Here is a 281,916-nt window from a genome sequence, read left to right as displayed (position 1 = left end):
CAATGATACCATCAGTAGGCCTGGACTCTGGGTTGCTCTTCGTGCTTTCCGCGTCCCTGACCCACTCATCACCATCCTTAAGGACCTTCATGATGGTGAGTGACCCCGCGTCTAACTACGTAGCCGTGAGTCAGAGCCATTCCCTTTACACCTTAGGGTGCAACAGGGATGCCCTCTGGCGCCCACATAATTTTACATATATTTGGACCACGTAGTTCGTCAAGCCTTCAATGCCTGTACTGGAAGAATTCCCAACTGCTACAGATACAATAGGAGGCTGATCGATGGCCGGGTGCGGTCAAGGGATCGCTACCTATTGCTCAACCACGTTATGTATTCCGATGATCTGCTCATTGCTGCTCCTGCTCACTCGGAGGACGAGTTCGAGGTGCTGCTGCTAAACCTGGAGCTTGTCACCAACAGGTGGGGGGCCTTACCATCAGCCTCACCAAAACTAAGCACCTGCCTGCCTATTTTGTACCATCGGACACTCCACCCTCGCAACTCCCAATTTGTGACGGGGCAGTTGTGGAGACAGTGGAGAGTTTCCCATACCTTGCCAGTGTGTGACCGGCTCCGGTTTAACAGCAAAGGTCTCACTCCGAAGCAGTCGAGCTGCATTATATTTTCATTGCCTGGGTGACGCTGTGTGGAAGCTACCTGGTCTATCACTTCATACGAAGCTTCAGGTCTTCTCGGCCACGGCCATTCCCTCCCTTCTTTATGCTTGCAAAACTTGGACCCCCCTAATGGAACATATTCGCCGGTTAGAAACATTTAGGATGGCCTGCCTATGATCCATCCTGGCTTTAACCAGGCTGCATTGTGTGAGGAGCTCACAAATCCTTGAAAGATCTGGATAGTTCCATCGGTGACCTCCGGCAGGTAAGGCTGCGTTGCCTGAGTCATGTAGACCGCATGGCCAGCCACCGCATGTCTAAACAGCTTTTAATCTGCCGGATCGAGGGGGCTAAATGGGCGCGGCACGGGCTGGAGAAGACATGGAGTGATGTGCTACAGGAGGACTTGGTGCTGAGTCCACTTGCGGATGACTGGTACCAGCCGTGTCAAGATCGGCCTCTGTGGAGGAGGCTCCTGAAGGACGCTACTGGGCAGTTGGAGGCAGTCACCCTCCAACAACAACGGAGGGCGGAGGAGCGACGCTCACAACAACGAGCGGAGCGCCGGGTGGCTAAAGCACAGAAAGTTGCCACAGTATGGGCCACAGGTGGTGCATCAGCCAGTCTCCTCAGTCAATCGACCTGTGCCATCTGGGTTTGCCCCGTGACCTCCTGCCAGCGGGCGTTCGACACTTCACGTGGCCTCAAGGTGCACATAGCCTGGCACAAGCGTTGTCGTGACGTCACCACCACTTAGTGGCGAATGCCGGTTGTTGTTCAGTCTATGTATGTATGTGTGAGTCTATTTGTGCGTGTAACTCTATGTGTGTGTGTCAATTGATTTGCGTGTGTAACTACATGTGTGTCTGCCTTTTTCGCCCAGGCAACGCCGGGTACTAACCGCTAGTACTACTATACAGTCAGTACATACTACCACGGTGAGTAGCTACTAGAGTCAGTAGATACTATTATAGAGTGAGTAGATACTGCAATAGATGTAGTAGTTACTACTATAGTCAGTGGATACTACTATAGAGTCAGCAGATACTATACAGTTAGTCGTTACGACTATATAGTCGGTAGATACTATTGTAGTCCAGTAAATACTACGATGGTCAGTAGTTACTACAGTCACTAAATACTACGACACAGTCAGTAGCTACTACTGTCTCAGTAGATACTACGGTACAGTCAGTAGATACTACTACAGAGTCAATAGATACTACTTCCTCTGTTGTAAGGTGTGTAGGTATATATACCTACGAGGTGTAAAGATATTTTTGAGGGGGGGGGTCCACCATTTTCGGAAACCTTTTACATCAACTATTTACCCCACACTTTCAACAACTTTTTGGACTTGTGCAAGCCTCTTATATATTTGTTAGTATATAAATGTACAAACGGCCCACCGGGCTTTGACAATACCTTAGTATCTGTGTATATATATGTAAGGTTTTTAATAAATATATTTTTCACCCGGGCAACGCCGGGTACTTCCGCTAGTCAGTTATAAGGCATACCACTCAAAAGTTACACGTAGAGAAGATACATTCTCTACAACACGAATTCTAATTTTGTATTGTTGACGTAGATTGTCGAATTAGGACGAGAAATGGTCCATGCTGATTAACGTCTGGATGTTGGCAACCACGGGTTGAAGCAAGCCTGACCGCCTGCAGTGCCCCTCACAACCATTTACGGCCTTGGGCCAGGAAAGTCACAAAAAAAACGACGCATCCACGCAAGCTCCCGATGCTTCGTTTTGAAGTTTTAAAATAAAACAACTTTGAATTGTATATTGTTTTGCATTTGATAATTGCATTAATTAAAAGCTGATATCATTTTACATCTGGAAGCTTATTAATTGAAAACGACATTTCGTGTGAATTTTCTCGTCGTTAAGTAGATGGCCTTGCCGGGGGTTCGGTTCGATGCGGAATTTCACCTGGTTGGGATCGCGGGATCGAGATGAGGCGACACAGAGCTGGCAGTGCGAGAAGACCGCCGTCTGCAGATCGATTCCAACGCGATCGAACGTCTGTCCCTGCGCCTCCGTCGTTCATGCAGGGGACGCGTAGGTTTGCAGCGCCCCCTGCATGAAAACGATGAAAAGTGCAGCGTTAGTCACAGATGAAGTTGTGCGCTTATATAAAAGAGTATCGCCAGTGGGTTTTCAAAGTACCTTCGTCTTACAGAAATCTATTTCTCGTGAGCCCACCACATTAAAACAATGCTCAGCTGAGCGAGGCGAGCCCCGGGGTAGGGAGTAGCTCACGCGACTTCTGCCGTGACAATGTCTGGATGTTTTCGCCTGAGGAGGACCGCTCGTGTTGCGATCGAAGCGTCGTGATTTATTTTTTATTATTTTATTTTTTCTACCTACGTGACTTTACTGAATGAACCAAAGAGGATGAAATACGTCTTGTCTGCTGATCTTGTTCTTGTCCGTGTACATCGATATCCCACATTGCTTACACGTATACACCACACACAATGAAATAAATAGAAACTAGAACGACTTCCAGGGATGGGCAAAGATCGAGGAAACTCTTTCAATGGAGCGAGTTCAGTGTGTTCGATTCAACATCTCTCTGTCCGTCTGTGTCTCTGTTCGCATCTGTGTGTTTCTCTCTCTGCCTGTGTCTCTCTGTCTATGTCGCCTCTGTCTCTGTGTTCCTCTTGTCTGTGTCCGTCCGCCTGTCTTGTCTGTCTGTGTGTGTCTGTCTATCAGCGTCTGTCCAATCGCAGTCAACGCCTGTCAGTAGCAGCAGGCGCCCGTTCAACTCCCACGACTACACGCGACTCAAACTTGCTCCCAACACACAATGACAAAGATCCCCCGTATAGCTTGGACAGAATGTCAGGGCAAATGCTGTTAGCGAGCACCTAACACAAAGACAAAGATCCCCCGTATAGCCTGCACAGAATGTTGGGGCACGTGCTATTAGTGAGCACCTAACACAAAGACAAAGATCCCCCGTATAGCTTGCACAGAATGTTGGGGCAAGTGCTGTTAGTGAGCACCTAAGACAAAGATTCCCCGTATAGATTGGACAGATTGTAGGGGCAAGTGCTGTTAGCGAGCACCTAACACAAACAGAAAGATCCCCCATATAGCCTTAACAGTTTCATTTCATTTTAATTTATTTGGTATAGCCCTGTGAGCCATTCGGTTCTTGAATCGGGTGCAACCGCAACAAATAAAAAAAAACATGAACAAGAAAACATCTCAAAGTTACTATGCGTAAACAGAAAAATCCAGGGAAAAACTGCAAAGTCTTCCAGAAAAAAGCACCGTACACCGACGCTGTGCAAAAATCCCATTGGGATGCAAGTCAAACAACAACAACAACAACAACCAAAAGGCAACTTAAATTAAAGCCATCATTCTAACTCCGTACTACAACAAACAAACATGGCTAAACCAAAAAACGTTTTGAAATAACCTAAATAAAGCCATAAGCAATGTAACAGTGATCATAGGAACTGTGACCGAAATTTCACAATAAACGACAAACATGTTCCACCAACCCCTGTAGCCATAGCTGGCTGCATGAGTCACCCCACAACAGCAGGAGCATCAGTAGGAGTATAAAACCAATTTCAAATGCACGTTTAAAGATCAAAGATGGAGAGCTCTGAAATCAGCTCGTATGCAGGTGCTCCGTGAAATGTTGCATTGCAAGAAAATGTGATGACAGCTTGGAGAGGCCTCCATCCAGCATTGGATTTAATCATGGTTGATAATGATGATGAATATGAATCGAAAACTAAGCTTTGCCGCCTATTTACTTAAAAGACTCGTCTGAGCTGTATCGCCACTAGGTGGCACCATATTACAATTTACTCCAATTCTGGCAATATGTTTAGGAGATAAATGAAAACGTCGAGGTCTGCTAGCCAGAAGAGGGCTTCCGGAGAGAGTTGGTGTAGTTTTGTTATTCCTTCATTGCAGGAACGAAGACTACAGTGGTTTACTATATGGTTCACTGTATTTACCGGGTAAGGTTGCCCTTTGGGTTTATTGCCGACGCAACTCAACAACATAAGATAAGCGGGCTTCCTCACTGCTCCGAACGTGAACCAACGCTAACGGACGGCGCAGTAACAGTGATATGCCCTCGCGATTAGGAACGGAAACGCACCATCCCTGCAGATCATTGCCAAAAACCTCGACTGCCGCTGGGGCATTCCAAACAAATACAATCACAGTTGGAATGTTTCCATAAAAGCAAACCGTCCTGGATTGTTTAAAACTGTTTCCAAAGACCAGCATAAATGTTCCATTTCTCTATTAAATGTTCACCATTCATCTCCTCTGGTTAGTAATGTCAGACAAGCACCGTGACACTGGATGTGGCAGGACAATGTGTTAAACTGTCAAGCGAGTGTAGCAGAGGGAAAGCCAACTAGTTTCCCTTGCCAAATGAATCTAACCAAAAAACCGCACACAGAGTTGTAATGTTCGGGCCTTTAATAACCCTTGAACAAGATCAAAATTTACGTCTTGTTTGGGGTGGTGTGTCAGTTGTAAAGGTCACAAGGCTATTACAATTCGTTCAACAACTTGTGCAACGCAACAGTAAATTCCTCTCCACTTAGTGCAAGTGAAGGAGAATTTATTCCATCAAGCGGTAATATTTAACTCTTAGGTTATTTCATTGTTTCCGTTGTTTTGATGGGAAATGAACAGAAACACATTCCTGCGGAGGGAGCTGGTAGCAACATTGGGTTGCTCGGTCAATGGCCAGGGTCAACGGTGGCGTGGTGTATTCCGCAAATATGCCCGACTGTGAGAGAGAGCACAAGCCGGCGTGAGTAGGTTAAACGTTGAGTTTTACAAGGGCACCACGGGGTGACCAGTCCTTCCCCACCCCTCCCACCCACCCAGCCTCACCCCTCCCACCCAGCCCCACCCTCCCCACCCAGCCCCTCCCCACCCAGCCCCTCCCTCCCCACCCAGCTCCTCCCTGCACGAACAGGTTCCGGAGACACTTGTAGAGGTAACTTCTTTATTACAATACAACACTCCAACAGTCCAACAGTCCTGATACTCTGTTACAGCCTAGGTACACAGCCTAGCTACACAGCCTAGATACTCTACTCTGGCTACGCTCCGGAACTCGCCCTCACAAGGTCGTAGAGTCGGGAGTTCCAGAGTCCCAGCGCTGGCTCTCACAGCATCCCCGGGTCTTCAGATGGCTGGTCGTGGGTCTTGGGTCTTGAGTTACAACTGGGCCCCGATCGTCCAGGGAGCTCTCCTTTTATGCCTGGTACAACGAGGGGTGGGGCCGTGTGCGCCCCCAGATATCCCACAGAGCACACACAGCCCCCCCCTTTGGCGGCGCCAAGGGGATTAAGCGTCTGGACCCCCTGGGAACTCAACGCCTGGCGCCCAGAGGCTTAAGCGTCTGGACCCACCTGGGAACCCAGAGCCCCCAGCAGCCCCTCCCTTCTTATGTCACTACATTACCCCCCTCTACGTAGCCTCCAGCCGACCCGGCTGTCAAAAAAAAATACAATTGTACAAGAAATTATTTGTTAACCATCAGAATGAGTGTGTGACAAATCAAGAAAAAAAATGAGAAGAAAGCGCCTCTCCCCCTCCTGTGGTCACCGATGCAGAACAACACTGTATAAACACATATATGCAGGATGAACGCACGCCCCAATCGCCCACTATACATGATGGAAAAGTGAGTGGCGTCGCGTTGGGACGAGAGTTCGTGGGCGGGGGTCATGAAAATCGTTTGAGTTTTGAGCGAGTCCGAGTGGCAGGTCCATCGGTCGCGACGGAGGCAGGAGGGGACTGACGACCCGCTGTTGCGCTTGTGTCCTGGGTCGCTGATCCCGCGGGCAAGCTTGTTCCCGCTGGGTCGGCCGTGGCGGATTTCATTCCCAAGGCACCTGAGGGCGGGGCAGCGGGACCTGCCCGAGAGTTAGAAGCAGCATCATCGCGGCGCGACTCGTCAGACATGTCGCGCTCTCGGCCCCGGAGATGTGAAGGAGGTGTGTAGGGTTGAATGTAAGGTTTTAGACGTGACGGGTGCACGAACCAACGTCGCTTGCCATGCTGGATCCTGACACACTGCGGGCGGAGAACGCGAATAATAACAACCGGCCCTCTCCAAGGCTTAAGCAGTTTTGAGGAAGTAGCCAATGGTACCTGCGGGCAGTGGAGCCAGGCGCGGTCCCCTTCTACCCAAACGTGGCGGGATGTGCGGAGATTCCGCAACCGCTCGTTGGCAAGCTGACGGGCTTCTGAGTTATTTTGAGCAGCCTCCCGGGCATCTACGAGACGACGCACATTAGCACGGATGTGGTCGGCAATCTTAGCCTTAGGTGCGGGCTGTTTAATGTGCAATTGTACGTCGATTGGGGGGCAAACCTCCCTACCATACATAAGATAGAATGGCGAGTACCCCGTGGCAGCATGGGGCGCCATTCTATAGGCGGCCAAGACACCAGGTATGTGGAGATCCCAATCAGTCTGTGACTCAGACACCTGGTGGCTTAGCATGGAGGTAAGTGTCCTATGTAATCGCTCGACCATACCGTCAGTCTGGGGGTGATATGGCGAGGTGCGAATTTTGTGTGTCCCTAGCAGGTTGCACACATCCCGCAACAGGGTGGAAGAGAAATTTTTCCCTTGGTCGGTCAGCAGGCGTTCGGGAGCACCCTTGTCCAGGACGTAGCCCTGGAAAAAGGCCTCTGTAATGGCTGCTGCAGACTGGTTGGGGAGTGGCCAGGCCATGGCCCATCGGGTAAAATATTCGACCCCAACCAAAAGGTACTTATTACCCCGAGGAGTAGCGGGAAACGGACCCAAAATATCCAATGCGACGATCTCATTGACCCGGGAAACTTTAATGGATTGGAGCGGCGGGCAGGACGGCCTAGCAGGTGGTTTCCGCCGTGCACATTCTGTGCAACCTTGCACAAGGTCAGCCACATCGTTTGCCATGCCCGGCCAGAAAAATTCCAATTGGATTTTAGCTAGTGTTTTCTGAACACCCAAGTGCAAGAGGCGACTGTGGGTTTCCCACACAAGTCGCCCCCGCAGGGAGGTGGGCACCACCAATGTGTGGGATTGGGACCCCCCATCCCAATGCATGAGGACGCCTTCCCGGATGACATATGATACGGGGCCCCCCTGCCCCCTGTGACCCTCGGCATCCCTAGCGCGGCGTCTCAATTTGAGGAGGGAGACGTCTTCCATCTGAAGACGTCCCCAGTCGTCCAACCCGAGGCCCAGCAATGCGTCCTGCGGAACTTGCGTGGAGGGAGCCCCGTGGTCCCCGACCCCATCCCCGGCCGCGGCAGCAAGGGATGGGGGCGGTACCCCGTCAGGCTGCCTACAACGCCCCGCACCCAAAAAACAAGCACAGCGCCCATTGTTCGGCAGTCACGACAACCCGTCGGCGTTCCCGTGTTGAATCCCCTTGCGGTAAATGACAGTGAACGTAAAGTCCAGGAGGATCTCGAGCCAACGCGAGAGCTGTCCAGATGGTTGGTCCACTCGCAAGGCGTATTGTAGCGCCGCGTGGTCGGAGCGTACTGTGAAATGCCTGCCATACACGTATGGCCTGTACTGCTTTATGAAAAAAACGATAGCAAGCAATTCGCGGCGCGTCACGCAGTAACGTTGCTCCGCGGGCGACAGCACCCTGCTGCCATAGGCGACGACGCGCTCCACTCCATTGACAATTTGCGACAGCACCCCTCCAATTCCGGTGTTGCTGGCGTCTGTATCCAGAATGAACGGAGTGGTAAAATCTGGATAAGACAGGGTAGGAGCATCGACCAGTGCTTTTCGGACGGCATTGAACGATGCCTGTTCTAACTCTCCCCATCGGAATTTGACCCCTTTGGCCGTTAATGCGTGGAGGGGCTTCGCAATAGATGCGAATCCCGCAACAAATCGTCGATAATATGAGGCGAAGCCGATAAAACTCCGCACCTCCCCAACAGAGGTAGGAGTTGGCCATGAGCGCACGCAATTTGTCTTTTCGGGGTCCGTGGCAATTCCCGAGCGGCTGACAATATGGCCCAAATAACGAACCGAATCCCTCATGAGGTGGCATTTTTGCGGTTTGAATTTGAGGTTAGCCGCTCGCATTTTAAGGAAAACTGCCTTCAATCGCGTGAGGTGTTCATCAAAAGTTTTGCTGAACACGATTACATCGTCGAGGTAGATTAGGCAAGAATCCCACTGGAGCCCAGCGAGGACCAGCTCCATCAGGCGCTGGAACGTCGCCGGGGCCGAGTGAAGACCCATGGGAAGTCTGTTGAATTGGAACAGTCCCTGCGGCGTGCGAAAGGCCGTCTTTGGTTTGGATGCGTCATCAAGGGGTAGCTGCCAAAACCCCGAGAGGAGATCCAAGGTGGAGAAGTAATGCGCACCTGCTAAGGCATCGAGCGACTCGTCCATCCTGGGAAGCGGGTAGGCGTCGGCCACAGAAATCTTATTAAGTTTCCTGAAGTCAACACAAAAGCGGAGGCTCCCGTCGTGCTTCTTAACAAGAACGATCGGCGCCCCCCATGGGCTATTTGATGGCGCAATGACATCGGCCGCCAACATATCGTTGACGGCCACCCGTACATGTTCCTTTTCGGCCGGGCTCAACCGGAATGGGTTTTGACGAATTGGAGCGGCATCACCCGTGTCGATGTGGTGGCTTAGCAATTTAGTGCAGCCAATGTCGAATTTGCTTTGACTGAAAACGTCGGCGAAATCGCTCAGCAGCGTGCGTAATTTAGCATGCTGTAATGGTGACAAATCGGCAGAAGTGGAGCAAAGCGCGTCGAGCCATCCTGTGTCAGGACCTGGCTTGGCAACGGAAGAGAACTCGCCCCCTACGTGACCCACGATCACATCTTCTGGCGGGGCTGGCGTCGCGTGAGCAAGCACCATTCCCTGACAGATAACGGCCGTTTCCAATCCCGCGTTAAGGACCTGGATAAAGGGGTCGTGGTCGCTTCGCACGAGCGTTTGTGCACACACGAGGTCCGACACCCGCTCAGCTGAACGCGAAGGCCCGATCACAGCACCCCCCATGAACGCGTCGTAATCAAGGGGTTTACGAAACCGGAGGGGAACTAACATCTGAGAGCCAGGAGGAATGTGAATTGTGCACGCCGCCAACGCCTGCACTGTCGTAGATGCGGAGTGCAACCGAGTGGGTGTGGGTAGGAAGGCCATGCGTCGGCCGGAGGGGAGCTCAATACACCCTTTGTTAATGAGAATTTTAATGGGCATCTTCCCCAAGAAATCTGTTCCGAGGAGGCACGGAACGGCGAGGGTTGATGAGACCAAAATGGGCCCAACTAATTGGACGTCAGCAATGCGGATCTGAGCATTGATCCGTCCGGTGATGCCCAACGAACCCCCATTTGCGGCATAGCATGGCACATCAACTGGCTGCAAGGGACGGCATATATCGGGCAAAATGTTATAAATTATGTCTGAAATGATGGTCGCCGACGCACCCGTATCGATCAACATACGAACATCAACGCCCTCGATGGAACCCACTACGGCAGAGGACCCTGCCGCAGCGGCAACGACCCTATGGGCCAACTCGGACCATTGACCCGGTCCGAGCGCCCGGTTGTTCAATGATGGGCCCGAATCCCCCTCCTCCGAAGCATGACCCCCCTGTGTGGTGTGAGGGTGCGTGCTTGTTGTAAGTGGGGGCCGAGAGTGCGAGGTGTCGTGACTCGCCTGGGTATGCCGAGGATACGGTGGTGGCCGAGGCGCCGGAGGTCCTGAAGTCCGGCGTCGGGGGACCCGGCAGCCGGACGCCACATGGCCCCGAAGGCCACAGTTGTGGCAGACGATGGACGCTCCGTCCTGGCGCGAGGTTGGCCGGTCCCGCTGGTGGTGATCTCGCTGGGATCGCCAGTTGGACGATCCGCGATTTTCTGTTGCTGCGAAGGCCTGATGAGGCCCCGAATGCACGTCATAGGCTTGTGCATCAGGTGGGCCTGCGCAGGCGGCGATGGTCGTGTCCTCATCGCAATGTAGGTGTGCTTGGATGTGTAGTGGTGGTATTGACGTGCGCCGACTGTGACAGTGATGGATCACGGGGCGGCGCGGGGTGCGGGGTTGGGCACGCGCAGTGGGCGTGGTGTGGACGCGCGCGCCGGGAGTGACAGATGACGAGGCGGCGCGGAGTGAGTGGTGAGGCACGATGAGATGTGGGAAAAGAGGATCGTAGCCAGCGCCCGGCGATTGGTCGAATAAGTGGGTGCTCGCAGCGACGTCCGCAGGTGGGGTATAAAGGGGGACGCGCGAGAGCACTCGGGGAGAGTTACCCAGTTGAAGACCCGAAGACGGAGCTGAAGACCTAGTGAAGCCGAGTAGCTCAGTGGCGTTAGTCGCCGAGTAGCTAAGTGGATGTTGGTCATCCGAGTAGCTCAGTGGCGTTAGTCGCCGAGTAGCTAAGTGGATGTTGGTCATCCGAGTAGCTCAGTGGGCGTTAGTCGCCAAGTAGCTAAGTGGGTGTTTGTCACCCGAGTACTAAGTGGATGTTGGTCATCCGAGTAGCTCAGTGGCGTTAGTCGCCAAGTAGCTAAGAGGATGTTGGTCATCCGAGTAGCTCAGTGGGCGTTAGTCGCCAAGTAGCTAAGTGGGTGTTTGTCACCCGAGTACTAAGTGGATGTTGGTCATCCGAGTAACTCAGTGGGCGTTAGTCGCCAAGTAGCTAAGTGGGTGTTTGTCACCCGAGTACTAAGTGGATGTTGGTCATCCGAGTAGCTCAGTGGGCGTTAGTCGCCAAGTAGCTAAGTGGGTGTTTGTCACCCGAGATACAAAGTAGGTGTTAGTCACCTGTAACCAAGTTTGATAAAATAAAGAGTGTGTTACCCGTGAAGTCGTCTCCCGTGGAGTTACTACGTTACAACTGGCGTCAGAAGTAAACCTGTCTTCAAGAAGTATGGACACAAGGAAGACTACCCGTACCCACGAGCGAGGTCGGGATGACGACGGCGTACCGGGGACACCGACCTCGGGAGTAGAGGACGAGGAGTTGCCGCCGATGCAGCACTTCGCGGTGATGGCCGACGCTCCGCTTGCCTCCGACACCGGCCTCCAGGACGCGCACGCCCGCTTGGCGGAGTTGCTACTCGCCGCCGCCGCTGTCTTGGCCGACATCTCCGTTCCGGCGAGCGGAAAAACGGCTGCGGGGGTCGTGGAGGAAGCGACGGTGGAGGATTCCCGCCAAAGGGCGCTTCGCGCCAAAAGCCTGGAAGTTGCCGCCGTTTTTGGGGGGCCGCCACCGATTGGCGGGAAAGACGGACGCCACGTGGCCGGACACCTCCGCGCAGCGCAGCCCACGTCATCGGCGCGCGCCGGAGCCCTCCATTTTGCGCCTGACAACCGAGCCGACATTTTACACAACTCCAGCGGAGCGCGGGAAAATCTCTCCGACGTCGACGACGATCGGGTCCTCCAGCAAAGATTGCCCGCGCTGTCGGCGTTCAAGGCGGATGGGGGCGACTGGGGAGCCTTCCAACGAAGGTTCCTCGCTCATCAGGAGATGTCGGGGTGGTCCGACACCACTGCCCTGCGTGCGTTGCCAGCGATGCTTGACGACGACGCGCTTGCAGCCTTCACATCTGCTGCAAGGTCGTCCCGCTCTACGCTCCAGGCCGCACTACACCTGATGGCGAAGGTGTTCGGGCCGCCCTCCACGTGCCGCCACCAGTTCTACGATCGGCGGAAGGTGGCTGGGGAAACGACGCTAGCCTACCGCACGGCACTGCTCGCCTTGGCGGACGCGGCTTTTCCCCGCATGGATAAGGAGGGGAAGGACGCCATGGTGACGGAGCAGCTGCTGGTGTTGGCCCACGAGTTGGGGGTCCCCATCAACGTGGCAGACGAGATGGAGATCTGCTCCCTGGCGATCGCCACGAGCATTCACGCGTACGAGGTCCTCAAACGCAAGCCGGGGGTCGTCTGCAAATGGCCGGGGAATGCGGCACTGGCCGCCACGATCGCCGAACCTCAGCCAGCTGCGGTGCAGGAGCGGGGCTTCGCTGCATCGTGTCCGGGGGAGTGGAGAACGGGAGGTCGTTCGCCCACACGTTCGCCCCGCAAGCTGGAGCAACCGAAACCTACGACGTCCGTCGTCTGCTACAACTGCGGCCTTCGGGGTCACGTCGCAGCCGGGTGCCGGGCCCCGCGTCCGCGCGCCGCAGGACCACGTCGGGACGACGACCAGGGCCACAAGTCATCCCAACAAAACCCGGCAAGTCGCGGCACCTCACACGTTCGGTCCACAAACACGGCACATTCGGGTCGCCGCTTCGCGGTGGGGAGTTCGCGGCTGGGTGCCGGGGGTTCAATTCGGCGAGGGGGGTCCGTACGCGGCCCGCAAGCAGTCGAGTGGTCCGAATTGGCCCACAGGATCGTGGCTGCGTCAGCCGGGTCGTCCGTGGTAACGGGGTTCATTGACGGGGTTGAGGTCCGGGTGCTTGTTGACACGGGTGCGTCGGCCACCATCATCTCGGACCTTATTTATAACATTCTTCCCGTCCAAAGTAGACCCCTTCTGCCGGTAGACGTGCCATTTTATGCGGCGAATGGGGGATCCCTGGGGATCATCGGCCAGATTCGGGCGACTATTTGCATTGGGGACATTAAATTAGCGGGCCCTATTTTTGTATCATCATCGCTGGCCGTTCCCTGTTTGCTAGGTACGGACTTTTTGTCAAAAATGCCCATCAAAATTCTTATTGATCAGGCCTGCATAGAGCTTCCGTCAGGTCGGCGGGTTGCCTTCTTGTCGAGCCCTATCAAAGTGCGCACGGTTTGTGCGACGGTGCAGGCGCTGGCGACTCACACTGTACGGGTACCCCCGGGATCGCAAATGTTAGTACCCCTTCGGTTCAGGAAGCCACTCGAGGTGGGTGCGGAGGCACAGGGGGTGCTGTTGGGGCCGTCAAACAGAGCCAGTAAGGGCCTCGACTTAGCGGTTGCTCAAACCGTGGTGAGAGGGGACAGTGAGCCGTTCGTAATGGTCCTGAATACGGGGTCGCGGCCGGCCGTAATTGCGCAGGGAACGGTGCTGGCTCACGCCGCGCCGCTGCCCGTTGAGGAACGGCTCGTGGCTCAAGCAGATTTTACTGTCGAGTCGCATCCTCAAAGTGATGAGGGGACTGAGTGGTTGGACTCGCTGTGTGCGGGTTCTGCTAACTTGTCCGGGGTGCAATTGGGAGCATTGAGGGGTTTGCTCATCGAGTTTGCTGACGTGTTCAGCAAACATAAGTACGATATCGGCTGCACTGACCTGTTGCGCCACCACATAGCTACAGGGGACGCGGCCCCTATTTGTCAGAATCCCTTCCGGCTCAGCCCGGCCGAGAAGGAACATGTGCAATCGGCGGTTAATGATATGTTGGCGGCCGATATCATTTCGCCCTCTTCTAGTCCGTGGGGTGCTCCTATTGTCCTAGTAAAGAAACAGGACGGGTCCTTGCGGTTTTGTGTCGATTTCCGCCGCTTAAACAAAATCTCGATGGCGGATGCGTATCCGCTCCCCAGGATGGATGAGTCGCTGGATGCCTTGGCGGGAGCGCAGTTTTTTTCCACACTCGATCTGCTTTCTGGATTTTGGCAATTGCCACTCGATAACGAGTCTAAACCTAAAACTGCTTTCCGGACACCTGGGGGCCTTTTTGAATTCAACCGTTTGCCCATGGGCTTACATTCCGCTCCCGCCACGTTCCAGAGACTCATGGAATTGGTTTTGTCGGGCCTCCAATGGGATACCTGTTTGATTTATCTTGACGATATTATCGTCTTTAGTCGGACTTTCGAGGAGCACCTCCAGCGACTGAGAGCGGTGTTCCTCAGGATGCGTTCCGCTAAGCTTAAATTTAAACCGGCTAAATGTTTTCTGCTTCGGGAATCGGTCAGGTATTTGGGCCATATCGTGAGTCGTTCAGGGATCTCGACGGACCCTGCTAAGACGCATTGCGTCAGCTCATGGCCAACGCCAACCTCGGTCACGGAGGTTTGTAGTTTCATTGGTTTTGCCTCCTATTACCGTCGTTTTGTCAAGCAATTTGCCACCATAGCCAAGCCCCTGCACGCTTTGACGGCTAAGGGTGTGAGGTTTCACTGGGGGGCAGAGGAGGAGGATGCGTTCTGCTCCCTCCGTGACGCTTTGGTGCAGGCTCCCCCCTTGTGTTACCCCGATTTCACACAACCGTTTTTGCTTGACACGGACGCCAGCAATACGGGTATCGGGGGGGTGCTCTCACAGTTGGTCGGGGGGGTTGAACGGGTGGTCGCCTACGGTAGTAGGGTTCTTTCCCCCGCAGAACAACGCTATTGCGTAACTCGTCGTGAATTGTTAGCCATTGTGTTTTTTACACAGCAATTCAGGCCGTATCTTTACGGCCGTCATTTTACGGTCCGGACGGACCATGCGGCTCTACAATACGCTATGCGCGTGGCGCAGCCATCGGGCCAATTGTCCCGATGGTTGGAGGTCCTTCAAGACTACCAATTCACGACGATTTACCGAAAAGGGTTGCGGCACTCAAACGCGGATGCCTTGTCGCGGTTGCCGCCGTGCACGGACTGCACATGTTTGTTGGGATCAGCGCGGTGCAAACCCCCGGTCGCCGGCACCCCGGGAGTTGCGCTCGCCGCCACTGACACCCCGGGAGAGGACGCCCCCACGGGGAGGGATTCGCTGTTGTCGTTGCCCCTCATTGAGTGGGGCCGCCTCCAGATGTCCGACAGCTCCCTACTTACGCTGCGTCGGAAAGTTGGCGCTCCCGAACAAGGGGAGGCGCGGGTCGGTTCCTGGGTGTGCAGACAGGGCCTGTTGATGAGGTGGGACAACATGTCCCGGCGTCACGTGCTCGTGGTGCCTGTTGCTATGCGGGGTAGGGTTGTTCTGGCAGCTCATGAACGGCTCATGCATCTGGGTTTTCACAAAACGCTCGCCCTAATCCAGCGAGACTATTATTGGCCGGGGATGGGTAACGACGTGGCGAATATTCTTAAGGGATGCGTAGGGTGCGCCAAAAGGAAACCGCCACCATTGGCAGCTAATCCACCGCTGCAATCCATTCAGGTTTCGCGTATAAACGAATTGGTAGCGTTGGACATCTTGGGGCCCTTTCCGGTTACACCAAGGGGAAATAGGTTCCTGCTGGTTGGCGTGGAATACTTCACCCGATGGCCTATGGCATGGCCGCTCGCCAACCAGTCGGCTGCGGCGGTGGCGGACGCCTTTGTCCAGGGTTATGTGTTGGACAAGGGCGCCCCCGAACGCTTGCTGACGGATCAAGGGAAGAATTTTTCGAGCGTTTTGTTGCGCGAGGTGTGCGACCTGTTGGGTACAAAGAAAGTGCGTACTTCCCCCTACCACCCGCAGACTGACGGGATGGTTGAGCGTCTGAACAGAACGATTACGTCTATGTTGTGCCAACAGGTCTGCGACGATCAGGTTGATTGGGACTTACAGGTGCCGGGGGTACTCGCGGCCTATCGAATGGCCCCTCATGCGGCGACAGGGTTTTCCCCATTTTTTCTCATGTATGGGCGGGAGGCCGATCCGGCCATGGACGTCCAACTGGGGATTTCCCAGCCACGTGCAAAATCTAAATTGGCAGACCACATCAAATTTAATATCGCCAAATTGACTGAAGCGCGGGAGGGGGCAAGGTTGAATTCGCGGTCGCGGCAGATTGCAAACGAGAAATTGCATGAGCGGAGGGTGCATACGCATGATTGGAAACCAGGCGATAAGGCCTGGCTGCATTGTCCACATGCACCGTTGGCTACGTCCCCCAAGTTGTTGAGACCTTGGAGGGGACCGGTGGAAATTGTGCGGGTTACAGATTAAATGGGGGAAACGCCGTTGGTATGTGCACCCCTCCCGACTGAAGCCCTATGCGGCACCGTGTGACCCCGTTCTGTGCCGTGACGACCGGGCGTGTGATGTGACCGTCGACTCGGGGAGGGAGGTGTCGCAGGCTGATCCTCACGTGTCTCCACCTGACCCACCCCCAGGTGCCTCGGGCTTGACGGCTGCTGACCGTCGAGAGCCTGAACCCCGGGGCACGCACGAGTCCTCGATGCCTGGCCGATGTCTTCCTGAACCGCCGGCACCACCGGACGCTCAACCGCGTCTGGTGCCGTACGACGGACCGGCAAGGCGGACTCGGGCTAGGTCTCAACAATTTTCATGAGGACGGTTTTTTTGTGCTCTACACCGAGCTCGCCCGGTGTTCCCCTCTGCCGGGGTAATGTCCCGTTGTAGGGACGCTCGGAAGAAAAGGGGACACTGCACGAGTCGAAAGAAAAAAAAAAATTTTCCATTTATTTTTTTTGTATACACATTGCTATTGTCACTCGCCGGTTTGTATATATTGTTCTATTGTCGCGGTGGCATTAGTTGAGGGTTGCGGATGGTGGTGTTCGCGTCGTGTTGTGTGGTTAGCTTAGTTGTTGTTCTTGTTGTTGTGTTGTGTTACGGGGCACACAGGGAGGGTTTGTATATTTTTGTAGCAGCCGGGGCGGCTGCGAGCTATGTGGTAGGGGGTGATGTAGTGGTGGTATTGACGTGCGCCGACTGTGACAGTGATGGATCACGGGGCGGCGCGGGGTGCGGGGTTGGGCACGCGCAGTGGGCGTGGTGTGGACGCGCGCGCCGGGAGTGACAGATGACGAGGCGGCGCGGAGTGAGTGGTGAGGCACGATGAGATGTGGGAAAAGAGGATCGTAGCCAGCGCCCGGCGATTGGTCGAATAAGTGGGTGCTCGCAGCGACGTCCGCAGGTGGGGTATAAAGGGGGACGCGCGAGAGCACTCGGGGAGAGTTACCCAGTTGAAGACCCGAAGACGGAGCTGAAGACCTAGTGAAGCCGAGTAGCTCAGTGGCGTTAGTCGCCGAGTAGCTAAGTGGATGTTGGTCATCCGAGTAGCTCAGTGGCGTTAGTCGCCGAGTAGCTAAGTGGATGTTGGTCATCCGAGTAGCTCAGTGGGCGTTAGTCGCCAAGTAGCTAAGTGGGTGTTTGTCACCCGAGTACTAAGTGGATGTTGGTCATCCGAGTAGCTCAGTGGCGTTAGTCGCCAAGTAGCTAAGAGGATGTTGGTCATCCGAGTAGCTCAGTGGGCGTTAGTCGCCAAGTAGCTAAGTGGGTGTTTGTCACCCGAGTACTAAGTGGATGTTGGTCATCCGAGTAACTCAGTGGGCGTTAGTCGCCAAGTAGCTAAGTGGGTGTTTGTCACCCGAGTACTAAGTGGATGTTGGTCATCCGAGTAGCTCAGTGGGCGTTAGTCGCCAAGTAGCTAAGTGGGTGTTTGTCACCCGAGATACAAAGTAGGTGTTAGTCACCTGTAACCAAGTTTGATAAAATAAAGAGTGTGTTACCCGTGAAGTCGTCTCCCGTGGAGTTACTACGTTACAGATGCACCTGGCAGCACGTAGCGACGTGAAGTCGTCGTCGTCGTCGGCTGTCGGCATGGCAACTCGAAGCTGGCGGGCCAAGCTCATGAGCTTCTGCAGCACGAGTGACTCCACAGCGTCTTCATCCATGCGAGGGTAGGCAACCTTTGCCATGGCCAGCAGCGCGCTGCGGTACCCCATCGCCGACTCGGAGGCCTTCTTCCTCCTCGCATCGAAGCGGTGACGTACTTCGGATGGGGGTCCATAAATCAGCCGCATCTGATGAAGGGCATCCGTGAGCGTGGCACGTTTTGCGCGTGGCACAGTAAGGAGTGCTGCGAGGGAGTCGTCGTCGAGCATGGCCGGGAGGCCTTGGAGCGCTTCATACTCCGACCAGCCGGACGTCTCTATAAGAGAGACGAACCGGCGTTCGAACGCTGCCCACTCACCCCCCTCTGAAGAAAATGCCTTGAGTGCCGGCAGGCGTTGCTGGACGTGAGCCAAGCTTTCGTTGCCTGGCAACCCGGCTGAAGCTGGCTTCGCGTTCGCAGCGCTGTCACTCGGCGGTGAGGGACGCAGCGCTGATGACGCGGCGTTGCTTGGTTGCAACCAGCTGTCACCCGGCGGTGAGGGACGCAGCGCTGATGACGCGGCGTCATCGGGTTGGCCCACGCTGGGCCCGGAAGTGACGTCGCTCCCAGCGGCCACTGCTCCCCCCGCAGAAGTGACGACACACCCGGATGTATTTGCGGCGGGAACGGCCGCCATCTTTGTGTGGGAGCCGGCGGGATGGTGCGGCCGCTGCGCCTCCTCTCTCCCTGCTGTCTCCGCCTGTGAGCGACGCATGTCGTCCAGGATGGAGACGGTGGCGTGGAGCAGCTCGGTGAGGCGAAGCAGCGTTTCCTCCATTGCTGCTCCCGACGCTGGAGGAGGATCGGCAGGTATGGTGGACGACTGCTGAGCCGGCGGTGCAGCGTCGCTGTCGGCCCGAGTTGGCTGCCCCGTCGCCGCTTGCTCCTCAACATCGCCGTCAGGACTGAAGGTACGTGGCTTACTTCTTGTCTCCATTGCCACTTCTGACGCCAAATGTAACAGGTTCCGGAGACACTTGTAGAGGTAACTTCTTTATTACAATACAACACTCCAATAGTCCAACAGTCCTGATACTCTGTTACAGCCTAGGTACACAGCCTAGCTACACAGCCTAGATACTCTACTCTGGCTACGCTCCGGAACTCGCCCTCACAAGGTCGTAGAGTCGGGAGTTCCAGAGTCCCAGCGCTGGCTCTCACAGCATCCCCGGGTCTTCAGATGGCTGGTCGTGGGTCTTGGGTCTTGAGTTACAACTGGGCCCCGATCGTCCAGGGAGCTCTCCTTTTATGCCTGGTACAACGAGGGGTGGGGCCGTGTGCGCCCCCAGATATCCCACAGAGCACACACAGCCCCCCCCTTTGGCGGCGCCAAGGGGATTAAGCGTCTGGACCCCCTGGGAACTCAACGCCTGGCGCCCAGAGGCTTAAGCGTCTGGACCCACCTGGGAACCCAGAGCCCCCAGCAGCCCCTCCCTTCTTATGTCACTACACGGGGTGACCAGTCCTTCCCCACCCCTCCCACCCACCCAGCCTCACCCCTCCCACCCAGCCCCACCCTCCCCACCCAGCCCCTCCCCACCCAGCCCCTCCCTCCCCACCCAGCCCCTCCCTGCACGACGGACGGACGGACACAATAATCCCCTGTGGGCTGGTGTAACCAGGATGTTCCAACCAGTATAACTTGTGCTACCTGCGGCAACGTCAAGGTTGCTGTCCTGGCTTCCATTGCTGCCACCAAAGCCCAGCAGCTCATCTTCCCTCCAAAGATCTATCAAGTCGTGAGTCTGCAGCTGGGCCGACGCCGCTCTTGTGATTGCACCTGTTGACAACGGACCACCTGGATGCAATCTCTGTCTGACATGAGCCACATCTGCAGACATGGAGTGGTTCCGGCGATAGGGAGGCAACAGACTCTAGGGGCAAGTGCTGTTAGCGAGCAACTATTAAGGGTGGGACGGCACCACGCCCGGCCGCCTTTGTCTCCCTAGTGGCGATGTTGACACACCGCACCTGGTACTCGTTTGAGGCTGAGTCGACGTAGGGGAGGCTTAGGACCGGCTCAGAAAGTCGTCACTGGCGCTGTTGGCCACGAGTGGGAATGGAACTCGGCTGGTCGGTGCGGAGCGCAGCGCTCACCACGACACTGCCGCTCCCCTTCTGTCAACAAACTTGAACTCCGACCCAGCTCTCTGACGTCACCGCTCAGCGTGACCTCATCGGCGTCAAACGCCAGGGGGAGGTGTGCTTCGCTAGGGACGTCATGTCACCAAGGTATTCGCCCCACCCCTGACGTCACTTCTGCTTGGTCGCTGCCGATATCTTCCAGTGCCCAACCCTATTTGGGCAAAGCCACGCCCGGTGACTGGCGCCTCATTAACATAATATATTCGTGAAAGCCGTCGCGAGTTCATTGCGATGGGTTCAGCATCCGTACCCCATCCCTCCACGTATGGGCCGGGTTCATTAACATAATCTATTTAAGTTGCAGATCCGCTGGAGGGGAGTGTCTTGTACCCAACGAGTGACGTCGCGAGGTAATAGGAAGTTGCCGCTCCGCGCGTGAACTGAAATCCGAGGTGAGAAATTCTCGTGGCGGTGGTTGTGGTGGTTGTAGTGGTGGTTGTGGTGGTGGTGGTGGTTGTTGTGGTGGTTGTGGTGGTGGTTGTGGTTGTTATGGTGGTGGTTGTGATGGTTGTGGTGGTTATTGTTGTTTACCGAGGTAGAGCCTCGCTCTCTCTCTTGTAGGGATGTCAATTGAGTAGCAGCGAGCATGGAAGCGATGTCCAGGTTGGAACTTTACAAAACGGGGCCTTGCCTCCTGCCCTCGCCTTATGGTGTTTGCTTCAATTCTCTCGCTTAGTTTAGCAATCTGTGGAAGAACGCAATCAGCCAGGCCATGCGTTAGTTGTGTGTTGACCGACTCTCTGTGTTGTATTGCATCACATTTCCAAATTTTAAGTTTGTTTGATTAAGTGTGTCTCTCTCTCTGTGCAGTCACCAAACCTCCAAATCTCTCATTGACCCAAGGCCGTAATTATAATATGTTATAATATGTTATAATAAGTATAATATGTTATAATAATTATAATAACATGTTATTATTATAATATGTTATACAAATTATTATATGTTATAATAAGTATAATATTTTATAATAATCATAATGTTATAATAATTATAATACTCAAATATGCCCCTCTAATATATTGCTGTAAAAAATCTTCTTAAAAAAATAATTGCAATGCTCTGTTAATAAAAACAACAATTATCTAAACCTTGGCCACAAAATCTGGACTTGTCTTCATATAACGATGCATATATTTCTGTTTACATGATTGCGTTGTACTTCATGAATCCCTAATGTCTGTAATTACATACAATGAAACAAGAAAAGGTAAAAAAAGAAAAAACAGAGCAATGTAATACAATACACTATTAGACATTATTGTGTAATGCGAGCAAGGACAGGGTGGGCGCTGCCTCCGCACCACTCACACGGGCCGGTGTATTAGAGAGGCGGAGCCTGGTCGTCGGGGTGAGTGGGGGGCGGAGACAGGGGCAGGAGGAGGAGGTGGAGTTGGGTCACATGAGAGGGGGGAATATAAGAGAGAGACGGAGGAGGAGAGGGGAGCCACGCTGGTGGGAACAGGAGAAGTGGCGCCATTGCCACGTGGTCGGGGCCGAGGGGCCCTGGAGTCTAGCGTGCGCAGGCACGGAGCGTGCGAGGGGCACGGAAGGGAGAAGAGGGCCGGAGCGGGTGTGGGGGACCCAAAGGACGGTGTGGCAAGAGCAGGGTGAGGAGAGAGCACAAGGAGGAGCCGGAGGTGACGGCGCGGCGAGGGCCACACGGAGCGTGCGCGGGGCGCACGGAGAAGGACGGAGAGGGTGCCACACGGAGCGTGTGCGGGGCGTGCGGCGAGGGTCGAAGCGAGGACCAGCGGGTGCGAGAGAGAACCCAATAAAGGACAACGGAGAGCGACAACCTGTCACAGTGTCCTTTATTACACTGGTGTCAGAAGTGAACCAAGATGTCTAAGCATCTTAAGAAGAAGAACGTACCTGCACCATCCTCGGACGAGGAAGATGAGCTTCCGATTGAGGCGGCATTCCCGACGATGGAAGGAGGGGGCGAAGTGTGGACGGGCGACACGCCGGGGGTGCAAGAAATCGTCGGCGCGGCGGGGCCGTCTGTTTCAGCGGGCGCTGAGGAAGGTTGGCGGCACGTGACGGCTCAACTTGAGTTGCTGCGGACCACGCTGACACAACTGTGTGCCCTGGTGACGACGGCGGCGCGGCCGGATCGTCCAGCAGGAGAGCCGTCCACCATTGCAGCCCACGCGACGCTTCCTGCCTTCTCCGCCACGTGGCAAGACGCCACCATCTTGGGCGGTGCCGGGGGCGAAGTGCGGGAAGCCGCCATCTTGTTAGCACGGGAAGCCGCCATCTTATCAGCGCGGGAAGCCGCCATCTTGTCTCCATGGGAGGCCGCCATCTTGGCTATGCGGGAAGAGGCTATCGTGTCACCACCGCGTCAAACACCGTCGGCGGATTATGGCGACTCGGGGACCCCCAGCCATCGGCTGACGGCGCTCAAGGAATTTTCCATTGGCGGCGACTAGAGTGCGTTCGCCTGCTGCTTTGAGGCCGCAGTCCGCTAGGCAAAATGGACGGATGCGGAGGCTCTAGAAGTTCTTCCGACGCTTCTGGATGACGAATCGGTCAGGTTTTTCCGTTCCATTAAAGCCGCAAGAAAGACTACGCTGAAGGATGTATTTGAACAGATGGCGGAAGCTTATGAGCCCCCCGACGATGCTCATCGCAGGTTTATTCAACGGCAGCGGGCTCTGGAGGAATCTCCCGTGGCTTACCGGGGTGCCGTCTTGGAATTGGCTATGGCCGCATACCCGGACACGGAACCTGACTTGCTAGAGCCTTTGATTTTAGGAAAAATATTGGAGCTGTCCAGGGATTTGGGCATTCCCATGCCTGTTTGCGGACACGAGCAACTGACCTCCCGGATAGCGGCTAAGTGCCTGGACGCGCAATTTAACCTGCGCCGGTGGAAGCAAGTGACGGCCTGGACGGGGAGCCCAAAAATCGAAGGTGGTGCCATGGGATAGGACCCGTCCAAGGCCGTGTACGTGCGGGACGAGAGGGGGCCTGCGGAGTTGACGGCAGCCACGACCCAGACGCCTACTCGGGGGGCTGCGGAGTTGGGGCCGGGGCCACCGTTGCGAGATCGCCAGGACAGGGGGAGCGCCGGACGACGGCTCGACCTGTTGTGCTTCCGCTGTGGTCGTCGGGGGCACTTCGGCAGGGAATGTTGGTTTCGCCCTCGTCCGCCGCTCCGGCAGGAGGCCCCTGACAAGGAGGCGCCGCGTCAAGAACAACCACGACAGGCAAGTCGGTATGCATAAGACACCCGGCAAGGCCTATCACCTCATGCATCGCTTTCGCCGCAGGGTATGGATAATGTTGCTAACGGGGGAACGTGCGAAGGGCCGCGTCGCTCGCTGACACAGTGGCGTAAATTGGCATGGAGGGTGGTTTCGGCCGCTACCGGGTCGTCCACTGTGCCGGGTTCCATCCAAGGGGTGGAGGTGCGTATTTTGGTGGACTCGGGTGCGTCCACGACCATTATCTCGGACGTTATATTACACCTCCTGTCCATTCCTCCGGAAAGGGTGCGACCCGTTTACGACTCGTGCATAGCGGCGAATGGGGGAAGTATGGGCATTGTGGGTCAGGTGGACGCCAGCATTACGGTTGGTGGTGTTTCGGTTTCTGGGACGGTGTTGATTTCTAGGTCCCTCGCTGTGCCCTGCTTGTTGGGAACGGATTTCCTGGCAAAAATGCCCATTCAGATTAGGGTTGATCAGAATTGCATCCAATTACCGGGGGGCCGCCAAATTGCCTTCTTGCCATCACCCTGGGGCCAGTCCGTTCCTGACCGCCAGCTTAGCTGGGCAGGGCCTCGCACGTCGCGGGGACACGATGATGAGCCACCGGCCCAACGAGCCGAAATATCAAGTGGCCAGCATCAAAAATCACGGTTAAGGTTGCAGTAGATACGAGTGTAACACGTTTATTTGATTGAGCAAGGTTATTATTGTGATTATCATGATAAGAGTTTGGGGGAAACGAGACGACGATGGGAGGAGGGAATTCCAAATTGTAGCTGTGGAAAGGGAAGGAGCTGAAATAATAACAAGCGGTGCCACCTGCAGTGGGGTGAGTGAGCGAGTGAGTGGATAATTAAGTGAGTGAGTAGGTGAGTAAGTGAGTGAGCAGGTAAGTGAGTGAGTAGGTGAGTGAGCGAGTGATTGAGCATGGGAATCTGTGAGGGAATCGAACCCAGGGATCTTCTTGTGAGAGGCACAAGGATTAGCTCATGAAGAATTAAGTGCAGAACCACATTTAACGCGGTGGCTTTTTCCGTGCAGTCGTTAGTGGGCGACCGAGCCGAGACCATCAATGTCACCGCACTTGAGAACTCGGGCGGTGGTGGAATCCCGAACCCGACCGCCACCGCCGCCAGCACCGTCTTGTCCACGCGGGTAGCGGCTCAGCGCTCTGACCTCTCGACCTCTGAGTCACCCCGTGCCGCCGTCGCTCTCCCCGTGGCGTCCACCGCGCCGGGCGCCGGAGTCGCCAGGGCGCGAGTTGAGTGTGCGGCTCGGGGGGAAGCGGCCGTCGTTGATTTGTTCTGCTGGCACCGAGCAGGGAGACGGCGGCGATGGCGGCGCTGGCGGAAAAGTGGCGGCGATGGTCGCCGCGGGGTGGCCTCCGAGCGACGAAGTCCCCGCGGAGAAGCGCGACGAGGCGCTCCTCTACGGCCTCGAGGATCGGCCGCCCATCCTCGTGTGCATCATCCTCGGATTCCAGGTCAGGGGGTGGTCAGCGTCGTCGGGGCGGGGGGCGGCACTCGCGTGACACGGCAAGCTGCAGACTGGGCTCCATTCCGCACTTAGAGAGAGCGACGCTCTCACTCAGTGAGTTTGTGTGTGAGTGAGTGTGAGTGAGTGAGCGTGAGTGTGAGTGAGTGTGAGTGTGAGTGAGTGTGAGTGAGTGTGACGGTGAGTGACGGTGAGTGTGAGTGTGCGAGTGGGCACAGGGGGGAGCACAGGTGATGCATCTGCCCGTTATCTCAGTCAACCAATGGGCACCTGGACCTGTTCTGTGACTTTGCTGCCAGCAGCAGCAAGCCTTCCACATCTCACGCGGCCTCAATGTGCACGTCACCTGGTGGCTCTTGCTGTGAGTGCGTGACAGTGTTCGGAGTACGGGGAGCGGTGGTTGAACGGTTAGCACGCTGCGCTACGAACCTGGTGTCCCGAGTTCTATTCTCACTCAACTCATGATCAACACCAGTGACGATCTGAATAGGTCCTGGGCCCCCTCTAGGCATACTCCGTCTCAAATTAGTAACTGGCGCGATGTGTAAACATCGCCACTGGGGAGACAAAGGCGGCCGGGCGTGGTGCTGGCCACCTACTCCCTCGTGTGCCGACCCGGCCTTCATAGGTACTCGCTAACAGCACTTGCCCCAACAGTCTGTTAAGGCTACACGGGGATCTCTGTCTTTGTATTTGCGCACGTGAGTGTGGGGAGCGGCGGTGTAGTGGTTAGCGCGCTGGATTGTTTGAGGAGCTCACGAATCGCAGGGCAGCAGCTCTAGCAGAGAGAGCAGGAGGCGTCTGGATGGCTGTGCGCCTCACGTGCCCGTCCACAGCACTACCTCCTCGCGTTCGGCGGCATCATCGCACGCGTGAGATTTCTCCGGGTGCTCCAGTTTCCTCCCATTTCTATAAGCACTCATTAATTGGCTGCAAACATCTTACAATAAAAATCATTGTAGCAGGGCCTTCCTGAAAAAGAGTCATACAACTCAGTGTGGCTCTCCTCGATAAACTTGTAATTAGTATAACATTATTAGTATTATTATAAATTGCCACCTGTTTGCCACCTGCACGGGGATTGATTGTTGGCCCACAATCGAGGGCCACTTGGCGCCCACGCTGTGGGGTCCCCGCGCCTCGCGAGCCCCAAGCTCGGCGCTCCACGGCGCCCCCCCCGCCCCCCCCCCCCGAGCTGTTTGTTTGACTCTTGGTGACGACCGCACGCAGCTGCAGGGCGCCATCATGGTCGCGTCGCTCTTCTAAGTGGCGCTGGGCCTCACGGGCGCCATGGGACCGGCCCTGCGCCTCATCGGGCCGCTATCCATCGCGCCCACCATCACCCTCATCGGCCTCTCGCTCTTTGGGGAGGCCGGACGCAAGAGCGGCGGCCACTGGGGAATCGCGTGCCTGTGAGTGGGCACCACCCTCGCCACCACGGCCTAAACCTCACCCACTCACCCACCCACTCACTCACCCACTCACTCACCCACTCACTCACCCACTCACTCACTTACCCACTCACTCACCCACTCACTCACTCACACTCTCACTCACACTCTCACTCACACTCTCACTCACTCACTCAAACTCTCACTCACCCACTTAATCACTCACTCACCTACTCACTCACCCACCCACTCACTCACACACCCACTTATTCATTCACTCACCCACTCACCCACTCACCCACTCACTCACTCACTCACCCACTCACCCACTCACCCACTCACTCACTCACCCACTCACTCACCCACTCACCCACTCACCCACTCACTCACTCATCTATGCACTCACCCACTCACTCACCCCCTCACCCATTCACTCATCTACGCACTCACCCACTCACTCACCCACTCATTCACTCACTCACTCACTCACCCACCCTCTCACCCGCTCACTCACTCACCCACTCAATCACCCACTCATTCACTCACTCATTCACTCACTCATCTACGCACTCACCCACTCACCCACTCACTCACCCCCTCACTCATCCCCTCACTCACCCACTCACTCATCTACGCACTCACCCACTCACTCATCTACGCACTCACCCACTCACTCACCCACTCACTCACCCACTCACTCACCCACTCACTCACCCATTCACTCACCCACTCATTCACCCACTCATTCACCCACTTACTCATCTACGCACTCACCCACTCACTCACCCACCCACTCACCCACCCACTCACCCACTCACCCACTCACTCACCCACTCACTCACCCCCTCACCCACTCACTCATCTACGCACTCACCCACTCACTCACCCACTCACTCACTCACTCATTCACTCACTCATTCACTCACTCATTCACTCACTCACAGGGCCGGCCCGAGGCATAAGCGAACTAAGCGGCTGCTTGGGGCCCCCTGGCCACCAGGGGGCCCCCGAATCGTTTTTTTTTTTTACAATTAAATAACTTAAACAAGTGATATAAATGAATTAATGAATGAATGAATAAATGATTCAAGACAAGAAAATTCTGTCGACAACTGCTGCTTTGTCACGGCTCACGGATGTCACGGCTCATTGACAATTCGCGTGGGCGCGGGCGCGGGCGCGGGCAGGTGCGCGCAATTGTACGTCACGATAATAAATACGCCTAAGCCATGTCACAAAAAAGGACGTATCCCTCTGGTGCCGAAAAAAGAAAAAAGAAAAGGACCGAGGAGGAGAAAAAAGAGCGAGATAAAGGTATGTTTGCATTATTATTTACAGTATGTTTTGTGCAGCAGCAGCACATTGTTGAACCCTTGCTGTTCTTATGTTTGCTTTCATTATTTAAGTATCTTTTTTTTTGTAACATTCTATTTTTGATTAGATTAATGTTTGTCTATTTTGGTTTTATTTAAAAGATTGCACATTTAATGCACATTTGCAAATAATTTATTTAATATGTTTTTTGTGACCGTTTGTATTCAGAAGTTTTAATAAAAGAGTGAAGTATTTTAAGTGTTGTTTTTATTTTTTATTAATACATAACCTCACTGTATTCGTTTATAATATTCGCTATAACATTATAGTGTGACATTTGTGTCAATAATCTTCTAGCACAGATGAGTCTGCGTGGTGGGAGGGGGGCCCCCAAATCAAATTCTGCTTAGGGCCCCCAAGAGGCTCGGGCCGGCACTGCTCACTCACTCACCCACCCACCCACCCACCCTCTCACCCGCTCACTCACTCACCCACTCACTCACCCACTCACTCACCCCCTCACTCACCCACTCACTCATCTACGCACTCACCCACTCACTCACTCACTCACTCACCCACTCACCCACTCACCCACTCACTCACCCACTCAGTCACCCACTCACTCACCCACTCATTCACTCACTCACCCACCCTCTCACCCGCTCACTCATCCACTCACTCACTCACTCACAGGTAAAGATCCCCCTTATAGCCTTATCAGACTGTTCGGGCAAGTGCTGATCGCGAGTATCTAAGAAGGCCGGGTCGGCACACGAGGGGGGTAGGTGGCCAGCACCATTCCCGGCCACCTTTGTCTCCCCAGTACATCACACCAGGTATTTCTTTGAGACTGAGTTGACCTAGCAGAGGCCAAGAACCGGTTCAAATAATCGTCACTGGTATTGGCCGTGAACGGGAATTGAACCTGTGTCGCCAGGTTCGTAGCGTGGACCGCTCCACTCACTCGCGTGCTCACTCGGCCACCAAGGTGCAGTGTGCAGTAGTTCCACAGTAGACGGCGATGTTGCTGCTAATCCTAATTGAATAATTTGCAGGTACTGAAGTTTTCCCACTTGGCAAAAAATGTATCACATTGACGGGCACTGAATGGGGAACCGTGTGAATGTGTTGGTCCTATCGCTGCGAAATCCAAAGCCATTAGAAACCGCCACGGCTGTAAGTCGCCACACCGCGAGTGATGACGCGCACCTCCGCGTGTGATGACGCGCACCTCAGCGTGTGCCCAGGACCGTGGCCCTGATCGTGCTCTTCTCCCAGTACCTGCGCGACGTCGCCGTGCCGGTGCCGGGGTTCGTCGGGGGGCGGTGCCGTGTGGTGAGGTACCCCGTCTTCAAGATGTTCTCTGTGAGCCTCCACCTGCACGGGCGCACCCTTGCATTCAGCCCCCACAGCGTCGTCTCCATCATCATCATCATCTCCATTCTTGTCTCCATCATCATCTCCATCATCTCCATCATCATCTTCATCATCATCTCCATCGTCATTTCCATCATCATCTCCATCATCTCCATCATCATCTTCATCTTCATCATCATCATCATCATCATCTCCATCATCATCTCCATCATCATCTCCATCATAATCTCCATCATCATCTCCATCATCTTCATCATCATCTCCATCATCATCTCCATCCTTGTCTCCACCGTGCTCATCAGTACAGTCAATCAATGTTGACTAGTGCCCTATTCCTCTGGAAGCCTCGTATATGGTGAGGACTTGTGCCTTTACACTCGAGTGACCCCCGTTACCACTCGCCTCAAGGCAACACTCAATCAAACCTGTGAACGACTGTGAGCGACAGGTTTGAGCCTGTATCACTCTACACGCATCTGCTCGATGGTCGACGTGAATTGCAAGAAATCTGCTCAGATTGAGAACGTTTAGGCAGAACCCGATGGCACTTCTCATTAACAACGGCCACTTCGTCTCGACACCCACGCACCTTCTGCCGTGGCGTTCTTCGGAGACGCCGGTGGAACCGTCAACCGCATCAAAGCATCAACAGGCCGCTGTGCACATCTCCTTCGTGAGTGGAAAATTCAAACCAAGCCACAGTGGTGCGGTCGTGGCCATGCAACCAAAACTATGGCCCATATAGTAAAGCACTTTCATGGAGGAGGTGGAGGAACAGCGACACGACACGAACTCTCTCTCTGCTGAAGCCCTCTCGTCGTCGCCAGAAGCAGCAGCGGCCGACCTCGACATTGGCATTTAGCTTCTGAGCATGTTGCTGTCATCGCGCGTGAGAATAGAATGATGCTGTGAGTATCATGGAGGGAAACCACCACTACTAACGATGTCATCATGGTCACGTTCACGATGACACGGAAATTGTTCCTGATCAAGCCGCCCACCGTCACGCAGGGGAGTGTCAGAGCGCCTTCCACGCGATGGGTGACTCACATCTCGTCTCAGCACAGTGGACAGGGCACACCCGTTGGGAGCTTCCCTCGGCACGTGGCGCGCGAGTGGGCGTAGTCCACCAGCAGAGAGGGGAGGGTGACGATGGCTACCGTGCGTACATCCCAATTGAGTGATTCGCGGTGGCATTTTTTTAGTTTTGGCAAATTTAGACCACGACGCCAGCACACGATGGGCCGCGACTCGCTCCGAACGCCGTCACCACGCGGGGCCTTTCACGTCCACCGCGAAGGAGGCAGACGGCGCGCGGCGCTGTTACGGTTAACGCGGTGGCGCGGTAGTAACCAGGGTGGCCTGCCGGGTCGGAACCACGAGGCTCGGGAGCAAGGGGCGAACGCGCTGCCGCTGCTGGGCCGTGCGGCCGCCGTGCTCGTTATGTTCACGTGAGAGGTCCCTTCCACAGGAACGTGGAATATCCACAGCCGTCTCAGGGCCAGCAATACACCGGGCATGACACAATAACAACAACAATGTGTTGGACATGAGGTTATGTCGACCTTGAGGCCACGAATGTTGGAGAAGGTTTCGTGTTAAACATTACAGCGCCGCACGCACCGTTCATGTTGGGGAAGCAGTTTCTCGTTACGCAACCGAAGACGGACAGCAGCGTTTAATCATTCACGGGAATAGGTCACGAATCCGAACAGAAGTCTCCCCTCTCAGCATGCGGTGATCATTCACGGACATCTGTGAGCAAGAACTTCATAGCTCATCGGATTCCTCCTCCAGTCTAAATCAAGATGCTGATGAGGACTATGTTGGTGACCGGGCTGAGACCATCAACTCACGAGTGGCTTGGAACCTGGATTCGAACCCAGGACCAGAGCGCTGTACGGCCAAGCGCTCTGGCTTCAGAGCCACCTGAGAATCTGCGGTGTTATCACCGGGCTGGCGATCCGAGTCTAACTCCAACTGACGTGGTGTGGCGGTGGCGCAGTGGTTGGCGCACAGCGCGACAAACTTGCTAGAAAAGAGCTTCGTTGAAAAGAGCTTGATAGCTCATTGGATTCCTGCTACAGTCGAAAGTCAGATTCTGACAAATCCGGCGACAGGAGTTTGATTCCCAACCCGTTCACGACCCATAATAGTGGTGACTATTTGAACCGGTGTTGGACCTCCCCTAGGTTGACTCAGTCATAAATGGTGTGTACTGTCAACATTGGAGAGACAAAGACGGCAGGACGTGGCGCTGGCCAGCCACCCCCTCGTGCGCCGTGGCGGCCTTCGCGGGTGCTCGCTCACGGCACCTGCCCCAGCAGTCTGCCAAGGTGACGACACGAGGGGATGTTTGTACAAGTTGTGTGTGTGCCCCTGTGCAGGGGCCGTGTGCGTGCCTCGTGGGGAGTGGTGGCGAAGTGATTGGGGTGCCCTGTTACGACCCCAGCGACCCGAGTTCGCTAACAGCTCTTGCCTCGAAACTCTTCGACTTAGCGGGGAATATTTGTCTGTGCGCCTGAAGTATATGTGTGTGTGTTTGATCATGGTGTGGTGTGTACACATCACTATTAGGGAGACAAAGGCGGCTGAGGGTCGTGTTATTATGTGCTGTGCTGGTCTTCATAAGCTCGCTAACAGCACTTGCCCGAACAGTCTGTTAAAGGCTATGTGGGCGATCTTTGTCTTTGTATATGTGATCTGTGTGTGTGTGCATGCGTGGCTGATCCGTGTATCAATGCGCGCACGTGTAGCCAGCGATTAGCCAGGGCTACGATGTCAGTGAGAGGGGCGCTGGACGAGGGTGGAGGGATGCGGAGTGGAAGGGCGTGTGAGGGGAACTGAATGCGGCACTCGTGCAGAGTGGAACTCCCAGCGAGGTGGGCTCGAACATATTCAGTGCTCAGGTGCAGAGAGAGGTAACCACCTGGTGAGGCACACCTGGAGCCAGAGAGAGTGCGGGGAGATTGAACTGAAGAGGGTACAAGTGCGATTGTGGCCTAGCAACCCATGTGATGGGCCACATGGTAAACTCATAGTGAACTCATAGAGATCCATGTACGTCCACGGGTGATGTTAGATCTGTACTGTGTGACCTCTGTACCGTCGCAGGACGGTGCAGTTGTTACACTCCACCATCTCCATCATCCTGCTGCAGTAAATAAAACCAATGGGGAATGGCAGTCGATGGGCCATATAGTGAACCACTGTAGCCTGGGCTGCAGGAGCAGTACAAGGACACGGACGCTCTCTCTCTCTCTCCCTCTCTCGGCTGAAGCCTCCCTCTCGTCGTGGCGAGCGGCAGCAGCAGACCCCGAGACAGAACGCATCGCTGCTGGGTAAGAGCCGGGTGCAAGTCGAGAAGGGGGAGTCACCCTGGGACCGAGACACTGATAGCGTGGAGCATGACCATGTGATGCATTTCTCCATCATATATCCGTCTTCAGAATTGTGCCAATTACAAATTGGCACACATCCCATCAGGCACCACAGCTTCCTGGGAGTGCACTAACTTCAGCTGCATTGATTTCGGCGCAAGCGGAACTCTGGGCCATTCGCTACCCCGCCGTGTCTCTCGCTTGAACCACTGCAGGGCGCGCTGCCAGAAGCGTTGTCTGCACAAAGGGACCCTCAATGGAAGACGATTCTCCATTGTATATGACAGCATTATTATTGTGAGCACTGTATATGCAACTAGCGGAAGTACCCGGCGTTGCCCGGGTGAAAAATATATTTCTTAAAAACCTTACATATATATACACAGATACTAGGGTATTGTCAAAGCCCGGTGGGCCGTTTGTACATTTCTATACTAACAAATATATAAAAGGCTTGCACAAGTCCAAAAAGTTGTTGAAAGTGTGGGGTAAATAGTTGATGTAAAAGGTTTCCGAAAATTGTGGACCCCCCCCCTCAAAAATATCTTTACACCTCGTAGGTATATATACCTACACACCTTACAACAGAGGAAGTAGTATCTATTGACTCTGTAGTAGTATCTACTGACTGTACCGTAGTATCTACTGAGCCAGTAGTAGCTACTGACTGTGTCGTAGTATTTAGTGACTGTAGTAACTACTGACCATCGTAGTATTTACTGGGCTACAATAGTATCTACCGACTATATAGTCGTAACGACTAACTGTATAGTATCTGCTGACTCTATAGTAGTATCCACTGACTATAGTAGTAACTACTACATCTATTGCAGTATCTACTCACTCTATAATAGTATCTACTGACTCTAGTAGCTACTCACCGTGGTAGTATGTACTGACTGTATAGTAGTACTAGCGGTTAGTACCCGGCGTTGCCCGGGCGAAAAAGGCAGACACACATGTAGTTACACACGCAAATCCATTGACACACACACATAGAGTTACACGCACAAATAGACTCACACATACATACATAGACTGAACAACAACCGGCATTCGCCACTAAGTGGTGGTGACGTCACGACAACGCTTGTGCCAGGCTATGTGCACCTTGAGGCCACGTGAAGTGTCGAACGCCCGCTGGCAGGAGGTCACGGGGCAAACCCAGATGGCACAGGTCGATTGACTGAGGAGACTGGCTGATGCACCACCTGTGGCCCATACTGTGGCAACTTTCTGTGCTTTAGCCACCCGGCGCTCCGCTCGTTGTTGTGAGCGTCGCTCCTCCGCCCTCCGTTGTTGTTGGAGGGTGACTGCCTCCAACTGCCCAGTAGCGTCCTTCAGGAGCCTCCTCCACAGAGGCCGATCTTGACACGGCTGGTACCAGTCATCCGCAAGTGGACTCAGCACCAAGTCCTCCTGTAGCACATCACTCCATGTCTTCTCCAGCCCGTGCCGCGCCCTTTTAGCCCCCGAGATTCCGGCAGATTAAAAGCTGTTTAGACATGCGGTGGCTGGCCATGCGGGCTACATGACTCAGGCAACGCAGCCTTACCTGCCGGAGGTCACCGATGGAACTATCCAGATCTTTCAAGGATTTGTGAGCTCCTCACACAATGCAGCCTGGTTAAAGCCAGGATGGATCATAGGCAGGCCATCCTAAATGTTTCTAACCGGCGAAGATGTTCCATTAGGGGGTCCAAGTTTTGCAAGCATAGAGAAGGGAGGGAATGGCCGTGGCCGAGAAGACCTGAAGCTTCGTATGAAGTGATAGACCAGGTAGCTTCCACACAGCGTCACCCAGGCAATGAAAAGATAATGCAGCTCGACTGATTCGGAGTGAGACCTTTGCTGTTAAACCGGAGCCAGTCACACACTGGCAAGGTATGGGAAACTCTCCACTGTCTCCACAACTGCCCCATCACAAATTGGGAGTTGCGGGGGTGGAGTGTCAGATGGTACAAAATAGGCAGGCAGGTGCTTAGTTTTGGTGAGGCTGATGGTAAGGCCCCCCACCTGTTGGTGACAAGCTCCAGGTTTAGCAGCAGCACCTCGAACTCGTCCTCCGAGTGAGCAGCAATTAGCAGATCATCGGAATACATAACGTGGTTGAGCAATAGGTAGCGATCCCTTGACCGCACCCGGCCATCGATCAGCCTCCTATTGTATCTGTAGCAGATGGGAATTCTTCCAGTACAGGCATTGGAGGCTTGACGAACTACGTGGTCCAAATATATGTAAAATGATGTGGGCGCCAGAGGGCATCCCTGTTGCACCCTAAGGTGTAAAGGGAATGGCTCTGACTCACGGCCACGTAGTTAGACGCGGGGTCGCTCACCATCATGAAGGTCCTTTAAGGATGGTGATGAGTGGGTCAGGGACTCGGAAAGCACGAAGAGCAACCCAGAGTCCAGGCCTACTGATGGTATCATTGGCCTTGAGCAGGTCAATAAAGCACACGCATGGACTAAGATGCACACATGGACCTACAGACACGCAAATAAATGGACTTACACTGACTAACATGGAGGCATGCACACACAGCGACTAACACACACGCACATATCGACTCACACACACACGTATGGACTCACACACACATAGACATCCACTTGAGATACACACACATGGAGTTACACACACATATCGACGTACACACATACAGCGACTCACACATACATCGACTCACACACAGACATACGTGGACTCACACACATTGACGTAAACACACATGTACTTACACACACACATCGACTAAGACACACACACATGGATTTACACACACATACATAGACTGACCCACACATTGCCCTACACACACATACACATATGGACTGTGACACACAGACATGTACTTTAGATACACATGGATTAACAGGCACATAGACTCACACACACGCATTCCTTACACACACACATCGAGTGACACACACACATATATGGACTTACACACACATGTGGACTAACACACACAGCGATTGATACACACACACATGGACTGACACACACGCACTTGTACGTACACACACATGGGGCGTTGTCCGTTTGATAAAGACAGACACACACATGGACTTACACACAGACATGGACCCACACACGTAGAAACCCATTTTCTTACACGCACACAAACACATATGGACTCACACACACAGACATCGACTTTAGGGACACACATGTAGTTTCTGCACACGAACATTATAATTGTAATATTAGGCAACTTATTAGTTTCATAATAGTGAGCGAAACAGAGTTGTTATGTGCACACAAACATTATCATTGTAATATTTGTAAACTTACTTGTTTAATAATAGTAAACAATGAACCTCAGTTCTTAGCGAAAGATGCAATAAAATTGTACTTTACATTGGCGTGGTGACGCCTCGTCCCGTGCAGAGCCCGCGGCCTCGGCTAGATTGGCAAGCCGGAGGAGGTGAGACATTGCCAGGCTGCTGGCTGGGCCGCTACCCCCCCCCACCATCCCCCCGCCCGAGGCAGAATAATACCAAGTAAGCGTTGTCATAATATTAAATTAATATGTAAGGGCTTTATAGCAGTAATTGCACGCATTGGGGTGGTGGGGGGGTGGGTAGGGGACATCACACTGTGAAGAGAAACCGGCAGCGTGATGTGTATATTTATTCCATGTTAAACGCGTGAAATAAAATGTCCCCGTGAGCTGGAGCGAACGCGCAGTACTTGGTAGGGTCCGCCCCCCCCCCTTCCCCCACGCAATTGGCGTCACTTGGTACGGTCGACTGCGCGCAATAAGTAAATAATTAATAATAGAAACGGCACAAATGTGTTAATTAAAGTACTTTAACGTTTACTGATGGGAAAACGGAATAGCCTATTCCCACCACGGGGCTTAGGACATGCCGCCCGGCAATTTTTTTTTTACGTGAAGGTCACCATCCGAGAGCCAAATCCCCCGCAAGCTCGAGCGCGCGGAGACTTTTATATATAAGATGCCAGGGACACTTGACTGCTTGGTGATGCACGTGGCCTGTGATACAGCATCGTGGAGGCGAGCGTTGGTGGCTCACATGACTCCCCGTGGACATTCAGGTGTCGTACCGTGAGGCTCGCCAGGAGAGGGCAGTCCAACAGAAATGTGGACTCCACCTGTTCCCTCTGTATGGGATCGAGTGTTTCCCCTTCTCACGCGTGCGGTTTCTCCGAGCGCTCCGGTTTCTTCCCACGCGTAGACGCTCATTAATCGATCGATGTCACCTTCATATTCAGAGGAACAAGTGTTGGCGGCGGCTATCGCGTGGCTGCCTTCCGGCTTGCCTGTGGCTCTTCTCGAGTAATACACTTTGTGCGAGAGCGAGCTGACGCTGTGCGCCGTCGCACGCTGTATCCAACACTCACACACTCATCCTGCTGCTGATTACTGTTATTTGATGATTCTCGTTCACCCTGGCTACCGAGTCCCAAGACTCTGTTCAAGAGGGTCCTGCAAAGTTTCGTAGATTGAGGGACGATTATTGGCACGTTCGATCCCAGCTGAGTAATTTGCGGTGTCATTCTCTAATTGTTTGGCCCGCGACGAATGGCGTCACGGGTCTCAAACGTCCACTGTGAAGCAGACGGCGCTTGGAACCCTCACGGTAAACACGCAGAGCAGCAATGGCCAGGGCGGCCTGCCAGATTCTAACCGCAAACCTCTGCAACGAGCAGCGACCTGCCACGGGCGCCACTCGCTCGCCCTCAGCACGTGGGTCATTGCGCGTGGGCGACGTCGGGTAGCATAGACGTGGGCGCGGAGTGAGGTACAACAGTGGTGCTCGTGCGCCCTCTGCTGACCGCCCCGCGTAGCGCTCGCGGGCTGCCCGCGGCATCATCGCCGTGGCGGCCCCCGGTGGAGGCACGCGGCTCTGAGGGCGTCCTCAACAATGACGCAACGCTGCTCTTCACCTGCAGGCTGCGCCACAGTGTTCCAAGAGTTGCCTTTGAGCTACGCCATGGCTAACATGTCTACTGTAATAATGTGACTGCTATTAGCCAAATAACCCTGGAGCTGAAAAATTACCAGCAAATTACTCAATAATAATATTCACATTCATATGTGTATTGGTGTGCCCTGTGTTATTGAGAACCACGGGGACATCCACGGGGACAACCACGGGGAGTACATGCAACATGCGACATGCAACATGTAACTCCACATACCCAGGCGTCAGGGTCGAGCCGGCGCGACCTCCTGCGCACCAGGCGAGGGAGGTGAATTCTCCCCGCCACCCCGAACCGGACGGTGACGACGGCTGCCCCCCCCTCGCGCAGGTCAGTGGGGCGCGCCGACGCTGGGCGCCGCCTCTGCGCTAGGCATGCTGTGCGGTGTGGTCGCCTCGGCGCTCGAGTCCGTGGGGGACTACGCGGCGTGCGCGCAACTCGCCAGGGCGCCGCCGACGCCGTCGCACGCCGTGAGCCGCGACCTCGCGGTCGAGGGTCTCGGCTGCCTGCTGGCCGGGTTGCTGGGCACGGGCAACGGCACCACCTCCTTCAGCCAGAACATCGCCGCGCTGGGCATCACCAGGGTGACGGTGGACGGCCGTGTGTGGGTGTGTCTGTGTGTGTGTATGTGTCTGTGTGAGTATCTGTGTGTGTCTGTGTGAGTGTGTGTGTCTGTGTGAGTGTCTGTGTGAGTGTGTGTGTGTCTGTGAGTGTCTGTGTGTGTGAGTGTGTGTCTATGTGTGTCTGTGGGTGTATCTGTGTGAGTGTCTGTGTGTGTCTCGTTGCGTGGGGAGTGGTAGTGTAGTGGTTAGCACTATGCTGCGCTACGAACCTGGCAACCCGGGTTCGATTCCCGCTCACGGTCAATACCAGTGACGATTTTCGGAACCGGTCCAGGGCCTCCCCTAGGTCGACTCAGCCTCAACTGAGTGCCTGGTGCGGTGTGTAAACATCATCACTAGGGAGACAAAGGCGTCGGGGCGCGGCGCTGGCCACCCATCCCCTCGCGTGCCGTGGCGGCTTCTCGGGTGCTCCCTCACAGTACTTGCCCCGACGGCCTGTTGAGGTCTACACAGCTGGGGACCTTTGTCTCGCTGCGTGACAATGCAGGTGGGCAGTCGGCTGGTGCTGCAGGTCAGCGGAGTCATCCTCGTGCTGATGGGGATCTTCGGGAAGTGTGGAGCCGTCTTCATCACCATCCCCGAGCCCATCATCGGCGGCATGTTCCTGGGCACCTTTGGAATGATCGCCGCCGTGGGCATCTCCACCCTGCAGGTTCGTGCGGCAGGCTGCGGTGAGGATACCGTGCAGGAGGAACGCAGATGTTCGCGATTCGGACCCGGCAGGCCACACTGGTTAACACTGCGACGATGTATTCACCTTAAACAAACACTCGCCCTCCGCTTCACGGGTGGACGCGACAGATCCCGCGGTGTTGTTGGAAAACAGCAGGAGCCCATCGTGTGGCGGCCTCATGCTACAACTTTGCCAACAAATAATTGGGAGATTTGGCAACTCCGTTGGTTTTACACAAACAGTGGCAATTGTCGCCTGAGCTACCGGCAGGCTGATGCCTGCTGCTTGTCCCACACGGGGTTGGCATGAGATGCGGCTGCTGTGTCTGTGTCTGTGTGTGTCTGTGTGTGTCTGTGTGTGTGTGTCTGTGTGTGTCTGTGTGTGTGTGTCTGTGTGTGTTTGTCTGTGTGTGTTTGTCTGTGTGTTTGTGTCTGTGTGTTTGTGTCTGTGTGTTTGTGTCTGTGTCTGTTTGTGTCTGTGTGTGTTTTTGTCTGTGTGTCTGTGTGTGTGTCTGTTTGTGTCTGTGTGTGTGTGTGTCTATGTGTGTTTGTGTGTGTATTTGTGTTTGGGGAGCGGTAGTGTAGTGGTGTGCGTGCTGCGCTATGAACCCGGCGACCCGGGTTCGATTCCCGCTCATAGCCAACACCAGTGACGATTATCTGAACCGGTCATGGGCCTCCCCTAGGTCGACTCAGCCTCAAATGAGTACCTGGTTCAGTGTGTAAACATCGCCACTGGGGAGATAAAGGCGGTCGGGCGTGGTGCTGGCCACCCATCCCCTCGTGTACCATTCCGGCCTTCATAGGTGCTCTCTAACAGCACTTGTTAAGGCTATACGGGGGATCTTTGTCTTTGTGCAATCTCACTGCCGACGTTTTGTTCTCTCCTGGGAGGTCCCAAATTCTCTCCGTGGGTTCTAACGGGTGCAGAAGTGTGCTCGCAAATAGCAGCAAGACGCAACTCCCCATCCGCATGCTTTGCGTGTCAAAATTACTTCTCATTTACCCAGGACAGCCACACTGAGTCCTGCTACATTGGGCTGTTTGACCAACACCAATGCCGTTGTCTGATGGCATAGGTTTCCTTCGGAAACAGGGGAAGATCACACAAACGCCACACTCGGACACACTCACACGCTGCAGAATGGGGGTCAGAATATACAAATTCCACAAGGAAAGGCGCCCGATTTGGAATCGAACCCATGTGGTTTCTGCTGCGAGGCACCGGCTGCGCCACCCACATATAAACCACCGCATCGCGTGCGCAATGCTGTCAGCCTTGTCGCGACCACCGGCTCACAAGAGCTGAACGCCTTGGCAGTGATATCGCTTCGCCCGCCAGCTCACCGCCACCGTGAGCCCCGACGCCCGTGTGCCCCTGCCGTGTCAGTACGCAGACATGAACTCATCCAGGAACGTGTTCATCGTTGGCCTGTCCATCTTCTCGGGTCTGGCCATTCCAGCCTGGCTCAAGGAGAACCCCGGGGCCATCAACACCAGTAGGGACCCACTGCTCACAGGCGCCGCGCACGCAGCCCGGCGGGAGCGCGTCTGCCGCTCGTTCTTACGCAGGCTCGCGGTTCGAATCCCGCAGCCCACCCTGGTTAATGCTGCAGTGTCATAACCGCTAAACCCCGACGCGCCGTCTGCCTCCCTCACGCGCGACGTCGTTCGGAGCGTCACCAGCGGCCAGTCGCGTGCCGGCGTCGTGGTCCAAATTGAGCAACTTGGAAACTTCCACCGCAAATCACTCAATTGGGATTTACGTGCGACAGCAATCGTCACCCTCCCGCCCGCCTCCTGGCAGACTACGCCCGCTCGCAGGCCACGTGCCCAGTCAACTTGTGCACACACAGGGACAGCTGCCACCGGGGGTGCCCTGTCCAATTCGTTGAGATGAGACGTGAGATGTCAAGGAGGGCGTTCGACCAAACCACAACTCGCCATCGACGTGTTGAGACGGCCACGCTGGGGCCGTGTGGACCGTCACCACACCAACGATGGAAGTGGAAGACGGATGTTGCCTGTCACTTGTTCTCCGACTGCTCTTTTAACATCATCATCGTGAGCTTAAAATAAAACACGCCCACAATGTACCTGGCACTGGCCAAACAGCCCAATGCTGAAGTATCATCTACCGAAAGAACCAAAGAGAATGGATTCCTGCAGTCACGAAAGCTTCAAATCAAGATATATGCAGATTATTCAATTGGGGTAGCACTTGGCAGGACCCTCCTGAAAGAGAGTCTTGAGCCTTCCTTGGGTCAACAAACAAAATAAATAAAACCCATCAGCCATGTTCGATCCACTACTGGATGAAATCATCCCCAAGCCGCGGCCACCTCTCGCGATCCTGGCGATGCAACGTTCCACCCTGCACACAAACTGCTTCCACCGCTCCGTCTCCGGCACGCGTTCCACTCCCTGGCTGCCGCTCCGCCATCTTCGCCGCCCATCGTCTCTTCTGGCCGTGATGCGTCCGGCCCGAGCCTCACTCCATTTTCCTTTCGCTTCGAATGGCCAACCAATCGATATTTATTGCACGTGCCAATATCGGCCTCAATAAGGTCGGCATCGGTGCACATTGCAGCAGAACGGGAACGGCCCCGATGGCACGGAGCCACAGGAATGAAGACAGAGACCCCTCACGCCTTCAGCGGCTCGCACCGACTGAGCAGAGTAAATTACAAAATAAAGTGCAGCCATGCACAACGACTAGCAAGATAAAAGTAAGGAGTGGATAAAATAAATAATAAGTAAAGAAAAAAATGTCCCCTTCTTTGTCTGCAACATCGTGCGCATGCACTCCCCTCCACGCGCTGCTCTGCGTGTCTCACAGCGCAGCTCCCAGCGTGCCGCTCGCCACGCTTCTTTGTCCACTCTTCAGGTTTCGTTCTCTGCGTCGACCGTGGACGACCAGCGGCCAGCGGCGTGTCTGGGCCATGCAGCGTCGCAGGGAGTGCGCACTGACGTGACACTTTCTTGTTTGGGATCCAGGTTCAGATTTTCTAAAAGCCCTCCGACCTGCTCTCCTCCATCCCTCAATGTCACAGTTTTAATGTTTTTTCTCCGCCTACAACAGCTCTTCTCGAGCGAAGTTAAAACAAACACCACCATTATTGTTGTGGCATTTATCTCCTGGGCAAAGTGCTGCCGTCATGCACAATGAGTTAATTCTTCACAGTCGTCTGTAATCCGCTGCTGGATGAAGGCCTCGCTATCCACTATGTTTGAAAGTACTACTACCACTATTATTGCTTGTCCAAGGAAATCCCCTCTGAGCTTCAAGACTGATTTTTCAGGAGCGTTGTTCCAAGTTTTCACAGCAGGGGGCGGCCTTGCTGCTGCTGCTGCTCTGTGCAATCCCCATTGAGTGTTTAGTTTGTTGTCCTTCCCCCGCACCTCCGACGAGCATGGTTGGCTACGTGTGGTGCAAAAGAAGTTCAACACACACACACACGCACACACAACCTGCAGGCGATAGTTCAGCATTGGGATGTTGTTGGCCGATTACGGTTACACCGCGCGTTGTGTTGCTCAGCCGTGGGAGGGAGCCGGAGGGAGCCCGCTGCAGCACGTGGGGGGGGGGGGGGGCACGCAGCAGAGGGTGACAGCGGTTCCGTCTCTCTGTCTTTCCCTCCGCGTGGGGCAGAGGTGGCGCCGATCGACCAGACGCTCACCGTGCTGTGCACCATGAGCAAGTTCGTGGGAGGATTCCTCGGCTTCGTCCTCGACAACACCGTGCCCGGTTCGTTGTCCTCTCACCGAGTCTCACGGTGGAGCCGTGATCCGTCCACGTCGCACGCGCGTTTCACGGCGCGTCTCACGGCGAGATGTTAACTCCCTCGCCTGGTATGCAGGAAGTTGTGGGCTCGATCCAGACCCTGACGCCTTCTGTGTATTTGGAGTTTGAATGTTTTCCCCGTGGTCGCGTGGATATTTCTACGGGTCCTCCGGTTTTTCTCTCCATATTTATAATCAACATCACGCGTTTAGAGTATTTGGAAGCAATACATTTACACGTGATAAGCCGCTTCATTGAGCTTTCATTTGTGGCCGGGTCGCTTCTGAAAAAGAGCAACGTACAGTGTAGCTGAGTGGGCCTTACCTGGTGAAATAAAAAAATAGTTTATCTCACAGCACGCCGCACGCGTCTAACAGTGCGTACTGAATCACTATGGAGTCTGCGCTCCGTCACCGCAGAACAACTCTCTGTCTCTCTCTGCTGAAACCCTCTCGTCGTGGCCAGCAGCGCTTGACATTGGCATTCAGCTCCTGAACAGGTTGCTGCTGCTGCCATCATACGCAAGAGAGGGAGAGACGGGAGGATAGGCGCGAGGAACCACAGGCGAGGGGGAAGGCAGCGACCGGGTGCTGTGCTGGCGTCGCCAGCTGTTGCCCAAGCTCTGCTGGTCCTCTTTACATTCAGATATTTTTCCCCAAATAATGAGCGCTTGTGCGTGTGAGAGGAAACCTACCCATGCGATTGCAACACGCAATCCCCAATGATTGCCCGAGCTCTGTGGTTCTATCATGGGATGTTTGACCAACTCCAATTTAATGTTTGTACGTGTGGGAGGAAAACCGAAGGGCCCGGGTAAATGCAGCCATCCCTCTGAGGTCACCAGAGTGCAGTGCGCCAAGATGGGGCTTTATCCAGATCGGGCCGGGTGGCTCAGAGGTCAGAGGTCAGATCGCTGAGCAAGGCGATTGCCGGGTCCGGGTTTCATCCGGCAGTCACTCAACCGGGTTCTCAAGCGTAGAGAGCTGATGGCCTCAGCCCAGTCAGCGATGATGCACAAAAAAAATTACTACAACAATTCTGCATTCATTTCTTGAGATGAACTCCAACTCCTGAGAATTTAAAGGAATGGTTCGAGTCGTCACGAAACGACGCAACCTCACTCCCGCGTGCGGAGTGCGTGAAAAAATGTCGCTAAGAGTCTCACTGGACCGTCCATCTCGGAGGCAGCTCCGGCGTGTCCACTTCTGCGCAGGCCCCTTCTCAGGACGCGAACGGCATGGTCGGGATAACACGACGACCAAAGCGGCGACGGTGGGCGCTCGTTTGAACCGCGGCGGTGGCGGCATGGCGGCACTTTGATTACGCGGCGCAATTGGCGCTCCCGGCCTGCCCCCCCCATCCCATCTCGCCGCCCGTCGCTCTGCCAGGCACCGTGGAGGAGCGTGGGCTGTTGGCGTGGAGGAGCCACGGGCGGGGCGACCCGCACGGCGCCCAGGGCGGGGGCGAGGCCGCAACGCGCGTCTACGACCTGCCGCTCGTCGCGCCGCTGCTGCGCAAGTGGACGTGGCCGCGCCGCGTCCCCGTCTGCCCGACCTTCGGGCAGAGGCCGGCGGGCGCGCAGGTCGCCGTGGGAACGAACTGCGCCATGTAGCCGTGGCGACGGCGGCGGGGCACCCGGCTTGGAGGATGGATCGGCGACGGCGTGGGATTACCAGAAAACGAATTCTACGATTTGTTATTGTTGTTGTTGCCAAGTGAAGCCCACTGAGCGACGTAGCTCTTTTTCACGAGCCACCTAGCCACAAGTGACAGCTCAACGAAGTGGCTTACCATGTATGGGAATTTATAGTCGCAGCCAAATAATCTAAACGCACGTTTTTAAATGTGGAGGGATAAAACGCAAACTCCAAATATACAGGCATCGTCAGGGTCTGGATTGAACCCACGCCCTCCGGCATACCAGGCGAGGAAGATAACATCTCCTAGCCCCCACGGCGCCCCAGCTTCAGCCAAATCGAGCCAAGCACGGTGCGTTGATCACGTGACTTCAGTGCTGTGACGTCACATCGCAAACCACGCAATTGGGATCACACAGCAGCAGCAGCAGCGACATCGCCCCCCTACTGCGGAAAATTGGCAGAATCCTCCTGAAAAAGTTTCCTTGGGACTCAGTGAGGCCTTCCTAGGTAAACGAGCGTATTAGTCATCATAATAATGTAGCTCTTTTCATAGATGAATACAGATTGTGTGCTTGTGTATTATAGATTATATCTTGATGTTTTACATGTCCAAATAAATAATGTTTTTTGTTAATATCAATCAGTCAACTATAAGACTCCCTTGATAATGCGATGCATGTTTTACCACAAAGCATGATGTGTGGTGAATGCAGACGTGGCGATAGGCGTCCGTTTGGCATTTGAACGTCTTAAATCCTCCTGTATACTTGCCGGAAAGGTTAAAGCCTATTATTTTGTCAACAAATTATACATCATGTAGCCATTATAATTACAGCGGTACAGTATATATAATGACTAGTGCAATGATAAGCTAAGACTGCAGTCATAAGCTAAGGCTGCAGTGATAAGCTAAGACTGCAGTGATAAGCTAAGACTGCAGTGATAAGCTAAGACTGCAGTGATAAGCTAAGACTGCAGTGATAAGCTAAAACTGCAGTGATAAGCTAAGACTAGTGATAAGCTAAGACTGAAGTGATAAGCTAAGACTGCAGTGATAAGCTAAGACTGAAGTGATAAGCTAAGATTGCAGTGATAAGCTAAGACTACAGTGATAAGCTAAAACTAGTGATACGCTAAGACTGCAGTGATAAGCTAAGACTACAGTGATAAGCTAAGACTGCAGTGATAAGCTAAGACTGCAGTGATAAGCTAAGACTGCAGTGATAAGCTAAGATTGCAGTGATAAGCTCAGACTGCAGTGATAAGCTAAGACTGCAGTGATAAGCTAAGGCTGCAGTGATAAGCTAAGACTGCAGTGATAAGCTAAGACTGCAGTGATAAGCTAAGACTGAAGTGATAAGCTAAGACTGCAGTGATAAGCTAAGACTGCAGTGATAAGCTAAGACTGCAGTGATAAGCTAAGACTGCAGTGATAAGCTAAGACTGCAGTGATAAGCTAAGACTGCAGTGATAAGCTAAGACTGCAGTGATAAGCTAAGACTGCAGTGATAAGCTAAGACTGCAGTGATAAGCTAAGACTGCAGTGATAAGCTAAGGCTGCAGTGATAAGCTAAGGCTGCAGTGATAAGCTAAGACTGCAGTGATAAGCTAAGACTGCAGTGATAAGCTAAGACTGCAGTGATAAGCTAAGACTGCAGTGATAAGCTAAGACTGCAGTGATAAGCTAAGACTGCAGTGATAAGCTAAGACTGCAGTGATAAGCTAAGATTGCAGTGATAAGCTCAGACTGCAGTGATAAGCTAAGACTGCAGTGATAAGCTAAGGCTGCAGTGATAAGCTAAGACTGCAGTGATAAGCTAAGACTGCAGTGATAAGCTAAGACTGAAGTGATAAGCTAAGACTGCAGTGATAAGCTAAGACTGCAGTGATAAGCTAAGACTGCAGTGATAAGCTAAGACTGCAGTGATAAGCTAAGACTGCAGTGATAAGCTAAGACTGCAGTGATAAGCTAAGACTGCAGTGATAAGCTAAGACTGCAGTGATAAGCTAAGACTGCAGTGATAAGCTAAGACTGCAGTGATAAGCTAAGGCTGCAGTGATAAGCTAAGGCTGCAGTGATAAGCTAAGACTGCAGTGATAAGCTAAGACTGCAGTGATAAGCTAAGACTGCAGTGATAAGCTAAGACTGCAGTGATAAGCTAAGACTGCAGTGATAAGCTAAGGCTGCAGTGATAAGCTAAGACTGAAGTGATAAGCTAAGACTGCAGTGATAAGCTAAGGCTGCAGTGATAAGCTAAGGCTGCAGTGATAAGCTAAGACTGCAGTGATAAGCTAAGGCTGCAGTGATAAGCTAAGACTGAAGTGATAAGCTAAAACTGCAGTGATAAGCTAAGACTGCAGTGATAAGCTAAGACTGCAGTGATTAGCTAAGACTGCAGTGATAAGCTAAGACTGAAGTGATAAGCTAAGACTGCAGTGATAAGCTAAGACTGCAGTGATAAGCTAAGGCTGCAGTGATAAGCTAAGACTGAAGTGATAAGCTAAGACTGAAGTGATAAGCTAAGACTGAAGTGATAAGCTAAGACTGCAGTGATAAGCTAAGACTGCAGTGATAAGCTAAGACTGCAGTGATAAGCTAAGACTCAAGTGATAAGCTAAGACTGAAGTGATACGCTAAGACTGCAGTGATTAGCTAAGACTGCAGTGATAAGCTAAGACTGCAGTGATAAGCTAAAACTGCAGTGATAAGCTAAGACTGCAGTGATAAGCTAAGACTGCAGTGATAAGCTAAGACTGCAGTGATAAGTTAAGACTGCAGTGATAAGCTACGGCTGCAGTGATAAGCTAAGACTGAAGTGATAAGCTAAGACTGCAGTCATAAGCTAAGGCTGCAGTGATAAGCTAAGGCTGCAGTGATAAGCTAAGGCTGCAGTGATAAGCTAAGGCTGCAGTGATAAGCTAAGACTGCAGTGATAAGCTAAGGCTGCAGTGATAAGCTAAGACTGAAGTGATAAGCTAAGACTGCAGTGATAAGCTAAGACTGCAATGATAAGCTAATACTGCAGTGATAAGCTAAGACTGCAGTGATAAGCTACGACTGCAGTGATAAGCTAAGACTGAAGTGATAAGCTAAGGCTGCAGTGATAAGCTAAGACTGCAGTGATAAGCTAAGACTGCAGTGATAAGCTAAGACTGAAGTGATAAGCTAAGACTGCAGTGATAAGCTAAGACTGCAGTGATAAGCTAAGACTGCAGTGATAAGCTAAGGCTGCAGTGATAAGCTAAGACTGCAGTGATAAGCTAAGACTGAAGTGATAAGCTAAGACTGCAGTGATAAGCTAAGACTGCAGTGATAAGCTAAGACTGCAGTGATAAGCTAAGGCTGCAGTGATAAGCTAAGGCTGCAGTGATAAGCTAAGACTGCAGTGATAAGCTAAGACTGAAGTGATAAGCTAAGACTGCAGTGATAAGCTAAGACTGCAGTGATAAGCTAAGACTGCAGTGATAAGCTAAGACTGCAGTGATAAGCTAAGATTGCAGTGATAAGCTAAGACTGCAGTGATAAGCTAAGACTGAAGTGATAAGCTAAGACTGCAGTGATAAGCTAAGACTGCAGTGATAAGCTAAGACTGCAGTGATAAGCTAAGGCTGCAGTGATAAGCTAAGACTGCAGTGATAAGCTAAGATTGCAGTGATAAGCTAAGATTGCAGTGATAAGCTAAGACTGCAGTGATAAGCTAAAACTGAAGTGATAAGCTAAGACTGCAGTGATAAGCTAAGACTGCAGTGATAAGCTAAGACTGCAGTGATACGCTAAGACTGCAGTGATAAGCTAAGACTGCAGTGATAAGCTAAGACTGCAGTGATAAGCTAAGATTGCAGTGATAAGCTAAGACTGCAGTGATAAGCTAAGACTGCAGTGATATGCTAAGACTGCAGTGATAAGCTAAGACTGAAGTGATAAGCTAAGATTGCAGTGATAAGCTAAGACTGCAGTGATAAGCTAAGACTGCAGTGATACGCTAAGACTGCAGTGATAAGCTAAGACTGCAGTCATAAGCTAAGGCTGCAGTGATAAGCTAAAACTGAAGTGATAAGCTAAGACTGCAGTGATAAGCTAAGACTGCAGTGATAAGCCAAGACTGCAGTGATAAGCTAAGACTGAAGTGATAAGCTAAGACTGCAGTGATACGCTAAGACTACAGTGATACGCTAAGACTGCAGTGATAAGCTAAGACTGCAGTGATAAGCTAAGACTGCAGTGATAAGCTAAGACTGCTCGAGCCACGTGACCCCCCTTGTCAACGTGAGCGACTTGGTGTCAAAGTGACAGCTTCATGTGCGCAGTGCTGCACCTCGTTTGTGTGTTGTTACATCTACGTGTGATTTAATCTACGTGTGGTTACATCTACGTGTGATTACATCTACGTGTGTTACATCTACGTGTTGTTACATCTACGTGTGTTACATCTACGTGTGATTTAATCTACGTGTGGTTACATCTACGTGTGGTTACATCTACGTGTGTTTGTGGCTAACTCAGAGTATGTCTCTGTATTTATCATGGAGGAATCCGATGAGCTATGAAGCTCTTTGTCACATGTCCAGTAGGGGCACAATCCAAAAACAGGACAGGAGTGCAAAGTCGAGGAAAGGTAAACAAGTGACTGAACATAAAATTAATACATGAAGTATAGAAGTGCACATTGCATGAGTACATACACTACTGCCGATCTGTCAACACTGAACACAACCTTGGGCGAGGCAGCACAACAACAACAGCAGCAGTCCCAGACCACAGCAAAGCAACAGGGAGTCGTCCCTCAGTAGCACGGCACATGAACACATCGAGCCGTCGCTACACGGTCAGCTACACACTGAGAGGAAATCAGCCTGCGTGGAACTCCACAGGGCTGGACTCAAAACAAGGAGACTTCCGTACAGCAAGTTGGTATTTTTTAATGAGACATATTTATACATTTGTGCACTGTAGATTTTATATCAGGTACACGTGGTTTGCTCCATGCCACGTGGTTTGATATCCCGTGACGATATTTTCCCACAAGGACGCAACGGTGATCGTGGACGTTCACAGTCTGAGTTCAAATCCCGGTTGGGGGTTCACTCCAGGGTTCCCAGAATGAGTAATACTTTGTGGGGAAGGCGAGAGTGGTTGTCACGTAGAGAAAAGACCGTTCCCGTCACAAGAATGTGGAGTTTCCACCACTGTCTCAGCACTCGAAACAGAAGACGAGACTTGAATTGTCATTTCAGAAAGAGGTCGCCCTGAATGTTGCTACTTGTATCGGGCGGCAATGATTACAGTCTCACGGATTGGATCCTGACCGTGACTCAGCAGCAGTAACCTGGCCTGGCTACTACTGATGTCACGTGATTCAGCAGCACTAACCTGGCCTGGCTGTTACTACTGATCAGAACCGGCCCTAGACCTTTGGGGGCCCTAAGCAAAATTTGGTTGGAGGCCCCTTTGATGTATGATTTTTTTCACCCACTAGCTAGCAGTGACTCTAGGGGGACCCTCTGCTGGCCACGGGGCCCTTTGCAATTGCAAGGGTCGCTTAGTGGCTGGGCCGGCTCTGCTACTGATATCACGTGATTCAGCAGTAACAACCTGGCTTGGCTACTACTGATATCACGTGATTCAGCAGTAACAACCTGGCATGCGCTACTACTGATGCCACGTGATTCAGCAGTAATCACCTGGCCTGGTTGTTACTGCTATCACGTGATTCAGCAGCAGTAACCACCTGGCCTGGCTACTACTACTGTCACGTGGCCTGGAGGAACAAGACGAGGCGCCTCGCCGCAGCTGTCAGGCCTCGACGTCGGCACCATGCGCACGATCAGCACGACGAGGCCGGCACCACGACGGGGCCAGCCCCGCGGGCCGCATACAACCCCGGGGCTGCTCAGGCCGTGACGGACACGGGGGTGGTGGATGACACGGGAGGCCATGCGCCGGCTCCCTCGTGGCTCGCCTGGGGCGGCGGGGGGCGGCACGGCTTCACCACGTTCACCGGGGTGCGGCGCCCACGCAGCAGCCGCTCCGCGTTCGCCGCGAACCAACAGCCGAGGGCGCCCAGGGCCACCAGCGCCAGGAGCCCTGCGGGGGGCAGCGGGGGGGGCGGCAGCGGTGAGCGCGCCACGCGGCGGCTACTGCGGCACACGCGGAGTCTGGGCAGGACGATGCGGCCGGGGCCGTCCCGAGGGGTTACGGCGAATCGGGGCGACTGCCGCGGGCCCCGCGCCACCGCACTATGGAGGCGCTCCCCGCCTCTTAGAGCAGCGCGGTCGTCTCGACCTGCCGCGAGGTGCAGAAGGGGACCACGGGGGGGGCTGGGGGGGCTCCCCACCGGGGACCCTCCCCGGTCCTGGTGGGGTTCCCACGCAGAGCGCGACACGCGGGTGAAGAGGAGTCCCTAGCGGGGGGGGGGGGCAGCAGCGCGCTCGTACCGAGCACGAGCAGCAGGGGCAGCGTGATGGAGTCTCTGCCCTGGGTGCGCTCCTCGGCAGCAGGGCTTGTGCCCTCCCAGGGCGGAGCCGTCTCGTGCACTGTGGAGCCACGGGGACACGGGGGCGAGACAGAGACAGACAGCGATGAAGAGAGAGACGGAGAGACAACGAGAGAGACAGAGACAACGAGAGAGACAGAGAGAGAGACACAGAGAGAGAGAGAGACAGACTTTGACTTTTAAAAATCTTTATTACACCAGCGCCAATTGCGCTGGAAACTTTCCGTGCGTTCAAAACAATGTACATGCCTTTATGGCAACAACATACGCTTCATTGATCGTCACGCAACACATCGCCACCGCCTCACAGTCAGTGTCCGGTGTGCGCGTCGTTCAGGCTCCCGCGCAAATTGCGCTGAAACATTCCGAGTGCGTTCGGTGTGGTCGTCTCGTGGCAACATCAAGCACTTCGTAGTCGTCGCGCACCACATCGCCACTGCCTCAGTCAGTGTCCGGTGTGCGCGTTATCCGGGCTTTCACGTTCCCTTGCTTAAACCGACGCCTCTTCTTCTCCCACATATTCACCCTCCTCCTCGGCTGGCGACGGCGGTGGTGGTGGTGGTAGTGGTGTTAGCTTCAACGCCTCGGGAGAGAAGGGGGTGGTGGGGGGGGTGGTGGCTGCTTTCGGACCTTGCTCATCAAGGCCTTTACCCGGAAAATTTCCTGGCGACTATATCCATACGTGCTCGGGTCCTGGACCACACGCTGGGCCGTACTCGTAAATTTCTTGCTATTGGGGAAGCTGTTCTGCACATGGATGTTTCGCCTCCCATACAACCATTTTAGGAAACCGAGGAGATACTCGGGAGAGCACTCCATCTTGGTTATCGGAGGCCAGCACCTCGGCCTCTCCCTCCGTTCCGTTGGGTCGCCACCGCTGACGACGCTCACACTGCTCCCCTGCGACGACGAGGGAGGCGAGGCCGGGTCCGGCTGTTTCGCTCCCTCAGTCGCCGCCTTCATCCGCGCGTCACCGCTGGCCTTCATGGCCTCCCTTTCCTTGGCCTCCCTCGCCCAGGCTATCCTCTCGTCTTCTTCCTCTTAGTCCTCCGAAAAGGAGGCGAACAGCCCCGATTTGTCTATTAATCCCACTATCCGTTCGACCTCCTGAACGCTGAAACCATACTTATGTGGCTCCCATCTCGCTGTCAATACCACGTCCACAAGGGAGTGCCTATCGGGGAAAGCTTTTTCCAGCTCCCTCGCCACATTCCCCTTTTTCTCCCTTTCTGCCGTCCTCCACCACAGGAGGAGGGTTTTGGGCGTGCTTTCTCCAACCTCCAAGCTTTTGGGGGTACTCCGCCTTGTCCAGATCATCCTTTAAGTCCTCACTGTAAGTTTTTCCGTCAGCGCCAACCCACCCTCCGGTGTCCACCGACGTTCCCTGAACAGGAACCTCGCCGGGCTCGGTCCCGAGTGCGTGCAGCTTCCTCCAACCCTTCGGTCTCTTGGTCCGTTCCGTAGAGGACGAAGAGTTGCTTTTAACGGGTATGAAAACGCGCGGCACCCAACTTGCGTCCGCGACGATCAACGTTCCTTCTCCCGACTTTGTCTGAAAGGCTGAGGTCAGGTCCGGCCGCTGCGCTCCCTCAGCCTCCGCCCCCAGGTGCGCGTCGCCACCGAGCTCCATGGCCTCCCCCTCCGTGTCCACCGGGCAGCTGATTCGCTCGGCTACGCTTTCGCCCCCGGTCACCTCGGGCTCCGTGCTCCCCTCTCCGCCACCTATCGGGGCGAGCGAGGGGGCGGTCCCCCGAAGCTGCAGCGCCGCTCAGCTCAGCGCCGTCGCTAGCTGCGTTCGGCGGCTTTTCTCCTCCCGTCGCCGGGGTGGGTGAGGCCGGCCTCGGCGATTGCGTCCCTGGCTTGGTCGCGTCCGCTGGGTCCGCGTCGCAAGTGGCCTCCATGGCCTCTCCCTCCGTCTCCACCGGGCAGCCGGCCGGCTCGGCGGCGTCGCCAGCTGCGGCCGCTCTCTTTGGCTGGCCGTGCTCCCGCCTGCTCAGCCTCCTCTTCTTCCTCGCGCTTCTCGTGACGGCGAAGGCTCCGCCGTCGTCGTCATCACCTTTCCCAGGAGCCGACTCCCCGCATTCCGGCACGGAGTCGGCACCCCCTTGCTGCAGCTGCCCCCGCTGCGGCGACGCCTGCGGCGGCTGTTGCTGCTGCTGCTGTAGCGGCAGCTGCTGCCGCGCCTCCTTCTGCAGCGGCGGCACCGGCGGCAGGAGGTGCTCCCTCCCCCGCCGCAGCCGCTGCTGCTGGTGCCGCGGCTGCTGCTGGTTCTGCAGCTACTGCTGCTCACGATCCTCCCGCTGCTGCTGCTGTTGCGGCTGCAGCGTCGGCGTCGTCCCCTCCATCACAGCTCCACCCGACCTCGTCTTGGTGGAGCAGTATTTTTTAACATGTCCCACGCTGCCACACCCGTAGCAGCGTGGTGCGGTTGTGGCCAGGTATACCGCGGCCACCAGCGGTACGCTTGATGGCCACGTCTAACTCGGTGCGTCCACCTTTTAAGATGAGGAGCACCTGCCGTTGCCCGGACATGATGTGCCTCATGGCAGGGTTCCACGACCGCATGGGCAGCAGAACGATGCTGGAGGCCACCGTGCCGAAGCGCTGCAGCTCCCCCACCAGCTCCTCGTTGGTCATGTACGGCGGGCCGCCTGTGATGGTGACTCGTACCGTCGGCGCTGAGAGAGGGGTACACTGCACGAGCAGGCCCCCTCCCCTCCGATGCTGAGCCCCCTCTCCACAACGCGCGCCGCTGCCTCCACCGTGGCCACGTACACCACGTAGCCACGGTTTTCTCGTTGCACCACACGGACGGCCGCCAGCCCGGTGTGCACTGCCACCGCGGCAGCAACATCCTCAGGCGACGTCCCCGGCGATGGGAAACACCCACACATGCAGAGACACACACTCACACAGACAAGCACTCACACAGACACACACACACTCTCACACAGACACACACACTCACACAGACACACTCACACACACACTCACACACAAACACAGACACAACAACAACAACAACCGCCATGCGCCACTAAGTGGCGGTGACGTCTCAACGACGCTTGTGCCAGGCCATGTGCACCTTGAGGCCACGTGAAGTGTCGAACGCCCGCTGGCAGGAGGTCACGGGGCAGACCCAGGTGCCACGGGTCGACTGACCGAGATGACCGAGATGACTGGCTGATGCACCACCTGTGCCCCCTACTGTGCCAACTTGCTGTGCTTTAGCGACCCGGCGCTCCGCTCGTTGTTGTGAGCGTCGCTCCTCCGCCCTCCGTTGTTGTTGGAGGGTGACTGCCTCCAACTGCCCAGTAGCGTCCTTCACGAGCATCCTCCACAGAGGCCGATCTTGACACCGCTGGTACCAGTCATCGGCAAGTCCACTCGGCACCACGGCCTCCTGTACCACATCACTCCATCTCTTCTCTAGCCCGTGCCGCGCCCGTTTAGCCCCCTCGATCCGGGCGAACAAAAGCTGTTTAGGCATGCGGTGGCTGGGCATGCGGGCTACATGACCGAGCCAACGCAGCTTTGCCTGCCGGAGGAGCTCACAGACACACAGACACACTCACACAGTCACACACACAGACACACACACAGACACAAACACTCACACAGACACACACACGTGCCTCTGCTGTGCTCGGGGCAGGGCTGGGCACAGAGCGCGCTGTCGTGCAGCAGGCAGCATAGCACGGAGTCGAGGAAGGCGCTCGCCGTGCCCCCCTCCTCCTCGTCGTCCATGGGGACGCCGCGAGGAGAGAGCCCTGCACGCGGACACGACGCGGGGTGAAGTCTCCACGACTACTAAACTGTGACACTTTGTTCTGCTGCAGCAGGCAAGTCTCCACGACTACTAAACCGTGACACTTTGTTTTGCTGCAGCAGGCAAGTCCCACGACTACTAAACCGTGACACTTTGTTCTGCTGCAGCAGGCAAGTCCCACGACTACTAAACCGTGACACTTTGTTGTTGCTGCAGCAGGCAAGTCCCACGACTACTAAACCGTGACACATTGTTCTGCTGCAGCAGGCAAGTCCCACGACTACTAAACCGTGACACTGTGTTTTGCTGCAGCAGGCAAGTCCCACGACTACTAAACCGTGACACTGTGTTCTGCTGCAGCAGGCAAGTCCCACGACTATTAAACTGTGACACTTTGTTCTGCTGCAGCAGGCAAGTCCCACGACTACTAAACCGTGACACTTTGTTCTGCTGCAGAAGGCAAGTCCCACGACTACTAAACCGTGACACTTTGTTCTGCTGCAGCAGGAAAGTCCCACGACTACTAAACCGTGACACTTTGTTCTGCTGCAGCAGGCAAGTCCCACGACTACTAAACTGACACTTTGTTCTGCTACAGCAGGCAAGTCCCACGACTATTAAACTATGACACTTTGTTCTGCTGCAGCAGGCAAGTCTCACGACTACTAAACCGTGACACTTTGTTCTGCTACAGCAGGCAAGTCCCACGACTACTAAACCGTGACACTTTGTTCTGCTGCAGCAGGCAAGTCTCACGACTACTAAACCGTGACACTGTGTTCTGCTGCAGCAGGCAAGTCTCACGACTACTAAACCGTGACACTTTGTTCTGCTGCAGCAGGCAAGTCCCACGACTACTAAACTGTGACACTGTGTTCTGCTGCAGCAGGCAAGTCTCACGACTACTAAACCGTGACACTTTGTTCTGCTGCAGCAGGCAAGTCCCACGACTACTAAACCGTGACACTTTGTTCTGCTGCAGCAGGAAAGTCCCACGACTACTAAACCGTGACACTTTGTTCTGCTGCAGCAGGCAAGTCTCACGACTACTAAACTGTGACACTTTGTTCTGCTGCAGCAGGAAAGTCCCACGACTACTAAACCGTGACACTTTGTTCTGCTGCAGCAGGCAAGTCTCACGACTACTAAACCGTGATACTTTGTTGTTCTGCTGCAGCAGGCAAGTCCCACGGCTACTAAACTGTGACACTTTGTTCTGCTGCAGCAGGCAAGTTCCACGTCTACTAAACCGTGACACTGTGTTCTGCTGCAGAAGGCAAGTCCCACGACTACTAAACTGACACTTTGTTCTGCTGCAGCAGGCACGTCTTACGACTACTAAACCGTGACACTTTGTTCTGCTGCAGCAGGCAAGTCCCACGACTACTAAACCGTGACACTTTGTTCTGCTGCAGCAGGCAAGTCCCACGACTACTAAACCGTGACACTTTGTTCTGCTGCAGCAGGCAAGTCTCACGACTACTAAACCGTGACACTTTGTTCTGCTGCAGCAGGCAAGTCCCACGACTACTAAACCGTGACACTTTGTTCTGCTGCAGCAGGAAAGTCCCACGACTACTAAACTGTGACACTTTGTTCTGCTGCAGCAGGAAAAGTCCCACGACTACTAAACCGTGACACTTTGTTCTGCTGCAGCAGGAAAGTCCCACGACTACTAAACTGTGACACTTTGTTCTGCTGCAGCAGGCAAGTCCCACGACTACTAAACCGTGACACTTTGTTCTGCTGCAGCAGGAAAGTCCCACGACTACTAAACAGTGACACTTTGTTCTGCTGCAGCAGAAAAGTCCCACGACTACTAAACTGTGACACTTTGTTCTGCTGCAGCAGGCAAGTCTCACGACTACTAAACAGTGACTCTTTGTTCTGCTGCAGCAGGAAAGTCCCACGACTACTAAACTGTGACACTTTGTTCTGCTGCAGCAGGCACGTCTCACGATTACTAAACAATGACACTTTGTTCTGCTGCAGCAGGCAAGTCCCACGACTACTAAACCGTGACACTTTGTTCTGCTGCAGCAGGAAAGTCCCACGACTACTAAACCGTGACACTTTGTTCTGCTGCAGCAGGCACGTCTCACGACTACTAAACAGTGACACTTTGTCCTGCTGCAGCAGGCAAGTCCCACGACTACTAAACCGTGACACTTTGTTCTGCTGCAGCAGGCAAGTCTCACGACTACTAAACCGTGACACTTTGTTCTGCTGCAGCAGGAAAGTCTCACGACTACTAAACCGTGACACTTTGTTCTGCTGCAGCAGGCAAGTTCCACGGCTACTAAACCGTGACACTGTGTTCTGCTGCAGCAGGCAAGTCCCACGACTACTAAACTGTGACACTTTGTTCTGCTGCAGCAGGCAAGTCCCACGACTACTAAACTGTGACACTTTGTTCTGCTGCAGCAGGCAAGTCCCACGACTACTAAACTGTGACACTTTGTTCTGCTGCAGCAGGCAAGTCCCACGACTACTAAACCGTGACACTTTGTTCTGCTGCAGCAGGCAAGTCTCACGACTACTAAACCGTGACACTTTGTTCTGCTGCAGCAGGCAAGTCCCACGACTACTAAACTGTGACACTTTGTTCTGCTGCAGCAGGCAAGTCCCACGACTACTAAACTGTGACACTTTGTTCTGCTGCAGAAGGCACGTCCCACGACTACTAAACTGTGACACTTTGTTCTGCTGCAGCAGGCAAGTCCCACGACTACTAAACTGTGACACTTTGTTCTGCTGCAGCAGGCACGTCTCACGACTACTAAACAGTGACACTTTGTTCTGCTGCAGCAGGCAAGTCCCACGACTACTAAACCGTGACACTTTGTTCTGCTGCAGCAGGCAAGTCCCACGACTACTAAACCGTGACACTTTGTTCTGCTGCAGCAGGTAAGTCCCACGACTACTAAACCGTGACACTTTGTTCTGCTGCAAGTCCCACTCAGCTGTCGAGCTTCTTTCTCAGAAGCGACCTGGCCACACGTGATGACTTAGCCAAGTGGCTTCGCATGTGGAAATCTGTAGTAGCAGCCCAATAATTTGAACGCAGCTCCAATATATACAGGGTGCTTCAAAAACAGTTAACACTTATATGGGACTATCGTTTTACTTGGTAAAAGAACGGATAAAACTCTGTGACGTGATTAAACAAACCGTATAGTAATAGCTGAAACAAGTCAGAGAGTCTCCACTTGTTCGCCTTCCTTGTCAATACGTGTCTGGAATCTTCTCCAGAGCCAAGAGGCAGCACAATTCTCGTGGTGTTAACATGTTTGTAAAGCATCCTGCAGTACATACCTGCACGTCGATTCTAAATGTGGAAGGAGCCGGTGAAAAATCCACGCGACCACGGGCAGAGAGAGAGAGACACAAACTCCAAGTATAGAGCAGCAGCAGGCGTCGTCAGGGTGGCGATGGAACCCGCGACCTCCTGCACAGCAGGCGAGGTAGTCAACATCTCCTGTACTCCAGGCGAGGTATTCAACATCTCCTGTACACCAGGCGAGGTAGTCAACATCTCCTGTACACCAGGCGAGGTAGTCAACATCTCCTGTACACCAGGCGAGGTAGTCAACATCTCCTGTACACCAGGCGAGGTAGTCAACATCTCCTGCACACCAGGCGAGGTAGTCCACATCTCCTGCACACCAGGCGAGGTAGTCAACATATCATGTACACCAGGCGAGGTAGTAAACATCTCCTGTACAGCAGGCGAGGTAGTCAACATCTCCTGCACATCAGGCGAGGTAGTCAACATCTCCTGTACACCAGGCGAGGTAGTCAACATCTCCTGTACAGCAGGCGAGGTGGTCAACATCTCCTGCACACCAGGCGAGGTAGTCAACATCTCCTGCACACCAGGCGAGGTAGTCAACATCTCCTGTACAGCAGAGGGCGCTCTGTGACGCGTCAGGGCGCAGCTGCCCTTACGGCCGCCGCCTCTGCCGAGGCGAGCACCGGGGCAGTGCCCTGGGGCATTGCTCGCCTGGGGGGTAGTGGCTCACCCTGTGGAGGGGGGGGGCAGCCCCCTCGCGCGTCTCGTGCACGGATCCCAAATGGAAGTCGCTCGCCGCAGCAGCGCAGCTGTGGCCATGCGAGCCAGACTGTGGACCCAGAGAGTAAACCCATAGGGGCATGGAGATGCATACAGGACTCATCGAGATACTCTAATAGATACACAGAGATACATGAAAGACAATAAGTGGTGTGACCGTGGCCATGCGAGCCAGACTGTGGCCCGCGACGCGAGCTCTCTTCGCTGGAGGCCTCTCGTCGCGGCCAGCAGCAGACGTCGACATCGTCACGTGGCTGCCCTCGTGCGCAAGGGGATGATGAGACTCGCACCGCGGAGGAAGAACGAGATGAGAGCACCGCGAACTTTACCTTCACGGGCGGTGCGTCCGCGAGCCACGGGTCGCCAACGTCCACCTAGAGCCGACGACCACGCAGCCGCACTGCGGAGCCCTTCGAGTCAGTGGCAACCGTCCAAGACTCATCGAGCCGAGCTGAGGGGCAAAGGCTGCGCCACGAACTGAGCAGTTCTCCTCCCAAGAAGTGTGAGACGTGGCCCAGCCGCAGCACGCAGCTGGTGGAGGTCCCCCTCGGGCTGAGCGACCCGTCCCGCCCGGCCTCGACCCCCGTGTGGAGGCATCGTCCAGGCGGGGGCTGCCCCTGCTGCGGGAGTAACGAGCGGCGGGGATGAATTATTGAGCGGCTGGCGGGCGGGCTGAGTAACCCGACCTGCCGGAGCCTCTGTGCCCAGATTCCGTGGCACGCCGAGGGCTGCGAAACAACAAAGATCCCCTGTGTAGCCTTCACAGGCCTTGGGGCAAGTCCTGTCAGCTCCCATGAAGGCAGTCACGGCACACGAGGGGGTGGGTGGCCAGCAACACGCCCGGCCGCCTTTGTCTCCCTCGTTGCGATGTTCTACACGCAGCACCAGCTACTCCGTTGAGGCTGAGTCGACCTTGGGGAGAATGTCCTGGACTCGTTCAGATAATCCGCCACTCGCGTTGGTGGCCGTGGGCGGGAATCGAACTCGCAGGTGCGAGCTGCGAGTGGGAGGTCAACCAGAAGTCAACTAGCAGCGACTCGCCGCTGGATCCCTGTGCGCTCGGGCGGGACGACTCTGGGTGGGCAGTCGGAGGCAGTCGCCCTCCAACAACCAGCGGAGGAGGGCAGAGGAGCGACGCTCACAACAACGAGCGGAGTGCACCTAGCCTGGCACAATGTAGATATGGTGAACTTCTTTCGCACCGTACGTAGCCACACGCGCCGATTGAAGGTGCGGGGGAAGGCGTCTCCGCCACTTCGTGGTGAATGGCGGCTGTTGTTGTTGCGCATTGTTGTTGTTGCCCATTGTTGTCGTTGCACATTGTTGTTGCCCATTGTTGTTGCTTATTGTTGTTGTTGCCCATTGTTGTTGTTGCCCATTGTTGGTGTTGTGCATTGTTGTTGTTGTGCATTGTTACCCAGGCCTCTTCCCTTGGACCTCGAGGTGGCATCGCAGACGAGACCCAAACTGGAGCCCTGAAACGCGATGCGTGCGGATCGTTGCCGCCTTCTCCTCCTGCTGCTGCTGCTCCTGCCCCTCTCCCCCCCTACACCCAGCAGCCCTCCCCCTCTCGTCCTTCTCGCTTCAGGGACTCGTCAGAGGGATGAGACGTCAAAGGAAAGACGTCGGTCGAGCGACCCCACGCCGCCTTTTTATTTCAATGTGAACAGTCTCGAGTTGACGCTCTCGTGACGCGCAGGAATCCATACTCTTTGGTTCTTTCGGTAAAGTCACGTGGGTAGCAACAACAATAATAATGATGATGTTCATTGTGAAGATCGGATGCGCACCGAAAACAACCTCGGAAGGCAAACAACGATGTCTTCTCCATGCATCACGTTGGTGATTCTACCCAATGGCCGTGTTGACAAGAACACAGCCGCGGACGTAAAAGTATTCACCGGCGATGGGTGCTGTGGGAGACAGTAACGACGAACGAGCCGCGTGAGAGCAGAGCACGGAGCCAGCACGAGGCACCACAAAGCTGCCGTCGAAGGCTCAGCGAGGCGCCGCTGGGTACCCGTACCCTACCCGATATCCGGCTACCCTTACCCGGCCGGGTATCGGGTAGGGTACGGGTACCCGATTGTGACCTCTGGGATGAAGCCATGTTGCAGGCGCGGGTGGGTTGATTCTAGGAACTTGAATTGTGAGAAGAGACAAGATGTTGGGAAATGAATGACAAACGGTGACTCACCAGTGACTCACGGCCTACCCGTACCCGGCCGCACCAGAGTCGCAATCGGGTACCCGGCTACCCGTACCCGGCCGGGTACGGGTAGCCGGGTATTGGGTACCCGATTGCGACTTCTGCGTCTCGGCCACGGTCATTCCCTCCCTTCTCTACGCTTGCGAAACGTGGACCCCCCTAATGGAGCATCTTCGCCGGTTGGAAACATTTAGGCTGGCCTACCTACGATTCATCCTGGGTTTAACCAGGCTGGATTGTGTGAGCTCACAAATCCTTGAAAGATCTGGGCAAAGTCCCATCGGTGAGCTCCTCCGGCAGGCAAGGCTGCGTTGGCTGGGTCATGTAGCCCGCATGCCCAGCCACCGCATGCCTAAACAGCTTTTGTTCGGCCGGATCGAGGGGGCTAAACGGGCGCGGCACGGGCTAGAGAAGAGATGGAGTGATGTGGTACAGGAGGACGTGGAGCTGAGTGGACTTGCCGATGACTGGTACCAGCGGTGTCAAGATCGGACTCTGTGGAGGAGGCTCGTGAAGGACGCTGCTACTGGGCAGATGGAGGCAGTCGCCCTCCAACAACAACGGAGGGCGGAGGAGCGACGCTCACAACAAAGAGCGGAGCGCCGGGTGCCTAAAGCACAGCAAGTTGGCACAGTGGGGGCACAGGTGGTGCATCAGCCAGTCGTCTCGGTCATCTCAGTCAGTCGACCCGTGGCACCTGCTGGGTCTGCCCCGTGACCTGCCAGCGGGCGTTCGACACATCGTGGCCTCAAGGTGCACATAGCCTGGCACAAGCGTCGTGGTGACGTCACCGCCACTTAGTGGCGAATGGCGATTGTTGCTTGCTGGAATAAGACGAAAACGGCATAGATCCAGCCCCTTGGGCTCATTACAGCACTCAGACACAACACAGACACTCACACTCACGCACTCAGACAAAGATCCCCCGTGTAGCCTTAACAGACTGTAGGGGCAAGTGCTGTTAGCGAGCACCTATGAAGGCCAGCACGGCACACGAGGGGGTGGGTGGCCAACACCACGCCCGGCCGCCTTTGTCTCCGCAGTGGCGATGTTGACACATCGCACCAGGTACCAATCAGAGCGCGCGAGCGATCGGAGCGCGGCCAATCGGAACGGGGCAGCAGGGCTCGTCCCGTGCCCCGATTGGTCGCCTGCTGCTCAAGGGGGTTTCCCGCGCGATGCCGCGCTGGAGACCGGGGTGCAGGGCGGTTGTAGGAGGAGCAGGGGGTGGGGCGTGCTAGTTGAGTGACAGCTGCGGCTTCTGTTTGTTGTCAGAAGCTGCGCAGCGAGAGGAGGCGAGAGGCGAAGACCCCGAGAGCTCAGAGACACCACCAGGTGAGGGGGGACACGGGGACAGGGGGGGACACGGGGGCATGGGGTGAGGGGGGGACACGGGGTGAGGGGGACACGGGGTTCTGGTCTCGGGCTCTCTGAGCCCCGAGCAGAGCGGTAGTTAAATAGTGAGTGAGTTCAATAGTGAGCCAGTTAAATAGTGAGTGAGTTGAATAGTGAGTTAGTTGAATAGTAAGTTAAATAGCGAGCGAGTTAAATAGTGAGTGTTTACGTGCCGAGACAGCGACCAATCGGAGCGGGGCAACGGGGCTCGTCGCGCGCTCTGATTGGTCCCCTGGCGAAGGGGATTTCCGCGGCGTTTCTCTCAACCAGACCCGGACACGCGCCGCTTCGGAAATCCCCGGCGGTGACGTCACCGTGCGAACACGCCCAGAGCGGGGGGGGCGCTGGCGGGGGGGACAAGGGGAGGGGTCGTGATCTCCGTTTGAGTCTCTGAGCCCCGAGAGCTTCCTGACTCCGAGACGAATCAAAAGTGTTCGTCAACAACGACTGTGTTGAGTGGCTCTATGAGTGGTTATTGTTCACGAGTATCTATTAGTGGTGATTGTTCACGAGTATCTAATAGTGGCGATTGTTCACGAATATCTATTAATGATGATTGTTCACCAGTATCTATTAGTGGTGATTGTTCACGAGTATCTATTAGTGGTGATTGTTCACGAGTATCTATTAGTGGTGATTGTTCACGAGTATCTAATAGTGGCGATTGTTCACGAATATCTATTAATGATGATTGTTCACCAGTATCTTTTAGTGGTGATTGTTCACGAGTATCTATTAGTGGTGATTGTTCACGAGTATCTAATAGTGGCGATTGTTCACGAATATCTATTAATGATGATTGTTCACCAGTATCTTTTAGTGGTGATTGTTCACGAGTATCTATTAGTGATGAGTGTTCACGAGTATCTATTAGTGCTGATTGTTCACGAGTATATATTAGTGGTGATTGTTCACGAGTATCTATTAGTGGTGATTGTTCACGAGTATCTATTAGTGGTGATTGTTCACGAGTATCTATTAGTGGTGATTGTTCACGAGTATCTAATAGTGTTTATTGTTCACGAGTATCTATTAGTGGTGATTGTTCACGAGTATCTATTAGTGATGATTGTTCACGAGTATTTACTAATGTTGATTGTTCACGAGTATCTATTAGTGGTGATTGTTCACGAGTATCTATTAGTGGTGATTGTTCACGAGTGTCTATTAGTGGTGATTGTTCACGAGTATCTATTAGTGGTGATTGTTCACGAGTATCTATTAGTGATGATTGTTCACGAGTATCTAATAGTGTTCATTGTTCAGGAGTATCTATTAGTGGTGATTGTTCAGGAGTATCTATTAGTGATGATTGTTCACGAGTGTCTATTAATGATGATTGTTCACGAGTATCTATTAGTGGTGATTGTTCACGAGTATCTATTAGTGATGAGTGTTCACAAGTCTCTATTAGTGATGATTGTTCACGAGTATCTATTAGTGGTGATTGTTCACGAGTATCTATAAGTGATGATTGTTCACAAGTATCTAATAGTGTTCATTGTTCAGGAGTATCTATTAGTGGTGATTGTTCACAAGTATCTATTAGTGGTGATTGTTCACGAGTATCTATTAGTGATGATTGTTCACGAGTATCTAATAGTGGTGATTGTTCACGAGTATCTATTAGTGGTGATTGTTCACGAGTATCTATTAGTGGTGATTGTTCACGAATATCTAATAGTGTTCATTGTTCACAAGTATCTAATAGTGTTCATTGTTCACGAGTATCTAATAGTGGTGATTGTTCACGAGTATCTATTAGTGGTGATTGTTCACGAGTATCTATCGGTGGTGATTGTTCACGAGTATCTATTAGTGATGAGTGTTCACGAGTATCTATTAGTGGTGATTGTTCACGAGTATCTGTTAGTGATGATTGTTCACGAGTATCTATTAGTGATGAGTGTTCACGAGTATCTATTAGTGATGATTGTTCACGAGTATCTATTAGTGGTGATTGTTCACGAGTATCTATTAGTGGTGATTGTTCACGAGTATCTATTAGTGATGATTGTTCACGAGTATCTAATAGTGTTCATTGTTCACGAGTATCTATTAGTGGTGATTGTTCACGAGTATCTATTAGTGATGATTGTTCATGAGTATCTAATAGTGTTCATTGTTCACGAGTATCTATTAGTGGTGATTGTTCACGAGTATCTATTAGTGATGATTGTTCACGAGTATCTAATAGTGTTCATTGTTCACGAGTATCTATTAGTGGTGATTGTTCACGAGTATCTATTAGTGATGAGTGTTCACGAGTATCTAATAGTGGTGATTGTTCACGAGTATCTATTAGTGATGATTGTTCACGAGTATCTATAAGTGGTGATTGTTCACGAGTATCTATTAATGATGATTGTTCACGAGTATCTATTAGTGGTGATTGTTCACGAGTATCTATTAGTGATGAGTGTTCACGAGTCTCTATTTGTGATGATTGTTCACGAGTATCTATTAGTGGTGATTGTTCACGAGTATCTATAAGTGATGATTGTTCACGAGTATCTAATAGTGTTCATTGTTCAGGAGTATCTATTAGTGGTGATTGTTCACGAGTATCTATTAGTGGTGATTGTTCACGAGTATCTATTAGTGATGATTGTTCACGAGTATCTAATAGTGGTGATTGTTCACGAGTATCTATTAGTGGTGATTGTTCACGAGTATCTATTAGTGGTGATTGTTCACGAGTATCTAATAGTGTTCATTGTTCACGAGTATCTAATAGTGTTCATTGTTCACGAGTATCTAATAGTGGTGATTGTTCACGAGTATCTATTAGTGGTGATTGTTCACGAGTATCTATTAGTGGTGATTGTTCACGAGTATCTATCGGTGGTGATTGTTCACGAGTATCTAATAGTGGTGATTGTTCACGAGTATCTATTAGTGATGAGTGTTCACGAGTATCTAACAGTGGTGATTGTTCACGAGTATTTATTAGTGGTGATTGTTCACGAGTATCTAATAGTGGTGATTGTTCACGAGTATCTAATAGTGGCGATTGTTCACGAATATCTATTAATGATGATTGTTCACCAGTATCTATTAGTGGTGATTGTTCACGAGTATCTATTAGTGATGAGTGTTCACGAGTATCTATTAGTGCTGATTGTTCACGAGTATATATTAGTGGTGATTGTTCACGAGTATCTATTAGTGGTGATTGTTCACGAGTATCTATTAGTGGTGATTGTTCACAAGTATCTATTAGTGGTGATTGTTCACGAGTATCTAATAGTGTTTATTGTTCACAAGTATCTATTAGTGGTGATTGTTCACAAGTATCTATTAGTGATGATTGTTCACGAGTATTTACTAATGTTGATTGTTCACAAGTATCTATTAGTGGTGATTGTTCACGAGTATCTATTAGTGGTGATTGTTCACGAGTGTCTATTAGTGGTGATTGTTCACGAGTATCTAATAGTGATGATTGTTCACGAGTATTTATTAGTGGTGATTGTTCACGAGTATCTAATAGTGGTGATTGTTCACGAGTATCTATTAGTGGTGATTGTTCACGAGTATCTAATAGTGTTCATTGTTCACGAGTATCTAATAGTGTTCATTGTTCACGAGTATCTAATAGTGGTGATTGTTCACGAGTATCTATTAGTGGTGATTGTTCACGAGTATCTATCGGTGGTGATTGTTCACGAGTATCTAATAGTGGTGATTGTTCACGAGTATCTATTAGTGATGAGTGTTCACGAGTATCTATTAGTGATGATTGTTCACGAGGATCTATTAGTGGTGATTGTTCACGAGTATCTATTAGTGGTGATTGTTCACGAGTATCTATTAGTGATGATTGTTCACGAGTATCTAATAGTGTTCATTGTTCACGAGTATCTATTAGTGGTGATTGTTCACGAGTATCTATTAGTGATGATTGTTCACGAGTATCTAATAGTGTTCATTGTTCACGAGTATCTATTAGTGGTGATTGTTCACGAGTATCTATTAGTGATGAGTGTTCACGAGTATCTAATAGTGGTGATTGTTCACGAGTATCTATTAGTGATGATTGTTCACGAGTATCTATTAGTGGTGATTCTTCACGAGTATCTATTAATGATGATTGTTCACGAGTATCTGTAATGTAGTAACTCCACGGGAGACGACTTCACGGGTAACACACTCTTTATTTTATCAAACTTGGTTACAGGTGACTAACACCTACTTTGTATCTCGGGTGACAAACACCCACTTAGCTACTTGGCGACTAACGCCCACTGAGCTACTCGGATGACCAACATCCACTTAGTACTCGGGTGACAAACACCCACTTAGCTACTTGGCGACTAACGCCCACTGAGTTACTCGGATGACCAACATCCACTTAGTACTCGGGTGACAAACACCCACTTAGCTACTTGGCGACTAACGCCCACTGAGCTACTCGGATGACCAACATCCACTTAGCTACTCGGCGACTAACGCCACTGAGCTACTCGGATGACCAACATCCACTTAGTACTCGGGTGACAAACACCCACTTAGCTACTTGGCGACTAACGCCCACTGAGCTACTCGGATGACCAACATCCTCTTAGCTACTTGGCGACTAACGCCACTGAGCTACTCGGATGACCAACATCCACTTAGTACTCGGGTGACAAACACCCACTTAGCTACTTGGCGACTAACGCCCACTGAGCTACTCGGATGACCAACATCCACTTAGCTACTCGGCGACTAACGCCACTGAGCTACTCGGATGACCAACATCCACTTAGCTACTCGGCGACTAACGCCACTGAGCTACTCGGCTTCACTAGGTCTTCAGCTCCGTCTTCGGGTCTTCAACTGGGTAACTCTCCCCGAGTGCTCTCGCGCGTCCCCCTTTATACCCCACCTGCGGACGTCGCTGCGAGCACCCACTTATTCGACCAATCGCCGGGCGCTGGCTACGATCCTCTTTTCCCACATCTCATCGTGCCTCACCACTCACTCCGCGCCGCCTCGTCATCTGTCACTCCCGGCGCGCGCGTCCACACCACGCCCACTGCGCGTGCCCAACCCCGCACCCCGCGCCGCCCCGTGATCCATCACTGTCACAGTCGGCGCACGTCAATACCACCACTACATCACCCCCTACCACATAGCTCGCAGCCGCCCCGGCTGCTACAAAAATATACAAACCCTCCCTGTGTGCCCCGTAACACAACACAACAACAAGAACAACAACTAAGCTAACAACACAACACGACGCGAACACCACTATCCGCAACCCTCAACCAATGCCACCGCGACAATAGAACAATATATACAAACCGGCGAGTGACAATAGCAATGTGTATACAAAAAAAATAAATGGAAATTTTTTTTTTTTTCTTTCGACTCGTGCAGTGTCCCCTTTTCTTCCGAGCGTCCCTACAACGGGACATTACCCCGGCAGAGGGGAACACCGGGCGAGCTCGGTGTAGAGCACAAAAAAACCGTCCTCATGAAAATTGTTGAGACCTAGCCCGAGTCCGCCTTGCCGGTCCGTCGTACGGCACCAGACGCGGTTGAACGTCCGGTGGTGCCGGCGGTTCAGGAAGACATCGGCCAGGCATCGAGGACTCGTGCGTGCCCCGGGGTTCAGGCTCTCGACGGTCAGCAGCCGTCAAGCCCGAGGCACCTGGGGGTGGGTCAGGTGGAGACACGTGAGGATCAGCCTGCGACACCTCCCTCCCCGAGTCGACGGTCACATCACACGCCCGGTCGTCACGGCACAGAACGGGGTCACACGGTGCCGCATAGGGCTTCAGTCGGGAGGGGTGCACATACCAACGGCGTTTCCCCCATTTAATCTGTATACTCTGGGGCCGTGCAACCCGCACAATTTCCACCGGTCCCCTCCAAGGTCTCAACAACTTGGGGGACGTAGCCAACGGTGCATGTGGACAATGCAGCCAGGCCTTATCGCCTGGTTTCCAATCATGCGTATGCACCCTCCGCTCATGCAATTTCTCGTTTGCAATTTGCCGCGACCGCGAATTCAACCTTGCCCCCTCCCGCGCTTCAGTCAATTTGGCGATATTAAATTTGATGTGGTCTGCCAATTTAGATTTTGCACGTGGCTGGGAAATCCCCAGTTGGACGTCCATGGCCGGATCGGCCTCCCGCCCATACATGAGAAAAAATGGGGAAAACCCTGTCGCCGCATGAGGGGCCATTCGATAGGCCGCGAGTACCCCCGGCACCTGTAAGTCCCAATCAACCTGATCGTCGCAGACCTGTTGGCACAACATAGACGTAATCGTTCTGTTCAGACGCTCAACCATCCCGTCAGTCTGCGGCTGGTAGGGGGAAGTACGCACTTTCTTTGTACCCAACAGGTCGCACACCTCGCGCAACAAAACGCTCGAAAAATTCTTCCCTTGATCCGTCAGCAAGCGTTCGGGGGCGCCCTTGTCCAACACATAACCCTGGACAAAGGCGTCCGCCACCGCCGCAGCCGACTGGTTGGCGAGCGGCCATGCCATAGGCCATCGGGTGAAGTATTCCACGCCAACCAGCAGGAACCTATTTCCCCTTGGTGTAACCGGAAAGGGCCCCAAGATGTCCAACGCTACCAATTCGTTTATACGCGAAACCTGAATGGATTGCAGCGGTGGATTAGCTGCCAATGGTGGCGGTTTCCTTTTGGCGCACCCTACGCATCCCTTAAGAATATTCGCCACGTCGTTACCCATCCCCGGCCAATAATAGTCTCGCTGGATTAGGGCGAGCGTTTTGTGAAAACCCAGATGCATGAGCCGTTCATGAGCTGCCAGAACAACCCTACCCCGCATAGCAACAGGCACCACGAGCACGTGACGCCGGGACATGTCGTCCCACCTCATCAACAGGCCCTGTCTGCACACCCAGGAACCGACCCGCGCCTCCCCTTGTTCGGGAGCGCCAACTTTCCGACGCAGCGTAAGTAGGGAGCTGTCGGACATCTGGAGGCGGCCCCACTCAATGAGGGGCAACGACAACAGCGAATCCCTCCCCGTGGGGGCGTCCTCTCCCGGGGTGTCAGTGGCGGCGAGCGCAACTCCCGGGGTGCCGGCGACCGGGGGTTTGCACCGCGCTGATCCCAACAAACATGTGCAGTCCGTGCACGGCGGCAACCGCGACAAGGCGTCCGCGTTTGAGTGCCGCAACCCTTTTCGGTAAATCGTCGTGAATTGGTAGTCTTGAAGGACCTCCAACCATCGGGACAATTGGCCCGATGGCTGCGCCACGCGCATAGCGTATTGTAGAGCCGCATGGTCCGTCCGGACCGTAAAATGACGGCCGTAAAGATACGGCCTGAATTGCTGTGTAAAAAACACAATGGCTAACAATTCACGACGAGTTACGCAATAGCGTTGTTCTGCGGGGGAAAGAACCCTACTACCGTAGGCGACCACCCGTTCAACCCCCCCGACCAACTGTGAGAGCACCCCCCCGATACCCGTATTGCTGGCGTCCGTGTCAAGCAAAAACGGTTGTGTGAAATCGGGGTAACACAAGGGGGGAGCCTGCACCAAAGCGTCACGGAGGGAGCAGAACGCATCCTCCTCCTCTGCCCCCCAGTGAAACCTCACACCCTTAGCCGTCAAAGCGTGCAGGGGCTTGGCTATGGTGGCAAATTGCTTGACAAAACGACGGTAATAGGAGGCAAAACCAATGAAACTACGAACCTCCGTGACCGAGGTTGGCGTTGGCCATGAGCTGACGCAATGCGTCTTAGCAGGGTCCGTCGAGATCCCTGAACGACTCACGATATGGCCCAAATACCTGACCGATTCCCGAAGCAGAAAACATTTAGCCGGTTTAAATTTTAGCTTAGCGGAACGCATCCTGAGGAACACCGCTCTCAGTCGCTGGAGGTGCTCCTCGAAAGTCCGACTAAAGACGATAATATCGTCAAGATAAATCAAACAGGTATCCCATTGGAGGCCCGACAAAACCAATTCCATGAGTCTCTGGAACGTGGCGGGAGCGGAATGTAAGCCCATGGGCAAACGGTTGAATTCAAAAAGGCCCCCAGGTGTCCGGAAAGCAGTTTTAGGTTTAGACTCGTTATCGAGTGGCAATTGCCAAAATCCAGAAAGCAGATCGAGTGTGGAAAAAAACTGCGCTCCCGCCAAGGCATCCAGCGACTCATCCATCCTGGGGAGCGGATACGCATCCGCCATCGAGATTTTGTTTAAGCGGCGGAAATCGACACAAAATCGCAAGGACCCGTCCTGTTTCTTTACTAGGACAATAGGAGCACCCCACGGACTAGAAGAGGGCGAAATGATATCGGCCGCCAACATATCATTAACCGCCGATTGCACATGTTCCTTCTCGGCCGGGCTGAGCCGGAAAGGATTCTGACGAATAGGGGCCGCGTCCCCTGTAGCTATGTGGTGGCGCAACAGGTCAGTGCAGCCGATATCGTACTTATGTTTGCTGAACACGTCAGCAAACTCGATGAGCAAACCCCTCAATGCTCCCAATTGCACCCCGGACAAGTTAGCAGAACCCGCACACAGCGAGTCCAACCACTCAGTCCCCTCATCACTTTGAGGATGCGACTCGACAGTAAAATCTGCTTGAGCCACGAGCCGTTCCTCAACGGGCAGCGGCGCGGCGTGAGCCAGCACCGTTCCCTGCGCAATCACGGCCGGCCGCGACCCCGTATTCAGGACCATTACGAACGGCTCACTGTCCCCTCTCACCATGGTTTGAGCAACCGCTAAGTCGAGGCCCTTACTGGCTCTGTTTGACGGCCCCAACAGCACCCCCTGTGCCTCCGCACCCACCTCGAGTGGCTTCCTGAACCGAAGGGGTACTAACATTTGCGATCCCGGGGGTACCCGTACAGTGTGAGTCGCCAGCGCCTGCACCGTCGCACAAACCGTGCGCACTTTGATAGGGCTCGACAAGAAGGCAACCCGCCGACCTGACGGAAGCTCTATGCAGGCCTGATCAATAAGAATTTTGATGGGCATTTTTGACAAAAAGTCCGTACCTAGCAAACAGGGAACGGCCAGCGATGATGATACAAAAATAGGGCCCGCTAATTTAATGTCCCCAATGCAAATAGTCGCCCGAATCTGGCCGATGATCCCCAGGGATCCCCCATTCGCCGCATAAAATGGCACGTCTACCGGCAGAAGGGGTCTACTTTGGACGGGAAGAATGTTATAAATAAGGTCCGAGATGATGGTGGCCGACGCACCCGTGTCAACAAGCACCCGGACCTCAACCCCGTCAATGAACCCCGTTACCACGGACGACCCGGCTGACGCAGCCACGATCCTGTGGGCCAATTCGGACCACTCGACTGCTTGCGGGCCGCGTACGGACCCCCCTCGCCGAATTGAACCCCCGGCACCCAGCCGCGAACCCCCCACCGCGAAGCGGCGACCCGAATGTGCCGTGTTTGTGGACCGAACGTGTGAGGTGCCGCGACTTGCCGGGTTTTGTTGGGATGACTTGTGGCCCTGGTCGTCGTCCCGACGTGGTCCTGCGGCGCGCGGACGCGGGGCCCGGCACCCGGCTGCAACGTGACCCCGAAGGCCGCAGTTGTAGCAGACGACGGACGTCGTAGGTTTCGGTTGCTCCAGCTTGCGGGGCGAACGTGTGGGCGAACGACCTCCCGTTCTCCACTCCCCCGGACACGATGCAGCGAAGCCCCGCTCCTGCACCGCAGCTGGCTGAGGTTCGGCGATCGTGGCGGCCAGTGCCGCATTCCCCGGCCATTTGCAGACGACCCCCGGCTTGCGTTTGAGGACCTCGTATGCGTGAATGCTCGTGGCGATCGCCAGGGAGCAGATCTCCATCTCGTCTGCCACGTTGATGGGGACCCCCAACTCGTGGGCCAACACCAGCAGCTGCTCCGTCACCATGGCGTCCTTCCCCTCCTTATCCATGCGGGGAAAAGCCGCGTCCGCCAAGGCGAGCAGTGCCGTGTGGTAGGCTAGCGTCGTTTCCCCAGCCACCTTCCGCCGATCGTAGAACTGGTGGCGGCACGTGGAGGGCGGCCCGAACACCTTCGCCATCAGGTGTAGTGCGGCCTGGAGCGTAGAGCGGGACGACCTTGCAGCAGATGTGAAGGCTGCAAGCGCGTCGTCGTCAAGCATCGCTGGCAACGCACGCAGGGCAGTGGTGTCGGACCACCCCGACATCTCCTGATGAGCGAGGAACCTTCGTTGGAAGGCTCCCCAGTCGCCCCCATCCGCCTTGAACGCCGACAGCGCGGGCAATCTTTGCTGGAGGACCCGATCGTCGTCGACGTCGGAGAGATTTTCCCGCGCTCCGCTGGAGTTGTGTAAAATGTCGGCTCGGTTGTCAGGCGCAAAATGGAGGGCTCCGGCGCGCGCCGATGACGTGGGCTGCGCTGCGCGGAGGTGTCCGGCCACGTGGCGTCCGTCTTTCCCGCCAATCGGTGGCGGCCCCCCAAAAACGGCGGCAACTTCCAGGCTTTTGGCGCGAAGCGCCCTTTGGCGGGAATCCTCCACCGTCGCTTCCTCCACGACCCCCGCAGCCGTTTTTCCGCTCGCCGGAACGGAGATGTCGGCCAAGACAGCGGCGGCGGCGAGTAGCAACTCCGCCAAGCGGGCGTGCGCGTCCTGGAGGCCGGTGTCGGAGGCAAGCGGAGCGTCGGCCATCACCGCGAAGTGCTGCATCGGCGGCAACTCCTCGTCCTCTACTCCCGAGGTCGGTGTCCCCGGTACGCCGTCGTCATCCCGACCTCGCTCGTGGGTACGGGTAGTCTTCCTTGTGTCCATACTTCTTGAAGACAGGTTTACTTCTGACGCCAGTTGTAATGTAGTAACTCCACGGGAGACGACTTCACGGGTAACACACTCTTTATTTTATCAAACTTGGTTACAGGTGACTAACACCTACTTTGTATCTCGGGTGACAAACACCCACTTAGCTACTTGGCGACTAACGCCCACTGAGCTACTCGGATGACCAACATCCACTTAGTACTCGGGTGACAAACACCCACTTAGCTACTTGGCGACTAACGCCCACTGAGTTACTCGGATGACCAACATCCACTTAGTACTCGGGTGACAAACACCCACTTAGCTACTTGGTGACTAACGCCCACTGAGCTACTCGGATGACCAACATCCACTTAGCTACTCGGCGACTAACGCCACTGAGCTACTCGGATGACCAACATCCACTTAGTACTCGGGTGACAAACACCCACTTAGCTACTTGGCGACTAACGCCCACTGAGCTACTCGGATGACCAACATCCTCTTAGCTACTTGGCGACTAACGCCACTGAGCTACTCGGATGACCAACATCCACTTAGTACTCGGGTGACAAACACCCACTTAGCTACTTGGCGACTAACGCCCACTGAGCTACTCGGATGACCAACATCCACTTAGCTACTCGGCGACTAACGCCACTGAGCTACTCGGATGACCAACATCCACTTAGCTACTCGGCGACTAACGCCACTGAGCTACTCGGCTTCACTAGGTCTTCAGCTCCGTCTTCGGGTCTTCAACTGGGTAACTCTCCCCGAGTGCTCTCGCGCGTCCCCCTTTATACCCCACCTGCGGACGTCGCTGCGAGCACCCACTTATTCGACCAATCGCCGGGCGCTGGCTACGATCCTCTTTTCCCACATCTCATCGTGCCTCACCACTCACTCCGCGCCGCCTCGTCATCTGTCACTCCCGGCGCGCGCGTCCACACCACGCCCACTGCGCGTGCCCAACCCCGCACCCCGCGCCGCCCCGTGATCCATCACTGTCACAGTCGGCGCACGTCAATACCACCACTACATATCTATTAGTGGTGATTGTTCACGAGTATCTATTAGTGATGAGTGTTCACGAGTCTCTATTAGTGATGATTGTTCACGAGTATCTATTAGTGGTGATTGTTCACGAGTATCTATAAGTGATGATTGTTAACGAGTATCTAATAGTGTTCATTGTTCAGGAGTATCTATTAGTGGTGATTGTTCACGAGTATCTATTAGTGGTGATTGTTCACGAGTATCTATTAGTGATGATTGTTCACGAGTATCTAATAGTGGTGATTGTTCACGAGTATCTAATAGTGTTCATTGTTCACGAGTATCTATTAGTGGTGATTGTTCACGAGTATCTATTAGTGATGATTGTTCATGAGTATCTAATAGTGTTCATTGTTCACGAGTATCTATTAGTGGTGATTGTTCACGAGTATCTATTAGTGATGATTGTTCACGAGTATCTAATAGTGTTCATTGTTCACGAGTATCTATTAGTGGTGATTGTTCACGAGTATCTATTAGTGATGAGTGTTCACGAGTATCTAATAGTGGTGATTGTTCACGAGTATCTATTAGTGATGAGTGTTCACGAGTCTCTATTTGTGATGATTGTTCACGAGTATCTATTAGTGGTGATTGTTCAGGAGTATCTATTAGTGGTGATTGTTCACGAGTATCTATTAGTGGTGATTGTTCACGAGTATCTATTAGTGATGATTGTTCACGAGTATCTAATAGTGGTGATTGTTCACGAGTATCTATTAGTGGTGATTGTTCACGAGTATCTATTAGTGGTGATTGTTCACGAGTATCTAATAGTGTTCATTGTTCACGAGTATCTAATAGTGTTCATTGTTCACGAGTATCTAATAGTGGTGATTGTTCACGAGTATCTATTAGTGGTGATTGTTCACGAGTATCTATTAGTGGTGATTGTTCACGAGTATCTATCGGTGGTGATTGTTCACGAGTATCTAATAGTGGTGATTGTTCACGAGTATCTATTAGTGATGAGTGTTCACGAGTATCTAACAGTGGTGATTGTTCACGAGTATTTATTAGTGGTGATTGTTCACGAGTATCTAATAGTGGTGATTGTTCACGAGTATCTAATAGTGGCGATTGTTCACGAATATCTATTAATGATGATTGTTCACCAGTATCTATTAGTGGTGATTGTTCACGAGTATCTATTAGTGATGAGTGTTCACGAGTATCTATTAGTGCTGATTGTTCACGAGTATATATTAGTGGTGATTGTTCACGAGTATCTATTAGTGGTGATTGTTCACGAGTATCTATTAGTGGTGATTGTTCACAAGTATCTATTAGTGGTGATTGTTCACGAGTATCTAATAGTGTTTATTGTTCACAAGTAACTATTAGTGGTGATTGTTCACAAGTATCTATTAGTGATGATTGTTCACGAGTATTTACTAATGTTGATTGTTCACAAGTATCTATTAGTGGTGATTGTTCACGAGTATCTATTAGTGGTGATTGTTCACGAGTGTCTATTAGTGGTGATTGTTCACGAGTATCTAATAGTGATGATTGTTCACGAGTACTTATTAGTGGTGATTGTTCACGAGTATCTAATAGTGGTGATTGTTCACGAGTATCTATTAGTGGTGATTGTTCACGAGTATCTAATAGTGTTCATTGTTCACGAGTATCTAATAGTGTTCATTGTTCACGAGTATCTAATAGTGGTGATTGTTCACGAGTATCTATTAGTGGTGATTGTTCACGAGTATCTATCGGTGGTGATTGTTCACGAGTATCTAATAGTGGTGATTGTTCACGAGTATCTATTAGTGATGAGTGTTCACGAGTATCTATTAGTGATGATTGTTCACGAGGATCTATTAGTGGTGATTGTTCACGAGTATCTATTAGTGGTGATTGTTCACGAGTATCTATTAGTGATGATTGTTCACGAGTATCTAATAGTGTTCATTGTTCACGAGTATCTATTAGTGGTGATTGTTCACGAGTATCTATTAGTGATGATTGTTCACGAGTATCTAATAGTGTTCATTGTTCACGAGTATCTATTAGTGGTGATTGTTCACGAGTATCTATTAGTGATGAGTGTTCACGAGTATCTAATAGTGGTGATTGTTCACGGGTATCTATTAGTGATGATTGTTCACGAGTATCTATTAGTGGTGATTCTTCACGAGTATCTATTAATGATGATTGTTCACGAGTATCTATTAGTGGTGATTGTTCACGAGTATCTATTAGTGATGAGTGTTCACGAGTCTCTATTAGTGATGATTGTTCACGAGTATCTATTAGTGGTGATTGTTCACGAGTATCTATAAGTGATGATTGTTAACGAGTATCTAATAGTGTTCATTGTTCAGGAGTATCTATTAGTGGTGATTGTTCACGAGTATCTATTAGTGGTGATTGTTCACGAGTATCTATTAGTGATGATTGTTCACGAGTATCTATTAGTGATGAGTGTTCACGAGTATCTATTAGTGCTGATTGTTCACGAGTATATATTAGTGGTGATTGTTCACGAGTATCTATTAGTGGTGATTGTTCACGAGTATCTATTAGTGGTGATTGTTCACGAGTATCTATTAGTGGTGATTGTTCACGAGTATCTAATAGTGTTCATTGTTCACGAGTATCTAATAGTGTTCATTGTTCACGAGTATCTAATAGTGGTGATTGTTCACGAGTATCTATTAGTGGTGATTGTTCACGAGTATCTATTAGTGGTGATTGTTCACGAGTATCTATCGGTGGTGATTGTTCACGAGTATCTAATAGTGGTGATTGTTCACGAGTATCTATTAGTGATGAGTGTTCACGAGTATCTAACAGTGGTGATTGTTCACGAGTATTTATTAGTGGTGATTGTTCACGAGTATCTAATAGTGGTGATTGTTCACGAGTATCTAATAGTGGCGATTGTTCACGAATATCTATTAATGATGATTGTTCACCAGTATCTATTAGTGGTGATTGTTCACGAGTATCTATTAGTGATGAGTGTTCACGAGTATCTATTAGTGCTGATTGTTCACGAGTATATATTAGTGGTGATTGTTCACGAGTATCTATTAGTGGTGATTGTTCACGAGTATCTATTAGTGGTGATTGTTCACAAGTATCTATTAGTGGTGATTGTTCACGAGTATCTAATAGTGTTTATTGTTCACAAGTAACTATTAGTGGTGATTGTTCACAAGTATCTATTAGTGATGATTGTTCACGAGTATTTACTAATGTTGATTGTTCACAAGTATCTATTAGTGGTGATTGTTCACGAGTATCTATTAGTGGTGATTGTTCACGAGTGTCTATTAGTGGTGATTGTTCACGAGTATCTAATAGTGATGATTGTTCACGAGTACTTATTAGTGGTGATTGTTCACGAGTATCTAATAGTGGTGATTGTTCACGAGTATCTATTAGTGGTGATTGTTCACGAGTATCTAATAGTGTTCATTGTTCACGAGTATCTAATAGTGTTCATTGTTCACGAGTATCTAATAGTGGTGATTGTTCACGAGTATCTATTAGTGGTGATTGTTCACGAGTATCTATCGGTGGTGATTGTTCACGAGTATCTAATAGTGGTGATTGTTCACGAGTATCTATTAGTGATGAGTGTTCACGAGTATCTATTAGTGATGATTGTTCACGAGGATCTATTAGTGGTGATTGTTCACGAGTATCTATTAGTGGTGATTGTTCACGAGTATCTATTAGTGATGATTGTTCACGAGTATCTAATAGTGTTCATTGTTCACGAGTATCTATTAGTGGTGATTGTTCACGAGTATCTATTAGTGATGATTGTTCACGAGTATCTAATAGTGTTCATTGTTCACGAGTATCTATTAGTGGTGATTGTTCACGAGTATCTATTAGTGATGAGTGTTCACGAGTATCTAATAGTGGTGATTGTTCACGGGTATCTATTAGTGATGATTGTTCACGAGTATCTATTAGTGGTGATTCTTCACGAGTATCTATTAATGATGATTGTTCACGAGTATCTATTAGTGGTGATTGTTCACGAGTATCTATTAGTGATGAGTGTTCACGAGTCTCTATTAGTGATGATTGTTCACGAGTATCTATTAGTGGTGATTGTTCACGAGTATCTATAAGTGATGATTGTTAACGAGTATCTAATAGTGTTCATTGTTCAGGAGTATCTATTAGTGGTGATTGTTCACGAGTATCTATTAGTGGTGATTGTTCACGAGTATCTATTAGTGATGATTGTTCACGAGTATCTAATAGTTGTGATTGTTCACGAGTATCTATTAGTGGTGATTGTTCACGAGTATCTATTAGTGGTGATTGTTCACGAGTATCTAATAGTGTTCATTGTTCACGAGTATCTAATAGTGTTCATTGTTCACGAGTATCTAATAGTGTTCATTGTTCACGAGTATCTAATAGTGGTGATTGTTCACGAGTATCTATTAGTGGTGATTGTTCACGAGTATCTATTAGTGGTGATTGTTCACGAGTATCTATCGGTGGTGATTGTTCACGAGTATCTAATAGTGGTGATTGTTCACGAGTATCTATTAGTGATGAGTGTTCACGAGTATCTAACAGTGGTGATTGTTCACGAGTATTTATTAGTGGTGATTGTTCACGAGTATCTAATAGTGGCGATTGTTCACGAATATCTATTAATGATGATTGTTCACCAGTATCTATTAGTGGTGATTGTTCACGAGTATCTATTAGTGATGAGTGTTCACGAGTATCTATTAGTGCTGATTGTTCACGAGTATATATTAGTGGTGATTGTTCACGAGTATCTATTAGTGGTGATTGTTCACGAGTATCTATTAGTGGTGATTGTTCACGAGTATCTATTAGTGGTGATTGTTCACGAGTATCTAATAGTGTTTATTGTTCACGAGTATCTATTAGTGGTGATTGTTCACGAGTATCTATTAGTGATGATTGTTCACGAGTATCTAATAGTGTTCATTGTTCACGAGTATCTATTAGTGGTGATTGTTCACGAGTATCTATTAGTGGTGATTGTTCACGAGTGTCTATTAGTGGTGATTGTTCACGAGTATCTATTAGTGATGATTGTTCACGAGTATTTATAAGTGGTGATTGTTCACGAGTATCTAATAGTGGTGATTGTTCACGAGTATCTGTTAGTGGTGATTGTTCACGAGTATCTATAAGTGGTGATTGTTCACGAGTATCTAATAGTGTTCATTGTTCACGAGTATCTATTAGTGGTGATTGTTCACGAGTATCTATTAGTGATGATTGTTCACGAGTATTTACTAATGTTGATTGTTCACGAGTATCTATTGGTGGTGATTGTTCACGAGTATCTATTAGTGGTGATTGTTCACGTGTGTCTATTAGTGGTGATTGTTCACGAGTATCTATTAGTGGTGATTGTTCACGAGTATCTAATAGTGGTGATTGTTCACGAGTATCTATTAGTGGTGATTGTTCACGAGTATCTATAAGTGGTGATTGTTCACGAGTATCTAATAGTGGTGATTGTTCACGAGTATCTAATAGTGTTCATTGTTCACGAGTATCTATTAGTGGTGATTGTTCACGAGTATCTATTAGTGGTGATTGTTCACGAGTATCTATTAGTGATGATTGTTCACGAGTATCTAATAGTGTTTATTGTTCACGAGTATCTATTAGTGGTGATTGTTCACGAGTATCTATTAGTGGTGATTGTTCACGAGTGTCTATTAGTGGTGATTGTTCACGAGTATCTATTAGTGGTGATTGTTCACGAGTATCTATTAGTGATGATTGTTCACGAGTATCTAATAGTTTTCATTGTTCAGGAGTATCTATTAGTGGTGATTGTTCAGGAGTATCTATTAGTGATGATTGTTCACGAGTATCTAATAGTGGTGATTGTTCACGAGTATCTATTAGTGGTGATTGTTCACAAGTATTTATTAGTGGTGATTGTTCACGAGTATCTATTAGTGATGATTGTTCACGAGTATCTATTAGTGGTGATTGTTCATGAGTATCTATTAGTGGTGATTGTTCACGAGTATCTATTAGTGGTGATTGTTCACGAGTATCTATTAGTGATGATTGTTCACGAGTATCTATTAGTGGTGATTGTTCACGAGTATCTATTAGTGGTGATTTTTCACGAGTATCTATTAGTGATGATTGTTCACGAGTATATAATAGTGGTGATTGTTCATGAGTATCTATTAGTGATGATTGTTCATGAGTATCTATTAGTGGTGTTTGTTCACGAGTATCTATTAGTGATGATTGTTCCCGAGTATCTAATAGTGTTCACTGTTCACGAGTATCTATTAGTGGTGATTGTTCACGAGTATCTATTAGTGATGAGTGTTCACGAGTATCTAATAGTGGTGATTGTTCACGAGTATCTATTAGTGATGATTGTTCACGAGTATCTATTAGTGGTGATTGTTCACGAGTATCTATTAATGATGATTGTTCACGAGTATCTATTAGTGGTGATTGTTCACGAGTATCTATTAGTGATGAGTGTTCACGAGTCTCTATTAGTGATGATTGTTCACGAGTATATAATAGTGGTGATTGTTCATGAGTATCTATTAGTGATGATTGTTCATGAGTATCTATTAGTGGTGTTTGTTCACGAGTATCTATTAGTGATGATTGTTCCCGAGTATCTAATAGTGTTCACTGTTCACGAGTATCTATTAGTGGTGATTGTTCACGAGTATCTATTAGTGATGAGTGTTCACGAGTATCTAATAGTGGTGATTGTTCACGAGTATCTATTAGTGATGATTGTTCACGAGTATCTATTAGTGGTGATTGTTCACGAGTATCTATTAATGATGATTGTTCACGAGTATCTATTAGTGGTGATTGTTCACGAGTATCTATTAGTGATGAGTGTTCACGAGTCTCTATTAGTGATGATTGTTCACGAGTATCTATTAGTGGTGATTGTTCACGAGTATCTATTAGTGGTGTTTGTTCACGAGTATCTATTAGTGATGATTGTTCCCGAGTATCTAATAGTGTTCACTGTTCACGAGTATCTATTAGTGGTGATTGTTCACGAGTATCTATTAGTGATGAGTGTTCACGAGTATCTAATAGTGGTGATTGTTCACGAGTATCTATTAGTGATGATTGTTCACGAGTATCTATTAGTGGTGATTGTTCACGAGTATCTATTAATGATGATTGTTCACGAGTATCTATTAGTGGTGATTGTTCACGAGTATCTATTAGTGATGAGTGTTCACGAGTCTCTATTAGTGATGATTGTTCACGAGTATCTATTAGTGGTGATTGTTCACGAGTATCTATTAGTGGTGATTGTTCACGAGTATCTATTAGAGATGAGTGTTCACGAGTATCTAATAGTGGTGATTGTTCACGAGTATCTATTAGTGATGATTGTTCACGAGTATCTATTAGTGGTGATTGTTCACGAGTATCTATTAATGATGATTGTTCACGAGTATCTATTAGTGGTGATTGTTCACGAGTATCTATTAGTGATGAGTGTTCACGAGTCTCTATTAGTGATGATTGTTCACGAGTATCTATTAGTGGTGATTGTTCACGAGTATCTATTAGTGGTGATTTTTCACGAGTATCTATTAGTGATGATTGTTCACGAGTATATAATAGTGGTGATTGTTCATGAGTATCTATTAGTGATGATTGTTCATGAGTATCTATTAGTGGTGTTTGTTCACGAGTATCTATTAGTGATGATTGTTCCCGAGTATCTAATAGTGTTCATTGTTCACGAGTATCTATTAGTGGTGATTGTTCACGAGTATCTATTAGTGATGAGTGTTCACGAGTATCTAATAGTGGTGATTGTTCACGAGTATCTATTAGTGATGATTGTTCACGAGTATCTATTAGTGGTGATTGTTCACGAGTATCTATTAATGATGATTGTTCACGAGTATCTATTAGTGGTGATTGTTCACGAGTATCTATTAGTGATGAGTGTTCACGAGTCTCTATTAGTGATGATTGTTCACGAGTATCTATTAGTGGTGATTGTTCACGAGTATCTATAAGTGATGATTGTTCACGAGTATCTATTAGTGGTGATTGTTCACGAGTATCTATTAGTGGTGATTATTCACGAGTATCTAATAGTGTTCATTGTTCACGAGTATCTAATAGTGTTCATTGTTCACGAGTATCTAATAGTGTTCATTGTTCACGAGTATCTAATAGTGGTGATTGTTCACGAGTATCTATTAGTGGTGATTGTTCACGAGTATCTATTAGTGGTGATTGTTCACGAGTATCTATCGGTGGTGATTGTTCACGAGTATCTAATAGTGGTGATTGTTCACGAGTATCTATTAGTGATGAGTGTTCACGAGTATCTAACAGTGGTGATTGTTCACGAGTATTTATTAGTGGTGATTGTTCACGAGTATCTAATAGTGGCGATTGTTCACGAATATCTATTAATGATGATTGTTCACCAGTATCTATTAGTGGTGATTGTTCACGAGTATCTATTAGTGATGAGTGTTCACGAGTATCTATTAGTGCTGATTGTTCACGAGTATATATTAGTGGTGATTGTTCACGAGTATCTATTAGTGGTGATTGTTCACGAGTATCTATTAGTGGTGATTGTTCACGAGTATCTATTAGTGGTGATTGTTCACGAGTATCTAATAGTGTTTATTGTTCACGAGTATCTATTAGTGGTGATTGTTCACGAGTATCTATTAGTGATGATTGTTCACGAGTATCTAATAGTGTTCATTGTTCACGAGTATCTATTAGTGGTGATTGTTCACGAGTATCTATTAGTGGTGATTGTTCACGAGTGTCTATTAGTGGTGATTGTTCACGAGTATCTATTAGTGATGATTGTTCACGAGTATTTATAAGTGGTGATTGTTCACGAGTATCTAATAGTGGTGATTGTTCACGAGTATCTGTTAGTGGTGATTGTTCACGAGTATCTATAAGTGGTGATTGTTCACGAGTATCTAATAGTGTTCATTGTTCACGAGTATCTATTAGTGGTGATTGTTCACGAGTATCTATTAGTGATGATTGTTCACGAGTATTTACTAATGTTGATTGTTCACGAGTATCTATTGGTGGTGATTGTTCACGAGTATCTATTAGTGGTGATTGTTCACGTGTGTCTATTAGTGGTGATTGTTCACGAGTATCTATTAGTGGTGATTGTTCACGAGTATCTAATAGTGGTGATTGTTCACGAGTATCTATTAGTGGTGATTGTTCACGAGTATCTATAAGTGGTGATTGTTCACGAGTATCTAATAGTGGTGATTGTTCACGAGTATCTAATAGTGTTCATTGTTCACGAGTATCTATTAGTGGTGATTGTTCACGAGTATCTATTAGTGGTGATTGTTCACGAGTATCTATTAGTGATGATTGTTCACGAGTATCTAATAGTGTTTATTGTTCACGAGTATCTATTAGTGGTGATTGTTCATGAGTATCTATTAGTGGTGATTGTTCACGAGTGTCTATTAGTGGTGATTGTTCACGAGTATCTATTAGTGGTGATTGTTCACGAGTATCTATTAGTGATGATTGTTCACGAGTATCTAATAGTTTTCATTGTTCAGGAGTATCTATTAGTGGTGATTGTTCAGGAGTATCTATTAGTGATGATTGTTCACGAGTATCTAATAGTGGTGATTGTTCACGAGTATCTATTAGTGGTGATTGTTCACAAGTATTTATTAGTGGTGATTGTTCACGAGTATCTATTAGTGATGATTGTTCACGAGTATTTATTAGTGGTGATTGTTCATGAGTATCTATTAGTGGTGATTGTTCACGAGTATCTATTAGTGGTGATTGTTCACGAGTATCTATTAGTGATGATTGTTCACGAGTATCTATTAGTGGTGATTGTTCACGAGTATCTATTAGTGGTGATTTTTCACGAGTATCTATTAGTGATGATTGTTCACGAGTATATAATAGTGGTGATTGTTCATGAGTATCTATTAGTGATGATTGTTCATGAGTATCTATTAGTGGTGTTTGTTCACGAGTATCTATTAGTGATGATTGTTCCCGAGTATCTAATAGTGTTCATTGTTCACGAGTATCTATTAGTGGTGATTGTTCACGAGTATCTATTAGTGATGAGTGTTCACGAGTATCTAATAGTGGTGATTGTTCACGAGTATCTATTAGTGATGATTGTTCACGAGTATCTATTAGTGGTGATTGTTCACGAGTATCTATTAATGATGATTGTTCACGAGTATCTATTAGTGGAGATTGTTCACGAGTATCTATTAGTGATGAGTGTTCACGAGTCTCTATTAGTGATGATTGTTCACGAGTATCTATTAGTGGTGATTGTTCACGAGTATCTATAAGTGATGATTGTTCACAAGTATCTAATAGTGTTCATTGTTCAGGAGTATCTATTAGTGGTGATTGTTCACAAGTATCTATTAGTGGTGATTGTTCACGAGTATCTATTAGTGATGATTGTTCACGAGTATCTAATAGTGGTGATTGTTCACGAGTATCTATTAGTGGTGATTGTTCACGAGTATCTATTAGTGGTGATTGTTCACGAGTATCTAATAGTGTTCATTGTTCACGAGTATCTAATAGTGTTCATTGTTCACGAGTATCTAATAGTGGTGATTGTTCACGAGTATCTATTAGTGGTGATTGTTCACGAATATCTATCGGTGGTGATTGTTCACGAGTATCTAATAGTGGTGATTGTTCACGAGTATCTATTAGTGATGAGTGTTCACGAGTATCTATTAGTGGTGATTGTTCACGAGTATCTGTTAATGATGATTGTTCACGAGTATCTATTAGTGATGAGTGTTCACGAGTATCTATTAGTGATGATTGTTCACGAGTATCTATTAGTGGTGATTGTTCACGAGTATCTATTAGTGGTGATTGTTCACGAGTATATATTAGTGATGATTGTTCACGAGTATCTAATAGTGTTCATTGTTCACGAGTATCTATTAGTGATGATTGTTCACGAGTATCTAATAGTGTTCATTGTTCACGAGTATCTATTAGTGGTGATTGTTCACGAGTATCTATTAGTGATGAGTGTTCACGAGTATCTAATAGTGGTGATTGTTCACGAGTATCTATTAGTGATGATTGTTCACGAGTATCTATTAGTGGTGATTGTTCACGAGTATCTATTAATGATGATTGTTCACGAGTATCTATTAGTGGTGATTGTTCACGAGTATCTATTAGTGATGAGTGTTCACGAGTCTCTATTAGTGATGATTGTTCACGAGTATCTATTAGTGGTGATTGTTCACGAGTATCCATATGTGATGATTGTTCACGAGTATCTAATAGTGTTCATTGTTCAGGAGTATCTATTAGTGGTGATTGTTCACGAGTATCTATTAGTGGTGATTGTTCACGAGTATCTAATAGTGGTGATTGTTCACGAGTATCTATTAGTGGTGATTGTTCACGAGTATCTAATAGTGTTTATTGTTCACGAGTATCTATTAGTGGTGATTGTTCACGAGTATCTATTAGTGATGATTGTTCACAAGTATTTACTAATGTTGATTGTTCACGAGTATCTATTAGTGGTGATTGTTCACGAATATCTATTAGTGGTGATTGTTCACGAGTGTCTATTAGTGGTGATTGTTCACGAGTATATATTAGTGGTGATTGTTCACGAGTGTCTATTAGTGGTGATTGTTCACGAGTATCTAATAGTGGTGATTGTTCACGAGTATCTATTAGTGGTGATTGTTCACGAGTATCTAATAGTGTTTATTGTTCACGAGTATCTATTAGTGGTGATTGTTCACGAGTATCTATTAGTGATGATTGTTCACGAGTATCTAATAGTGTTCATTGTTCACGAGTATCTATTAGTGGTGATTGTTCACGAGTATCTATTAGTGGTGATTGTTCACGAGTGTCTATTAGTGGTGATTGTTCACGAGTATCTATTAGTGATGATTGTTCACGAGTATCTAATAGTGTTCATTGTTCACGAGTATCTATTAGTGGTGATTGTTCACGAGTATCTATTAGTGATGATTGTTCACGAGTATCTAATAGTGTTCATTGTTCACGAGTATCTATTAGTGGTGATTGTTCACGAGTATCTATTAGTGATGAGTGTTCACGAGTATCTAATAGTGGTGATTGTTCACGAGTATCTATTAGTGATGATTGTTCACGAGTATCTATTAGTGGTGATTGTTCACGAGTATCTATTAATGATGATTGTTCACGAGTATCTATTAGTGGTGATTGTTCACGAGTATCTATTAGTGATGAGTGTTCACGAGTCTCTATTAGTGATGATTGTTCACGAGTATCTATTAGTGGTGATTGTTCACGAGTATCCATATGTGATGATTGTTCACGAGTATCTAATAGTGTTCATTGTTCAGGAGTATCTATTAGTGGTGATTGTTCACGAGTATCTATTAGTGGTGATTGTTCACGTGTATCTAATAGTGGTGATTGTTCACGAGTATCTATTAGTGGTGATTGTTCACGAGTATCTAATAGTGTTTATTGTTCACGAGTATCTATTAGTGGTGATTGTTCACGAGTATCTATTAGTGATGATTGTTCACAAGTATTTACTAATGTTGATTGTTCACGAGTATCTATTAGTGGTGATTGTTCACGAATATCTATTAGTGGTGATTGTTCACGAGTGTCTATTAGTGGTGATTGTTCACGAGTATATATTAGTGGTGATTGTTCACGAGTGTCTATTAGTGGTGATTGTTCACGAGTATCTAATAGTGGTGATTGTTCACGAGTATCTATTAGTGGTGATTGTTCACGAGTATCTAATAGTGTTTATTGTTCACGAGTATCTATTAGTGGTGATTGTTCACGAGTATCTATTAGTGATGATTGTTCACGAGTATCTAATAGTGTTCATTGTTCACGAGTATCTATTAGTGGTGATTGTTCACGAGTATCTATTAGTGGTGATTGTTCACGAGTGTCTATTAGTGGTGATTGTTCACGAGTATCTATTAGTGATGATTGTTCACGAGTATTTATAAGTGGTGATTGTTCACGAGTATCTATTAGTGGTGATTGTTCACGAATATCTAATAGTGTTCATTGTTCACAAGTATCTAATAGTGTTCATTGTTCACGAGTATCTAATAGTGGTGATTGTTCACGAGTATCTATTAGTGGTGATTGTTCACGAGTATCTATCGGTGGTGATTGTTCACGAGTATCTATTAGTGATGAGTGTTCACGAGTATCTATTAGTGATGATTGTTCACGAGTATCTGTTAGTGATGATTGTTCACGAGTATCTATTAGTGATGAGTGTTCACGAGTATCTATTAGTGATGATTGTTCACGAGTATCTATTAGTGGTGATTGTTCACGAGTATCTATTAGTGGTGATTGTTCACGAGTATCTATTAGTGATGATTGTTCACGAGTATCTAATAGTGTTCATTGTTCACGAGTATCTATTAGTGGTGATTGTTCACGAGTATCTATTAGTGATGATTGTTCATGAGTATCTAATAGTGTTCATTGTTCACGAGTATCTATTAGTGGTGATTGTTCACGAGTATCTATTAGTGATGATTGTTCACGAGTATCTAATAGTGTTCATTGTTCACGAGTATCTATTAGTGGTGATTGTTCACGAGTATCTATTAGTGATGAGTGTTCACGAGTATCTAATAGTGGTGATTGTTCACGAGTATCTATTAGTGATGATTGTTCACGAGTATCTATTAGTGGTGATTGTTCACGAGTATCTATTAATGATGATTGTTCACGAGTATCTATTAGTGGTGATTGTTCACGAGTATCTATTAGTGATGAGTGTTCACGAGTCTCTATTTGTGATGATTGTTCACGAGTATCTATTAGTGGTGATTGTTCACGAGTATCTATAAGTGATGATTGTTCACGAGTATCTAATAGTGTTCATTGTTCAGGAGTATCTATTAGTGGTGATTGTTCACGAGTATCTATTAGTGGTGATTGTTCACGAGTATCTATTAGTGATGATTGTTCACGAGTATCTAATAGTGGTGATTGTTCACGAGTATCTATTAGTGGTGATTGTTCACGAGTATCTATTAGTGGTGATTGTTCACGAGTATCTAATAGTGTTCATTGTTCACGAGTATCTAATAGTGTTCATTGTTCACGAGTATCTAATAGTGGTGATTGTTCACGAGTATCTATTAGTGGTGATTGTTCACGAGTATCTATTAGTGGTGATTGTTCACGAGTATCTATCGGTGGTGATTGTTCACGAGTATCTAATAGTGGTGATTGTTCACGAGTATCTATTAGTGATGAGTGTTCACGAGTATCTAACAGTGGTGATTGTTCACGAGTATTTATTAGTGGTGATTGTTCACGAGTATCTAATAGTGGTGATTGTTCACGAGTATCTAATAGTGGTGATTGTTCACGAGTATCTATTACTGGTGATTGTTCACGAGTATCTAATAGTGGCGATTGTTCACGAATATCTATTAATGATGATTGTTCACCAGTATCTATTAGTGGTGATTGTTCACGAGTATCTATTAGTGATGAGTGTTCACGAGTATCTATTAGTGCTGATTGTTCACGAGTATATATTAGTGGTGATTGTTCACGAGTATCTATTAGTGGTGATTGTTCACGAGTATCTATTAGTGGTGATTGTTCACGAGTATCTATTAGTGGTGATTGTTCACGAGTATCTAATAGTGTTTATTGTTCACAAGTATCTATTAGTGGTGATTGTTCACAAGTATCTATTAGTGATGATTGTTCACGAGTATTTACTAATGTTGATTGTTCACGAGTATCTATTAGTGGTGATTGTTCACGAGTATCTATTAGTGGTGATTGTTCACGAGTGTCTATTAGTGGTGATTGTTCACGAGTATCTAATAGTGATGATTGTTCACGAGTATTTATTAGTGGTGATTGTTCACGAGTATCTAATAGTGGTGATTGTTCACGAGTATCTATTAGTGGTGATTGTTCACGAGTATCTAATAGTGTTCATTGTTCACGAGTATCTAATAGTGTTCATTGTTCACGAGTATCTAATAGTGGTGATTGTTCACGAGTATCTATTAGTGGTGATTGTTCACGAGTATCTATCGGTGGTGATTGTTCACGAGTATCTAATAGTGGTGATTGTTCACGAGTATCTATTAGTGATGAGTGTTCACGAGTATCTATTAGTGATGATTGTTCACGAGGATCTATTAGTGGTGATTGTTCACGAGTATCTATTAGTGGTGATTGTTCACGAGTATCTATTAGTGATGATTGTTCACGAGTATCTAATAGTGTTCATTGTTCACGAGTATCTATTAGTGGTGATTGTTCACGAGTATCTATTAGTGATGATTGTTCACGAGTATCTAATAGTGTTCATTGTTCACGAGTATCTATTAGTGGTGATTGTTCACGAGTATCTATTAGTGATGAGTGTTCACGAGTATCTAATAGTGGTGATTGTTCACGAGTATCTATTAGTGATGATTGTTCACGAGTATCTATTAGTGGTGATTGTTCACGAGTATCTATTAATGATGATTGTTCACGAGTATCTATTAGTGGTGATTGTTCACGAGTATCTATTAGTGATGAGTGTTCACGAGTCTCTATTAGTGATGATTGTTCACGAGTATCTATTAGTGGTGATTGTTCACGAGTATCTATAAGTGATGATTGTTAACGAGTATCTAATAGTGTTCATTGTTCAGGAGTATCTATTAGTGGTGATTGTTCACGAGTATCTATTAGTGATGATTGTTCACGAGTATCTATTAGTGATGATTGTTCACGAGTATCTAATAGTGGTGATTGTTCACGAGTATCTATTAGTGGTGATTGTTCACGAGTATCTATTAGTGGTGATTGTTCACGAGTATCTAATAGTGTTCATTGTTCACGAGTATCTAATAGTGTTCATTGTTCACGAGTATCTAATGGTGGTGATTGTTCACGAGTATCTATTAGTGGTGATTGTTCACGAGTATCTATTAGTGGTGATTGTTCACGAGTATCTATCGGTGGTGATTGTTCACGAGTATCTAATAGTGGTGATTGTTCACGAGTATCTATTAGTGATGAGTGTTCACGAGTATCTAACAGTGGTGATTGTTCACCAGTATCTATTAGTGGTGATTGTTCACGAGTATCTATTAGTGATGAGTGTTCACGAGTATCTATTAGTGCTGATTGTTCACGAGTATATATTAGGGGTGATTGTTCACGAGTATCTATTAGTGGTGATTGTTCACGAGTATCTATTAGTGGTGATTGTTCACGAGTATCTATTAGTGGTGATTGTTCACGGGTATCTAATAGTGTTTATTGTTCACGAGTATCTATTAGTGGTGATTGTTCACGAGTATCTATTAGTGATGATTGTTCACGAGTATCTAATAGTGTTCATTGTTCACGAGTATCTATTAGTGGTGATTGTTCACGAGTGTCTATTAGTGGTGATTGTTCACGAGTGTCTATTAGTGGTGATTGTTCACGAGTATCTATTAGTGATGATTGTTCACGAGTATTTATAAGTGGTGATTGTTCACGAGTATCTAATAGTGGTGATTGTTCACGAGTATCTGTTAGTGGTGATTGTTCACGAGTATCTATAAGTGGTGATTGTTCACGAGTATCTAATAGTGTTCATTGTTCACGAGTATCTATTAGTGGTGATTGTTCACGAGTATCTATTATTGATGATTGTTCACGAGTATTTACTAATGTTGATTGTTCACGAGTATCTATTAGTGGTGATTGTTCACGAGTATCTATTAGTGGTGATTGTTCACGTGTGTCTATTAGTGGTGATTGTTCACGAGTATCTATTAGTGGTGATTGTTCACGAGTATCTATTAGTGATGATTGTTCACGAGTATATAATAGTGGTGATTGTTCATGAGTATCTATTAGTGATGATTGTTCATGAGTATCTATTAGTGGTGTTTGTTCACGAGTATCTAATCGTGATGATTGTTCCCGAGTATCTAATAGTGTTCATTGTTCACGAGTATCTATTAGTGGTGATTGTTCACGAGTATCTATTAGTGATGAGTGTTCACGAGTATCTAATAGTGGTGATTGTTCACGAGTATCTATTAGTGATGATTGTTCACGAGTATCTATTAGTGGTGATTGTTCACGAGTATCTATTAATGATGATTGTTCACGAGTATCTATTAGTGGTGATTGTTCACGAGTATCTATTAGTGATGAGTGTTCACGAGTCTCTATTAGTGATGATTGTTCACGAGTATCTATTAGTGGTGATTGTTCACGAGTATCTATAAGTGATGATTGTTCACGAGTATCTATTAGTGGTGATTGTTCACGAGTATCTATTAGTGGTGATTGTTCACGAGTATCTAATAGTGTTCATTGTTCACGAGTATCTAATAGTGTTCATTGTTCACGAGTATCTAATAGTGTTCATTGTTCACGAGTATCTAATAGTGGTGATTGTTCACGAGTATCTATTAGTGGTGATTGTTCACGAGTATCTATTAGTGGTGATTGTTCACGAGTATCTATCGGTGGTGATTGTTCACGAGTATCTAATAGTGGTGATTGGTCACGAGTATCTATTAGTGATGAGTGTTCACGAGTATCTAACAGTGGTGATTATTCACGAGTATTTATTAGTGGTGATTGTTCATGAGTATCTAATAGTGGCGATTGTTCACGAATATCTATTAATGATGATTGTTCACCAGTATCTATTAGTGGTGATTGTTCACGAGTATCTATTAGTGATGAGTGTTCACGAGTATCTATTAGTGCTGATTGTTCACGAGTATATATTAGTGGTGATTGTTCACGAGTATCTATTAGTGGTGATTGTTCACGAGTATCTATTAGTGGTGATTGTTCACGAGTATCTATTAGTGGTGATTGTTCACGAGTATCTAATAGTGTTTATTGTTCACGAGTATCTATTAGTGGTGATTGTTCACGAGTATCTATTAGTGATGATTGTTCACGAGTATCTAATAGTGTTCATTGTTCACGAGTATCTATTAGTGGTGATTGTTCACGAGTATCTATTAGTGGTGATTGTTCACGAGTGTCTATTAGTGGTGATTGTTCACGAGTATCTATTAGTGATGATTGTTCACGAGTATTTATAAGTGGTGATTGTTCACGAGTATCTAATAGTGGTGATTGTTCACGAGTATCTGTTAGTGGTGATTGTTCACGAGTATCTATAAGTGGTGATTGTTCACGAGTATCTAATAGTGTTCATTGTTCACGAGTATCTATTAGTGGTGATTGTTCACGAGTATCTATTAGTGATGATTGTTCACGAGTATTTACTAATGTTGATTGTTCACGAGTGTCTATTAGTGGTGATTGTTCTCGAGTATCTATTAGTGGTGATTGTTCACGTGTGTCTATTAGTGGTGATTGTTCACGAGTATCTATTAGTGGTGATTGTTCACGAGTATCTAATAGTGGTGATTGTTCACGAGTATCTATTAGTGGTGATTGTTCACGAGTATCTATAAGTGGTGATTGTTCACGAGTATCTAATAGTGGTGATTGTTCACGAGTATCTAATAGTGTTCATTGTTCACGAGTATCTATTAGTGGTGATTGTTCACAAGTATCTATTAGTGATGATTGTTCACGAGTATCTAATAGTGTTTATTGTTCACGAGTATCTATTAGTGGTGATTGTTCACGAGTATCTATTAGTGGTGATTGTTCACGAGTGTCTATTAATGGTGATTGTTCACGAGTATCTATTAGTGGTGATTGTTCACGAGTATCTATTAGTGATGATTGTTCACGAGTATCTAATAGTTTTCATTGTTCAGGAGTATCTATTAGTGGTGATTGTTCAGGAGTATCTATTAGTGATGATTGTTCACGAGTATCTAATAGTGGTGATTGTTCACGAGTATCTATTAGTGGTGATTGTTCACAAGTATTTATTAGTGGTGATTGTTCACGAGTATCTATTAGTGATGATTGTTCACGAGTATTTATTAGTGGTGATTGTTCATGAGTATCTATTAGTGGTGATTGTTCACGAGTATCTATTAGTGGTGATTGTTCACGAGTATCTATTAGTGATGATTGTTCACGAGTATCTATTAGTGGTGATTGTTCACGAGTATCTATTAGTGGTGATTTTTCACGAGTATCTATTAGTGATGATTGTTCACGAGTATATAATAGTGGTGATTGTTCATGAGTATCTATTAGTGATGATTGTTCATGAGTATCTATTAGTGGTGTTTGTTCACGAGTATCTATTAGTGATGATTGTTCCCGAGTATCTAATAGTGTTCATTGTTCACGAGTATCTATTAGTGATGAGTGTTCACGAGTATCTAATAGTGGTGATTGTTCACGAGTATCTATTAGTGATGATTGTTCACGAGTATCTATTAGTGGTGATTGTTCACGAGTATCTATTAATGATGATTGTTCACGAGTATCTATTAGTGGTGATTGTTCACGAGTATCTATTAGTGATGAGTGTTCACGAGTCTCTATTAGTGATGATTGTTCACGAGTATCTATTAGTGGTGATTGTTCACGAGTATCTATAAGTGATGATTGTTCACAAGTATCTAATAGTGTTCATTGTTCAGGAGTATCTATTAGTGGTGATTGTTCACAAGTATCTATTAGTGGTGATTGTTCACGAGTATCTATTAGTGATGATTGTTCACGAGTATCTAATAGTGGTGATTGTTCACGAGTATCTATTAGTGGTGATTGTTCACGAGTATCTATTAGTTGTGATTGTTCACGAGTATCTAATAGTGTTCATTGTTCACGAGTATCTAATAGTGTTCATTGTTCACGAGTATCTAATAGTGGTGATTGTTCATGAGTATCTATTAGTGGTGATTGTTCACGAGTATCTATCGGTGGTGATTGTTCACGAGTATCTAATAGTGGTGATTGTTCACGAGTATCTATTAGTGATGAGTGTTCACGAGTATCTATTAGTGGTGATTGTTCACGAGTATCTGTTAGTGATGATTGTTCACGAGTATCTATTAGTGATGAGTGTTCACGAGTATCTATTAGTGATGATTGTTCACGAGTATCTATTAGTGGTGATTGTTCACGAGTATCTATTAGTGGTGATTGTTCACGAGTATATATTAGTGATGATTGTTCACGAGTATCTAATAGTGTTCATTGTTCACGAGTATCTATTAGTGGTGATTGTTCACGAGTATCTATTAGTGCTGATTGTTCACGAGTATCTAATAGTGTTCATTGTTCAAGAGTATCTATTAGTGGTGATTGTTCACGAGTATCTATTAGTGATGAGTGTTCACGAGTATCTAATAGTGGTGATTGTTCACGAGTATCTATTAGTGATGATTGTTCACGAGTATCTATTAGTGGTGATTGTTCACGAGTATCTATTAATGATGATTGTTCACGAGTATCTATTAGTGGTGATTGTTCACGAGTATCTATTAGTGATGAGTGTTCACGAGTCTCTATTAGTGATGATTGTTCACGAGTATCTATTAGTGGTGATTGTTCACGAGTATCCATATGTGATGATTGTTCACGAGTATCTAATAGTGTTCATTGTTCAGGAGTATCTATTAGTGGTGATTGTTCACGAGTATCTATTAGTGGTGATTGTTCACGAGTATCTAATAGTGGTGATTGTTCACGAGTATCTATTAGTGGTGATTGTTCACGAGTATCTAATAGTGTTTATTGTTCACGAGTATCTATTAGTGGTGATTGTTCACGAGTATCTATTAGTGATGATTGTTCACAAGTATTTACTAATGTTGATTGTTCACGAGTATCTATTAGTGGTGATTGTTCACGAGTATCTATTAGTGGTGATTGTTCACGAGTGTCTATTAGTGGTGATTGTTCACGAGTATATATTAATGGTGATTGTTCACGAGTATCTATTAGTGGTGATTGTTCACGAGTATCTAATAGTGGTGATTGTTCACGAGTATCTATTAGTGGTGATTGTTCACGAGTATCTAATAGTGTTTATTGTTCACGAGTATCTATTAGTGGTGATTGTTCACGAGTATCTATTAGTGATGATTGTTCACGAGTTTCTAATAGTGTTCATTGTTCACGAGTATCTATTAGTGGTGATTGTTCACGAGTATCTATTAGTGGTGATTGTTCACGAGTGTCTATTAGTGGTGATTGTTCACGAGTATCTATTAGTGATGATTGTTCACGAGTATTTATAAGTGGTGATTGTTCACGAGTATCTAATAGTGGTGATTGTTCACGAGTATCTATTAGTGGTGATTGTTCACGAGTATCTATAAGTGGTGATTGTTCACGAGTATCTAATAGTGTTCATTGTTCACGAGTATCTATTAGTGGTGATTGTTCACGAGTATCTATTAGTGATGATTGTTCACGAGTATTTACTAATGTTGATTGTTCACGAGTATCTATTAGTGGTGATTGTTCACGAGTATCTATTAGTGGTGATTGTTCACGTGTGTCTATTAGTGGTGATTGTTCACGAGTATCTAATAGTGGTGATTCTTCACGAGTATCTATTAGTGGTGATTGTTCACGAGTATCTATAAGTGGTGATTGTTCACGAGTATCTAATAGTGGTGATTGTTCACGAGTATCTAATAGTGTTCATTGTTCACGAGTATCTATTAGTGGTGATTGTTCACGAGTATCTATTAGTGGTGATTGTTCACGAGTATCTATTAGTGGTGATTGTTCACGAGTATCTAATAGTGTTTATTGTTCACGAGTATCTATTAGTGGTGATTGTTCACGAGTATCTATTAGTGGTGATTGTTCACGAGTGTCTATTAGTGGTGATTGTTCACGAGTATCTATTAGTGGTGATTGTTCACGAGTATCTATTAGTGATGATTGTTCACGAGTATCTAATAGTTTTCATTGTTCAGGAGTATCTATTAGTGGTGATTGTTCAGGAGTATCTATTAGTGATGATTGTTCACGAGTATCTAATAGTGGTGATTGTTCACGAGTATCTATTAGTGGTGATTGTTCACAAGTATTTATTAGTGGTGATTGTTCACGAGTATCTATTAGTGATGATTGTTCACGAGTATCTATTAGTGGTGATTGTTCATGAGTATCTATTAGTGGTGATTGTTCACGAGTATCTATTAGTGGTGATTGTTCACGAGTATCTATTAGTGATGATTGTTCACGAGTATCTATTAGTGGTGATTGTTCACGAGTATCTATTAGTGGTGATTTTTCACGAGTATCTATTAGTGATGATTGTTCACGAGTATATAATAGTGGTGATTGTTCATGAGTATCTATTAGTGATCATTGTTCATGAGTATCTATTAGTGGTGTTTGTTCACGAGTATCTATTAGTGATGATTGTTCCCGAGTATCTAATAGTGTTCATTGTTCACGAGTATCTATTAGTGGTGATTGTTCACGAGTATCTATTAGTGATGAGTGTTCACGAGTATCTAATAGTGGTGATTTTTCACGAGTATCTATTAGTGATGATTGTTCACGAGTATCTATTAGTGGTGATTGTTCACGAGTATCTATTAATGATGATTGTTCACGAGTATCTATTAGTGGTGATTGTTCACGAGTATCTATTAGTGATGAGTGTTCACGAGTCTCTATTAGTGATGATTGTTCACGAGTATCTATTAGTGGTGATTGTTCACGAGTATCTATTAGTGATGATTGTTCACGAGTATCTAATAGTGGTGATTGTTCACGAGTATCTATTAGTGGTGATTGTTCACGAGTATCTATTAGTGGTGATTGTTCACGAGTATCTATTAGTGGTGATTGTTCACAAGTATTTATTAGTGGTGCTTGTTCACGAGTATCTATTAGTGATGATTGTTCACGAGTATCTATTAGTGGTGATTGTTCATGAGTATCTATTAGTGGTGATTGTTCACGAGTATCTATTAGTGGTGATTGTTCACGAGTATCTATTAGTGGTGATTGTTCACGAGTATCTATTAGTGATGATTGTTCACGAGTATCAGTGGTGATTGTTCACGAGTATCTATTAGTGGTGATTTTTCACGAGTATCTATTAGTTATGATTGTTCACGAGTATCTAATAGTGTTCATTGTTCACGAGTATCTAATAGTGGTGATTGTTCACGAGTATCTATTAGTGATAAGTGTTCACGAGTATCTATTAGTGGTGATTGTTCACGAGTATCTATTAATGATGATTGTTCACGAGTATCTATTAGTGATGATTGTTCACAAGTATCTAATAGTGTTCATTGTTCAGGAGTATCTATTAGTGGTGATTGTTCACGAGTATCTATTAGTGATGATTGTTCACGAGTATCTAATAGTGGTGATTGTTCACGGGTATCTATTAGTGGTGATTGTTCACGAGTATCTATTAGTGGTGATTGTTCACGAGTATCTAATAGTGTTCATTGTTCACGAGTATCTAATAGTGTTCATTGTTCACGAGTATCTAATAGTGGTGATTGTTCACGAGTATCTATTAGTGGTGATTGTTCACGAGTATCTATCGGTGGTGATTGTTCACGAGTATCTAATAGTGGTGATTGTTCACGAGTATCTATTAGTGATGAGTGTTCACGAGTATCTATTAGTGGTGATTGTTCACGAGTATCTGTTAGTGATGATTGTTCACGAGTATCTATTAGTGATGAGTGTTCACGAGTATCTATTAGTGATGATTGTTCATGAGTATCTATTAGTGGTGAATGTTCACGAGTATCTATTAGTGGTGATTGTTCACGAGTATCTATTAGTGATGATTGTTCACGAGTATCTAATAGTGTTCATTGTTCACGAGTATCTATTAGTGGTGATTGTTCACCAGTATCTATTAGTGTTGATTGTTCACGAGTATCTAATAGTTTTCATTGTTCAGGAGTATCTATTAGTGGTGATTGTTCAGGAGTATCTATTAGTGATGATTGTTCACGAGTATCTAATAGTGGTGATTGTTTACGAGTATCTATTAGTGGTGATTGTTCACAAGTATTTATTAGTGGTGATTGTTCACGAGTATCTATTAGTGATGATTGTTCACGAGTATCTATTAGTGGTGATTGTTCTTGAGTATCTATTAGTGGTGATTGTTCACGAGTATCTATTAGTGTTGATTGTTCACGAGTATCTATTAGTGATGATTGTTCACGAGTATCTATTAGTGGTGATTGTTCACGAGTATCTATTTAGTGGTGATTTTTCACGAGTATCTATTAGTGATGATTGTTCACGAGTATATAATAGTGGTGATTGTTCATGAGTATCTATTAGTGATGATTGTTCACGAGTATCTATTAGTGATGATTGTTCACGAGTATCTATTAGTGGTGATTGTTCACGAGTATCTATTAATGATGATTGTTCACGAGTATCTATTAGTGGTGATTGTTCACGAGTATCTATTAGTGATGAGTGTTCACGAGTCTCTATTAGTGATGATTGTTCACGAGTATCTATTAGTGGTGATTGTTCACGAGTATCTATTAGTGATGATTGTTCACGAGTATCTAATAGTGGTGATTGTTCACGAGTATCTATTAGTGGTGATTGTTCACGAGTATCTATTAGTGGTGATTGTTCACGAGTATCTATTAGTGGTGATTGTTCACAAGTATTTATTAGTGGTGATTGTTCACGAGTATCTATTAGTGATGATTGTTCACGAGTATCTATTAGTGGTGATTGTTCATGAGTATCTATTAGTGGTGATTGTTCACGAGTATCTATTAGTGGTGATTGTTCACGAGTATCTATTAGTGATGATTGTTCACGAGTATCAGTGGTGATTGTTCACGAGTATCTATTAGTGGTGATTTTTCACGAGTATCTATTAGTGATGATTGTTCACGAGTATATAATAGTGGTGATTGTTCATGAGTATCTATTAGTGATGATTGTTCATGAGTATCTATTAGTGGTGTTTGTTCACGAGTATCTATTAGTAATGATTGTTCCCGAGTATCTAATAGTGTTCATTGTTCACGAGTATCTATTAGTGGTGATTGTTCACGAGTATCTATTAGTGATAAGTGTTCACGAGTATCTAATAGTGGTGATTGTTCACGAGTATCTATTAGTGATGATTGTTCACGAGTATCTATTAGTGGTGATTGTTCACGAGTATCTATTAATGATGATTGTTCACGAGTATCTATTAGTGATGATTGTTCACAAGTATCTAATAGTGTTCATTGTTCAGGAGTATCTATTAGTGGTGATTGTTCACAAGTATCTATTAGTGGTGATTGTTCACGAGTATCTATTAGTGATGATTGTTCACGAGTATCTAATAGTGGTGATTGTTCACGGGTATCTATTAGTGGTGATTGTTCACGAGTATCTATTAGTGGTGATTGTTCACGAGTATCTAATAGTGTTCATTGTTCACGAGTATCTAATAGTGTTCATTGTTCACGAGTATCTAATAGTGGTGATTGTTCACGAGTATCTATTAGTGGTGATTGTTCACGAGTATCTATCGGTGGTGATTGTTCACGAGTATCTAATAGTGGTGATTGTTCACGAGTATCTATTAGTGATGAGTGTTCACGAGTATCTATTAGTGGTGATTGTTCACGAGTATCTGTTAGTGATGATTGTTCACGAGTATCTATTAGTGATGAGTGTTCACGAGTATCTATTAGTGATGATTGTTCACGAGTATCTATTAGTGGTGATTGTTCACGAGTATCCATATGTGATGATTGTTCACGAGTATCTAATAGTGTTCATTGTTCAGGAGTATCTATTAGTGGTGATTGTTCACGAGTATCTATTAGTGGTGATTGTTCACGAGTATCTAATAGTGGTGATTGTTCACGAGTATCTATTAGTGGTGATTGTTCACGAGTATCTAATAGTGTTTATTGTTCACGAGTATCTATTAGTGGTGATTGTTCACGAGTATCTATTAGTGATGATTGTTCACAAGTATTTACTAATGTTGATTGTTCACGAGTATCTATTAGTGGTGATTGTTCACGAGTATCTATTAGTGGTGATTGTTCACGAGTGTCTATTAGTGGTGATTGTTCACGAGTATCTATTAGTGATGATTGTTCACGAGTATTTATTAGTGGTGATTGTTCATGAGTATCTAATAGTGGTGATTGTTCACGAGTATCTATTAGTGGTGATTATTCACGAGTATCTATAAGTGGTGATTGTTCACGAGTATCTAATAGTGTTCATTGTTCACGAGTATCTATTAGTGGTGATTGTTCACGAGTATCTAATAGTGTTTATTGTTCACGAGTATCTATTAGTGTTGATTGTTCACGAGTATCTAATAGTGTTTATTGTTCACGAGTATCTATTAGTGGTGATTGTTCACGAGTATCTATTAGTGATGAGTGTTCACGAGTATCTATTAGTGCTGATTGTTCACGAGTATATATTAGTGGTGATTGTTCACGAGTATCTATTAGTGGTGATTGTTCACGAGTATCTATTAGTGGTGATTGTTCACGAGTATCTATTAGTGGTGATTGTTCACGAGTATCTAATAGTGTTTATTGTTCACGAGTATCTATTAGTGGTGATTGTTCACGAGTATCTATTAGTGATGATTGTTCACGAGTATCTAATAGTGTTCATTGTTCACGAGTATCTATTAGTGGTGATTGTTCACGAGTATCTATTAGTGGTGATTGTTCACGAGTGTCTATTAGTGGTGATTGTTCACGAGTATCTATTAGTGATGATTGTTCACGAGTATTTATAAGTGGTGATTGTTCACGAGTATCTAATAGTGGTGATTGTTCACGAGTATCTGTTAGTGGTGATTGTTCATGAGTATCTATAAGTGGTGATTGTTCACGAGTATCTAATAGTGTTCATTGTTCACGAGTATCTATTAGTGGTGATTGTTCACGAGTATCTATTAGTGATGATTGTTCACGAGTATTTACTAATGTTGATTGTTCACGAGTGTCTATTAGTGGTGATTGTTCACGAGTATCTAATAGTGTTCATTGTTCACGAGTATCTATTAGTGGTGATTGTTCACGAGTATCTAATAGTGTTTATTGTTCACGAGTATCTATTAGTGTTGATTGTTCACGAGTATCTAATAGTGTTTATTGTTCACGAGTATCTATTAGTGGTGATTGTTCACGAGTATCTATTAGTGATGAGTGTTCACGAGTATCTATTAGTGCTGATTGTTCACGAGTATATATTAGTGGTGATTGTTCACGAGTATCTATTAGTGGTGATTGTTCACGAGTATCTATTAGTGGTGATTGTTCACGAGTATCTATTAGTGGTGATTGTTCACGAGTATCTAATAGTGTTTATTGTTCACGAGTATCTATTAGTGGTGATTGTTCACGAGTATCTATTAGTGATGATTGTTCACGAGTATCTAATAGTGTTCATTGTTCACGAGTATCTATTAGTGGTGATTGTTCACGAGTATCTATTAGTGGTGATTGTTCACGAGTGTCTATTAGTGGTGATTGTTCACGAGTATCTATTAGTGATGATTGTTCACGAGTATTTATAAGTGGTGATTGTTCACGAGTATCTAATAGTGGTGATTGTTCACGAGTATCTGTTAGTGGTGATTGTTCACGAGTATCTATAAGTGGTGATTGTTCACGAGTATCTAATAGTGTTCATTGTTCACGAGTATCTATTAGTGGTGATTGTTCACGAGTATCTATTAGTGATGATTGTTCACGAGTATTTACTAATGTTGATTGTTCACGAGTGTCTATTAGTGGTGATTGTTCTCGAGTATCTATTAGTGGTGATTGTTCACGTGTGTCTATTAGTGGTGATTGTTCACGAGTATCTATTAGTGGTGATTGTTCACGAGTATCTAATAGTGGTGATTGTTCACGAGTATCTATTAGTGGTGATTGTTCACGAGTATCTATAAGTGGTGATTGTTCACGAGTATCTAATAGTGGTGATTGTTCACGAGTATCTAATAGTGTTCATTGTTCACGAGTATCTATTAGTGGTGATTGTTCACAAGTATCTATTAGTGATGATTGTTCACGAGTATCTAATAGTGTTTATTGTTCACGAGTATCTATTAGTGGTGATTGTTCACGAGTATCTATTAGTGGTGATTGTTCACGAGTGTCTATTAATGGTGATTGTTCACGAGTATCTATTAGTGGTGATTGTTCACGAGTATCTATTAGTGATGATTGTTCACGAGTATCTAATAGTGTTTATTGTTCACGAGTATCTATTAGTGGTGATTGTTCACGAGTATCTATTAGTGATGATTGTTCACAAGTATTTACTAATGTTGATTGTTCACGAGTATCTATTAGTGGTGATTGTTCACGAGTATCTATTAGTGGTGATTGTTCACGAGTGTCTATTAGTGGTGATTGTTCACGAGTATATATTAGTGGTGATTGTTCACGAGTATCTATTAGTGGTGATTGTTCACGAGTATCTAATAGTGGTGATTGTTCACGAGTATCTATTAGTGGTGATTGTTCACGAGTATCTAATAGTGTTTATTGTTCACGAGTATCTATTAGTGGTGATTGTTCACGAGTATCTATTAGTGATGATTGTTCACGAGTATCTAATAGTGTTCATTGTTCACGAGTATCTATTAGTGGTGATTGTTCACGAGTATCTATTAGTGGTGATTGTTCACGAGTGTCTATTAGTGGTGATTGTTCACGAGTATCTATTAGTGATGATTGTTCACGAGTATTTATAAGTGGTGATTGTTCACGAGTATCTAATAGTGGTGATTGTTCACGAGTATCTATTAGTGGTGATTGTTCACGAGTATCTATAAGTGGTGATTGTTCACGAGTATCTAATAGTGTTCATTGTTCACGAGTATCTATTAGTGGTGATTGTTCACGAGTATCTATTAGTGATGATTGTTCACGAGTATTTACTAATGTTGATTGTTCACGAGTATCTATTAGTGGTGATTGTTCACGAGTATCTATTAGTGGTGATTGTTCACGTGTGTCTATTAGTGGTGATTGTTCACGAGTTTCTAATAGTGGTGATTGTTCACGAGTATCTATTAGTGGTGATTGTTCACGAGTATCTATAAGTGGTGATTGTTCACGAGTATCTAATAGTGGTGATTGTTCACGAGTATCTAATAGTGTTCATTGTTCACGAGTATCTATTAGTGGTGATTGTTCACGAGTATCTATTAGTGGTGATTGTTCACGAGTATCTATTAGTGGTGATTGTTCACGAGTATCTAATAGTGTTTATTGTTCACGAGTATCTATTAGTGGTGATTGTTCACGAGTATCTATTAGTGGTGATTGTTCACGAGTGTCTATTAGTGGTGATTGTTCACGAGTATCTATTAGTGGTGATTGTTCACGAGTATCTATTAGTGATGATTGTTCACGAGTATCTAATAGTTTTCATTGTTCAGGAGTATCTATTAGTGGTGATTGTTCAGGAGTATCTATTAGTGATGATTGTTCACGAGTATCTAATAGTGGTGATTGTTCACGAGTATCTAATAGTGTTCATTGTTCACGAGTATCTATTAGTGGTGATTGTTCACGAGTATCTATTAGTGGTGATTGTTCACGAGTATCTATTAGTGGTGATTGTTCACGAGTATCTAATAGTGTTTATTGTTCACGAGTATCTATTAGTGGTGATTGTTCACGAGTATCTATTAGTGGTGATTGTTCACGAGTGTCTATTAGTGGTGATTGTTCACGAGTATCTATTAGTGGTGATTGTTCACGAGTATCTATTAGTGATGATTGTTCACGAGTATCTAATAGTTTTCATTGTTCAGGAGTATCTATTAGTGGTGATTGTTCAGGAGTATCTATTAGTGATGATTGTTCACGAGTATCTAATAGTGGTGATTGTTCACGAGTATCTATTAGTGGTGATTGTTCACAAGTATTTATTAGTGGTGATTGTTCACGAGTATCTATTAGTGATGATTGTTCTTGAGTATCTATTAGTGATGAGTGTTCACGAGTCTCTATTAGTGATGATTGTTCACGAGTATCTATTAGTGGTGATTGTTCACGAGTATCCATATGTGATGATTTTTCACGAGTATCTAATAGTGTTCATTGTTCAGGAGTATCTATTAGTGGTGATTGTTCACGAGTATCTATTAGTGGTGATTGTTCACGAGTATCTAATAGTGGTGATTGTTCACGAGTATCTATTAGTGGTGATTGTTCACGAGTATCTAATAGTGTTTATTGTTCACGAGTATCTATTAGTGGTGATTGTTCACGAGTATCTATTAGTGATGATTGTTCACAAGTATTTACTAATGTTGATTGTTCACGAGTATCTATTAGTGGTGATTGTTCACGAGTATCTATTAGTGGTGATTGTTCACGAGTGTCTATTAGTGGTGATTGTTCACGAGTATCTATTAGTGATGATTGTTCACGAGTATTTATTAGTGGTGATTGTTCACGAGTATCTAATAGTGGTGATTGTTCACGAGTATCTATTAGTGGTGATTATTCACGAGTATCTATAAGTGGTGATTGTTCACGAGTATCTAATAGTGTTCATTGTTCACGAGTATCTATTAGTGGTGATTGTTCACGAGTATCTAATAGTGTTTATTGTTCACGAGTATCTATTAGTGTTGATTGTTCACGAGTATCTAATAGTGTTTATTGTTCACGAGTATCTATTAGTGGTGATTGTTCACGAGTATCTATTAGTGATGAGTGTTCACGAGTATCTATTAGTGCTGATTGTTCACGAGTATATATTAGTGGTGATTGTTCACGAGTATCTATTAGTGGTGATTGTTCACGAGTATCTATTAGTGGTGATTGTTCACGAGTATCTATTAGTGGTGATTGTTCACGAGTATCTAATAGTGTTTATTGTTCACGAGTATCTATTAGTGGTGATTGTTCACGAGTATCTATTAGTGATGATTGTTCACGAGTATCTAATAGTGTTCATTGTTCACGAGTATCTATTAGTGGTGATTGTTCACGAGTATCTATTAGTGGTGATTGTTCACGAGTGTCTATTAGTGGTGATTGTTCACGAGTATCTATTAGTGATGATTGTTCACGAGTATTTATAAGTGGTGATTGTTCACGAGTATCTAATAGTGGTGATTGTTCACGAGTATCTGTTAGTGGTGATTGTTCACGAGTATCTATAAGTGGTGATTGTTCACGAGTATCTAATAGTGTTCATTGTTCACGAGTATCTAATAGTGGTGATTGTTCACGAGTATCTATTAGTGATGATTGTTCACGAGTATTTACTAATGTTGATTGTTCACGAGTGTCTATTAGTGGTGATTGTTCTCGAGTATCTATTAGTGGTGATTGTTCACGTGTGTCTATTAGTGGTGATTGTTCACGAGTATCTATTAGTGGTGATTGTTCACGAGTATCTAATAGTGGTGATTGTTCACGAGTATCTATTAGTGGTGATTGTTCACGAGTATCTATAAGTGGTGATTGTTCACGAGTATCTAATAGTGGTGATTGTTCACGAGTATCTAATAGTGTTCATTGTTCACGAGTATCTATTAGTGGTGATTGTTCACAAGTATCTATTAGTGATGATTGTTCACGAGTATCTAATAGTGTTTATTGTTCACGAGTATCTATTAGTGGTGATTGTTCACGAGTATCTATTAGTGGTGATTGTTCACGAGTGTCTATTAATGGTGATTGTTCACGAGTATCTATTAGTGGTGATTGTTCACGAGTATCTATTAGTGATGATTGTTCACGAGTATCTAATAGTGTTTATTGTTCACGAGTATCTATTAGTGGTGATTGTTCACGAGTATCTATTAGTGATGATTGTTCACAAGTATTTACTAATGTTGATTGTTCACGAGTATCTATTAGTGGTGATTGTTCACGAGTATCTATTAGTGGTGATTGTTCACGAGTGTCTATTAGTGGTGATTGTTCACGAGTATATATTAGTGGTGATTGTTCACGAGTATCTATTAGTGGTGATTGTTCACGAGTATCTAATAGTGGTGATTGTTCACGAGTATCTATTAGTGGTGATTGTTCACGAGTATCTAATAGTGTTTATTGTTCACGAGTATCTATTAGTGGTGATTGTTCACGAGTATCTATTAGTGATGATTGTTCACGAGTATCTAATAGTGTTCATTGTTCACGAGTATCTATTAGTGGTGATTGTTCACGAGTATCTATTAGTGGTGATTGTTCACGAGTGTCTATTAGTGGTGATTGTTCACGAGTATCTATTAGTGATGATTGTTCACGAGTATTTATAAGTGGTGATTGTTCACGAGTATCTAATAGTGGTGATTGTTCACGAGTATCTATTAGTGGTGATTGTTCACGAGTATCTATAAGTGGTGATTGTTCACGAGTATCTAATAGTGTTCATTGTTCACGAGTATCTATTAGTGGTGATTGTTCACGAGTATCTATTAGTGATGATTGTTCACGAGTATTTACTAATGTTGATTGTTCACGAGTATCTATTAGTGGTGATTGTTCACGAGTATCTATTAGTGGTGATTGTTCACGTGTGTCTATTAGTGGTGATTGTTCACGAGTATCTAATAGTGGTGATTGTTCACGAGTATCTATTAGTGGTGATTGTTCACGAGTATCTATAAGTGGTGATTGTTCACGAGTATCTAATAGTGGTGATTGTTCACGAGTATCTAATAGTGTTCATTGTTCACGAGTATCTATTAGTGGTGATTGTTCACGAGTATCTATTAGTGGTGATTGTTCACGAGTATCTATTAGTGGTGATTGTTCACGAGTATCTAATAGTGTTCATTGTTCACGAGTATCTATTAGTGGTGATTGTTCACGAGTATCTATTAGTGATGATTGTTCACGAGTATCTAATAGTGTTCATTGTTCACGAGTATCTATTAGTGGTGATTGTTCACGAGTATCTATTAGTGGTGATTGTTCACGAGTGTCTATTAGTGGTGATTGTTCACGAGTATCTATTAGTGATGATTGTTCACGAGTATTTATAAGTGGTGATTGTTCACGAGTATCTAATAGTGGTGATTGTTCACGAGTATCTGTTAGTGGTGATTGTTCACGAGTATCTATAAGTGGTGATTGTTCACGAGTATCTAATAGTGTTCATTGTTCACGAGTATCTATTAGTGGTGATTGTTCACGAGTATCTATTAGTGATGATTGTTCACGAGTATTTACTAATGTTGATTGTTCACGAGTGTCTATTAGTGGTGATTGTTCTCGAGTATCTATTAGTGGTGATTGTTCACGTGTGTCTATTAGTGGTGATTGTTCACGAGTATCTATTAGTGGTGATTGTTCACGAGTATCTAATAGTGGTGATTGTTCACGAGTATCTATTAATGGTGATTGTTCACGAGTATCTATAAGTGGTGATTGTTCACGAGTATCTAATAGTGGTGATTGTTCACGAGTATCTAATAGTGTTCATTGTTCACGAGTATCTATTAGTGGTGATTGTTCACAAGTATCTATTAGTGATGATTGTTCACGAGTATCTAATAGTGTTTATTGTTCACGAGTATCTATTAGTGGTGATTGTTCACGAGTATCTATTAGTGGTGATTGTTCACGAGTGTCTATTAATGGTGATTGTTCACGAGTATCTATTAGTGGTGATTGTTCACGAGTATCTATTAGTGATGATTGTTCACGAGTATCTAATAGTGTTTATTGTTCACGAGTATCTATTAGTGGTGATTGTTCACGAGTATCTATTAGTGATGATTGTTCACAAGTATTTACTAATGTTGATTGTTCACGAGTATCTATTAGTGGTGATTGTTCACGAGTATCTATTAGTGGTGATTGTTCACGAGTGTCTATTAGTGGTGATTGTTCACGAGTATATATTAGTGGTGATTGTTCACGAGTATCTATTAGTGGTGATTGTTCACGAGTATCTAATAGTGGTGATTGTTCACGAGTATCTATTAGTGGTGATTGTTCACGAGTATCTAATAGTGTTTATTGTTCACGAGTATCTATTAGTGGTGATTGTTCACGAGTATCTATTAGTGATGATTGTTCACGAGTATCTAATAGTGTTCATTGTTCACGAGTATCTATTAGTGGTGATTGTTCACGAGTATCTATTAGTGGTGATTGTTCACGAGTGTCTATTAGTGGTGATTGTTCACGAGTATCTATTAGTGATGATTGTTCACGAGTATTTATAAGTGGTGATTGTTCACGAGTATCTAATAGTGGTGATTGTTCACGAGTATCTATTAGTGGTGATTGTTCACGAGTATCTATAAGTGGTGATTGTTCACGAGTATCTAATAGTGTTCATTGTTCACGAGTATCTATTAGTGGTGATTGTTCACGAGTATCTATTAGTGATGATTGTTCACGAGTATTTACTAATGTTGATTGTTCACGAGTATCTATTAGTGGTGATTGTTCACGAGTATCTATTAGTGGTGATTGTTCACGTGTGTCTATTAGTGGTGATTGTTCACGAGTATCTAATAGTGGTGATTGTTCACGAGTATCTATTAGTGGTGATTGTTCACGAGTATCTATAAGTGGTGATTGTTCACGAGTATCTAATAGTGGTGATTGTTCACGATTATCTAATAGTGTTCATTGTTCACGAGTATCTATTAGTGGTGATTGTTCACGAGTATCTATTAGTGGTGATTGTTCACGAGTATCTATTAGTGGTGATTGTTCACGAGTATCTAATAGTGTTTATTGTTCACGAGTATCTATTAGTGGTGATTGTTCACGAGTATCTATTAGTGGTGATTGTTCACGAGTGTCTATTAGTGGTGATTGTTCACGAGTATCTATTAGTGGTGATTGTTCACGAGTATCTATTAGTGATGATTGTTCACGAGTATCTAATAGTTTTCATTGTTCAGGAGTATCTATTAGTGGTGATTGTTCAGGAGTATCTATTAGTGATGATTGTTCACGAGTATCTAATAGTGGTGATTGTTCACGAGTATCTATTAGTGGTGATTGTTCATGAGTATCTATTAGTGGTGATTGTTCACGAGTATCTATTAGTGGTGATTGTTCACGAGTATCTATTAGTGATGATTGTTCACGAGTATCTATTAGTGGTGATTGTTCACGAGTATCTATTAGTGGTGATTTTTCACGAGTATCAGTGGTGATTGTTCACGAGTATCTATTAGTGGTGTTTGTTCACGAGTATCTATTAGTGATGATTGTTCACGAGTATCTAATAGTGTTCATTGTTCACGAGTATCTATTAGTGGTGATTGTTCACGAGTATCTATTAGTGATAAGTGTTCACGAGTATCTATTAGTGGTGATTGTTCACGAGTATCTATTAATGATGATTGTTCACGAGTATCTATTAGTGATGATTGTTCACAAGTATCTAATAGTGTTCATTGTTCAGGAGTATCTATTAGTGGTGATTGTTCACAAGTATCTATTAGTGGTGATTGTTCACGAGTATCTATTAGTGATGATTGTTCACGAGTATCTAATAGTGGTGATTGTTCACGGGTATCTATTAGTGGTGATTGTTCACGAGTATCTATTAGTGGTGATTGTTCACGAGTATCTAATAGTGTTCATTGTTCACGAGTATCTAATAGTGTTCATTGTTCACGAGTATCTAATAGTGGTGATTGTTCACGAGTATCTATTAGTGGTGATTGTTCACGAGTATCTATCGGTGGTGATTGTTCACGAGTATCTAATAGTGGTGATTGTTCACGAGTATCTATTAGTGATGAGTGTTCACGAGTATCTATTAGTGGTGATTGTTCACGAGTATCTGTTAGTGATGATTGTTCACGAGTATCTATTAGTGATGAGTGTTCACGAGTATCTATTAGTGATGATTGTTCACGAGTATCTATTAGTGGTGAATGTTCACGAGTATCTATTAGTGGTGATTGTTCACGAGTATCTATTAGTGATGATTGTTCACGAGTATCTAATAGTGTTCATTGTTCACGAGTATCTATTAGTGGTGATTGTTCACGAGTATCTATTAGTGATGATTGTTCACGAGTATCTAATAGTTTTCATTGTTCAGGAGTATCTATTAGTGGTGATTGTTCAGGAGTATCTATTAGTGATGATTGTTCACGAGTATCTAATAGTGGTGATTGTTCACGAGTATCTATTAGTGGTGATTGTTCACAAGTATTTATTAGTGGTGATTGTTCACGAGTATCTATTAGTGATGATTGTTCACGAGTATCTATTAGTGGTGATTGTTCATGAGTATCTATTAGTGGTGATTGTTCACGAGTATCTATTAGTGTTGATTGTTCACGAGTATCTATTAGTGATGATTGTTCACGAGTATCTATTAGTGGTGATTGTTCACGAGTATCTATTAGTGGTGATTTTTCACGAGTATCTATTAGTGATGATTGTTCACGAGTATCTAATAGTGGTGATTGTTCACGGGTATCTATTAGTGGTGATTGTTCACGAGTATCTATTAGTGGTGATTGTTCACGAGTATCTAATAGTGTTCATTGTTCACGAGTATCTAATAGTGTTCATTGTTCACGAGTATCTAATAGTGGTGATTGTTCACGAGTATCTATTAGTGGTGATTGTTCACGAGTATCTATCGGTGGTGATTGTTCACGAGTATCTAATAGTGGTGATTGTTCACGAGTATCTATTAGTGATGAGTGTTCACGAGTATCTATTAGTGGTGATTGTTCACGAGTATCTGTTAGTGATGATTGTTCACGAGTATCTATTAGTGATGAGTGTTCACGAGTATCTATTAGTGATGATTGTTCACGAGTATCTATTAGTGGTGAATGTTCACGAGTATCTATTAGTGGTGATTGTTCACGAGTATCTATTAGTGATGATTGTTCACGAGTATCTAATAGTGTTCATTGTTCACGAGTATCTATTAGTGGTGATTGTTCACGAGTATCTATTAGTGATGATTGTTCACGAGTATCTAATAGTTTTCATTGTTCAGGAGTATCTATTAGTGGTGATTGTTCAGGAGTATCTATTAGTGATGATTGTTCACGAGTATCTAATAGTGGTGATTGTTCACGAGTATCTATTAGTGGTGATTGTTCACAAGTATTTATTAGTGGTGATTGTTCACGAGTATCTATTAGTGATGATTGTTCACGAGTATCTATTAGTGGTGATTGTTCATGAGTATCTATTAGTGGTGATTGTTCACGAGTATCTATTAGTGTTGATTGTTCACGAGTATCTATTAGTGATGATTGTTCACGAGTATCTATTAGTGGTGATTGTTCACGAGTATCTATTAGTGGTGATTTTTCACGAGTATCTATTAGTGATGATTGTTCACGAGTATATAATAGTGGTGATTGTTCATGAGTATCTATTAGTGATGATTGTTCACGAGTATCTATTAGTGATGATTGTTCACGAGTATCTATTAGTGGTGATTGTTCACGAGTATCTATTAATGATGATTGTTCACGAGTATCTATTAGTGGTGATTGTTCACGAGTATCTATTAGTGATGAGTGTTCACGAGTCTCTATTAGTGATGATTGTTCACGAGTATCTATTAGTGGTGATTGTTCACGAGTATCTATTAGTGATGATTGTTCACGAGTATCTAATAGTGGTGATTGTTCACGAGTTTCTATTAGTGGTGATTGTTCACGAGTATCTAATAGTGGTGATTGTTCACGAGTATCTATTAGTGGTGATTGTTCACAAGTATTTATTAGTGGTGATTGTTCACGAGTATCTATTAGTGATGATTGTTCACGAGTATCTATTAGTGGTGATTGTTCATGAGTATCTATTAGTGGTGATTGTTCACGAGTATCTATTAGTGGTGATTGTTCACGAGTATCTATTAGTGATGATTGTTCACGAGTATCAGTGGTGATTGTTCACGAGTATCTATTAGTGGTGATTTTTCACGAGTATCTATTAGTGATGATTGTTCACGAGTATATAATAGTGGTGATTGTTCATGAGTATCTATTAGTGATGATTGTTCATGAGTATCTATTAGTGGTGTTTGTTCACGAGTATCTATTAGTGATGATTGTTCCCGAGTATCTAATAGTGTTCATTGTTCACGAGTATCTATTAGTGGTGATTGTTCACGAGTATCTATTAGTGATAAGTGTTCACGAGTATCTAATAGTGGTGATTGTTCACGAGTATCTATTAGTGATGATTGTTCACGAGTATCTATTAGTGGTGATTGTTCACGAGTATCTATTAATGATGATTGTTCACGAGTATCTATTAGTGATGATTGTTCACAAGTATCTAATAGTGTTCATTGTTCAGGAGTATCTATTAGTGGTGATTGTTCACAAGTATCTATTAGTGGTGATTGTTCACGAGTATCTATTAGTGATGATTGTTCACGAGTATCTAATAGTGGTGATTGTTCACGGGTATCTATTAGTGGTGATTGTTCACGAGTATCTATTAGTGGTGATTGTTCACGAGTATCTAATAGTGTTCATTGTTCACGAGTATCTAATAGTGTTCATTGTTCACTAGTATCTAATAGTGGTGATTGTTCACGAGTATCTATTAGTGGTAATTGTTCACGAGTATCTATCGGTGGTGATTGTTCACGAGTATCTAATAGTGGTGATTGTTCACGAGTATCTATTAGTGATGAGTGTTCACGAGTATCTATTAGTGGTGATTGTTCACGAGTATCTGTTAGTGATGATTGTTCACGAGTATCTATTAGTGATGAGTGTTCACGAGTATCTATTAGTGATGATTGTTCACGAGTATCTATTAGTGGTGAATGTTCACGAGTATCTATTAGTGGTGATTGTTCACGAGTATCTATTAGTGATGATTGTTCACGAGTATCTAATAGTGTTCATTGTTCACGAGTATCTATTAGTGGTGATTGTTCACGAGTATCTATTAGTGATGATTGTTCACGAGTATCTAATAGTGTTCATTGTTCACGAGTATCTATTAGTGGTGATTGTTCACGAGTATCTATTAGTGATGAGTGTTCACGAGTATCTAATAGTGGTGATTGTTCACGAGTATCTATTAGTGATGATTGTTCACGAGTATCTATTAGTGGTGATTGTTCACGAGTATCTATTAATGATGATTGTTCACGAGTATCTATTAGTGGTGATTGTTCACGAGTATCTATTAGTGATGAGTGTTCACGAGTCTCTATTAGTGATGATTGTTCACGAGTATCTATTAGTGGTGATTGTTCCCGAGTATCCATATGTGATGATTGTTCACGAGTATCTAATAGTGTTCATTGTTCAGGAGTATCTATTAGTGGTGATTGTTCACGAGTATCTATTAGTGGTGATTGTTCACGAGTATCTAATAGTGGTGATTGTTCACGAGTATCTATTAGTGGTGATTGTTCACGAGTATCTAATAGTGTTTATTGTTCACGAGTATCTATTAGTGGTGATTGTTCACGAGTATCTATTAGTGATGATTGTTCACAAGTATTTACTAATGTTGATTGTTCACGAGTATCTATTAGTGGTGATTGTTCACGAGTATCTATTAGTGGTGATTGTTCACGAGTGTCTATTAGTGGTGATTGTTCACGAGTATCTATTAGTGATGATTGTTCACGATTATTTATTAGTGGTGATTGTTCACGAGTATCTAATAGTGGTGATTGTTCACGAGTATCTATTAGTAGTGATTATTCACGAGTATCTATAAGTGGTGATTGTTCACGAGTATCTAATAGTGGTCATTGTTCACGAGTATCTATTAGTGGTGATTGTTCACGAGTATCTAATAGTGTTTATTGTTCACGAGTATCTATTAGTGTTGATTGTTCACGAGTATCTAATAGTGTTTATTGTTCACGAGTATCTATTAGTGGTGATTGTTCACGAGTATCTATTAGTGATGATTGTTCACGAGTATTTACTAATGTTGATTGTTCACGAGTATCTATTAGTGGTGATTGTTCACGAGTATCTATTAGTGGTGATTGTTCACGTGTGTCTATTAGTGGTGATTGTTCACGAGTATCTATTAGTGGTGATTGTTCACGAGTATCTAATAGTGGTGATTGTTCACGAGTATCAATTAGTGGTGATTGTTCACGAGTATCTAATAGTGGTGATTGTTCACGAGTATCTAATAGTGGTGATTGTTCACGAGTATCTAATAGTGTTCATTGTTCACGAGTATCTATTAGTGGTGATTGTTCACGAGTATCTATTAGTGGTGATTGTTCACGAGTATCTATTAGTGGTGATTGTTCACGAGTATCTATTAGTGGTGATTGTTCACGAGTATCTAATAGTGTTTATTGTTCACGAGTATCTATTAGTGGTGATTGTTCACGAGTATCTATTAGTGATGATTGTTCACGAGTATTTACTAATGTTGATTGTTCACGAGTATCTATTAGTGGTGATTGTTCACGAGTATCTATTAGTGGTGATTGTTTACGAGTATCTATTAGTGGTGATTGTTCACGAGTATCTAATAGTGTTCATTGTTCACGAGTATCTAATAGTGTTCATTGTTCAGGAGTATCTATTAGTTGTGATTGTTCAGGAGTATCTATTAGTGATGATTGTTCACGAGTATCTATTAGTGGTGATTGTTCACGAGTATTTATTAGTGGTGATTGTTCACGAGTATCTATTAGTGATTATTGTTCACGAGTATCTATTAGTGGTGATTGTTCACGAGTATCTATTAGTGGTGATTGTTCACGAGTATCTATTAGTGGTGATTGTTCACGAGTATCTATTAGTGGTGATTGTTCACGAGTATCTATTAGTGGTGATTGTTCACGAATATCTATTAGTGGTGATTTTTCACGAGTATCTATTAGTGATGATTGTTCACGAGTATATAATAGTGGTGATTGTTCATGAGTATCTGTTAGTGATGATTGTTCATGAGTATCTATTAGTGGTGTTTGTTCACGAGTATCTATTAGTGATGATTGTTCACGAGTATCTAATAGTGTTCATTGTTCACGAGTATCTATTAGTGGTGATTGTTCACGAGTATCTATTAGTGATGAGTGTTCACGAGTATCTAATAGTGGTGATTGTTCACGAGTATCTATTAGTGATGATTGTTCACGAGTATCTATTAGTGGTGATTGTTCACGAGTATCTATTAATGATGATTGTTCACGAGTATCTATTAGTGGTGATTGTTCACGAGTATCTATTAGTGATGAGTGTTCACGAGTCTCTATTAGTGATGGTTGTTCACGAGTATCTATTAGTGGTGATTGTTCACGAGTATCTATAAGTGATGATTGTTCACAAGTATCTAATAGTGTTCATTGTTCAGGAGTATCTATTAATGGTGATTATTTACAAGTATCTATTAGTGGTGATTGTTCACGAGTATCTATTAGTGATGATTGTTCACGAGTATCTAATAGTGGTGATTGTTCACGAGTATATATTAGTGGTGATTGTTCACGAGTATCTATTAGTGGTGATTGTTCACGAGTATCTAATAGTGTTCATTGTTCACGAGTATCTAATAGTGTTCATTGTTCACGAGTATCTAATTGTGGTGATTGTTCACGAGTATCTATTAGTGGTGATTGTTCACGAGTATCTATCGGTGGTGATTGTTCACGAGTATCTAATAGTGGTGATTGTTCACGAGTATCTATCGTTGATGAGTGTTCACGAGTATCTATTAGTGGTGATTGTTCACGAGTATCTGTTAGTGATGGTTGTTCACGAGTATCTATTAGTGATGAGTGTTCACGAGTATCTATTAGTGATGATTGTTCACGAGTATCTATTAGTGGTGATTGTTCACGAGTATCTCTTAGTGGTGATTGTTCACGAGTATCTATTAGTGATGATTGTTCACGAGTATCTAATAGTGTTCATTGTTCACGAATATCTATTAGTGGTGATTGTTCACGAGTATCTATTAGTGATGATTGTTCACGAGTATCTAATAGTGTTCATTGTTCACGAGTATCTATTAGTGGTGATTGTTCACGAGTATCTATTAGTGATGAGTGTTCACGAGTATCTAATAGTGGTGATTGTTCACGAGTATCTATTAGTGATGATTGTTCACGAGTATCTATTAGTGGTGATTGTTCACGAGTATCTATTAATGATGATTGTTCACGAGTATCTATTAGTGGTGATTGTTCACGAGTCTATTAGTGATGAGTGTTCACGAGTCTCTATTAGTGATGATTGTTCACGAGTATCTATTAGTGGTGATTGTTCACGAGTATCTAATAGTGGTGATTGTTCACGAGTATCTATTAGTGGTGATTGTTCACGAGTATCTATCGGTGGTGATTGTTCACGAGTATCTAATAGTGGTGATTGTTCACGAGTATCTATTAGTGATGAGTGTTCACGAGTATCTATTAGTGGTGATTGTTCACGAGTATCTGTTAGTGATGGTTGTTCACGAGTATCTATTAGTGATGAGTGTTCACGAGTATCTATTAGTGATGATTGTTCACGAGTATCTATTAGTGGTGATTGTTCACGAGTATCTATTAGTGGTGATTGTTCACAAGTATCTATTAGTGATGATTGTTCACGAGTATCTAATAGTGTTCATTGTTCACGAATATCTATTAGTGGTGATTGTTCACGAGTATCTATTAGTGATGATTGTTCACGAGTATCTAATAGTGTTCATTGTTCACGAGTATCTATTAGTGATGATTGTTCACGAGTATCTATTAGTGATGAGTGTTCACGAGTATCTAATAGTGGTGATTGTTGACGAGTATCTATTAGTGATGATTGTTCACGAGTATCTATTAGTGGTGATTGTTCACGAGTATCTATTAATGATGATTGTTCACGAGTATCTATTAGTGGTGATTGTTCACGAGTCTATTAGTGATGAGTGTTCAAGAGTCTCTATTAGTGATGATTGTTCACGAGTATCTATCGGTGGTGATTGTTCACGAGTATCTAATAGTGGTGATTGTTCACGAGTATCTATTAGTGATGAGTGTTCACGAGTATCTATTAGTGATGATTTTTCACGAGTATCTATTAGTGGTGATTGTTCACGAGTATCTATTAGTGATGATTGTTCACGAGTATCTAATAGTGTTCATTGTTCACGAGTATCTATTAGTGGTGATTGTTCATGAGTATCTAATAGTGTTTATTGTTCACGAGTATCTATTAGTGGTGATTGTTCACGAGTATCTATTAGTGGTGATTGTTCACTAGTGTCTATTAGTGGTGATTGTTCACGAGTATCTATTAGTGATGATTGTTCACGAGTATCTATTAGTGGTGATTGTTCACGAGTATATATCAGTGGTGATTGTTCACGAGTATCTAATAGTGTTTATTGTTCACGAGTATCTATTAGTGGTGATTGTTCACGAGTATCTATTAGTGATGATTGTTCACGAGTATTTACTAATGCTGATTGTTCACGAGTATCTATTAGTGGTGATTGTTCACGAGTATCTATTAGTGGTGATTGTTCACGAGTGTCTATTAGTGGTGATTGTTCACGAGTATCTATTAGTGGTGATTGTTCACGAGTATCTATTAGTGATGATTGTTCACGAGTATCTAATAGTGTTCATTGTTCAGGAGTATCTATTAGTGGTGATTGTTCACGAGTATCTATTAGTGATGATTGTTCACGAGTATCTAATAGTGGTGATTGTTCACGAGTATCTATTCGTGGTGATTGTTCACGAGTATCTAATAGTGTTCATTGTTCACGAATATCTATTAGTGGTGATTGTTCACGAGTATCTATTAGTGATGATTGTTCACGAGTATCTAATAGTGTTCATTGTTCACGAGTATCTATTAGTGGTGATTGTTCACGAGTATCTATTAGTGATGAGTGTTCACGAGTATCTAATAGTGGTGATTGTTCACGAGTATCTATTAGTGATGATTGTTCACGAGTATCTATTAGTGGTGATTGTTCACGAGTATCTATTAATGATGATTGTTCACGAGTATCTATTAGTGGTGATTGTTCACGAGTCTATTAGTGATGAGTGTTCAAGAGTCTCTATTAGTGATGATTGTTCACGAGTATCTATCGGTGGTGATTGTTAACGAGTATCTAATAGTGGTGATTGTTCACGAGTATCTATTAGTGATGAGTGTTCACGAGTATCTATTAGTGATGATTTTTCACGAGTATCTATTAGTGGTGATTGTTCACGAGTATCTATTAGTGATGATTGTTCACGAGTATCTAATAGTGTTCATTGTTCACGAGTATCTATTAGTGGTGATTGTTCATGAGTATCTAATAGTGTTTATTGTTCACGAGTATCTATTAGTGGTGATTGTTCACGAGTATCTATTAGTGGTGATTGTTCACTAGTGTCTATTAGTGGTGATTGTTCACGAGTATCTATTAGTGATGATTGTTCACGAGTATCTATTAGTGGTGATTGTTCACGAGTATATATCAGTGGTGATTGTTCACGAGTATCTAATAGTGTTTATTGTTCACGAGTATCTATTAGTGGTGATTGTTCACGAGTATCTATTAGTGATGATTGTTCACGAGTATTTACTAATGCTGATTGTTCACGAGTATCTATTAGTGGTGATTGTTCACGAGTATCTATTAGTGGTGATTGTTCACGAGTGTCTATTAGTGGTGATTGTTCACGAGTATCTATTAGTGGTGATTGTTCACGAGTATCTATTAGTGATGATTGTTCACGAGTATCTAATAGTGTTCATTGTTCAGGAGTATCTATTAGTGGTGATTGTTCACGAGTATCTATTAGTGATGAGTGTTCACGAGTATCTAATAGTGGTGATTGTTCACGAGTATCTATTCGTGGTGATTGTTCACGAGTATTTATTAGTGGTGATTGTTCACGAGTATTTATTAGTGATGATTGTTCACGAGTATCTATTAGTGGTGATTGTTCACGAGTATCTATTAGTGATGATTGTTCACGAGTATTTACTAATGCTGATTGTTCACGAGTATCTATTAGTGGTGATTGTTCACGAGTATCTATTAGTGGTGATTGTTCACGAGTGTCTATTAGTGGTGATTGTTCACGAGTATCTATTAGTGGTGATTGTTCACGAGTATCTATTAGTGATGATTGTTCACGAGTATCTAATAGTGTTCATTGTTCAGGAGTATCTATTAGTGGTGATTGTTCACGAGTATCTATTAGTGATGATTGTTCACGAGTATCTAATAGTGGTGATTGTTCACGAGTATCTATTCGTGGTGATTGTTCACGAGTATTTATTAGTGGTGATTGTTCACGAGTATTTATTAGTGATGATTGTTCACGAGTATCTAATAGTGATGATTGTTCACGAGTATCTATTAGTGGTGATTTTTCACGAGTATCTGTTAGTGATGATTCTTCACGAGTATATAATAGTGGTGATTGTTCATGGGTATCTATTAGTGATGATTGTTCATGAGTATCTATTAGTGGTGTTTGTTCACGAGTATCTATTAGTGATGATTGTTCACGAGTATCGAATAGTGTTCATTGTTCACGAGTATCTATTAGTGGTGATTGTTCACGAGTATCTATTAGTGATGAGTGTTCACGAGTATCTAATAGTGGTGATTGTTCACGAGTATCTATTAGTGATGATTGTTCACGAGTATCTATTAGTGGTGATTGTTCACGAGTATCTATTAATGATGATTGTTCACGAGTATCTATTAGTGGTGATTGTTCACGAGTATCTAATAGTGTTCATTGTTCACGAGTATCTATTAGTGGTGATTGTTCATGAGTATCTAATAGTGTTTATTGTTCACGAGTATCTATTAGTGGTGATTGTTCACGAGTATCTATTAGTGGTGATTGTTCACTAGTGTCTATTAGTGGTGATTGTTCACGAGTATCTATTAGTGATGATTGTTCACGAGTATCTATTAGTGGTGATTGTTCACGAGTATATATCAGTGGTGATTGTTCACGAGTATCTAATAGTGTTTATTGTTCACGAGTATCTATTAGTGGTGATTGTTCACGAGTATCTATTAGTGATGATTGTTCACGAGTATTTACTAATGCTGATTGTTCACGAGTATCTATTAGTGGTGATTGTTCACGAGTATCTATTAGTGGTGATTGTTCACGAGTGTCTATTAGTGGTGATTGTTCACGAGTATCTATTAGTGGTGATTGTTCACGAGTATCTATTAGTGATGATTGTTCACGAGTATCTAATAGTGTTCATTGTTCAGGAGTATCTATTAGTGGTGATTGTTCACGAGTATCTATTAGTGATGATTGTTCACGAGTATCTAATAGTGGTGATTGTTCACGAGTATCTATTTGTGGTGATTGTTCACGAGTATTTATTAGTGGTGATTGTTCACGAGTATTTATTAGTGATGATTGTTCACGAGTATCTATTAGTGGTGATTGTTCACGAGTATCTATTAGTGATGATTGTTCACGAGTATTTACTAATGCTGATTGTTCACGAGTATCTATTAGTGGTGATTGTTCACGAGTATCTATTAGTGGTGATTGTTCACGAGTGTCTATTAGTGGTGATTGTTCACGAGTATCTATTAGTGGTGATTGTTCACTAGTGTCTATTAGTGGTGATTGTTCACGAGTATCTATTAGTGATGATTGTTCACGAGTATCTATTAGTGGTGATTGTTCACGAGTATATATCAGTGGTGATTGTTCACGAGTATCTAATAGTGTTTATTGTTCACGAGTATCTATTAGTGGTGATTGTTCACGAGTATCTATTAGTGATGATTGTTCACGAGTATTTACTAATGCTGATTGTTCACGAGTATCTATTAGTGGTGATTGTTCACGAGTATCTATTAGTGGTGATTGTTCACGAGTGTCTATTAGTGGTGATTGTTCACGAGTATCTATTAGTGGTGATTGTTCACGAGTATCTATTAGTGATGATTGTTCACGAGTATCTAATAGTGTTCATTGTTCAGGAGTATCTATTAGTGGTGATTGTTCACGAGTATCTATTAGTGATGATTGTTCACGAGTATCTAATAGTGGTGATTGTTCACGAGTATCTATTCGTGGTGATTGTTCACGAGTATTTATTAGTGGTGATTGTTCACGAGTATTTATTAGTGATGATTGTTCACGAGTATCTATTAGTGGTGATTGTTCACGAGTATCTATTAGTGATGATTGTTCACGAGTATTTACTAATGCTGATTGTTCACGAGTATCTATTAGTGGTGATTGTTCACGAGTATCTATTAGTGGTGATTGTTCACGAGTGTCTATTAGTGGTGATTGTTCACGAGTATCTATTAGTGGTGATTGTTCACGAGTATCTATTAGTGATGATTGTTCACGAGTATCTAATAGTGTTCATTGTTCAGGAGTATCTATTAGTGGTGATTGTTCACGAGTATCTATTAGTCATGATTGTTCACGAGTATCTAATAGTGGTGATTGTTCACGAGTATCTATTCGTGGTGATTGTTCACGAGTATTTATTAGTGGTGATTGTTCACGAGTATTTATTAGTGATGATTGTTCACGAGTATCTAATAGTGATGATTGTTCACGAGTATCTATTAGTGGTGATTTTTCACGAGTATCTGTTAGTGATGATTCTTCACGAGTATATAATAGTGGTGATTGTTCATGGGTATCTATTAGTGATGATTGTTCATGAGTATCTATTAGTGGTGTTTGTTCACGAGTATCTATTAGTGATGATTGTTCACGAGTATCGAATAGTGTTCATTGTTCACGAGTATCTATTAGTGGTGATTGTTCACGAGTATCTATTAGTGATGAGTGTTCACGAGTATCTAATAGTGGTGATTGTTCACGAGTATCTATTAGTGATGATTGTTCACGAGTATCTATTAGTGGTGATTGTTCACGAGTATCTATTAATGATGATTGTTCACGAGTATCTATTAGTGGTGATTGTTCACGAGTATCTAATAGTGATCATTGTTCACGAGTATCTATTAGTGGTGATTGTTCATGAGTATCTAATAGTGTTTATTGTTCACGAGTATCTATTAGTGGTGATTGTTCACGAGTATCTATTAGTGGTGATTGTTCACTAGTGTCTATTAGTGGTGATTGTTCACGAGTATCTATTAGTGATGATTGTTCACGAGTATCTATTAGTGGTGATTGTTCACGAGTATATATCAGTGGTGATTGTTCACGAGTATCTAATAGTGTTTATTGTTCACGAGTATCTATTAGTGGTGATTGTTCACGAGTATCTATTAGTGATGATTGTTCACGAGTATTTACTAATGCTGATTGTTCACGAGTATCTATTAGTGGTGATTGTTCACGAGTATCTATTAGTGGTGATTGTTCACGAGTGTCTATTAGTGGTGATTGTTCACGAGTATCTATTAGTGGTGATTGTTCACGAGTATCTATTAGTGATGATTGTTCACGAGTATCTAATAGTGTTCATTGTTCAGGAGTATCTATTAGTGGTGATTGTTCACGAGTATCTATTAGTGATGATTGTTCACGAGTATCTAATAGTGGTGATTGTTCACGAGTATCTATTCGTGGTGATTGTTCACGAGTATTTATTAGTGGTGATTGTTCACGAGTATTTATTAGTGATGATTGTTCACGAGTATCTATTAGTGGTGATTGTTCACGAGTATCTATTAGTGATGATTGTTCACGAGTATTTACTAATGCTGATTGTTCACGAGTATCTATTAGTGGTGATTGTTCACGAGTATCTATTAGTGGTGATTGTTCACGAGTGTCTATTAGTGGTGATTGTTCACGAGTATCTATTAGTGGTGATTGTTCACGAGTATCTATTAGTGATGATTGTTCACGAGTATCTAATAGTGTTCATTGTTCAGGAGTATCTATTAGTGGTGATTGTTCACGAGTATCTATTAGTGATGATTGTTCACGAGTATCTAATAGTGGTGATTGTTCACGAGTATCTATTCGTGGTGATTGTTCACGAGTATTTATTAGTGGTGATTGTTCACGAGTATTTATTAGTGATGATTGTTCACGAGTATCTAATAGTGATGATTGTTCACGAGTATCTATTAGTGGTGATTTTTCACGAGTATCTGTTAGTGATGATTCTTCACGAGTATATAATAGTGGTGATTGTTCATGGTTATCTATTAGTGATGATTGTTCATGAGTATCTATTAGTGGTGTTTGTTCACGAGTATCTATTAGTGATGATTGTTCACGAGTATCGAATAGTGTTCATTGTTCACGAGTATCTATTAGTGGTGATTGTTCACGAGTATCTATTAGTGATGAGTGTTCACGAGTATCTAATAGTGGTGATTGTTCACGAGTATCTATTAGTGATGATTGTTCACGAGTATCTATTAGTGGTGATTGTTCACGAGTATCTATTAATGATGATTGTTCACGAGTATCTATTAGTGGTGATTGTTCACGAGTATCTATTAGTGATGAGTGTTCACGAGTCTCTATTAGTGATGATTGTTCACGAGTATCTATTAGTGGTGATTGTTCACGAGTATCTATAAGTGATGATTGTTCACGAGTATCTAATAGTGTTCATTGTTCAGGAGTATCTATTAGTGGTGATTGTTCACGAGTATCTATTAGTGGTGATTGTTCACGAGTATCTATTAGTGATGATTGTTCACGAGTATCTAATAGTGGTGATTGTTCACGAGTATCTATTAGTGGTGATTGTTCACGAGTATCTATTAGTGGTGATTGTTCACGAGTATCTAATAGTGTTCATTGTTCACGAGTATCTAATAGTGTTCATTGTTCACGAATATCTAATAGTGGTGATTGTTCACGAGTATCTATTGGTGGTGATTGTTCACGAGTATCTATTAGTGGTGATTGTTCACGAGTATCTATCGGTGGTGATTGTTCACGAGTATCTAATAGTGGTGATTGTTCACGAGTATCTATTAGTGATGAGTGTTCACGAGTATCTATTAGTGGTGATTGTTCACGAGTATCTGTTAGTGATGATTGTTCATGAGTATCTATTAGTGATGAGTGTTCACGAGTATCTATTAGTGATGATTGTTCACGAGTATCTATTAGTGGTGATTGTTCACGAGTATCTATTAGTGATGATTGTTCACGAGTATCTAATAGTGTTCATTGTTCACGAGTATCTATTAGTGGTGATTGTTCACGAGTATCTATTAGTGGTGATTGTTCACGAGTATCTATTAGTGGTGATTGTTCACTAGTGTCTATTAGTGGTGATTGTTCACGAGTATCTATTAGTGATGATTGTTCACGAGTATCTATTAGTGGTGATTGTTCACGAGTATCTATTAGTGATGATTGTTCACGAGTATCTATTAGTGGTGATTGTTCACGAGTGTCTATTAGTGGTGATTGTTCACGAGTATCTATTAGTGATGATTGTTCACGAGTATCTATTAGTGGTGATTGTTCACGAGTATCTATTAGTGATGATTGTTCACGAGTATCTAATAGTGGTGATTGCTCATGAGTATCTATTAGTGGTGATTGTTCACGAGTATCTATCGGTGGTTATTGTTCACGAGTATCTATCGGTGGTGATTGTTCACGAGTATCTAATAGTGGTGATTGTTCACGAGTATCTATTAGTGGTGATTGTTCACGAGTATCTATTAGTGATGATTGTTCACGAGTATCTCATAGTGGTGATTGTTCACGAGTATCTATTAGTGGTGATTGTTCACGAGTATCTATCGGTGGTGATTGTTCACGAGTGTCTATCAGTGGTGATTGTTCACGAGTATCTAATAGTGGTGATTGTTCACAAGTATCTATTAGTGGTGATTGTTCACGAGTGTCTATTAGTGGTGATTGTTCACGCGTATCTGTTAGTGATGATTGTTCACGAGTATCTATTAGTGGTGATTGTTCACGAGTATCTAATAGTGGTGATTGTTCACGAGTATCCATTAATGATGATTGTTCACGAGTATCTATTAGTGGTGATTGTTCACGAGTATCTATTAGTGATGAGTGTTCACGAGTCTCTATTAGTGATGATTCTTCACGAGTATCTATTAGTGGTGATTGTTCACGAGTATCTATAAGTGATGATTGTTCACGAGTATCTAATAGTGTTCATTGTTCAGGAGTATCTATTAGTGGTGATTGTTCACGAGTATCTATTAGTGGTGATTGTTCACGAGTATCTATTAGTGATGATTGTTCACGAGTATCTAATAGTGGTGATTGTTCACGAGTATCTATTAGTGGTGATTGTTCATTAGTATCTATTAGTGGTGATTGTTCACGAGTATCTAATAGTGTTCATTGTTCACGAGTATCTAATAGTGGTGATTGTTCATGAGTATCTATTAGTGGTGATTGTTCACGAGTATCTATTAGTGGTGATTGTTCACGAGTATCTATCGGTGGTGATTGTTCACGAGTATCTAATAGTGGTGATTGTTCACGAGTATCTATTAGTGATGAGTGTTCACGAGTATCTATTAGTGGTGATTGTTCACGAGTATCTGTTAGTGATGATTGTTCACGAGTATCTATTAGTGATGAGTGTTCACGAGTATCTATTAGTGATGATTGTTCACGAGTATCTATTAGTGGTGATTGTTCACGAGTATCTATTAGTGATGATTGTTCACGAGTATCTAATAGTGTTCATTGTTCACGAGTATCTATTAGTGGTGATTGTTCACGAGTATCTATTAGTGGTGATTGTTCATAAGTATCTAATAGTGTTTATTGTTCACGAGTATCTATTAGTGGTGATTGTTCACGAGTATCTATTAGTGGTGATTGTTCACTAGTGTCTATTAGTGGTGATTGTTCACGAGTATCTATTAGTGATGATTGTTCACGAGTATCTATTAGTGGTGATTGTTCACGAGTATCTATTAGTGATGATTGTTCACGAGTATCTATTAGTGGTGATTGTTCACGAGTGTCTATTAGTGGTGATTGTTCACGAGTATCTATTAGTGATGATTGTTCACGAGTATCTATTAGTGGTGATTGTTCACGAGTATCTATTAGTGATGATTGTTCACGAGTATCTAATAGTGGTGATTGTTCACGAGTAACTATTAGTGGTGATTGTTCACGAGTATCTATCGGTGGTGATTGTTCACGAGTATCTATCGGTGGTGATTGTTCACGAGTTTCTAATAGTGGTGATTGTTCACGAGTATCTATTAGTGGTGATTGTTCACGAGTATCTATTAGTGATGATTGTTCACGAGTATCTAATAGTGGTGATTGTTCACGAGTATCTATTAGTGGTGATTGTTCACGAGTATCTATCGGTGGTGATTGTTCACGAGTGTCTATCAGTGGTGATTGTTCACAAGTATCTAATAGTGGTGATTGTTCACAAGTATCTATTAGTGGTGATTGTTCACGAGTGTCTATTAGTGGTGATTGTTCACGAGTATCTGTTAGTGATGATTGTTCACGAGTATCTATTAGTGGTGATTGTTCACGAGTATCTATTAGTGGTGATTGTTCACGAGTATCTAATAGTGGTGATTGTTCACGAGTATCTATTAATGATGATTGTTCACGAGTATCTTTTAGTGGTGATTGTTCACGAGTATCTATTAGTGATGAGTGTTCACGAGTATCTATAAGTAATGATTGGTCACGAGTATCTATTAGTGGTGATTGTTCACGAGTATCTATTAGTGTTGATGAGGGTCTAGAGGAGGGCCTGTGAACTACGGGGGGCCTCACGAGCTGCTCCGGCCCCGGTGGCGGTGTGCGGTGCGAGCTGTCCGTGGTGTCGCTTGTGCCTCAGGAGACGATGTCGGCGGAAGTGGAGGCCCACAAGCTGCTGGTGCGGCGATGCGTCGACGACATCAAGAAGCTCGACGGCGGCAGCAGGTGAGAGACGCAGCGAGGATTGCGCAAGATGGAGACCGCGGGGTTCGGAGACGGCCGAGCGTCCAACTATTCCGGCGACGAGTCTCTGACCTCTCTTTGCGTCATTCCTCTCCTGAGCACGAGGACGTGATCCCACACACAAGGGGGGGCTCAGTGGCTCAGTGGGCGTCAGCGACGGGGTTCTCTCCGTGCGTCTGAGCTGTGCGAGGCGACGCGTGGAGAGCGGCAGTGCCCCACTCCACGTGTCGCCGTGCACCACCACGCAGTGTGTCACTGTGCACCACCACACAGTGTGTCACTGTGCACCGCCACGCAGTGTGTCACTGTGCACCGCCACGGAGTGTGTCACTGGGCACCGCCACGCAGTGTGTCACTGTGCACCACCACGCAGTGTGTCACTGTGCACCACCACGCAGTGTGTCACTGTGCACCACCACGCAGTGTGTCACTGTGCACCACCAGGCAGTGTGTCACTGTGCACCACCACGCAGTGTGTCACTGTGCACCACCACGCAGTGTGTCACTGTGCACCACCACGCAGTGTGTCACTGTGCACCACCTCGCAGTGTGTCACTGTGCACCACCACGCAGTGTGTCACTGTGCACGCTGCTGGGCTAGTGGAGCGGTCGGCGCTGTGCTACGAACCCGGCGACCCGAGTTCGATTTCCGACCACGGCCAACGCTGGTAACGATTATCTGAACCGGTCATGGGCCTCCCTTAGGTCGATTCGGCCTCAAAATGAGTATCTGGTGCGGTGTGTAAACAACCACCCTCCAGCACCCCTAACCCCCGCCACCACCACCACGACCTCTTCCACTACCCCTCTACCCCCACCATGGTATCAGAGGTAATAGCAGTTACCATGGTGTGAGAGTTAACAACAGTTACCATGGTGTGAGAGTTAACAACACTTACCATGCGAGTGTCACGGTGACGTTGCCACGCGGCGTCGCTGCGCTGTGCAGGTACCAGGTGGCCACCTTCCTCCCTCCCATGCAGAAGCTCGGTGATCTCAGTGAGAAGCTCAATAGGCTGCCCAAGAGCCTCAGTGAGGATGTGGCGGACGTGATGGTGCAGCTGGGAGCAGCTGGTCAGTGATACAGCTCACTCATAGCTCACTCTCACACACAGCTCACTCTCACACACAGCTCACTCTCACACAGCTCACTCACACACAGCTCACTCACACACACAGCTCACTCACAGCTCACTCTCACACACAGCTCACTCTCACTCACAGCTCACTCTCACACACAGCTCACTCTCACTCACAGCTCACTCTCATTCACAGCTTACAGCTCACACTCAGCTCACTCTCACACACAGCTCACTCTCACTCACAGCTCACTCACAGCTCACTCTCACTCACAGCTCACTCTCACTCACAGCTCACTCTCACTCATAGCTCACTCTCACACTCTCACTCACAGCTCACTCACAGCTCACTCTCACTCACAGCTCACTCACAGCTCACTCACAGCTCACTCTCACTCATAGCTCACTCTCACACTCTCACTCACAGCTCACTCTCACTCACAGCTCACTCTCACTCACAGCTCACTCTCACACACAGCTCACTCATAGCTCACTCTCACACACAGCTCACTCTCACTCACAGCTCACTCTCACACACAGCTCACTCACAGCTCACTCACAGCTCACTCTCACTCATAGCTCACTCTCACACTCTCACTCACAGCTCACTCACAGCTCACTCTCACACACAGCTCACTCTCACTCACAGCTCACTCTCACACACAGCTCACCTCACTCACAGCTCACTCTCACACACAGCTCACACTAACAGCACACACAGCTCACTCGCACAGCTCACACGTAGAGCACATTCACATCGACATCAGTCTCAGCTGCAACGCAAGCAGACGGGCGGTCAGCTTACACAGACGCCACACTCACGCGCACAAACACGCACACACACGCATGTGCAGGCACACACAATCACCTACAGGCATGTACGCGGTGGCGTACGGTCACGTGCGTGAACTCGCACTGTTCGCACGTACACAGCGGCGTGCCTCCACACGTGGTGCTCTCATGTCCATGTGTCTATGAGTGGGTGGCTCTGTGTGTCCGTGTGTCTGTGTCCCCATGTCTCCGTGTGTCTCTGTCTCCACACAGAGCTGCTGGCCCAGGCTCTCACATCTCTGTCGGACAAGGACTCTCCGGTGCCCGACGCAAACTTCAGACCCATCAACGCCACTGTGGACGTTCTGATGAAATACACGGACTCCAGCCCAGCAATGGGTGAGCATCACGGAGCGAGTAGAGAGTGGTTATAGTGGTGGTAGAGTAGAGTAGAGAGTGGTTGTAGTGGTGGTAGAGTAGAGTAGAGAGTGGTGATAGTGGTGGTAGAGTAGAGTAGAGAGTGGTGTAAGTGGTGTTAGAGTAGAGAGTTGTGGTAGTGGTAGTAGAGTAGAGTAGAGAGTGGTTGTAGTGGTGGTAGAGTAGAGTAGAGAGTGGTGGTAGTGGTGGTAGAATAGAGTAGAGAGTGGTGATAGTGGTGGTAGAGTAGAGTAGAGAGTGGTGGTAGTGGTGGTAGAGTAGAGTAGAGAGTGGTGATAGTGGTGGTAGAGTAGAGTAGAGATTGGTGGTAGTGGTGGTAGAGTAGAGTAGAGAGTGGTTGTAGTGGTGGTAGAGTAGAGTAGAGAGTGGTGGTAGTGGTGGTAGAATAGAGTAGAGAGTGGTGATAGTGGTGGTAGAGTAGAGTAGAGAGTGGTGGTAGTGGTGGTAGAGTAGAGTAGAGAGTGGTGATAGTGGTGGTAGAGTAGAGTAGAGAGTGGTGTAAGTGGTGTTAGAGTAGAGAGTTGTGGTAGTGGTAGTAGAGTAGAGTAGAGAGTGGTGGTAGTGGTGGTAGAGTAGAGTAGAGAGTGGTTGTAGTGGTGGTAGAGTAGAGTAGAGAGTGGTTGTAGTGGTGGTAGAGTAGAGTAGAGACTGGTGGTAGTGGTGGTAGAATAGAGTAGAGAGTGGTGGTAGTGGTGGTAGAGTAGAGTAGAGAGTGGTGGTGGTAGTGGTGGTGGTGCTGTGGAGTGGTGGTAGTGGTGGTGTTTGTGGTTGCGTGGTTGTTGATATGATTGTTGTTGATGTGGTTGTTGATGTGGTTGTTGATGTGGTTGTTGTTGTGGTTGTGTCAGGCCGTGCTGTGGGTCAGTGCGGCACCATCAATAATCTTCTGGACATCCTGAAGCACCAGCCGTTGTGGGAGCGCAGCAAGACTGAGCCGGTACAGGGACACACGGGGAGACACGGGGACACGTGGGGAGACACGGGGGAGACACAGGGAGACGTGGGGAGACACGGGGAGACACGGGGGAGACACAGGGACACGTGGGGAGACACGGGGTGAGTAGACGATGGTGGGTAGTAGATGAAGGTGAGTAGTAGATGATGGCGGGTAGTAGATGATGGCGAGTAGTAGATGATGGCGGGTAGTAGATGATGGTGGGTAGTAGATGATGGCGAGTTTCAGATTCTAGATTTGAAGCTTTCGTGACTGCAAGGATTCATACTCGTAGGTTTTTTCATTAAAGTCACGTAGGTAAAAAATAAAAATAAAAAATTAAAATTAATAAAGTTAATTCAAAATCACGACGTTTCGGAGGCAACACAAGCTTCCGTCTTCAGGTGGAACCGTCACAGCACGCTCGCTGTATCAAGTAAATGAGAAATTTCAAGAGACCCAACCTTGTATATATACTGGTTGAGGGGGGAGGAGGCCCCTGGATAGGAGTTTTTTTTATTATTATGATAAGGTTGGTGCGGCTGAAGCTACGGCTAGTCTACATAACAAAGGACTGAGCCTTTGTTATGTAGACTGGCTGAGAGGGGGGTGGGGGGGTGCCAGAGTTGTTAAAGTGCGGCTGCTGCTAATGGGACCGAGCCCCTGCCATGTAGATGGTAAAAGCAAAAAAGCAGGTCAGGAAGAAACAGCCTCCTGCTACGTTGCTTGGTGGGTAAAACTTAAAGCAGGAAACCAGTGTGTGAAAAAAGAAGCTAAACATGATAAAACAAAACTGGCTGTCTATCAGTAAACTGTACAGTAACTATAGAATAGTTGTCTGTCAAATAAGATGGTCCAAATGTGTAGTTAAATCTTTTTGCATGGTATCAGAGCCAGATCTACACGCAAATGAACGCGATAGAGGCAGATAAAATTCACCATTCAATTGGCAGGTTGCACAATGGCTGTTGGTGAGGCGTCCACATGTTTCATACTTCACGTCGGCATTGTTTACAACACACACACACACAGGTGAGTTACATAAACAATTCACGTTTTATAGGCGAATGCAGCTCCACCATTCGTACTCATTCAACACAAATGATAATAGATATTGCGTGGTCTTACCTTGACTTGTAGATGAAGTCCATTCGCCACTCCTTCAGGACAAATATGTCAGTGACTTTGTTGTAGAAGTCCTCTTTATTCTCTTTTAGTTATAAAAGTCTCTCCGTCTCAATAGAGATGATTGCCAGGGATAAAAGTCGTCCTTGGTCAATCCAATTCCCACTATGTGTTTGGAGTCGTTTCAAAGCAGAGAACCACGACCTTTAGCGGCCGCTGTTGTAGCTGGCATAGTGAGCACCAGCTGAGTGACTTTGTCGCCTCGGGAACCGTCTGCATCAGATCATTCTGGGCCACAAAGCTGAGGAGCTGTCCGGGTCATTTGAATTCGTTCCTCACCATTTGTGAACTATTTAATCCGATGAGGTCAGCCATGAGTCTAAGAAAGTCAAAGTACCTTGCATATTTGTATAGGCTCTGCAGTTTGTTGTCATCGAAATGTCATGACATTTCATAAAATTTTGTGCAATCAACCACACCAAGGAAAGTTAGCTCACCGAACTGATCAAACCTAGCTTTCATTTGAACACTGATATTGTCCATAATGTTATAAAACATTATTTTCCTCTCATCTCTGATCAGCTCTTGACTTTGGGTATTCTCTGTCAGGCCAAGTGTGATGGATTTCTGCTCCAATTGATCATAGAAACTGTCAAACTCTTGTCTCTGGCGTCCCACAACTTCCATCGTGTCGCGGATTCGCGCACAGCAGAATCCAATGTCCATTACTTTGTTCTGCAGCACGCGAAATAGTGCATCGGGTTCATTGAAAATGCCCTCGTGTGCCACCATGAAGAAGCAGGTTGATGCTTTTGACAGCCAGAGATTCTATCCGGCGGCCATCATCAGGGTGTCATTGTCCCAACCATCGGGATTTTCGCTCATCATCTGGAGCACGGCACGCGGATCAGATTGGTACATGCTGATCGTCTGAACGAGTCTAGAATCTGAGCTCCATCTCGTGGGCGCTGCTCTTGGTGAACGTCGCTTCACAGCATCGTCCAGTAGGTGGGGTGCGCTTGATTGACTTATTGACAAATGTCGCAAGTCCCTCAACTGTTTTAAAAATCTTTTACACTCAGGCGCACATATTGCTGAATACGAGAGCATCAGGTGCAATTTGTGTGCATAACAATGGGTGACCGTGGCTTCAGGTACCTTGTCTGTAACCTTGGCCTGCACCCTATTAAGATCTGATGCCATCACAGAGGCTCCGTCGTAAGTCTGAGCTCCCAGCTCTTCAACGCAATTGTATTTCCCCAACACTCATAAAACATCATCAGCAATAGCCGGTGTTTGTCTGTCATTACTGACATCAAAACCCAAGAACGCCTCCCCCAGCTCACAGGTCACCTCACTTCTAGCCACACAACGCAACACCACAGAGGCCTGGGCTTTGTCTGTGACAGCCGTTGTCTCGTCCACTTGGACCGCAACCGATGGGGCTGCATCAATCTCCTCTTTGATATCACTGCTAATTACGTCCCCGACTGCTTCAATTAAATCGTTCTGTGTTCTGTTTGATAAGCCAGACAACACAGTGGATGTCTCCAAATGTCTCGCTAACTTTTCATCTTTCTCAGCAAATTCATGTAATAGCTCCTCCACATCGTTGCCACGATTAGAAGAGCTTGCGCTCTCATCGTTACCACGAAATGCTGATTCCTGTTTGGCTAGGAAGCAGGTCGCATTAATAAGTCCTTTTTATAACTTCACGGTTTTCCTTTACCTTAGCATTGTGGATGCTGATGTTTAATCTCCGCTGTTCATTCAAAGCCAGATCTATCCTTGAAGCTCCAAAAGTTTTTAAATCAATTTGGTTTTAAATGTGAGTTTTCGATTTTTCATGTTTGTTGAGGCTCCTTGGTAGATTTTTTAAGTCATAAAATCCCGCGTGAGTCCAAACGTTGTCGGTAGTGGAGAACAGAAGGCAGGGGAAGCAGTGAAGGCGATTTACTTCGTAGCACTGCCACGCAGCAGCCGCCAGTCGTTTCGTTGGTACCACTCCATTTGAAACGACCGTCTTAGTTTCTGTCCCTTCGTTTGAAGTAGGTGCTCAAGCTCAGGCATTAGTCTTCCATTGTTTATCAATCCCTGTTTTGATTGAAAGTCAAATTTTGAGAAATGTTTAAGGCTAGATATATCGTTTTCCATTTTCGCAGCCGCTGGAATTTTTTTGCTCGAGCTGGCTAACGTGGAGGGAGAGCGAGCGTCAATTACGTGGGCTCAAGACACGCCCCCTCAGTGAGGCAGTTGAGATAGCTGCCTCACTGAGGGGGGCGTGTCCTCACTGAGGGGGGCGTGTCCTCACTGAGGGTGTTATTGTATCACGTTATGTAAATGTATGCAATTATGCTAAAAGCATGCCGTTATGATAATATAGGCTCTGCCTTGTTGTCTCGGGTCGTATTATCAATCGGGATAATACAATGAATTTCACTTTAACTTTACTGATTATGTTTTAGTGTGTTTATGTCAATTCAGATCTCACCGCAGGATATAGTTCTCATAATTAAGATTATTACGCATGAACTTAGGAAGGCACCACTCAGACACTTCTGTGTTAAGCAACTTTAATCTCTAAACAAAAACATAACACTCTAATATGCGAACTCTTATGATTGGAATTGTTAACACAGTACTCCTGGAGATGTTCTCCTCATTGATTTGTACATTTAACCCTCAATGGTTACGTTTGTTAAACTGGGTAACAGAACAATCGATTAATTCCTCACAGTAACGCGAGCATATACGGCAATAGGAAAAAGTCCTTAAAATGAATGTGACGATATTCATACGAACGGCAATAAAGAAACATCATAATCAACGATTTTTGGGTTTAGATCGCGTTATTTATAAATGTGTCGTAACCCTCCACCACCCGACACGGCCAATCAGTAAAAAGAAACATGTCCCGAAGGTAAAAGTAGATATCAATGAATTAATTGGTAAGATTATGTAATTAACAAAATGTCTTGGAACAATGGTGTGCGGCAGTGTGCCTGCTTCAGCAAATGCTTATCAATTGGCTAAGGCTTCAATAAATTCGCGGGCAAGATTCTGTGATCAAAAGAAAGATTTCAACACAATAGTCTCCCTGTGAGTGTGTGGATTCGTAACGTAGGTTTCTAAACGTTTAGTTTGTCAATGAATTCATTGGTACAGTTACAATTAACAAAAATAACGACTTAAATACTTCCAAACGACCGTATCCACGTAACTCAATGGGCAGCAATGTTCATCATTATCAGCTAATAGTTGATGCACTCTTATCATTGGTCGTCTTATTATTAGTCCCGTTATGGGTGTGTTGGTGGTTTTGTCTCCTTGATTAATTATTTGCATTAAGCAGACGCTGGGCGATGCGTTGTGAGTGCGTGAGTGTGGGGGAGGGGCATACATACAGCTTCTTCGCTCTCTCTCGCTCGACAGCAGCTGGGGCTGCTTGTCCACTGCCGAATGAAGAGTCGGCACGACGCTCGCCGTCGGCGGTGTGCGATGATTCCGTCGTCAGATAGCGCCCGCAGCTCGTCTGCTGGTCACTGTTCCTCACTCTTGTCTTGGTTCCCAGCTGGTGCTGGTCGGTGTGTGTGGGTCGAACCCACGGCGCTCTCGCCAGCGCTCTCCTCTTCCTCACGGGCGGCTGGTCAGGCTCTTTCCCCTGCTGGATGAGTTGAGTCGGCACGACGCTTGTCTTTGAAGATGCATGATAGTGCTCGCCGCTTGTCCGCTGGCAGCTGACACCCTTGCTCGGTGGCGCTGGTGGCGCTGCTGTGCTCTCTCTCCAGCTCAGTGCTCTCTGGCGATGCACGATTGTGCGTGCAGCTGGTCCTCTACGATGCTGGCTTGGTCGATGCTTGGCGCTTTCCGCCCTTTCTCCCGGTTGATTGCTCGTCGTTGCTCGTCACTCTTTCTCTCTCCTTGATCGTGCAGCTGCCGGGTGGGAGCTGGCACTCAGTGTAGAATAACTTTGAGCGATTTTTATTCTGTCAGCGCCGAACTCGTACTCGGTGACATCTCGCTACTCGGCAAGCCTCGCCATCCTTGGTCGCTTGCAGAGTCCCACCCCTGAGCTTGCCGCTTGCAGTACCCTTCTGTCGCTTGCAGTAATGGCAATGAATGGGTCGTGTCTCTGTTTTTATGTGAAATTCTCGCCCCTCGGCTCGCCTTCTCACAAAGGACTGGAACTTCCTTTGATTTCGCTCTTTGCTGTGGGGGCAGTTGTTCATCCGGGGTACGTGTGTGTGTATGTCCTGATTTATTAAGACATCTGTTAAGTCTCGCCCTGGCCTTGTTTCTGTCCCCCTCCTCAAGCCATCTTTTCATCCGTGGAACACAGATGCCCCAAATTGCCCTTTTGTGTTTATTATTTTGTAATAATCACTCTGGAGGGAGGGGTTCCCTCTGTCCGGTCGCATTCCCCCCCCCCGCTTCCCTCGCGGTGGGGTGTTACATTTTCTTCTCTCTCACAGAGAGGGGCGTTGGTCTTTGAAGTCGTTTCTCTTGTACCGTTTGGAAAAAATATTATTTTACCTCTTATAGCTTGATACCGTACCACTTTTGTAGTTCTGATTCTATAAGTGACTCAAGGTATGTCTGTAGCAGTGTTTACATCGTGGTTTGGAGTTCCTTCATGGTGTTTGATTTTTCTTTTTAAGGGAAGATGCCCTCTGCATGCGTATGCAAATGTTTTCTATCCCGTGCTGCTGGGAGACAAAGGCGGTTGGGAAGCTCTCTCTCTCTATGGGATACATTTTATCTTGGTTATGTGTGATTGACCTGTTTCGCCTTTTTTAAATTTTTTTATATTAAGTTTGCGTGCTTGCTTGCTTGCTTGCGTGCTTGCTTGCTTGCTTAGGACCGTGCAAATCTTTCGGTTGTTTTTTAACCCACTTCCCGTGATCCAATCGAGCTGACATTTTCCACACAGACTCGTTGTGCCAGACAATTATTGTTCGTGAAAGAAAATTCCCAAAATTGTACACTTTTTAGGCAAAAAAAAATTATTTTACATATATTCAAATAGAACGCATTCATGGCTTTGGCTGAACGTCAGAGTGTAAGAGCCCAGAGTGTAACCCCTCCACAGGCCGTGGCGGAGTAGCGCAGTTGGTAGCGCCCTCGCTTCCCATGCCAAAGGTCGCGGGATCGATCCCCGCGTCCTCCACAGGCGAATATATTTTTTAAATACTTTATATTAAGTTCGCTTGCTTGCTTGCTTGCGTGCTTGCGTGCTTGCTTACGACCGTGCAAATCTTTCGGTCGTTTTTTAACCCACTTCCCGTGATCCAATCGAGCTGACATTTCACTGTTTAGGGAAAACAAATTAAATATTTAATTACCAATTGCTTAATACTGGCCGACAATCATCTGACCCATAGGTGGCAGCCATCTCAAGCCAGAGGACGAGAGGACTCTCGCCGCCACGCATATAAAGGATTTATAGTGAAAAACTTTGTTTTTACTGGTTATGCTTATTTATTCTTCTGGATGACCCTCAGTCTAATACTTCATAATTATTATTTGGTTTATGTTTATCCAGAATTCATTCTTTGGTTATTTCGGTAAAGTCGCGTAGATAGAAGAATAATAATACAAATAAAATAAGGAATACTGCAGTCTATAATGTCGACTTATTCTTATAGCCAAGCTTCGAACTTCTACCGTATTAAAAAAAACATCCAGTTATAATGTCCGTTTGTCCCTGCTATGTGCCTGTGTTTTACGGCTCTGGAGATTTGTTTGTGAACTGTCCAAAACGTTTGGGCAGGTCGTGTCATATGGTCATCTGACAACCTGGAGATTTCCCAGTTCGTCGTTAACCTTCCTTTGCCCCGAGTTTGTTATGAAATGGTTTAATGACCTCCTCCCTCGAGTTGCTTTTAATGCGGTAAGGCAGCTGGGTGTGAGGGGTGGGGTGTGCCTCACCCCTTCATGCCCCATGCTGGGCCCGATCAATTATAAAAAAAAAAATATTAGCAGAATTATTCTTAATATACATTTTTGGAAAAAAGCCTATATATACAACAGATGTCTCCCCATGTGTCTCACCCCGTGTCTCTCACCCCGTGTGTCTCACCCCGTGTCTCTCTCCCCGTGTGTCTCACCCCGTGTCTCTCACCCCGTGTGTCTCACCCCGTGTCTCTCTCCCCGTGTCTCTCACCCCGTGTGTCTCACCCCGTGTCTCTCTCCCCGTGTGTCTCACCCCGTGTCTCTCTCTCTCCGTGTGTCTCACTCCGTGTGTCTCACCCCGTGTGTCTCACCCCGTGTCTCTCCCCGTGTGTCTCCAGGCCATACGCAGCCTGCTGGTGGTCACCGTCACTCTGCTGGCGAACCTCTCCCGCATTCCAGAGAACCGCGCCTGCTTCCGCCAGAGCAACGCGGTGCCCGTGATGCAGGAGCTGCTCAAGAAGGACGACGTGGAGTTCAAGTTGTCTGCCATGCATGTCATCGCCCACGTGCTGGAGGAGAGTGACTGCGACCCCCTGGGAGAGACGAGTAAGCAACTGTTAATTAGACAACGGTTAAGTAGACAGGGCATATTATTCTGGTTATTACACCGCAGTAATAACCAGAGCGGCCGCTGGATTTGAGCCGTGAACCTCAGCAACAAGCGGCGAAGGCGCTCCCGCTGGGCTGCGTTGGTGTGGGTGACACGTGGTGGGCTGTGTAGGTGACACGGGACACGTAGTGGGCTGAGGAGTCATGGTCTCTGCGTGTCTTGTTACAGACTCCACTAATGAGCTGCTCCAGACCATCAGTCGGCCCAACGTGTACGGCCGATACAAGTCGGCGGGTGAGATCCTATACCTGGGCGAGGGGCTGCTGGAATCTCTGGCCATGCTGTCCGTGTGCTGGCCGGTGCGCAAGAAGGTGAGCACTCGCACCGCATCACCCACGTCGCTTCCCCGTCGGGACGTCGTCGCGGGTCGGTAGACGGCGCCGCCCGCGTCGTGAATCCGTGACGCTTCTCAGGCCGCTTCTCTTGTCAGATCTACGAGGCGGGCGCCGTGGCTCCGCTGGTGCAGAGCCTGAGGCAGGGCCGCTCCGTGGAGAAGCGCCACGCGGTGACGACGCTCAGCAGACTCAGCCGCGACCCCGGCACCTGCTCCCAGATGAGGCAGGGTGAGGAGGAGGAGGGCGGCTCTCCCTGCACGCTCAGCAGCACGTCACACACACCACACGTACACACACACACTACATATATAAAAAAACACGCACATATATACCCTTACTAGCTTTACTACCCGGCTTTGCCCGAGACATGGATTTTTGTCTTGGATTAATACACGGCCTACGCGGAGAGTGGGCGGGGGGGGGATGCGTGACGTCAGCAGGCACACTGCGTTTCGACTGCTCCATGCGGGTGACATGACGGATGTGACGTCACCACTCACTTGCCGTACAAAATATATCCATTATTGCGCCCCCCCCCCCCAAAATACAAAAGTCGATATTTATACGTTTTGCATTGTGTACAGTCTGGAAGATACCCATGCCAAATTTCAAGTTTGTTGCATTTTGGGAAGTATGCTAAACATTTCGAACAGACACACATTCACAAATTTCCCTTATTTACTATATATACACTATATACACACACTACATATACTATATACACACACATTATTTGTACACTACGCATATGTGTGCAGGGAGTGTGGAGTGTGAGTGTGGAGTGTGAGTGTGTGGAGAGTGAGTGATAAGTGTGGAGTGTGAGTGGTGAGTGTGTGTGGTGAGTGTGAGTGGGGACTGTGTCTTTGGTGAGTGTATGTGTAATAAACCACTGCAACGACGATCTGTGAATTGTGTCTTCTTTATTATTTATTCCTTGACAGCTGGACAGCTCCGCGCTCTCTTCACTCTGACACGGCTCCACTCCCGTTCCGCTCGTTTAGATGTTGTCGCTCGCACCGGCTCGCTCACACCTTCCCCGTTCTTGCGCGCCGCTGGCAGGTGGCTCGCAAGGAGGAAGCCTCCGGCCCGCCACGTGTCCGCTGGCGTTCCGGAGGCGTGAGACGTGGTCTCGCTCCCTCACTCCACACACTGACCTCGAGCCCCTTCCGACATCCCCTTATAACCCTTCACGTACGTCACCAAGCCCCGCCTACATCCACGCCCCCTAACGAACCTTCTCGCTGGTTACCCACAAGAGCCCTTGAGCTCCGCCCTTGAACTTCGGCGCATCCCTTTGATTGGCTGATGACCGAGGCGGCAGAGCCTATCCCACCGATCGGCGACCGTCGGTTAACTCTTAGTTAGTAGTGTGTGGTGAGTTAGTGGTGTGCATGGTGAGTGAGTGGTGAGTGAGTGGTCAGTTTATGTAGTGAGTGGTGAGTGTGTATGGTGAGTTAGTAGTGTGTATAGTGAGTGGTGAGTGAGTGGTGAGTTTATATAGTGAGTGGTGAATGAGTTGTGTGTATGGTGAGTTAGTAGTGTGTATAGTGAGTGGTGAGTGTGTGGTGAGTGGTGAGTTGTGAGTGGTGAGTGAGTAGTGAGTGTGTATGGTGAGTGTGTGTATGGTGAGTGGTGTGTATGATGAGTGGTGAGTGTGTGTATGGTGAGTGGTGAGTGTATGTATGGTGAGTGGTGTGTGTGCGTGTATGGTGAGTGGTCAGTGAGTGGTGAGTGTGTGTGTGGGGAGTATGAGTGGTGAGTGTGTGGTAAGCGTGTCTTTGGTGAGTGGTGAGTGTATGTGTGGTGAGCGTGTCTTTGGTGAGTGGTGAGTGTGTGTATGGTGAGTGGTGTGTATGGTGAGTGAGTGTGTATGGTGAGTGGTGAGTGTGTAGTGCGTGGTGAGTGAGTGGTGCGTGGTAAGTGAGTGGTGCGTGGTGAGTGAGTGGTGAGTGTGTGTAGTGAGTGGTGAGTGAGTATGGTGAGTGGTGAGTGACTGGTGAGTGTGTAGTGAGTGAGTGGTGAGTGAATGGTTAGTGTGTGTGGTGAGTGAGTGGTGAGTGAGTGGTGAGTGGGTGGTGAGTGATTGTTAGTGGTAAGTGTGGTGTGAGTGTGTAGGGTGAGTGATGAGTGAGTGGTGAATGTGTTTATAATGAGTGGTGAGTGTAGTGAGTGAGTGGTGAGTAAGTGGTGAGTGTGAATAGTGAGTGGTGAGTGAGTAGTCAGTGAGTGGTGAGTGGTGAGTGAGTTGTGAGTGTGTGTAGTGAGTGTGTGTATAATGAGCGGTGAGTGAGTGTAGTAAAGTGAGTGGTGAGTGTGAATAGTGAGTGGTGAGTGAGTAGTGAGTGAGTGTTGACTGAGTGGTGTGTGAGTGGTGAGTGAGTGTGGGGTGTGTATGGTGAGTGAGTAGTGAGTGAGTGAGTGCTGAGTGAGTGGTAAGTGTGTGTATAATGAATGGTGAGTGAGTGGTGAGTGAGTGTAGTGAGTGAGTGGTGAGTGAGTGGTGAGTGTAAATAGTGAGTAGTGAGTGGTGAGTGTGTGTAGTGAGTGGTGAGTGAGTAGTGAGTGAGTGGTGAGTGTGTAGTGAGTGGTGAGTGAGTGGTGAGTGAGTGAGTGAGTGGTGAGTGAATGGTGTGTATGGTGAGTGAGTGGTGAGTGAGTGGTGAGTGAGTGGTGAGTGTGATTCTGGGTGTTTGTGTTTCTCAGCGGGACAGCTCCACTGTATGGTGAGTGAGTGAGTGGTGAGTGTGTGTATGGTGAGTGAGTGGTGAGTGTGTGTATGGTGAGTGAGTGGTGAGTGAGTGGTGAGTGAGTGGTGAGGGAGTGAGTGAGTTGTGAGTGGTGAGTGAGTGGTGAGTGTGACTGAGTGTTTGTGTGTCACAGAGGGACAGCTCCACTGCCCCATATGGAGCACGAACCAGAACCAGCTGAGGGAGAGAGCGGCCGGCTCCTGGGGCAGCGTGAGGACCTCCACCTCCTCCTCTACACCTCCTCCTCTACACCTCCTCCTCCTCCTCTACACATCCTCCTCCTCTACACCTACTCCTCTACAACTCCTCCACTTCTACACATCCTCCTCTACATCTCCTCCTCCTCTACACCACCTCCACCTCTACACCTCTACACCTCCACCTCCACATCTCCTCCTGTACACCACCTATTCCTCTACACCACCTCCTCCTCTACACCACCTCCTCCTCTACACCTCCTCTTCTACACCACCTCTACACCTCGACCTCTACACCTCCACCTCTACACCTCCTCCTCGACACCTCCTCCTCTACACCACCTCCTCCTCTACACCACCTCCTCTACACCACTTCCTTTACACCTCCTCTACACCTCCTCCTCCTCTACACCTCCTCTTCTGCAGCTCCTCCTCTACACCACCTCTACACCACCTCCTTTACACCACCTCCTCACCACCTCCTCTACACCTCCTCTACACCTCCTCCTCTACACCACCTCCTCCTCTACACCTCCTCCTCTACACCTCCTCCTCTACACCTCCTCCTCTACACCACCTCTTCTACACTACCTCCTCTACACCTCCTCCTCACCTCCTCCACACCTCCTCCTCTACACCTCCTCCTCTACACCACCCTCTACACCCCAGCGGTGTCCCCAGCGTGCAGGGCGACGCTCGTGCAGTGACGCAACCCCCTCCCCCCCTCTGTGCCTCAGGTCGTGCTCCGCGCCGTCAAGGGCTTCATCTCATGCTGCTCCTCCTTCAGGTCCAAGGAGGTGCAGGCTCGGCTCGCAGGTAACAGCAGCCCCTAAGCAACGGCAGTCACTAGGTAACGGCAGCCTCTAGGCAACGGCATCCCCTAGGCAACGGCAGCCCCTAGGCAACGGCAGTCCCTAGGCGACGGCAGCCCCTAGGCGACGCCAGCCCCTAGGCAACGGCAGCCCGTAGGCAACGGCAGCCTCTAGGCAACAGCAGCCTGGAAACAACAGCCCCGAGGCAACAGCAGCCTGGTAATAGCAGTTCAGGGTAGAGGCCGACCGAAATTCGTTTTCAGTTTCGGCGCCGAAAGTTGGCATATGGCCTCTTTCAGCATCGTTTCTGTTTCGGCCGAAACCGAAAAGTTTACTTTCGGTTTCGGCCAAAAGTCAATTTTTAACTTTCGGTCTGGTTTTGATTTCGGCCGAAACCAAAAATTCAGTTTCGCCCAGCCTCTAGTTCAGGGGACATATGAAGAGACACAGGAGCAGCTGGGTGTTTGTTTCACTGAGTGGCAGGATTCTCCGTCAAGTTGCTCGTCTTGCTCGCGTCGGGTTGCTTACGGCCGAGTTGCTCGGCGCCGAATCTCCCATGGTTGCCGACGTCTGTTGCCCCGCGTGCGCCGCTTGCCGTGTCCCCAGGCGTCCCCAAGTGGCAGGAGGGTGACGTGCAGGCCTGGCTGGAGGAGAGCAGCCTGGGCGCCTACTGCCCCAACTTCACGCCCAGTCAACGCAGCCGTGCCTGTCGGAGGAGCTCACCGATGGGACTTTGTCCCGATCTTTAAAAGATTTGTGAGCTACTCACACAATCCAGCCTGGTTAAACCCAGGATGGATTGTAGGCAGGCCAGCCTAAATGTTTCTAACCGGCAAAGATGTTCCTTTAGGGGGGTCCACGTTTCGCAAGCTTAGAGAAGGGAGGGAATGACTGGCCGAGGAATTTTCACACTTAAATTCTAACTTAGCAATCTTTGAAATACGTAATTGACCAGGCTATGCGTTAATTGTGTGTTGACCGACTCTCTGTGTTGTATTACATAACATTTCAATATTTTGCTAGGTTATTTAATTTAGTGTGTTCTTTCTCCCTCTCTCCTAATGTTCAAATTTGCTTACTTTACTACGTGTTTTCCGCACTCATTGACATGTAAATTTTTTACGCGTTTTCCGCACTCATTGACATGTTAATTCTTTATCTAACCCCCTCCATCTCTCTGCCCCCGCCCCCTCTGCCTATTTAAGGCCACTCAACAGAGACGATCTCCCTCTCTATACCTGTGTTACTCTCTCTCTATGTATCTTGGTGATATCTGTCTGCTTATATGTCTGTCTATAGTTTTTCTGGTTAGAATTTTTTGTTGCTATTTCATTTATACCTGATGATGATTGCTTGTGTTGCAATCGAAACGTCGTGATATTTATTTTTATTTTATTTTACTTTTATTAATTTTAATTTTTTACCTACGTGACTTTACCGAAAAAACCTAAGAATATACTTCTAGCGTGCCTGACACCGGCTACGCTCTCGGGCCCTCCGGCTACAATTACCCTAGGGGAGGCTACCTGACCCAACCCAGCCAAGGTGCGGGTCTAGAGTCTGGCTTCCTTGGACCTCGCCCTTACAAGGGCGAAGGGCCGGGGAGTCCCAGAGTCCCACCACTGGCCCGCACAGCGTCCCGCCCCTGACAAGGACAGTAGGCGAGGGGGCCCAGGGTCCTAAGCTGGCTGGTCTTGGTTCTTCGGCGGCGACAGCTCCCGATCGGCTGGGGAGGTCGTCCCCTTTTATGCCCCTTGCCCATCGAGGGGTGGGGCCGCGTGGGATTCCAAAACCCCCCTAGCGCCCCCCCCCCCCCGTCGGGGGCGTCGAGGGGCTTATCTGTCTAGGATCCTGAGCCCGCAGCAGCCCCTACCCTGGCTGTACGAGGTACCGCCTGCAGATGGGCCCCATCTACCACTGCTGGTAAGTGTGGCCATCTACGGCACTACATTCGCGAGCAGAGGGTCAGGGACTCCGAAAGCACGAAGAACAACTCAGAACACAGGCCTACTGATGGTATCATAGACCTTGACCAGGTCAATAAAACAGAGATGTAGGTCTTGTTGGAATTCCCTACACTTCTGCTGTAGCAGACGGACAGAAAATATGGCATCTGTGCAGGACCGCCCTTTCCTGAAACCGCATTGGGGCTCCAGAAGCCTCTCCTCAGCGTGCCTAGCAAGGCGATGTTACATAATCCTTGCCAGGACCTTTCCCGGCACACTGAGATACCCCTGTAGTTGTTAGTCTGTGCGGTCCCGCTTCTTAAAGAGGGGGACCACCAGGGCATCCTTCCAATCCTGCGGAACCTGTCCAGTGGTCCAGACTGTTGTTATGATGTTATATAGGGCAGTCTGTGCACAAACGACAACCTCCCTCAGCATTTCGCTTGGGAGATCATCTCTGCCTGGTGCCTTTCCTGGTCTCAGACTCTGGATCGCCTTCAGTACTTCCTCACACATGGCACCTCAGCCAGCCACTCACAGGGGGTGACTTCTTCCAATATTTGAGGCACCACAGCCTCGGCAGGGTCATCCCCACTTTGTCCCACGTTGTTATCCAGGCTGAGGGTTGTCCCGTCCCCCAGGACCTCACAGAAATACTCAGCATATCTGAAAACCTGTTCCTGGGGGTTGGAGATTGGATCACCGTTCTTTCCCCTAATAATGGTAATAGGTGTGGCGCTGCAGGTTACTTTTTTATGGAATCAAAGAGCGATTTGTGATCGCGGGCCATTGAGGCACACTGTTGTATATGTTGGATTATGACATTTTGATAAAAATAATAAAAATTAATATTTTTCCGAAAAATGCGCAAATTGCATAAATTATGATAGTGTGTGTATTAACATGCATAAATTATGATAATCATGGAGATAATCGTAGTAATTTATGCGAATGCTTGCGATGATGTTAATGTGTGCAGTTATGATAATTAGGCTTAGTTTCGTTTATCCAGAGTTATATCGATCAGGATAACACGATTATCATTGATTAAACATTTACTGATTATCTTAGTGTGTGTTATGTTATTTTAGGTCTTTAGTTTCATATCTCATCGCAGGATACAGTTCTTAGGAATAAGACAGTTTTGCACGGACTTGGAAGGAACACTCGATATGCTTCTGTGTTTAACAATTTTATTCTAAACAAACATGTGACATTCTAGCATGCAAGTCAAAAACATACGTCAATACATTCATGAGTAAGATTATGCAATTAACGAAATTGAATGACTAAAACTCTTCTAACAACCGTAATTTCTACTTCCCACCAGACATCTCAGTAGTTCCCCCATGTATCGAGCACAACCGGCGACTGGCGGAGTTTTAAAGCAGACATGCGACGATATTCATATGAAGGCAATAAAAGCAACTTATTATACCCCAGAGGCGAAAGTATACGTCAATAGATTCATCGGCAAGTATAAAATCCTTTTAACGAAATGTTTGAGACAAGGGTTGGTGGATGCGTGTTGTGAGAGAGAGTATCAGCTCTGCTTTGATTAATTCTTCGGCGAGATTCTCTGACAAAGAAAACCGGTTTGACAAGATATTCTCTCTCTGTATACGGGTCGATTCGTAATGAGGATTTCGAGAGTTAGAGTTTGCCTCAACGAATCTATTGATCGCCTATGCGATGAGCAGAACAAAAGAAAATGGCAAGGAAAATAACCTCACTCTTATAACCGACGGACTCTTAATCACTCGATGGGCCACGATTCCTCATGGCCAGCTGATGGTTCATGTAATTGATAATTAGTCTTCTGATAATTGACTGGGGTTGATACGATGGTATGGGTGAAATAGATAGTCTCATAGGTGAGTGGGGCGTCGATGCGTGCGTGTGTGGGTCTATGAGTGGGGGGAAGTTGTGGGTACGAACGACTTTCGGAGAAGGACCCTCTTGCTTGCGCGGCTGCGGTGAGCGGCTCGCTTTCCGACTCCTCCCTCGGCTGACCCCGTACGGTGACCGATGGCGCGGCCGCGCTCGTTTGCGCGGGCAGGCGGGCACCTCGGCGTGGCGGCTCGACAAGGGGGTTGAGCTCGTTCACTCATGTGCGGCAGGCGAGCACCTCGGCGTGGCGGCACGACAAGGGGGTTGAGGCTCGTTCACTCGTGTGCGGCAGGCGGACACCTCGGCGTGGCGGCACGACAAGGGGGTTGAGCTCGTTCACTCGTGTGCGGCAGGCGAACACCTTGGCTTGGCGATGCACGTCGCTACCCCGCGAACCTCGTCCTTCTGGATGACGAAAGAGCTTCTTCGTTGGCGGCGACGGGAGGAGATGGAGGCCGAAGCCCCATGGAGATCTGTGGTGGGGCCGAAGCCCTGGAGATCTGTGGTGGGGCCGGAGCCCTGAAGATCTGTGGTGGGGCCGGAGCCCTGAAGATCTCTGGTGGGGGCCGAAGCCCCGGAGACGAGATGTTTTGAATGGATTTTGCCTCGGCTTATATTGAGAAAATCTACTCGGTTTTCCCGAGTTGTTCAAAGGCCGAGCCATATAACTTTTTCCTTTGTTCGTGTGCGTGTCCGTTCGTGTGTGTCGCGTGTGTTTTTATTGGCTTTAAAGACACAGCTGTGTAGTCAATCTGGAAGGAGGGGTGGGGTTTCCTCGCGACCGGCGCCACCCGAGTCATTCATTAAACCCGACCGACGATTCGCGTTCGTATTGAGGTTACACAATCACAATACGTTTTGATTATGAATAATATCGTCTTTGTTCACTCCCAAGATGCCCCGTGTTTATAACAAAAAAATGCGTTAAATATGTTGGCAGAATAATTCTTAATAAAAATAATAAAATAAAATAAAAAGGGGGTATAGATACAACAACACTCACCATGCAAGACTACACATTCACCACACAGTGACAACCACCGCTCTCATACTCACCACACTCACCATGCACTACTACACATTCACCACACAGTGAACACCACAGCTCTCATACTCACCACACTCACCATGCACTACTACACATTCACCATACAGTGAACACCACCACTCTCATACTCACCACACTCACCATGCACTACCACACATTCACCACGCAGTGAACACCACCACTCTCACACTCACCACACTCATCATGCACTACTACACATTCACCACACAGTGAACACCACCACTTTTCTAGATTTTAAGCTTTCGTGACTGCAAGGATTCATATTCTTAGGTTTTTTCGGTAAAGTCACGTAGGTAAAAAAATTTAAATTAATAAAAGTAAAATAAAATAAAAATTACGACGTTTCAGAGGCAACACAAGCTTCCGTCTTCAGGTTATCAAGTAAATGAGAGATTACAGGAGATACCACTCCGTATATATAATGGTTGAGGGGGGGGGGGGGGGAAGGGCCAGGAATGGCCCACTTTTTATTATTATGGTAAGGTGCGGCTTGAGACTATGAATAGACTGCATAACAAAAGACTGAGCCTTTATTATGGAGAGGTTCGGTTTGTGACTACGCCTAGCCTACATAACAAAAGTGTGAAAAAAGAAGAAAGATAAACCTGGTAGAAAGCTAAACCTGGTAAAACAAAACTGGCTGTCCATCAGTAACCTGCAATAGTTTTCTGTCAAATAAGATGGTCCAAATAAGTGTAGTTAAATCTTTTTTTGCATGGTTAATCACATCTTTCCAATGATTAAAGGTGCGGCTTGAGACTATGAATAGACTGCATAACAAAAGACTGAGCCTTAATTATGGAGAGGTTCGGTTTGTGACTACGCCTGGCCTACATAACAAAAGTGTGAAAAAAGAAAGCTAAACCTGGTAGAAAGCTAAACCTGGTCAAACAAAACTGGCTGTCTATCAGTAACCTGTAATAGTTTTCTGTCAAATAAGATGGTCCAAATAAGTGTAGTTAAATCTTTTTTGCATGGTAAATCACATCTTTCCAATGATTACTCAGTTTGTAACCATCATCACGGTTGAAATTATGTCTGTGTTTGTATATATGTATGGCTTCGTGTACAAACCTTTGATGGTAGCTAGGAGGTTTGCAGAGCACCTTGGTCTCGGAAAAGACAATTTCATGAGAGCCCACAGAGTTGTAGCAATGATCGGCAACGGCCGAAGAATCAGTTCTGCCGTGTTTCAGATCTGACTTGTGCTTGCGACTTACAGTATCCTGGAGTCTACAAATTGAGTTGCAGTTGTGGTGATTGCTACATTGGAGAAACGAAACGTCATGTTTCTGATCGTGTCCGCGAGCACAAGTCAGATCTGAAACACGGCAGAACTGATTCTTCGGCCGTTGCCGATCATTGCTACAACTCTGTGGGCTCTCATGAAATTGTCTTTTCCGAGACCAAGGTGCTCTGCAAACCCTCTGGCTACCATCAAAGGTTTGTACACGAAGCCATACAAATATACAAACACAGACATAATTTCAACCGTGATGATGGTTACAAACTGAGTAATCATTGGAAAGATGTGATTAACCATGCAAAAAAGATTTAACTACACTTATTTGGACCATCTTATTTGACAGAAAACCATTACAGGATACTGATAGACAGCCAGTTTTGTTTTACCATGTTTAGCTTTCTACCAGGTTTAGCTTTCTTCTTTTTTCACACTTTTGTTATGTAGGCTAGGCGTAGTCACAAACCGAACCTCTCCATAATAAAAGCTCAGTCTTTTGTCATGCAGTCTATTCATAGTCTCAAGCCGCACCATACCACAATAATAAAAAGTGGGCCATTCCTGGCCCTTCCCCCCCCCCCTCAACCATTATATATGAAGTATTCGGAATGACGGCGGGAAACCACTTGATGGGTAGCACACTTTATTTTCACTTGTCTTCCACAATAACACGTGTGGTCACTATTTCTCACACTACACACTCCACCTGACACTGGTGGTTACTACAGCTCACGCTACACGTCCCACTTGACACACGTGGTTACTACAGCTCACGCTACACGTCCCACTTAACACGCGTGGTTACTACAGCTCACGGTACACGCTCCCGGGCACTCCAGCCCCGTAGCGTCCGTGGCGCTACAGACCCACCCCAGCTTGGGCATGGGTCTCGACCTCTGGGTCCCGTGGGCCGGCCCTCACACGGACGTTCGGCCCCGGGTCCCAAGTTCCCGCCTCTGAGTCACACAGGGCCCCGGTCCTCACAAGGACAGCGGGACTAGGTGCCTCAGGGCCCTATTTCTTCCTCCTCCGTCTTCTGTCTTCACTGGTCACCAACTCCCCGTGCGCCTGCGCGCACCGCCTTATATAGCCTCCCCTCCCGCGACGTGAGCACCCCCTTAGTTGACCAATCCCCACGCGCTTCCACACGATCCCTTCGCTGTCAGCGCGCGTCACCGATACCCAGCCAATCACTGCCTCACAACCCATGACCCCGCGCTGACCCATGATCCTTCACCGTCAGCGCGCGTCACCAACACACACAGCCAATCACTACGCGCTGGCACACGATCCTTACCCCAGCGCGTATCACCACTACATCACCCCCTCCCACATAGCTCGCAGCCAGCCCGGCTGCTAAACAACACAACAACAACAACAATAGTAACAACAACAAAATCCCCACCCCCCAATGTGCCCCGTAACAACAACAACAACAACACAACGACACAACACCAGACAACAAGCTATGTACAAACCGACGAACAACACAATAAAAGTAATTCCAAGAAAAAAACGTGTCCAGTGTCTCTGTAACTATCGATCCCCCCCCTCAGCTCGCTCCTCAACCGGGGTGATAGAGCGGTCGAGCGGATGGGGAACGCAGTGACGAGACGCTCCGGCCGCATCGGCCCTTCATTCAGTTGGTCAGGAAAAGTTGCGCGACTTAGCGCGAGTCCGCCTGGCCGGTCCATCGTACGGGACGGGACGCTGATGACCGACTGGTGGCTCCGGCAGCCCCGGAAGGCACGGATTGGGCCTGGAAGGACCGGCCGTGTCGCGGGGATCCGGCCGCCGGTGGTCGGCAGCTGTCAGTTCCGAGCCACCTGGGAGCGGATCATGCGGAGACATGTGAGGATCAGGCGGAGACATTTCCCCCCTCGGGTCGTCGGTCACGTCACATGCTCGGTCCTCACGACACAAGGGTAGGCCATACGGAGGCGAGAACGGTTTCAGCCGGGAGGGGTGGACGTACCAACGGCGCTTTCCCCATTTTATCTGAACACACTGGGGGCGTGCAACCCGCACGACCTCCACGGGTCCCCGCCATGGCCTCAACAATTTAGGCGACGTAGCCAAAGGTGCCTGAGGGCAGTGCAGCCAGGCCCTATCGCCCGGTTTCCAGTCGTGCACGGACATATTCCGTGCACGCAAGCGCTCGTTGGCGATTTGGCGAGACCTCGAATTAAGCCGTGCGGCCTCCCGTGCCTCGGTCAGCTTAGCAATGTTAAATTTAATATGTTCGGCCAATTTTGAATTCGTTCGCGGCGCGGAAAGACCCAGCTGAGTTTCCATGGGCGGGTCGGCCTCCCGACCATACATCAGATAAAATGGGGAAAATCCCATTGCTGCATGGGGGGCCATTCTATACGCGGCGAGGACCCCCGGGACCTGCAGGTCCCAGTCAACATGTGCCTCGCACACCTGCTGGCACAGCATATAAGTCAAAGTCCTGTGGAGTCGCTCCACCATCCCGTCCGTCTGTGGGTGGTACGGGGAGGTACGCACCTTCTTAGTACCCAAAAGGTCGCACACCTCCTGCAGCAATTTACTCGAAAAAATTTTTCCCTGGTCGGTCAGCAATCGTTCGGGAGCCCCCTTATCCAGAACGTAGCCCTGGACAAAGGCGTCCGTCACAGCAGCCGCCGACTGGTTGGCGAGTGACCACGCCATAGGCCACCAGGTAAAGTATTCCACACCAACCAACAGGTACTTGTTACCCCTAGGCGTGACTGGAAAAGGCCGAGCTCGTTAGTGCGCGAGACCTGAATAGATTGCAGCGGTGGATTTGACGCCACGGGCGGTGGTTTCCGTCTGGCGCAGTCTACACACCCCTTTAGTATATTTACCACATCGCTCCCCATCCCCGGCCAATAATAGTCACGCTGAAGCAGAGCAAGCGTTTTGTTTACCCCCAAATGCAAGAGGCGTTCGTGTGCGGCCAGGACAACTTTTCCCCGCATAGCGGAAGGCACCACGAGCGCGTGCCGCCGGGACAAATTGTCCCATCTCATTAGCAGGCCCTGCTTGAGCCGCCAGGAGCCAGTTCGCTTCCGTCCCTCCTCGGGACCCCCCACCCTGCGACGCAACGCTAGCAGGGAGCTGTCAGCCATTTGGAGATGGCCCCACTCAATCAAAGACAGTGAGAGCAGCGAGTCCCCTCCCTCAGGGGTAGCAGGAACGTCACCAATCGGCGCATCCACGGTCGCGGCCAACGCACCCACGCTTACCGCAGCGGGCGGTTTACAGCGCGCCGACCCCATTAAGCACGCACATTTAGGACAAGGCGACAATCGCGACAGGGCATCTGCGTTAGTGTGGCGCAACCCCTTACGGTAAGTGGTCGTAAACTGATAGTCCTGGAGGACTTCCAACCACCGTGACAATTGGCCCGAGGGTTGGGCGACCCTCAATGAATACTGAAGCGCCGCGTGGTCCGTCCGGACCGTAAAATGACGGCCATAGAGATACGGTCTAAATTGCTGTACAAAAAAAACAATAGCCAGCAACTCACGACGGGTGACGCAGTAGCGCTGTTCCGCCGGCGACAAAACCCTGCTACCATAGGCGACCACCCGTTCGACTCCCCCAACGACCTGTGAGAGCACCCCCCCAATGCCCGTGTTGCTAGCATCCGTATCTAGCAAGAAGGGACTTGTAAAGTCAAGATAACATAAGGGCGGGGCACCCACCAAGGCGTCCCGGAGGGAGCAGAACGCGGCCTCCTCCTCCGGTCCCCATCGGAACTTGACTCCTTTTGCCGTTAGAGCGTGCAAGGGTTTTGCAATGGTGGCGAAATGCTCAACTAATCGGCGGTAGTAGGAAGCAAAACCAATGAAACTGCGTACGTCAGAAACCGACGTGGGCGTTGGCCATGAACCGACACAGTTCGTCTTCGCGGGATCGGTAGAGATCCCCGAAGAATCGACAATGTGGCCCAAGTATCTCACGGACTTTCGAAGAAGGTGGCATTTGGCCGGTTTAAACTTTAATTTAGCCGATCGCATCCGCAAGAACACCCCTCTCAACCGCTGGAGGTGTTCCTCAAACGTTTTACTGAAAACAATGACATCGTCTATGTAAATCAAGCAAGTATCCCATTGCAGACCCGACAAAACCAACTCCATAAGGCGCTGAAACGTCGCGGGAGCGGAGTGAAGTCCCATGGGTAACCGGTTAAACTGGAACAGGCCCCCTGGAGTCCGAAATGCTGTCTTAGGTTTAGACTCGTCGTCGATTGGCAGCTGCCAGAATCCCGATAATAAATCAAGAGTAGAAAAATATCGCGCACCAGACAATGCATCGAGGGACTCGTCCATTCTGGGGAGCGGATACGCGTCAGCCACGGAGATTTTATTCAGGCGACGGAAATCTACACAAAATCGCAAGGACCCGTCTTGCTTTTTAACCAGCACGAATGGTGCTCCCCAAGGACTGGAAGAAGGCGAAATGATGTCGGCCGCCAGCATATCGTTGACGGCCGACTGAACGTGTTCCTTCTCAGCAGGACTCAGCCGGAAGGGATTCTGCCTGACCGGTGCCGCATCGCCTGTTTCAATATGGTGGCGCAACAGGTCCGTGCACCCAATGTCATATTTGTGCTTACTGAACACATCAGAGAATTCTATCAGCAAAGCACGCAGCGCACCCAACTGTACCCTTGACAAATCCTTTGAGTCTGCACACAGCGAATCGACCCATTCAAGGTCCTCCCCCGATCGAATTTTCTGCGCTGGGACTGGATCAACATGCGCAACAAGGCGCTCTTCCGCAGGGACCCGTGCCGCGTGAGCAAGCATAGTGCCCTGCTGAATAACGGCCGGCCGCGAACCAGCGTTTAGAACCATAATGAACGGATCCTTGTCAGCCCGAACCAACGTGTGAGCCACCGACAAATCCAGACCTCCGACAGCCCTATTTGATGGACCCAAAAGCACGCCCTGTTCCGAGGTCTCCCCATCCAATGGCTTCCTCAACCGGAGGGGAATCAACATCTGCGAACCCGGGGGCACGTGCACGGTCTGTGTCGCCAGCGCTTGTATCGTAGCGCACGCTGTCCGAATTTCCGTAGGATTCGACAAAAAGGAAATACGGCGACCCGATGGTAGCTCAATGCAACGTTGATCGATGAGAATTTTAATGGGCATTTTAGCCAAAAAATCTGTGCCCAACAGACAAGGAACCGCTAAGGAAGAGGAGACGAAAACAGGTCCCGACAATTTAATATCCCCAATGCAAATGGACGCCCGAATCTGCCCAACAATGCCCAACGAGCCCCCATTTGCCGCGTAAAATGGCACGTCCACCGGAAGCAGAGGTCGACATTGGACAGGGAGAATGTTGTAAATGAGGTCTGAAATAATAGACGCCCCCGTGTCCACTAACACCTTGACCTCGACCCCGTCTATGAATCCCGTAACGACCGATGAATCCGCCGACGCAGCCACTATTCTGTGACCCAACTCAGTCCATTTAATGTCCCCTCGGTCCCGCACGAACCCCCCTCTCCGAACCGAATCCCCGACCCCCAATCGGCCCTCCTCCGCCGCAAAGCGACGGCCCATGTGTGTCGTGCATGTAGGCCGAGCATGTGAAGTGCCGCGACTTGCCGGGGGTAGTAGGGACGACTTGGGGCCTTGGTCGTCGTCCAGCCGAGGTCCCATGGCGCGCTGACGTGGAGCGCGGCAACCGGACGCCACGTGGCCCCGGAGGCCGCAGTTGTAACACGTGATGAGGGACGTCGGAGGTCTCGGTTGCGCCAGCTTGCGGGCCGATCGCAGAGGCGAACGACCCCCGGACCTCCAGTCCCCCGGTCGTCCAGCGGTGAACGCCTCCTCCCGTGGGCAGACGACTTGGGGCTCGGTGACCACTGGGCCCGGAGCTGAGCCCACGGCAGAAGTGCAGACGACCCCCTGTTTGCGCTTGAGGACCTCGTGCGCCTGTATACTTGTTGCGACCCGCAAAGAAGATATGTCGACTTCGTCGGCCGTGTTGATGGGGACCCCCAGGTCCTGCGCCAACTTGAGCAGTTGCTCCAAGACCATCGCATCCTGGCCCTCCTCATCCATACGAGGGAACGCGGCATCGGCGAGAGCCAACAACGCCATGCGGTAGGCGAGCGCGGTCTCCGTGTCCGCCTTCCGTCGCTCGTAAAACTGATGGCGACAAGCCGAAGGAGGTCCATAGACCTTGGCCATGAGGCCCAACGCAGCCTTAAGTGTGGAGCGGTCAGACCTCTGTGCGGACCTGAAGGCCGCGAGCGCGTCGTCGTCCAACATGGCAGGCAGTGCCCGCAGCGCCGTAGCGTCGGATCAGGCCGACATTTCTTGATGCGCCAGAAACCTGCGTTGGAATGCGCCCCAGTCCCCGCCTTCCGCCTTGAAGGCTGTCAACGTGGAAGGCGCTGCTGGAAGATGAAGTCGTCCTCTGCCACGTGGTTCCTCTCCGCCCCACCGTCGGTCTGCAAGATGGCGGCCCCTATGGCGGGTGGCTGATGGCGGTCTGTAGCGCGCGCTGATGACGTAAGCGGGCGCGCTTGGAGAACTCCCGCCACGTGTTGCTCGCCGTTCCCGCCAAAAGATTGTCATGCCGCCGCCACGAAGCCGTTCAGCAGGCGCCCCATCTCCGACCTCGCCACCACCAAGCGACGGAGCCGACCCCGCGTCCCCCTCACCTCACCTCACATGAACACACCCGCACGCATTTCCCCCCCCCCATAGAGCTCCTAGGGGAGGTCACCTGGCCGACCGGTTTTTATCCGAGAAGCCCTTACCGGGATTAAACTTTCACGGTTTCTGGCGACCAGGGAATTGGACGACCTCCCCCGACGCTACCTTGCACCGCGGCGCTGCGACCGGCCTTAAGATTGCAAGGTCGCAGCGAGGGGCCACTCGGCCACCGCGGGTGAAACGCATCCCACACACCCCACACACGCAAGTATCGACGGGGCAGGCAGAGGGAATAAGCATTGTGATGGAGGAGCATCATTAGAAAACACGCAGCGCATCTGAATTGCATAATCAGGCACCCCCGCACAGGGAGCGGAGGGACGGCATAATTACGCTCGGGCACGCAGGCACCATTGTTAGGGGAGTTAAAGGATAAGGCTGTTGGTATGAGTAATCGGGAGAGCGGAGTCACGCGGGGAGCCGTGCATAAATTCCCACGGCGCACCTTTGGGACGGACGCCGCCGCATAAACTGCGATAATGGGGGGGCCTGCGTGAGAAAGGGATTGATTGGAATTTGCGCCGCGCAGGTTGAGCATATTAAGTAGCATATCAAAAGCGCCCGGAACCGCGGTGCGCGTGCCAGAGGGTCGCGAGTCTATTGTCCAGAGCCGCATTCCCTTTGAGGTAGGGAGGATAAATAGTGGGCGCAAAGGGGAAATCGGGCTCTTACTCCAGCGCCAGGCGACCAGACGCAGCTCCAGCCAGCGACCCGGACGTCCGTGCGACGCGCCGAGGTACGCTGTTAGCACAAGGATCAGCGGACCGCCGTGGACACTTAACGGTGAGTAAGGAGGTAAAATTAGGATCATAGCCGATAAATAGAGAATAGATTCAGAGGTATCAGCGTAGGCCAGCCTCGTCGACTCACTGATTTAACATCTAGTTCCAGGTAGCGGATAATAAATCATTAATAGCTGATCGTGGCCTCGTGTGATCTCGTGTTATAAGTGCGAACGCGTGTGGTACTGTGTATGCGTAAGCTCGCGGCGTGCGTAATCGGCGTACCCCAGGTGCGCGATCATAACGTGAGCGGCCAGCGCGGCGCAGAGCGGCGCAAGAGTGGGTATCGCGTGTGGAGCTGTATGTGTGTGTGCGCGCACGTTCACGACGTGTATAATACAGGTGCGCGATCCTAACGTGAGTGGTCAGTGTTGAGTGAGTGCCGCGCAGAGCTGTGTGTGGGTGTGCGCGTACGTAATAAACCATGCCTACTACGCGGACCCGCGGGGGAGGGGAATCCTCGAGCGACGGCTCTCACCCCATGGGTGAAGAACCCAGCAGCGGTTCACCTAGCAGCGAGGGGGCGAGCAATGAGGTTAACCCGGCCGTTAGGGGTACCGAGGGAGGGATCTCGGGGGCTAGCGACCCTCACAAGATGTCCGCATGGTTGAAATGGCGGGAACTGCCAAGTCATTTTGGCGGGAATCAGCGAGGCGAGCCTGTTGATGTCCGCCGACGTCCCCGCTCCTCCCGACGTGGTGATCTTCGCCAGGATGGACGCCGCGGCGAGTAGCAGCTCTGCCAGACGGGAGTGCGCCTCGCGGAGTCCGGCATCAGCCCCCAGCCGCTCGTCGGGCGCCCCCGGTGGGTCCTGCGGCGTCGGCATCTCCTCGTCCTCTCCCCCGGATGCCAGCTGGCCCGAGTCGTCGAGGTTATCCTCGCGGTCAATCCCATGAGTCCGAAGAGTCTTCCTTGTATCCATGCCTGGAAGACTGTTTCACTTCTGACGCCAGTTGAAGTATTTGGAATGATGGCGGGAAACCACTTGACGGGTAGCACACTTTATTTTCACTTGTCTTCCACAATAACACGTGTGGTCACTTTCTCACACTACACACTCCACCTGACACTGGTGGTTACTACAGCTCACGCTACACGTCCCACTTGACACGCGTGGTTACTACAGCTCACGCTACACGTCCCACTTGACATGCGTGGTTACTACAGCTCACGGTACACGCTCCCGGGCACTCCAGCCCCGTAGCGTCCGTGGCGCTACAGACCCACCCCAGCTTGGGCGTGGGTCTCGACCTCTGGGTCCCGTGGGCCTGCCCTCACACGGACGTTCGGCCCCGGGTCCCAAGGTCCCGCCTCTGAGCCACACAGGGCCCCGGTCCTCACAAGGACAGCGGGACTAGGTGCCTCAGGGCCCTATCTCTTCCTCCTCCGTCTTCTGTCTTCACTGGTCACCAACTCCCCGTGCGCCTGCGCGCACCGCCTTATATAGCCTCCCCTCCCGGGAGACGTAGCGTATGCGGACCGCGACGTGAGCACCCCCTTAGTTGACCAATCCCCACGCGCTTCCACACGATCCCTTCGCTGTCAGCGCGCGTCACCGATACCCAGCCAATCACTGCCTCACAACCCATGACCCCGCGCTGACCCATGATCCTTCACCGTCAGCGCGCGTCACCAACACACACAGCCAATCACTACGCGCTGGCACACGATCCTTACCCCAGCGCGTATCACCACTACATATATACGGAGTGGTGTCTCCTGTAACCTCTCATTTACTTGATACAGCTGTTGTGCTGTGACGGTTCCACCTGAAGACGGAAGCTTGTGTTGCCTCCGAAACGTCGTGATTTTAATTTAATTTTAATTTTATTTAAATTTTTTTACCTACGTGACTTTACCGAAAAAACCTAAGAATATGAACACCACCACTCTCACACTCACCACACTCACCATGCACTACCACACATTCACCACGCAGTGAACACCACCGCTCTCATACTCACCACACTCACCATGCACTATTACACATTCACCACACAGTGAACACCACCGCTCTCATACTCACCACACTGACCATGCACTACCACACATTCACCACACAGTGAACACCACCGCTATCATACTCACCACACTCACCATGCACTACCACACATTCACCACGCAGTGAACACCACCACTCTCATACTCACTACACTCACCATGCACTACTACACATTCACCACACAGTGAACACCACCACTCTCACACTCAACACACTCACCATGCACTACTACACATTCACCACACAGTGAACACCACCACTCTCACACTCACCACACTCACCATGCAATACCACACATTCACCACGCAGTGAACACCACCACACTCACACTCACCACACTCACCGTGCACTACTACACATTCACCACGCAGTGAACACCACCACTCTCACACTCACTACACTCACCACACTCACCATGCACTACTACACATTCACCACGCAGTGAACACCACCACTCTCACACTCACCACATTCACCATGCACTACCACACATTCACCACGCAGTGAACACCACCACTCACACACTCACCACATTCACCACGCACTACCACACATTCACCACACAGTGAACACCACCACTTTCACACTCACCACACTCACCATGCACTACCACACATTCACCACGCAGTCAACACCACCACTCACACACTCACCACACTCACCATGCACTACTACACATTCACCACACAGTAAACACCACCCCTCTCACACTCACCACACTCACCATGCACTACCACACATTCACCACACAGTGAACACCACCACTCTCACACTCACCACACTCACCATGCACTATCACACATTCACCACACAGTGAACACCACCGCTCTCACACTCACCACACTCACCATGCACTACCACTCATTCACCACACAGTGAACACCACCACTCTCACACTCACCACACTCACCATGCACCACCACACATTCACCACGCAGTGAACACCACCACTCTCACACTCACCATGCACTACCACACATTCACCACACAGTGAACACCACCACTCTCACACTCACCACACTCACCATGCACTACCACACATTCACCACGCAGTGAACACCACCGCTCTCACACTCACCACACTCACCATGCACCACCACACATTCACCACGCAGTGAACACCACCGCTCTCACATTCACCACACTCACCATGCACCACCACACATTCACCACACAGTGAACACCACCACTATTACACTCACCACACTCACCATGCACTACCACACATTCACCACGCAGTGAACACCACCACTCTCACACTCACCACACTCACCATGCACTACCATACATTCACCACGCAGTGAACACCACCGCTCTCACACTCACCACACTCACCATGCACTACCACACATTCACCACGCAGTGAACACCACCACTCTCACACTCACCATGCACTACCACACATTTACCACGCAGTGAACACCACCACTCTCACTCACCATGCACTACTATGCACTACCACATATTCACCACACAGTGAACACCACAGCTCTCATACTCACCACACTCACCATGCACTACCACACATTCACCACGCAGTGAACACCACCGCTCTCATACTCACCACACTCACCATGCACTATTACACATTCACCACACAGTGAACACCACCGCTCTCATACTCACCACACTGACCATGCACTACCACACATTCACCACACAGTGAACACCACCGCTATCATACTCACCACACTCACCATGCACTACCACACATTCACCACGCAGTGAACACCACCACTCTCATACTCACTACACTCACCATGCACTACTACACATTCACCACACAGTGAACACCACCACTCTCACACTCAACACACTCACCATGCACTATTACACATTCACCACACAGTGAACACCACCACTCTCACACTCACCACACTCACCATGCAATACCACACATTCACCACGCAGTGAACACCACCACACTCACACTCACCACACTCACCATGCACTACTACACATTCACCACGCAGTGAACACCACCACTCTCACACTCACTACACTCACCACACTCACCATGCACTACTACACATTCACCACGCAGTGAACACCACCACTCTCACACTCACCACATTCACCATGCACTACCACACATTCACCACGCAGTGAACACCACCACTCACACACTCACCACATTCACCACGCACTACCACACATTCACCACACAGTGAACACCACCACTTTCACACTCACCACACTCACCATGCACTACCACACATTCACCACGCAGTCAACACCACCACTCACACACTCACCACACTCACCATGCACTACTACACATTCACCACGCAGTGAACACCACCACTCTCACACTCACTACACTCACCACACTCACCATGCACTACTACACATTCACCACGCAGTGAACACCACCACTCTCACACTCACCACATTCACCATGCACTACCACACATTCACCACGCAGTGAACACCACCACTCACACACTCACCACATTCACCACGCACTACCACACATTCACCACACAGTGAACACCACCACTTTCACACTCACCACACTCACCATGCACTACCACACATTCACCACGCAGTCAACACCACCACTCACACACTCACCACACTCACCATGCACTACTACACATTCACCACACAGTAAACACCACCGCTCTCACACTCACCACACTCACCATGCACTACCACACATTCACCACACAGTGAACACCACCACTCTCACACTCACCACACTCACCATGCACTACCACACATTCACCACACAGTGAACACCACCGCTCTCACACTCACCACACTCACCATGCACTACCACACATTCACCACACAGTGAACACCACCACTCTCACACTCACCACACTCACCATGCACCACCACACATTCACCACGCAGTGAACACCACCACTCTCACACTCACCATGCACTACCACACATTCACCACACAGTGAACACCACCACTCTCACACTCACCACACTCACCATGCACTACCACACATTCACCACGCAGTGAACACCACCGCTCTCACACTCACCACACTCACCATGCACCACCACACATTCACCACGCAGTGAACACCACCGCTCTCACATTCACCACACTCACCATGCACCACTACACATTCACCACACAGTGAACACCACCACTATTACACTCACCACACTCACCATGCACTACCACACATTCACCACGCAGTGAACACCACCACTCTCACACTCACCACACTCACCATGCACTACCACACATTCACCACGCAGTGAACACCACCACTCTCACACTCACCATGCACTACCACACATTTACCACGCAGTGAACACCATCACTCTCACTCACCATGCACTACCATGCACTACCACATATTCACCACACAGTGAACACCACAGCTCTCATACTCACCACACTCACCATGCACTACTACACATTCACCACACAGTGAACACCACCACTCTCATACTCACCACACTCACCATGCACTACTACACATTCACCACGCAGTGAACACCACCACTCTCACACTCACCACACTCACCATGCACTACCACACATTCACCACGCAGTGAACACCACCACTCTCACACTCACCACACTCACCATGCACTACTACACATTCACCACGCAGTGAACACCACCGCTCTCACATTCACCACACTCACCATGCACCACCACACATTCACCACACAGTGAACACCACCACTCTCATACTCGCCACACTCACCATGCACTACTACACATTCACCACGCAGTGAACACCACCACTCTCACACTCACCACACTCACCATGCACTACCACACATTCACCACGCAGTGAACACCACCACTCTCACACTCACCACACTCACCATGCACCACCACACATTCACCACGCAGTGAACACCACCGCTCTCACATTCACCACACTCACCATGCACCACCACACATTCACCACACAGTGAACACCACCACTATTACACTCACCACACTCACCATGCACTACCACACATTCACCACGCAGTGAACACCACCACTCTCACACTCACCACACTCACCATGCACTACCATACATTCACCACGCAGTGAACACCACCGCTCTCACACTCACCACACTCACCATGCACTACCACACATTCACCACGCAGTGAACACCACCACTCTCACACTCACCATGCACTACCACACATTTACCACGCAGTGAACACCACCACTCTCACTCACCATGCACTACCATGCACTACCACATATTCACCACACAGTGAACACCACAGCTCTCATACTCACCACACTCACCATGCACTACTACACATTCACCACACAGTGAACACCACCACTCTCATACTCACCACACTCACCATGCACTACTACACATTCACCACGCAGTGAACACCACCACTCTCACACTCACCACACTCACCATGCACTACCACACATTCACCACGCAGTGAACACCACCACTCTCACACTCACCACACTCACCATGCACTACTACACATTCACCACACAGTGAACACCACCACTTTTCTAGATTTTAAGCTTTCGTGACTGCAATGATTCATATTCTTAGGCTTTTTCGGTAAAGTCACGTAGGTAAAAAAAATTAAATTAATAAAAGTAAAATAAAATAAAAATCACGACGTTTTGGAGGCAACACAAGCTTCCGTCTTCAGGTTATCAAATAAATGAGAGATTACAGGAGATACCACTCCGTATATATAATGGTTGAGGGGGGGGGGAAGGGCCAGGAATAGCCCACTTTTTATTATAATGGTAAGGTGCGGCTTGAGACTATGAATAGACTGCATAACAAAAGACTGAGCCTTTATTATGAGAGGTTCGGTTTGTGACTACGCCTGGCCTACATAACAAAAGTGTGAAAAAAGAAGAAAGCTAAACCTGGTAGAAAGCTAAACCTGGTGAAACAAAACTGGCTGTCCATCAGTAACCTGCAATAGTTTTCTGTCAAATAAGATGGTCCAAATAAGTGTAGTTAAATCTTTTTTTGCATGGTTAATCACATCTTTCCAATGATTAAAGGTGCGGCTTGAGACTATGAATAGACTGCATAACAAAAGACTGAGCCTTTATTATGGAGAGGTTCGGTTTGTGGCTACGCCTGGCCTACATAACAAAAGTGTGAAAAAGAAAGCTAAACCTGGTAGAACAAAACTGGCTGTCTATCATTAACCTGTAATAGTTTTCTGTCAAATAAGATGGTCCAAATAAGTGTAGTTAAATCTTTTTTGCATGGTTAATCACATCTTTCAAATGATTACTCAGTTTGTAACCATCATCACGGTTGAAATTATGTCTGTGTTTGTATATTTGTATGGCTTCGTGTACACACCTTTGATGGTAGCTAGGAGGTTTGCAGAGCACCTTGGTCTCGGAAAAGACAATTTCATGAGAGCCCACAGAGTTGTAGCAATGATCGGCAACGGCCGAAGAATCAGTTCTGCCGTGTTTCAGATTTGACTTGTGCTCGCGACTTACAGTATCCTGGAGTCTACAAATTGAGTTGCAGTTGTGGTGATTGCTACATTGGAGAAACGAAACGTCATGTTTCTGATCGTGTCCGCGAGCACAAGTCAGATCTGAAACACGGCAGAACTGATTCTTCGGCCGTTGCCGATCATTGCTACAACTCTGTGGGCTCTCATGAAATTGTCTTTTCCGAGACCAAGGTGCTCTGCAAACCTTCTGGCTACCATCAAAGGTTTGTACACGAAGCCATACAAATATACAAACACAGACATAATTTCAACCGTGATGATGGTTACAAACTGAGTAATCATTGGAAAGATGTGATTAACCATGCAAAAAAGATTTAACTACACTTATTTGGACCATCTTATTTGGCAGAAAGCTATTACAGGTTACTGATAGACAGCCAGTTTTGTTTTACCATGTTTAGCTCTCTACCAGGTTTAGCTTTCTTCTTTTTTCACACTTTTGTTATGTAGGCTAGGCGTAGTCACAAACCGAACCTCTCCATAATAAAGGCTCAGTCTTTTGTTATGCAGTCTATTCATAGTCTCAAGCCGCACCTTACCATAATAATAAAAAGTGGGCAATTCCTGGCCCTTTCCCCCCCCTCAACCATTATATATACGGAGTGGTATCTCCTGTAATCTCTCATTTACTTGATACAGCTGTCGGGCTGTGACGGTTCCACCTGAAGACGGAAGCTTGTGTTGCCTCCGAAACGTCGTGATTTTTATTTTATTTTACTTTTATTAATGTAAATTTTTTTACCTACGTGACTTTACCGAAAAAACCTAAGAATATGAACACCACCACTCTCACACTCACCACACTCACCATGCACTACCACACATTCACCACGCAGTGAACACCACCACTCTCACACTCACTACACTCACCATGCACTACTACATATTCACCACACAGTGAACACCACCACTTTCACACTCACCACACTCACCATGCACTACTACACATTCACCACACAGTGAACACCGCCACTCTCACACTCACCATGCACTACCTGTTGGATATGTTGGGTTATGAAATTTTGATGAAAATAATAAAAATTAATAATTTTCCGAAAATGCACAAATCGCATTAATTATGTTAATGTGTGTATTACTATGCATAAATTATGATAATGTGAGTAATTATATGCACAAATTATGATAATCACGGAGATAATCGTAGTAATTTATGCGGATGCTTGCGACTATGTTAATGTGTGCAGTTATGATAATTAGGCTTAGTTTCGTTTATCCAGAGTTATATCAATCAGGATAAAACGATTATCATTGATTAAACATTTACCGATTATCCTAGTTTGTGTTATGATATTTTAGGTCTCCAGTTTCAGATCTCATCACAGGATACAGTTCTCAAGAATAAGACAGTTTTGCATGGACTTGGAAGGAACACTCGATATGCTTCTGTGATAACAATTTTATTCTAACAAGCATGTGACATTCTATCATGCAGGTCAAACATGCGTCAATAATTCATGAGCAAGATTATGCAATTAACGAAAATGAATGACAAAACTTATGCATTTACGAGATTATGCAATTACGAAATTGAATGACTAAAACACTTCTAACAATCGTAACCTCTACCTTTCCACCAGGCATCTCATTAGTTCCCCCATGTATCGATCACAATCGGCGACTGGCCGAGTTTGAAAACCAGCATGACACTCTTCATATGGCAGTAATAAAAGCACTTATTGTATCCCAGAGGCGAAAGTCTATGTCAATAGATTAATCGGCAAGTATAAAATCCTTTTAACGGAATGTTTGATATAATGGTGGGTGAGGGCGTGTGTGGTGGTGTGAGAGCGAATCTGGCTCTGTTTTAATTAATTCTTCGGCGAGACTCTGACAAAGAAACCGGTTTGACAAGATATTCTCTGTGCGCTTCCTTGAGTCTGTGTGTGGAGAGCGATACGACCGATTAGGAGATTCCTCTGTCCGTGCGAGTTGCAGCCGAGACTTTCTCCGCTGCGAGGTGAGCGGCGGCGCTTGGCGGCGCTCGTTCTGAAGGTTTTGACTCTCTTTCTCCACTGCTCGATTGATTTTGCACGACGCTCGCCATCGTGTTGCGCGATGATTCCGTCCTCGCTGCTGGACGTCTTGTGGTGCTCACTGGGTGTTGGTGTGCATCAAACACACTGCGCATTCGATAGCTCTTGCTCTCTCTTGGTGGCAGCCCCCGGTTTCTCCACTGCTGGATGATTGTTGAGTCGGCACGATGCTCGCCGTCGCTCTGGATGTATAGTCTGTTCTCACTGGCCGTTGGTCGGTGTGCGCCTCAAACACACGGCGCATGCATTGGCGCTGTCCTCTTCCTAACAGCCGTTTGACCAGGCTTTCTCCACTGCTTCGCGCTCTCTGCTTTGCTCGCTTGGCGATCTCCGCCTTTCCTGCGGGTTGTTCGCTGGTCGTCACTCTGACGAGGAGCGATGCTTCGTTTGTTGCAGGGTGGACGTCGGTGCCTTTGTTGGCTCGGGAGTGGTAGCTGGAGTCTCCGTCAGCTTCACTCGCAGCTCGGCGACTCAGGGTAGCGATTCTTCTCAGGTGGTGCAGACCTCGGCTTGTTGCTGCACGTCGCTACCCCGCGAACCTCGTCATTCTGGATGACGAAAAACTTCTTCGTTGGCGGTGGCGAGAGGAGGTGGAGCCGACGCCCCGTGACGATCTGTGGTGGGGCTGAAGCCCCGGAGACGAGATGAGATGTATGGATTTTGGCTTTGCTTATATCGGGAAAATCCACTAGTTTTCCCGAGTTTGTTCAAAGGCTGTGTCATATAACTTTTCTCTTTGTTCGTGTGCGTTGTGGGTGTGTTCGTCCGTTCGTTTATTAGCTTTGAAGACACAGCTGTGTAATTATTCTGGAAGGAGGGGTGGGGGCCTCGCGACGGCGCCACCTAAGTTATCCATTAACCAGACCGACGATTGCGTTCGCATCGAGTTATATAAATGAAAATATTCTAATCCATGTTTTTGTTTCTGAATAATATTTGTCGCGAAAACCTACGCGTTAAGCGAGCTTAATTATTCCCTCCCTTGCTCGGGGATCATATCTTTTGTCTCACACAGCTTAAGTTGTTTTGGTTTGGAAGTTGAAATGCGCTTAGTTCCATTATGCCCAAGTTATGCCGAAACCGTGTTCACGATGTTTCATCGTGACCCGATCTCCCATGGAAATGTTATTTGCTCGCGTGTGCAAATCCTGCTGTCCGTGTTGGAACGCCCTGCACGTGTTTTATTTATTAATTTCCTTTCTCGAGTCGTTGCCCGTGCGCTACGATCTTTATGGGGCCATTTCCTGGCTTTGTGCCTGCGTGTGGAGATCCTCTTCGGGAAAACAAAGACGGCCGTGTTGCTCGCTTCTCATGGGGTGTTGCGTTTGGTTAATTATGAGAGACTTCTCCGCCCTTAGCTCCTCTAGGAGATCCACTTTAATTCCGTACTTATTATTTGACTTCTTGTGATTATTTAATCTGATATCCCGGCTAGGAATTTTTGTTTTGGAGCGACCCAAGCCATAATTATTCTTTGATGCTTCGGCCCGGCCGTGTCGAACTATCAAGTGTACATAATGTCCGTATGGAATTTAACAATGGTGGGTCGTGACCCTGGTGACTGTAGTCTGGTTTCCAATTGGAGTGAGGATAGATACTGTTTGCTTAATCTTCATGGCTAAGTTGGTAACTTGTTTATCTAACATGGTTCAAAACCCGTCTGTGCTTTTTGTCGTCAATGTTGTTTCCTTTGTTGAGAATATAATTATATATTTCGTGGCCTGGTTTTGTATTTATCAAAGGTTTTTTTTTTGCAATGCTTTTTAACGAAAGGATGTCCTCCTGACCCTCCGCCTGCCATTCCCCCCTCCCTTGTTCCTCTTGTGTGAAATTAGGGGAGTTTTTATGACCTTTATTGCCCTCTTTGATGCCCTCTAGCTCTTTGAGGTGAGGTATGCGCGCATCTGTGGAAGTGTGGGGGCGTGTTTGTTCCACGTTGCCCCGTGTCTAAAAAAAAAGAATTATATATGTTGGCAGAATAATTCTTTAAAAAAATAATAATATAAAAAAAATATAAAAAGGGGGTATATACACAACATACCACACATTCACCACACAGTGAACACCACCACTCTCACACTCACCAAACTCACCATGCACTACCACACATTCACCATGCAGTGAAGACCACCACACTCACACTCACCATGCACTACTACACATTCACCACGCAGTGAACACCACCACTCTCACACTCACTACACTCACCATGCACTACCACACATTCACCACGCAGTGAACACCACCACTCTCACACTCACCACATTCACCATGCACGACCACACATTCACCACGCAGTGAACACCACCACTCTCACACTCACCACACTCACCATGCACTACCACACATTCACCACACAGTGAACACCACCACTCTCACACTCACCACACTCACCATGCACTACCACACATTCACCACACAGTGAACACCACTGCTCTCACACTCACCACACTCACCATGCACTACTACACATTCACCACACAGTGAACACCACCACTCTCACACTCACCACACTCACCATGCACTACCACACATTCACCACGCAGTGAACACCACCACTCTCACACTCACCACACTCACCATGCACTACCACACATTCACCACGCAGTGAACACCACCACTCTCACACTCACCACACTCACCATGCACTACCACACATTCACCACACAATGAACACCACCACTCTCACACTCACCACACTCACCATGAACTACCACACATTCACCACACAGTGAACACCACCACTCTCACACTCACCACACTCACCATGCACCACCACACATTCACCACGCAGTGAACACCACCACTCTCACACTCACCACACTCACCATGCACCACCACACATTCACCACGCAGTGAACACCACCGCTCTCACATTCACCACACTCACCATGCACCACCACACATTCACCACACAGTGAACACGACCACTCTTACACTCACCACACTCACCATGCACTACCACACATTCACCACGCAGTGAACACCACCACTCTCACACTCACCACACTCACCATGCACTACCATACATTCACCACGCAGTGAACACCACCGCTCTCACACTCACCACACTCACCATGCACTACCACACATTCACCACGCAGTGAACACCACCACTCTCACACTCACCATGCACTACCACACATTTACCACGCAGTGAACACCACCACTCTCACTCACCATGCACTACCATGCACTACCACACATTCACCACGCAGTGAACACCACCACTCTCACACTCACTACACTTATCATGCACTACTACACATTCACCACACAGTGAACACCACCACTCTCACACTCACCACACTCACCATGCACTACCACACATTCACCACGCAGTGAACACCACCACTCTCACACTCACCACACTCACCATGCACTACCATACATTCACCACGCAGTGAACACCACCGCTCTCACACTCACCACACTCACCATGCACTACCACACATTCACCACGCAGTGAACACCACCACTCTCACACTCACCATGCACTACCACACATTTACCACGCAGTGAACACCACCACTCTCACACTCACCACACTCACCATGCACTACTACACATTCACCACACAGTGAACACCGCCACTCTCACACTCACCACACTCACCATGCACTACCACACATTCACCACACAGTGAACACCACCACTCTCACACTCACCACACTCACCATGCACTACCACACATTCACCACGCAGTGAACACCACTGCTCTCACACTCACCACACTCACCATGCACTACCACACATTCACCACGCAGTGAACACCACCACTCTCACACTCACCACACTCACCATGCACCACCACACATTCACCACGCAGTGAACACCACCACACGCACACTCACCACACTCACCATGCACTACTACACATTCACCACGCAGTGAACACCACCACTCTCACACTCACTACACTCACCATGCACTACCACACATTCACCACGCAGTGAACACCACCACTCTCACACTCACCACATTCACCATGCACTACCACACATTCACCACGCAGTGAACACCACCACTCTCACACTCACCACACTCACAATGCACTACCACACATTCACCACACAGTGAACACCACCACTCTCACACTCACCACACTCACCATGCACTACCACACATTCACCACACAGTGAACACCACCACTCTCACACTCACCACACTCACCATGCACTACCACACATTCACCACGCAGTGAACACCACTGCTCTCACACTCACCACACTCACCATGCACTACCACACATTCACCACGCAGTGAACACCACCACTCTCACACTCACCACACTCACCATGCACCACCACACATTCACCACGCAGTGAACACCACCGCTCTCACATTCACCACACTCACCATGCACCACCACACATTCACTACATAGTGAACACCACCACTCTCACACTCACCACATTCACCATGCACTACCACACATTCACCACGCAGTGAACACCACCACTCTCACACTCACCACACTCACAATGCACTACCACACATTCACCACACAGTGAACACCACCACTCTCACACTCACCACACTCACCATGCACTATCACACATTCACCACACAGTGAACACCACCACTCTCACACTCACCACACTCACCATGCACTACCACACATTCATCACGCAGTGAACACCACTGCTCTCACACTCACCACACTCACCATGCACTACCACACATTCACCACGCAGTGAACACCACCACTCTCACACTCACCACACTCACCATGCACCACCACACATTCACCACGCAGTGAACACCACCGCTCTCACATTCACCACACTCACCATGCACCACCACACATTCACCACACAGTGAACACCACCACTCTTACACTCACCACACTCACCATGCACTACCACACATTCACCACGCAGTGAACACCACCACTCTCACACTCACCACACTCACCATGCACTACCATACATTTGTAGTGGTGGTGTTGACGTGCGCCGACAGTGATGGATCACGGGGCGGCGCGGGGTGCGGGGTTGGGCACGCATGTGGGCGTGGTGTGGACGCGCGCGCCGGGAGTGAGTGAGTACGGGGCGGCGCGGCGTGTGGGATTGTGCGCGCTGACACTAGGTGAGAAAGAGGATCGTGGGCAGCGCGCAGTGATTGGTCAAATGGGATGGGTGCTCTCAGTGACGTCCGCAGGATGGACATAAAGGAGGACATGCGGGAGCACTCGGGGTTGTTGTTAACCAGTTGAAGATTGAAGACGGAGTTGGAGAAGTAGTGCCCTGAGACCCCTAGTCCCGCTGTCCTTGTCAGGACCGGGGCCCTGTGTGGCTCGGAGGCGAGACTGTGGGACCCGTGGTTCGACGCCCATGTGGGTCGGGACTGTGGGACCCAGAGTCGAGACGGACACCCCGGCTGGGTGTGTTCCGAGAGGCTACGGGGCGTAAGAGCCCGTGTTGGTGTAGCCAGGAGAACCGTGTGGGTTAGGCTGGTGTTAGCCACCCGTGTAACTAAGTGGGTGTTGGTCACCCGAGTAACTATAGCTGGTGTTAGTCACCCGTGTAACTATAGTTGGTGAAATAAAGGAGTGTGCTACCCGTGAAGTCGTCTCCCGCCGAGTTACTACATTACACATTCATATTCTTAGGTTTTTTCGGTAAAGTCACGTAGGTAAAAAAAATTAAATTAATAAAAGTAAAATAAATTAAAAATCACGACGTTTCGGAGGCAACACAAGCTTCCGTCTTCAGGTTATCAAGTAAATGATAGATTACAGGAGATACCACTCCGTATATATAATGGTTGAGGGGGGGCGGAAGGACCAGGAATGGCCCACTTTTTATTATTATGGTAAGGTGCGGCTTGAGACTATGAATAGACTGCATAACAAAAGACTGAGCCTTTATTATGGAGAGGTTCGGTTTGTGACTACGCCTGGCCTACATAACAAAAGTGTAAAAAAAGAAAGCTAAACCTGGTAGAAAGCTAAACCTGGTAAACAAAACTGGCTGTCTATCAGTAACTTGTAATAGTTTTCTGTCAAATAAGATGGTCCAAATAAGTGTAGTTAAATCTTTTTTGCATGGTTAATCACATCTTTCCAATGATTACTCAGTTTGTAACCATCATCACGGTTGAAATTATGTCTGTGTTTGTATATTTGTATGGCTTCGTGTACAAACGTTTGATGGTAGCTAGGAGGTTTGCAGAGCACCTTGGTCTCGGAAAAGACAATTTCATGAGAGCCCACAGAGTTGTAGTAATGATCGGCAACGGCGAAGAATCAGTTCTGCCGTGTTTCAGATCTGACTTGTGCTCGCGACTTACAGTATCCTGGAGTCTACAAATTGAGTTGCAGTTGTGGTGATTGCTACATTGGAGAAACGAAACGTCATGTTTCTGATCGTGTCCGCGATCAGAAACATGATATATACGGAGAAACATATATACGGAGTGGTATCTCCTGTAATCTCTCATTTACTTGATACAGCTGTCGGGCTGTGACGGTTCCACCTGAAGACGGAAGCTTGTGTTGCCTCCGAAACGTCATGATTTTTATTTTATTTTATTTTACTTTTATTAATTTAATTTTTTTTACCTACGTGACTTTACCGAAAAAACCTAAGAATATGAACACCACCGCTATCATACTCACCACACTCACCATGCACTACCACACATTCACCACGCAGTGAACACCACCACTCTCACACTCACTACACTCACCATGCACTACTACACATTCACCACACAGTGAACACCACCACTCTCACACTCACCACACTCACCATGCACTACTACACATTCACCACACAGTGAACACCACCACTCTCACACTCACCACACTCACCATGCACTAACACACATTCACCACGCAGTGAACACCACCACACTCACACTCACCACACTCACCATACACTACCACACATTCACCACACAGTGAACACCACCACTCTCACACTTACCACACTCACCATGCACTACCACACATTCACCACGCAGTGAACACCACCACACTCACACTCACCACACTCACCATGCACTACTACACATTCACCACGCAGTGAACACCACCACTCTCACACTCACTACACTCAACATGCACTACCACACATTCACCACGCAGTGAACACCACCACTCTCACACTCACCACATTCACCATGCACTACCACACATTCACCACGCAGTGAACACCACCACTCTCACACTCACCACATTCACCATGCACTACCACACATTCACCACACAGTGAACACCACCACTTTCACACTCACCACACTCAACATGCACTACCACACATTCACCACGCAGTCAACACCACCACTCACACACTCACCACACTCACCATGCACTACTATACATTCACCACACAGTGAACACCACCGCTCTCACACTCACCACACTCACCATGCACTACCACACATTCACCACGCAGTGAACACCACCACTCTCACACTCACCACACTCACCATGCATTACTACACATTCACCACATAGTGAACACCAACACTCTCATACTCACCACACTCACCATGCACTACTACACATTCACCACACAGTGAACACCACCACTCTCACACTCACCACACTCACCATGCACTACCACACATTCACCACGCAGTGAACACCACCACACTCACACTCACCACACTCACCATACACTACCAAACATTCACCACACAGTGAACACCACCACTCTCACACTCACCACACTCACCATGCACTACCACACATTCACCACGCAATGAACACCACCACACTCACACTCACCACACTCACCATGCACTACTACACATTCACCACGCAGTGAACACCACCACTCTCACACTCACTACACTCACCATGCACTACCACACATTCACCACGCAGTGAACACCACCACTCACACGCACCACATTCACCATGCACTACCACACATTCACCACGCAGTGAACACCACCACTCTCACACTCACCACATTCACCATGCACTACCACACATTCACCACACAGTCAACACCACCGCTCTCACACTCACCACACTCACCATGCACTACCACACATTCACCACGCAGTGAACACCACCACTCTCACACTCACCACACTCACCATGCACTACTACACATTCACCACACAGTGAACACCACCGCTCTCACACTCACCACACTCACCATGCACTACCACACATTCACCACACAGTGAACACCACCACTCTCACACTCACCACACTCACCATGCACTACCACACATTCACCACACAATGAACACCACCGCTCTCACACTCACCACACTCACCATGCACTACTACACATTCACCACACAGTGAACACCACCGCTCTCACACTCACCACACTCACCATGCACTACCACACATTCACCACGCAGTGAACACCACCACTCTCACACTCACCACACTCACCATGCACTACCACACATTCACCACGCAGTGAACACCACCACTCTCACACTCACCACACTCACCACACTCACCATGCACTGCCACACATTCACCACACAATGAACACCACCACTCTCACACTCACCACACATTCACCACGCAGTGAACACCACCGCTCTCACACTCACCACACTCACCATGCACCACCACACATTCACCACGCAGTGAACACCACCGCTCTCACATTCACCACACTCACCATGCACCACCACACATTCACCACACAGTGAACACCACCACTCTTACACTCACCACACTCACCATGCACTACCACACATTCACCACGCAGTGAACACCACCACTCTCACACTCACCACACTCACCATGCACTACCACACATTCACCACGCAGTGAACACCACCACTCTCACTCACCATGCTCTACCATGCACTACCACACATTCACCACACAGTGAACACCACAGCTCTCACACTCACCACACTCACCATGCACTACTACACATTCACCACACAGTGAACACCACCACTCTCATACTCACCACACTCACCATGCACTACTACACATTCACCACGCAGTGAACACCACCACTCTCACACTCACCACACTCACCATGCACTACCACACATTCACCACGCAGTGAACACCACCACTCTCACACTCACCACACTCACCATGCACTACTACACATTCACCACACAGTGAACACCACCACTTTTCTAGATTTTAAGCTTTCGTGACTGCAAGGATTCATATTCTTAGGTTTTTTCGGTAAAGTCACGTAGGTAAAAAAAACTTAAAATTAATAAAAGTAAAATAAAATAAAAATCACGACGTTTCGGAGGCAACACAAGCTTCCGTCTTCAGGTTATCAAGTAAATGAGAGATTACAGGAGATACCACTCCGTATATATAATGGTTGAGGGGGGGGGAAGGGCCAGGAATGGCCCACTTTTTATTATTATGGTAAGGTGCGGCTTGAGACTATGAATAGACTGCATAACAAAAGACTGAGCCTTCATTATGGAGAGGTTCGGTTTGTGACTACGCCTAGCCTACATAACAAAAGTGTGAAAAAAGAAAGCTAAACCTGGAAGAAAGCTAAACCTGGTAAAACAAAACTGGCTGTCCATCAGTAACCTGCAATAATTTTCCGTCAAATAAGATGGTCCAAATAAGTGTAGTTAAATCTTTTTTGCATGGTTAATCACATCTTTCCAATGATTACTGTTTGTAACCATCATCACGGTTGAAATTATGTCTGTGTTTGTATTTTTGTATGGCTTCGTGTACAAACCTTTGATGGTAGCAGTGAACACCACTACTCTCACACTCACCATGCACTACCACACATTCACCACACAGTGAACACCACCACTCTCATACTCACCACCCTCACCATGCACTACCACACATTCACCACGCAGTGAACACCACCGCTCTCACATTCACCACACTCACCATGCACCACCACACATTCACCACACAGTGAACACCTCCACTCTCACACTCACCATGCACTACCACACATTCACCACGGAATGAACACCACCACTCTCACCACACTCACCATGCACTACCACACATTCACCACACAGTGAACACCACGCCTCTCACACTCACCACACTCACCATGCACTACCACACATTCACCACGCAATGAACACCACCACTCTCATACTCACCATGCACTACCACACATTCACCACGCAATGAACACCACCACTCTCACCACACTCACCATGCACTACCACACATTCACCACACAGTGAACACCACGCCTCTCACACTCACCACACTCACCATGCACTACCACACATTCACCACGCAATGAACACCACCACTCTCATACTCACCATGCACTACCACACATTCACCACGCAGTGAACACCACCACTCTCACCACACTCACCATGCACTACCACACATTCACCACGCAGTGAACACCACCGCTCTCACACTCACCACACTCACCATGCACTACCACACATTCACCACACAGTGAACACCACCACTCTCACACTCACCACACTGTGCACTCACCACCACCACCCATCACCACTCTCACGCGCTGCCTGTGCTCTGCTCTCACAGGACGTTCCACTGCACCTTTCTCTGCTGCTGTTGTTGCAGGTGGCAGAGTCGAGGACAGAGCAGCTGATTGGAGCTCAACCACACAAACACAGCACAACCACACACGTGACGACAATCACACACGTGACGACAACCACACACGTGATGACAATCACACACGACAACTCAACCACACCACACACATGACAACCACACACCGGGACTGCACCTAAATGCAGTCGAGCACCAGTGACTGCCATGCGCACTTGAACTCTACACCTCTAACTCTACGCTGATAACTCCATGCCACGGCGTTTCTACCACAACATAACGGCATTCTCTGACAGCCACTCACGCCACACAGGTGACGCAGGTGACACAGGTGACACACACCCTGCACAGCCTACTGGGCTCGCCTGACGACTGTGGGTACTGGACCTTGAACAGGGCTTGGGCGCACAGCCACACTCACTCACGCACGGCCATTTACACACTCATACACTCACTCACACTCACTCACTCATTCACTCACGCACTCACCTCACGCACTCACTCACTCACACACTCACTCACTCACGCACGGCCGGCCATTCACACTGCATGCTCGCAGACGATGACGGTGGCTTCTTTGAGGCCTACAGAGGCCAGCACGGCGCTCACACTGACACAGGCTCTGTGATGCTGCTGCTGCTGAATGGCCATGAGTGAGTCGCGCTCTCACTGGCACAGGCTCTGTGATGCTGCTGCTGCTTGCAGTCAACACCGGCAGCAGCAGGGACGCGGTCAGGTGGGGGTGGCGACGTGGAAATGTGCAACGAGGGTGGGAGACGGCTCCACTCGCGCGGCGTGCGTGGTAGCCGGTAGGGCCCCGCGTGGAGGGGAGAGGCCTCGTCGCGGAGCAGTGGGCCCCTGGGTCCGGGTTGGGCAGGAGGGGCAGTGCCGTGGACGTGGGCACTCGTGGCAAGTCCAGCGAGTGGAGACGGAGCCTGGTGGAGGCGGCATTTAATCTCGTAATCTTTTGCTTTAATTTTAACATTTTACACGATAAAGTATATTCTAGTGCAACTGTTAGGGTTTGTTTACGATGGTCCGAGCGCGATTCCATCCGGCAGAGCGGCCCTGGCTGCTGTTCACGGCGGGGGTTCTCCACTGTAGCTGTGCTGCAGGTGCCTACGAGCGAGGCCGTGGATAGCAGCGGGGTGCGGAGACGACCAACGAGTCGGCGTGGAAGAGCCATCGGCTCCAAGAAGCCCTGGCGAGTCGTGATGAGTTCAGAAGCAGTAGCAGCAGCGGCGGCAGCGGTAGCAGCAGTAGTAGCAGCAGTGGCGAGACCATCGGGGCTGCAGACTCCAGAAGGCCGAGAGCCTCTGCTCCTCGTCACCTGCCTGCCGTGGTGGCCTCGATTAGCACCATCGCAATCAAACACAAAGTAGAACCTGGGCTCGTGCTCATGAACAGTAGAAGACGGCGTTAGGTTCTAGTTAAGCGTTGGGGTGAGGTCGTCCCGCCAGCTCTACCGCTCGCCTGAGAGGAGCCATAATCCCACTCCGCAAGAGCCTCCCAGGTGCTGCTGTAGACTTGGCGGCTAAGGGATGAGGTTAGTAAAAGGCATTCTGCATTTTCTTCACGGTGATCATTGACCATTATAGGTCGACGTGATTGTCATGTAAAACCCGCTGGTTACTAATTGCTCCATTAAACATCTACTGCAGCCCTTGCCCGAGTTTGTTGGCAGTGCCTCGTGCTGTGGGTGGTCTCCGTGACCACGTGGCCTTGCACAGACATTGCTGGGGAATGCGACGGTGCAAGTGACTCGGTAGCTCTTTACAACTACGCACACCACACACACTAAGTACACATACTGTGGACACTACACACAATGTATACACCAAACACTGTCCAGTGGTGGGACAAAGTCATTGTTATGCAAGTCCAAGTCGAGTCGCAAGTCATCAAATTCATGACTCGAGTCTGACTCGAGTCCAAGTCACATGACTCGAGTCCACATCTCATAGGTGGGACAAAGTCATTGTTATGCAAGTCCAAGTCGAGTCGCAAGTCATCAAATTCATGACTCGAGTCTGACTCGAGTCCAAGTCACATGACTCGAGTCCACACCTCTGCTGTACACCACACACTGTACACACCACTGTTTCCACCACTCACTGTACAAGACAGTGTGTACACTATATCCACTGTATATACACATACCGTGTACACTAACACTGTATTTACACATACTGTGTACACTACACACACACTGTGTACACAATGTGTGTATACTACACACATTGTGTACACGACACAAACACTCGATCTCTCGGGACAGCAGTCCCCGTCCTAGACGTCGTCAGCTGTGCGAGGAGGCAGCGCGCCGCCTGGCGCAGCAGCAGCGGGCGGCAGCGAAACTCCGAGCCTCGTGTTTGTCCACGCCCTGCCCCCTGGAGGCGCCGCCCTTGATGACGACAACAATGACGTCACCGCGTGTTTGTCCACGCCCCGCCCCCTAGAGGCGCCGCCCTTGGTGACAACAATGAGGTCCCCACGTGTTTGTCCACGCCCCGCCCCCTGAAGGCTCCGCCCTTGGTGACGACAACAATGACGTCACCGCGTGTTTGTCCACGCCCCGCCTCCTGGAGGCTCCGCCCCTGGTGACGACAACAATGAGGTCACCACGTGTCTGAGAGAGACGCCGACCCACGCCATCGTCGTCACCGAGCTCGGCACACGCGTGGGGAGACCACCAGGAGAATGATTGTCGGGGTCCAGAGGAGTGAGATGCGGCCGGCCGTGGCCCTGCTCTCCCCCGCACGGGAGTGCCGTGCCCGACTCGCTGCATGAGCCGCGGGAACCGAGCGCAGTGGTTTGCGGTGCTGCGTTGGCAGGGCTTGCTGCACGTGCACAGACACACACGTGACACACACTCGGTAAGTTCGTCCACAGCACTGCCCAGAGAGGAACTCGTGACTGTCCCTCGAGAAACACTTGTCAGTGCATTTCCCTTGGTGCACGGCGCAGTATCCAATTATGATCCCATCTCTCTGGCACAGCACCACCATCTTCTTCTTGCTTCGCGACAGCCTCTCGCACTACTCACGGAGTGGCGCCAATACCAAACTGGGCCGGCGAGTTGACTCGATTCGTGCCGTCACTGCTGAAGCAGCGCAGGGGGTGAGCAGCCTGACGTCACGTGGCTGAAGTTCATCTGCAGGTCAATCATGCGACCAGTCTGTGCCAGGTGAGATGATTCTTGCTCCGTCATTAATTCAGTTTTGCCACGTGGGGGCTGCGAGTCCCCTACATTGGGTGTAAGCGTCTCGGCAGATACGACGGTTCAAATAATGACAAGAAGCAGTGACAAAGATCCCCTGTGTAGCCCGAACAGATTGATGGGGCAAGTGCTGTTCACGAGGAGCACCTAAGAAGGCCGGCACAGCGCACGAGGGGGAGAGTGGCCAGGACCACGCCTGACCGCCTTTGTTTCCCCAGTGGTGGTGTTTCCACATCGCACCAGGTACTCATTTGAGGCTGAGTCGACCTAGGGGAGGCCCAGGACCGGTTTAGATAATCGTCACCGGTGTTGGTCGTCAGCGGAAATCGAACTCGGGTGTCCAAGTTCATCGGGCGGTGCGCTGCAGTGAATGACACGGCCACATGCACACCTTGCAAGTGTAGCCGGTCCGCCCTGTGCCCTCTCCTCCCGTCCTGAATCCTTGTGGGTAGGGGAGGGACAGGTTGGCTGAATAGACAACAACAACAATAAAACATAAACGTTCGGAGACGTTGAGTAGGAGACTATGAATTGTGTTCTGTCTTCCGGAGAAGTGGGCGACTCGACAACAGCTGAACACAGGGGGAGGGGGTGGGGTTTGTGAACCGGCAAAACTTAATTTCAAAAGTCCTCTTCAGAAGGGCAATTTGCGTATCTGCAATGGCGATCAGAGACAACCTCCACGTCACAATGGTAATCAGAGACACTCTCCACGTGACACAATGGAGATCAGAGACACCCTCCACGTGACACAATAGTGATCAGAGACACTCACCACGTGACACAATGGCGATCAGAGACACTCACCACGTGACACAATGGTGATCAGAGACACTCTCCACGTGACACAATGGTGATCAGAGACACTCTCCACGTGACACAATGGTGATCAGAGACACCCTCCACGTGACACAATGGCGATCAGAGACACTCACCACGTGACACAATGGCGATCAGAGACACTCACCACGTGACACAATGGTGATCAGAGACACCCTCCACGTGACACAATGGCGATCAGAGACACTCTCCACGTGACACAATGGCGATCAGAGACACTCTCCACGTGACACAATGGCGATCAGAGACACTCTCCACGTGACACAATAGTGATTGGAGACACTCTCCACGTGACACAATGGCGATCAGAGACACTCTCCACGTCACAACACGGCAGCTGAATTGCTCTGTCCATGGGATTGAGCGTCAGTGTTGACATTTTAGATAAGTATTTTACATATTGAAATGAACTTTAATATCAAAGTCTTAATTGTGCATATTTTCATGACCGGCAATAATTTGATCAACAGTCAGTTAAGATTAGCTAGTTCCTGTCAATCGATTGTCATTCAAGTCAAATCAATGTAAGTTATATATTATGGGAGCTAATGTACAATGCAGCTTGCTGGCCCAGAAGATAGCCCCAAATCTCCACGTGTGGTGAGTCCGTACCCAACTGTGCACGTGGGGCTCGCGGTCCAATCTCTGATCGCCATTGCATTCACTTAAAATAATAATAATAATCATTCACTTAGAATAAGATTAATCATTTATTTAGAATAAGCATTCACTTAAACAAGAATAATAATTAATTCACTTAGAATAATAATAATTTTCTTAGAATAATAATAAAGGCACCTGTGTAAAATGGTTTATTAGGTTCCCACATGCTACAGAATTAACACGTAGGCTTTCGCGACCGATATCATCCATAACAGTTTTTTGGGTTAGATCGCGTAAATATATAAATGTGTCGTTAAAACCCATGACCATCCGACACAGCCAACTAGTAAGGGTTGTCACGTAAACAGAACGTGCCAATTAGTCACTAGTACAGCACACCGGTGTGTTGGAGAGCCAATCCACAACATATACAATCTGAGTACGACGTTTGGCCAGTATTTACAACTAGCTTCATCAGGCGACAGCCAGATTTGTGGAGAAGTCTTACTGTTTCGTTCCTTATATAGAGGCGTAGATGTGGTGACCATGCTTCTGCGTTCTTGCGCAAAGTGGGGGGGGGAGGTTACTGAGTCAACGTACATTATGCATAGTGTACCAACGGTAACCCCTATTGAAGTATGCTACCCTTTATAGACATGCATTTAAATAATATATTATTTGCACAGAACTTCAACATTATCAAAATCAATTGAGTATCCTTGTTGGCACGCGTGTTCTGCTACTGCTGACAATTGTATTTGGGATAATTTAATATTTCTCTTATGTTCTTTTAGTCTCGGACTGAGCATTCGTCCTGTTTGCCCAACATCACATTTACCACGTCCAGTTAATCCTGTACACACGTTCTGTTGATAGCTTCGGTAATTAATCTTTTGTACCAAATATTAATTTCTGTATTTTATGTACCGTGCCAAATCTCACTCGGATGTTTAGTTTTTCCAAACATCTGGCTAGTTTGTCAGTTACTCCCGCTTCATGTGCGCAGTGCTGCACCACGTTTGTGTATTGTTAAATCTACGTGTGGTTAAATCTACGTGGTTTAATCTACGTGTGATCACATCTACATGTGGTTAAATCTACATGTGATTAAATCTACGTGGTTTAATCTACGTGTGGCTTAATCTACGTGTGATTAAATCTACGTGTGGTTAAATCTACATGTGGTTAAATCTACGTGTGGTTAAATCTACGTGTGGTTTAATCTACGTATGGTTAAATCTACGTGTGGTTTAATCTATGTGTGTTTAAATCTACGTGTGATTAAATCTACGTGTGATTAAATGTATGTGGTTAAATCTACGTGCAAATAATTATACGTGTGGTTAAATCTACGTGTGGTTTAATGTACGTGTGGTTAAATCTACGTGTGTGTGTGGCTAACTCAGAGTATGTATCTGTATTTATCCTGGAGGAATCAGCTGAGCTATGCAGCTTTTTGTCACAGATGCCCAGTAGGGACACGTGGTCAGCGAGTTACAACAACAATCCTAAACACGATATGAGTGCAAAGTCGAGGAAAGGTAAACAAGTGAATAAAAATAAATCAACTACATAAAGTATAGAAGTTCACATTGCATCAGTACATACACTACTGCCGATCTGTCAACAGTGAACGCAACCTTGGGCAAGGCAGCAAAACAACAACAACAGCAGCAGTCCCAGACCACAGCAAGGCAACAGGGAGTCGTCCCTCAGTAACACCGCGCATGAACACATCGAGCTGTCGCTGCACAGGTGGTAAGGATCGAAGACACAAATCACCTCTGCCAAAGTGATTTGTGTCGGGCGCTCAGAGTCGACCACGTGACCCCGTGACCTGCCAGTGGAGACCCCCGAGGGCTGCCCGGCAGTGACGTCACAGCGAGGGTTTGTGGACAAATTATTTGTTTGAAGCCGCGTGGCAGTTTCTTTGTTGTTGTCCTAACTTGCTGCTCTACCTGCGACAAAGAGCTTCATAGCTCATCGGATTGACTCCTCCAGGATAAATAAAGATTCTGATTCCGGCAGTGATGCACAATGGACACAGACTCAGCAGTCGTCAATACGTCTGTGGGCTGGAGAGGGAACTAAGTAAATATGGGATGGGCGATGCTCCTTCTTCACAGCACTTAGGCCACTCTACCTCCTCTCGCACTTTGTGTCTCCTGAAGAACGGCCATTGCCCGAAACGTCACCTATTTTATAAAAAAAAAAATTAAAGGCAGTGTTAATGACGAATGTGGGTTTGTGTGATAATTGTCTACTCAGTGACTAATTTCTTGCTGATAGATTTGTCCAACATCTTCCGTCAGCTCGGCACGCAGACCTTGTCCACCAAGCCAGAGGCTCGTCACTGCAGCAGTGGGGACCGTAGCTACCCCAGTCACGTGCTTGTGTCTTCATGTCTGCTGGGAATGACGCCAGGGAAAACACTGACGCATCAGTAGCGTCGATGTTTTGGTCCCAATACATCAGCGCTTTACATCATTGTTGATATTCTTTGTTGATGTATGCGATAACTGAACATCGATGATTTCGTTTCGATGTGTTGCTTTCAATGTTGTGATACAAAATAGCCACCTTCCCTCGGACCTCCGATTAATACTTTTGCAACTTATACTCCTATACGTTGTTTTTACTTCTATACTTTTTTTTATTTATTCTTCGTGACTTGCTTACCTCTCCTATACGTTGCACTCCTATCGCTGGTCGTATCGTTTGTTGTAACATTCTGACCCACCCCTCCTACAGGATATCTGTGATAAAGAGCATCAGAGCTCATCGGGTTCCTCCTTCCGGCCTAAATAAACATTGTGAGCGATGATCCTGCAATGACAGTGCAGTTTATTCGTTTATTTCCATTACATTGTATTACTTCAATAATACACATTTTATTAGAATGTGTACATATTATTTGGGTTTTTTGGTAAAGTTACGTAGAACAAACACATTTACAAAAAAAAACTACGACGTTTCTATCGCAACACAAGCAATCTTCATCAGGAGGACGACGATTGCTTGTGTTGCGATCGAAACGTCGTAGTTTTTTTTGTAAATGTTTTTGTTCTACGTGACTTTACCGAAACATCCAAAGCATATGAATTCCTGCAGTCCACGACAGCTTCAAATCAAGATTCAACCAGAATGTGTTTACGTGCCAAGGTAGCGACCAATCGGAGCGGGGCAACGGGGCTCGTCGCGCGCTCTGATTGGTCCCCTGGCGAAGGGGATTTCCGCGGCGTTTCTCTCAACCCGAACCGGACCCGCGCCGCTTCGGAAATCCCCCAGAGGGGTGAGAGGCGCTGGGGTGGCGCAGGTGAGGAGGAGGAGACGCGGGACAGGTGAGCAGGACAAGGAGACAGGTGAGCAGGACAAGGGGACAGGTGAGGGAGACAGTGAAAGGAGCAGTGAGAGAGAGGCAGTGTAGACAGGTGCGTGTGTTGTAGGTGCGCGTGTTGTAGGTGCGAGTGCTGTAGGTGCGCGTGTTGTAGGTGCGCGTGCTGTAGGTGCGCGTGATGTAGGTGCGCGTGATGTAGGTGCGCGTGATGTAGGTGCGCGTGCTGTAGGTGCGCGTGCTGTAGGTGCGCGTGATGTAGGTGTGCGTGCTGTAAGTGCGCGTGATGTAGGTGCGCGTGATGTAGGTGCGCGTGCTGTAGGTGCGCGTGATGTAGGTGCGCGTGTTGTAGGTGCGCGTGATGTAGGTGCGCGTGATGTAGGTGCGCGTGTTGTAGGTGCGCGTGTTGTAGGTGCGCGTGCTGTAGGTGCGCGTGATGTAGGTGCGCGTGATGTAGTTGCTGTAGGTGCGCGTGCTGTAGGTGCGCGTGATATAGGTGCGCGTGCTGTAGGTGCGCATGATGTAGGTGCGCGTGTTGTAGGTGCGCGTGATGTAGGTGCGCGTGATGTAGGTGCGCGTGTTGTAGGTGCGCGTGCTGTAGGTGCGCGTGATGTAGGTGCGCGTGATGTAGGTGCGCGTGATGTAGTTGCTGTAGGTGCGCGTGCTTTAGGTGCGCGTGATGTAGGTGCGCGTGCTGTAGGTGCGCGTGCTGTAGGTGCACGTGCTGTAGGTGCGCGTGCTGTAGGCGTATATAAAATGGTACCACTCCCATCGTATGTAAAATGTTATAATTGTTGCAATACGCCTTGTATCGAGGCGCTCTGTAATACATCCACAACAATACAAAGTTTATATTCCGGACAGGAGACGGAGATTTGCTGCTGTTTGAGTGCTGACGCAGCAAACAACAACAGCAGCCTTCTTCCTTTGACTCGATAGTGAACGATTACATTTATCGCGACTACCGCTGTGGGTATGAATAGTGACGTGGAGCTGCCTGCAAGAGTAGATGAAGGTGCACACCGAGCCACGTGGACGTCGTTCCCATCTCAGCGGCACCGCCACTGGGAAACCGTCGCTGCGAGGCGACCAATCAGTGCGCAAGCGATCGGAGCGCGGCCAATCGGAGCGGGGCAGCGAGCCTCGTCCCGCGCCCCGATTGGTTGCCTGCTGCTCAAGGGGGTTCCAGCGCGTTTGGCGTAGAAGTTGCACGGAGCCAGCCGAAAACCTGTCTCCTACTGAGCCCCGTCTGTCTCCTCCTTCCTGCTGCCTGTCCTGGACACACAAAGTGTCTCCGTGTCTCGCCTCGTCTTCGTCTCCATCTGTTTCTCACTTCCTCTGCCCACTCTCCTCCCTCTACTGCATCTCACCCACGCCTCTCTCCCACCTCCTTGTTCATCGCTCATCCTCACTCATCATCCCCACCTCCCACTTTGCCGTCACAATCTCCCTCGCCTCTCCCCCTCTCTCACTGCCCTTCTCTTTTTTTTTGAGTTTTCATCGGTTTGTTTGTTTAATGTTCATAGTAAGTGCACATTACAAATAAGCTTGTTGCACAGCGTGCTCCCAACAGACCAATGGCATTTTAGAGGGGCATTAACACAAAGCCCATACCACAAGTTAACCAACCGTTTGGTCCCCATACTGGTAGCAAGGGGAGGGGGGAAAAGTAAATTGCTTTAAAACAGAAAATTATTTTACGTAAAACAAACTAAGACCATCACAATTCACAGGGAAGTGTCTCCCCCCCCCCTTTTGAGCCATGGACGGGATACATGTTGAGGGCACGGCAATTCCTGAACACCGCACGCGTCTGGCTGACTCTTTTCCTGGTCAATAGTTTCCTTCATGGGCAGGGTATTCTTTTCGTTGGTCTCCGCTTTCTTGAGCTTGGACTTGTCGACCTCCCGGGTTCCTCACCGCCCCCCTCTCACCGCCCCCCTCTCACCGCCCCCCTCTGACCGCCCCCTCTCTCACCGCCCCCCTCTCACCGCCCCTCTCTCACCGCCCCCCTGTCACCGCCCCTCTCTCACCGCCCCCCTCTCACCGCCCCCCTCTCACCGCCCCCCTCTCACCGCCCCCCTCTCTCACCGCCCCTCTCTCACCGCCCCCCTCTCACCGCGCCCCTCTCACCGCCCCCCTCTCACCGCCCCTCTCTCACCGCCCCCCTCTCACCGCCCCCCTCTCACCGCCCCCCTCTCACCGCCCCCCTCTCACCGCCCCCCTCTCACCGCCCCCCTCTCACCGCCCCTCTCCCACCGCCCCCCTCTCACCGCCCCCCTCTCACCGCCCCCCTCTCACCGCCCCCCTCTCACCGCCCCTCTCTCATCGCCCCCATCTCACCGCCCCCCTCTCACTGCCCCCCTCTCACCGCTCCTCTCTCACCGCCCCCCTCTCACCGCCCCTCACTCACCGCCCCTCTCTCACTGCCCCTCTTTTCATCTCTTCCTCATCCATCTCCCTCACCGCCCTCTTCTATCTCCATCTCTCGTCTTCCTCCCTCCCTCCTTCCCTCCCTCTTTCTCTTCCGTCTCTCTTCCCGCACTTTGCTTAGTTCATCATGTCTTTTTTTGTTTTTTCCTTTGCTTTGCTTTATGTGCTCCCCCCCTTCTTAAATGAAAGATTTTACGTATTTTCCTATTGTGACACAAAATCAATCTGTGCTTTCGTCGTAGACACAAACATCAACACGAAGAAGCACGTTCCTTATCTCTCTACCCCCTCTATTTACCCCCTCTTTCTACTCCCCTTCTCCCTACTCTCTCTCCCTCCCTCACCTCCCTGTCCCCTCTCTCTCATGCACTGGTCACAAGTCCCTGGTGGGGAGGCGTGACGACGTCAGCGCTTCTCACGAGCCCGGCCTGACTCTGTTGGACGCGGGTGAAGTCACCACGCAGATGTGAGTGGGTGACGTCACCACGCAGATGTGAGGGGGTAACGACGTCCCCACCACGTGTTGTGCACTTGGGAGAGGAGTGGCACCCAGCCAGACAGGAATCCATCCAGGGCATCGAGCCAGGGAATGCCTTTTCCGACATAGTGACGATGGTGACGATGCGTGCACAGCGCTAGCGGTGTCACGTTGTGTGCATCGTGCATCAGGGTGATGCGCTGTTTGGCGTGACCAGGGCCTGATTTAGGTTAAGGCGGCCTATGGCGGATAAGAGGGAAGGGCGCAGGGACAGGTGAAGTCATCAAACATTTATTTATTTAGGCAAGTAGACTGTGCACATTCCACTCATGGGGAATTCATTAAACACAAATCACTGCACTCATCTCTTCAAACATTTTTCCTCCTCACTTTAGCTGCTGTGGAAAAGTCACAAATGAAGTCCGATGGCCGCGCTACCCACGAGAGGTGTTCTGGGTGAGATCGTGTAAATTTACGCTCACCCAAACACCTCTATTATGGATCATATTGGCCACGAAAAGCAGCGTGTTGAACTGGCCACGCACTCGTCGCTCCGCTGTTACTTGGACGTGGAACGGAGGGCCTAGAGGAGGGCCTACGAAATACAAGAGAGGCCTCACGAGCCTATGGGCCGCTCCCGCGCCGGTGGCGACGCGCATTAACCGAGCGCGCCGGTCGACGGGCGGCGTGTCCGGCCCCAGTGGCGGTGCGCGGTGCGAGCTGTCCGCGGTGTCGCTTGTGCCTCAGGAGACGATGGCGGCGGAAGTGGAGGCCCACAAGCTGCTGGTGCGGCGATGCGTCGACGACATCAAGAAGCTCGACTGCGGCAGGTGAGAGACGCAGCGAGGATTGCGCAGGATGGAGACCGCGGGTTTCAGAGACGGCCGAGCGTCCAACTTTTCCAGCGACGAGTCACTGACCTCTTTGTGTCATTCCTCTCCTAAGCACGATAATGTGATTCCACACACAAGTGGCTAAGTGGCTAAGTGGGCGTCAGCATAGGGGTTATCTGTGTAGGATGCGACCGTGTGTTTGAGTTGTGCAAGGAGATGCGTAGAGAGCGGCAGTGCCACACTCCACGTGTCACTGTGCACCGCCACGGAGTGCGTCGCTGTGCACGCGTTTGCGGTAGTGAAGTGGTGCCGTTGCGGTCGGCGCTACGATGCGCTACAAACCCGGTGACCCGAGTTTGATTCCCGCCCACGGCCAACACCGGTGACGATTATCTGAACTGGTCATGGGCCTCCCCTAGGTCGATTCGGCCTTAAAAGAAGTATCTGGTGCAGTGTGTAAATGTCGCCACTGGGGAGACAAAGGCGGCTCGGCATGGTGTTGGCTACCCACCCCCTCATGTGCCGTGCCGGCCTTCATAGGCGCTTGTTAACAGCACTTGCCCCAACAGTCTGTTTAGGCTACACGGGGGATATTTGTTTTTGAGTCTGCTCATAACTCCATCATGCTCTGGCTCTCCATGTATACACGCCCCTCCATCTCTCTCCACTTCTCTCTGCCTCTGTCTCATCGTTCCCTGTCTCTCCGTCCCTGCGTCTTTGTGCCTGTTAATCTGTATCATTCCCACTGTCTGCGTGTTCCTCTTGGTGTGTGCATGTATATCCGCGTGCATTCTTTGTGTGATTTCTTCATCATTAAAGCAAGCGCCGTGTCCCTGGTGTGCGACAGAGTTGAGACACCTGACAGTAGAGTGGCAGGACCAACATCGTGACCCACACACTCGGGAATCGTATCAGAAAATTTGAATGGTGGCTGAATCTACTGTGGCCTTGCGACTCTGAGAGGGACTGTGATACTGAAGCCCCCCCCCCACCACTGCTCCCACCTCCACTACCCCCTCCACTACCATCACCACTACCCCCTTCACCACCCCCTTCCACCACCCCCCTACACCACCTCCCTCCAACACCCCCCTCCACCACCCCCTCCACCACCCCCTTGGTTAAACCCAGGATGGATCGTAGGCAGGCCAGCCTAAATTTTTCTAACCGGCGAAGATGTTCTATTAGGGGGGTCCCTGTTTTGCAAGCATAGAAAAGGGAGGGCATGACTGTGGCCGAGAAGACCTGAAGCTTCGTGTGGAGCGACAGACCAGGAAACTTTAACGCAGCGTTGCGCAACCGATGAAAATATAATGTTGCTTGACTGATTTGGAGTGAGACCTCTGCGGTCAAACAGGAGCCGGTCATCAGCACACTGCCCAAGTATGGGAAACTCCACTCTCTCTACAACTGCCCCATCACCAACTGGGAGTTGTGGTGGTGAAGTGTCCGATGGTACAAAATACCCAGGCAGGTGCTAAGTTTTGGTCGGGCTGATGATAAGGACCCACCTCTTCCAGGTTCAGCAGCAGCGCCTCTAACTCCTCCTCTGAGTGAGCAGCAATAACCAGATCATCGGCATACATAACATGGTTGAGCAATAGGGAGCCATCCATTGACTGCACCCGGGCATCGATCAGCCTCTCATTGCATCTGTACCAAATGCAAATTCCTCCGGTACAGCCATTGAAAGCTTCACGAACTATGTGGTCGAAATAGATGTTAAATAATGTGGGAGCCAGAGGACATCCCTGTCGCACTTCAAGGTGAACAAGGAATGGCTCCGTCTCCCAGCCACATAGTTTTACCCGGGCCTACTCACTATTATGAAGGTCCTTAATGATCGTGAGCAGAGAGTCAGGGACTCCAAAAGCACGAAGAACAACCCAGAGCTCAGGCCTACTGATGGTATCATAGGCCTTGACCAGGTCAATAAAGCAGAGATGTAGATCTTGTTGGAATTTCCTACACCTTTTTTGCAGCAGACGGACAGAAAATATGGCATCTGTGCAAGACCACCCTTTCCTGAAACCACATTGGGGCTTCACAAGCCTCTCCTCAGTGTGCCTGGCAAGGCGATGTTGAATAATCCTTGCCAGGACCTTTTCCGGCACACTGAGGCGTGAGATGCCATTTTAGTCTGTGTGGTCCCCCTTCGTAAAGAGGGAAATCACCAGGGAATCCTTCCAATCCTGCGGAACCCGTCCAGTGGTCCAGACTGTTGTTATGATGTCATGTATGGCAGTCTGTGCACAAATGCCACCCTCCCTCAGCATTTCGCTTGGGAGATCATCTCTGCCAAGTGCCTTTCTTAGTCTCACGACTTTAGATCGCCTTCAGTACTTCCTCAACAGATGGCATCTCAGCCAGCCACTCACGGGGGTGACGACAATATTTGAGGCACCGCAGCCTCAGCAGGGTCATTCCCACTTTGCCTCATGATGTTTTCCATGCCGAGGGATTTCCCCTTCCCCAAGACCTCACAGAAATGCTCAGCAAATCTGCAAACCTGTTCCTGGCGGTGGGAGATTGGATCACCATTCTTTCCCCTAATGATGGTAATAGGTGTGGCACTATAAGTTGCTCTTTTTGATGGAATTAAAGAGTACTTTGTGATCGCGGGCCACTGAGGCAGATTCCATCTCTTCAGCAACCCGCGACCACCACCCATTCTTGCAGTGCCTCACAGCTCTCCGAATCTCTGAGGGAAGAATGCAGTAAGCCTGATGTGGAATGCTGTACGATGAGAATAGGCCTGTGGCTTTTTTTCAGCCAGCCTGAACACCTCCTCTGACAGCTAGGGTATCTGGGGAGGTCTGGACCGTGTAAACAAGGCAGCAATAGCAGCTGCATGAGCCAAAGTCTCATGCAGCTGCAATGGCTCCATTACCCTCCTCCACCACGCCCTCCACCACCCCCTCCACCACCCCCACCACCGCCCCACAACCACCCACTACCCCCTACCATACCCCTTCCACTACCCCATTCTACTACACCCTCCACTACCCCCTCCACTACCCCCACCACCACCCCCAACACCCCCCCTCCACTACCCCCACCACTACCCCTCAACTATCCCCTCCATTACCCCCACGACTACCCCACAACGACCCACTCCACGACCCCTTCCTCATCACCCTCTACCCCCATCATGGTGTCAGAGGTAACTGCAGTTACCATAGTGTGAGAGGTAACAGCAGTTACCATGATGTTAGAAGTAATTTCAGGTGTAGTGTATGCGCACACCGCCTATGTTCACTTACCTGCAGTTACGGCCAGGGGTCTGTAGGCGGTTTCCAACCTGTACAAGGGGATAGAGAGAGAGCCCGACCATAGAGTGGACGGGTTTCCGTCCCCGACCCCTGGTGAGGGGCTGGGGGGGCCTTTCCAGGATCCCCTGGAAGGTTTGAGAAATGGGGCAGTACCGGGGGTGGAGAGTCCCTGGGACGTGTATAAAAGGCGGCTCTCAGGTCGGCTCGAAGCAGTGCTACAAAGATGAAGACTGAGGAACCAGCTAGGCTAGGACCCTGGAACACCGGGACTCAACGTCCTTGTAAGGGCCGGGGCCGAGCGTGGACCACTGGTCAGGACCCGTACCTTGGCTGGATTGGGTCAGCCAGTCTCCCCTAGGTCACCCTTAGCCAGAGGGCTCTAGATTACCCCGAGTGATAGGGCATGTTAGCCCGGAGGCTGTACCTCCTTAGAGAACGGGGTAAAGGGGTGCTGTGTTACATTGTTGTAAATAAAAGTGTTGCCTCCAAGTTATGTCGTAAGTCTCCTGGAATCCACTACATTTGGTGCCAGACATGGCCATGGAGACATGAAGAAGAGGTCGAAATCAGAGCCTGGATGGCGACAACACTATGCTGGAGGCCGGGGTCTCGGCGACCCTGGCCGCTGGCGAAGAGCCGCTGCCGGCCGCACAGCTGCCCATGCCGCCGCCTGCTGCCTCACCTCTAGCGTGTCACTCGCAGCAGGAGGCGCATTGCCGCCTCGCGGAGCTGCTCAGTGCCGCCCCTCCATCATCAGTGACATCCATCACAGGGAGGTGGCACCAGCGGTGGAGGGTGCGGCACGGGAACCAACTGATGCCGCCGCCATCGCACCTCCAACTCCCGCCAACATTTTTGAAATTCCCGCCGCCACGGGTGCCGCTTCCGCCGACGCCACGGTGCACCACGGGGCGAGCGTCACATCCAGGCCAGACGGTGACCAATCCGCAGCCGTCCCGTCATTGCCGGAGCTACAGCTGTCCAAGGGCGACATTTTAGCTACCGCGTCATCAGCTACGGGGCCCGCGGAGCTGACGGGCGGCTGGCTGCAGCCCGTACAACAGCGCCTGCTGCCGCTCCAAGTCTTCTTGGCCGCCGGGGGCGACTGGGCGGCCTTCCAACGCTGCTTTGACTCCCACCAGGAGATGACCGGCTGGTCGGAGGCTGAGGTGCTCCGCGTCCTCCTGGCCACATTGGATGACGATGCCCTGGCCGAATTCATCACGCTTCCGCTGGGGCATCGCTCTACGCTACAAGGTGCCCTCCGGCAAATGCAGGAAATTTACGGGCCGCCGTCCGACGGACTCGGAGTCAGCGTTGGCGTACCGTAGCGTGGGGCTGGCTATGGCAAGGTATGCCTAACCCCGCATGGACCAGGAGGCCATTGATTCCCTGGTGTTGCAGAAGCTCCTGAGCCTGGCTCGGGAGCTTCGCATTGTTCTGCCGGTGGCCGCCGACAACGACTTCTCCTCCCTGCACGCTATGCGGTGCATCCACGCGCACCTCTTGCTGCAGCGGGACTCGACAATCGCCGCCTGTGCCGGCACGACCAATGCCTGCAGCTCCAAGGTGGACCAACCTCCTGAGCGGGCCTTCGCATCTACCTCGACGGGTGGCTGGAGGTCCAACAACTACCGACCTCGCGAGGATATGCACCACCAGGAACGGACGACCCCGCGCTCTGGCGGGTCATCTGTTGTCTGCTAAAACTGCGGCCTGCGGGGCCAAGTCTCCTCCGGCTGCCTGGTTCCCCGTCGCAGCAACACCGGACCTCGGGCCCAGGAGCAGCGATCGCCCTCGACCCCACGGCAAGTTGCGCCACCTCATGCTCTCGGCCCCCATGCGCCGCAAATGCACTCCATCACCTTTTGCGGGTCGGGCATGCATCGGGCAGTGGGGAGCCAGATAAGAGCGGTAATTATTTGGGGCTCGGACCGGGTCAGTGGTCCCAGTTGGCCCACAGGGTGGTCGCCGCGGCAGAAGGTTCCTCTGCTGTAATTCATAGAGGGGGTTGAGGCTTGCGTGCTGGTCGACACGGGTGCATCAGCGACTATTATTTCGGACCTCATTTTCAACATACTCCCCCAGTCCTGTCGTTCTTTGCGGCCAGTTGACATTCCATGTTTTGCCGCTAACGAGGGCTGGTTCGGCATAGTCGGGCGGATTGACGCGCAAATTCAAATTTATGACATTAAATTGAACGGTCCCGTTCTTGTTTTGTCCACTGTCGCGGTTCCCTGCCTGCTTGGCACCGATTTTTTGGGGAAGATGCCGATTCAAATCTTGATCAGCCAGGGCTGTATTGAGCTCCCCTCCGGCAGGCGCATGGCTATACTGCCCTCTCCCTCCCGGGTGTGTATAGCGTGTGGTACCATGCAGGCTTTGGCGCCGCGCACAGTTCGTATTCCGCCTGGATCACAAATGCTTGTTCCGCTTCGGTTGCGGAAACCCCTCGATTTGGGCGATACTTCTGACGGTGTTTTGTTGGGACCCTCAAACACGGCTGTGCGGGGATTGAATTTGGTCGGGGCGCAGACACTCGTCCCTGGCCATTGTGAGCCCTTCATTCAGGTCCTGAATACGGGGTTGTCTGCCACTGTCATCCCCCAGGGCACGGTGCTTGCTTATGCGACTCCGGCACTCCTGGGGGACTCGGTGGTGAGGCACGTGGGAGATACTCGCGTGCCTCGCCCGCATTTGGCCCTCAATGATGGGCGGATCGATGCCCTGTGTGTGGATTGTGGGAATTTATCGGACTCCCAAAAGGGCAAATTGCACGCACTTCTTTGCGACTTCTCGAATGTCTTTAGCCAGGGAAAATTTTACATCGGATGCACGGACCTGCTTCGCCATCACATTGACACGAGTGACACGGCTCCTATTCGACAAAACCCATTTCGTCTCAGCCCCACGAAAAAGAGCATGTTAGGGTGGCTGTTGATGACATGCTCGCGGCCGACATTTCCCCGTCCACCAGCCCCTGGGGAGCGCCGATCGTCATCGATAAAAAAACAGGATGGTAGCCTTTGATTTTGTGTGGATTTTTGCCATTTGAATGACATTTCTGTCACCGACGTGTATCCCCTGTCCAGGATGGATGAGTCACTGGACACTCTGGCTGGCGCTCGTTATTTTTCCACCCTCGACCTTCTGTCAGGCTTTTGGCAGTTGCCCCTGGATGAGGCCTCAAAACCTAAAACGGCGTTCCGCACCCCACAGGGGCTCTTCGAATTTAACCGGTTGCCGATGGGTCTCTACTCAGCCCCGGCGATGTTCCAGCACCTCATGGAGCTGGTCCTCGCTGGGCTTCAGTGGGCGACCTGTTTGATTTATTTGGACGACGTCATCGTTTTTAGCCGGTCCTTCGAGGAGCACCTGGAGTGGTTGCGCGCCGTTTTTGAAAAGATGCACGCAGCTCGCCTTAAATTTAAACCACGGAAATGTTTCTTGCTACGGACCTCCATCCGGAATCTCGGCCACATTGTAAGCCGCTCAGGCATTGCGCTGCGTGCGCTCATGGCCGATTCCTACTTTGGTGGGGGACGTGCGTAGCTTCATAGGATTTGCTTCCGAATACCGACGGTTCGTCACAGGCTTTGCGTCCATCGCCAAGCCCCTCCATGCTCTTATGGCTAAGGGTGCGAAATTCCAGTGGGGCACTGCAGAGCAGGCCACGTTTGACGCACTTCGTGAGGGTCTGGTCAATGCCCTCCCCCGAGTTATCCTGATTTCTCGGCGCCATTCCTTTGGGACATGGACGCCAGCAATACAGGCATAGTTGGTGTATTGTCCCAGATCATCAATGGCATCGAGCTTGTAGTCGCCTACGGCAGTAGGGTGATGTCGCCCGCTGAACAGCGCTTCTGCGTCACCCGTCAAGAGCTGCTGGCTATTGTGTTCTTCGTACAACAATACCGGCCATACCTGTACGGGAGGAAGTTTACCGTACGCTCCGACCACGCTGCCCTACAATATGCCCTCAAGGTTGATCGGCCATCAGGTCAACTTTCCCGCTGGCTAGAGGTCTTCCAGGATTACTCGTTCACCGTTATCTACTGTAAGGGTGTCTGCCATGGCAACGCCGATGCGCTTTCACGTATGTATGGTCCGGACCGATGTGCGTGTTTCACGGGGTAGGCCGGTGCAAACAGGCCATCAATGACACGCCTCCCTCCTTCGCCGGGGCAACCGACGGTGTGATAAATCTTCCTCTGGAACCCACTGCGCCCTCAGCCACTGACGCCCTGTTGGGCCTCGGCTCTGACGAGTGGGGCCGCCTCCAATTGGAGGACGGTTCCTTCCTTGGGAAGCGCCGTCGGGCCAGCAAGGTTCACAGGTGGGAGGTTTCTGGGAGGCCAGTCTCTCTTGTTGTAAGGGACGGCCTGCTCATGCGTTGGGATTGCAGCGACCAGAAGTACAAGTTGGTTGTGCCTACGTATCTGTGCGGGAAGGCTGTGTGGGGTGCTCATGAGCGTCTATTTCACATTGGGGTTCAGAAAACCCTTGCCACACTCAGCATCGATTTTTTCTGGCCGGGTATGGCAGGGGACGTTGCTACCCTGCTCCAAGGTTGGCCCCAGTGCGCTCGGCGGAAGCCTCCCTCGAATCCATCGTGCCCACCCCTTCAATCCTTTCGTGTTTCCTGCGTGAACGAGCTGGTCATGCTTGACATCTTGGGGCCTTTTCCTGTCACTCCTCCTGGAACCCACTACACAGATATCATGTAAAACTTAACAGCAATTACCATGGTGTAAGAGGTAACAGCAGTTACCATGGTGTAAGAGGTAACAGTTACCATGGTATGACAGTTAACAGCTGTTGTTATGGTGTGAGAGGTAACAGCAGTTACCTTGCTGTGAGAGTTTACAGCAGTTAACATGGTTTGAAAGTTAACACCAGTTACCATAGTGTGACAGTTAACAACAGTTAACATGGTGTGAGAGGTAGTAACTGTTACCATGGTGTTAAGGTTACCAGCAGTTACCAATGTGTTAGAGTTAACAGCAGTTACCATGGCGTGATGTAACAGCAGTTACCATGTTGTTTAAGTTAACAGCAGTTACCATGGTGTTAAGAGTTAACAGCAGTTTAAATTTTCAGTTTCATTTATTAGGTAATAACCCTGTGAGCCATGTGGCTCTTGACTCGGGTGCAACTGCAACAAACAAAAACATGAACAAGAAACATCTTAAAGTGACTACACGCAACAGAAAAATCCAGGAAAAAACAGCAAAGTCTTCCAGAAAAAACACCGTATTTCAATGCTGTGTAAAATCCAGTGGGATGCAAGTCAAACAATAACAACCATAAGACAATTTAGATTAAAGTTATCAAACTAACTCTGTACTACAACAAACAAAATGGCTAAACCAAAACGTTTTCAAAATCACCAAAATAAAGCTATAAAAACAATGTAACAGTGATCATAGGAACTGTGATTCAAATTTAACAATAAACATTACATGTGTAATAAAGCACTTCCACGACGAATGTTGACTGGCGTCTTTTATTATTAACGACTGCACAGCTCCGCTCTTTCTCTCTGGATGACTTCCCTCTCTACTGCCGTAATGTGCGCTCTCCCTCTTCTAACGTCGCGGCGCATCTCTCTCTCCACGCTCGCCACTGGCTGGCGGCGCACTGGGAGGAGAGAAGGCTTCGCTGGCAGAGCCGCCACGTGGCCAGTGGCGGGTAGAGGTAGGCGATGACGCAGTCCGGATATGTACGGGAACCAGATGGTTCCCGTACATACCCACGAGCTCCGCCCGTCACGTTTGGCCCAGATGGAACCCTTCCTTCTGATTGGATATAAGTTACCCAGCAGTGACTATGCATTTACCCCTCATCGTCCCTTAGATGGCGCTCTCATTACATCAGCCCCCCCACCCCTGTGATGAAAAGACTAGCCGTCCTGGCTAGGAACGAAGTCTGCACTAGTAATGAAGGGAGCGACATAAGTACGTTGCAATAGGAATAGGTGCACACGCAACGAAGATGAGCGCACGAACGACAATGGGAACAAAAATAACGATAAGAGAAAGAAGCAACTTAATCGGAACTGAAGAAATCAACACGAGAATCAGGAAGGGGAAGACGTGGCAACTTCAACAGAACGAACATTTTTTCCATCAGCGGTCCTTGGAGAACTTAAAAAAGACCCATAAAGGGCACGGCCCCTCCCCAGGAGTTGAGCAACAGGTAGAGCAGTAGTAACGGACGGCCGCTCCACTCCCCCCTCAAGTCCACATCCGGTCAGCACGACCGGCGACTTCAAGGATGGCAGGTGCTGGAATCCTGTGATGAGAAGAAGAACCCAAACCTCCTGAGGCACAGCACTACAAACACGCGCCTCAGCTCGTCAGACACGACAGCCACCCGGCCCAAGGGTAGTGGATATGATTGTATTCCGCCCTGCGGGAGAAAAGAAAACAAAAATACACAGATTCCGATGCGTTGGATGCACAACCAACACTGGTAATCAAACCGAAATCACACACCAACACCACATGGATGGCAGGGTCTCACACCGCCCTGCTACCGTTCCACCACTCAGGTGGCAATAGGGCGAAGACCGAATGTCTAACACCCACCGACACATACCACTTCCACATCCCGGGTCGAGAAGTCGCACTTCAGAGTCGACCCATGTACTGGCTCAAGGAAGTCATGCTTCAAAGTCGAGCCAGTATGCTGCACCCCAAGGTACAATTTTGGACGTTTTACCACATCCCGGGTCAAGGAAGTTATGCTTCAAGGTTGACCCAAAAAATCTACCTACTCTTGCCCCGAAATGGCGGCCGCACACACGAACTGCATCTCCGCAGCTTCCCGCGCTCGCCCAAAATGGTGGCCCCACACGCAAAGCGCATCACCACGGTTTCCCGCGCTCGCCCAAAATGACGGCCCCGTGCGCAAAGCACATCTCTGCGGTTTCCCGCGCTCGCCCAAATGGCGGCCCCATGCGCAAAGCGCATCTTCGCGGTTTCCTGCGCTTGCCCATCAGTAGTCCTCCCTTGAGGACCACTACAGCCATCTCATGTACACAGCATCTGCACACTGCCACTCTCAACACAGCCCCCGGCTGCACACCCTCGCGTGGAGAGAGCAACACTCCCCAACGGAAACATTTCACTCGACTTTGCCCATACCGTGGTCGTCAAACTTCAACAACCTCGACCGGCCATTTACTCGGCCAGTGCAAATTTCGGCAACGAGACAATGGCACATCGCAACGACTCAGCCATGCTCTATCCCGTACTATCCCTTTTCCAACAGACACCCCAACACATCACACTGTCTGACGCTTTACAGACAAGGAAGGTTTGCCCTTCCTGAGGCCGGACCCCATCCAACCCCTACGGCGAATTTCCACGGCCAATATTCCGGCGACATGGCGTGGAACTCCACAAAATGCACTCTGAACAACTTAGGGTTACTGCCACAACTCGTCTTACCATGCTGTCCAACATGTGTCCTCACTCTCGTCCTAGCATCCAGCCCGAACCTGTCGCATTCCGCTAACCTCAGCAATATTCTATTCGCCTGAACCCCTGCAGTTTCCATATCCCCGAATGGGATCTGCAGGACTAGTTCCTCTATACATCCAATACCGTTAGCAACCAGAGCGGTACGAGTCCACGGCCCTTCCCACTGGCAGACACGCAAGGAGAATCCCCGCCTCCAGCTAGCCAGGTCTCACCGTTCGCTGCAACTTAACGGGACCACTACTCCTGAACTATGCAAGCCTCTGGCCCACCGTTCCCGACGCGTCTCGGAGTGTCTCGATCTCCGGCCGTCATGTCAATCCGTCCGCCAAGGCAGGACGGGACCACCACTTACAACTGCTGTGAGTCCCCCGCTCACTGTGCCTGATGTGCATGGAGGGTCTTAACCTCCGGCCCATCAGGTTAAATCGTCTGCCACCGCACGACGGAATCCGGACTCCCCGAGCCATGTGAGCACACAGCCCATTAGTTTTAGACATGCCACAGAGTGTCTCGCCTCCGGGCTGTCAGGTCAATCCATCTGCCATAGCACGACGGGACCACAACTCTCGTGGCAGACATGCAACAATCACAGGGGCATCCTAGTCAGGATCCATGCCCCAAGATAGTCCACAGCCAGCATCCCAATTTCAATTCACTGGCACCATATTTCACACTCCCCTCATTCTGATACATGCCACTATGCTTCCATTCCCTCAATTGCCATCACACACGCAATCATTGCAGCGAACCCTCATGATCCCTCAATCTAAAGGGCTTCATACCAACGACTTCAGAGCCACAATGCAAGGCACACAATTAACAATTTCACACCATACACAACACATACAATCTCGATGAACCAGCCTTTCCATAAGACTCGCATCGTAGCATTCAGCTGTCCCAACCGAGTTGAGAAGACACACTGCTCACACACTCCAACTCGCAATGCAACCCCTGGCTGCACGCAATCGAGCAGAGAGAGCGACGCCAGTTGGCGGCAATTTTCAGCCCCACTCACCAATAATCCACACAGAACTCAAGGGCACCACACACAATAACCATTATCTGTGCAGCAACAGACAGGAACCAACCAGTGAGTTCGAAACACACCGGTCCTGTCATTCAGAAATCCCACAGAATATCAACCATGGGATTTCCAAGGGCTTCGGCACCCAACTCGAGAGCAAAACACCATACACAATGGTCCAAATAATCGACGATGTCGTGCAATGCGGTAAATGCAGTATACGCAGTCCGTACATTGTCAATCATTTGGAGTGGCAACACTCACAAGCAATGCTCCAGACAATCCGCACATAGTCAATAATCACGAGCAAAGTACCCTACAGTCCACACACTGTTAACAATCACGAGCGAATTTCCATACAGATAACACATCGTCAACAATGTCGAGCAACCCACATGCAGTCCGCACATTCAGACGATCATGATTCCATACAACAACAAAAAACCGATGTCACCATGCGAACTATTAACACGGGGCTCGGGGCACTCGACATGACGGACATTTTCACCAACAGCCCCCTAAAGATAACCGATCACGACGCCGTGATCAACAAAAAAAATAATGTCCCAATGCGAACACCTGCACGGATGCCGCGTCCTTCCACGACTCGCACAACCCGAATAACACGTTCAGCAACCCAGCGAGTAAAACAATAATAAAAACACGCAATCGCAACCCGGCGCACGCAAGATGGGTGAAGTGTCAAGGGCCGGGTGTGGTACGTGTCACGACTCGCCTGCACGGTTGTGATAAGCGGAGGATGGCAGGATGGAAGTTTAAGACACCCTGAAGAATTTTGCATGGCGAGCGCGGCCTCCTCTTGCAAGCTGCTCCGATCTCTCGCACTCGAGCCTAGGATGGAGGTGCTCTCACCCCGGAAGCAGCCGCTACGGCGTGCTCTCCCCACGGCTCCAGCACTCGCTCCTTTAAGGCGGCGAAGTAGCGTCGGCGTCGTCCTCTCCTTGCAGCTCTGTCCCGCACAACAGCTGCAGCGGCAGCAGGATGTGCACCACGCGGCACCTCTGAAATGGTGGCTCCCGACCGCTTCCCCGCCGCGACATCCAAGATGGCGGCAGCCTGCCGCGTGGTTGCTGAAGCGTGCGAAATAGCGGACGTCGCCCCAGTGTCCGTAATGGCGGCCGTAGTCTCTTCAGGGGGACCCACCGAGGCTCCATCCCCGAGCCTTTGCATGTCACTCCTCGACAACACCTCCTGTGGCTGCCCCGTCACCATAGATGATGCGATGAGTGACACCAGCTGGAGAAGCACCGCTCTCAACGAGTCCAGCTGCTCCTACACTCTCCTCCAGCCGTCGTTTGACCATTGCGGCGAAGATGCTGCAGCCGTGTCGTCCACCACTGGCGTGGTGACCTCACCAGCCGTGGCTCTTGTAACCGGGACCACGGATCCCGGGGTTGGCCGGTCCTGGGTCCCTGCCTCGTCGTCGTCGGAAGTTGCCACAGGTGGGTTCTTCTTCTTGAGATGCTCGGGCATTTCTCTCTCCGTTGCACTTTCTTGTCTCAAGAAGAACCACTTCTGACTCCAGTTGTAATAAAGCACTTCCATGACGAATGTTGACTGGCGTCTTTTATTATTAACGACTGCACAGCTCCGCTCTTTCTCTCTGGATGACTTCCCTCTCTCTCTACTGCCGTGACTCGCGCTCTCCCTCTTCCATCCACCATTGTGGCGCGTCTCTCTCTCTCCACGCTCGCATCTGGCTGGCGGCGTGCTGGGAGGAGAGAAGGCTTCGCTGGCAGAGCCGCCACGTGGCCAGTGGCGGGTAGAGGTAGGCGATGACGTCACGTTTGGCCCTTCCTTCTGATTGGATATAAGTTACCCAGCAGTGACTATGCATTTACCCCTCGTCGTCCCTTAGATGTCGCTCTCTCATTACACATGTACGACGAAACTTTACAGTCATTGTAGGCTGCATGAATCACTCCATAACAGCAGGAGTATCAGTAGCAGTATCAAAAAATTTCAATACACTTAGCAAGATCAGCACACTATAATCAAAACTCAAGATCATACTTTGCAGCGGTCATCCGGAACAATACATTTGATTTTAGAAAATTCTGAAAAGCAGTGGCAACTAGGGGTGTACCATTCCTCTAGAGCAGTTTTGAGTGAAGATCTCACAGGTAGTGATCCAAGTTGCAGTTTATTGGCGATAGCATTCCAGACCCTGGGGGCATCAATAGAAAAGGCCCTTCCTCCAGTATTTGTACGGTAATAAGGAATGTGAAGCTGGTAAATGAGCGAAGACCTTAGGTCACATTTGTTCTTTGAAACAGAGAGGAGATCCAGCAGGTTGTCTGCGGATTTTTTTGTAAGTACATCGTGAATAAATAAGATCTGATGCACAATCCGTCGATCATTAAGAGAAGTTAAGTTTGACCTAATGTAGAGATCGCAGTGGTGGGTTCTATATGGACAGTTCAATGCCAATCTTAAGGCCGAGTGATAAATTTAGTCAAGCTTCTTCAGTATAGTACTGGGGGCTGATTTATATAGGATGTCACAGTAATCAAGTAGAGGCAGTATGGTAGCTTTTATCAATTCCAAGCGGAACATAGGGGGGAAGTAGTGCTTGTGTCGATACAGAAAACCAATGTCTTATTGGCTTTTTACCAATATAATCAATGTGATCTTGAAAATTAAGTTTTGAATCAAAGATGACCCCAAGATACTTATAGATCTTGACTTGCTCTATTTCATGATTATTTATGGAATATCATTGGGGAATAATAACTTCCTGCTTTAGTTATGGTGAGAAGCATAGCACCTTGGTTTTGGAGGTATTCAGGACTAGTTTAAGAGCAACTATCTGATGTTGTAGTTTGTTGAAATCACCCTGGAGCTGAGCAATCACGTCATCCGAAGAGCAGCCAACAGTAATCAGCATAGTGTCATCTGCAAACAGATTTACCCTGGAATGATCCAGGTCAGTGCCCAAGTCATTGACATAAAGAGAGAACAAGACGGGGCCGAGGATGGAACCCTGTGGAACCCCTTTTGTTATCTTAACACTGTTTGACCTCCAACCATCTATGAATACAGTTTGGGTGCGAGAAGAGCGGCAATTTTTTAACCATACTACTGCGTGTTTGGAGAAACGGAGGCAACTTAGTTTACTAAGCAGGGTGTTGTGATCGACTGTATCAAAGGCTTTGGACAAGTCAAGAAAAAGACTGGCGCAGTACTACTTATTATCAAGGCTACTGTAAATGTGATTCAGAGAGTCTAATGCAGCAGATGTGGTGCTGTATTTTTTCGGAATCCAGATTGGTTTCGATGTAATAGGTTATTGTCGGACAGGAAACTGCTAATTTGGTAGTTTCATAGTTTTTCAAAAATTTTCATGAATGGGGACAAAATAGGGATGGGTCGGTAGTTATTTGGATCATCTTTAGGGCCCCCTTTGTGAAGTGGACGAACATAGGAATGTTTCCATTCTAGAGGAACTGATGCTTTGATGGGCAGGTTGAAAATATGGGCTATTGGTTTGTATATAAGGTGACCAACAGTTCGTAGAGCAAAGACGGAAATACTATCTGCTGCGGTAGAGGAGGACCCTTTGAGGTAGGACAGTTGTTTCAGAACATTACTTTCGTGGATAGGCTGGAAACTAAATTCGTTTAATGTTTGGACAGGGGTGTAGAAAATTGCATGAGCAGGGGTGACTCCCAATACATCATCAAAAAGGTCACCAGCTTCAAAAAATGAAGGTTAAAATTGTCGACTATTTTTGGGGCTCTGAAAAATAGTCCCCATTTCCGTAAAGCGCAATGGGCAGATTATCTGTTAGATGCCTTTTCGATACATTTCATTGTTTTCCAGAAGATCCTGGCATTGCTATGTGATTCCAGGAGAGTGGAGGAAAAGTAAGCATTTTTTGCATGTCGTATTTTTTTTACGCATCTATTCCTTAAAATCCTGTACTCTAGCCAGTCATTGACCAAATTACTTTTCTTAGGTGTTAGAGGTAACAGCAGTTACCATGTTGTGAGGTAACAGCAGTTACCATGTTGTGATAGGTAACAGCAGTTACCATGGCGTGAGAGTTAACAGCAGTTACCATGGTGTTAAGGTTAACAGCAGTTACCATGCGAGTGCTACGCTGCGTCTCTGTGCTGTGCAGGTACCAGGTGGCCACCTTCATCCCTCCCATGGAGACGCTCCATCAGCTGAATCGGAAGCTCCGGAAGCTGCCCATGAGCCTCAGTGAGGATGTGGCGGACGTGATGGCACAGCAGGGAGCAGCTGGTCAGTGATACAGCTCACTCACAGCTCACTCACACAGCTCACTCACTCACACACAGCTCACTCACACACAGCTCACTCACTCACACACAGCTCACTCACACAACAACAACCGCCATTTTCCACTAAGTGGTGGTGACGTCACCACGACGCTTGTGCCAGGCCATGTGCACCCTGAGGCCACGTGATGTGTCGAACGCCCGCTGGCAGGAGGTCACAGGGCAGACCCAGGTGCCACGGGTCAACTGACTGAGATGACCGAGATGACTGGCTGATGCACCACCTGTACCCCCTACTGTGCTAACTTGCTGTGCTTTAGCCACCCGGCGCTCCGCTCGTTGTTGTGAGCGTCGCTCCTCCGCCCTCCGTTGTTGTTGGAGGGCGACTGCCTCCAACTGCCCAGTAGCATCCTTCACGAGCCTCCTCCACAGAGGCCGATCTTGACACCGCTGGTACCAGTCATCGGCAAGTCCACTCAGCTCCAGGTCCTCCTGTACCACATCACTCCATCTCTTCTCTAGACCGTGCCGCGTCCGTTTAGCCCCCTCGATCCGGCCGAACAAAAGCTGTTTAGGCATGCGGTGGCTGGGCATATGGGCTACATGACCCAGCCAACGCAGCTTTGCCTGCCGGAGGAGCTCACCGATGGGACTTTGCCCAGATCTTTCAAGAATTTGTGAGCTCCTCACACAATCCAGACTGGTTAAACTTAGGATGGATCGTAGGCAGGCCAGCCTAAATGTTTATAACTGGCGAAGATGCTCCATTAGGGGGGTCCACGTTTCGCAAGCGTAGAGAAGGGAGGGAATGACCGTGGCCGAGAAGACCTGAAGCTTCGTGTGGAGCGACAGACCAGGTAGCTTCCACACAACATTACGCAACCGATGAAAATATATTGCTGCTCGACTGATTCGGAGTGAGACCTCCGCTGTTAAACCGAAGCCGGTCATGAGCACACTGCACAGGTATGGGAAACTCTCCAATCTCTCCACAACTGCCCCATCACCGATTGGGAGTGGTGGGGGTGGAGTGTCCGATGGTACAAAATACCCGGGCAGGTGTTGTATATGTCGGGTCTAGGAAAATTAATATAAATGATAACATTAAATGAAAATGAGAAAATGGGTATTTATGAAAAATAATGGTAATGTATGTAATTATGTACATAATTATGCTAATTATGTCTATAATTACATTAGCTCATGCAGGAGTATGCAATTATGCTAATGTGTGCCATTGCGATAATTCGGCTGTCTCGTTGTCTAGGGTTGTATTATCAATCGGGATAATACAATTAATTGTATGAAGTTATGCAAGTGTAATAAAGGACTCGATCCTGGGTCTGTCTCCGTTGTCCTTTATTCGGGTTCTTACACTTTTCCCACACGGCCCTCGCTCAGAGCTCTCCCCTTGGCAGCTCCATAGCTGCTCTCGCTCCCATAGCCTCCACACGTGATGTGTCGAACGCCCGCTGGCAGGAGGTCACAGGGCAGACCCAGGTGCCACGGGTCAACTGACTGAGATGACCGAGATGACTGGCTGATGCACCACCTGTACCCCCTACTGTGCTAACTTGCTGTGCTTTAGCCACCCGGCGCTCCGCTCGTTGTTGTGAGCGTCGCTCCTCCGCCCTCCGTTGTTGTTGGAGGGCGACTGCCTCCAACTGCCCAGTAGCATCCTTCACGAGCCTCCTCCACAGAGGCCGATCTTGACACCGCTGGTACCAGTCATCGGCAAGTCCACTCAGCTCCAGGTCCTCCTGTACCACATCACTCCATCTCTTCTCTAGACCGTGCCGCGTCCGTTTAGCCCCCTCGATCCGGCCGAACAAAAGCTGTTTAGGCATGCGGTGGCTGGGCATATGGGCTACATGACCCAGCCAACGCAGCTTTGCCTGCCGGAGGAGCTCACCGATGGGACTTTGCCCAGATCTTTCAAGAATTTGTGAGCTCCTCACACAATCCAGACTGGTTAAACTTAGGATGGATCGTAGGCAGGCCAGCCTAAATGTTTATAACTGGCAAAGATGCTCCATTAGGGGGGTCCGCGTTTCGCAAGCGTAGAGAAGGGAGGGAATGACCGTGGCCGAGAAGACCTGAAGCTTCGTGTGGAGCGACAGACCAGGTAGCTTCCACACAACATTACGCAACCGATGAAAATATATTGCTGCTCGACTGATTCGGAGTGAGACCTCCGCTGTTAAACCGGAGCCGGTCATGAGCACACTGCACAGGTATGGGAAACTCTCCAATCTCTCTGTAATGTAGTAACTCGGCGGGAGACGACTTCACGGGTAACACACTCTTTATTTTACCAAACTCGTTCACAGGTGACTAACACCTACTTTGTATCTCGGGTGACAAACACCCACTTAGTATCTCGGGTGACAAACACCCGCTTAGTATCTCGGGTGACAAACACCCACTTAGTATCTCGGGTGACAAACACCCACTTAGCTACTCGGCGACTAACGCCCCTGAGCTACTCGGGACACTCCCTGCCCGAGGTATCCGTCTTGACTGTGGGTCCCCAGCCCGACCCACGTGGGCGTCGGACCCCGGGTCCCACAGCCTCGCCTCCGAGCCACACAGGGCCCCGGTCCCCACAAGGACGGCGGGACTAGGGGTCTCGGGGCACTAGGTCTTCAGCTCCGTCTTCTGGTCTTCAACTGGGTAACTCTCCCCGAGTGCTCTCGCGCGTCCCCCTTTATACCCCACCTGCGGACGTCGCTGCGAGCACCCATCTTATTCGACCAATCACTGGGCGCTGGCTACGATCCTGTTTTCCCACATCTCAGCGTGCCTCACCACTCACGCCGCGCCGCCCCGTCATCTGTCACTCCCGGCGCGCGCGTCCACACCACGCCCACAACGCGTGCCCAACCCCGCACCCCGTGCCGCCCCGTGATCCATCACTGTCACAGTCGGCGCACGTCAACACCACCACTACATCACCCCCTACCACATAGCTCGCAGCCGACCCGGCTGCTATAAAAATATACAAACCGCCCTGTGTGCCCCGTAACACAACACAACAACAAGAACAACAACTAACGTAACAACACAACACGACGCGAACACTACCATCCGCAACCATCAACCAATGCCACCGCGACAATAGAACAATATATACAAACCGGCGAGTGACAATAGCAATGTGTATGCAGAAAGGAAAATAAATGGAAATTTTTTTTTTTTCTTTCGACTCGTGCAGTGTCCCATTCTTTCCGAGCGTCCCTACAACGGGACATTACCCCGGCAGAGGGGAACACCGGGCGAGCTCGGTGTTGAGAAAAACGTCTTCATGAAAATTGTTGTGCCCTAGCCCGAGTCCGCCTTGCCGGTCCGTCGTACGGCACCAGACGCGGTTGAACGTCCGGTGGTGCCGGCGGTTCAGGAAGACATCGGCCAGGCATCGAGGACCCGTGCGTGCCGCGGGGTTCAGGCTCCCGACGGTCAGCAGCCGTCAAGCCCGAGGCACCTGGGGGTGGGTCAGGTGGAGACACGTGAGGATCAGCCTGCGACACCTCCCTCCCCGAGTCGACGGTCACATCACACGCCCGGTTGTTACGGCACAGAACGGGGTCACACGGTGCCGCATAGGGCTTCAGTCGGGAGGGGTGCACGTACCAACGGCGTTTTTCCCATTTAATCTGTATACTCTGGGGTCGTGCAACCCGCACAATTTCCACCGGTCCCCTCCAAGGTCTCAACAACTTGGGGGACGTAGCCAACGGTGCATGTGGACAATGCAGCCAGGCCTTATCGCCTGGTTTCCAATCATGCGTATGCACCCTCCGCCCATGCAATCTCTCGTTCGCAATTTGCCGCGACCGCGAATTCAACCTCGCCGCCTCCCGCGCTTCAGTCAATTTGGCGATATTAAATTTGATGTGGTCTGCCAATTTAGATTTTGCACGTGGCTGGGAAATCCCCAGTTGGACGTCCATGGCCGGATCGGCCTCCCGCCCATACATAAGAAAAAATGGGGAAAACCCCGTCGCCGCATGAGGGGCCATTCGATAGGCCGCGAGTACCCCCGGCACGTGTAAGTCCCAATCAACCTGATCGTCGCAGACCTGTTGGCACAACATAGACGTAATCGTCCTGTTCAGACGCTCAACCATCCCGTCAGTCTGCGGGTGGTAGGGGGAAGTACGCACTTTCTTTGTACCCAACAGGTCGCACACCTCGCGCAACAAAACGCTCGAAAAATTATTTCCTTGATCCGTCAGCAAGCGTTCGGGGGCGCCCTTGTCCAAAACATAACCCTGGACAAAGGCGTCCGCCACCGCTGCAGCCGACTGGTTGGCGAGCGGCCATGCCATAGGCCATCGGGTGAAGTATTCCACGCCAACCAGCAGGAACCTATTTCCCCTTGGTGTAGCAGGAAAGGGCCCCAAGATGTCCAACGCAACCAATTCGTTTATACGCGAAACTTGAATGGATTGCAGCGGTGGATTAGCTGCCAATGGTGGCGGTTTCCTTTTGGCGCACCCTACGCATCCCTTAAGAATATTCGCCACGTCGTTACCCATCCCCGGCCAATAATAGTCTCGCTGGATTAGGGCGAGCGTTTTGTGAAAACCCAGATGCATGAGCCGTTCATGAGCTGCCAGAACGACCCTACCCCGCATAGCAACAGGCACAACGAGCACGTGACGCCGGGACATGTTGTCCCACTTCATCAAAAGGCCCTGTCTGCACACCCAGGAACCGACCCGCGCCTCCCCTACCTCGGGAGCGCCAACTTTCCGACGTAGCGTAAGTAGGGAGCTGTCGGACATTTGGAGACGGCCCCACTCAATGAGGGGCAACGACAACAGCGAATCCCTCCCCGTGGGGGCATCGACTCCCGGGGTGTCAGTGGCGGCGAGCGCAACTCCCGGGGTGCCGGCGACCGGGGGTTTGCACCGCGCCGATCCCAACAAACATGTGCAGTCCGTGCACGGTGGCAACCGCGACAAGGCGTCCGCATTTGAGTGTCGCAATCCCTTGCGGTAAATCGTCGTGAATTGGTAGTCCTGAAGGACCTCCAACCATCGGGACAATTGGCCCGATGGCTGTGCCACGCGCATAGCGTATTGTAGAGCCGCATGGTCCGTACGGACCGTAAAATGACGGCCGTAAAGATACGGCCTGAATTGCTGTGTAAAAAACACAATCGCTAACAATTCACGACGAGTTACGCAATAGCGTTGTTCGGCGGGGGAAAGAACTCTACTACCGTAGGCGACCACCCGTTCAACCCCCCCGACCACCTGTGAGAGCACCCCCCCGATACCCGTGTTGCTGGCATCTGTGTCAAGCAAAAACGGTTGTGTGAAATCGGGGTAACACAAGGGGGGAGCCTGCACCAAGGCGTCACGAAGGGAGCAGAACGCAGCCTCCTCTTCCGCCCCCCAGTGAAACCGCACACCCTTAGCCGTCAAAGCGTGCAGGGGCCTGGCTATGGTGGCAAATTGCTTGACAAAACGACGGTAATAGGAGGCGAAACCAATGAAACTGCGAACCTCCGTGACCGAGGTTGGCGTTGGCCATGAGCTGACGCAATGCGTCTTAGCAGGGTCCGTCGAGATCCCTGAACGACTCACGATATGGCCCAAATACCTGACCGATTCCCGAAGCAGAAAACATTTAGCCGGTTTAAATTTAAGCTTAGCGGAACGCATCCTGAGGAACACCGCTCTCAGCCGCTGGAGGTGCTCCTCAAAAGTCCGACTAAAGACGATGATATCGTCGAGATAAATCAAACAGGTATCCCATTGGAGGCCCGACAAAACCAATTCCATGAGTCTCTGGAACGTGGCGGGAGCGGAATGTAAGCCCATGGGCAAACGGTTGAATTCAAATAGGCCACCAGGTGTCCGGAAAGCAGTTTTAGGTTTAGACTCGTTATCGAGTGGCAATTGCCAAAATCCAGAAAGCAGATCGAGTGTGGAAAAAAACTGTGCTCCCGCCAAGGCATCCAGCGACTCATCCATCCTGGGGAGCGGATACGCATCCGCCATCGAGATTTTGTTTAAGCGGCGGAAATCGACACAAAACCGCAAGGACCCGTCCTGTTTTTTTACTAGGACAATAGGAGCACCCCACGGACTAGAAGAGGGCGAAATGATATCGGCCGCCAACATATCATTAACCGCCGATTGCACATGCTCCTTCTCGGCTGGGCTGAGCCGGAAGGGATTCTGACGAATAGGGGCCGCGTCCCCTGTAGCTATGTGGTGGCGCAACAGGTCAGTGCAGCCGATATCGTACTTATGTTTGCTGAACACGTCAGCAAACTCGAGTAGCAAACCCCTCAATGCTCCCAATTGCACCTTGGACAAGTTAGCAGAACCGGCACACAACGAGTCCAACCACTCAGTCCCCTCATCACTTGGAGGATGCGACTTGACAGTGAAATCTGCTTGAGCCACGAGCCGTTCCTCAACGGGTAGCGGCGCGGCGTGAGCCAGCACCGTTCCCTGCGCAATTACGGCCGGCCGCGACCCCGTATTCAGGACCATTACGAACGGCTCACTGTCCCCTCTCACCATGGTTTGAGCAACCGCTAAGTCGAGGCCCCTTCTGGCCCTGTTAGACGGCCCCAACAGCACCCCCTGTGCCTCCGCACCCACCTCGAGTGGCTTCCTCAACCGAAGGGGTACTAACATTTGCGATCCCGGGGGCACCCGTACAGTGTGAGTTGCCAGCGCCTGCACCGTCGCACAAACCGTGCGCATTTTGGTAGGGCTCGTCAAGAACGCAACCCGCCGACCTGACGGAAGCTCAATGCAGGCCTGATCTATAAGAATTTTGATGGGCATTTTGGACAAAAAGTCCGTACCTAGCAAACAGGGAACGGCCAGCGATGATGATACGAAAATAGGGCCCGCCAATTTGATGTCACCAATGCAAATAGTCGCCCGAATCTGGCCGATGATCCCCAGGGATCCCCCATTCGCCGCATAAAATGGCACGTCTACTGGCAGAAGGGGTCTACTTTGGACGGGAAGAATGTTATAAATAAGGTCCGAGATGATGGTGGCCGACGCACCCGTGTCCACAAGCACCCGGACCTCAACCCCGTCAATAAACCCCGTTACCACGGACGACCCGGCCGACGCAGCCACGATCCTGTGGGCCAATTCGGACCACTCGACTGCTTGCGGGCCGTGTACGGACCCCCCTCGCCGAAGTGAACCCCCGGCACCCAGCCGCGAACCCCCCACCGCCAAGCGGCGACCCGAATGTGCCGTGTTTGTGGACCGAACGTGTGAGGTGCCGCGACTTGCCGGGTTTTGTTGGGATGACTTGTGGGCCTGGTCGTCGTCCCGACGTGGTCCTGTGGCGCGCTGACGCGGGGCCCGGCACCCGGCTGCGACGTGACCCCGAAGGCCGCAGTTGTAGCAGACGACGGACGTCGTAGGTTTCGGTTGCTCCAGCTTGCGGGGTGAACGTGTGGGCGAACGACCTCCCGTTCTCCACTCCCCCGGACGCGATGCAGCGAAGGCCTGCTCCTGATCCTTAGCTGGCTGAGGTTCGGCGATCGTGGCGGCCAGTGCCGCGTTCCCCGCCCATTTGCAGACGACCCCCGGCTTGCGTTTGAGGACCTCGTACGCGTGAATGCTCGTGGCGATCGCCAGGGAGCAGATATCCATCTCGTCCGCCACATTGATGGGGACCCCCAACTCGTGGGCCAACGCCAGCAGCTGCTCCGTCACCATGGCGTCCTTCCCCTCCTTATCCATGCGGGGAAAAGCTGCGTCCGCCAAGGCGAGCAGTGCCGTGCGATAGGCGAGCGTCGTTTCTCCAGCCACCTTCCGCCGATCGTAGAACTGGTGGCGACACGTGGAGGGCGGTCCGAACACCTTCGCCATCAGGTGTAGTGCGGCCTGGAGCGTAGAGCGGGACGACCTTGCAGCAGATGTGAAGGCTGCAAGCGCGTCGTCGTCAAGCATCGCTGGCAACGCACGCAGGGCAGTGGTGTCGGACCACCCCGACATCTCCTGATGAGCGAGGAACCTTCGTTGGAAGGCTCCCCAGTCGCCCCCATCCGCCTTGAACGCCGACAGCGCGGGCAATCTTTGCTGGAGGACCCGATCGTCGTCGACGTCGGAGAGATTTTCCCGCGTTCCGCTGTAGTTGTGTAAAATGTCGGCTCGGTTGTCAGGCGCAAAATGGAGAGCTCCGGCGCGCGCTGATGACGTGGGCTGCGCTGAGCGGAGGTGCCCGGCCACGTGGCGTCCGTGTTTCCCGCCAATCGATGGCGGCCCCTCAAAAACGGCGGCAACTTCCAGACTTTTGGCGCGAAGCGCCTTTTGGCGGGATTCCTCCAACGTCGCTTCCTCCACCAACCCCGCAGCCGTTTTCCCGCTCGCCGGAACGGAGATGTCAGCCAAGACAGCGGCGGCGGCGAGTAGCAACTCCGCCAACCGGGAGTGCGCGTCTTGGAGGCTGGTGTCGGAGGCAAGCGGAGCGTCGGCCATCACCGCGAAGTGCTGCATCGGCGGCAACTCCTCGTCCTCTCCTCCCGAGGTTGGTGTCCCCGGTACGCCGTCGTCGTCCCGACCTCGCTCGTGGGTACGGGTAGTCTTCCTCGTGTCCATACTTCTTGAAGACATGTTTACTTCTGACGCCAGTTGTAATGTAGTAACTCGGCGGGAGACGACTTCACGGGTAACACACTCTTTATTTTACCAAACTCGTTCACAGGTGACTAACACCTACTTTGTATCTCGGGTGACAAACACCCACTTAGTATCTCGGGTGACAAACACCCGCTTAGTATCTCGGGTGACAAACACCCACTTAGTATCTCGGGTGACAAACACCCACTTAGCTACTCGGCGACTAACGCCCCTGAGCTACTCGGGACACTCCCTGCCCGAAGTATCCGTCTTGACTGTGGGTCCCCAGCCCGACCCACGTGGGCGTCGGACCCCGGGTCCCACAGCCTCGCCTCCGAGCCACACAGGGCCCCGGTCCCCACAAGGACGGCGGGACTAGGGGTCTCGGGGCACTAGGTCTTCAGCTCCGTCTTCTGGTCTTCAACTGGGTAACTCTCCCCGAGTGCTCTCGCGCGTCCCCCTTTATACCCCACCTGCGGACGTCGCTGCGAGCACCCATCTTATTCGACCAATCACTGGGCGCTGGCTACGATCCTGTTTTCCCACATCTCAGCGTGCCTCACCACTCACGCCGCGCCGCCCCGTCATCTGTCACTCCCGGCGCGCGCGTCCACACCACGCCCACAACGCGTGCCCAACCCCGCACCCCGCGCCGCCCCGTGATCCATCACTGTCACAGTCGGCGCACGTCAACACCACCACTACATCTCCACAACTGCCCCATCACCGATTGGGAGTGGTGGGGGTGGAGTGTCCGATGGTACAAAATACCCGGGCAGGTGTTGTATATGTCGGGTCTAGGAAAATTAATATAAATGATAAAATTAAATGAAAATGAGAAAATGGTTATTTATGAAAAATAATGGTAATGTATGTAATTATGTACATAATTATGCTAATTATGTCTATAATTACATTAGCTCATGCAGGAGTATGCAATTATGCTAATGTGTGCCATTGCGATAATTCGGCTGTCTCGTTGTCTAGGGTTGTATTATCAATCGGGATAATACAATTAATTGTATGAAGTTATGCAAGTGTAATAAAGGACTCGATCCTGGGTCTGTCTCCGTTGTCCTTTATTCGGGTTCTTACACTTTTCCCACACGGCCCTCGCTCAGAGCTCTCCCCTTGGCAGCTCCATAGCTGCTCTCGCTCCCATAGCCTCCACACCTCTGCAGCTCCGCTGCAGATCCCCTGTGCAGTCCTCCGGCTGCCCTCACTGCAGCTCCACCGCTGCCCGTCGTTCCTCCGCGCTTGGTCACCGCTGGCCGACGGTGCCAAGTCTTACTCCCCCGTGTGTGTGGCGATCTCGCCACTCCTCGACCTCCGCCCTGCGTGGCCTCACTCTAACTCTGTCTCCCACACTCCCCCGTCTCTTCCGGTATCTCTCCCTTAAGACCTCACCCCTCTCTCACACGTGACCTAACTCCTCCCCCCCCATGACGTCATATCCGCGAAGCCGTTTACGCCCGCATTACACAAGTGTGATGTAGTATGCTGATTAAGCTCGGCTTCGTTGTCTAGGGTTGTATTATCAATCGGGATAATACAATTAATTTAACTTTAACTTTACTGATTATGTTTTAGTGTGTTTATGTCAGGTCTCCAAATTAAAATCTCTTCGCAGGATACATTTCTTATAATCATGATTATTACGCATGAACTTAGGAATGCACCACTCAGACACTTCTGTGTTAAGCAACTTTAATCTTTAAACAAAAAAACATAGCATTCTAATATGCGAACTCTTATGCTTGGAATTGTCAACACAGTACTCCTGGAGATGTTCTTCTCATTGATCCGTACATTCAACCCTCAATGATTACGTTTGTTAAACTGGGTAACAGAGCAATCAATTTATTCCTCAGAGTAAAGCGAGCATACATGGCGATAGGAAAAAGTCCTTAAAAATGAATGTAACAATATTCATACGAACAGCAATAAAGAAACATGTCCCGAAAGCAAAAGTAGGCCTCAATGAATTAATTGGTAAGATTATGCAATTAACGAAATGTCTTGGAATAATGGTGTGCGGCAGTGTGCCTGCTTGTCTAGCAAATGCTTATCAATTGGTTAAGGCTTCAATAAATTCGCGGGCAAGATTCTGTGATCAAAAGAAAGATTTCAACACAATAGTCTCCCTGTGAGTGTGTAGATTCGTAACGTAGATGTTTATACACGTTTTAGTTTCATCAATTAATTCATTGATGAAACGACCGTATCCACGTAACTCAATGGGCGAAGCACAAGGATAACTTTTGGAGTCCTCTTATTAGTCTCGAAATGTGCATTATGTGTGTGTTGGTATATCGTCCCTTGTTCAACTCTTTGCGTTAAGCAGACGCTGGGCGATGCGTTGTGAGTGTGTGGACGTGTCATACACACAGCTCTCCCTCCCCCCCTCGAGGCGGCAGCTGCAGCTGCTTGTCCACTGCTGGATGAAGAGAGTCGGCACGACGCTTGCCGTTGGCGGTGCGCGATGATTCCGTCGTCAGAGAGCGCCCGCAGCTCGTCCGCTGGTCGCCGTTCCTCACTCTTGTCTTGGTTCCCAGCTGGTGCTGGTCGGTGTGTGTGGGTCGAACCCACGGCGGTCTCGCCGGCGCTCTCCTCTTCTTCACGGGTGGCTGGTCAGGCTCTTTCCCCTACTCCGTGCTCTCTCCTTGCTCTCTCCGTGCTCTTGCCCTTGGCGTGCACATGCGCTTGCAGCTCGTCCGCTGCTGCTGGTCTTCTGCGATGCTCGCTTGGTCGATGCTTGGCGCTTTCTGCCCTTTCTCCAGGTTGATTGCTTGTTGTTGCTCGTCACTCTTTCTCTCTCTTGCTCCCTTCTTGATCGTGCAGCTGCCAGCTTCACCGAGCACCCGCCCTTACTTCAGGGCTGTGCTGGCTCAGGCTCTTTCCACTGCTCCAGTCTCTCTCCGTTGGCAGGCAGCTGCTAGCTTCGCGTTGGCATTCAGTAATGCCTCTCCCACCCTTCCTTCAGGGCTTCGCCTTGTCGTTGCTCAACTTCCATGCTCTCCGCCCTTCCTCCAATAGGGCTCCTGTTGTGAGCTGCTCATCGCTGGCTGGTTCACTCACTCTCAATACTTGTAAATTGTATTCGTACACCTCTTACACAATACAACTTATCGCAATTCTTGACTTTGCAAGCGACTCAAAACATCAGGATGAATGTAGAATAAAACTTCCAGCGATACTCTGTTGGTCCGTGCCGAACTCAGCACCGAGCATCACCTCGCCCCTCTTCTCTGCGAGACACAACACCCATTGCTGATGTCGAGGCCATACCCCGGAGCCTGCCATGTGCAGTACTGACTTGCATTATCTGTGTCCTTGCTTAAATGTGAAATTTTCTCCCCTCTCTGCACGTCTCTTGCGAAAGGAAAAATACAGATGCCCTCTGTCACCATTCTCCTCCCGTGGCCGCAGCCACCTGGTTGCCCCCCCCCTTTCTGACCTTTGACTGGCTGCTTTTCATCACAGTTTATGTTTTTGTTTGCATTCCCCCCCCCTCTTTGTGGTGTTTGTTATCTCGAGGGGAGACACCCTTCATACGTATTTTATGGCTAGCATGTGTTGTGTCAAATTGTTGGAAGACAAAGGTGGCCGGGGAGGCTCTGATTCCATGGAATACGTATTATCTGGTCTTGTGTGTTTGACCTATTTTTCTTGTATCTCTTTTGAGTTACCCGCGGTCTAATACCTTGTGATTATTATTTGGTTTATGTTTAACCAAGATTCATAATGTACCATTAGATGTTATCTCCGGTATTTGAAGGCTTTTATTAACTTTTGCTCCCTGTCTGTATCCAGGGATCCGTGCTTTTTATTCTCGAGTTATATTTTGATATCCTGAGGTTGGAGATGTAACTAAGTTTTCACTTAAGCTTTCTTGATTGCCGGAATTCATATTCCTTGGTTCTCTTGGTAAAGTCACGTAGATAGAAAGATACAATAACAAATAAAATAAGTAATACTGCAGTCTATGATGTCGACTTATTCTTATAGCCAAGTTTCGAACTTTTACCGTATAAAAAAATGGCAGTTATCATGTCCGTTTGCCCTGTGCTCTGCGTCTGTGCCAGTGAGTCTGGATATTTGTTTGTGAACTGTCCAAAACGTCCGCGTGTTTGTGCGTGAACTTGAGCTTTTCGCAATGTACACAGCGGCGTGCCTCCACACGTGGTGCTCCCGTGTCCGTGTGTCTATGAGTTCGTGGCTCTGTGTGTCCATGTGTCTGTGTCCCCATGTCTCCGTGCATGTGTCTCTGTCTCCACACAGAGCTGCTGGCCCAGGCTCTCACGTCTCTGTCGGACAAGGACTCCCCGGTGCCCGACGCAAACTTCAGACTCATCTACTACACTGTGGGCATTCTGATGAGATACACGGACAAGAGCCCAGCACTGAGTGAGCAGCACGGAGTGAGGGCCACAGCAGCGGCAAAAACACCAGAGTTGAGTAGAGAGTAGTTATAGTGGTGGTAGAGTAGAGTAGAAAGTGGTTATAGTGGTGGTAGAGTAGAGAGTGGTTATAGTGGTGGTAGAGCAGAGTAGAAAGTGGTTATAGTGGTGGTAGAGTAGAGTAGATAATGGTGGTAGTGGTGGTAGAGTAGAGTAGAGAGTGGTTGTAGTAGTGGTAGAGTAGAGTAGAGAGTGGTTGTAGTGGTGGTAGAGCAGAGTAGAGAGTGGTGATAGTAGTGGTAGAGTAGAGTAGAGAGTGGTTGTAGTGGTGGTAGAGTAGAGTAGAGAGTGGTTGTAGTGGTGGTAAAGTTGAGTAGAGAGTGGTGATAGTGGTGGTAGAGTAGAGTAGAGAGTGGTGGTAGAGTAGAGTAAAGAGTGGTTGTAGTGGTGGTAGAGTAGAGTAGAGAGTGGTGGTAGTGGTGGTAGAGTAGAGTAGAGAGTGGTGGTAGTGGTGGTAGAGTAGAGTAGAGAGTGGTTGTAGTGGTGGTAGAGTAGAGTAGAGAGTGGTTGTAGTGGTGGTAGAGTAGAATAGAGAGTGGTTGTGTAATGCGAGCAAGGATTGAGGGGGGCGGAGTCTGGGTCACGTGAGGAGAGGGAGGAGTTAGGGTCACGTGGGGGAGAGGATTTAGGGAGAGAACCGGAAGGGATCGGGGAGTTAAGACGGAGTGAAAACGGGAGGAGGCCACGCTGGGCAGTACAGGGAGGGTGGCGCGATCGCCACGTGTTGGGAGACCTCGGCACCGTCGGCCATCGGTGTCCGGGCGCAGGGGGGCTAGCGGGCTGTGGAAGGCTGGCCGTGAGCGAGGAGGAGCGGAGCAGCAGTGTGGCTGCAGAGCGGAGCAGCAGTGTGGCTGCAGAGCGGAGCAGCAGTGTGGCTGCAGAGCGGAGCAACAGGGTGGCTGCCGGGCAGAGCAGCAGTGTGGCTGCGGAGTGCTCGATGGAGGAGACGCGGGCCTGAGCGAGGACGTTGTGGGAGCGAGATTTACACGAATCCAAATAAAGGACAACGGAGATCGACACTGTGGAAGAGTCCTTTATTACACTGGTGTCAGAAGTGAAACGGCATGTCAAAATAGCTAAGAAGAAAGAACGTCCCTGCACCATCTTCTGAAGACGACCTCCCTCCAGCGGTGGCGCTACCGACGATGGAGGGGGGAAGCGACGCAGGGACGAGCGACGGTCCGGGGGTGCAGGACGTTGCTGCTTCGGTGGGTCCATCCACGCAAGTGGACGCCGACGAAGGATGGCGACAGGTGGCGGCCCAACTGGAGGCACTGAAGGCGGTGTTGACGCAGTTGTGCGACCTCGTGACGCCGGCGACGACTTCGGGGAGGCCCAGCGGGGAACAGCGGGCTGCGGCCTTGCCGACGCCGTCAGCCCTCTCCACCACGCGGCACGAAGCCGCCATCTTGGGCGTGGACAAAGAGAGAATGGCGGGAAGCCGCCATCTTACGCCCTCCACCGCGGGGAGCCGCCATCTTGAACACGTTGCGGAGTGACGCCATCTTGTCGCTGCCGCACAAGTCACCATCGACGGAGGACGGCGGAGCAAGGACCCGCAGCCGTCATCTAACAACTGTTAAAGAGTTCTCCATCGGCGGAGATTGGAGCGCGTTCGCCTGCCGTATTCAAGCGGCTGTACGATCTGCCAAATGGACGGACGCGGAGGCCCTGGAAGTCCTGCCAACACTTCTCGACGACGAGTCCGTCAGGTTCTTCCACTCCATCAAGGCCGAAAAGAAGAGGACGCTACAGGGGGTCTTTGAGGAAATGGCGGACGCGTATGAGCCTCCGGACGATGCTCATCGCAGATTCGTACAGCGGCAACGGGGGCCGGAAGAATCGCCGGTGGCATTCCGAGGCGCCGTTCTGGAACTAGCTATGGCTGCGTAACCTGAAACGGAGCCTGAATTGTTGGAACCCCTCATATTGGGCAAGATGCTGGAGTTATCTAGGGACTTGGGGATTCCCATAACGGTGTGCGGCCATGATAAGTTGATGTCCCGTGCTGCGGCTAAGTGCTTGGATGCCCAATTTAACCTTCGACGGTGGAAACAGGTGTCGGTTTGAACGGGGGGCCCCATCGTCGAAGGCGGTGCTACAGGGGACCCCAAGAAGGCTGTCTACGTTCCTGACGACAGGGGTCTGCAGGAGTTGACGGCTGCGGCCGCCCAGTGGCCTGCTCGAGAGGGAGCGGGGGTGCGCTCCGGGCCGCCGACACGGGAGCGTCGGGACAGAGGGGGTGCTGCGTGCCGAAACGACTTGGAGTGTTTCCGCTGCGGCCGTAAGGGCCACTTCGCCAGGGATTGTTGGGCTCGCATCCCGGGGCCTCCCCAGCAGGAGGCCTCTGCCACGGACGTGACGCGAAAGGACCATCCAGGACAGGCAAGTTGGTGCGCATCAGACACCCGGCAAGGCCTGTCACCTCATGCATCACCATCGCCGCACGGTCCGTGTGTCATTAACAACGGGGGGCCGCCGATCGACCCGTGTCGCTCGCTGACGCAAGACGGAAATTGGCACGGAGGGTGGTTGCGGCCGCTACTGGGTCGTCCACTGTGCCTGGTTCTATTCAGGGGGTCGAGGTGCGCATTTTGGTGGACTCAGGTGCGTCCGCGACCATTATCTCAGATGTAATTTTTCATCTCTTAGGCATTCCGCCGGGAAGGGTGCGACCGGTTTATGACTCTTGCATAGCGGCGAACGGGGGAAGTATGGGCATTGTGGGCCAGGTGGACGCCAACATATCGATTGGGGGGGTGTCGGCTTCAGGGACCATTTTGATTTCCAGGTCCCTCGCAGTGCCCTGTTTGTTGGGGACCGATTTCCTGGCAAAAATGCCCATTCAAATAAGGGTGAATCAAAATTGCATTGAATTGCCAGGGGGTCGGAAAATTTCGTTCTTGCCGTCGCCCTGGGGCGACTCTGCCCCTGTCTGCCAGGTGCAGGCGCTGTCCGATGTATCTGTTGATATTCCACCTGGTTCGCAAATGCTTATTCCGTTGAGGTATCGGAAACCAGTGCCTGGCGTTGAGGGAGCGATGGGTGTATTGTTATCGTCGTCCACGGCTATAACGGGCGGCTCGGCACTGGTCGGGGCACAGACAATTGTCCGGCCGGGTCAGCCTCTGTTTTTACAAGTGCTGAATGGGAGTGCGGATAATGTTAGCGTACCGGCCGGAACGGTTTTGGCTCACGCCACGACTGCTTTCACAGCCCATGACGACCGGGGCCGCCGGGACCTGGTAGGGGGGGTTTCGGCCCCCACGGGGCAGGATGATTGGTGGGTTGCCGAGTTGTGTGGGGAAAACTCATCCCTGACTGGGGAACAACGGTCCGCGCTTCGCGCGCTCTTGCTAAGCTATTCCGACGTTTTCAGCTCGGATGATTTTGATTTGGGACGCACCTCCTTGCTCTCCCACCACATTGATACGGGGGATGCCGCTCCGATTCGGATGAACCCGCATCGGTTGAGCCCGATGGAGCGGGATCATGTTCGCGGCGCAGTGGAGGATATGCTGGCTGCTGACATAATTTCCCCGTCTAACAGTCCGTGGGGCGCGCCGGTGGTCCTTGTGAAGAAAAAGGATGGGAAATTGCGATTTTGTGTCGATTTTCGCAAATTAAACAAAGTGTCCATGGCAGACGTGTACCCCCTGCCGCGTATGGATGATTCCCTCGATGCCTTGTCCGGGGCGAAATTTTTTTCTACGCTTGATCTCTCCTCGGGATTCTGGCAGCTTCCCCTGGATGAGTCCTCGAGGGAAAAGACGGCTTTCCGTACGCCGCAGGGCTTATTTCAGTTTAATTGTCTTCCAATGGGCTTGAATGCTGCCCCCGCCACTTTTCAGCAGTTGATGGAGCTGGTGTTAACGGGTCTGCAGTGGGAGACATGTTAGATATATTTAGACAATGTTATTGTCTTTAGCCGCACGTTTGAAGAACATCTACAGAGATTGGAAGCGGTGTTTGCTAGGATGCGCTCCGCCAATTTGAAATTTAAACCCAAAAAGTGTCACCTACTGCAACGATCCGTGCGCTATTTGGGACACATAGTCAGTGCGGACGGGGTGGCCACAGACCCAGAGAAGACGGCGTGCGTTCACAACTGGCCCAACCCCGGCCTCGGTGGGGGACGTACGTCGCTTCCTTGGGTTCGCTTCATATTATCGCAGGTTCGTTCCGAACTTTGCTACGATCGCTAGGCCCTTGCACCTCCTTACGGGGAAGGGCCGGAGGTTCAGCTGGGGACCGCCGGAGGAAGCGGTGTTTGAAGGCCTACGTGATCGTTTGGCGACGGCGCCGACATTGGACTATCCGAATTTTTATCGCCCTTTTATTCTGGATACGGACGCTAGTGACACCGGGATCGGGGCCATAGCCTACGGTAGCCGCGTGCTGTCTCCGGCAGAGACCCGCAACTGCGTTACTCGCCGCGAACTATTGGCTATTGTCTACTTTCTCCGCCAATATCGCCCGTATCTATATGGCCGGTCGTTTATTGTTCGCACGGACCATGCGGCTTTGCAATATGCCCTGAGAGTTGACCAACCATCTGGCCAACTGGCACGATGGTTGGAAACCCTGCAGGAATTTTCCTTCGAAATTCAGTACCGGAAGGGGTCGCGTCACGCGAACGCGGACGCGCTCTCCAGGTTGCCGCAGGGGTCCCCTTGCGCTTGCGCTTCGGGTACGAATAGGCGTACGCCGGTTCAGTAACCCCCTCGGCCTGTTGTGTCAGCTGTCGAGGTGCCCGAGGCTCCCGTATGCCCGGGACCGGCCGATGGGGTTCTGAACCTGCCGCGCTCGGTATGGATTCGCGAGCAGTTGCTTGATGACTCGCTGGGGGCCTTACGGAGTCGGGCTGCGAAGGGAACGGGGGGACTGCTGTCTGGTGGGACGCCGGGGGCCGCTCTCCGGGATGGTTTGCTGATGTGGAGGGAGGGGTTGCACGATCGCTGGCGTCTGGTAGTACGTCGTTACGGTACGAATTGATTCGGAATCTGCACTGCGACACTCTATTACATCTCGGGGTGCAGAAAATCTTGTTGACGTTGCAGCGAGACTACTTCTGGCATGGCATGACGACGGATGTCGTCGGACACATTCGAGCGTGTCCCGAGTGTGCCCGGCGGAAGCCGCCTAAAAACCCATATGTGCCACCAGTGCAGTCTATACAGGTGTCTCGGATTAACGAGTTGGTGGCGTTGGATATTTTGGGACCCTTCCCGCCATCCGCTAGGGGCAATACATTTTTGCTGGTCGGGGTGGAATATCTTTCCCGCTGGCCGATGGCTTGGCCCCTACCCGACCAGTAGGCGGCGTCTATCACGGACGCTTTCCTGTTTGGATATGTAATGGACAAAGGGGCGCCGGAAAGGCTGCTCACGGATCAAGGGCGAAATTTTTCTTCTAAATTGTTGGCGGAAGTGTGCGCTGCTCTGGGAACCAAAAAGGTTCGTACGTCTCCCTACCACCCGCAGACGGATGGCATGGTGGAACGGCTTAATCGGACGCTGTCGGCCATGCTATGTCACACGGTTAACGAGAAACAAGCTGATTGGGATTTGCATATCCCTGGGGTACTCTCCGCGTATCGGATGACGCCTCATGCGTCGACAGGGTATTCTCCATTTTTTAAAATGTACGGCCGCGAGAATGTGCCGCCGGTGGACGTACAGCTGGGTACGGGGGCAAAGGGTCCTGTTAAGCCTCTCTCCAAGTACATTCAAGACACTGTTCGACGCGTCACCGAGGCACGGGAGGGGGCCCGATTGGCTACTGCCAAGACCCAGGCCCGGAACGAACGTTGCGCTCGGCGCTCGAATGGGAAATGCCCCTGGCGAGTGGGGGACATGGCCTGGCTGCACTGCCCGCAGGTGCGGGCGGGGACCTCCCCTAAGCTGCACAAACCATGGCAGGGGCCGGTTAAACTTATTGAGGTTCCTAACCCGCAGTCCGCGCGTGTTCGGTTCGGATCTCGGCGCTGGTACGTCCATACGTCTCGGTTGAAACCCTACGTGGCCCCGTGGACGGATGCGTCATCTTCTGATGTTGCATCCGACGCACCTCTGCCTTTGCCTGTTGACCCTGCAAGCGCGCCTGTCGTGCCTTCTACAGACGAACCGGCCGTGACACAGGCGGATGCAGCGAATCCTGCTCTGGGTGGGCCTACCACGGCGACGGGGACACTTGACCCCGCTGCCCCTCCAACCCCACCACAGACACGGTTGCGGGAGACCCCGGACTCGGGTCTCTCCGGGGAACGGGACCTTGGCGTTGACGGGCCTCCAACAGCGGCGGGCGGTTCTAATCCCATCGCTCGTAAAACCCCGTCGCGTTCTCGGTCTGTGGGGGGGCTGCCGCCCGTTCGGGACGGGCCGGCGACCCGCACGCATTCCAAATCCCTTTCCTTTCGTTGATTGTTGTTCTTGTTGTTCTTTGTTATCGTCTTGTTATAATCTCCGTTGTCCGGTGATGCCCGATGGTTGAAAGTTGCTCGCATTATTTTGTTCTGTTGCAGCCGGGGACGGCTGGGGTTTTCATCAGGGGGGGGGTCGCGTAATGCGAGCAAGGATTGAGGGGGGCGGAGTCTGGGTCACGTGAGGAGAGGGAGGAGTTAGGGTTACGTGGGGGAGAGGATTTAGAGAGAGAACCGGAAGGGATCGGGGAGTTAAGACGGAGTGAAAACGGGAGGAGGCCACGCTGGGCAGTACAGGGAGGGTGGCGCGATCGCCACGTGTTGGGAGACCTCGGCACCGTCGGCCATCGGTGTCCGAGTGCAGGGGGGCTAGCGGGCTGTGGAAGGCTGGCCGTGAGCGAGGAGGAGCGGAGCAGCAGTGTGGCTGCAGAGCGGAGCAGCAGGGTGGCTGCCGGGCGGAGCAGCAGTGTGGCTGCGGAGTGCTGGACGGAGGAGACGCGGGCCTGAGCGAGGATGCCGTGGGAGCGAGATTTACACGAACCCAAATAAAGGACAACGGAGATTGACACTGTGGAAGAGTCCTTTATTACAGTTGTAGTGGTGGTAGAGTTGAGTAGAGAGTGGTTGTAGTGGTGGTAGAGTAGAGAGTGGTTGTAGTGGTGGTAGAGTAGAGTAGAGAGTGGTGATAGTGGTGGTAGAGTAGAGTAAAGATTGGTGATAGTGGTGGTAGTGTAGAGTAGAGAGTGGTTGTAGATGTGGCAGAGTAGAGAGTGGTGATAGTGGTGGTAGAGTAGAGTAGAGAGTGGTGATAGTGGTAGTAGAGTAGAGTAGAGAGTGGTGATAGTGGTGGTAGAGTAGAGTAGAGAGTGGTTGTAGAGGTGGTAGAGTAGAGAGTGGTGATAGTGGTGGTAGAGTAGAGTAGAGAGTGGTTATAGTGGTGGTAGAGTAGAGAGAGTGGTGGTTGTCAGGGTGGTGCTGTGAGTGCTGAATGGTGCTAGTGGTGGTGTTAGTGGTGGTGGTGTTAGTGGTGGTGTAGGTGGTGGTGGTGTTAGTGGAGGAGGTGGTGTTAGTCGTGTTAGTGGTGTTAGTAGTGGTGGTGTTAGTGGTGGTGTTAGTGGTGGCTATACGGGGGATCTTTATCTTTGTTAGTGGTGGTGGTGTTAGTGGTGTTAGTGGTGGTGTTAGTGGTGGTGGTGTTAGGGTTACTACCACGACTCCCAAGGTTCAAGTGTCACCTCTAAACAAACCCTAAAATCACCGCCACCGACTCTGGGACTACGGTGGCCACCCCTCCGTGACCAGGCCGCTTGGTCGGTCACGGCACTGCGGCGTCACCACCGGGGTGTCGTGCCGGTGGTGGTAGTGCTGTGGTTGCGCAGTTGTTGATGTGGTTGTTGTTGTTGTTGTGATGTGGTTGATGTTGTGGTTGTGTCAGGCCGTGCTGTGGGTCAGTGTGGCACCACCAAACATCTCCTGGACATCGTGAAGCACCAGCCGCTGTGGGAGCGCAGCAAGACTGAGCCGGTACGGGGAGACACGGGGAGACATGGGGAGACACGGGGAGAGACGGGGACACGCGGGGGGACACGGGGAGACATATGGGGTAAGTAGATGATGGCGAGTAGTAGATGATGTCGAGTAGTAGATGATGACGAGTAGTAGACGATGGCGGGTAGTAGATGATTGCGAATAGTAGATGATGGTGGGTAGTAGATGATGATGATGGCGGATAGTAGATGATGGCGAGTAGTAGATCATGGCAGGTAATAGATGATGATGATTGCAAGTAGTAGATGATGGTGGCGAGTAGTAGATGATGGTGAGTCGTAGACAATGACGAGTAGTAGATGATGGCGGGTAGTAGATGATGGCGGGTAGTAGATGATGGCAAGTAGTAGATGATGGCGGGTAGTAGATGATGGTGAGTAGTAGACGATGATGAGTAGTAGATGATGGCGGGTAGTAGATGGTTAGTAATAGACGATGAGGAGTAGTAGATGGCGAGTAGTAGATGATGATGGGTAGATGATGATGGCGAGTAGTAGATGAAGTATACAACGCAGGGGCCACAGGAGTGGAGCAGACCTCAGGGTGGTGACACCGCCAATGACAACGACCACGAGCAGCGCCGTGTCGATTCGGCGACGGCACGGTTGGCGTGAGAGCCGGCGCCCCGCGTTGTTCCTGCACGTTAGCGACCCGCCTTCCCCCGTGCCCGCTTCGTGTTCCCCTGTGGCTCGCTGGAGGTGACGGTGGTGGCGATCGATGGGAGCTCCTCGGTACCGGGGGGGGGGGGGGGGGGGCAGTGGCGCTGGCCATGCGCTCTCGGCGCCGTTCCATGTAATTCAGTGTTCGCCATTTTAGTGGCGTGGCCGTCGCTCCAGCGGTAGACGGAGGCGTGCGGCCCGAGTCGCCAGTTCTCATCATTCGCTTCTCGAGTCCTCGGAACTCGTCGGAGGACTTTCCCGGCAACCTCTGCCGTCCGGGCTTGGCTCGCCGGCGCGGCGTGGTCCGCGCGCGTGAACCTGCGGGACGACGTCGTCAGAATGTCGCCAGAACGTCGCGGGGGTGAGATCGCTCGACGCCGGGGAGAAAGCGGAGTCCGCCGGGGCGCATGGCAGCGAGGTCGGGCGAATACCGCGACCGTGCCGAGCCGGTGTCGGAAGGCGGCCTCGGTCAGAGCGGGCGCCCGACGGCCGGTTCTGAACCCGCCCGGTGGTCCGGCGGGGACCGATGGGTGCGGTGCGGCGGCCGCCGTGGCGGTTGGCAGCGGACGCCGAGGGGCGAAGGCGCCACGAGTCGACGTCACCGACGCGTCCTCACTGGCTTGAAGGATGGCCGTCGTCCCGGCCACGTTCCGCCACCATGGTACTGTGCCGAGCAGCGGACGCGGCAAGGGACGTTTCCTCGCTCATGCTCCTGGGTTCTCGACGGATTCTGGACGAATCCCAACGGCGCCCGCGGCATTGGCGGGGTCCTTCTGGATGAGGCGGTAGAGAGGTTTTTGTAAATTTGCCGTCTGAAGGTTCGGTCAGCGATTGCTCATTGACCGCTGATCGGCCGTCCGGCGATGTCCTCAGAGCTCGCCCGCTGAGGTTTGTCGTTGGCTCGTTCCTTTTGCGCGCGGCTCCTCTCCCACCCCGCGCCGCCGTCGTCTTCTTGCCGAGTTTAGGGACTGGAACCGGGCCTCTGCCATCTCCCGCTTCTGATCTATGTCGAGTCGACAGAAAACAAGCATGCAAATGCACTCGTAAACAAACGTGTAAATACGCATAAACAAGCATGTAAACACACGTGTAAATACAGATATAAACACACATGTAAACACACTTGTAAACAAGCATGTAAACACACGTAAACACGCATGCTAACATGAAAATAAGCATGTGAACACGCATGTAAACACATGTAAACAAACATCTAAACACGTATTTAAGCATGTAAGCACATGAGTGTGTCGCCGTGGCAGCGTGGAGCGCTGGTTGATGAAGAACCCCGTGTGTCTGACCCCGTGTGTCTCACCCCTTTTGTCTCACCCCGTATTTCTCACCTCGTGTGTCTCACCCCGTGTCTCACCCCGTGCATCTCCAGGCTATACACAGCCTGCTGGTGTACACAGGCTCTCTGCTGGGGAACCTCTCCCGCGAGGCAGAGAACCGCGCCTGCTTCCGCCAGAGCAATGCGGTGCCCGTGATGCAGGAGCTGCTCAAGAAGGACGACGCGGAGGTCAGGTTGGCTGCCCTGCAGGTCATCGCCCTCGTGCTGGAGGAGAGCGACTGCGACCCCCTGGGAGAGACAAGTAAACACCTCTCACCGCACGAGCCGACCGCTCAACCGGCGCACGCACCCCGTACGGACCGCTCGCCTGCAGGACTCGACACTCGGCCCTCACTCGCCCACCGCTCGTCTCCCTTGCACAGCTTTAGTTAGAGGAGGGCTGTAAACAGTGGCGGAGCCAGTGGGGGGTGGGGTGGCACGTGCCCCCCCAATGATCCGATCGAAATTAGGGATTCCAATCGGATCATTGTGGTTCATTAGTAATAAATCGGCATTTCGCGACCCCCACTGCCACTGTGTAGCATATTATTATGTGCCAGGGACTCTATAAGATGATAGGACAATAGTCTGAGTCTATGATTGGCAGTAACAGCAAAGCAGTTATAAGTGACTCAGAATTGCGCGCAGTTGCGTATACAGTACACGACTTCCCTGAAGGCATACCTTCTGCGAGCGCGATGCCGATCACACACGCGTCAAATAAAAATCAAGGGACAAGTCCTTACTTACTAACAACTATCAATTTTCATTGCTGGAGGGGTTTCCCCCCCTACCTGAAAATCCTGGCTCCGCGACTGGGTGTAAACGTCACCGTTTCCGCATTAAAGCGAAGATGTTGACATTTTGGCTGATTGGCCTTGTTCAGGATCAAGTTCAAGTTCATTTATTAGGTATAGCCCTGTGAGCCATTCGGCTCTTGAATCGGGTGCAACTGCTACAAACAAAAAAACATGAACAAGAAAACATCTTAAAGTGACTATGTGCAAACTGAAAAACCAGGAAAAAAAACAGCAAAAATTCCAGAAAAAAATCACCGTACACCAACGCTGTGTGCAAAAATCCCAGTGGGATGCAAGTCAAACAACAACAACCACAAGACAACTTAGATTAAGGCCATCAGTCTAAGTCTGTACTACAACAAACTAAACCAAAACTTTTCGAAATCACCAAAATAAAGCTATAAAAACAATGTAAGTTATCATAGGAACTGTGACCGAATTTTCACAATAAACGACATAAACAACATGTACCACCAAACCCTTCAGCCATAACTGGCTGCATGAGTCACTCCACAACATCAGGAGCATCAGTCGGAGTATCAAATTTTTCAATGCACCTTTAAGATCAACACACTAAATCGAGAGGGATTTAGACAGATCTCCTGAAACGTTTGGGTGGGTTGCGTTGAGATTGTTGTTACAGGATACTGTAAGTGATTGTGAGTGATGGCTATTTTTGTGATGCCAGTCTCACTGAAATGTACAGAGTCTGAAGAATAGTAGAGGCTTTTGCTTTAACACGTAGGCTTTCACAGCTTTTGGCTAACCATCGAACAAAGATGGTGGTCACTGCATCACGTGTTTTCAAATGCGCTTCTGCGGCCATATGGAATGCACTTCTATATCATCTAGAGTGAAACTCATTTCTTTAGAACTGATTTTTGTGTTTAGTTTGTTGTCCTTGCCCCGCACCTCCGATTAACACGGTTGGCTATATACGGAAATTAATTCAACATATGTAAAGGGTTAATGATTGTGTGTGGATGCTGTTTTAGGCCTGATAGTCGTCAGGCTGTGTCAGTAGGTGTGTGCTTGTATTCACGTGTGTGCACACAGAGCTACACAAGTAGTGTAAACACAATGGAGCATAGCAAGCACGTCTCTACATGTATACCACCATGTGTACACTCGGTCCTAGTCATTTTAAGCCACGCGTTTGTGTGATCACTCACGTCCCTGTGTGTGTGTGAGATCACTGTTACGTTCCTGTGTGTGTGATCACTGTTATGTTCCTGTGTGTATGTGTAAGATCAATGTTACGTTCCTGTGTGTGTGTGAGATCACTGTTACGTTAATGTGTGTGTGTGAGATCACTGTTATGTTCCTGTGTGTGTGTGTGAGATCACTGTTATGTTCCTGTGTGTGTGTGAGATAACTGTTACGTTCCTGTGTGTGTGTGTGTGTGAGATTACTGTCCTGTTCCTATGTGTTTGTAAGATCACTGTTACGTTCCTGTGTGTGTGTGAGATCATTGTTATGTTCCGGCAAAACAACCCCCTACCACCTCGTGGTTCAATTCAGTTCAGTTCATGTATTAGGTAGAGCCCTGTAAGCCATTCGGTTCTTGAATCGGGTGCAACCGCAACAAATAAAACATGAACAAGAAACATCTTAAAGTGACTACGCGCAACAGAAAAATCCAGGAATAAACAGTAAAGTCTTCCAGAAAAAGCACCGTATATCAATTATGTGATCAAAAACCCAGTGGGATGCAAGTCAAACAATAACAACCATAAGACAATTTAGATTAAAGGTATCAGTCTAAGTCTGTACTACAACAAACAAAACCAAAACGTTTCCGAAATCACCAAAATAAAGCTATAAAAACAATGTAACAGTGATCATAGTAACTGTGATTCAAATTTAACAATAAACGATGTCCATAACATGTACGACCAAACTTTGCAGCCATAGCTGACAGGATGAGTCACTCCATAACAGCAGGAGTGTCAACATTTTTCAATGCACCTTTAAAGATCAGCACACTATAATCAAAACTCAATATCATACTTTGCAGCGGTCATCTGGAACGATACATTTGATTTCAGGCCACTGAATAGCAGTGGCAGCTCGGGGTGTACAACTCCTCTAGAGCAGTTTTGAGTGAAGATCTCACAGGTAGTGATCCAAGTTGCAGTTTATTGGCGACAGCATTCCAGACCCTGGGGGAATCAATAGAAAAGGCCCTTCCAGTATTTGTACGGCAATAAGGAATGTGAAGCTGGTAAATGAGTGAAGACCTTAGGTCACATTTGTTCTTCAAAACAGTGAGGAGATCCAGCAGGTAGTCTGCTTATTTTTTTGTAAGTAAATCATGAATGAATAACATTTGATGCACAAGCCGTCGATCATTAAGAGATGTTAAGTTTGACGCAATGTAGAGATCGCAGTGGTGGGTCCTAGATGGGCAGTTCAATGCAAATCTTAAGGCCGAGTGATAAATTGACTCAAGTTTCTTCAGTACAGTACTGGGGTGGATTTATATACGATGTCACAGTAATCAAGTAGAGGAAGTATGGTAGCTTTTATAAATTCCAAACGGAACATACGGGGGAAGCAGTGCTTGTGTCGATACAGAAAACCAATTTAAATCAAGGATGATCCCAAGATACCTATAGCTATAGATCTTGACTTGCTCTATTTGATAATTATTTAAGGAATGTAATTGGGGAAAAAATAACGTACTGCTTTAGTCCTGGTGAGAAGCATAGCACCTTGGTTTTGGAGGTAATCAGGACTAGTTTAAGAGCAACTAGCTGATGTTGTAGTTTGTTGAAATCACCCTGGAGCTCAGTAATCACGTCATCCGGAGAGCGGCCATCAGTCATCAGTATCGTGTCATCTGCAAACAGATTTACCCTGGAATGATCCAGGTCAGTGCCCAAGTCATTGACATAAAGAGAGAACAAGAGGGGCCGAGGATGGTACCCTGTGGAGCCCCTATTGTTATCTTAACACTGTTTGACCTCCAGCCATCTATGAATACAGTTTGGGTGCGAAAAGAGAGGTAATTTTTTAACCATTCCACTGCGTGTTTCGAGAAATGGAGGCAACTTAGTGTACTGAGCAGGGTGTTGTGATCGACTGTATCAAAGGTATTGGACAAGTCAAGTAAAAGACTGGCGCAGTACTGCTTATTATCAAGGTTACTGTAAATGTGATTCAGAGAGTCTAATGCAGCAAGATAATTGAGCCTCAATTTAGTTTTTAAAATACTTATAGATTAAGAGGTGACTGATAATTTACCATCGAGGGACCTCTGTAAAATTGTTAAGTTATTAAATACCTTAGATGGGGAACCAAATTAAAGTTTAAATCTTTAGGCCTGAGGCCTACTAACCTGTTATTAGACGAAGCCTGCAGCGTGAGAATTAATCCTCAAATTAGTAAAAAATGCACTAACAGATTTAGGGGTGACTGAAGATCTGCCATCTAACGATCTCTGTAATTGTTAAGTTATTAAACACCTTAGTTGGATAAACAAATTCATGTTTAAACCATTCGGCTTACAGCTTGAGGCCTTCTAACCTGTTTCTAGGCGAAGCCTGAATCCTCAATTACGCTTAATTTACTTATAGATTAAGAATGTTCCATGAGAACATTTATTGATTACCAGAGTGTTGATGATGGGTGTTGGTGTTGGTGATGAATGGTAATCATGATGGGTGGTGAAGATGGATTGTGATGCTGATGGGTGTACGTACATGCGGGAGCACGCAAACCTGCCTGGTCAGACTGAGACGAACTGGAACTGATTAATTAAACCCCCCTGCACCCGCCAATCTCAATTTAAACACACACACAGCTCACTCACACACACAGCTCACTCACACTCACTCACACGCAGCTCATTCTCACTCATTCTCAAGCACAGATCACACTCACAAGCTCACTCACACGCCGCCATCTTGTAGGACGGGCAACGTTTTCGTGGACAGTGCTGTGGGGGGCAGGGCCAATTGCCATTGGGCGTTTGTAACCACCACAGCGGCTAAATGGGGGCTCTGGATGGGTGTGAGGGGCTGGTAACCCCTCCACCTTCAATAAATTACCACAAAACCACGTGAAAAATATCTAATTAATAAGCTTGTGCCGGAGGCCCCGGGGAGACAGGCGTCTATGATGTCTCCTGGCCAAACCCCATTTGACGGAGCCAGGATATTGAATCTTTACCCTCGGGGCTCCTCCAGAAACAACAAAAAGCTACTACAGATGGCCACGTCGAATGTTCGAACGCTCACTGCGGAGGAGAGCCTGCCACACCTCTGTCGGGAGCTGGACCGGTACCGCCTGGATCTCTGTGGTATTCAGGAGGTCCGGTGGACCGGATCTGGCTCCTGCTACCATTAGGGGTGGACAGTCCTCTACTCGGGGCAGGAGATTACCAAACAACAGGGAGTGGCTCTTCTTCTGAACAAAATAATGAAGGGGGCGTGGGAGCGTGGCAGTGAGGTGTAGGAAGCTGTATGCCCCAAGCTACTTTGGGCTCGTCTTCCCATCAAACGAAGGCGAGGAGTGGTGGTCATGGTTACGTATGCCCCCACCGAAGACGAACATCCGAGGAGGGATGCAGGCAAGGCCGATGATTCAAGATTTGAAGCTTTCGTGACTGCAAGGATTCATACTCTTAGTTCTTTCGGTAAAGTCACGTAGGTAAAAAAATGAAATTAAAATTAATAAAAATAATAAAATCACGACGTTTCGGAGGCAACACAAGTCTCCGTCATCAGGTGGGACCGTCACATCCAGATTTGCTGCATCAAGTGAGGGAGGGATTCAAGATGCAAGCTCTTAAATACCAGTTAAGGGGGAGGAGAGGGGGGAGGAGCTTATCAGAATGTGGTAGCCAATGAATGAAACGTATCGGGAGGGGGGGGGCGGGGCTAAAAGAGGGCACGGGGTACTCGTGGACATGGGTGTGGACATGTTTGTGCGCAAGTCACTGTGGATGCACATGATAGAAAAGAAACAAAAATGCCCATGTTTATACCAGTGTTGGCTGACAATAAAGAGAGTACTGTTAAACGCTAGGGATGTTAACACTCGGTAAAGTAAAATAGTGCCTGTCAGATAAGATGGTCCAAAAATGTGTAGTTAAATCTTTTTTGCATGGTTGATAACATCTTTCCAATGATTACTAAGTTTGTACCCATCATCACGGTTGAAATTATGTCTGTGTTTGTGTATCTGAATGGCTTCGTGTACAAACCTTTGATGGTAGCCAGAGGGTTTGCAGAGCACCTTAGTCTCGGAAAAAACAATATCATGAGAGCCCACCGAGTTGTAGCAATGATCGGCAACGGCGGAAGACTCAATTTTGCCATGTTTCAAATCTGACTTGTGCTCGCGGACACGATCAGATCCATGACGTTTCATTTCCCCAATGTAACAGTCACCACAGCTGTAACTCAGTTTATAGACTCCAGGGTATTGCAAGTCAGGGATGACATCCTTCACAGATGGAATTAGATCACGGATTTTATGTACTGTACTGAATCGGACTTGGATCTTATGTTTGTTTAGAATTTTGGAGATCTTTTTGGTCATGCCTGCTATGTATGGTAACGTGACAGTTTTGATCGGAGTTTCAAGTGGCTGTTTCTGTATGGTGGGAGAAACAGCTTGGCGGATGGTGCGTTCAGAGTATCTGGTCATCCTGAGGGCCCGATGTACATGTCTTAATTCACTGGCCAGGTGGTGTTGGTCAGAAGTGCCATGAGCTCTGTTGTATAGCGTTTTGATGAGAAAATTCTTTTGAGATGGGTGGTGGTGGGAATCCGGTTTCAAGTAGGAATCTGTGTGGGTGGCTTTCCTGTAGACAGAATGTCCCAAGGATCCGTCAGGTCTCCTCTCAAACAGAATATCTAAGAATGGTAGTTTGCCATCTTTCTCCACTTCCATGGTGAATCTGATGGATGGATGTCTGGAATTGATGTGGTCCAAGAAGTAGTTCAATGCTGGGAGGTCATGTGGCCAAATGACTAAAGTGTCATCCACATACCTCTTCCACAGGGAAGGACGCAGGGTGGATGTCTGGATGGCGTCTGATTCAAACTTTTCCATGAACATGTTGGCTATCACTGGTGACAAGGGGGAGCCCATAGGGGTACCCTCATTCTGTTTGTAGAAGGTGCCATTCAGGTGAAATAATACCTGCGCTGGTTAGGCATTGCCTCACCAACACTTATTTCACCTGACAGGCACTACTTTACTTTACCGAGTGTTAACATCCCTAGCGTTTAACAGTACTCAGCCAACACTGGTATAAACATGGGCATTTTCGTTTCTTTTCTATAATTAGCATCCACAGTGATTGTGCACAAACACGTCCACGCCCATGCCCACGAGTACCCCATGCCCTCTTTTAGCCCCGCCCCCCCCCCCTCCCGATACGTTCCATTCATTGGCTACCACATTCTGATAAGCTCCTCCCCCCCTCTCCTCCCCCCTTAACTGGTATTTAAGAGCTTGCATCTTGAATCCCTCCCTCACTTGATGCAGAAAACCTGGCTGTAACGGTCCCACCTGATGACGGAGACTTGTGTTGCCTCCAAAACGTCGTGATTTTATTATTTTTATTAATTTTAATTTAATTTTTTTACCTACGTGACTTTACCGAAATAACTAAGAGTAACAAGGCCGATGAGTCAGATGCCTTCTATAACCTCCTGTCACAGGTGCTAGCTAAAGTGCCCCCTCGGGATAGAGTTATCTTGTTGGGTGACTTCAATGCCCGAGTTGGTCATGATGCTGGCACCTGGTCTGGAGTGATTGGAAGGCATGGACCAGATCAGCTCATTAACAACGGTAGGAGGCTGCTTTTTGAAGCCCATGGACTTATAATTACCAACACGCTCTTCCAGCATCGGCGCATTCACACAACATCGTGGATGCATGCCGGGTCCAAGCAAGAACATCTGCTGGACTACATAGTGACGGAACAGCGGATGCGGGCCCATGTCCTTGACACCAGGACCTACTGGGGAGCTGATCTGCTCTCTGACCATCAACTTGTCATCTGTAAGATGCGCCTGCCATTCTTCCACTCCGGTGGTGGGTGTACACCCAAGACCCCATTCAAAACTAAAGTGGTCTGGCATCAGCTAGCTGATGAAAGTTGCAAGCGAGAATTTCATCATCGCTTGCGGCTGGGGTGTCGAGGGTAAATGGGCGAGGTTTAGGACTGTGACTCAGGCAGCTGCAATGGCTGCTTTGGGTATGCGGTCCAGACCTTCCCAGAGACCCTGGCTGACAGAGGAAGTGTTTAGGATGGCTGAGAAAAAGCGACAGGCCCGCTCTAATCGTCTACAGTATCCCACATCAGAGAATGAGGAGGCTTTCCGCAGCCTTCGCTTGGAGGTTCGGAGAGCCGTGAGGCGCAGCAAGGATGGGTGGTGGTCGTGGGTTGCTTCAATGGCCCGCGATCACAAATCCCTATTTAACTCCATAAAAAAGTAACTTGCAGCACCACACCTATTACCATCATTAGGAGAAAAAATAGTGATCCAATCTCCGACCCCCAGGAACAGGTTTGCAGATTTGCTGAGCATTTCTGTGAAGTCCTGGGAGACGGGAAATCCCTGGACATGGAAAACATCGTGGGACAAAGTGGGGATGACACTGCTAAGGCTGAATTGCCATCTGTTGAGGAAGTACTAAAGGCGATCCAGAGTCTGAGACCAGGAAAGGCACCGGGCAGAGATGATCTCCCAAGCGAAATGCTGAGGGAGGGTGACATCATAACAACAGTCTGGAACACTGGACAGGATCCGCAGGATTGGAAGGATGCCCTGGTGGTCTCCCTCTTTAAGAAGGGGGACCGCACAGACTGTAACAACTACAGGGGCATCTCACTCCTTAGTGTGCCGGGAAAGGTCCTGGCAAAGATTATTCAACATCGCCTTGCCAGGCATGCTGAGGAGAGGCTTGCGGAGCCCCAATGTAGTTTCAGGAAAGGGCGGTCCTGCACAGATGCCATATTTTCTGTCCATTTGCTACAGCCGAGGTGTAGGGAATTCCAACAAGACCTACATCTCTGCTTTATTAACCTGGTCAAGGCCTATGATACCATCAGTAGGCCTGGGCTGTGGGTTGTTCTTGGTGCTTTCGGAGTCCCTGACCCTCTGCTCACGATCATTAAGGACCTTCATGATGGTGAGCGGGCCCGGGTAAAACTATGTGGCCAGGAGTCGGAGCCATTCCCTGTTCACCTTGGGGTGCGACAGGGATGTCCTCTGGCTCCCACATTATTTAACATATTTATCGACCACGTCGTTCGTGAAGCCTTTGATGGCTGTACCAGAGGAATTTCCATCTGGTACAGATACAATGGGAGACTGATCGATGCCCAGATGCGGTCAAGGGATGGCTCCCTCTTGATCAACCACGTTATGTATGCCGATGATTTGGTAATTGCTGCTGATTCAGAGGAGGAGTTGGAGACGCTGCTGCTGAAACTGGAGCATATCACTAAGAGGTGGGGCCTTACCATCAGCCCCACCAAAACTAAGCACCTGCCTGGGTATTTTGTATCATCGGACACTCCACCCCCACAACTCCCCATCAGTGATGGGGCAGTTGTGGAGAGAGTCGAGAGTTTCCCATACCTGGGCAGTGTGGTCATAACCGGCTCCGGTTTGACAGCAGAGGTTTCACTCAGTATCAGTCGAGCAACATTATCTTTTCATCGGTTGCATAACACTGTTTGGAAGCTACCTGATCTGTCGCTCCGCACGAAGCTTCAGGTCTTCTCGGCCACGGTCATTCCCTCCATTCTCTATGCTTGCGTTCCTGTGTGTGTGTGTGTGTGAGATCACCGGTACGTTCCTGTGTGTGTGTGAGAGATCACTGTTACGTTCTTGTGTTTGTGTGTGTTGTTGTATATGTAGACCTGGTTCCTAAATTTTATAGTAAGAATAATTCTGCCAATTTTCTTTTAATAATAATCGAAAAAAAAAAAGAAACAAACACCCTCAACCCCGCTACCTCCCACAAGCCACACCAAGCATCTGGAGATCATAAAGAGCCATTAAATAATAAACTCCGGGGCTAACGACGATCTGGGTAATCTCCAGATTGTCAAAGGACCGCATGACATGACCTCCCCGAACTTTTGGACAGTTCACAAAAAATCTCGTGAGACGTAAAACACAGCACATAGCAGGGACAAACAGACATTAAAACTGGCGTTTTCTTTAATAGTAAAAGTTCTAAACTTAGCAAAAAGAACACATTGACATTATAGACTGCAGTCTATATTAGTGGCTTTATTATTACTTATTTAATTTCACCCGTATTCAACTCATATATTGTTTATTATGGTATCTTTCTATCTACGTGATTTACACTATGAGATCTCTTTTACCAGTGGCAAAATATAATGGTAGGTTTTTACCCTTTTAACTGGTACAAAAGGTGTCAGTTTTGTACCAGTTAAAAGGGTAAAAACCTACCATTATCTACGTGATTTTACCAAGAGAACCAAGGAATATGAATTCCGGCAGTCAAGGAAGCTTAAGTGGAAACTTAGTTACATCTCCAACCTCAGGATATCAAAATATAACTCGAGAATAAAAAGCACGGATCCCTGGATACAGACAGAGGAAAAGTTAATAAAACCCTTGAAATACCGGAGGTAACATCTAATGGTACATTATAAATCTTAAATTTCGATTTAAAGCTTTCGTGACTGCAGGGATTCATCTTCTTGGTTCTTTCGGTAAAGTCACTTAGAAGGGATGTAATAAAATAATAAAAATAAAACATAATAAAATAATTCTCACGACGTTTCGGCCACAACGCAAGCAGCCGTCCTCAGGTGAAGACCAGGTCTGTCGGGGAGACAGCGTCTGAATGAAACACCACCACGCTTGGAGCGTATATTTAAGCTGGGTTGGAAGGGGGGAAGGGCGCCTTTGACAAAATAATTTGCATATCAAGAGGAATTTAGAATATTCATGGGAAATGCAGGTATGTGATTAGTACTACTTGTGAAATGCGTAGGAGGTGGGCGGGGGGTTTCAAAGTCATATTATGCCCGTGCATTATGCAGGATTAGCAGCATCAAAGGGAGGGGATAGGGGTAGCATTAATAAAGGGAAGGAATGTTAATAGTATGTAGCTGCAGTAACTAAACAACCACGTAAAAAACTAAAGTCTAAACTACATAGTATCATCAGTATACTAAATATACTCTCCAATAAGCTGAGCTACTAACAGTAAGTAATACATTACAATTCTATGTCGCTAAAAATATAATATGCTTCCAGATAATCTTTTTTCCCTTACATCACACGGGTCTATCCCGTACTATATGCTGCCATAGACAAACCCAACATTAAATTACATACTGTATTACTATACATAATACATAGTGTAATAGTGTATTATTCTATCCACCCTACTGTATATCACACTGCTGTATATTCACTATACAATTACGATACTATATATTGCCTTATACAATGTATTAAACATTACAATTTTATACTATTTATTATTATACAATCTGCTATACACTATGCCATTGACCGTCGAGTGAAAGATACTAAGAGGAAGCAACGAAATATGTCAATGGAAGAGTGGTAGTAGGAGACTTGCAGCGGAGCAAAGAATCCATTCCCTGCGGAGAATACAAGATATATAGTCATGCCAGTGAGTGGACTGCGGTCTGAAAGTCACCGTAAATGTTAACACAATCCGTTAAGATCCGAAATGGTTTATTACGTCCTTCCAATGATTGCTGAGCCAGAATCCATCTTCTCGGTTGAAATTGTCTCTGTGTTTGTATATGTGGATCGCCTCATGAACGAATCTCTCATGATAGCCAGATGGCTTGCAGAGAATCTCTGTCTTGGAGAAGTCAATGTCATGTGAGCCCACTGAATTGTAACAGTGATCTGCCACGGCTGAGGTGTTTGTCCTGCCGTGTTTCAGGTCTGCTTTATGTTCACGGATGCGGTCCAAGACATGTCGTTTGGTTTCTCCAATGTAACTGCTACCACAGAGGCAACTTAGTTTGTAGACGCCAGGGTACTGTATGTCTGGAACCACATCTTTATCAGACGGGACCAGATCACGGATTTTATGTAATACAGTATATAATTTAATGTTGGGTTTGTCTATGGCAGCATATAGTACGGGATAGACCCGTGTGATGTAAGGGAAAAAAGTTTAGCTGGAAGCATATTATATTTTTTGCGACATAGAATTGTAATGTATTACTTACTGTTAGTAGCTCAGCTTATTGGAGAGTATATTTAGTATACTGATAATACTGTGTAGTTTAGACTTTAGTTTTTTACGTGGTTGTTTAGTTACTGCAGCTACATACTATTAACATTCCTTCCCTTTATTAATGCTACCCCTATCCCCTCCCTTTGATGCTGCTAATCCTGCATAATGCACGGGCATAATATGACTTTAAAACCCCCCGCCCACCTCCTACGCATTTCACAAGAAGTACTAATCACATACCTGCAGTTCCCATAAATATGCTAAATTACTCTTGATATGCAAATTCTTTGGTCAAGGCGCCCTTCCCCCCTTCCAACCCAGCTTAAATATACGCTCCAAGCGTGGTGGTGTTTCATTCAGACGCTGTCACACTTAAGCAAGGACACAGATCATGCAAGTCACTCTTGCAAGGGGCAGGCTCCGGGGCATGGTCTCGAGATCAACCATAGGTGTTGTGTCTCGCAGAGAGAAGGGACGATGTGTTGTTAAGAGCTGAGTTCGGCATGAACCGGCAGAGTATCACTGAGTTTTATTCTACATTTATCTTGATGTTTTGAGTCGCTTGCGGAATCAAGGATTGCGATAAGTTGTATTGAACTAAGCTATCAGAGTTATGTAAGAGGTGTGTGAATACAATTTACAAGTTTTGAGAGTGAGTGATCCAGCCAGCGATGAGCAGCTCACAACAGGAGCCCTCTTGGAGGTAGAGCACGAAAGTTGAGCAACGACAAGGCGAAACCCTGAAGGAAGGGTGGGAGAGGCAACACTGAATGTCAGCGTGAAACTGGCAGCTGCCCGCCAAAGGAGAGAGAACGGAGCAGTGGAAAGAGCCTGAGCCAGCGCAGCCCTGAAGTGAGGGCGGGAGAGGCACCAGTGGGTGTGTTGTATATGCCGGGTCTTGAAAAATTAATAATAATAAAAATGAAAATTGAAAAAGGCACAATTATCCGAAATGATGCAAATGTACGTAATTATGTGCACAAATTATGCTAATTAGGGAAGTGTAATCATATAAGGTTATATGAATGTATGCGATTATGCTAATGTATGCAGTTATGGTAGTTAGGCTTAGCTTCGTTGTCTATGGTCATATCAATCGGGATAATACAAGGAATTGTATGAAGTTATGCAAGTGTAATAAACCCCGTTGAGACGACGTCGGGAATTGAGAATTCTTTATTCAGTTTCGTTCACAGCTTCCACCACATTCGTTCCTCCAGTTCCCTTGCTCTTTCACGCTAATGGCTGACAGCGTGAGAGAGAGAGAGAGACTGCAGCGGCCCGCCACGTGGCAGGCTCCGGACCACGGCACCAGCGTGGCTTCCCCCTTCGTTCCTCCGCACACTGACCACGTGCTGTCCTTCTCCGCCCCTTTTAATCCCTGGCCCACGTGATGCCCCGCAGCCAATTCTCAGCCGCACTTCTGGAACTTTCCCGAAGCTACTGTACGGCTCCAGGGCCACGCCCATAGCTCGACTCCCCATTGGTCGCGGGCTGAGGCCGGCAGAGCCAATCATCATCATCCAGGTGTAACCTTCACATTACATCAGGGCCACGCCCCTGGCTCGACTCCACATTGGTTGCGGGATGAGGCCGGCAGAGCCAATCATTATCATCCAGGTGTAACCTCACATTACACAAGTGTGATGTAATTATGCTAAATTAAGCTCGGCTTCATTGTCTAGGGTTGTATTATCAATCAGAATGCAATTATTCTCGCTTTAACATTTACTCATAAGAGATACAAGAAATAGGTTCAACACACACAAGACCAGATAATATGTATTCCATGGAATTAAAGCCTCCCCGGCCACCTTTGTCTAACAACAATTTGACACAAACACATGGTAGCCATAAATACGTATGAAGGGTGTCTGGCCTCGAGATAACAAACACTATGAAGAGGGGGGGGGGGGGAATGCAAACAAAGCCTAAACTTTTACGGAAAACAGCCCGTCTGGGGTCATCAAGGGAAGAGGGGGGGGGGCAATCAGGTGCGGCCGCGGGGGAAGAGCATGACAGAGTAAGCATCTGTTTTTTATGACTTCCAGATGCTTGGTGTGGCTTGTGAGGGGTAGCGGATTGAGAGTGTTGTATCATGTATTTATTCTTTTAAAAATATTGGCCGAATTATTTTTAATATGAAATAATGGAAAAAGGCCTATATATACAACAGGTGCCCGTGTGAAGCTGGCAGCTGCACGATAAAGCAGAGAGCACGGAGAAAGCAAGGAGAGAGAACGGAGCAGTGGAAAGAGCCTGAGCCAGCGCAGCCCTGAAGTAAGGGCGGGAGAGGCACCAGCGGGTGCCCGTGAAGCTAGCAGCTGCACGCCAAGGGCGAGAGCACGGAGAGAACAAGGAGAGAGCACGGAGCAGTGGAAAGAGCCTGACCAGCCACCCTTGCGGAAGAGGAGAGCGCCGGTGAGAGCTTCGTGGGTTCGACCCACGCACATCGACCAGCACCAGCTGGGAACCAAGACAAGAGTGAGGAGTGAGGAACGGCGACCAGCGGACGAGCTGCGGGCGCTATCTGACGACGGAATCATCGCGCACTGCCGACGGCGAGCATCTTGCCAACTCAACCAGCAGTGAAGAGAGCTGCAACGCCAAGAGGAAGAGTGTTGGTGCAGGTGTGGTGGTCATGATTGACACACACGCGCCACAACCAGGGGGAGGGGTGGAAACCGGTCCGGACCGGTCGGGCCAACGGTGGTTGGAACCCCTCTGAGGGGAGGGGGCTGGCAGGAGCTACGATCCCTCAGAACCCCGCCCCTCAGGGAGAAAGAGTATATAAGGTGGGTCCCTGAGAGCGCGAGTCAGTCCGTCTCAAGCCGAAGCCAGAAGCCGCCTGAAGAAGAAGAAGAACCCTGGACCCCAAGCCGCCGACGTCCTTCTAAGGGCTGGGGCTCAGTGCGGTGCCAGTGGTCGTGGGGTTAGGACCCTGAGGTTCCCTCGGCCTGATGCCCTTGTGAGGGCCAGGTCCGGACGGGCCAGTGGTCAGGGACCCACCGGGCCAGCGGTGGGTCGGCCTCCCCTAGGTTTAGTTAGCCGGAGGGCTGGAGTAGGGAGAGTTGTAGGTACGATAGACCGGAGGCTGTACCTCCCCAGGTTGTGGGTGAAAGGGGCCATTACCCCTTTGTGTTAGGAATTAGTGTAACTGTTTGGTGAAATAAAGCGTGTTGCCTCTACGAAGACTCCGTCTCCCTCCAAGAACATTACAACTGGTGACAGAAGTGGCCAAGAACTTCGCCTACATGGAGACCAGACAGAAGGCGCTTACCAGGGCTCCGGACAAGGAGGCCGATGCCGACGCTGCTCCGGAGGCGGGAGCGCCATTTCCGGGGGACGGGTCCGCAGCGGCGGGCCCCTCAGAGAGCTCGCCACCATCGGGATGGGCGATCCAGTCGGCGCACGCTCGTCTGGCCGATCTCCTGCATGCCGCTGCCTCCATCCTCGACGAGCTCACGCTGGGTAGAGCAGTGGCTGCGGGTGGGGGGCCAGGCTAGAGGTCAGGTGCCGTTCCCGCCGAAACGCGAGGGATTTCCGCGCAAAATTTTGATGTCTCTACTGGGTATGACGGGATACGTCACTGCCGCCGGGAACGCCACAGCCGGAAGCGACGTCACTTCCGCGGGGGGTTTCACCACTACCTCCGGAAATGACGTCAACTGCCCCGGAAGTCACGTGCCCCAGGGGGCGCGCGTCACTTCCGGCCTTGCCGCCATCCTACCCGAGGCTGCCGCGTCATCGGAGATGCGACCGCCGCTTCTGGCGGACATTTTGTCGTCCGACGGCCCTACATACACCACGCTTGGTGCGCAGCTTGCCTCGGGAGGGGGACTCCCTGGCCTGCAACAGCGCTTGCCGTCTCTTCAAGTCTTCGCGGCTAAAGGCGGAGACTGGGCAGCTTTTGCCCGACGATTCGTGGCAAATGCTGAGACGCAGGGTGGACTGCGGACATTGCTCTCCGAGCTTTGCCTTCCGCACTGGACGACATCGCTCTGGCTACGTTCCTCCTCATCCCACGTAAGGCTCGCTCCACGCTACAGGATGCCCTCGATCGGATGGCTTTGGTGTACGGGCCCCCATCGGAAACCAGGCATCGCTTCGCAAGCCGGAGGAGGGAGGCTGACGAGACCCCCCTCGCCTGCCAGAGCGCGCTGATGGCGCTTGCTCAAGTGGCCTACCCTCGGATGGACGACGTGGGCCTTGACACCATTGTGCTTGAGAAGATGTTGCTGCTGGCTCGTGAGTTGCGAATCACCATTCATGTCAAGGACGAGGCGAATATCTCCTCACTGCGTGCTGCTCACTATCTACACACGGAGCTGCTCCTCCAGCGGGACGGTCAGGTGGCGGCGTGTGCCACGCACATCGCTGCGCAGGAGAACGAGGTCCTAGACAACCAGGCCTTTGCATCACAGCACGCCACAAACTGGAGAGCGACCGACCGGCCTCGCCAGGGTGAGCCTCGGCGGAGACACGGTTCCCCGTGGGCATGGGCCCGCGTCACGTGCTACAACTGCGGCCAGCAAGATCATCTGTCATCGGGCTGCCCAGCTCCTCGAAGCCGCGCTCCGGGTCGGCTGCCGTCGTCCCCCCGCACACCTGCCACTCCACGGGAACCGCAGGCAAGTCGCGACACCTCACGCATTCGGCACCTGCCCTCATCTCACACTCCTCGTTTCCATGTACCGCTCCGTCGCGTTGGGTCGAGTGGTCAGAGCCAGGATGGTGTTGATGTTTGGCAGCCACTCCGACCGGTTCAGTGGTCGGAGTTGGCCCACAGGGTTGTCGCCGCGGCTACGGGCTCTTCTGTTATCATCGGCGCCATCGAGGGAGTTGAATTTCGGTTACTGGTTGATACGGGCGCTTCGGCAACCATAATTTCTGATGTCATTTACAATGTGCTGCCCCAGAGGTGTCAGGCGCTCGTCCCGGTTTCCGTCCCTTGCTTTGCAGCAAATGGAGGTTCCTTGGGAATAATTGGTCAGATAACGGCACAAATTTGTATTGGCGATATTAAATTAACGGGTCCCATTTTGGTTTCAGAGACCCTTGCCATTCCCTGTTTGCTGAGCACAGATTTCCTCAGCAAAATGCCCATTAAAATTTTGATCGACAAAGGCTGCATTGAGCTCTCTTCGGGCCGCTGGATGTCGTTCCTGCCCTCACCCACCTGGCTACGCACGGCTTGCACGACCATTCCAGCGATGGCATCCCAAACCGTTCGGATTCTGCCGGGTGCGCAAATGTTGATTCCGCTTCGGTTGCGGAAACCGCTCGGGTCGGAGACAATGTCGGGTATTTTGCTGGCTCCTTCCAACACGGCCGTATGGGGATTGGAGCTGGTGGGAGCACAAACACTTGTGCCTGCTGATGGACAACCCTTCATTCAGGTGCTGAATGCAGGATTGCGGACAAAGGTTGTGCACCAGGGGGCTGTGATTGCTCATGCATCGCTGCCACTCCACACTGACTCTATCGTGGCTCATGTGGATGGTACGCCTCGATCCGAGGCGCATTCCGACATCGATGATGGTTGGATGGATTCTCTCTGTTCGGGGGCTGAAAATCTTCCCGAGTCCCAGCGATTGCGATTGCGGATGCTACTCCGTGAATTCGCCGATGTTTTTAGCAAGCACAAATTTGATATCGGGTGCACTAATCTATTGAACCACCACATTGATACGGGCGATTCCGCTCCCATTCGGCATAATCCGTTTCGGTTGAGCCCGGCAGAGAAAGAACATGTCCGGTTGGCGGTGAATGACATGCTGGCCGCGGACATTGTGGCTCCTTCCAACAGCCCATGGGGTGCACCGATTGTGCTCATGAAGAAACATGATGGCAGTTTGTGATTTTGTGTGGATTTTCGAAAACTAAACAAAATTTTGCTGGCGGACGCGTATCCGCTTCCTCGCATGGACGAGTCGCTGGATGCCTTGGCGGGGGCGCGGTACTTTTCCACCGTGGACCTCTTATCCGGATTTTGGCAACTGCCCTTGGATGAGGCATCTAAACCAAAGACCGTGTTCCGCACGCCACAGGGCCTTTTTCAATTGAATCGGTTGCCCATGGGCTTGCACTCAGCCCCGGCGACATTCCAGCGGTTAATGGAGCTGGTCCTTGCTGGGCTGCAGTGGGACTCATGCCTCATCTATCTGGATGATGTGATTATTTTCAGTCGTACGTTCGAGGAACACTTGGAGAGATTGAGGGCTGTGTTTGTCAGGATGCAGACCGCTAACCTTAAATTTAAGCCCCAGAAGTGTTTTCTATTGCGGGAATCGGTGCGGTACCTCGGGCACATTGTCAGCCGTACGGGCATAGCCATCGACCCCGCCAAAACTGATTGCGTAAGGACGTGGCCGACGCCTACGTCTGTGGGGGAGGTCCGCAGCTTCATAGGCTTCGCGTCCTATTACCGCCGGTTCGTTGAGGGTTTTGCGACAATAGCGAAACCTCTTCATGCTTTAACGGCTAAGGGGGCCAAGTTCCACTGTGGGGATGCAGAGGACGGGGCGTTCAAGGCGCTTCGCGATGCCCTTGTCGGTGCCCCTACCTTGTGCTACCCTGACTTCACCTTGCCCTTCATCCTGGACACTGACGCCAGCAATACAGGCAATGGCGCAGTGCTCTCGCAGGTCGTGGACAGCGTCGAACGCGTCGTCGCCTATGGCAGTAGGGCACTTTCCCCAGCGGAACAGCGCTATTGCTTTACCCGCCGTGAACTGCTCGCTATTGTTTTTATACAACAGTATCGTCCGTACCTGTACGGCAGGCATTTTACAGTTCGTTCTGATCATGCGGCACTGCAGTATGCGCTAAAAATAGACCAGCCATTCGGCCAGTTGTCACGATGGCTCGAAGTCCTACAGGACTACGCGCTCACAGTAATCTACCGGAAAGGCACGCGCCATTCGAACGCTGATGACCTATTGCACTTTCCCCCGGGGACTGCTGTGCATGCTTTATGGGCTCTGGGAGGTGCAAGTCGGCCACGGTAGCTACACCTGCTTCTTCCATTGCGGCGGTGGCAGAGGTTGTCGACGCGGAGCCTGTCTCTATTGCCGACTCGCATGATTTGGTCGCTCGCGACTCGCTGCTCGACCTGCCTCTGGATGAATGGGGACGGTTTCAGATGGAGGACGCCTCCCTCCTTAGGTTACGCCGTCGTGCTGAACGTGCTGGCAAAATTGCCAGGAGGATATTGGAGCTGTCGTTTTGTGTGATGGTCTCCTCATGTCCTGGGACGCCAGCTCTGGTCGTTATAAAATCGTCATCCTCACCGCTCTGCGGGGCAGGGCGGAGTGGGCAGCGCACGAACGCCTCTTGAATTTGGGTATTCACAAAACGCTCGCCACACTGCAATTGGATTTTTTTTTGCCGGGAATGGCGCGCGATGTCGCCGATCTGTTGAACAGTTGCACGCAGTGTGTGCAGTGGAAACACCCGGCTAGGGCGGCCTGCCCGCCCCTTCAGTCAATTGGGGTGTCCCGGGTCAACGATCTGGTGGCACTTGGCATCCTGGGTCCCTTCCCTGTCACCGATCAGGGTAATAAGTACCTACTGGTTGGGGTTGAGTATTTCACCCGCTGGCCCATGGCCTGGCCCCTCCCCAACCAGTCGCCGGCAGCCATTGTGGAGGCATTTCTCCAGGGCTATGTCCTGGATAAGGGCGCCCTGGAACGGCCGCTGACCGACCAGGGAAAAAACTTCTCATCTAACCTTCTGCGGGAGGTCTGTGACCTTCTGGGTACGCAGAAGGTGCAAACTTCCCCCTACCACCCGCAAACCGATGGTATGGTCGAGCGCCTGCACCGGACTATTACTTCTATGTTGTGCCATCAGGTGGATGAGGCACAGCTGGATTTGGACCTGCGTATACCTGGAGTTCTGGCCACATATCGATTGGCACCTCATGCGGCCACGGGTTATTCTCCCTTCTACTTGATGTACGGCAGGGACGTTGACCCCCCCATGGATGTGCAATTGCAGGTCAAGGCGGCTGCGTCACGCTCGAAGCTGTCCGACCACATTCAATTTAACATTCAGAAGTTGGTCGGGGCGCGGGTGGCTGCGAAGGAAAATTCCGGGGCGAGGCAACGGGCGAACGAGCGTCTGTATGATCACCGGGTTTCGGTACACAAATGGGCCATAGGGGATAGGGCGTGGCTGCACTGTCCCCAGGTACCACTGGCAACATCATCTAAATTGCTCAGGCCCTGGGTCCGGTGGACATTGTTCGGGTCGTTCGGGACCAGTGTGTTCGGGTCGCGTGCGGACAGCGCTCGTGGTACGTTCACCCGTCGCGCCTGAAACCCTACGTCGCACCGCGCACTCACACATCATCTTCATCTCGCAGGGGTTGTTCGCGTGATGTGTTCGACATGCCGGGGGAGGGTTCTCCTGATCCTTGTGTTGCTCCTTACCCTCCTGCCACTCCTTCGGATGTTGCAGGTGTGAGTCCACCAAGGGTGGCCACACCAAAGGATCGGGGAGCTGCCCGACCACCCGGCCTGCAGGAAGACAGCTCACAGGCACCGTCCCCTGCCTCCAGTGATGGGCCGGATGGCCATCGTCAGGCCCCTCCCGACCCTCCACCGGGGACGCTGAACTCTTACGATGGACCCGCCACACGGACTCGCTCGAAGCGTCCCCGGTTCTCCTGAGACCTGATCCGATGCATACACACCGCCTCTTCTCCCTGGGCTCCTTGCGTTCGGTCGGTGGTGTGGGTGTGAGGTTGACCCCAGGTCCTTGGTGTGGTATGTCCACAGTGTTCATATGTACAGGTGGGTTGGGGTAAATTATTGCGGGTGTTGTTGGCGTATTGTAGTTGTGCTGTTGTTGTTACTGTTGCGTTGAGGCTCACGGATTTTTTTTTTCTTTCCTGGTTCTTGTTGGTTGTATTATTGTCGGGGTTGTGGAATGTGTTGTAGCCGGGATGGCTGCGTGCTGTACAGGGGGGGGGGGTGATGTGGTAGTCATGATTGACACACACGCGCCACAACCAGGGGGAGCGGTAGAAGCCGGTCCGGACCGGTCGGGCCAACGGCGGTTGGAACCCCTATGAGGGGAGGGGGCTGGCAGGAGCTACGATCCCCCAGAACCCCGCCCCTCAGGGAGAAAGAGTATATAAGGCGGGTCCCTGAGAGCGCGAGTCAGTTCGTCTCAAGCCGAAGCCAGAAGCCGCCTGAAGAAGAAGAAGAACCTGGACCCCAAGCCGCCGACGTCCTTCTAAGGGTCGGGGCTCAGTGCGGTGCCAGTGGTCGTGGGGTTAGGACCCTGAGGTTCCCTCGGCCTGATGCCCTTGTGAGGGCCAGGTCCGGACGGGCCAGTGTTCAGGGACCCACCGGGCCAGCGGTGGGTCGGCCTCCCCTAGGTTTACCTAGCCGGAAGGCTGGAGTAGGGAGAGTTGTAGGTACGATAGCCCGGAGGCTGTACTTCCCCAGGTTGTGGGTGAAAGGGGCCATTACCCCTTTGTGTTAGGGATAAGTGTAACTGTTTGGTGAAATAAAGCGTGTTGCCTCTACGAAGACTCCGTCTCCCTCCAAGAACATTACACAGGCAAGAGTGCAGTGTGTTCAATACACAAACACGCCGTCCCAGCGGCCCTGCTGAGAATCCGAGGTCTTTTCAGCACAAGTGTAGTGGTGATACGCGCTGGGTGTATACGTCGTGTGCCAGCGCGTATGTACGGGTGTGTGTGTGGTGACGCGCGCTGACGGGGAGGAGCAGGCGTCAGTGCGCGAGTGGGGGTAGTGCTGCTGATTGGCTGTGTGCCGGTGACGCGCTGAGAGGGAGTGATCGGGTGGCAGCGCGGTGTGATTGGTCGGGGAGTGGAAACACGCGCTGGGCGGAACCGGATCGTAGAGATAGCGCGTGGTGATTGGGTAACTGAGGAGCGGTGCCGACGTTGAGGTCCGCATCCGCTCCGTCTCCCGGGAAGAAGAGATATATAAGGTGATGCACAGAGGAGTAGGGGGGCAGAAGTGGAACCATCTAAGAATGAAGACGAAGGTGCAGAGATAGAGCCCGGAGAGGAGAGTAATGGAGAGTAGAGGAGAGTAAGGTATAGGTGTGTAGCCAGAGAGAGAGAACGGTCTACACGAGCTGAGTAATGTATAGTGTGTAGCCAGAGAGAGAGAACGGTCTACACGAGCTGAGTAATGTATAGTGTGTAGCCAGAGAGAGAGAACGGTCTACACGAGCTGAGTAATGTATAGTGTGTAGCCAGAGAGAGAGAACGGTCTACACGAGCTGAGTGATGTATAGTGTGTAGCCAGAGAGAGAGGAAGGTCTACACGAGCCGAGTATGCATACGGTGTAGCCAGAGAGAGAGAAAGGTCTACACGAGCCGAGTATGCATACGGTGTAGCCAGAGAGAGATGCAAAGTCTACACGAGGCGAGTGGAGAGTGTAGCAGAGGCGCAGAGTCTACACGAGACGAGAGAAGAGTGTAGCCGAGGCGCGGAGTCTACACGAGGCACAGAGAGCCAGCAGCACAGAATCTAAGAGAGTCAAGAGAAGCGTAGGGCGGAGAGAAGAGGTCACGAGTTGTACCGTTGTATGGTGACCGCATTGTGAAGAAGAGAGGCCACGCGTTGTATCGTTACAAGTCAAGATTTAATAAAAGAAGTGTGTTCCCGTCAAGGAGTTTCCTGCCGTCATTTTCCAATACTTCATCTGGCGTCAGAAGTGAAACGGGCTTCCAAGCATGGAGACAAGGAAGACCCGTAGGACCCACGGGATTGACCGCGAGGAAAACCTGGACGACTCGGGGCCGCTGGTGGCGGGGGGTGAGGAGGAGGACTTGCCCACGCTACAGGATCCGTCGACGGCGCCGGCCGAGCGACCGGGGACCGACGCCGGGCTTCGTGAGGCGCACTCCCGACTGGCGGAGCTGCTGCTCGCCGCCGCGTCCATCTTGGCGGAGATCAGCTCGTCGGGAGGAGCGGGGACGGTGGGGGACATTTTACAAGGTCGCCCCGCAGATTCCCGCCAAAACGAATGGGGGATTCCCGCCATTGCGCCTGGGCCTACTTTTGGCGGGAACGGCGAGCGCCACGTGGTGGTGGGTTCCCAAGCGCGCGCATCGACGTCATCAGCGCGCGAGGGGGTCCGCCATTTTACGTCTGCTGCTGGAGCCGCCATCTTACACACCGACGGAGAGGCGGAGAGGAACCACGAGGCGGATGACTTCATTTTTCAGCAGCGCCTGCCCACGTTGTCAGCCTTCAAGGCGGAAGGCGGAGACTGGGGCCAATTTCAGCGAAGGTTTTTGGCGCATCAAGAGATGTCAGCGTGGTCCGATGCTACGGCGCTGCGGGCGTTGCCCGCCATGCTGGACGACGATGCGCTCGCGGCCTTCAGGGCTGCACGGAAGTCGGACCGCTCCACGCTGAAGGATGCGCTGGGTTTGTTGGCCAGGGTCTACGGACCTCCCTCGGCGTGCCGCCATCATTTCTACGCAAGACGGAAAGCGGCCACGGAGACCGCGCTGGCCTATCGCACGGCGTTGCTGGCTCTTGCTGATGCTGCGTTCCCTCGGATGGACGAGGGCCAAGACGCGATGGTTTTGGAGCAGCTGCTTAAGTTGGCGCAGGACCTGGGGGTCCCTATCAACACAGCTGACGAGATTGATATTTCTTCTTTGAGAGTCGCCACGAGTATTCAAGCGCACGAGGCCCTACAACGGAAGCAAGGCGTTGGTTGCAACGCTGCTGTCGTCGCAGCCCCGGGTTTGGTGGTCGCCGAACCCCAAGTCGTCAGCCCACGAGAGGAGGCGTTCGCCACGGGACGACCAGGGGACTGGAGGCCGGGGGCCCGGTCGCCTCTGCGATCGGGCCGAAAGTCGGAGCAACCAAGATCTACTCCGACCCTCGTCACGTGCTATAACTGCGGCCTCCGGGGCCACGTGGCGTCCGGGTGCCGCGCTCCGCGGCAGCGCGCCATGGGAGCTCGGCTGGACGACGACCGAGAGCCCAAGTCATCTCTACAATCCCCGGCAAGTCGCGGCACCTCACACGCTCGGCCTGTTTATTCGGCACACATGGGACGCCGCGTTGCGGCGGAGGAGGGCCGGTTAAGGTTCGGGGATTCGGTTCGGCGAGGGGGGTTCGGCCGGGACCAGGGAGACATTGAATGGGCGGAATTGGGGCATAGAATTGTGGCTGCTTCGGCGGGTTCGTCCGTTGTTACGGGATCTATTGATGGGGTTGAGATTAGGGTGTTAGTGGACACGGGGGCATCGGCAACTATTATATCGGACCTCATTTATAATATTCTTCCAGTCCAATGTCGTCCGCTGCTTCCAGTGGATGTGCCATTTTACGCCGCTAATGGGGGATCGTTGGGCATTATCGGTCAGGTTAGGGCGTCCATTTGCATTGGAGATATCAAATTGTCGGGACCCGTTTTCGTTTCGTCTTCTTTGGCAGTTCCGTGTCTTTTGGGCACTGATTTTTTGGCTAAAATGCCTATTAAAATTCTTATCGATCAACGATGCATTGAACTGCCATCGGGTCGCCGGATTTCATTTTTGACGGGCCCTACTGACATTCGGACGGCGTGCGCTACGATACAAGCGGTGGCGACGCAGACAGTGCAAGTGCCCCCGGGTTCACAGATGTTGATTCCCCTCCGGTTGCGGAAACCATGGGTGAGGGAGGCTTCGGGACAAAGTATGCTTTTGGGTCCTTCTAACAAGGCTGTCGGGGGTCTTGATTTATCGGTGGCTCACACTTTGGTGCGGGCTGACAGGGATCCGTTTGTGATGGTTTTGAACGCGGGGTCGCGACCAGCTGTCATTCCGCAGGGCACCGTGCTGGCTCACGCGGCGCAGGTCCCTGTGGATGATGGGTTGGTTGCGCAGGTGGGCTCGAGCCCCGCGCGGAACGTTGAGCCAAGGGAAGACCTTGAGTGGGTCCATTCGCTATGTGCCGCCTCGGACGATTTGTCGGCGGCGCAGTTGGGTGCGCTGCGCGAGTTGCTCATTGAATTCTCTGATGTATTCAGTAAACATAAGTATGACATTGGGTGCACGGATTTGTTGCACCATCACATTGAAACGGGCGATGCGGCGCCGGTCAGGCTAAATCCCTTCCGACTGAGTCCCGTGGAGAAGGAACATGTTCAGTCGGCTGTTAACGATATGCTAGAAGCCGATATTATTTCGCCCTCCTCTAGCCCGTGGGGAGCGCCTATTGTGCTGGTTAAGAAGCAGGACGGGTCCCTGCGATTCTGCGTTGATTTCCGTCGCCTGAATAAGATCTCTGTGGCTGACGCGTATCCGCTCCCCAGGATGGATGAGTCCCTCGATGCATTGTCTGGTGCTCGATATTTTTCGACTCTTGATTTGTTATCGGGGTTTTGGCAGTTGCCGCTCGACGAAGAGTCGAAACCTAAGACAGCATTTCGGACTCCAGGGGGGCTGTTCCAGTTTAACCGGTTACCCATGGGACTTCACTCCTCTCCAGCGACGTTTCAGCGACTTATGGAGCTGGTTTTGTCGGGCTTGCAGTGGGATACATGCTTGATTTATATGGACGATGTCATTGTTTTCAGTAAAACGTTTGAAGAACACCTCCAGCGATTGAGAGGGGTGTTCTTGCGAATGCGATCGGCTAAGTTGAAATTTAAACCGGCCAAATGTCACCTCCTTCGTAGGTCGGTTAGATACTTGGGTCACATTGTCGATTCTTCGGGGATCTCCACCGATCCCGCGAAGACGGATTGTGTCGGTTCGTGGCCGACACCTACGTCCGTTTCCGACGTGCGTAGTTTCATCGGGTTTGCTTCTTATTATCGGCGGTTCGTTGAGCACTTCGCCACTATTGCAAAACCCTTGCACGCTCTAACGGCGAAGGGAGTGAAGTTCAAATGGGGACCGGAGGAGGAGGCCGCGTTTCGCTCCCTCCGGGACGCCTTGGTGGGTGCCCCACCCTTGTGTTATCCCGATTTTGCCAGTCCCTTTTTGCTGGACACGGATGCTAGCAACACGGGCATTGGGGGGGTGCTATCCCAAGTCGTTGGGGGTGTCGAAAGAGTTGTCGCCTACGGTAGTAGGGTGTTGTCTCCGGCGGAGCAGCGCTACTGCGTCACCCGTCGCGAGCTGCTTGCCATTGTCTTTTTTGTGCAGCAGTTTAGGCCATATCTCTATGGTCGTCACTTTACAGTCCGAACGGACCACGCGGCGCTACAGTATTCATTGAGGGTCGCCCAGCCCTCGGGCCAGTTGTCGCGTTGGTTGGAAGTCCTCCAGGACTATCAGTTTACGACTATGTACCGTAAGGGGTTTGCGACACACAAATGCCGATTGCTTGTCGCGGTTGTTGCCTTGTGATGAATGCGCGTGTTTGTCGGGATCGGCGCGCTGTAAACCGACGCTTGCGGGGGAGATGGGGGCACTGGCTGCGACAGCGGGCGCACCGATCGTGGATGATTCCACTGCCTCTCAGGGTCGGGACTCGCTGCTCTCGCTGTCGCTCAGCGAATGGGGCCGCCTCCAGATGGCGGACAGCTCGCTGCTAGCATTGCGCCGCAAGGTTGGGGGTCCCGAGGGGGACCAGGAGCGTACCGGCTCCTATGTACTTGAGCAGGGCATGTTATTGAGATGGGACAGTTTGTCCCGGCGGAACGCACTCGTGGTGCCTTCCGCTGTGAGGGGGAGGGTTGTCTTGGCGGCACACGAACGCCTCTTGCACTTGGGAGTTAACAAGACGCTTGCCCTGCTTCAGCGTGACTATTACTGGCCGGGAATGGGAAGTGATGTGGTACATATTCTGAAGGGGTGCGTTGAGTGCGCCAGGCGTAAACCACCGCCCGTGGCAGCTAATCCACCGCTGCAATCTATTCAGGTCTCGCGTACCAACGAGCTCGTTGCACTCGATATTTTGGGGCCCTTCCCAGTCACGCCGAGAGGGAATAAATATTTGTTAGTGGGGGTCGAATACTTTACCCGATGGCCTATGGCGTGGCCTCTCGCTAACCAGTCGGCAGCGGCTGTGACGGATGCCTTCGTCCAGGGCTATGTCCTGGACAAGGGGGCTCCCGAACGCCTGCTGACCGACCAAGGTAAAAATTTTTCGAGTAAATTGTTGCAAGAGGTGTGCGATCTGTTGGGTACCAAGAAGGTGCGTACCTCCCCGTACCACCCGCAGACAGACGGGATGGTGGAGAGACTCCACAAAACTTTGACTTCCATGCTGTGCCAGCAGGTGTGCGAGGCACATGTAGATTGGGACCTGCAGGTCCCGGGAGTCCTTGCCGCGTATAGAATGGCCCCCCATGCAGCTACGGGGTTTTCCCCATTCTATTTGATGTACGGTCGGGAAGCTGACCCGCCAATGGAAACGCAACTTGGCCTGTCCGCTCCACGAACTAATTCTAATTTGGCAGAACATATTAAGTTTAATATTCACAAGCTGACAGAGGCGAGGGAGGCCGCACGGCTTAATTCGCGGGCTCGCCAAATTGCTAATGAACGGTTGCGGGCACGGAAGGTGTCCATGCACGAATGGAAACCAGGTGACAGGGCCTGGCTGCATTGCCCTCAGGCACCCTTGGCTACGTCGCCTAAATTGTTGAGACCGTGGAGGGGACCCGTGGAGGTCGTGCGCGTTGCACGGCCCCAGTGCGTTCAGATAAAGTGGGGAAAGCGCCGTTGGTACGTTCACCCCTCCCGACTGAAACCGTTCTCGCCTCCATATGGCCTCCCCTTGTGTCGTGATGGCCGGGCGTGTGACGTGACCGGCGACCCAGAGGGGGAAATGTCTCTGTCTGATCCACACGTATTTTCGCCTGATCTGCTCCCAGGTGTCTCGGAACTGACAGCTGCCGATCACCGGCGGCCGGATCTCCGCGGCGGGGCCGGCCCTTTCAGGCCCGTTCCGCGCCGTCTGGAGCAGCCGGAACCGCCGGACGGTCGTCAGTGTCCCGCCCCATACGACGGACCAGCCAGACGGACTCGCGCCAGGTCGTGCTACTTGGCATGACCTGCCTCGTGAGGAGTCGGGGCAGTTGGAGCGCCTCGTCACTGCGTGTAGTCGCAGGGACGTGGGGCGCGTTCGTTTTTTGGAATTTGCTTGTATCGTGTTATTGTTGACTTTTCGTGTTCATTGTCAATCTGTACATAGTTATTCTTGTTGTTGTTGTTGTTGTTGTTATGTTACGGGGCACACTCGGGGGGTTACGGGTTTTTTTTGTTGGTTGTCGTCTTATCGTCGCGGTTGGTTGTTGTTAGCAGCCGGGCCGGCTGCGAGCAATGTGGGAGGGGGTGATGTAGTGGTGATACGCGCTGGGTGTATACGTCGTGTGCCAGCGCGTATGTACGGGTGTGTGTGTGGTGACGCGCGCTGACGGGGAGGAGCAGGCGTCAGTGCGCGAGTGGGGGTAGTGCTGCTGATTGGCTGTGTGCCGGTGACGCGCTGAGAGGGAGTGATCGGGTGGCAGCGCGGTGTGATTGGTCGGGGAGTGGAAACACGCGCTGGGCGGAACCGGATCGTAGAGATAGCGCGTGGTGATTGGGTAACTGAGGAGCGGTGCCGACGTTGAGGTCCGCATCCGCTCCGTCTCCCGGGAAGAAGAGATATATAAGGTGATGCACAGAGGAGTAGGGGGGCAGAAGTGGAACCATCTAAGAATGAAGACGAAGGTGCAGAGATAGAGCCCGGAGAGGAGAGTAATGGAGAGTAGAGGAGAGTAAGGTATAGGTGTGTAGCCAGAGAGAGAGAACGGTCTACACGAGCTGAGTAATGTATAGTGTGTAGCCAGAGAGAGAGAATGGTCTACACGAGCTGAGTAATGTATAGTGTGTAGCCAGAGAGAGAGAACGGTCTACACGAGCTGAGTAATGTATAGTGTGTAGCCAGAGAGAGAGAACGGTCTACACGAGCTGAGTGGAGAGTGTAGCAGAGGCGCAGAGTCTACACGAGACGAGAGAAGAGTGTAGTCGAGGCGCGGAGTCTACACGAGGCACAGAGAGCCAGCAGCACAGAATCTAAGAGAGTCAAGAGAAGCGTAGGGCGGAGAGAAGAGGTCACGAGTTGTACCGTTGTATGGTGACCGCATTGTGAAGAAGAGAGGCCACGCGTTGTATCGTTACAAGTCAAGATTTAATAAAAGAAGTGTGTTCCCGTCAAGGAGTTTCCTGCCGTCATTTTCCAATACTTCACAAGGAACGCCGTACCGCGTAAGCCGCCAAATCAACAAGTGGCAAAGAAGACACACACATAATACGCATTCTATATTTGAAGCTTTCGTAACTGCAAGGATTCATACTCTTAGTTCTTTCGGTAAAATCACGTAGGTAAAAAATGAAATTAAAATTAATAATAAGATTGTTCCAAAAAGTTATCTTTGTGTTTCAAGAAGGGTTGCCATTCCAAGGTGGTGCGTTAAATATCAGCTGATCGTAAAAAGCATTACTGCCCGTCAAGTTACATGAATACGATTGTTTGAAGTATTTTAGTCATTCGTTTTCGTAAATTGCATAATCTTGCCAATGAATTAATTGATAATTACTCTTGCTTTAGGCACATGTTCCTTTATTACCGTTTGTAAGAATATCGTCACATACATTTTTAAGGACTTTTCCCATCGCGGTGTATGCTTGCTTTACTCTCAATGAATTAAGCGATTGTTCTGTTACCCAGTTTAACAAACGTGATCATTGAGGGTTAAATGTACGAATCAATGAGGAGGACATCTCCAGGAGGACTGTGTTGACATTCCTAGCATAAGAGTTCGCATATTAGAGTGTTATGTTTTTGTTTAGAGATTAAAGTTGCTTAACACAGAAGAGTCTGAGTGGTGCCTTCCTACGTTCATGCGTAATAATCTTAATTATAAGAACTGTCCTGCGGTGAGATCTGAATTTTGAGACCTGACATAAACACTAAAACATAATCAGTAAAAGTTAAAGCGAGAATCATTGTATTTTTCCGATCGATAACACGACCCTAGGCAATGTAGCCGAGCCTAATTATCATAATTGCATTCATTAGCATAATCACAGAGACTTGCATAACTGTATGCAATCACACCTCCATAATTAGCATAAATTACGTGCATAATTACATACATTGGCATACATTCGGATAATTAAACATTTCTCAATTTTCATTTATTTTTTTATAAATAAAGACCCGACATATATAACAGTGTGTGTGAGATCACTGTTACATTCCTGTGTGTGTGCTCACTATTACGTTCCTGTGTGTGATCACTGTTATGTTCCTGTGTGTGTGTGTAAGATCACTGTTAGGCAGGCCTCTCGTGATGCTGATGTGGGTAACAGAGTATGGTCCTATATGATGGCCTGCGTGTCTCGTTACAGACACCACTAATGATCTGCTCCAGACCATCAGTAAGCCCAACGTGTATGGCCGATACAAGTCGGTGGGTGAGATCTTATACCTGAACGAGGAGCTCCTGGAGATGCTGGCCATGCTATCTGTGTGCTGGCCTGTGCGCAGGAAGGTGAGTGCTTGCACCGCACCACCGACGAGTCACCGGAAAGCAAGCCGGCCGCGGGCCAGCGTCGCGCTGCACGAGTCGGCCCTCGGCGCAATGCCAGGCGTCGTGCGCCGTAATTGTCGCTTCCCTGCCAGGACATCGTCGCGTCGTCGTGGGTCGGTCGACGGCCCTCCACCGGCGTTGTGAATCCATCACGCTTCTCAGCCGGTTCGCCCTTGCGCCGAGGTTCACCGTTGCTCCTCGTGCGATTTGCACTGGTGCCGCGCCGGTTCTCTCGTCAGATCTACGAGGCGGGCGCCGTGGCTCCGCTGGTCCATATACTGAGGAAGGGCCGGTCCGTGGAGAAGCTCCACGCGGTGACGACGCTCAGCAGACTCAGCCGGGACCCCGGCACCTGCTCCCAGATGAGGCAGGGTGAGGAGGAGGAGCAGGAGGGCGGCTCTCCCTGCACGCTCAGAATCACATCACACACACTGTTGTATATGTCGGGTTTAGAAAACGTAATAAAAAAATAATATAAATTAAATCAAGATAAAAAATACGAAATGTAAAGAGTTTATGCAAATGTATGTGATTATGCGCATAAATGATGTTATCTTGTCAATGCGTGCAAATGCATGTTCTTATGATAATGTTGTCAGTTATGATAATTAGGCTTAGCTTCGTTGTCTAGGGCCGTGTTATCAATCGGGATAATGCAATTATTCTTGCTTAAACATTTACTGATTATATCTTAGTGTGTTTACGTCAAGTCACCAAATTCAAATCTCAACGCAGGATACAGTTCTTATAAATAAGATTATTACGCATGAATTCAGGAAGGAAACAATCATACACTTGTGTTAAGCCATTTTAATTCTAAACAAAAACATGACACTCTAATATGCGAACTCTCATGCTTGGAATTATCCACGGTACCATCGGGGAAATTTCCCTCAGTGAGCAGTACATTTAACCATCAATGATTGCATTGTTTCACTTTGGCAACCGCACATTTGATTAATTCCACTGCGTAACACGAGCATAGACGGCGATAGGGAGAGTCCTTAAAACAGGCATGCAACGAATTTCATACGAAAGGCAATAAAAGCAAATTATTATACCCCAAAGGCAAAAGTATACGTTAATAGATTAATCGACAAGATTATATAATTAATTAAATGTCTTGAGACAATGGTGTGCGGTGGTGGCTAAGCTTCAATTATTTCGTGGGCAAGATTCGGTGTTCAAAAGAAAGGTTTAACACAATATTCTCCCTGTGAGCGTATAGATTCGTAACGAAGGTTCAAAAGTTGAGTTTGCATCGATGAATCTATTGGTAATTTTATGCGATTAAAACATTTTATAATAAAAATTACAACGATTTGTGTACTGATAAACGACCGTATTCTTATCACTCAATGAGCACCAATGTCTTCACGACCAGTTAATGGTTCACGTGTATGCGTGTGTGTATTGTCCCTTTGATAAATTATTGTGTTAGCCTGGGTACAGTGAGGGAAAAAAGTATTTGATCCCCTGCTGATTTTTGTGTTAGCCTGGGTACAGTGAGGGAAAAAAGTATTTGATCCCCTGCTGATTTGTACGTTTGCTCACTGACAATGAAATGATCAGTCTATAATTTTAATGGTAGGTTTATTTGAACAGTGAGTGACAGAATAACAACAAAAAAATCCAGAAAAACGCATGTCAAAAATGTTATAAATTGATTTGCATTTTAATGAGGGAAATAAGTATTTGACCCCCTCTCAATCAGAAAGATTTCTGGCTCCCAGGTGTCTTTTATACAGGTAACGAGCTGAGATTAGGAGCACACTCTTTGCCCCGAAGTTTGTTGTTTAATGGCATTTTACGACCTCCAAACGCTGGGTGCTTGTGAGGGGTAGCGGGTGAAATGTTTGTTATCATTATTTATTTAATATATATATAGGCCGAATTATTCTTGATATGAATTTTGAAAAAAGGAATATATCCAACAACACCAACAACAACAACTGCCATTCGCCACTAAGTGGTGGTGACGCCACCACGACGCTTGTGCCAGGCCATGTGCACCTTAAGGCCACGTGAAGTGTCGAATGCCCGCTGGCAGGAGGTCACGGGGCAGACCCAGGTGCCACGGGTCGACTGAGATGACTGAGATGACTGGCTGATGCACCACCTGTGCCCCCTACTGTGCTAACTTGCTGTGCTTTAGCCACCCGGCGCTCCGCTCGTTGTTGTGAGCGTCGCTCCTCCGCCCTCCGTTGTTGTTGAAGGGCGACTGCCTCCAACTGCCCAGTCGCGTCCTTCACGAGCCTCCTCCACTGAGGCCGATCTTGACACCGCTGGTACCAGTCATTGGCAAGTCCACTCAGCTCCACGTCCTCCTGTACCACATCACTCCATTTCTTCTCTAGCCCGTGCCACGACCACTTAGCCCCTTCGGTCCGGCCGAACAAAAGCTGTTTAGGCATGCGGTGGCTGGGCATGCGGGCTACATGACCCAGCCAACGCAGCCTTGCCTACCGGAGGAGCTCAACGATGGGACTTTGCCTAGATCTTTCAAGAATTTGTGAGATCCTCACACAATCCAGCTTGGTTAAACCCAGGATGGATCGTAGGCAGGCCAGCCTAAATGTTTCTAACCGGCAAAGATGTTCCATTAGGAGGGTCCACCTTTTGCAAGCGTAGAGAAGGGAGGGAATGATCGTGGCCGAAAAGACCTGAAGCTTCGTGCGGAGCGACAGACCAGGCAGTTTCCACACAGCGTTACGCAACCGATGAAAAGATAATGCCGCTCGACTGATTCGGAGTGAGACCTCTGCTGCCAAACCGGAGCCGGTCATGAGCACACTGCCCAGGTATGGGAAACTCTCCACTCTCTCCACAACTGCCCCATCACCGATTGGGAGTTGTGGGGGTGGAGTGTCCGATGGTACAATATACCCAGGCGGGTGTTTAGTTCTGGTGGGGCTGATGGTAAGGCCCCACCTCTTAGTGGCACGCTCCAGTTTCAGTAGAAGTGTCTCCAACTCCTCCTGAATGAGCAGCTATTACCAAATCATCGGCATACATAACGTGGTTGACCAATAGGGAGCCATCCCTTGACCACACCCGGGCATTGATCAGCCTCCCATTAAATCTGTACCAAATGGAAATTCCCCCGGTACAGCTATTGAAGGCTTCACGAACTACTTGGTCAAAATAGATGTTAAATAATGTGGGAGCCAGAGGACATCCTTGTCACACCCCAAGGTGTACAGGGAATGGCTCCGACTCCTGGCCACGTAGTTTTACCCGGGCCCGCTCACCATCATGAAGGTTCTTCATGATCGTATCCAGAGGGTCAGGGACTCTGAAAGCATGAAGAACAACCCAGAGGCCAGGCCTACTGATGGTATCATAGGCCTTGACCAGATCAATTAAGCAGAGATGTAAGTCTTGCTGGAATTCCCTACAACTCTGGTGTAGCAGACGGACAGAAAATATGGCATCTGTGCAGGACCGCATTGGGGCTCCACAAGCCTCTCCTCAGCGTGCCTAGCAAGGCGATGTTGAATAATCCTTGCCAGGACCTTACCCGGCACACTGAGGAGTGAGATGCCCCTGTAGTTGTTACAGTCTGTGCGGTCCCCCTTCTTAAAGAGGGAGACCACCAGGGCATCCTTCCAATCCTGCGGAATCCGTCCAATGGTCCAGACTGGTGTTGTGATGTCATGTAGGGCAGTCTGTGCACAAACGCCACCCTCCCTCAGCATTTCGCTTGGGAGATCATCTCTGCCCGGTGCCTTTCCTGGTCTCAGACTCTGGATCGCCTTCAATACTACCTCAACAGATGGCACCTCAGCCAGCCACTCACAAGGGGTGACTATTTCTTCCAATATTTGAGGCACCGCAGCCTCAGCAGGGTCATCCCCACTTTGTGCCACGATGTTTCCTGGCTGAGGGATTTCCCCTCCCCCAGGACCTCACAGAAATGCTCAACAAATCTGCAAACCTGTTCCTGGGGGTTGGAGATTGGATTACCGTTTTTTCCGCTAATGATGGTAATAGGTGTGGTTCTGCAGGTTACTTTTTTGATGGAGTTAAATAGGGATTTGTGATCGCGGGCCACTGAGGCAGACTCCATCTCCTCAGCAACCCGCGACCACCACCCATCCTTGCAGTGCCTCACGGCTCCCCGAACCTCCGAGTGAAGGCTGCGATAAGCCTCTTCGTTCTCTGACGTGGGATGCTGTAGACGATTAGAGTGAGCCTGTCGCTTTTTCTCAACCATCCTGAACACCTCCTCTGTCAGACAGGGTCTCTGGGGAGGTCTGGACTGCGTACCCAAAGCATTGGTGATATCAAATTGACGGGACTAGTTCCTGTTTCGACGTCGCTTGCCGTTACCTGCTTGCTAGGGATTGATTTGTTGGGGAAGATGCCCCTGACAATTTAAATAGACCAGGGCTGTCTCGAGTTGCCATCGGGCCGTCGCATGGCCTTTTTGCCTTCTCCCACTCGATTGCGCATGGCCAACACTACTGTACAAGCGCTTGCGAGCAAAACTGTAAAGATTCCTCCTGGTGTGCAAATGCTAGTTCCCTTCCGGTTGCGGAAACCGCTTGACCATGAGGCAACTTCGGGAGGAATCCTACTAGGACCCTCAAATAAAGCGGTTTGTGGTTTGACGCTAGTTGCGGCCCAGACTCTGGTGTCCAATAACCAAGAACCGTTCATTCAGGTCCTCAACGTGGGGTTGGACACGTCGATTATACATCCAGGCGCCGTGCTCGCGAGGAGAACATAATTGGTGGAGTGGGGGCCACATCGGTTACAGAGCCACAGCGGCATTGCGATGATAAGTGGATGGATGCGCTCTGCTCCGAAAACCCAGATTTGTCAGATACTCAGAAGGAGTTGAGAGCGCTTTTGAGGGAATTCTCCTACGTATTTAATAGAGGCAAATTCGACATTGGCCGCACCACTCTTTTGAGTCACGACATCGATACGGGTAATGCCGCCCCCATTCATCAGAATCCCGATCGGCTAAGCCCCAAAGAGAAAGACCACATACGACTAGTGGTTGATGAGATGTTGACCGCTGATATTATCTCGCCATCCACTAGTCCATGGGGGACCCCTATCGTTCTTGTTAAAAAGCATGACGGTAGTTTGCACTCTTTGCATCAAGGACCAAGGCATCAAGGCCATCATGGTCCATTTTTGGGAACGCGGCCTTCGTCAGCACCAAGAGCGCACTTCGGTAGGTGAGAGCAGACTCACCATCCCCTTTACGTCTGACGGTGAACATCTAGCGGGTGTTCAGCGGAGGCGCAAAAACAGCGGCCATTTTGTCAAACATCTGCGTGAGGGTGGACCTCCCGGACGGCGGGATAGTGAGGACCGCCGCCAAGGCGTTGTCGTCGAGGACGGCGGGCAGCGCCTTCAGCGCGTCCGTCTCCGTCCATCCCGCCAAGCCGGCATTGGTGAGAAATTGCTGCTTAAACGCCACCCATTTACCGCTGGCGGCAACAAATTATTTAATGAAGGGCAGTCGATGGTGGAGCGACTGGATGTCAATCTACGAGGACATCCCTGCTTCAAGCTTGGCGGGCTCAGCGCTCCGCACCGGCAGCAAAATTCCGCCCGCGAGCGCGGGCAGCGTCGATGGCGTTCCCGCCTTCAGTGAAATGGCGGCCGAGTTGCCCCATCCGGACAACTCCGCCGCTCCGTCCGGATCCGTGGCGACACCTGACGCACTAACAATATGGCCCAAATATGGCTGCAAGAAGTGACACTTCTGTGGATTTAATTTTAAGCCCGCAGCACATACTTTGACGAAGACTGACTCAAGGTGACGCAAGTGTTCATCAAACATACGGCTGAACACAATGACGTTGTGAAAGTAAATTAAACAAGATTCCCATTGTAGACCCGCCAAAACCATCTCCATGAGATGCCGGGGCTGAATGTAGGCCCATAGAAGCCGATTAAATTGGAACCGCACCTGGAGTGTGCAGAACGCTGTCTTGGGTCTAGAGGTCTCGTCCAGAGAGCAAATTTAAGGTGGAAAAGAACTGTGCACCCTAGAGGGCGTCGAGGGAATCATCCATGCTGGGCAAGGGATATGCATCAGCCACAGAAATCTTGTTTAATTTCCGGAAATCAATGCAGAAACGGAGACTCACATCTCGTTTCTTGACTAGCACAATGGGGGCGCCCCAAGGGCTAGTAGAAGGGGAGATAATGTCCGCTGCCAACATGTCATCAACGGCCAAGCGGACATAATCTTTTTCTTTAGGGCTGAGACGATGCGGATGGAGCCTAATAGGGGGCATATTTCCCGTGTCTATGTGATGTTCCAATAGGGTCGTACGTCCAATGTCGAATTTACTCTGGCTAAACACATCGGTGAACCGTTCAATGAGTGCATGGAACTGCTGGCGCTCCTCGGGGGACAAGAGCACGTCGATCCAGGGCACGTCGGTCTTCCCATCCTGTATCATGCCTGCCACATCTCCCCCGGCCGGCACGGCATCATCAGGTGGAGGAGCTGGGACCGTGTGCCAAAGCGGTGCCGGCCGGAATCGTAACCTGCAAAAGTCCTGAATTAAGGACCTGGCCGTCAGGGCACCCACCAAACAGGTCGTCCTCGAAAAGTAGTTGGAGGAGGACAACAAAATGCCCACCTCTGATGCCTGCAAATCCAGAGGTTTGCGCAACCTTAGGGGTACCAATATCTGTGACCCAGGTGGAATGGTCATGGAATCCCTGGACAAGGCCCACACACTGGCCGCATGGGGGGACAACACCGTGGGAGACTGTTAAAAGTGCAACTGATGGCCCGATGGCATCGACACACAACCTTGGTCCACTAGTATTCGAATGGGCATCCTAACCAAGAAATTCGTCCCCAAAAGGCATGGCACTGTCAAAGCCTCGGAGACTAAAATGGGCCCATCCAATTCGATTTCGCCTAATCTGATGGATACGATAATATGGCCCAAAATACCCAAACTGATGCCATTTGCGGCAACACACGCCCCTTGAACCGGTCATAACAGACCAACACTGTGTGGCAACAACCCAAAAATACATTCGAATATAATAGTGGCCGATGCACCCGTGTCCACAAAAACACGTACTTCCACTCCCTGGACCTAACCTGCCACCGCCGAGGAACCCGCTGCAGACGCTACCACCCGATACGCGAGCGCGTTCCATTGATGGAGCTGCCTAGGCCACCTGGTGAATGATAACGAACAGGCACCGGGCGAAGCAGGGCACTCAGTGATGGCCGCGTGATCATGAACCCTAACCCTGTTAGATGAATGAGGTGAGGGAAGCAGCCGAGTGATCAATGCGTCGCGATTCGCCTGGGGCCTGGATGACGATGCTGATGCGGATCCGGAGGACGTTGAGGGCCTGCTGAAGGCGCTGAAACACGAAGTTAAATAGGCTTGAGATAAGCTCATTGGGGGAAAGGAGCAGCGGTGGCTTTGTTAGTGAGCCATTTAGTTTGTTAATGTAAAAACATTTAACTTGGTAATGTAACTCAGAGAGTCGGAAATAACTGCTAACAATGGCAGGTAGGATGGAAACATCACAACCAGTTAAGGCTTTACCTGGTTAATAACGTCCTTCCAATGATTGCTCAATTTGTATCCATCTTTTCGATTGAAGTTATTTCTGTGTTTATATATCTGGATGGCTTTATGAACAAATCTTTTATTGTAGCCCGAAGGTTTGCAGAGTACCTTGTTCTCGAAAAAACAATGTCGTGTGAGCCCACCGCGTTCAAGCAGTGATCAGCCATGGCAGAGGTATTGGTTCTGCCATGTTTCAAATCTGCCTTGTGTTCTTGAACACAGTCGTTTCGTTTCCCCAATGTAACTGCTACCGCAGACACAACTTAGCTTGTAGACACCAGGGTATTGCATGTCAGGGATCACATCTTTCACAGATGGGATCAAATCACGGATTTTGTGTACTGTGTTGAAACTGGATCTTGTGTTTGTTTAAGATTTTGGAAATCTTTTTGGTAACCCCTGCTATGTATGGCAAGGTGATGGTTTTGATTGGATCCTCCGATGGTTTTCTCCCCATGGTTGGGTATGCAGCTTTGCGGATTGTGCGGTCCGAATATCGATTCATCTTGAGGGCTTTGCATACGTGCTCCAGTTCACTGGATAGGTGGTGCTCATCGGAGATGCAACGGGCCCTATGGTGTGGTGTTTTGATGAGGGAAATCTTCTGGGCTGGATGGTGGTGGGAATCAGGCTTTAGATAGGAATCGGTGTGGGTGGCTTTCCTGTAGCAGTGTCCCAACGAGCCATCAGGTCTCTTCTCAATCAAAACATCCAGGAATGGTAGCTTGCCATCATTTTCCACTTCCATGGTGAATCTGATAGATGGGTGTATGGAATTGATGTGGTTGAGAAATTGGTTCAGTTCTGGCAGGCCATGTGGCCAGATGACGAACGTGTCATCTACGTATCTCTTCCACAAAAAAGGACGTAGGGTGGATGTCTGGAAGGCATCTGTCTCCAATTTCTCTATGAAAACAATCGCTACCACTGGCGATAAGGGAGAACCCATTGGGGTATCCTCATTTTGTTTGTAGAATGTACCATTCCAGGTGAAGTAAGTGTTGGTAAGGCAGTGCCTTACAAAAGTTGGTACATCTGGATTCAGTCCAGTCTTCAATGATTGCAATGGTGTCAGGTACAATTACCTTGGTGAATAGGGAGACTACATCGAAACTGACAAGTACATCATCTGGAGACAGTTAGATGTCCTTGATTAGAGAAACCAAGTGAGCTGAATTAAGAACAGCTGAGGTGGTCTTACCCGTGAAAGGAAGCAGGGTCTCAGACAGAAATCGGGCCAATTTGTAGGTGGGTGATATAATGGTTGAGACAATAGGACGGAGCAGGGTACCTTCTTTGTGGATTTTTGGAAGGTCATAAAATCAAGGTGGACGTTCTTAACCAGGTAAAGCCTTAACTGGTTGTGATGTTTCCATCCTACCTGACGTTGTTAGTAGTTATTTCTGACTCTCTGAATTACATTACTAAGTTAAATGTCTTTACATTAACGGACTAAATGTCTCAAGTTCATTTATTATGTATAGCCCTGTGAGCCATTCGGCTCTTGAATCGGGTGCAACCGCAACAAACAAAAAACAAAAACAAGCAAAACATCTTAAAGTGACTATGTGACTATGTGCAAACAGAAAATACAAGAAAAGACAGCAAAATATTGCAGAAAAAGCACCGTACACCAACGCTGTGTGCAAAAATCCCAGTGGTATGCAAGTCAAACAACCACAAGACAACTTAGATTAAGGCCATCAGACTAACTCCGTACTACAACAAACAAACATACATGGCCAAACCAAAGAACTTTTCGAATCACCAAAATAAAGCCATTAAAGCAATGAAACAGTGATCATAGGAACTGTGACCGAATTTTTACAATAAATTACATAAAAAAACATGTACTAGCAAACCTTGCAGCCATAGCTGTCTGCATGAGTCACTCCACAACAGCAGGAGCATCAGTCGGAGTATCAAACATTTTCAATGCACCTTTAAGATCAGCACACTAAATCAAAACACAGGTCATACTTTGCTGCGATCATCCGGAGCGAAACATTTTATTTTAGGCCAGTGAATAGCAGTGGCAGCTAGGGGTGTACAACTCCTCTAGAGCAGTTTTGAGTGAAAATCTCATAGGTAGTGATTCAAGTTGCAATTTTTTGGCAATAGCATTCCAGACCCTGGGGACATCAATAGCAAAGGCCCTTCCTCCAGTATTTGTATGGCAATAGGGAATGTGAAGCTGGTAAATGAGCGAAGACCTTAGGTTAAATTTGTTCTTTTAAACAGAGAGGAGATCCAGTAGGTAATGTGCAGATTTTTTTGTAAGTACATCATGAATAAATAAGATCTTGTGCACAAGCCGTCGAACATTAAGAGATGTTAAGTTTGACCCAATGTAGAGATCACAGTGGTGAGTCCTATATGGGCAGTTCAATGCAAATCTTCAGGCCGAGTGATACATTGAGTCAAGCTTCTTCAGTACAGTACTTGGAGCTGATTTATACACGATGTCACAGTAATCAAGTAGAGGCAGTATGTTAGCTTTTATCAATTCCAAACGGAACATAGGGGAATGCAGTGCAAACTGACCCCAATATACGTATAGATCTTGACTTGAGCTATTTGATGATTATTTAAAGAATGTAATTGGGGGAAAATAACTTCCCACTTTAGTCCTGGTGATAAGCATAGCACCTTGGTTTTGGTGGTATTCAGGACTAGTTTAAGAGCAACTATCTGATGCTGTAGTTTGTTGAAATCACCCTGGAGTTTCGCAATCACGTCATCCGGAGAGCGGCCAGTATTAATCAGTATCGTGTCATCTGCAAAAAGATTTACCCTGGAATGATCCAAGTCAGTGCCCAAGTCATTGACATAAAGAGAGAACAATAGGGGGCCGAGGATGGAACCCTGTGGAACCCCTTTTGTTATCTTAACACTGTTTGACCTCCGACCATCTGTGAATACAGTTTGGGTGCGAGAAAAGAGGTAATTTTTAAACCATTTTACTGTGTTTTCAGAAAAACCGAGGCAACTTAGTTTACTAAGCAGGGTGTTGTGGTCTACTGTATCAAACGTTTTGGACAAGTCAAGAAAAATACAGGTGCAGTACTGCTTATTATCAAGGCTACTGTAAATGTCATTCAGAGAGTATAATGCAGCAAATGTGGTGCTGTATTTATTTCGGAACCCACATTGTTTTAGATAGAATAGATTGTTGGCGGACAATAAACTGCTAATTTGGTAATTCAATAATTTTTAAAAAGAATTCATCAACGGGAACAAAATTAAGATAGGTCGCTAGTTATTTGGATCATCTTTAGGGCCTCCTTTGTGAAGTGGACGAACATAGGAATGTTTCCATTCTAGAGGAACAGATGTTTCTTTGATGGACAAGTTGAATATATGGGCTATAGGTTTGTATATAAGGTGACCAACAGTTCGTAGAGCAAAGGCGGGAATACTATCTGCTCCGCTAGAGGAGGACCCTTTGAGGTAGGACAGTTGTTTCAGAACATTACTTTCGTGGATTGGCTGGAAACTAAATTCGTTTAATGTTTGGACAGGGGTGTAGGAATTAGCATGAGCAGGGGTGACTCCCAATACAATATCAAAAAGGTTACCAGCTTCAGAAAAATGAAGGTTAAAATTGTCAACTATTTTTTTGGGATCTGAAAAATATTCCCCATTTCGGTTAAACTCAACGGGCAGATTATCTGTTTTGGATGCCTTTTCGATACATTTGATTGTTTTCCAGAAAATCCTGGCATTTCCATGTGATTCCAGGAGAGTGGAGGAAAAGTAGGCATTTTTTGCATGCCATATTTTTTTGACGCATCTATTCCTTAAAATCCTGTATTCTAGCCAGTCATTGACCAAATTACTTTTCTGAGCACATGCCCAAGCCTTGTCTCTAGTTTTCATGAGCTTTATAATCAAAGGATCAAACCATGGTGGGCGGTTGCCTTTAGTTTTAAATCTATGCAACGGAGCATGTTTGTTAAGAATTTGGAGAAACGTGTACCTGAAAGTATCCCAAGCCGTAGTCAGGTTGGGGATATCACAGACCTTGTCAATATCCGATTAAAGCACATCATTAGTAAATGCCTGAGTTCTGAAGTGTCTCATGGAGTGCTTCTCAACCAATTTATGGGGGGCTTTAGGTCTGGCTATAATCTCACCCCAAAAATGAAGGAGTGATCACTAAGGTTATTACCCAGAACACCAGTCAGTGCGAAATTGTGAGGGTAATTTGTCAATAGGACGTCAAGCAGAGATGACTGTCCCGGATTTTTTAGGTTGGGTCTTGTGGAGACATTTATAAATTGAAACAGGTTAAATTAATCTGCAAAATTTGTGGCCACGGCCGGCGGGTTTAACCAATTCCAATTTAGATCACCCACTAAAACTATTTCACCTTTAGGGAGGCCCCCAAGAAGCTCTCTCAGTGCAGATGCAGCTTCAACATCCTTTCCACTAGGCGGTCTATAGCAGCACACTACCAATATCTGTTGATTATTTGGGAGAGTTATTCTGAGAGCCAGACCTTCAAAGCAACATTTTATAAACAAGGAATAAGCTGGTAAACATGCAATAGTATTACGAACATAGATGGCAATTCCACCTTCTTTAGATCCTCGGTCAAGCTGAAAAAGGTTGTAGTTGTCAATCGTAATCTGCAAGTCATTGACGGCAGGAGTGAGAAATGTTTCTTTTAGGCAAAAAATGTCCGGGTCAAGATTTGCCACTTCTAGTTTTAGTTGACTTAATTTAATAATAAGCCCTCTGATGTTGACATGTAGAACACCAACACATTTTCTGCCAGAAAAATCTACAGAATTGTTTACATTTGGGCCAGGATGAAGCTCAATACCACCCAGAAATAAGAAAAGTAGAATTAATAGTTTGCACAGGTATTTTCTGTGAAAGGATGAAGAGCGACGAACCTTGGACAAATAGCAGTAGCTCGCAGATGGTGTTATTTTTAAGAGCAGAATGAAGTTTGGAAGGAGTGCTGGTGAAGTAATGGGACAAAGATAGGGTTTAAAAGGATCCAATGATGGAGTGTAGACGTGTCTATAAGCTGTTTCATTAGCAGGTGTAGTGGCAAATCGAGCAACAAGTATGGACGCAAAGTAACAAGGGTAGCTGTTTGTAGAGTTGAGTGTGGCACTAGATATAGCCGGGAGGGACAGCAGTAGGATACACAGCAGGAGAATTGCCATCTTTAAAATACAGCTACCACTGCTCCTTTCCCCCGATGTGTCTCTCTCTCCTTTTCCACGATATGGTGTTGTATTTATATGCAAATTTCACCTCTAGCCCCGCTCACTTACCCTTGGGTTGAGCTTATCTCAAGCCTATAAAACTTCGTGCTTCAGCGCTATATATTTTTTCACCTGATGACAGTTGCTTGTGCTGCGATCGAAACGTCATGATCTATTATTTTTTCTATCTATGTGACTTTACCGAAAGAACCAAAGAGTGTGTATGGTGAGTTAGTAGTGTGTATCATGAGTGGTGAGTGTGTGTATGGTGAGTGGTGTGGTGAGTGGTCAGTGAGTGGTGAGTGTGTGGAGTGAGTGGTGAGTGTAGAGCGTGTGTGGGGAGTGAGTGGTGAGCGTGGGGTGAGCGTGTCTTTGGTGAGTGGTGTGTGTATGGTAAGTGGTGTGTGTGTGTATGGTAAGTGGTGAGTGTGTATGGTGAGTGGTGAGTGAGTGGTGAGTGAGTGGTGAGTGTGACTGAGTGTTTGTGTCTCTCAGAGGGACAGCTCCACTGTATGGTGAGTGAGTGGTGAGTGAGTGTGGGTGGTGAGTGTGGGTAGTGAGTGGTGAGTGATGAGTGTGAGTAGTGAATGAGTGGTGAGGGTGTGTATGGTGTGTGTGGTGAGTGTGTGTAGTGAGTGAGTGGTGAGTGAGTGGGGAGTGAGTGAGTGGTGAGTGTGACTGAGTGTTTGTGTGTCACAGAGGGACAGCTCCACTGCCCCATATGGAGCACGAACCAGAACCAGCTGAGGGAGAGAGCGGCCGGCTCCTGGGGCAGCGTGAGGACCTCTACCTCCTCTACACCTCCTCCTCTACACCAGCTCATTGCAACTCACCTCCTTCACACCTCCTACATCCTCACTCACCTCAATGCCACCTCCTAATGCCGCTTCGTCAACTCGGCCTGGAATCGCCGTCGGCCCTGATCTATCCACTGCTGGACGCCGTCCCTTCCATGCGCGCGATGTGACAATCCGTCGCTCCTGCCAGTGGGCAACTCTCATTGCTGCGTCCCCACAGCGGCGATCTCTTTGGGGCATCGTCTCTGCCATGGCCGCAGTCCCACGGCTCCTGCAGCGGTGTCCCCCAGCGGTGTCCCCCAGCGGTGTCCCCCAGCGGTGTCCCCAGCGACGTCCCCCAGTGGTGTCCCCAGTGGTGTCCATGTTTACTTTGGTCAGCGTCCACGAGGTCTCTGCCTCTCGCTCCTCTCCATAGTCCACCGTCTTGATGCGGCCGCTGCGTCTTCACTCATCGCCCCGCGTCTTCACGCTCTGCCACTTTTTTCGTTCTGTCCTCGCCCCACAAACCGCCGCTTGTTGTGGGGCGCGCCGCACGAGCTCGTGTGGTGCGACGCTCGTGCAGCGCGTGCGGTGATGCAACCCCACCCCTCGTGACCCCCCCCCCCCCCTCCGTGCCTCAGGTCGTGCTCCGCGCCGTCGAGGGCTTCATCTCGTGCTGCTCCTCCTCCAGGTCCAAGGAGGTGAAGGCTCGGCTCGCAGGTAACGGCAGCCCCTAGGCAACAGCAGCTCCTAGGAAACAGTAGCCTGGAAATAGCAGCCCATCAGCAACAGTAGCCTGGCAACAGCAACCCCTCGGCAACAGCAGGCCGAGGCAACAGCAGCCCAAGGCACCAGCAGTCCCTAGACAACGGCAGCCTGGAAACAGCAGCCCCTAGACAACAGCAGTTCACGGGACATAGGAAGAGAAACAGGGGTAGCTGGGTGTTTGATGCACCGAGTGGCAGGATTCTCCGTCAAGTTGCTCGTCTTGCTCACGCCGAGTCTCCCGTGGTTGCCGACGTCTGCTGCCCCGCGTGCGCCGCTTGCCGTGTCCCCAGGCGTCCCCAAGTGGCAGGAGGGTGACGTGCAGGCCTGGCTGGAGGAGAGCAGCCTGGGCGCCTACTGCCCCAACTTCACGCAGATCGACGGCCGCATCCTCCACTCCCTCCTGGAGATCCGCCAGCAGGTGGCACGGGGACACGGGGGGACACCACGTGGGGGCACCACACAGCACCACGTGGTGTCACCACACAGCACCACGTGGGGCACAGAGTGACACACCACGTGGGGGCACCACACACAGAGTGACACATCACGTGGGGGCACAGAGCGACACACCACGTGACATCCACACGCTATGGACGAAGGGACGTGGGTACTCGTGTCAGGACGTGCATGGGGGTATGAAAGTACAATGAGGCTCACGGAGGGAAAGACAGCAGTCCACATGTGAGTCATGCGGGGGACACGCGTGTCTACATGGGCCTCACAGTGGGAATCCGCACACGGGCATGGAGCGTGGCACCTCTGGGACACATGGACACTGGAGTGAGGAGTGATGTTACAGCACCCACGTGGAGTCACCACACAGCACCACGTGGAGTCACCACACACAGCACCCACGTGGTGTCACCACGTGGATCCCAACCCTGCGGCTCCTCACCTCCTCACCCAGCTCCTCACATACTCACCCAGATCCTCCTCGATGTCTTTGTCTCACATCTTATCTTCCTGTTCTCAGGCCCCGGAGTTCTTTGCCATGGTGGCACGGGAAGTGGGCGGCTTCCACTGCCTGGAGGACTTCCTCAAGTTCCTGGATGCTGTGGAGAAACTGGACTGATGAGGTTCACTGTCCACTTACCACCACTCTCACACTCACCATGCACTACTACACATTTGTAGTGGGTTTTACGGAGGCACACACTTGAACTTGGAGGCAACACGTTATTACACAACCCCAACAGGGTAACTACATAACGTAACAACGGTTAACTATACCAAGACGGGGTAACTACAGAACTGGGTCAGCCAGCCAACACACTGCCTGACCCACGATGCCGAACGTGACGACCAAAGACCGAGGATCGAAGAGACGTAGCACCGACGGGTTCCATTCCAGCAGACAGCCACGATTGCTCTCGGAACTTCCCTTTATGCTCCCCAGTGTGGCATCGCTCTGCCTTCGGCCACGCCTCCTTCTGGATCTTACCAGAAGGTTCTCGACTGAGCATCAAGTGTCCCCCAAGCCACCCTTTGGGCCCCCTCGCTTCCCTGTCCCGGTCATGTGCCCTCTCGGGTTCATCCAGACTATCACGTCCTTACTTGCCTTCTCTCTGTCACCAGAACGATGCCCCCTAGGGCCCGCTTCTATGCCATACCGACTCTGGTGCCAGAGGCTCAAGATGCACAGATCCACTCTTGTGACAGTAGCTGGCGCTAAACGCCAAAGTGACTCCATTTACATCACTACACATTCACCACACAGTGAACTACACCGCTCCCATACTCACCACACTGTGCACTCACCTGCCACACTGTGCACTCACCACCGCCACCCATCACCACTCTCACGCGCTGCCTGTGCTCTGCTCTCACAGGACGTTCCGCTGCACCTTTTTCTGCTGCTGCTGTTGTTGCAGGTGGCAGAGTCGAGGACGGAGCAGCTGATTGGAGCTCAACCACACAAACACAGCACAACCACACACGTCATGACAACCACACGCGTGATGACAACCACAACCACACACATGGCAGCCACACAATCACACACATGACAACCACACAGGACAACTCAACCACACCAAACACATGACAACCACATGCCCGTACGTCCGTCAGACACACCGGGACTGCACGTAATTGCAGCCGAGCACCAGTGACTGTCATGCACACTTGAACACCTCTAACTCCACACTGATAACTCCACACTGATAACTCCACGCTGATAACTCCACACTGAGAACTCCATGCCACAGCATTTCTACAACAGCATAACTTCATTCTCTGACAGCCACTCACGCCACACCAGGGACACAGTTGATGCAGGTGATGCAGGTGACCCACACCCAGTACAGCCTACTGGGCTCGTCTGACGACCGTGGGTATTGGACCCTGAACAGGGCTTGAGCCCACGGCCGCACTCACTCACGCACGGCCATTCACACTGCATGCTCGCAGACGATGACGGTGGCAGAAAATAACGCTGCTGCCTTGAGGCCTACAGAAGCCAGCACCGGCGCTCACACTGACACAGGCTCTGTGCTGCTGCTGCTGCTGCTGAATGGCCATGAGTGAGTGAGTGGCGCTCACACTGACACAGGCACTGTGATGCTGCTGCTGCTGAATGGCCATGAGTGAGTGGCACTCACACTGACACAGGCTCTGTGATGCTGCTGCTGCTTGCAGGCAACACCGAATGCTCACAGACGCCCATGGCCCATGGGCACCTGTGGACGTGAAGAGGCCATCCACTGCCCCAATCAGTTTCTTGTCTCTGGGTCTCCAGGTTCTTTCTCTTTTATTATACATTTCCTTCTCTTTATTGTCATGATTCTGTTTAACATGCAGCAGCAGCAGTGGTAGTAGTAGTAGGCTTTCGTGACCAATATCCATGAGGCTTTTGGGTTATATTGCGTGAATATGAAAGTGTCGTTAAACCCGCCACCACCCAACACAGCCAATTAGTAAGGTTTGTCACGTAAACAAAACATGCCAATTAGTGACGAGTACAGTACACCGGTTGTGTGTTGAGAGTAAACCCACTACAACATCTACAACTCGAGTACGGCGTTTCGCCGGTAATTACAACCGGCTTGATGTCTGTGTCAGGTGGTGGCGGGTTTAACGACACATTTACACAATCTAACCCAAAACAATCCTCTATTGTCGATGTCACGATCCTCCTCGTCAATCGCAGTTAATCCGATGGGTGTCGTTGGACCGGGCCTCGTAGTAATCGAGCGAGGTGCTCGGCTGGGATTCGCGTGAACGCAGCAGCGGCTCCGTGTGCACGTCAACACCGGCAGCAGCAGCAGGGACGCGGTCAGGTGGGGGTGGCGGTGTGGGAATGTGCAACGAGGGTGGGAGACGGCTCCACTCGCCCGGCGAGCGTGGTAGCCGGAAGGGCCCCGCGTGGAGGGGAGAGGCCTCGTCGCGGGGTGGTGGGCCCCTGGGTCCGGGTTGGGGAGGAGGGGCAGTGCCGTGAACGTGGGCACTCATGGCAAGTCCAGCGAGTGGAGACGGTGCCTGGTGGATTCGGGATTTAATCTCGTAATCTTTTGCTTTAATTTTACACGATAAAGTAGATTCTAATGCAACCATTAGGGTTTGGTTACGATGGTCCGAGCGCGATTCCATCCGGCAGAACGGCCCTGGCTGCTGTTCACGGCGGGGGTTCTCCACTGTAGCTGTGCTGCAGATGCCTACGAGCGAGGCCGTGGATAGCAGCGGGGGTGCGGAGACGACGAAGGATTCAGTGTGGAAGAGCCATCGGCTCCAAGGGCCAAGAAGCCCTGGCGAGTCGTGATGAGGAGTGCAGCAGTGGCAGCGGCAGCAGCGGCAGCAGCAGCGGAACCATCGGGGCTGCAGACTCTAGAAGGCCGAGAGCCTCTCTGCTCCTTGTCACCTGCCTGCCGTGGTGGCCTCGATTAGCACCATCGCAATCAAACACAAAGTAGAACCTGGGCTCGTGCTCATGAACAGTAGAAGACGGCGTTAGGTTCTAGTTAAGCGTTGGGGTGAGGTCGTCCCGCCAGCTCTACCGCTCGCCTGGGAGGAGCCATAACCAATAGAATCACGCGGCCGGATTCACTAGGAACTCTGACCTCGTGCCCAGTCCCTTGCTGGCTTCGTGCCGTCTCCCCTCTTCTTCTTCTCCTCCTCCTTGCACGAGCCCCGTGCGTCACGCTCCATCCTCCCATTCCGCAAGAGCCTCCCAGGTGCTGCTGTAGACTTGGCGGCTAAGGGATAGGGTTATTAAAAAGGCATTCTGCATTTTCTTCACGGTGATCATTGACCATTATAAGTCGACGTGATTGTCATGTAAAACCCGCTGGTTACTAATTGCTCCATTAAACATCTACTGCAGCCCTTGGCCGAGTCTGTTGGCAGTGCCTCGTGCTGTGGGTGGTCTCCGTGACCACGTGGCCTTGCACAGACATTTCTGGGGAATGCGACGGTGCAAGTGACTCTGTACACAATATGTGTACACTAAACACACACTGTGTGTTTAGTGTACACGACACACGCACTGTGTGTGTCGTGTACATACTGTGTACACTACACACAGTATGTACACTACACACTATGTGTACACTACACACACACTGTAGTGTACACATATTGTGTACACTACACATACAGTGTGTACACTGTATGTGTAGTGTACACATACTGTGTACATGACACACACTGTGTACACCACACACACACTGTATGTACACACTGTATAGTGTACGCATACTGTGTACACTATACATGTGTACACTACACATACTGTGTACACTACACACACATTGTATGTACACACCGTGTACACGACACACACTCGCTCTTGTCAGGACAGCACACACGGGGAACTTCCAGCAGCCTGTAATTGCTCACCGGGAGGGCATCAGCAACTCCGTCAAAGGCTGCAACTCCGTGAGGTTTCTTGTCACGATTCGACCCCTCTCCGTCCACTGCCTCCGTTCTCCTCTCAATCTGTTCAGGCGCTGCATTCACCCACGAGGAGGAGTAGCGCTACTCGGGGCGTAGGTGGCGCTGCAGTCCCCGTCCTTGACGTCGTCAGCCGTGCGAGGAGGCAGTGCGCCGCCCCTTGGTGACGACAACAATGAGGTCACCGCGTGTTTGTCCACGCCCCGCCCCCTGGAGGCTCCGCCCCTGGTGACGACACAATGAGGTCCATACTCTTAGTTTTTTTTCGGTAAAGTGACGTCGGAAAAAAAAGTCAAATTAATTAAATGACGACGTTTCGGAGGCAACACAAGCTTCCGTCTTCAGGTGGAACCGTCACAGCAAAATTGCTGTATCAAGTGAAGAGAGCTCTTAAGAGACACGAGATTATATACAGGTGAAGGAGGGGGGAGGAGCCAGGATGGGCGGTGGGGGGGGGCTACGTTAACCCGCCTTTTGTTTTGCTGCAGGGGGTGAGGGGGACGGAGAGAGTTCCGTGTGCAGGCGATGGGCAAGTGGTTGAAACAAGTGATACACAAGACCAGGAGGCCGTATTTAAGCTAACAAACTGGTTGCCTTGCAGTATACTGCAGTAAACTATGAGGCTGCTAAAGTTGAACTTGGTTTAACTTGGTTAAAAAAGGGGCTAATCAAGCTGGGAATAGAAGACAACTGGAAGAAATGGAAATGGCTGTACAATTATAAGGCAGCTGATGTTTGACTTGGTTGATGACATTTTTCCAATGATTGCTTAATTTGAAACCATCCTCTCAGTTGAAGTTGTGTCTATGTTTGTATATCTGGATGGCTTCATCGGAGAAAACAATATCATGAGAACCCGCTGTGTTGAAACAATGATCAGCTATGGCCGGAGAATTCGTTCTGCTGTGTTTCAAATCTGATTTGTGCTCACGAATTCGGTCAGAAATATGTCGTCTCGTTTCCCCGATGTAGCAGTCGCCGCAGGTACAACTCAATTTGTAAACACCGGGGTACTGTAAGTCAGGAATGACATCCTTTACGGATGGGATCAGATCACAGATTTTGTGTACTGTATTGAACCGGACCTGGATCTTAGAAGACAGTGGCCTCACCCGTAGACGTTTGGAACTTTGAGATCACTGCAGTCTTAGTCGAGGGTGGCTTAGGTGGGTGCCCAAAGAAGCATGGAGAGAGCTGCTCACGTGCAATGCAGCGAGGGACGGCAAGAGGAGCACGTGGGAGTCGAGGGCACCAGACGCACGCGGCGCAGAGCTGCGGGCACGCGCGCAGCGTCTTGCCGGGTGCGGAATCGAAGTCGTCCAACCACATTTGAAGCTGCCGCATTTTCACGAGACTCTTCAACTTTACTGATGATATATTTTTAATGATGCCTCTGCCGTGACGTCTGCGGTCAATTGATGAGTCTCTTGACTTAAAGCTTTCGTCACTGTAGGAATTCATATTCTTTGGGTCTTTCGGTAAAGTCAAGTAAATGGGTTAAAAAAAGTAAAACATTTTTTTTTAACTACGATGTCCCCCCCTTTTTTCCACCTGATAACGGTCGCTTGTGTTGCGATCGAAACGTCGTAGTTAATATTTTTATTTTTGGAACCCATCTACGTGACTTTACCGAAAGACCCAAAGCATATGGATGAGTTTTGTTGATCGAGACGCGCACACGGCAGCCGCGGGCTCATGGCGGGAGGGAGCGCCGCCAACCACCATCCCACCCCCACGTCTCGCCGTGGCAGAGCAGAGCAAATGTCCAGCCCCTTCCGTGACATTCGCCCCGAGTCTAAAGCGGCCCACAGGAAATATTCTGCGAGCAGAGCCTATCCTGTCAGTATCCAATTCCCCAAATATTTACGTGCCCTGTTATGTACCTCGCAGCCGTTCTCACGGCGTCGCATGGACGCGGAGGGATGGAGACAGGAGAGAACCTCGCCTATCGCTGTCTCGTAGCTGCACTCGCTCGCGTCTCACGGACGCTGCGAATGGCTCGAGGAGGCAGGCAGGGAGTCGGTCCCTGCCACCAAGTGGCTGGAGATCAGAAGACCCTTGAACTGTTCCGGGTTCCCCTGTTTATGCCCTGGGATTTCGAAAATTGAGGGTTACATGACGTCATGCTTCGCAGCCAATCGTGCACCTACCTTTGATTTTCAAACGTTTCACTGTCGTTACCTCGGGCATCACGTTATGCTATCCCCTGTACCGTTGTCTCCGTGCCCACATTTCTTACCCCTGACTCGGTCGGTTTACCCTGAGCGGCCGCCCGGATGCCGAATACACACCCACCTCCTGGTCTGTGCTGCTCGCGTAATATTTCACCCTGGCCCCTCCCCAGTGCTGTGAGTGTCTCATTGCGGTTAGCCCGGTGAGCTTCTGTGCACCCATACAATTTTAAGCCAATTTTGGGGCCACAATGTAAATTGTCCTGGGGGGGGGGGGGGGGAGGCCGCCCAATCTCCTGGCACAGGGAAACCGTGGGACTTCCCATCTAGGGGCCCTTTGGATGAAAACCCACGGTGCCAGGCGACCCCCCGCTGGGACACTACGTGTGTGTGGGCGGCGTGTGTGTGTGTGCGGCGTGTGTGTGTGTGCGGCGTTTGTGCGTTCAGGGCGGGGTTAGGGGGGGGGGATCGCGGCGCTTGCGGAGTGGCTCCGTGGTCGTGGCACCACTCGTGCAAAGGAATGTGCGGCCCGCACGCAAACCATCCCTGCACCCACGCAAACCACCCCTATACCCACGCAAGCCATCCCTGTACCCACGCAAACCATCCTTGCACCCACGCAAACCACCCCCGCACCCACACAAACCATCCCTGCACCCACGCAAGCCATCCCTGCACCCAGGCAAACCATCCCTGCACCCACACAAACCACCCCTGCACCCACACAAACCATCCCTGCACCCACGCAAACCATCCCTGCACCCACGCAAACCATCCCTGCACCCACGCAAACCACCCCTGCACCCACACAAACCATCCCTGCACCCACACAAATCATCCCTGCACCCACACAAACCATCCCTGCACCCACACAAACCACCCCTGCACCCACACAAACCATCCTTGTACCCACACAAACCATCCCTGCATCCACACAAACCATCCCTGCACCCACACAAACCATCCCTGCACCCACACAAACCACCCCTGCACCCACACAAACCATCCCCGCACCCACACAAACCATCCCCGCACCCACACAAACCACCCCCGCACCCATACAAACCACCCCTGCACCCACACAAACCATCCCTGCACCCACACAAACCATCCCTGCACCCACACAAACCATCCCTGCACCCACACAAACCATATCTGCACCCACACAAACCATCCCTGCACCCACACAAACCATCCCTGCACCCACAAAAACCACCCCCGCACCCACACAAACCACCCCTGCACCCACACAAACCACACCCGCACCCACACAAACCATCCCTGCACCCACACAAACCACCCCTGCACCCACACAAACCATCCCTACACCCACACAAACCACCCCCGCACCCACACAAACCACCCCTGCACCCACACAAACCACCCCTGCACCCACACAAACCCAACCCACACCCACACAAACCACCCCCGCACCCACACAAACCACCCCCGCACCCACACAAACCACCCCCGCACCCACAAAAACCACCCCTGCACCCACACAAACCATCTTTGCAACCACACAAACCACCCCTGCACCCGCTCCAAGTGTCGCTCAGCGATTCCCCCAACTGTGTCCACTCTGGTGCACGACCACAACGGAATCGCACCCAGCACGGGCTGGGTTCTAACATCACAGCCTGGGTTCTAGTATCACGGGCTGGGTTCTAGTATCACAGCCTGGGATCTAACATTTCAGGCTCGGTTCTAGTATCACGGGCTGGGTTCTAGTATCACAGGCTGGGTTCTAGTATCACGGGATGGGTTCTAGTATCACGGGCTGGGTTCTAGTATCACGGGCTGGGTTCTAGTATCACGGGCTGGGTTCTAGTATCACGGGCTGGGTTCTATTATCACAGCCTGGGTTCTAACATCACAGGCTCGGTTCTAGTATCACGGGCTGGGTTCTAGTATCACGGGCTGGGTTCTAGTATCACAGCCTGGGTTCTAACATCACAGGCTCGGTTCTAGTATCACGGGCTGGGATCTAGTATCACGGGCTGGGTTCTAGTATCACGGGATGGGTTCTAGTATCACGGGCTGGGTTCAAGTATCACAGGCTGGGTTCTAGTATCACGGGCTGGGTTCTAGTATCACGGGCTGGGTTCTAGTATCACAGGCTGGGTTCTAATATCACAGGCTCGGTTCTAGTATCACGGGCTGGGTTCTAGTATCACAGCCTGGGTTCTAACATCACAGGCTCGGTTCTAGTATCACGGGCTGGGTTCTAGTATCACGGGCTGGGTTCTAGTATCACAGCCTGGGTTCTAACATCACAGGCTCGGTTCTAGTATCACGGGCTGGGTTCTAGTATCACGGGCTGGGTTCTAGTATCACGGTCTGGGTTCTAGTATCACGGGCTGGGTTCTAGTATCACGGGCTGGGTTCTAGTATCACGGGCTGGGTTCTAGTATCACAGCCTGGGTTCTAACATCACAGGCTCGGTTCTAGTATCACGGGCTGGGTTCTAGTATCACGGGCTGGGTTCTAGTATCACAGGCTCGGTTCTAGTATCACGGGCTGGGTTCTAGTATCACAGCCTGGGTTCTAACATCACAGGCTCGGTTCTAGTATCACGGGCTGGGTTCTAGTATCACGGTCTGGGTTCTAGTATCACGGGCTGGGTTCTAGTATCACGGGCTGGGTTCTAGTATCACGGTCTGGGTTCTAGTATCACGGGCTGGGTTCTAGTATCACGGGCTGGGTTCTAGTATCACGGGCTGGGTTCTAACATCACGGGCTTGGTTCTAGTATCACGGGCTGGGTTCTAGTATCACAGCCTGGGTTCTAACATCACAGGCTCGGTTCTAGTATCACGGGCTGGGTTCTAGTATCACGGGCTGGGTTCTAGTATCACGGGCTGGGTTCTAGTATCACAGGCTGGGTTCTAATATCACAGGCTCGGTTCTAGTATCACGGGCTGGGTTCTAGTATCACAGCCTGGGTTCTTACATCACAGGCTCCGTTCTAGTATCACGGGCTGGGTTCTAGTATCACGGGCTGGGTTCTAGTATCACGGTCTGGGTTCTAGTATCACGGGCTGGGTTCTAGTATCACGGGCTGGGTTCTAGTATCACGGGCTGGGTTCTAGTATCACAGCCTGGGTTCTAACATCACAGGCTCGGTTCTAGTATCACGGGCTGGGTTCTAGTATCACGGGCTGGGTTCTAGTATCACGGGCTGGGTTCTAGTATCACAGGCTCGGTTCTAGTATCACGGGCTGGGTTCTAGTATCACAGCCTGGGTTCTAACATCACAGGCTCGGTTCTAGTATCACGGGCTGGGTTCTAGTATCACGGTCTGGGTTCTAGTATCACGGGCTGGGTTCTAGTATCACGGGCTGGGTTCTAGTATCACGGGCTGGGTTCTAACATCACGGGCTTGGTTCTAGTATCACGGTGTTGTATATGTCGTATCATGATTTTTTTATAAAAAAAAAAAAATTATGAAATTTAAAAAAATGCGCAAATCGCATAAATTATGTTAATTAATGTAATTATATGCATACATTATGATAATCACGGAGATAATCGTAGTAATTTATGCGGATGCTTGCGATTATGTTTATGTGTGCAGTTATGATAATTAGGCTTAGCTTCGTTATCCAGAGTTGTATCAATCGGGATAAAACGATTATCATTGATTAAACATTTACTGATTATCTTAGTGTGTTTATTTTATATTCTTAGGTTTTTTCGGTAAAGTCACGTAGGTAAAACATTAAAATTAATTAAAGTAAAATAAAATAAAAATCACGACGTTTCGGAGGCAACACAAGCTTCCCTCTTCAGGTGGAACCGTCACAGCCACGACAACTGTATCAAGTAAATGAGAGATTATAAGAGCTACCACTCCGTATATATAATGGTTGGAGAGGGGGAAGGGCCAAGTACGG

General features: G+C 49.3%; 2 protein-coding genes and 1 pseudogene across 13 annotated transcripts; all 3 read left to right on the top strand.

Annotated features, from left to right (window-relative positions):
- Window positions 1-22,150: 22,150 nt before the first annotated feature.
- LOC144737909 (solute carrier family 23 member 1-like) lies at window positions 22,151-44,758 on the top strand (annotated as a pseudogene). The gene is made up of 14 exons (XR_013589157.1): window positions 22,151-22,545; window positions 22,945-23,225; window positions 23,440-23,585; window positions 24,684-25,007; window positions 25,855-25,905; window positions 26,123-26,430; window positions 28,971-29,163; window positions 31,965-32,021; window positions 37,299-37,347; window positions 37,743-38,017; window positions 38,544-38,708; window positions 40,119-40,227; window positions 42,381-42,476; window positions 43,901-44,758. The product of XR_013589157.1 is annotated as a solute carrier family 23 member 1-like (transcript).
- Window positions 44,759-61,917: 17,159 nt separating this feature from the next.
- LOC144720878 (uncharacterized) lies at window positions 61,918-275,287 on the top strand. 7 transcript variants are annotated; one of them, XR_013585816.1, is made up of 12 exons: window positions 61,918-62,031; window positions 126,487-126,572; window positions 127,540-127,664; window positions 128,714-128,839; window positions 129,727-129,815; window positions 137,228-137,435; window positions 137,668-137,810; window positions 137,930-138,062; window positions 140,715-140,791; window positions 141,516-141,594; window positions 175,248-175,857; window positions 273,574-275,287. XR_013585816.1 is itself a non-coding variant. In XM_078598022.1 (11 exons), the coding sequence occupies exons 2-11, from the start codon at window positions 126,534-126,536 to the stop codon at window positions 175,418-175,420; spliced, it is 1,158 nt and encodes a 385-aa protein (XP_078454148.1). In that variant the 5' UTR covers window positions 61,918-62,031; window positions 126,487-126,533; the 3' UTR covers window positions 175,421-176,905. The 7 variants fall into 7 exon arrangements, 4 of the variants coding, with proteins under 4 accessions (XP_078454148.1, XP_078454116.1, XP_078454156.1 ...); XR_013585817.1 differs by lacking the exon at window positions 273,574-275,287 and adding an exon at window positions 145,780-156,052 and having other exon boundaries at window positions 175,248-175,330; XR_013585818.1 differs by lacking the exons at window positions 175,248-175,857; window positions 273,574-275,287 and adding exons at window positions 142,197-144,259; window positions 144,867-144,980.
- LOC144720851 (uncharacterized) lies at window positions 183,135-275,287 on the top strand. Of its 5 annotated transcripts, none has more exons than XM_078597945.1 (13): window positions 183,135-183,263; window positions 186,894-186,976; window positions 202,910-203,034; window positions 215,927-216,052; window positions 223,962-224,050; window positions 226,118-226,325; window positions 256,442-256,584; window positions 256,863-256,995; window positions 270,119-270,195; window positions 270,837-270,915; window positions 271,254-271,381; window positions 271,937-272,039; window positions 272,835-275,287. In XM_078597945.1, exons 2-12 carry the CDS (start codon window positions 186,900-186,902, stop codon window positions 272,033-272,035), a joined length of 1,284 nt encoding a protein of 427 aa, XP_078454071.1. In that variant the 5' UTR covers window positions 183,135-183,263; window positions 186,894-186,899; the 3' UTR covers window positions 272,036-272,039; window positions 272,835-275,287. The 5 variants fall into 5 exon arrangements, with proteins under 5 accessions (XP_078454071.1, XP_078454095.1, XP_078454078.1 ...); XM_078597969.1 differs by having other exon boundaries at window positions 183,167-183,242; XM_078597952.1 differs by having other exon boundaries at window positions 183,180-183,284.
- Window positions 275,288-281,916: the final 6,629 nt, after the last annotated feature.

The sequence above is a fragment of the Lampetra planeri genome, chromosome 1 (assembly GCF_965212315.1).
Source record: "Lampetra planeri chromosome 1, kcLamPlan1.2.h2, whole genome shotgun sequence".
Lineage (NCBI taxonomy): Eukaryota > Metazoa > Chordata > Hyperoartia > Petromyzontiformes > Petromyzontidae > Lampetra > Lampetra planeri.
Note: the sequence above shows the minus strand (reverse complement) of the source record. Positions and strands in the feature narration are given on the sequence as shown.

Coding starts and splice junctions, on each gene's coding strand:
- LOC144720878 (XM_078597990.1), top strand. CDS start 126,493: ATGTCGGCGGAAGTGGAGGCCCACAAGCTGCTGGTGCGGCGATGCGTC. Junction 126,573..127,539: donor AAGCTCGACGGCGGCAGCAG/GTGAGAGACGCA, acceptor TGCGCTGTGCAG/GTACCAGGTGGCCACCTTCC. Junction 141,595..175,247: donor GGTGCAGGCTCGGCTCGCAG/GTAACAGCAGCC, acceptor CTGTTGTTGCAG/GTGGCAGAGTCGAGGACAGA.
- LOC144720851 (XM_078597945.1), top strand. CDS start 186,900: ATGGCGGCGGAAGTGGAGGCCCACAAGCTGCTGGTGCGGCGATGCGTC. Junction 270,196..270,836: donor CGGCCGGCTCCTGGGGCAGC/GTGAGGACCTCT, acceptor TCCGTGCCTCAG/GTCGTGCTCCGCGCCGTCGA. Junction 270,916..271,253: donor GGTGAAGGCTCGGCTCGCAG/GTAACGGCAGCC, acceptor CCGTGTCCCCAG/GCGTCCCCAAGTGGCAGGAG.